Source organism: Natator depressus, chromosome 4, assembly GCF_965152275.1.
Source record: "Natator depressus isolate rNatDep1 chromosome 4, rNatDep2.hap1, whole genome shotgun sequence".
NCBI classification, from domain to species: domain Eukaryota; kingdom Metazoa; phylum Chordata; order Testudines; family Cheloniidae; genus Natator; species Natator depressus.
In genome coordinates this window covers 83,888,322-84,118,563 of record NC_134237.1, presented here as the reverse complement: position 1 = coordinate 84,118,563, position 230,242 = coordinate 83,888,322, and the positions used below count along the sequence as shown (strand labels likewise).

General features: G+C 41.9%; 1 protein-coding gene across 5 annotated transcripts; it reads right to left on the bottom strand.

Moving 5' to 3' along the window:
- Positions 1-6,684: 6,684 nt before the first annotated feature.
- Positions 6,685-197,035, bottom strand: MTUS1 (microtubule associated scaffold protein 1). Of its 5 annotated transcripts, none has more exons than XM_074951328.1 (16): positions 196,965-197,035; positions 157,392-159,743; positions 155,373-155,568; positions 138,750-138,917; positions 135,431-135,565; positions 131,086-131,190; positions 129,541-129,591; positions 77,912-78,129; positions 40,916-40,982; positions 23,234-23,448; positions 22,071-22,176; positions 20,130-20,203; positions 19,912-20,007; positions 12,037-12,153; positions 10,165-10,262; positions 6,685-8,761 (listed from the first exon to the last, which is right to left on the bottom strand). In XM_074951328.1, the coding sequence occupies exons 2-16, from the start codon at positions 159,537-159,539 to the stop codon at positions 8,545-8,547; spliced, it is 4,011 nt and encodes a 1,336-aa protein (XP_074807429.1). In that variant the 5' UTR covers positions 159,540-159,743; positions 196,965-197,035; the 3' UTR covers positions 6,685-8,544. The 5 variants fall into 5 exon arrangements, with proteins under 5 accessions (XP_074807429.1, XP_074807428.1, XP_074807427.1 ...); XM_074951327.1 differs by lacking the exon at positions 196,965-197,035 and adding an exon at positions 196,325-196,577; XM_074951326.1 differs by lacking the exon at positions 196,965-197,035 and adding an exon at positions 196,345-196,577.
- Between the last annotated feature and the right edge of the window lie 33,207 nt (positions 197,036-230,242).

Sequence of the window (230,242 nt, the reverse complement as noted above, 5' to 3'; positions counted from 1 at the left end):
TCCTGTATCAGCCAGGTTGGTAACTACCTTGACTGTATTACGTGAATTTACTCCAATCTTAGTATAAATGAAAATGAAACACCTGAATCAAAAATGTAAACAATCTGTAGACTTGTGTAATTTAGTAGAGAGAGAAACAGCTAAGCTTCTCACTATGGAATGAGTTGCCAAAAAGCAGGTTGTGTAATAGAAAAAGGAAAACAACCACAGTTAGGTTATTAAATTAAGAAATTGGTTGTCCCATCATAATCAACACTGATGGTTATGATGATGATCAAGAGTGACATTTCAATAGCTGGTGCCTTCCTGAGAGCCCACACAGACTGATATAAAGCTACAAACCACCGATACAAGAACAACCCAGTAACATAACTGATTACAGCTGATCAGGATTAACCAAGAATTGCATTAAACAAACAGCATTTACATCAACAAGAATATAATTGTTTGTACAGTGGAAAAGCCCACTCCTTAACAAGGAGTAAAAATCATCACTATAGGATAATTAACAACAGATTAAGTCAGAGGGAAGGATAGGACATTTCAGTTAAGCAATAGTGCTTTGCTTTTTTCAATCAATGAATGGCAGGAAGGAAACCCTCAACTGCCTGAAGAAGAAGAGCTGTGTGTAAACTCTAAAGCATGTCTCTTTCACCAACAGAAGTTGGTCCAATAAAAGAGATGATCTCACCCACCTTGTCTCTTTAGTAACATTTATGGCTACTGCCATCTTGGGAGAATAGTCACACCTGTAAATTGGACATTAATATTACAAACAAAATCCCATTTAAATACAGAAATGGGACCGTACAACTCAATTCACCATCTCAGAGAGGATAGTGCGTAAGGGATATCCGCATAAGGGATATCCACCCAAGGGAGAATATGATATAGAAAAGGCAAAACAATAAGATGCATCATCTCATCAGAAATGCTAGTTTGTAATCTTCATTCAGATCAGCTAGTAACATAAGTCTTAATTAAATGCACCACTGCCCCATCCCCTTTTCTAGGGGAAGGGAGCTGTTCGATTAACTGGCAGGGGAAAGATAACCCCCTGCCCTGAGACCTTCTGCACACCCCTCTCAGAAATGCAGTTGGAGTTCATGGCCAGGTGTGGAGGGGGAAAGAATCCTCTGTGTCTTGGTGCCATAGGCTAAGCTGTGTGGATGGAGGGAGAGTTGATTGCCTTTTGTGTGCATGCCCTTCCTGTGTGTTTGAAGTGCTCAGGGCAGGCAGCAGCCATGCTACTGTGACTGTGGACCCATGCGTCCATCCCTACAGTGGATGTATAGGTTGAATGGTGTTCCAAAACTTCTGTGGGTCTGAGCCATTTTTAGCATCAGGAAATAATTTTTCCCTCAGCAAGATTAACAAGCTACCTAGGGGGCTTATCCCGCCACTTTCCTTGAGGCCTATGTTTAGGTTAGTAAGGAGCTATGACAGGATTTAGCAGCTGTATCTGTGTTTGCTTGTAATTTCATTGCAACTTGCTGCCTATGTCCAGCCTGGATGGACCCATAAGCTTGGAGGCGGGGAATGGACTAGCTTCACTCTGCAAAGACATAAGGTATGTCTACACTACGAGCTTTGGCTGTGCTTTCCAGCTTATGTAGACATACTCGTGCCAGCTCTCATCGGACGTAGAGTGTAAAAATGGTAGCATAGGTATGGTAGCATGGACTTGCTGCCCTAACTATGTACCTACAGGGTCCAGGTGAGTTTGTCAGAGCAGCTAACCCATACTGCTACTGACCGTGTGACAGTGGCTATACTACTATGCGTAGGGTGCTGGCTCAGATGAGGGCTAGTGTGTGTACGTGTACACCAGCCTTCCCGTGTGCCCTCATTTCCCTTTGTGCGCAGAGGGTAAGAGAGGATTCAGAGGTGGGCTGAACCCTAAGGGTTAGACCTGAATATTGGTTATTTGGCATAGAGAACATTGGTTGCACTGCACCCCAGTAAATCTGTTTCTTGTGGGTGTGGGGTGGGAGAAGGAGTTAAAGTTTCAGCTTCTGCTTTTAAAATCCACCCAAGCCTTCATCCTCCTCTGTTCTGATTGTTCTGATCAATGAAAAATCCTGTACCTTTCCCGCTGATGAACGCTAGGGGTGTCCACCTTTTTCAGTTCAAAGTAGTTTCAGTACCTCCAAAACTTGTCATTAGATAACTCATTTCCTTAAAATGTCTAGCAAGCGAGACAGCATCACCTATCCTAAATCGACTTTTGTTCAGTAACACATTGAATGGTGTGGGAGCACCACCTCCCTAAGGTGACAGTTCTCAAGGCAATAAGAAATAAGATGCAAATCCTCAAAAACAGCAGCTGTATGGTTATCTAAGTAAGAGCTCTATAGCAACTTCCAGAGGAGGAGCTTAAATTGCTGGGCCATAGTGGTGAATTAAGCCTGACACTTTTTTGGAAGTAAATGCATTCTCCATTTTAACGGCTAGGAAAGGTGAGGCATGGAGAGCCTAATTTTTCTCTCTCATCCTGAGAGGTGTCGCACTGAGATGAATAGAATTACAGTTGTGTAAAGGAGAAGAGAATCAATCACCTCTCCAGAATTAAATAAGTAATTTGTCCAAGAACAAACATCCCCAACTCTGCCAGCATGTTACTGCTTCCAGTCCTATGCCTCAACCACAAGACAATTTGTTCTTCCCACTCTTTATCAGACGTGCATTTGCTGCAAGTAAAGAGCAAATATGTTCTGAAAAAAGCAGAGAGGGGAAAAAAAGATAAAATGGTGTCACACTTAATAGTGCTTGGTGCTTTTCTAAGATGCGTATCTGTCCTAGAGAAGAGATTAGACAATAGTGCAGCAGCTGTCCAAGGTATTCTCTCTCTCTTTAATAAGTTTGACTTTCTGGTGCTGTTCTGTTAGGTTTCAACAGACCATTTTTATCCAGTGCAGCCCTAGATGATTTCCTGGCTTGCCATACAGCAACTGTAGTTTTAAATGCCAACATTTATCATCCACTGACACACTGTGTCTGTCTGAATTATGTGATACTCAAGGCTGAAATGTCTGTGGTTGGTCAGAGAAACTCAGGCACCTGAAGTGTTTCTGAACACCAAAGTCTTCACTTAGCGTAGGTGATACTCTTCATGACAACAGTAAGCAATGTAAGGAAATGATTAATTTTCTTAGTTTGGGTTTTGTCACATCTACTAATGACAAATATTTTATTTTAACAGAGAAAAATTTTAGGGGTGATGTCACCCAACTATTGTCATGAAGATTACAAAACATTTGATGTCGATGAATATCATTGTAATTTCCTGTGTTGAGAATTTTCATGATGGGGGTAGCAGGCAGACAACCTAAGCATAGAAGTTGCTAATGCTTTCAATTATAAAAGATTGAGAGGGTGCAATACTTGCAGTAGGCTTTTGAAATTCAGCAAGAGGCGAGCCCTGGTGCTAGATAGATACTTTTTGTTTTAAATCCATGCAGTTCCATTTAGCTGAGGTACCATATTCCTGCTAATGCCAACTTTTTCCTGAGAAATGCAAGGCATTTGCCACAGATAATTGCATGAGCATGCTAAAGTTCTGGACCCACACCACTGCTGTTGCAGCCCACTCATTGGGAATACCAGGGAGTTGCCAGAGCAGCAGCACAAGATCTAACACACGGCCTTAGCAGTCCATCACCCCTTCTGAGGACATTATAAGAGGGCAGCAACCCGCCTCTCATACTCAGGGGTGGAGAGATCAAGAGTCCTCCTACCCACTGGATTTAGCACATGGTGCTAGTATTCCATCTGCCCCTACATAAAGGGCTTCTGTACTATGGTGCTAAACCCTGCTGATGCATTTTTTGGTGGATGGGAAGAGGAGGTGTTAGTTGTAACATAGCACATTAGCATCTTTAAAAGAAAAAAAAAAGCCCTAAAAAAGGGAGATTTAATGCGATTAAAAGATTTTTGGGTGCAAAAAAACCTCAAAACTTGGACCATGAGCAGCCTAAATTCTGGCATTTCATTTGTGTGGCTGTAGTATATTATGTGATCACAAACTATTTTTTACATAGTTTTTTTTTTTTTTACATATGCCTTATTCAGCATACAGGTTGGCTGCATGATGAATTGTTTATTTTTGTGGCATCACTACAACTGTAGTGTGAAGATACCATCCCTGTGTAAGTATTTCACATACTGCAGTATGTGTGTTACATCATATGTTTCTCTCCGATTTGTTAATGTTGCAAAGAGTGGCTTTATATTTGAGACAAAGTCAGTCTTATTTTTACTTCTGGAATTTTCTCAGATGTGACGCTACAGTACTTAAATAGTCTTGGTAAATGGTAAAACGTGACTCTGATCACCTGAGGAAGACTTCACTTCAAGCATTAGATTGAGAGGATGGTTATTACAAAGTATGCTAAAGTTTTGATTGCTCTGGCTTTATTCATAGAGTATATCAATAGGTGGCAATTATTTTAGATTGTAAGTTCAATCATGTAGCTGATTTTTAGAATGGAATTTTTGCAAGTTTTTTTCATTTTATTTTTATCCAATTGTTTTGACAAATTATGATGAGCAACAGTGCAGTGACCGCTCATCAGGAAACATTCAAGTTCCATGCATCTGACCAGACTGAAGTGTGGACTTATTAGCTACAGTGTACATTTTTCCTCCCTTTTTTTCTACAGTAGTCTGATTCCTATTTAACACAGCACAGTCAAATTTTCACAACTGGCTTACTGACTGGAAAGATGAAGTTTCATTTTCAAAAGGGGCTTGGCATTGAGACCTACTGTAAAGGAGGAGGGAAGGAGCCTCTCAAAATTCAAGTACGTACATTTTCCCCTGTAAACTGTTCTCTGGAGCACACTGAACTCTAATGATGTAAGGAATGTTTTTGAAACTAAGCTTCACATAATGTTTTACTCGTTTGCCTCTCAACTTGCCAAGGCTAATTGTTTTCCAATAAAGCGAAAACTACTGTCACCTGAGAAGGAACACTGTCAAAGCTAGGGTTCTGGGCTACATTTACTTATGAAACAGGCTTCTAGTATTCATGCTTGTAATTTTTTGCCTTTAAAGTTACTGGACTGAGACAGTACATTAAAGCTGGGTCATCCTCTTTGGGGATCGCACCTGAGACCTCTGGATCTTAACACATGAGCCTCTACTGCCTACACTAAAAGATCTTTTCTCTCTTGGCCAAGGCTGTGGTAGGCTTATCAAGCTCTAGCTGGCCTAGCCAGCAGTCAGTGTGTCACTCTGTCCCCCTCTGAACAGGCATAGTTCACAACAGATGCAGGAAGCGTTAAGTTCTTTTCTGGCTAACAGCCAGATAGGACTGACTCTAAAAAGAAAGGTTAGTCCTTTCTAGGATCTGCAGTTTGATTTTTAAAAGCCATACATACAAAACTTTCCCACCTCTTCATAACAGAGAGGAATAAGAACATGAAATTGTTTTTAAACCATTACATTTTTCAGACTGCCTCCTGCATTGTTGCCTAGCGTTTTAGGGTAAAAGTGGGGAGAAGTCAAAACAAAGGTGGTGGGCCATTAACTGATGTCTGTATAGTTATGTATGGCAAGGTTTTTTCCCTATGTGAGAACTATTAAGCTATTTCTTAAATTGAATGTAATCACACCAACCCACAAACTTTACAATTAGCTCAAGTCAAAGTTGGGGTTATCTTTCTAAACATCAATCTAAAATCTCCAGTCCACTTCCCTCTCCCTGTCAAGAAATCCCGCACATGAACCATGGTGCATTCTGAAGCCACTTGCTAGAATGACCAGAGATAGCAAAGTCTTTGGAGGCTATTAATCTGTTATCCAAGGAGTTTGAGAAAAGTCATGAAATGAAACAGATCGCTAGACTTTAAATACCCCTGCTCTTGAGAAAGTAAAATAGATCAATTTCTGAATGAGTTATTAAAAGTAAATGCTTTGGTAAGGCTAGAAGGGCTCCTTAAACGCACAATGGTTATCACTGGAAATCAACATTTGCCTATGCACAGAATGTGAGAGACACCACTTACCCTTTGAATGTAACTACTTCCAGCTAAGCTAGAAAAATAAGGACCTAATGTGGTTCTTAACCAATAATGCTTGAAAAAGAGTTAAGTTCTTCATGGATAAATTATGTACCCTGGCTATTTTTAGAGGTGTATCTTAGTGTACATATGTTCAACCTGAAACTGAATAATCAGGATTCTCCTGGATCCAATAATCATCTACAGACTACACAAGCAAAACTCAGTTTGATATCCTGAGTTCTGTAGGGCTGGGATAAAAAATTTAATAAGTTATCTGAACACTGATGAAAGCTCTTCTACACATGAAGGGACAAAACCATTGTAAAGTTTCAATATTTCAACTGTTAACAACTACTTAAGCCCTTGGACAACTTTCCTTCTTAGTTTCAGGTTTTTTAGACTTACACAAGCAGAAAGTCAAACGAGTAAAAAAAATTTATTTTTAAACACTCATCTCAAATATACATGATCCAATTTCCTTAACCTTATCAAAGCAAAGAATGCTCTAAGAAATACTTTTAAGCCAAGTTTCAGCCCACAGCAGATTTTTACAGTTAAGTTATAAATCCGTGGAAAACAGTGTTTATAATTGCTGACACCACTTGAACTACAGTGGCATGTACAGTGCCTTAAATGGGATAAAAAGAGGCAAATTAAGTAAAATGTTCCCGGAGTCAGATTTCACGTGTACATTGCGTAGATTAAATTTAATTACAAGCTTGAATATATTACAATTTCATAGTTACAGAATGAGCACTGCTATAACTTTGTACACCCATGCACTTTCTGAAATGCCAATGTTTTCATATCCTAGATGAAATGTTTGGTTTGAAATGCTTTTCAAGTTTCGTTTCCCTTCCCCTCCCATCCACTGGACTTCCTTTCCCAGTCTGCTGGAAAAATACAGTGAAGCACAAGATTTACCTTATTGCTAACACTGTTGACAGTAGAATATTCCTGGTTTAAAAACAACCCCCAATCAGAAGCAGAGACAACATTCTGTAACCATAACTAGAAGTTGAAACTGTACTTACAAAACAGGATACATGGGATTTTTAAAAGAAGTGCAGACCAAAACAGTAACAAGACCAGAGATGCACTGTGACTACCTTAATTTGAAACATAGTGTAAAATGTTACATCCATCTTCAGCAACACAGACATGTTTGTTTTAACTTAAGGGGAAACTTCCTCCAAGTGAAATTGGGAAACATTGGAGAGGTGAGCTGTGGAACCACATTTGTTCTTCCCACCCCTCCATACAGTTATATTGGTAACACTGCTGAAAGTTAAAATAAGGGCACAACATTTAAAAAACAAAACTTCATCAAAATCAGAGAAATGGTATCAGTTGCTTTTAAGACTTTTTTGAAGCTTGCTACAGTTCTCATTCCCCTTTCAAAGAATGTTTTGTCATCCTACTTATTTTTCCCTTTTTGGCTTTCAAATCCTGTCTTCAATTAGATCAGGACCCGCCTCTTCTCTACAGGTGGCCTTTGAAATTACCAGGCTTTTCTCAGGAAGTAATGGTTGCTTGTTTGGGTGTTTGTTTTCAGCAGACAAGGGGATTGGGTCTGGTTGCATGTCCTCAGTATGGGGGTTTAATGCTAAATCTAGTCATTTTAATGTTTTGACCTCTGATTATAGTAGAGTTGCAGAGATTGTCAATTTCAATGTTCCAGAATTACCACCTTACTTCCCCACTTCTGTTTTAGCAAAAAGTGTTCTAAACGTGACTGTATCCTGAAAAAATGCAATGCTGCCATCTTCATAGACTGTGGTACCACTACAAGTGGTGCATACGAATGGGAAAGCTAAAAAGTAAGGCAGTATGGCTGCAGTTTCAACTCTGGTGATCAGACTGACTGGTTTAGGAAAAAAACTCAATTGCACTATAAAGGTAGGTAGAGACACTGACAAGTCAACAGATAAAACATTTCCTGCCATCCTCTTACTAAACAGAAGCAGAAAGATGAGGTGGAAACTAGCCTATAATACAAGTGGTAGTTTCTCCTCAACCGCAGTTAAGGGTAACCTTTTATAAAACATGCATATTGACAACATTATTAATTAAGTACATGTCAATGTATATTCTTTAGGTTTTGTCCTTTATTACATACACAGCAAAGAAGGCAGCATCTCTCTCTCACACACAGAGTGTGTTACATCCACTTCATTCACACCACACATCCACAGTCTCCTCTGTGATAAGGAACACATTATAGAGGTTGTGGTCTTTATCTATAAGCCCCTGAGCTTTTTTCTTAGAGTTAGGTGAAAAAGGCAATGAACAAGATTTCCCTTGCTCTGTAAGTGCTTTGTGCAACAATGTCTATAGTCATTACTGAAGTCTTTTTTGGAGGAGAAATATAAAGTCTTACTCCCATATTAGAACAATTTTCCACACCAATAATTCCAGTTATAATTCAGTCATCACACTCAGCTAATATAGCTCTTGCTCCCATGATTGGAATTAGGATCAGTTCTGCAGATCACAAGTGAAATGCTTTTATGTAGTCTCCCCCTCATTTCAAAAGATGTCATCTTGGTGCTACTGTAGGAGCAGAGAAGGAGCCAGAATTCCTTGGTGACTGAGAAGGCATTGGTGGAGAACTAGGTGACACTTTCTTAGGGCTGCACAGGTCCCCATTATGTAGCTTCCATAGAAGTTCTTCATTTTCCATTGATAGACGTTTATTTACTTTTGATTCTTTCTCTAGAGACTCCTGTAAAACTGCCTGCTCTGTGGAAAGTTGCCTGAAAAAATAATTGTAAGTAAGTGGACATGATTCAGTTTGAAAGTTAGAGCATCTGACATAATTTTAAAAGAATTAAAAAAGCTATATAACAAATCCCTGTCCAAATATACACATTCCTTATCAGGATTTAGTGCATTTGTTCTCAAGAAGTAATAGCTGGGTTCTACAGGCTTGCCCTCACTGCATTGTGAGCTGGAGCTATAACTTGAGTTTTGCCCCAACTCGACTCCCATCCACACACAATTCTCTAGCTTGAATTAAGTGGGTCTTGAAGCTAGAGTGCTGCTGAAGCTAGGGCTAGTAATGCAGTGGAGATGCAATGGCTCCAGGTACCACAGCTGATTAGCTCCAAATACAATCACACTGCTATTCAAACCACTGTGTAGCTCAAATGTTTCACAGTGTGATCACTCACTAGAGCTAGGCTAGCTCTAGTGAAGTACCTCAAATGTACTAACTTGAGCTAACTGTTGCAGTGAAGACAAGCCCTAAACTGGCAGCTTGTGCAGAAGACAGAACAATGTCAGAAAAAAAATCCTGCATAAAAGCAGCAGCCTATTCTTGCCAGCATTACTGCATGAATCAGTCATTTTACAAAATTCTGGGTAGTTTAAGGCTCTCTTAAAATTCAACTCTTATTAATGAAGGCAGCTGAAGAGTGTTTTCACATCTTCCCTGTCAGGAGTCATGTCATAGCTTTGTCTCCCTGCAGTGCAAGACCTGCAGAATTTGTCTGAACTTCCTATTTTCTTTATTGTATGCTCTACAGTGGTTTGCCCATTCATTTCTTGCAACATATGCAGAGTTAGAAGACTTGATTAACACAGTCAGACTCCATTTCTGGATTGGATGTAGTCTGTATATCTAGAACCAGGAGGCTTAGCAGACATTGCCCCTTTGATTAAACAAACTGTTGAAAAGAAATTGTCAAGAAGTTTTAAACATTTTAATATATAAAACTATGAACAGTTCTTATAAAATAAGGAGCACTTCACTCCAGGGAAAAAAAGAATCTAGCAATTAATTGTAAGAGATGGTGCTCCTGAGTAGCCTTTACTTCCCTGGTAACTATGTTAACGAGCATTCAAGACAGTAACATGAGCTGTAATTTCCAGGGGAACAGAGCTAGCCTTATTTGTTAAAAACAGTCATGATTTTATACCCTGTCACCAGTTTCAAGGAGCCTCCACCCCCCACACAATACCCATTCCAACTCAGGTAGGATTTCAGATTTGCACATATCAGACAGGATGGAAAAAATGAGCATCATGCTTCCATCTTCCAGGCATGATATCTTACAGGGGTAAGGACCTTTTTAAATCTACAAGATGCTGGTTATTCATTTACAGAATAAAATTTATGTTTTCACAAGTTAATAAAAATGCCTGGATTATTTTTTACCTTGAAAGTTGCATGTGTTTGTCCATCCGAGCTTTTAGTTCTTCATTTTCCTGCTGAAACTTCTTCATTTTATCCATTAAGACAGTGTTGTTTTCCACCTTTAACAAATGAACAAATTGTTGGAGGTTGTATGTGGATGTTTGTTTTTTATAAAAATACAGAATAATTGCATTGGCAAGTACCCATTATATGCATTACTAACCTGAAATTGAGTTTGTTACACTAAGTACAAGTTAGATTATTTTAAGATACATAGAATGATCTTGAGGAAATGTAAAAGTGACGTGAAAATGATTTATTGCTCATCATCAGTAAGCAAGTCTACTTTTTGCTTCTTAGTTGGCATTTTGCCACTTTTGCTTGATTAGCTGCCCACTAAAAGCTGAATCCGCTATTTGAATTTCTGGGCTGGTGGCCACAGTTCTCTTCACATATAGCATTACAGATGGCTGAGACACTAGATCACCATGCAATATATAGTCTAGGAAAGGTGAAAAATCCAAAAAAATGTTCTCCATATACAACTAGGTCTCCCTCAACCTTCACTACCACCCACAAAATCAATTCTGTATTAGCAGAAGTGACCTGATCCCCATCTAAAAAAGCCACACTCCTGCACGTCCCAATTAGTATCACGGGGAAAAAAGCTTCTTTTAAAAACAAAAACAACTTTCAAATGGGTTAACATTCAGTGGATTTCCGAAAGTCAACATCTTTAGTCAGAAGAGACCCTGTGGGCAACAAGACTTTAGAGCCCATGATTACTCTGAAGCGTCTAGAATTTCATAATGACTTGTAAATCATAACTGGTATATGGCAATAAGTTGGCTCCCAGACAAAATGTAATAGCTGACTGAGACCCTGCTCCCCGTTATTTAAGCCTCTCTCCTCTGCATTAAATGGCAAGATTTCCATGAAGATGATGGCAGAAGTATTCAGCTAGTGCTCAAATGCCCCACCCAGGATCAAGGCCTCCATCATGCTAGATGCTGTACAATCATCATAGGATTTCCTGCCCCAAAGAGCTTCCACTGTAAAACAACAAAAATAGGAGGGGTTTCCAAAAAGTGGTAATTTAAAGAGGCCGTAGTAGTATCCAATACATCAGATCAACATAGGCTTTAGGTGGAAATGAAATACTTATTTACTCACTGTCAACATATTCAGATAATTTTATTTTTCTGTATCATGTTGAATGGGTTGCTTCCTTTCTTGTTTCAATAAGCTCAGTAACGTGACTGTTAACATTTTTTGCCTGATGGGCATTGTGACATAGTGCCAGCCAGGACTACGTAAGCTTCCCCACAAGGTTCTGCCATGCAATCAGAATCTCATATGTAGCAGACTTATAGTCCTATTGGGTAAATGCTTTGAAATTTAACCTGATATTTGTCAAGAGTGGGGATTGTATATTGTGGACAGTAACTAAACTAGTACAGATTATTTTTAACAACCCAAAACAAAATGGAACAGAAGTCTAGAGATTAAAAAGTTAATCATGCCACCTGGGGATTCCCCTCTTGCCTCTCCCACTTCAGTCAAAAGAGAATACAAAATAGCATTTACAGGATTTACAAGTTAAATTGCATGGAAAGAAGAAATGCGGTTCAGAAAATTGGCTGAAATTTGATTTGTTCCTCTCTGTTCCACTGTTTGTTTCTCTTATTGTATCATTCAGGAAACATCTTTCCCCAGATTGCAGGCCAGCACAGGTAAAATTGTACCTGTGACATTAACATGTACCTTGTGCTCCTTTGCAAAATTTTTATTTGCTTTTCGTGTATACAATTAGCTTAGTGTTTAAGCTTGACCAGCATGAATTCACTCTCAAAATCTGATAACTTAGAAAAAACAGTCCCCACAGAATCTTACCAGTTTTTCCATCTTCATCAGCTTTATATCTTGCTGATGTAGTTTCTCATTCTTGATCTCCAACACTGCTTTCAAACTTTCCAGTTCCTGTTTCAGATACATAATCTGAGGGTTTTTCTGAAATGATTTCCACAAAAGTTTGCTTATTTCTCAGAACTTCAATTTTAAAAGGTATATAGTAAACACTTGTAAATTAGGTGTTTGTAATAACTTTATGAAATCGAGTGGGACATGGTTTTGAGTCGGAAGGAAAAACTAAGATTTTTTTCCCCCCACTCCTGAATATTTATTCTCCTCTCCCTTAATTTCATTTGTCCCTCAGTAAAAAGATCTAAAGACTCCCTTTGAAAATGTAATTTAAGAAACCTCTATAAAAAGGTTAACCTCTGTTCAAAAGAAATAGGATAACTGGCCAAACATACAAATTTGCTTTTGTATAAATGATAAAAACCCTTGTGGATCAAATTGATACATTATTGCAGGCATAGTAAAACGTATTCATTTTACAGTAGTGCTGAGGCTTCCTAATAGTTAAGGCTGCAAAGAACTCCAGAACCCTCTTGTTTTCTCTTAGTCATAACTAAGCCCAAGAGGAGGTTAAAATATATATGTACACATGCATGCACACAGAGTCACTCAGATATTTTGTAGAGCTCAAACAACTTTTCTTGCGTATGAGTAACTCAGAAGCTGAACTTTAAACCTTTGAATTTTACATGCATTTAATCCTCTCTCTTTCCAGTTTGAAAGCAGCACTTTATAATTCCCCTATACAGCTTTCACACTACTATTGGCTGCATAACATACAGTTGCATATTATTCAACTGTACTAACATTGTCTTGCTGCATAGTATGACTTGTACCTGCTAGCAAGCTTAATATTTACTGGTTAGTAAGTGATGTGGATCTGTAAAGGGTTATTTTTAGGGCTGTCAAGAGATTAAAAAAATTAATCATGATTAATCGCACTGTTAATAATAGAATACCATTTAAATATTTTTGGATGTTTTCTACATTTTCAAATATATTGATTTCAATTACAACACAGAATACAAAGTGTACAGTGCTCACTTTATTTTTGATTACAAGTATTTGCACTGTAAAAAAAATAGTATTTTTCAGTTCACCTAATACAAGTATTGTAGTGCAATCTCTATCATGAAAGATGAAATTACAAACGTAGCATTATGTACTAAAAAACTGCATTCAAAAATAAAACAATGTAAAATTTTAGAGCCTGCAAGTCCATTCAGTCCTACTCAGACAAACCAGTTTGTTTACATTTGCAGGAGGTAACGCTGCCCGCTTCTTGTTTAGAATGTCACCTGAAAGTGAGAACAGGCATTTTCATGGCACTGTTGTAGCCAGTGTTGCAAGATATTTATGTGCCAGGTGCGCCAAAGATTCATATGTCCCTTCATGCTTCAACCACTATTCCAGAGGACATGCATCCAGCTGATGACGGGTTCTGCTTGATAAAAATCCAAAACAGTGAGGACAGATGCATGTTCATTTTCATTATTTGAGTCAGATACCACCAGCAGAAGGTTGATTTTCTTTTTTGGTGGTTCAGGTTCTGTATTTTCCGTATTGGAGTGTTGCTCTTTTAAGACTTCTGAAAGCATGCTCCACACCTCATCCCTCTCAGATTTTGGAAGGCAATTCGGATTCTTAAACCTTGAGTCCAGTCCTGTAACTATCTTTAGAAATCTCACATTGGTACCTTCTTTATGTTTTGTCAAATCTGCAGTGAAAGTGTTCTTAAAATGAACATGTGCTGGGTCATCATCCGAGACTGCTGTAACATTAAATATATGGCAGAATGCAGGTAAAACGGAGCAGGGCAATTCAAATACAATTGTCCCCCATGGAGTTCAGTTACAAATTTAATTAACGCATTATTTTTTTAACAAGCGTCATCAGCATGGAAGCATGTTCTCTAGAATGGAGGCCGGGGCATAAGAACGTTTAGCATATCTGGCACATAAATTACCTTGCAATGCCGGCTACAAAAGTGCCACGCGAATGCCTGTTCTCACTTTCTGGTGACATTCTAAGTAAGAAGAGGGCAGCATTATCTTGTGTAAATGTAAACAAACTTGTTTCTCTTAGCGATTGGCTGAACAAGAAATAAGACTGAGTGGACTCGTAGGCTCTGAAGTTTTACATTGTTTTGTTTTTGAGAGCAGTTTTGTAACAAAAAACCCTACATTTGTAACTTGCACTTTCACGACAGAGTTTGCACTACAGTACTTGTATGAGGTGAATTGAAATATACACTTTGATTTCAATTACAACATAGAATACAATATATATGAGAATGTAGACAAACATCCAAAATATTTAATACATTTCAATTGGTGTTTATTGTTTAACAGTGTGGTTAAAACTGCGATTAATCAGGATTAATTTTTTTGAGTTAATCTCTTTAGTTAACTGAGATTAATCCACAGCCCCAGTTATTTTGTAAAATTAACCTCTACCAGGCCTCTTTTTCCCTGGTAAAAGTGTTTATGTTTCACAACTGAAGTCACAGGCAATAAGAAGAAAAAGACCTATTAAATCCAAGTCAATATGTAGGTAAAAACTAGAACAAGGAGAGAAGCCAACACTGTTGAAACAACATGTCTATTTCTTTAAAGATAAAATTAATTGTGCAACTGGGATGAAAGTTGTTTGTGTGTATTTGGCACAAACAATGGTGTATTGAATTGAGTAGTGTCTTCATTATCGCATCAGAGAGAAAAGGACTCTCCTCTCTCTCACCCCAACCCCCAGACAACATGCACATTTGTGGGATACATCCCACACAGACAGAGGGGCAGGTTGAAACTTGATGCGACAGTCTTTTAGGCTAAAAATGGAGGGCTTTGGTAAATGCAAGGCCTTCAGGTGACAACCAGTACACATTGCAATTAAGGTGAGAGCCTAACTAGCCATCATATATTTGAGTGATTGGTGCAGCTGTGTTTAATGTCTGCTTGATTTGTGATTCTTTTTATTTGGACCCTTGGACAAAAAGTAAGCAAGAGAATTTGGATTCTGATCTCAGAGAAGGTCAAGAATGAAATAATGTGTACACAAAGGACAAAAGGCATAGTGATCCTTTCCCTAAATACTGCTGTGAGGAAGCTGGGAGATAGGGAGACACAAATGACACAAAAGGTGTCAGTCTAGGTTTTACTGGTGGTTTTTTGTGGTTTTTTTGGGGGAGGGGGGCAGAAGTCTTGGTATAAAACTTAAGTTATTCAAAATTCACATTCATAACCACGTGTGTCAGCAAGCAAGTTTTCTCCTCTTCCCCACTCCGAAAGCAGATTTATAAAGTTAAATTAAAATAAGAGTTACAGATATGCCACTGAAGAAAACTGCTTCGGCCAATTAATCCTTCCCACTGAAAAATCTGAAGCAGGGAAGTCTCAAGCCCATGGTTCACCTCGAATTACTGTCACACTCTCCTATTCAGGCTGTCAGGCTGGGAGAAGCATTTCCAGCTGCATAAAAGACACTGAGCCTACTGCCCCTTCAACCTACTCTGTGCCTGAACATTCATGGAAAAATATGGTCCCAACCCCAGAGTCCATCCATGTTGCCCTCTGGTCTGCCCTCATCTCTCCCTCCCCAGCCACACAACTCAAGAAGTGTGCTGCGATTGGTTCCTCCCACTGCACTGGTAGGAGGCAGAGCAAGAGGGAGGGAAGGAAGGAAATAAATTCTGCTGTGAGTGACACTGATTTCCACTAGATAAAACCAGCAGCATTTCTGTACTTCGCAAGAGAAAAATTCATAGAAAATCCTCCTCCCACTTACTGGCTCTGCAGGCCTCCAAAACCTGTATGTGTCCATGATTTATGGGTCTTGCCAGGATGCTGCTGCTTGAGTTCCGCTCCCCTCAAACTGATTTCAGGTCTTCTCTTACAATCCTTTTCTAGTCCTGTGGTCTCCTGAACAGTGTGTAAAGGGAGGGCAGCATCTGGCCCTTTAACCTTATTTTATAGCTTTCATGTTCAAAGTAAATCTTAACAAGGACAGACAAAACTTTTCAAAAAGAAACATCGGAGATAGGAGACCACCCATCGACTAGAAGCCTCTACCCTGTGTCCATAAGTGAATTAATGGGTGCACATACATCAGTAGCTGCCAGAACATAGCATATTCGCAAGCATACAATTGTGTAAAACCTTCAGAAGCAGGTTACAAATAGCAAGAAGCAGACAAACTGATAGTTTGCTACAGCTAAAATGACAACCAGGGGAACCATCCCCACAGAAAAGACTGAAGTGTCTGATGTCTACCAGCATTAGAGTAGCCTGAAAAACTTGAAGTCTGACTTGGTCTTCTAAGAAATGACTATAGGCCAAGTTGAAAATATTGATAAACATGCCTATCCCACCAGAATGCAGGAAAAATCTCATTCAGAGCACACTTCTTAAAGCAGGAACATCACAGATTATGACACCAGCCTCAGGAGAAAGTGTAAAGGAAAGTTGCTGATGTATCATGGTTGTGTATTTCATCACAGACTCCATCATTAAGCACTGCTTAAATACTTATCTCAAAGAATTAGCTCTTAAAGGTTCATTCTTGGAGTACCGTTACTCAGAAAATTCTTAAGACTGCCTTTCTTGGAGATATTTTATATTGTCTGTAATGAGACTTTTGTATACATTTTTGTATTTAGAATTCAATCATAAGTGCAAGATCCCTTTAAGTATGCTTGATGTTTTCATATCCTGATATTAAAATTTAACTTGTTCCTCCAACAGTAATATTTTCTCTAGTTTAGAAACATTTCAACCTTTAACATTCAAGTTAACTGTTTGATAAAACCCGCTTCACCATGCTCTGGTTGCTGTCCTTCAGACCAAACTTAACTCTGTTGCTTCTAGAACATACATTGCAATACTATGGTTAACAAAAAAACGCCCCCAAAACAACTCATGCAATGAATAAGTTACAAGAACGTTAGAACAAGTCATTGCTTTCAGTCAATCTCATGACCACTTCAGGGAATACCAGTACGACATTGCACACCATATTCTTCATAGAAATACGGTTATGATATGAATATGGCATAACTAAGAGATACTTTATGCAAGATGGCTCATGTAAGGTATCATTGGAAAGGTTATAATTTACTGAATGTGATTATCCAATTTGTACATATGTATCATTTCTGTATCTAAAGTTAGGAATATTGACGATGTAACAATTACAACTATATGTGTATTTGGGAGACACCCACCAGACAACCGGCCATCACAGCCTTAATGGGCCATAAGGAAGAAACGGTAAGACTATGAAAGGTTTCAGAGTAGCAGCTGTGTTAGTCTGTATTCGCAAAAAGAAAAGGAGTACTTGTAGCACCTTAGAGACTAACCAATTTATTTGAGCATAAGCTTTAGTGAGCTACAGCTCACTTCATCGGATGCATAAAGTGGAAAATACAGTGAGGAGATTTATATACACGTAGATCATGAAAAAATGGGTGTTTATCATACACATTGTAAGGAGAGTGATCACTTAAGATGAGCTATTACCAGCAGGAGAGTGGGGTGGGGGGAGAGAAAACCTTTTGAAGTGATAATCAAGGTGGGCCATTTCCAGCACATTTCCAGGAGTTAACAAGAACGTCTGAGGAACAGTGGGGGGTGTGTGTGTGTGGGGGGGGTGTTGTGAATAAACAAGGGGAAACAGTTTTACTTTGTATAATGACTCAACCACTCCCAGTCTCTATTCAAGCCTAAGTTAATTGTATCCAATTTGCAAATTAATTCCAATTCCGCAGTCTCTCGTTGGAGTCTGTTTTTGAAGTTTTTTTTGTTGAAGAATAGTCACTTTTAGGTCAGAAATCGAGTGACCAGAGAGATTGAAGTGTTCTCCAACTGGTTTATGAATGTTATAATTCTTGACATCTGATTTGTGTCCATTTATTCTTTTACGTAGAGACTGTCCAGTTTGACCAGTGTACATGGCAGAGGGGCATTGCTGGCACATGATGGCATATATCACATTGGTAGATGTGCAGGTGAACGAGCCTTGATAGTGTGGCTGATGTTATTAGGCCCTGTGATGGTGTCCCCTGAATAGATATGTGGGCACAGTTGGCAACGGGCTTTGTTGATACTAATCTCTCTCCTTCCTGAGAGGCATCCTGGGATGTAGCTGTGACACTACCAGTTCAGGTGATAAGATCACCAGATACAAAATATCATCTTGGACACTGCTGGTACTTTTCCTCTGTAGGGGGATGGGGATCAGACAAAGGTTTCCTGCCTTAGGTAAATCCTTTTTAAGGCTGAGGAGGGGGTTGATCTAGACTCTCCTCCATTGCCTACCCAAGAAGAAAGACTGCTGAAAGTACCTGAAGGGACAAAGGAACTACCCTGAGAGGAAAGACACAGGTGAGTCCAGACTGAGGGCTTGTCTACACTACACAGCTTTTAGCAACATGGCTGTGTTGCTACAGCCGTGCCACTAAATGTCAGGCAGTGTAGCCGCTGCTTGTCGGCTCTCCTGCCAACAATGCTCTGTTCACATTGGCACTTGTTCCGACAAAACTTGTCTCTTTTGCAGGTGGGGGTGGGTTTAACACCTCTGAAAGACAAAAGGTTTAGGCTCTCCAGCTTCTTGCAGCACACACACACAGGTAGGGCCAAAAGTTGTGTCGTTCAAGTGCCAGTGTAGACATGAGACGGGGGTCCAGTCTGTAAGAAGAAATAACTGGAACTCTAAACTACAGAAACTCTGCAACTTGCCTAAAACTACATTTAGGGTGAGAAATTACTTCTTGAAACCTGTCTCTAAGATCTTAAGCATAGTATACGTGTTTTGTTTTATTTGTTCAGTGATCTGCTTTGTTCTGTTTGCGATCTCTTATAATCACTTAAAATCTGCCTTTTGTAGTTAATAATTTTGTTTTGTTTATTATTAAACCTAGTTTGTGCAATTTCTAACGGGGGAGGCAAGAAGTTGTGCATGTCTCTTCAGGGAGTGGGCGAATTTTTAGGAGCTTGTGCTGTGCAGATCTTTCTATACAGCGCAAGACAGTATTATTTTGGGTTTATTCCCCAAAGGGGGTGTGCATGTCAGTGCTGGGTGAGTCCTCCCACACAGAGCTGACTTCAGTCTGTGTCTTCAGCTGGTGTGGCCTTACCTCTGTGTGTGCACGCACGCGCACTGCAAGAGGCCAGAGAGCCTAATTCAGCAAAACAGGGAGAGGGAATACAGGCTGGTGGAGCAGGTGAAATCCCAGGACATCAAGTGACATCCCAGAAGTGGGGGGTCTAACCCATCACAACCAGTTACTCAGTATTTTTGGGAATAGTCAAGCAGGTTGGACCCTAAGCTGGAAGATGTACACGGTGGTCCTACTTATACAAAACTGTTCATACTTCTGACAGTTAACTTTGCAGGAACTACCTACTGCTATAATTGCAGAATAACCTACTGCTAATTGTGTACCAATTGTTATTCAACAATTGTGTACTTTTAAATGTGTTATATTTTGATTACTATCCATTTACCCATCTAATTTCAAGTATTTCTACTGGCATATGTACCTTTGCTACTAACTGAAGACTTGATAGTGTCCCTACCTGTAAGCAAGCCCTAGGAATGCCCAAAAAAACCCAAAACCAAAACAAACAAAAAAACCACCTTAAAAAAAATAGAAATCCCATATGTATTTTCATTAACTTTTGCAAACTAAACAAATTTAGTATGTCTGAAGATCCATCTGGAGAGATGGAACCATGTAACAAACAGCAACATACATTCCTTGAAAGGGTACGAAGTCAGTTACTGTATACAAGGAAAAGTAGACTTGATCATGCTGTGCATTTGAGAATTAAAAAAATTAAGCTCAGTACTTACCAGATTTGCTTTTTCTTTGTCTATTTGTTTTTGCTCTTCCAACTTTAACTTTTCATTTAAAGATTCATTTTCCCTTTTTAATTCATCAATTTTTTTCTAAAACAAAAACACAGTGTAAGAGTGAGGCCAGAAATTGGGTATGTCTCTTTCCAAAAACATCTCTCCCTCCTTGGTTTTGAAATTGTTGCAAAGTCTTGTGAATCACACCCCTAACAAACCTCTAATGATTCCTGTTTCTCTTTAAATGAATCTTCAAATGAATTCCTTTCCAATTCATTGGCATTCTTGAGCTCTGAAATAAATACCAGATTTGCAGATTGTTACAACACTGCATAATAAGTCAACCATATTTTAGAGAAGTCATAGTTAAAAGGTGATATATGCATTCATGGTCAATAGCAAGAATATTGAATAGAGCTAGTAATATTAATCTTCATTACTCTGGCTTGAAAACAGATGAGATGTCCAAGTGATTTGTCTTCTAGGCATTCATAGACTGGTCCCTCACATCTCTGGTACACTATACATAAGTTTGCTCACTAAAATATCAGCTTTGAAAGTACGTAGCTATATGCAATGAAAAGCTATTGGAATTGCATACACTGAGCACATTGTTAGCACTCAACTAAATATGCATGTCTGACAAACAAAAGAAGCAAAAGTTGTAATTAAAATATTTGTCTATGAGGAACTCCTAAAGGAATAGGCTCGTTATCTTTGCACCATTTTATACGTCTGTGAAATACTGTAGATTCTTTTGGCTTGTTCCTGTTTCCTTTACAGTCAATGGGAGTTTTATCACTGATTCCAATGTATATAAAATTGAGCCATTATAAAATGGGTAATTAAGAGATGAAACACATTTATTCTCTTTTAAGGACTAAGTTAAGGCTCAAAACTGCTTGGTATTGCAGGTTATCTTAAAGAATTTCCAAATACTGACCAGACATTCCCCCCCCCCCCCCCCCCACAGAAAAACTGAATTCCAGACATAGTTTCCGAGCTACTAGGGAGACTAATGCTCAGCCAAAGAGAGGCCTCTCCAGGTCAGAATGGGAACAACTGTGTCTTCACTGTATTTGGATTTTAAAGAAAGCCAATTTTATGGGGCTCCTTAGCACTTAGCAACAAAAACTAAAAAGAAAAGGAGTACTTGTGGCACCTTAGAGACTAACCAGTTTATTTGAGCATGAGCTTTCGTGAGCTACAGCTCACTTCATCGGATGCATAGCATATCGTGGAAACTGCAGAAGACATTATATACACACAGAGACCATGAAACAAAACTTCCTCCCACCCCACTGTCCTGCTGCTAACAGCTTATCTAAAGTGATCATCAAGTGATCATCAAGGAAGGCCATTTCCAGCACAAATCAAGGTTTTCTCACTCTTCCCCCCCCCCCCCACACACACACAGACACACATACAAACTCACTCTCCTGCTGATAGCAGCAGGAGAGTGAGTTTGTATGTGTGTCTGTGGGGGGGGGGGGGGGAAGAGTGAGAAAACCTTGATTTGTGCTGGAAATGGCCTTCCTTGATGATCACTTTAGATAAGCTGTTAGCAGCAGGACAGTGGGGTGGGAGGAAGTTTTGTTTCATGGTCTCTGTGTGTATATAATGTCTTCTGCAGTTTCCACGATATGCTATGCATCCGATGAAGTGAGCTGTAGCTCACGAAAGCTCATGCTCAAATAAACTGGTTAGTCTCTAAGGTGCCACAAGTACTCCTTTTCTTTTTTCTTTTTACGAATACAGACTAACACGGCTGTTACTCTGAAACCAACAAAAACTACAGAATGATTAAGTTACTGAACTTGAGATTTTGAAAGCAGCCTAGAAAACGTAGACGCCACTTTCATTAAAGAATTAGAAAATGTGTCTAAATCTTTTATACTGCTTTCAAATCTCACCCTAATTTTTAACTCAATGAGATTTATTTTACATACAGGAATAACTAAGACTATTGAGTCCCAAAATGAGAACTTCAGCTGATTAACAGTTTCAAAGGTTGTCTATCATCAGGAACAGTGGATATTGAATGAATATGTTGGCTCTCAAAAAATTAAAAATCATTTGACATTTCTTAACATGCAGCACTGTTAGAGAATTATCTGGTAGTGTATGTTCCACTTCATGAAGGAACACAAAACACTTGCCTGAAAGAGATGATTCATATTCCTTTTTCAGCTTATCTATTTTTTCTGCATGCCTGGTTTCGAGTTCTAACTTGAAGTTTTCATGCGTAATGTTTAAGTTGTCCACCTGCAAGATGATGGTAAGATTTAAAAAAAAAAAAATCTCCTATACAATTATGTAATCCTTAAAGCGGGGGGGGGGGGGGGGGAGAGAAAGTCACCTAATCCATTTCTGCCCCCTTTCACCAAGTAAACAAAACATGTCCTCCTAAGGGAACCTTCTTTAAACAAAGCCTAACTAAATCAATCTTGGAAGGTGCCATGAATGTGAAATAAACTGTCAGAGCAACAAAGTTCTGAAGCTAACAGGCCCCTCACTTAGAATATCTCCAACTTCAGTTCCCAAATCAAATCAAATCAAATCAAATCAAATCAGGTGATTGAACTAGAATGTCCCGGCTATTCCCAATTGTTGCAACAGCACATAAAATGGCGTATGTAGCACTAAGGGTATTTCTACAGTGCAAAAAAGTGTGTTCTTAATTTGGATTAAAAAATCAGGGAGGGCACAACTTTTTACTCAGGTTAGCAGCTCAAGTTAAACCTATAATAGAGCCTGGGGGTGAATTTGAGCTGCTAACCTGAGTTAAAAGCAGAGATAAATAGTCTAAGATAGCAAGAAGTAAACCATGAGCAGTGCTTTGTAGGTGGGAAAGACTTGACATTTGATCAAAGCAGTGAGGTGTTTAACAGGCTTAATACTTTCAAGGTGGCAAAGGTATCAAGTAGATCGGTTTTGCTGTATCTCAAAGCTTTAATCTTGAAATGACCATTAAGGCTCCAGAAGCCCAATACTGAATTTAACACATTTCTAGTTATCCTATGTATTTTAAGTACTTCTTTAATATTTAAGCATTGGAAAACATTTTAGAGACACATTTTGTTAACAAGATCAAGTTGAGTTTAATCTTAGATGAAGGTAAATCATCTAAGGGGTAACATTATTAGAATAAAAACATGCTTGTTTTGAGACTTCTTTACCATAGAAAGGAATGAATTATTGGTAAAGCACATTTGCTGCCTGTTAAATTGTACAAGATGAAACTTGATGTAGCTGGGTTACTAATATCTCAAAGAAAGCTTCAAAAGCCCCAGAGAACTCTTCTAATTCAAATACCACAGACCTGCTCTTGGAGTTGTGCTTTATATTTTTCAGCTTCTTCAATACAGATACTCTGTAGTTTCTCACACTCTCCAGTGTAAAATTGTTTAAGTCTTTCCTCCAGCTCTGTCAGATCATTTTGATGTTGCTGATTTAGCTTCTGCACAAACCCTTCATAAGCAGCTTGTAATTCATTCCTGTCTCTCTCCAATTTCTCACAGGCTGCAGAAGTGGTTACTGAAGATTTAAAAATGAAGAGTCAGTAATTTGACTTGTTAAATCCAATCATAATTTCAGAGCTTGTCTACATTATAGGTACTAAAGATAGCAGTGGAAATTCCACAGAGCAGGATTATGACACAAAATATAATTTACTTGTAAAAAGAGTGCCACCTCTAAGGCTGCCTAAAGAGGCAATCTGCTGTCTGTAAGAGTTCTTGGAAAGTATTACAGTGACAATTCAGTGCCTCTCAGGCTGAGGGTTAAGTTTAGAGTTAGATGGCAGTGTAGATGTAAGCTGTGTTGGTAAAACTTACGTTGCTCAGGGGTATGCATATTCCACACCCCCTGAGCAACGTAAGTTACACTGACGTAAGTGCTCATGTGCACAGTGCTACGTCAGTGGGAGAGCTTCTGCCGACAGAACTTCTGCAGCTCAGGGGGTTGGTTTTCTATGCCAGTGGGAGAGCTCTCTCCCATTGGCGTAGAGCCTCCTCACCACACATGCTACAGCAGTGTAGCTGTATCGGTACAGCTGCAATGCTGCAGCTCTGTAAGCATAGATGGGGCCTTAAGATCAGGAAAAAAAGGGGGGGAAGCACTTCATGTACAGTTAAAAAAATGACTGGTTCACAACAGAAAATTTATCAGTGACAGGTTTCTCACTACAGAGACTGGAGTGCCCTAATGAAGATTTTAATTGGATTTACCACTTCACTTAATTGGATCTTATTTCACTACTGGATTCCTCAAAGTAGTATGTCAGTTCAAACTTAGCTAATTACTTTTTCCAATGTATAAACTGAAGTCCTATGTCCCTAAAGATGAATACCTATTTAACATGTTAATTACACAGAGATAATAGACCAGAGAAAAGCGATTTCTCCACAATATCATCAAAATGCTAGTTGGACAAGCTTCTGCATACTGCCCTTCCAGTGTGCCCACTATTAGCCTTTTGTCCCCTCAGAAATCATTGGTAACTATGAATCATTTAAGATATATTTTCCAGCAGCTAATATGCAGTTTCCCAGCGACCCATGCATTACCACTATACCAAGCCTAGCAATGGGTGTGTAAACTATGTTTTCCAAGAAGAAATGAAACAGGAGTAAACTGAATTTAGAACATACGTTCTTGTGTACTTTCAAACAATGGAGTACTGAATTGCCAGTTATGCTCACTGTTACATGACTGCTTTAGCCAGTTAATCCAGGATTTTTGAAACTCATAGTATATTAAGCTACATTCTAAAGAATAGAGCAGAAATACAATAAGAATATTATGAGATAGTTGCAGGCAGCATGGAGAATGGAAAGCAATCTTTTAGAAATACAGAATGTTTCTTAATGTTTCCATTAATCCAGTTTAACAAAGAACTAAATTTCTTTCCTCCCTCTCCCCCCCCCATTTAAAAGATACTCTGAACGTCTGCTTTGCATTCAAGTATCTATACTTATTAATTCTACCACAGCAAATTTGTATATAAATGTTCACAACTCAGAGCAAAAGGGCACATACACCCCCCCCACACACACACACACTTTTCCATTGGTAGCATGACCAGCTGAACAAGCTCTGCCGTATAAACCGTCATCTGCATACAAGTAGCATGATTATAAGGGAAAATAAAGTAGTACATTTGAGTCATGGCAGCAGCGTATAGTCTGGATAGCGAAGGCTGACCACTGGATACCATTGGATAAGGTTTCATTTCCATGCAGTCTCAAGGCTTATTAAAGAAAATTAAAGGCTTATCTAAACTATTTAAACAGAGACCTGGCTAAAAGGATACTATAACCTTGGATTAGTTGGAGGCAAGAATTTTATCTCTTATTCTTTGGCTATGCCTCGATGCAAGGATGATGTCTGCTAAGGGGGTTCACTGCTGGGTTTTTAAGTGGCTTAGGAGCCCAATTCATGCCCTGCAGATTTTCCCACAGAAGTGACAGGTGTAATCTTGGGGGAGAGATAGTTGTTGGTGTTGACTGTTGTGCCCTTTCTGCGCACACACGCACGAAGAGAAATGGAAGTGATAGTGTATAGAAAGTATACTTGATTTAAATACCTTCCTTCCCCAAAAATTTGTGCTCTTGGCACAGTGTGTAACAGCAGCATGGGAGTTACAAGTTTTTGTACATGCATTATATGAAATGCTTGTCAGTGTCACAGCTTTGCTTGAACCATGTGAAATAAGTTGCAGTATGTTAGTCAGGATCCCAAAGTGTACTACTGGTCCAACTACTTCAGTATTCCAATCAGAATGCCTTGAGGTTCTGTAGCTGTCATATTGCTACATCTTTACAATTACCTTTCATTCATCAAGACCAAGGGAGGTTGAGTTACTGAATGATTAACACTTGCACTCTGGTTTTAGGCACTGTATCCATTTGGAATTCTGCAAGCAGGGGCAGTGAGTTATATGGGCCTGTGGTGCCCATGCTGCTGGCGGGGAGAGGGCTGGGGGGACTGTGGAGTCCTCTCTGGCCCCAGTCCCGGGGCAGCCTGCCTGCACCCCAAACTCCTCCTATCCAGCCCCACCCCAGCCAGAGCCCACACCCCACCCCTTTGCCTCTCCCTGAGCCCCCTCCTGCACCATGAACCTCTCATTGCTGGCCCCACCCCACAGCCCAGCCCTCTGCCTTAGTCCTGAGCCCCCTCCCACACCCCAAAACACTTATCCGAGCCCTTATCCCCCAACACCCCAACCGTCTGCCCCAGCCCTGAGCCCCCTCTCACACTCCAAACCCCTCAGCCCCACCCCATTAATTTTGTTATGTGCACCAATATGCAGGTGTGTGTGTGTGGTGAGGGGGGTGGACTTGGACCTGTTCTGGGCACCACCAAAAATTAATACAAACCTGCCACCCCTGTCTGCAAGTGAACTATGAGTGAAGCCACTGAAGCTTTGTTATGTAACAAACAATTGTGTAAAGTGAGTATTTACATAAATTAGCCCTATCTTCAAAAGACTTGAACAGTTTGCCAACTCCATTCATCTGCCTGGGAGGTTGCTGATCAGAATTCATTTTTAAACTGAGCTTTTCACCTTCAAACAGACATTGCCACACACTCAACTGAAGATGATCTCTGTGTAAGCTTGAAATCTTGTCTCTCTCACCAACAGAAGTTGGTCCACTAAAAGATACTACCTCATCCACCTTCTCTCTCTAATATCCTGGGACTGATATGGCTACAACACTGCATAATTGCCCCAAATGGACAAAAATTCCTGATTATTGCTTGTAACTGATCCTGATTTCATATGCTACTTTAGGAAGACAGTTGTCATTTAACAGCATTAGGGTTCTTTTAAATCTGTCTTTATTCCTCCTAAGTTACAATAGCCCCTTCCTTTGGAAATGCAAGTTAAACATTTGAATTTTTATCAATACCATGTCAGCTGAAAGCCACTGAATATATTTGCCTGGCATAGTTCTGTATTTTGAGGGAAGGGTAAGTAGTGATGGTTACTATCACTAAAACAATACAAAGGAGCAGGCAGAGAGCCAGCGGATAACATCACTGGTACAGCTACATGCAGAACTCTGATCTCTGTTTATAGCATGGTGGTGAGAGAGAGAGAGTTATGAAGCAGTCATCGCTAACATGGATTATTTAATTTGAGAGCATCATAGCAAAGTGTTTCAAATGATCCATTGTGTTGGTTCTTCCATTATTTGTAACACCTATCTCGTTTCATTATTTGAATGGTCCAGATTATTCATTTGTCTCTACTGTCTCTAGGTAAAGAAGCTGCCTTCACTTGCATATTAACAAAAGCATCCATACATTGCCTTGGGCACATAGCGTTTTAAACTGCCGCCTCAAGTATTTTGGACGATACATACTGTTTGATAAAACAGAGGAAGTCAAAGAAAGCCCCCAAACTTTTAGTGAATAGCCACATTAGTTCTTGTTCAGCCAGTTTGTAATTTGGATTTAAGAGAGGCTCGTAGTACTAGAATTCAGGATGTCTGACAAAAAGTAACCTTGAGATAATCCACAAATGTGCATTTGTGGAAGATGTTTGAATGAATGAGATGCATACCATAGAGATCCCACATAATGCAACTTCACTTTATTTCCAGTGTCTAAGGATGAACTGTTCTAATTTGTATAATAGAGTAGAAGCGTGTAGGTTTGTGGGCAGGAAGAAGGGGCAAGATAGGAATTTATTAGTCAGTAACAAGAAACATGACAGAAGATTACAAATCAATCTCTACCCCACACAGAGAGTTTCATGTGATTTGAGTTTAGGCACATGATGCATTTTCACTGCCACAGCTGGGAGAACAGTCGGGAACCTATTTGCCAACACTGCAGTGATTTAGAAACAAAATACCTATTTGCTATACGTACCTTTTGTGTTTGCTTTTTGCAAACCTTCATAGGAGTGAAGTTTTCTTTACATAGGGTTTGTGAAAAAAGTCTAGGATTTTGCTGGGTTCCTTACCAAAAATAAATTTAAGGCAGAAGCAGTGCAGCAGCCACCCTAAAATTGACATACCTGATAGAAGTGTTTGCTTCTGAGTGGGTAGAGACCTTAGCCCTGCAGCCCCTCTGAAAGGTAGGTAACAATGAGGATAGAGTGGGCACCTCAAAATATTGGGCTCTTCACAAGTATGAACTGGAGGCCTTGATAGAGGAAGCATTTACCAGGATGTAGAGCAGCCACCCCCAGAACAGCAGCAGGAGGAGGAGGGGACTGGGTGCTCTTTCCTTGAAGAACTCTAGGACTTTTTCTCTGCTCAAAGTGTGGTGAGGGAGGTAACGTGACCTTGGAAGAAGGGGACTCCCAGCAGCACAGCATGTAGCGCTTAGTGAAAACACTGTCTTTGCCAACAGGAGAGCTTAACCCATCAGCGCAGGCACTTCACCACCCTGAGAAGCAGTAGCTATATTGATGGGAGATGCCCTCCAGGTGACATAGCACCGTCTACACAGGGAGTTAGGTCAATCTGTCACACAGGGGCAGGGATTTTCCACACCTCTGAACTACGCAGTTATACTGACATAAGTTTGTAGAATAGACCAGGGCAGATACTGCCTGTTTTACTTGGATGAGAAAGGTGAAGGCTAGCCTCTCTCAGGCTACAATGTTTTCAGTCACAGTAATCCTTGACTGTTGTCTTGAGAGAATCAACAAAATGCCTTCTCCATTTTAGAGGAACAGAAGTACCATATGATCAAGGTGATCAACCAAGGTAATAATGCATTGAACAGTGCATATGAAACAGTGTTTCAAGCAGTCCACTGACTGAAATTTATCAAAAATTTAAAGCTAGTAAATTCTTAAAAATTTAAGTTGTTTGACAACAAGACAGGCAAGATTCGAATTGTCTGGGACTAGTTTGCACAGCCCTATTCCCTACCATGTTAAAACAAGATTAAAAAGCACAGAGTTCTTCAGAATATTATCTGGCAAAAGTAATAAGGGCACACTGTGAAAAAGAGCCAATTAATTCCCCAGCCTGACCTAGAAAAAATTCTTTATTAATTCAGACACTCTAGGAGAAAAGTTTGTTCAACTCAAATGTTTTGCCTATTCAAATGGTGTTTAAAGTTAGCTTTGAAGAATACATTTTCATTAACTGGAGGATGCTCTCTTTTGGTAGAATAAACTTCAGCATTAAAAATAAATAAATAAATGCCCATTTGAGCTTTTCCTACACTTCACAGCCCCTTACCAAGTACACTGCCTGAACAAGTGCATGCTTCACAATTGTCATGTTTCACTGCAGTTTCATTGTTCCTCTCCCCCCCCCCCCCCCAACACAAAGCACTTCCCACCACAGTTCCATACATCAACCATGCTAACACATTACATTCAATAAAAGATTGAACTATGCATGGTTACAAATCCACAGAGCACAGATGTAACCGTAGATAAATGCCACAAAACCCAGAGATGAAAGAAAGTGCTTTCCACTTATCCAATAAGTTAGTTCAATTTCATTTGTAACATTAAGGCAATTTTTTTTAAGCCTTGGAGACATAGCAGTTACTATAGGGAACACTATATTTAGCAACTATAAGGTAGTTTCAGATAGACAAATCTAATGTTTGCTGCCACTTAAGAATGCCAATCACTCTCCACAATTTTCCACACCCCACCCATTATTATAAGGGTACCCATTATTATACCCATTATTATATTATTATAACCCTGATACTTCAGTTGCCTAATATTTTCCCATTATAAAACAATCCTTGCAGCTTTTTTTTTTAAACAAACACTCATACCTCCATTGTTCACAGCAAGCTTTTCTTGCCCCTTACTTTCACACCACCCAGATCCAGTACACATCTCCAGCATTGTATCCTATCCCTCTCTCAGGCATTATGTGGAGAAGGAGTTTCCCACTTCCTGGAGGTCAAAGAGACAGGCTGAGCCAGGTTCCCTTCAGCCACCATCTTAATCTAGCACTCACACAAGTAGCTCATCTGCTCCACCTCTAGGATAACTGAGGGTCTGACTCTTGAATTTTTAAATGTTTGGGACTGGCAATACTGTAAAGTAAACAAACAATTTGGCTTTATTCATAACATCTTGTTTCCAAGAAGGGAGCTGGGAAGGAAGCATGAAGCTCAAGAGCATGAGGAGCCTCGTATTCTGTTTACTTATGGATGTTTCTGCCAGATTTTGGCAAGAATTGGTTCTGCTACACTTTCTCATGGCTGTATCCCATGGGGTGTAATAAGCTTTGGGATATGGCTACTGTTTTTGAACAGTGTTTCTCGATTAGTGGGTCATGGCTCTCGGGAGTCACAAAAGGCAACCAGGCAGGTCACAAGGCATTGAAAATATTATAATCTAAAGAAAATATTAGACCCCCTTTCCCCCCCACCATTTAAGGGTAAGCATTCTCTGCCAACTGCTCTCTAAACACATCCAAATTATATAAGCTTATTACGGATACTTCCCCCCCCCCCCCCCCTTTTATAGCAAATGTAAGGGAGATGTGAAAGTTTGCTTCATATAAGGTGTTGGCAACCTGAAAAGATTGAGAAATGCTATCTTGGAATATCAATCCCAAGGTTCCAACTAAGGATTACACACACTGAAGTGTTTTCAGGATGTTCCCTTTCCAAATGAATACTGCTTACTAGAGATGAAAAGTGAATTGGATAATCTGCAGCAGCCATTATGGATTTTACATTAAGAAGCTGTTCTGAAAGGCAATGACTCTTCTTCCTTACACAGAGATTCAATTCATGTTTTCAATGAAAATAATTCAAATAATAAATGCTTACAAAAGAATGTACTGGATCCCCACATTATAAAATCTAGTTTGCCCTCCATATATATCAGACCATAACAACTGAACTTATTCAGCTTTTGTGCCTAAGTCATAGATGTTTTCATGCAAGTATTTTTCAAGCCTCTCTTCTGGTCCCAGTAAGAGCCAATATAAGCACAGTTTTAAGTATATTAATTGATTGATTAATTAAGGACTAAAAGCTATCAATTTTATGATTTTGAAACCAAAAATCATTTTCTTCAAGAAATTATGGTCATTTACTGGTTTACTTTACTTAATTCCCATGAGAATCCACTATTGTGTCAGATTTATAGATGCTCAGAGAACTCCTTAACAGGCAGTAACCAAAAGCAAGACACTAGCATAGTGAATTAGGTACATCTTAATAGGTTTGTTAATGGAAATGAGAGGAAATTACAACAGCAAGTACTTAATATGAAATTAAATGTTTGTACATAATATTTAGTCGCTGTTTTGAAGTTTATTTTTACATTTAATGCTGAAATGCGTCTTACCTGAAGACGTCTTTCTACCTTCCTCTGACCCACACAAGTATGCTGGATCCAGATGTGCTCAATTTTTTTTTCCATTGGGTCAAAAAATCCTATAGCATAATTAATACTTTCTATGAATTTTAATTTTTTGCTCAAGCTGAGTGTGATGCTGTATATAAGAAAGGTAACCATCTATATCACTGTTACACAATTTCCATAAATTTATACAAAGCGTATCATGTAAGATGTCAATGGAAAAGTTAGGCTATCAAATATGATTATGCTGGCTAAATCAAAGTATCATCTTTGAATCTGAAATTATGAATATTGGCTATGTACTTGCATCTTGGAGCCATCAGGAATGTGCTATCTGCTGATTGATTCAGCAACAGCATGATGAAGCAATTCCCATAGACTGGCATACGAAGAAATTCCTATAAAAATAGACTCTAAAAAGTGAGAACTTTGGGGTTTGATTCTGCAAACCAACGTCCAGGAGCATCAGATGAACATCTGACAAGGCCCTGCTCCCTCCTCATGTCCAGGCCACCTGGCCAGTGGCTTGGCATGAGCAACTCTAAGGCTGGTAACTATGATAACAACCTTGCAGAACCTGTGTGTGTGTGTGTGTGTGTGTAAATATGAGATTGAATGGAATGTTATAGCTATAACTAACTGCTTACTATGATAACAACCTTGCAGAACCTGTGTGTGTGTGTGTGTATGAATGAATGTGTGAATAAATATGAGATTGAATGGAATGTTATAGCTGTAACTAACTGCTTACTATGATTCTTTCTGTATTCACAATAAATGTGGTATTTTGCCTTTTCCTCTTTAATAAGATCCTGCTGGTTTTTATTTTATTGGTATAACAATATGTGTGGGCATTGGGTAAGATCCGAGTTATATACTGACCTGGCTAGGTGGCTGGTCCCTTGAGATTAGAAGGATGCTATAACTGATGAAATTGGTTTTCAGTAACCACTCATCAAAAATTCTAGTGTCTGGGTGGTGAGCCAAGGGTTGGAATGCCCAAAAAGACTGCATTTTTAAGTTCTTGCTAACCACTGTGATTATACAGATGTTCACTTCTGTTACTGGCTTGGTATAGTCTAATGACAACAATCACCAGTTTGGGATGAGTCTGTCCTATTGCTCAGCAGTCTATCCTGAATTTGGCATCCTCAGCTGTGACTAACTGAGGCACGGTGACGCAAGCTTTTTTTTTTTTTTTTTTTAAAAACTACAGAACACCCTTTTAGTTTAATAAGCTAAAATTGTTTAAGCTACTTTTGTGGCTGCTGGTACACTGGCAGCAGAACATTAAAACCGATTACACGTTCTTGCTGCTCTTGGACCAGCTGAGATTAGTCATGTTGACCAAAATCATCTTGGCCCTCATACATGGGCAATTATGTTCAAAGAGCAGGTGTTGGAACACCTCATGCAAATAGAGAACCTCAAAGGAGGTCATATATTCTACTGTCTTCTACCCAAGGAATTACAATGGCAGTGGCAGTTGGTCAAGAGTGCATCAAGCATAATATAGGATGAAAAGAGGGAAAACTCAGTGGTCAGCTCCTGGCAAATTACAGACTGCAAAAATCTCTGTTAATTGAAACAGCTAATAAAGATGTTTAAGATCCCCTGGTAATGTCCATGTGTTACATGTGAGTTAATATAAAAAGAGCATTGAAATTAACACAGCGATCATCATTTCAGAAGTACCATTATGTACTTCGGTATCATATATAGGGCTTCGTGTGTCATGGAAGTCACGGACTCCGTGACTTTCCACGACCTCTGTGACTTCTGCTTTGGCTAGTACAGCTGACCCCAGGGCCACCCACAGCCAGCCACACCGGTGCTGCTGCAGCATCCCTGGGACCAGCTGCACCGGCCGCTGCTTGGGCGGCCCTGGGCAACTGGCCCCGGGGAGTGCCTGAGCAACAGCCGGTGCACCTGGCCCGGGGGACTGCCTGAGCAGCGGTCCTGGGGGCAGCCAGAGCAGCGGCGGGTGGGCAGGCCCCCCAATAGTTGGTGCCGCTGGCCCACACCCACCCCCCCAGAGCAGCACCCTTACCTCGCCAAGATTTAGTCAGGGGTATATAGTACAAGTCACGGTGAGGTCACTGGCTGCGAATTTTTGTTTATTGCCCGTGACCTGTCCATGACTTTTACTGAAAATACTGGTAACTAAATCATAGCCTTAATCATATACAATTAAAGTTGCTTAAAAGGATACATTGTTTAATTGAACATAGAGTTATTACATATACCTATATGCATTTTAACTTGATTTTATCAGAACACTCCTTGGTCTTAGTCCCTTCTTTTATTAAAAGGGGAAAGGACTAAAGTTAGTTAGGGGAAATAATTTTTTAAGAAGGGGAGCTACTGATGGGGGGGGGGTCATTTTTCACGAACAAAATAGTTTTTAAAAATGCCCTCATCTGACCAAGAAAGAATCCCACAAGTTGAAGATTTTGTGAATTCTGAAAGATCTTTGTGTTTAATTATAACATTTGTATATACTGTCACAAAACAGGCTCAGATTCTCAAACTTTAGTAGCGTAGAACCCATCTTAGGAGATATTGTGAATGGAAAGGAGGTGGTTCATGTGACAGTGAATGGGAGGGCTCCACAAGGTAATCACGTATCATATATAAAGACAAGTACAGCAATTAATTACATAGGAAAATAATTAATGTTCTTTTCATACAACGTAGCAACCGGCAGCAAAGGGAGCCAGCACCATATGTCCAAGCAGTTCTCTATGGACTGTTAAGTGCTTGGTGAACCACCAATTGACAAAATAAATGCTTTATTTATCTGCTACACTATTTTGCAGAACTTGATTAAAAGTTACTTTTGTATTTTAGGGCTTGTCTACACTGGCACTTTACAGCACTGCAACTTTCTCGCTCAGGGGTGCGAAAGAACACCCCCCCCCGAGTGCAGCAAATTGCAGTGCTGTAAAGCGCCAGTGTAAACAGTGCACCAGCACTGGGAACCACGCCCCAGTGCTAGTAGCTACGCCCCTCATGGAGGTGGTTCTTTTAGCATGCTGGGAGAGCACTCTGCCTCGACAACACAAGCCATGTTAAAGCACTGCCACCGCAGTGCTTTATATCTTTGCCAGGGTAGACTAGCCCTTAGGGTATGTCTACACTGCAATTAAAAGCCTGCGTCTGGCCCACGCCAGCTGACTTGGGCTCAAGGCTGCTGTTTAATTGCAGAATAGATGTCCAGGCTGGAGTCTGGGCTTTAAGACCCTGCGAGGAGGGAGGGTCCCAGAGCTTGGGCTGCAGCCGAAGTCAGAACATCTACACTGCAATTAAACAGTCCTGCAGCCTGAACCCCATGAGCCTAAGTCAGCCGGCACAGGCTACTCACATGTGTCTAATTGCAGTGTAGACATACCTTCAAAGGTTTGACTTTTCAGTTGATGGCCAAGTTTATCGAGTTACTATTTATAGCAATAACAAGTGCCTTTGCAAGGAGAATACCATTAATCTGAGTATCAAAACAGATTCACTAAATCCTTCACTAAAATAATGCCCTTTTTATCCCAACTTTAAAAGGTCCCTTGTTAAGACAAATCAGCAAATATGAATTCTAAGAGAACACAGTAAACTGCCATAGAGTAACTGTGAAGGACAAGATTTCTATTAAACACCTCTTACTGTGCAGGAAATATTCAAATAGTCCTCCACATCAGACACAAAGCGTTCCTGAGTTGCCATTTTCAAAGGGCCAATGATAATGTTGAGTCAGGTTTATCCCATGCTATTTTGGAGGAGTATTGCAGAGGAGGAGGTCTTACTCAGTTGCAGACAGAAAAGTAAGCAAAGATATATCTTTTGTATTTGCAGGAGAGCTGCATATTTCAAAGGCAAATTAACCCAAGTAAGATTCTTTATTTGTTATATCTTGTTCCAATATATGTTGTATTACAGGTGAAGAAAAGTTAGCTTGCACCCTTAGCTTGTGTACTGAAAAAAGAAAGAAAGAAAAGTGACGTGATAACTAGCTTAACATGACTAATCTGGGCCATTGGAATGAAGAGATCTATATTTTAAGTTTCAGTGTTTAGGCCTTCAGGCTGCGATTTTCAAAGGAGGCTGAGTTAGATACCCAAATTCCACTGAATTACTACTCCTCTGAAAATCCTAGTCTCAATCTCCATGCCCACTTCTCCAGAAACACATTTAACTGCTAAAATTGTATAAAAGGGGGGAAAAAAAGATATGTACAACAACCATCCCCTACATTAAAGCATGGAATAGTCCATCTACCAACACTGTAGTTAGGAAACATTGCCTCTTAGTATCATGAGTATCACCACCTGAATACCTTAATTAAACTGAAATTACCCTGGAAAAGAGATAAAGGACAATCTAGAATATAGCAGTTTGCTTAACAAGCTCAGCAGCCAGATTAATTTGGTATTGCAAGACAAGTAAACAGGCTAAAGATAAATTAAGTTTTAAAAAAGGAAATTTAAGGCTCAAAGTTTTGTTGAATGTATGCTGCAGGAGTTTTTAGTTGTTTGTGGAAGATGACAGCTGTCTAAGACAAGACAACACAAAGTTTACATACCACATTAAACTGCTATCCATCTGTTGGTTCCTCTTCTACACTGCCAAATTTAAGCGAGGCCCTCAAACCATGCAAATTTTAAAAATGTATTTGAGAATGTTTGTTTTCTTAGACCTGCGTGATGTACAGAGTCACTTTTTAATTCAGGAAGTTGCATTAAGGTATGCTTTGCTGAAAGTAAGATTTAGCCACTGTGATGTAGTATCCATCCTACACTGAAGTGGAAGGGGTTAAGGGAGGCCCCGGGGTCCTACCATATCATAGAATCATAGAATATCAGGGTTGGAAGGGACCCCAGAAGGTCATCTAGTCCAACCCCCTGCTCGAAGCAGGACCAATTCCCAGTTAAATCATCCCAGCCAGGCTATCCCCAGGAAGGAACAGTGGAGGCAAGTCCTCCAAGTGGCACAGTGAGGCTCCATGGAGTGCAGCCAATTAGAGAAGGGCTACAGGGAGCACCCAATCTGGGTCCAGCAGGCCCATATAACAGGAGCTGCAGGGCAGAGCAGGGGTGGTCGCTGCAGGGAGACCAAGGAGTGAGGACTGTGTTCCTAGTAGACTGCAGGAAGGTAGCACCTTGGACAGAAAAGCTGTTGGCAGGGGAGCAAGAGGGAGCTCCTGACTGGCTGCTGTGACTGGGTAGCTGAATGCCCTGAGGTAAGGGCGAAGAAGATGCTGGGGCTGTGGGAAAGCAGCTCAGGGAATTGTAGCAGCATTGAAAGAACGTAAAGAAGCACAACAGGAAGCTGCCATCTACAGGGTCCCTGGTCTGGGACCCAGAGAAATGGGTAGGCCCCACTCATCACTGAGGAAGTGGCTAGACTATTGTACAGTGATACCTCCGACACCTGGAATGGGGGAGAAACAGAGACCTAGCCAGAGGGCTGAGACACGAAGAGGACGCGGTGGTTCCTGAGGCTAAGAGAGTGGCTGCAGATGGCAAGTCAGAGCGACGGTGTGCAAACTGCAGACGGTGGCATTGGCCTTGAGCTAATCCTCAAAGTGACCAGGAGGCGGCGCCAGCCCAGCGGTGAGTGGTGCACTCCATGACAGGCATCTTCCAAAGGTAAGTGAATCAAACAGAGCTTGCAGTTCTCTGATACTTCATGGAAGTTAACACTTTGGATGTCACATGAAGACCAGGAGGAATAAGAGTAATGGAATGATGTCCCTAGTGTAGCACTCCCATAGTTGGTAGGGGGATGGAGTACTGAAGAAACAACATTTATGTGGGAAAGAATGTTTAACAATCCCGTACAACATTAGACATCAAGATGACTCATATCTGAAGTTTTCCAATCACCACCCATCTGTCATAAATATAAAGGGAAGGCTAACCACCTTTAAATCCCTCCTGGCCAGAGGAAAAACCCTTTCACCTGTAAAGGGTTAAGAAGCTAAAGACAACCTCGCTGGCACCTGACCAAAATGACCAATGAGGAGACAAGATACTTTCAAAGCTGGAGGGGGGGGTGGAGGGGAAACAAAAGGTTCTCTCTGTCGGTGTGTTGCTTTTGCCGGGACCAGAGCAGGAATGCAGGTCAGAACTCCTGTAAAGAGTTAGCAAGCAATCTAGTTAGATATGTGTTAGATTCTGTTTTGTTTACATGGCTGATAAAATAAGTTGTGCTGAATGGAATGTATATTCCTGTTTGTGTGTCTTTTTGTAACTTAAGGTTTTGCCTAGAGGGATTCTTTATGTTTTCAATCTGATTGCCCTGTAAGGTATTTACCATCCTGATTTTACAGAGGTGATGCTTTTACTTTTTCTTCAATTAAAATTCTTCTTTTAAGAACCTGATTGCTTTTTCATTGCTCTTAAGATCCAAGGGTTTGGGTCTGTGTTCACCTATGCAAACTGGTGAGGATTTTTATCAAGCCTTCCCCAGGAATGGGGGTGTAGGGCTTGGGGGGATTTTGGGGGGAAAGAAGTTTCCAAGTGGGCTCTTTCCCGGTTATATTTTGTTAGACGCTTGGTGGTGGCAGCAATAAAGTCCAGTTTGTACCTTGGGGAAGTTTTAACCTAAGCTGGTAAAAATAAGCTTACGGGGTTTTTCATGCAGGTCCCCTCACCTGTACCCTAGAGTTCATAGTGGGGAAGGAACGTTGACACCATCTAAAAGGAGTACTTGAGAATGGGATCTGAAGTCTGTCTTCCCAGCTAGAGACCGACCAGACTACTAGTAGTCATAGGGAGGCAGCTAGAGCCTATGGGGAGAGTCATCTGAGAAAGAGACAACTACATAAGGATCCTTTTTTTAAAAATGGTGATTGGGGAAAAAAAATACAGGTTAGTTTTGTCCTCCCAATCCACTTTTCCAAACTAGTTTTTACCATCCCTAATAAAGAGCTATGATGATTAAAGAAATTCTCTTAACCAGGTCAGTAGGCAAATGAATGTGACGGGGAAAGGAGGCTGAAAAGCTATGTGAATGGAAGGACACAGTGAGAGACTGTTTTTCTTTTCTATAAGTTTATCTGATAGTCTGTCTTAACATCTGATGTGTCATGTCAAGAGACTTGTTTGTATGAAGCTAAAACTCCAGTATTAAGAGTTTCTCAAGGGCTGGTCTACGCGACCAAGTTAGGTCAGCTTAACTACATCGCTCAGGACTGTGAAAAATTTCACACCCTGTGCAATGTAGTTAAACTGACCTAAGCTGCAGCGTAGACACAGATGAAGAATTCTTTTATCAACCCAGCTACCACCTCTCGGAGAGGTGGATTTACTACGGCGACAGATGAACCCCTTCTGTCGCTGTATTAAGCGGCTGTACCATAGCGGCACAGCTGCAGCTGTGTCACTGCAGTATTTCTAGTATAGACATAGCCTTATTTTGGGAATAGGGCTCTTTAGGGTTCATGAATCATAGAAGGGTAGGACTGGAAGGGACCTCAAGAGGACCATCCCTGACAGGTAAACATTGTCTAACCAGTTCTTAAAGATCTCCAGTGATGGAGGTTCCATAATCTCCCCAGGGTGGAAGAAATATATTTCCCTACTAAGCAGTAGGAAGGCTAAAGAGACATGTTGACAATTCTACATTGTACGAACCCATTAAAGTTTGCCATTTTATATTGAATTTCATGCAAAAGATGAAAAAGGAAATTTGAAGTTAAAATTTCTGGCATTTATTGGCCAAGATTGCACAGACCTTACACTCAATTCAAAGGCATCTCTCTGTCTTTGGCCACATCTGATCAATTTCAAAATTTCAGGGAAAATTCTAGGCTTCAATGGTTAGAGCCATGTTAAGTTTGGGGGAAATCAGAACAAAAAGGGTGGGGAAATGGGGGACACAGAGCCCCTCCCATCTAATTAACACAGACACAGCATCAAGCTCCTTTGCAATTGTCTATAGGTCAAACTGGTTGATGCACCCATTAACATCTTTGAGCATAACAATATTCCTGCTCATCCTCTCAGATGACACCCCAGATGGCACTCCCAGATAGAAAGAATAATGAACAGTAAGGACAAAATGCGGAATAGGGGCATGCACACAGGCCTTGGCATCGGGAGAATAGGGCATCCTGATATGGAGGCCCCCAGAACCTCTAGCATGAGCGAAAGGGTGGGGAAGTTGCAGGAAGTCTCTGAAAGAGGGGGACAGGAAGATGGCAAACAGGGAGCTGAAGGAATGCATGGAACCCCTGATGTGTGCAGTAAGCTCAGCAGACAAACTATGAAGAGAGCAACCCCTGTGTACTCTATTGCACCTTTGACTCTGCAGTGCCTAGCTGATGAAGTTGTGTGAAGAGTACCCTAAGGGCAGGTGTACACTTAAAACACCGTACCCAGGCAGCTGCACTGCTGTAGTGCTTTAGTGAAGATGCTCCAAGAGCACTCTCCTGTCGGCTTAGTTAATCCACTTACTGCCAACATAGCACTGTCCACTGGCAGTTGGGTTTGTATAAAACTATGTCACTCACGGGTGGGGATTACTCATTATAAAGCCCTGATCTACACTATAGAATTACTTCAGTATAACTAATAAAGGGCAGCAAAGAAAGCATTTGCTCAATTGTGTACAACACAAAACACCAAAGACACACTGTTGCAGAAAGCTTAATTACATTTTTTAAAACTGTAAGTTAGATATAAGCAGTTGTGACAGATGGGGAAACCATTTCCTGACAGTTAATGGTTGGGGAGAGTCAAAGGGCCAAGGAAAGCTAAGCTCTTAACTCAGATAGATGGTAGCTGCCAGCAAATGCCTAGCCTATCAGTCACAACTGGAAAATAAGCCTTCAGTTAATGCTGTTGCTGCAAGTAAGGAGAGCTATACACACAGTTAACTTTGACAGACTATTTACAACTTTAAGTCCTATTTTCATGGTGTTGGAAAGTAATGATGATGAAGTATCTGAGACTGACACACAGGTGATTTCTGTTTTCAGAATGCTATGGTTGTAGGTTATCACAATAAAATGTGCTGATACTGTGTAAGTATTAGCTTCATTTGCCTCAACTGCAGTTACATTTTCATTTCAAACACAAATATCTGAGCAAAATACCACTCTAAGATCAAGGCAAAACAAACGGACGTCACCATTAAACACAGTTAAATGCAGCTTCAAAGTTGGCAAAACTATCCCTTGCGCATTACAGTTCATTTTCAATATTATAGTTGTCCACGAAGATAAGTTCTCAAGGATTTAATCTCATGAGATTTATGGAATTTCCTTCTATTAATTTTATACTCATTTGCCCACAAACCAGTAAAGAGAAAATATAATAGATTTATATGGCACATTTTAGTTTTAATCAACTTTTGCCAGAAAGTGTCTGTAGAAACAATTTACAAATAATTTAGGTATCAAACAGGAATATGCATACTGTAAAACATCCTCCCTTCTTTGGAAAGTGAACCTTTTGGTCATCAGATACACGCTTCCTGAGGAGGCCCTACAGGCTTAGTCAGATCAGCGCCAGGAATTCAGTGAACCCGGGGTCATGCTGTCAAGACTCCAGAGTAATGCAGCGTTAAAGCATTTGAACAGAATTCAGACAGGGAATTAATGACTTCTGTTACAATACCATGACATCTGTCTTTACAAAACAACTCTTGCTGCATTTCCTTCCCTCCCCCCCTAAAATTGGGAAAATAGCTTCTTACCCAGCTCTCCTCTAAGGTTGAGGAATTCTTGAGATAGCTCTTTATGCTGTTTTAGTGCTTCCTCCCTCTGTAAAAAAAGAAGAAAAAAAAACACATTTGGTTACTAGTGTTTTGAATAGAACACCTTCCAATAATTAACTCACATTATCTGCAGGAAAACAAAAAGGCAAGAGTGAGAAGCCAAGAAATGAATCATTTAGGGTAACAGCTTTGCTGTTACAAACACACAGATGTTCCTTAGTTGTTATGGAAGTTATTCTTTAAACAGCCTCCCTAGTTTTCCCAAGTTAACAATCCAATTAAATCTTAGTTTGCAGCAATTAAATGATTGTATTTAGGATTTTTCCCCCCCTCATGGGTGTAACTGTATATTGACCCACAATGTTTCAACTAATGCATGCATAGGACACATGATGCATGCCTCTTTCAAACACAAACTTAAATATTTATGCTAAGATCTTGTCAGCATATGGACTTTGTGCTGAATGTAAACAAAGCTAAACTTTGCTAGAAGGTCAATCTTCTATGAAGGAAAGGTAAAGCCCACTTTTAAACTATTGCCATTTTTTCATTAATAGATTTTATACATTCAATGACAGCTAAAATACTCAGATTTAACTTCTAGCTTTACAAAAAACATTAGAATTGAAAGAAAATATATAAAAATATAGAAAGTGGTCTTGGCATTCAGGAAGACTAACTAGAGCTTTTTAAAGCAAGAATCAGCTTGTTATTCAACTTAAAAGCCAGGAAAAAAACCTGACTACCTCCTTTGCCCCTTATATTCTGCCCACAACTGAAAGACTGCCTAAAAACCTGAAACTAGCTGCTGCATAGAACAGAGTTTAAGAAGCAGATTCAAGAAGGACAATTCACAGCATACATAGCATAACTACATTAAAGGTATTTCACAGCTCAGTGTTCACTTCATGAACAGAATCCTCCAGACGCAACCACTGCTGTGGAGAGCATAATGTTGCAGAGATCATAAGATTCAGGCTTTCCAGTCAGGAATTGCTTGCTGCTGGAGCCATGTCACCTTCCCTGCAGTCAGCCACTGCCTAAATTCCCTGACAGTCTTCCAGAAAAGCACTATAAAACAAATACTAATTACCCTTGTTGCAGCACATTGAGAATAGAGGCACATTTTGCTGCTAGAGCAGCCCATTTTCCAGCTTCTGTATCTCCACTTCCCCCCTGCACATGTAACAGGGTATACAGGTGGTACTGGCAACACCACACACCAAACTGGTCTGGCTAGATACAAGACACTACTAGGAAGGGCTCCATTGGAGCTTGTCTCAGCCTTACTTCAAGCTTTGCAGGTTACCGTACTGCTTGTACTGCTCTCTCCCACCAGAGGCAGATATTGCAGCTTCTGCACTTGGCACAAGCAGTCAGTGATTACTTAAAGCCACAGCCCTTCATTTATGAAAAATGAGAAGCAGACATTAGACTGATCGATTGCCACTTACCCAAATATCAGCTGGTTCAGTAAAGGAAAATCTGACCTTCTCCATGGATAATGGAGTATATTTTTAGCTTTCTGAGCTAGATATACCAGGCTTTCACTTAATTTGTATACACAAAAAATAACTGACCTGAGACCTGAACTGGATAGAAAAAACAAAATTATGCACCAGTGAGAATGCAATGTAAACTCTAAGTTTAACATGATGATGAGTACCCAAACTTGCATTTCTAGTGACCCCATCACTTGCAACAAGCTTCACTGTGAACGTTGTCTCCTTTGCTCTCACCTGTACTATATTAGAAACATAATACAGTTGTACAAAACCATTCAGATTTTTTTTTTTGAGTTGCAACTACACAAACATCTATGGTAGTTAAATTCAAACATTAACACTGCCATACTTAAAGCCAAGGGGTGGGAAGTGCTCACAGAAAACCCCACCTTTAGAATACATTTATTTCTCCCATTTATTCCTACTGCAAATTAGTTTAGGACTCCTGATAAGAAACTCACTTATCAGATTACCTAATTAGAGGAGAATAAAGGAGGTGGCAAATATTCCTTCGAAATCTGAAGAGTGAGTGAAACTATGAGACATTGGTCTTAAAGACAATTAAAGCCCAAAGGAGTTAGATGTAGCCATTAGTTAGGTAGCCACTCATTTAGCATTAAGTGCAACATCTCAGCCATCTCCTAGTTTGATCACACAGCTGTAATGCCTAGTTTGTTCTTGAGTAAAGTGTGTTTTTCCAAAAATTGTCAACTCATACGGTGTAACATTTGGACTTTTCAAGCAAGTCCTTCACTGGCTTTGCGTCATATAAAGACCTACCTACACATTCTCTTCAGATGCATTTGCCTATATTATAACAATTTAATTACAATAAAAAAAGATTTAGCATATGAAGGTTAGAAGCTGCCTTAAAACACATCCTCTTTTGATGCAAATGGGAAAAAAAGTGAGGTTACTACATTGAGCCTAGAGGGAGAGGATAAAAGTATTGCTGATTAAGTCTGCTGCTCTTTAGTTTAAATCAATTGAAGGACACCTATACATGATCCTGAACTATAGGGCTGGCCCTAAATTTAGAGAGATTATGTACTGAGCAGACTGGCACAGCATATATCTATTGATATGTCCTGTCTTAAAGGCAAAAAAGGTGCAACTTTGTCATTTTAGCTCAATCAAGTTAGCTTAACTCAATTAACTGAAGACTCCTCTTAATGCTGGTTAAGACTCATGCTAATATATTCAAAGGCTTGTTAGAGGACCGGGTTGTAACCTCATATTAATAAGCATTAGGAGGGGTTTTCTAACTTGATTGAACAGAATTGAAAACCACATTTTCTCCAAATCAAGACTAAACCATAGCCATAGGTTGCTCTTTAAGGTATTAGAATTTCATACTTGTTCAAGGGAATTTACCAGGATGCAGTTTTTCCTCTGGAGAAGAGTGTGAGGAAAGGATGAATCATAGCACTGTAACATCAGTGCCCACTACAGATATACAGAACTGAATGAAACAGTGAATACTGCAGAGTTTTTATTATCTAAATAGATCTCACTGTAGTACTGTGTACATAGTTAAGTACTATTTACTATCATTTGTTGAACTCTGCAAACTAAGACTTAGTCTACCTTGTGTTTTGTTTCCCCTTTTCTGTTTAATTGTCTTGACACAGTTTTCCATAGCGACCTTCAGGATCCTTGTTCTCTTCTGAATTAAATTTATACTTGCATATATTTGTTCTGTGATTTTTTTTTCAATCTTTCAGTGTTTTTTTTCCCTCCTCCCTGCCTCCAATGTTACAAACTTCTCATTTGTAAAACTTCACTCCAATTCTTAGTTAATCTTCTTTAACCCTGCTTGGGTTACTACCCAATTCTTCTTTCCAGCTACTTTCTTCACCAATGTTCTTCCTTTTTACCTCCATAGGTCTCCTAGCTCTCTGGGTCCTTTTCTTGGTGTTACTTCCCTTTCCTCTCCCTTTACTGGTGCTATTTGACTCCTCATCTCCAACCTGGCAGTTTTTTTTTTCCCCCAGCTTCCCAAAGAGACTGAGGGTAGGTCTACACTTAAAACACTGCATTGGTGCATGGGCACTGATGCAGCTGTAGCACTTTAATGAAGATGCTCTAAGCTGAGGGGAGAGAGCTCTCCAATCAGCATATTAATCCATCTACCCAAGAGGTGGTAGCTATGTCGGTGGGAGAAGCTCCCGCCAACATAGCGCTGTCTACTCTGGGGGTTAGTTTGGTATAACTGTGTTGCTCAGGGGTGTGGATTTTTCACACCCAGGTGACAGAGTTCTTTCTATCAATATAGGTCTATAGTGTAGACCAGACATGAGCCCAGCCAGCTCTGAATACCTCTAATCAATGCTTTGCACCCTTTGCCTTTACATAACCTAGGATTATGTCTACACTGCAGAGCTGTGCTGGTAAAGCCTCTTAGTGTAGATGCAGCATACACCAACAGGAATTTTTCCTGTTTGGTGTAGGAACACCACCTCTCTGAGGCCTGGTCTACACTTAGGGTTGCCAAGTCTGACAAACTATTCCGGGAGATTTTTTTTTCTTTTCTTCCAACATGATTTAATATCTTTTTCAAAAATATCCTATTAAAATCTCCCGGATTGCTTTCAATAGTCACTGGGAGATTGATGCCAATTTCAGGCTTAGCAACCCTCTGTACACTAGGAAATTAGGTTGGTACAACTGTGTCACTCAGTGGTGTGAAAAATCCACACCTGAGTGATGTAGTTAAACCAAACTAACCCTGCGAGTAGACAGTGCTAGGTCAACAGGAGAATTTCCCCGTCAACCTAGCTACCGCTTCTCAGGGAGGTAGAGTACCTATGCCAAAGGGAGAACCCCGCCAGTTGGTGTAGGCAGTGTCTTCACTGAAGTGCTCCAGTGATGCAGCTGCACCACCATAGTGGTTTATGTGTAGGCAGACCCTAAATGATGTTAACTATACCAACAAGCGCACTCTGTCAGCAAAGCTACTCTACACTCAACATTTTTACTGGCATAGCTATGCCAGTATAAATTTTAAGTACAGACAAGGCCTGGGAATCAGCATTGGTCACAGGGAGAAGCAATTCCTGGACGGTTAGAGGCAGGAAACTCTTGTGACCACTGTGCCGTCTGAAAGGTGAGCAGAGCTGAAGTATGCTTCTGTCAGCAATGCCACAGGGCAAAGCAGCCAAGACTCTGCCTTCCCTCCAAGTTCTATGGGACTGATGGTGCTGAATGAAAGGGAGAGTGAGTGCTTCTAGGTCAGCCATGTGGGTAAGCAGCATTCTTCTTTGCTAACGGTGTTTCAGGGCAGGCTAGCCAAGGCCTGCGCTCCTCCTAGAATATCAGGTCCCCGCAAAGGGTGTTCTGTGTACCCATACTGCACTTCCAGGGTCCTAATCTGCCCAGGGTATGTCTGCTCTGGTTAGATAAGTTAGATTTTCAAAAGCACCTAATTGAGCTAGGCACCTAATTCCCATTGATTTTGAGTGGAAGTTGGGCACATAATTTGCTTGGGTACAAAACCCACCCTGTACTGTCCATTTGCTAAAAGCCAGCACTGGGTTTATAATTCAAACAGTGCTTAGTATAACGGTAAATTTGGGCTTTACCAGTTACCAACACATCCAAATTCAAGTAGCCTGTTTAAAATTCAATGCTGCTAACACTCACTGAATTGTTGCATGTCAGTTACACTGAAGACAAATAATTAGATTTTCCCATAGACAGATTTATGGAAAATGAAAATTTTAAGAATACAAGAGCAAAAAATTAAGTAGTACTACAGCCATGGTTGTTGAACTCTGCCAAAGCCTCTTCATGCATTTATCATCACTAGACCCACTGTAAAACACAATTTTTTAAAAAAATCTGTATATAAACTGAAAACAGACATATTGGCATTTAAAGACAATTTAAGTCAGATAATTGTCAGAGGTTTTCTGGTTCTTTAAAGAATTCCCTTGTTAGTTACAAAACCTTCAAGGACAACAAAGACACTAAACATTTGTTTCCAGATGTAAAAGAATCAGGGCTCCTCCTAGTTTCTTTCCAGGCTTTTGTAAAATCTGAATGCAATACTTAAAACGCAAGCTTATTAGGTAGCTACATTAAACAATAACTAGACTTACCACCTCTGTCATATAGCTTGGTATTAAATGTAATAGCTAGGTGCTGAGGGAACTGTAGTCCTAAACATACATGGAGTTCTATGAAATAAAACCAACTTGCAAGACTTGAAACTGAAATACGATAAAATACTAAAGAATATGAAGATGTGATGAAGTTTGAGTGGTCCAATCAAAACTATCATAGACATTTCATTTCAAGATTTATGCAGTATGACATTGTAGTACTTCAGGGTGGAGCACCAAAGTAGAAATAAACACATGCTTTGCAAGATTTTAATTTAAAATACGACTAGAAATTAATGCAGCAGCTTTAAAAGTCATCTTCAAAGAAAAATTAGTTTAGATTTGTTCATTTTTCCAGCTGTTTGGTATTAATGAAAGATCTATGTTTAAGCAAGGACCACCCCACTCAAACTTCATGGAACAATCAAGTAGTAGTCATTCTAAATTTGTGACATCAGTTATTTCAATGGCAACAGGTAGGTTGTAAGCACAATTATGACCTCATTGCCGGATCAAGTAGGCAGGCTGGATAACTAGTGTCTGCCCTTTTTTTTCAAACTGATCTGTTTTAATGGCACAAAAATACATAGAAATTTTGTCCAAGTCAACTTTTTTCTTACAATTTTGAGGGTTGTGTGGGGATGGGAAGGGATTAGAGACAATACCAGAGTAGATCCTAGACCCAACTATAGAATAAACAAACTTTATATAGTTTTATACCTAGTGTGTCTTGCAGCTCTTAAAACTAAAGTGTAAATCCTGTTTTACTTTGTAGAATTCCTTGATGTGTGTAGAACTGTAATTCCCTCAACAACTAGCTATTACAGTTAACAACTGTATGACAGAGGTAGTAAATCTGGCTTTACTTTAGCACACCTGCCCAATAAGCTATCACTGCAAGTCTGGTAATAGTTATAAGTGCTATGTAGTGTAAACTCTAAACAAACTTGATTTCCTCCTCTGGAAACAAAATCCTTTGAAATTGTATTTAAACTGCTAAATGGAAAGTTTTCAAGAACCAACAATGGAAAAGTTACGTTTATAGATTGAAATGTCTGGGGGGGGGGGGTTTAATACTCATTTTATGCACATGTGTGGTGCAGATATCCACGTGATAAACTGCATTTTACATGCACCTTTGACCACCTCACCCATACTCTGCTCACAAATTCATCTCCACTGGGACTGCCTGTAACATTCCAAACATCTGGGCAGCTTCAGACAGCTGCCATAAAAAAACCCAACAAAAACAGCTACCCACACCAGGAAGAAAGGTTTTCCATCCATGAAAAAGATGGAGTTTTCCAAATTTCTCTCAGAATCACATTAGTCTGAGGCCCATGCTTATAACAGTCTCTAATGCCTGTGACCCAGGAACCTCTTGGTCCCAAATGGCAAACTGCACTAGGGGTATACGGGGTTTTATAGGGATCTCGTAGGTCAGATATATGCATCATAGTTCACCAAACGGTGACGAGTGAGGTCTCTACCAAGAGCAGTAGGCTGCTGGGTATCATGATCATTGCTAAACGTTTGTACGGATAATATTTAAGAAGTTATGCCTTGATGCAAAAAATGATGTTCTTAAGGCCTTAAAGGTAAGGCAGGTCACCAGGAGTGACATGCCTCAGATATGTTCCTTTCAGCCATGAAGTAACAGATGCTTATCTGCCTGTCTGGTCATATGGGGATTGTATGCCTCTCAATGTATGCCTATTTGCATACTGAGCCACAGGCAGAAAAAAAAAACTGGAAAAGTCTACCGGGGGGGGGGGGGGATTTACAGGACAAAACAGCAGGGGGTGGCCTCTTTAGGACTAAGGATTGTTAGGGTATATCTAGGGGTACAAGGAAGCACAAAGGATCTCTCACCAAAGAGGCAAGCTAACAGCATGTTTGTCTTATGAAAGGAGGGTCAGCGCCAGCCTGGCTATAAAACACTGCAAGGATTTTGGGTGAGTAATTCCACAATACGTGAGTATCTTGTTAATAAAGCCTAGGCTCTAGCATTCATGCTATGAAAGCGTACCCATTTGTTTTCAATACTTCTACTTGCTATTATTTGAATCTATGTGGCTGGTTAAATAAACACACTTAGTTTCACTATAAACATATCTAAGTGTTTCGTGCTAAGTGGAGCAGTGATCTGAAGTGAAACAGGTAAGCTGAGGGGTATTGTTTCTTTGGAAGCAGTGAAACTGTGAATACTGAGAGCGTCCAGTGGAACAGGGAGATGCTTGGAGGGCTTGAGGATTGGGCTGTTCCTGTTGCTAACCAGTAGAGAAACAGCAGGGCCTACAAGGCTTAGAGGGGAATGCTTGTGTTGTCTGTGGCTGTTGGAGTTAGGGGGCTGATGTCTGGCAGACACAGACAAGACTTTCTCATGCTAAGGTTAGGTGGTCATGAGGTGTCTCAAAACACTGGGTACCTCAGGGAAGCGTGTCACTGTTACAGGTTTAATGTTTAATACTGCAACCCATCAGGGCTAGACATGGGAGCTTCAGATCACTTGAAAGGGAAGATACCAGTATTCCAATGGAAACTCTTCTAGGCCTAGAAGATCCTTTTGAAGTCAAGATAATATAGGTAAAGAAAAGCTGGCTGGAGGTCATATTTAGAAGTTTCTAAAGTTATGAGTTTGCTCTTTGAAGCCTGCACAGATAGCCTTATGGTACTGAGGGAGTCTGCCTTGAAAAGCAGACATGAAAAAACAGTACCAATAAATATATTAAAATTCTAAATATTTCTAATATACTTATGTAAAACGTGACATGTAAATACACAAGTAGTATAAGGGTTTTATTGATACTTGTTTGGGATGATCTGTGTAACACACACGGCTTCCCCACTTTGAAGCAACAAGGCCATCTCAAATAGGCACCAATATTTTATACTAATGTGGTCCATATTTATATTGTATGAAATGATATATACAATATACATATCATTTCATTCTGTAGTTTCAAGATGCTGGTTGCATCTTGCTATAAACAGGCATCACAATATTTATATACAGCTGTATTTATCAAATTTAATACTCTTCCTAAAAAGGGTATTAACTGTATGATTAACAAATCAGGTCTTCAGACGCCCCTTGTCTTCTCTCAGGTGATTTCACATTTTTTTCTTCAGCACTCAATTCTCCTAATATCCTGTCCATTAAATGTAAACAAAGTTAACTACAAAAACAGAAATGGCTGAAAGGGCATAAATATCAATATGTCAGGACCTTTCAACTGCTGTAGCTTTTATCTATCACTTCTTGCTGTATTGCACCTAATTTGGAATGTAAAATCCTTTGGGTATGGATCTACCAGTTTATTTTAAAGTATTGTATACACACCTACATTACTCCATATATAGCATCGAGTATCAGTTCCAAAATTATGGTCCATGATCTCTGGTGGTCCACAGAGCACTTGCTGGTTACATGGTGCTAAAATATGATCTTCCCTTCTTTTCTGCTGCTAAACTGCACTTGAAGACATCGAAAAATACGTTAAGTTATTTCCCAATATTTTTCAATGTAAGCAATGGTTGTAGTTGCCACAGGGATGTTTTACTAATGTGGATGGGATATGAAGTGGTCTCTGCAAACTGAAGGTAGGTAACTCACAAGATACTATTATGAGGTAGTCAGCCTATGATTAAATTTGATGAGTCTTGGCCTGTAGGAAAAAGGTAACTGTCATACACAGACAACATGGTCCAGTGGAGCAGATACTGGTCTACACTACAAGAGAAGTGGGTATTTATTGCTAATTTGTGTGAGCAAGTCCCTCCACCCTTCTCTGAGTTAGTTTCCCTATTGGCACAAAAGGAAAAGGAGGCTGCTTACCAGTACAGTGATGGATGTTCTTTGAGATACACAGTCCATATACACAGTCCACAGTTGCTAAGTGCACATCCAGCATGCACCCATCAGAATGTTCTAGTCAGCAGTATTCCTCAGGGCAGCACATGAGCCCCTCCCTTCCTTATGGGAGGGTATAAAGGGCAGAGCCACGCTGCCACACCCAGTTCCTTCTCTACCACGAAAGCTCATGACGTCTAGACTCTTAAGCACCAAGGATGGCAGGTGGGATGTGGCATATGTATATGGACTAAACATCTCAAAGAACATTCATTACTGTACAGATAGCCAACCTTTTTCTTCAAGTGCTAGTCAGTGTGCATATTCCACAGCTGGTGACTCCCTAGCTGTGACCCTCACTTGTGGCAAGGGTATTGGTAGTCTCTGTGAAAACAGATTGTAGTACTAATCTCCCCAAACCTGCAGCATCCCTGGCTGCTTGCACCACTGTATAGTGCTTAGAAAATGCATATACTTGACAGTCAGGTTTCCAGTTGGCAAGCATCTTGGATAGTCAGTCTTGCTAGGGAGATCACAGAGTTGGACTGTACTCTAGTGGACTGGGCGCAAATCTTGTTGGATGGTTACCTGCCTGCTAGCTGATAGGATGTTCTGATGCACTGAGCAATCCAGTTTCATATTCTCTGTGCAGAGCGAACAGGAGTAGCAGACGGGAATTTTCTGCATGGGAGTTCTCCAGGTGAAGGAGGAGAGACTACGTGACCTATGGGGTGAGTTTGTTGGATGCTTGCTTGCATTCAGTTTATAGTGTGATCTGCTTTGGAGGCTGTGTATTGCGCCAAGTGACCTGAGTGGCTAGGCTGAAAGCTTACAGACTAGGTTCTTGCTTGCTACCATTTGATCCTTTATCCCTTTAGGATCGCTTGACAAGGGGGGTGGGGCTAACTGAGGGAGAAAGAGGGTTTAAAGAGGCAGCTCTTAAGCAACCAGAGGAGCTAGCAAATGGGATTTTTTGTGAGTGGGTTGAGAGAGGCAGATACACCTAACATACACACACTAAACTTAGGTTAATCGCCCCTCAAAACCAATAAAACATCCTGCAAAATAAAAATAATGCCAGCAGAATTCCAGCAGGAGAGCGGGGACTATCCAGTTTATTGTACTGAATGCAGCATGTATGATTGCCTGCCTTGAGGGCAGGTGGCATGTGTGTACATCGTAAAAGCAGTACATGGCCCTCAGAGACCAAGTCTCTCAGGGAGACAGAGGTATATAGAGGAGACTTTCAGGAACACGGTAGGTTCCACCCCCAGTCTGACAGCCTCTGTGTTGTGAGGAGGATGAAGGTCCCTGTGAAAGATCAACAAACTGGAGCAGATGTAAATGATCCCAAAACTGGGACCTCCTTCCAGATTCTGTCATGGTATCCTCTCACACCAAGGGACCCCAGTTATTAGGAAGAGACAGACAATAGTAATGCAGGGATTCAATTATTAGAAATATAGGTAGTTGGGTTTGTGATAACTGGGAGAACTGCATGATGAATTGCCTGCTGGGTGCAAAGATTGTGGACCTCTAGAGACACCTAGATAGAGATGTTTGTGCAGTGGTGGTGAGGAATCTATGATCATGGCACTCAGAGGTACCGATGACATAGGGAAAGGTAGGAAAAAAAGTACTGGAGGCCATATTCAGGCTGCTAGGTAAGAAATTGAAGTCCAAGACTTCCCTGGTAGCAACCTGTGAAATGCCTCCAGTACCACTTAGACAGGCAGAACTGCGGGGTCTCGATGCGTTGAGACGATGGCACTGGGATGAGGGATTAATGTTTATTAGGAACCGTGGAACCTTTTGGGAAAGAAGGAGCCTATACAGGAAGGATGGGCTCCCCTTAAACCAAAATGGAACCAGATTGCTAGCATGTAAAATTAAAAAGATCAGAAGAGTTTTTAAAATAAGGGCTGGGGAAAAGCTGACAGGTGCAGACAAGCACGCAGCTCAGACAGACATCCCTTAGGGATGGGCTTATTAAAGGGGTTTCTGTATATCCTAGTAAAGAGAAGAGGATAGAAGTAGATAAAGTACAGGTAGGAACTGAAGAGAAAGTCAAATAAAAAAAGAGTCCCATTCAATTAAAGCACTTCAAAGCAGGCAACTACACATTGACAAATTTTATAAACGTTTGTATACAAATTCAAGGAGTTTGTCATACTAATTCATACTAAGATGGGTGGACCTGAGTGCGTGGTATTAACGGAGGATACAGATAGAATAGGCATGATAATAAGATACAGTAATACCAAGTATAAAATGTATAGGAATGACAGAAGGAGGTCATGCTGGTGGGGAAGTGACACTATATGTGAAAGCAAGCATAGGGTCAAATACAGTAAAAATCTGAAATGAATCAAACTACTATAGAGCCTCTATGGATAGAGATTCCATGCTTGAATAATAAGAATATAGCAGTAGGGATAAACTACTGAGACAGTGATTGTGAAATGATCAGGGAGATTAGAGAGACCACAAAACCCCCCAATAATGGGCAATTTCATCTACACCCAAATGTCACCGCAGGATGGGATGCCGAGATAAACACCATTATTGACTGTTTCTTGGAACAGCTAGTCGTGGAACCCACACGAGGAGAGGCAATTCTGATTTAGTCTTAAGAGAAGCAAAGGATCTGGTCCAAGAGGTGAATACAGCTGAACCATTCAGGATTGGCATCCATAATGTAATTAAATTTAATATCCTTCTAGGGGAGAAAATACCAAAGAAACCCACCACAGTAGCATTTAACTTCCTTTTTGTGTAGTTCCCCTTTTTGAAGAGGCTAATTAAATGGAAACTAAAAGGAACAGTCGCAACAGTGAAATGCTGGCAAGCTGCATGGAAACTTTTTAAAAACCACTATAATAGAGGCTCAAACTAATCAAATCAAAAAAAGAAACAATAAAAGTACCAAAAAATGCCACCAAGGTTAACTGAGTAAAAGAGGCAGTTAGAGACAAAAAGACATTCTTCAAAAATTGCAAGTCAAATACTGAGGAAAATAGAAAGGAGCATGAAACTCTGCCAAGTCAAGTGTAAAAGCATAATTAGGCAGGCCAAAGAATAATTTGAAGAGCAACTAAGAAAAATATGCAAAAATTAACAGCAAAAAAGTTTTTTTTAAAAAGTACATCAGAAGCAAGAAGCCTGCTCAACAATCAGTGGGGCCACTGGATGACTGAAGTGATAAAGGAGCACTCAAGGAAGACAAGGCTGCTGCAGAGAAGCTAAATTAATTCTTTGCATCAGTCTTCACTGCAGAGGATGCAAGGGAGATTCTCACACCTGAACCATTCTTTTTAGGTGACAAATCTGAGCAACTGCCCCAGATTGAAGTGTCAATAGAGGAGGTTGTGGAACAAATTTATAAATTAACAGTAATAAGTCAGCTTCTATATCAGAAGACTGGAGGAGAGCTAATGTGACGCCAATTTTTTTTTAAAAGGCTTTGGAGACAATCCTGACAATTACAGGCCAGCAAGCCTACCTTCAATACGAGGCAAACTGGCTGAAACTACAGCAAAGAACACAATTATTAGACACACAGATGAACATGGTATGTTGGGGAAGAGTCAACACGGCTTTTGTAAGGGAAATCACGCGCACCAATCTATTAGAATGCTTTTGAGGATGTCAACAAGTACATCCAGTGGATATAGTGTACTTGGACTTTCAGAAAGTCTTAACAAGGTCCCTCACCAAAGACTCTTAAGCAAAATAAGCAGACATAGGCTAAGAAGGAAGCTCCTTTCATGGATTAGTAACTGGTTAAAACATAGGAAACAAAGGATAGGACGAATAATGGTCAGTTTTCACACTGGAAAGAGGTACACAGCAGGATCCCTCCAGGATTTGTACTGGGACCTGTGCTGTTCAATATGTTCATAATTTACCTGGAAAAGGGGGTAACAAGTGAGGCGGAAAAGTTGCAGATGATACGAAATTACTTAAGAGTTAAGTCCAAACCAGACTCTGAAGGGTTACAAAGAGATCTCACAAAGTTGGGTGCCTGGGCAACCAAATGGCAGGTGAAATTCAGTGTTGATAAGTACAAAATAATGCACACTGGAAAACAATCCCAATGATATGTCCAAAATGATGGGGTCTAAGCTGACTATTACTTGTCAAGAAAGATCTTGGAGTCATCATGGATAGTTCTCTGAAAACATCTGCTCAATATGCAGTTGCAGGCAAAAAAGCTAACAATGTTAGGAATCATCAGGAAAGGGATAGATAATACAGAAAATATAAGTTTCAGAGTAGCAGCCATGTTAGTCTGTATCTGCAAAAAGAACAGGAGTACTTGTGGCACCTTAGAGACTAACAAATTTATGTCAGCATAAGCTTTCGTGAGATACAGCTCACTTCATTGGATACATGCAATGGAAAATACAGTAGGGAGATTTTATATACATGGAGAACATGAAACAATGGGTGTTACCATGCACACTGTAACAAGAGTGATCAGGTAAGGTGAGCTATTACCAGTAGGAGAGGAAAAAAACCTTTTGTAATGATAATCAAAGTGGGCCATTTCCAGCAGTTGACAAGAACGTGTGAGGAACAGTATGGGGAAAAAATAAACATGGGGAAATAGTTTTACTTTGTGTAATGACTCAACAACTCCCAGTCTTTATTCAAGCCTAATGTAATGGTGTCCAGCTTGCAAATTAATTCCAATTCAGTAGTCTCTCGTTGGAGTCTGTTTTTGAAGTTTTTTTATTGTAATATTGTGACTTTTAGGTCCGTAATCGAGTGACCAGAGCAACTGAAGTGTTGTCCGACTGGTTTTTGAATGTTATAATTCTTGACGTCTGATTTGTGTCCATTTCTTCTTTTACGTAGAGACTGTCCAGTTTGGCCAATGTACATGGCAGAAGGGCATTGCTGGCACATGATGACATATATCACATTGGTGGATGTGCAGGTGAACGAGCCTCTGATGGTGTGGCTGATGTGATTAGGCCCTATGATGGTGTCCCCTGAATAGATATGTGGATACAGTTGGCAACAGGCTTTGTTGCAAGGATAGGTTCCTGGGTTAGTGGTTCTGTTGTGTGGTGTGTGGTTGCTGGTGAGTATTTGCTTCAGGTTGGGGGGCTGTCTGTCCTTGATACGCTGGAGAGTTTTTAGTTGGGGGCTGAAGGTGACTGCTAGTGGCGTTCTGTCATTTCTTTGTTGGGCCTGTCCTGTAGTAGGTGACTTCTGGGTACTCTTCTGGCTCTGTCCATCTGTTTCTTCACTTCAGCAGGTGGGTATTGTAGTTGTAAGAATGCTTGAGAGAGATCTTGTAGGTGTTTGTCTCTGTCTGAGGGGTTGGAGCAAATGAGATTGTATCGTAGAGCTTGACTGTAGACGATGGATCGTGTGATGTGGTCTGGATGAAAGCTGGAGGCATGTAGGTAAGTATAGTGGTCCGTAGGTTTCTGGTATAGGGTGGTGTTTGTGTGACTATCACTTATTAGCGCCATAGTGTCCAGGAAGTGGATCTCTTGTGTGGACTGGTCCAGGCTGAGGTTGATGGTGGGATGGAAATTGTTGAAATCATGGTGGAATTCCTCAAGGGCTTCTTTTCCAAGGGTCCAGATGATGAAGATGTCATCAGCGTAGCACAAGTAGAGTAGGGGCATAAGGGGACGAGAGCTGAGGAAGCGTTGTTCTAAGTCAGCCATAAAAATATTAGCATACTGTGGGGCCACGCCGGTACCCATAGAAGTGCCACTGATTTGAAGGTATACATTGTCCCCAAATGTGCAATAGTTATGGGTGAAGTCACAAAGTTCAGCCACCAGGTTTGCCGTGATGGTATTGGGGATGCTATTCCTGACGGCTTGTAGTCCATCTTTGTGTGGAATGTTGGTATAGAGGGCTTCCACATCCATAGTGGCTAGGATGGTGTTTTCAGGAAGATCACCGATGGATTGTAGTTTCCTCAGGAAGTCAGTGGTGTCTCGAAGACAGCCGGGAGTGCTGGTAGCGTAGGGCCTGAGGAGGGAGTCTACATAGCCAGACAATCCTGCTGTTAGGGTGCCAATGCCTGAGATGATGGGGTGTCCAGAATTTCCAGGTTTATGGATATTGGGTAGCGGATAGAATACTGCTGCTCAGGGTTCTAGGGGTGTGTCTGTGTGGATTTGCTCTTGTGCTTTTTCAGGGAGTTTCTTGAGCAGATGGTGTAGTTTCTTTTGGTAACCCTCAGTGGGAAGGACAATCCATCACTCTCAGATCTTGGGAGACAGGCCAGTCCTTGCTTACAGACAGCCCCCCAACCTGAAGCAAATACTCACCAGCAACCACACAACAAAAACACTTACCCAGGAACCTATCCTTGCAACAAAGCCCATGGCCAACCTGAGCTTCTTGAGGTCCAGTATTGGTTGAACCCTGCCCCCATTTTCTGGGGGATATGAAAGTAATGCAAATAGCTGCCCCTTCCCCTCTGTTGATGGGAAATAGCCTCAATAGCACCAAAAGTGAGAAAGCACTGCAGTGCTTATCCAAGCAGATTCTCATGGGAAGGGTCCCTGAATAGGGATGTGAAGAGGGGGCGGGGTGGTTGAGAGAAGGGAGAGGTACTGAATGGTGTGAATTCTCTGGATCACCTCCAGCATCCAGTAGTCTTGGGGCGTTACTGGACAAGGCCTGTTGGAAGTGTGTCAGAGGGTTCCTGAAAGGAGGGAAGGATGGTATGCTGTCCTCAAATGTCACATCAAACTTGCTGCATGGTCAGCACTAGTGCAGAAATGGTGCTAGAGGGAGGTAGATCCTATGGTGGGCTTCCTCCCTGAGGCCAGATGGCTCTGGCTGTCTGAAATAGGAGTATGGCTGTTGGTGCCACTGATCAGGTTAGAACCTAAAGTGGCTCCTTTTGGTGGTCAGGGCATACACTCCTAATTATTGAGGGTGGCCCTAGAGTCAGAGGGACTTCAACACCTCATCTATTCTCTTATGAAAGTGAGCAGCCTTCAAATGGTAAGTCTTCGTTTGCTATTGCCATATCTGTGGCATTCAGGGCCAACTGTAGTGTGGTTCTAGCTACGCAATGCCCCTTCACAAGAATCATCTGGAATTCATCTCTGAAGTCCTGTCTAGCTTGTCAATCAATTGTTGCAACGCACTCCACTTGATGCGATCATATTTTACTAGGACAACCTGACAATTGGAGATCCTCATCTGGAGAGGCTGCAGTAGAGTACGCCTTTTTGGAGAGCCAGTTGAGGCATTTTGCCTCCTTGTCCTTGGGGGTTGACTTCTGGTGGCCCTAGTGAGTTCTCTCATTAGCTGCTGTCTCCACCAGGGACCCCAGCATTGGGTGGGAACAGAACTGTTCATATCCCATCACCAGGACCTGATACTGCCTATCTGCTCATTTTGACATGATTGCCACAGATGCCAGAGTCTGCTCGAGGATCCTTGCAGGTTCCAGAAGTCCCACATTAATCAGGATCACAACATGCCTCAGCACTGATGAGTGTAAAATATCCAGGAGTTTGTGCAGCGCATCTTGTGCCTCCTCTGTGAGCAGGCAGAGCATGAGCAGTGCTAGACTTCCTGAGGTCCTGCTGGAACCTGGCCTGGAGTGTTTGCTGCTGTAGCTGGAGCCCACGTTCCTGCCTGCATGCTGAACTCTGGAGGAGCAGCTCAGTTTTAAAGCGCCACAGCCTGCAGTGCCCCAGAATGCCTCACTCATCACCCTTGCAGCCAGGAGACTAGACCAGCTGCCTGTGCACACCCCCAGCTGGTGTTGGGGTGTGCACACGCAGATTGTCATCAAGTGGTGTGTTTCCAGTGAGGTCCTACAAGGACCTGTTCTTTGCCCTGTGCAATTTAATACTTTTATCAATGACCAAGAAGAAAACAGTCACTGAAAGTTTGCAGATAACAAAACAGTTGGGGGAGTGGTAAATAATGAAGAGGACATGTCACTGATACCAAGCGATCCAGATTGCTCTGTATATGTTTTAAGACAGCTAAATGTAAATGTTTACATCTTGGAACAAAGAATGTAAGCCATACTTACAGGATGGAGGACTATCCTGGGAAACAGTGACTCTGAAAAATACTTTGGGGTCACGGTGGATAATTAGCTGAACGTGACTTCCCAGGGAAATGCTGTGGCCAAAAGAGCCAGTGTGATCCAGGGAATCTTGAGTAGGAGTAAAGAAGTTATTTTACCTCTATATTTGGCACTGGTGCTGCTGCTGGAATACTGTGCCCAGAATTTAAGGATGTTGATAAACTGAAGAGAGTTCAGAGAAGAGCCATGAGAATGATTAAAGGATTAGAAAACATGCTTGACAGTGGTAGACTCAAAGAGCTTAATGTATTTAGCTTAACAAAGAGAAAATTAAAGAGCGACTTAATTACAGTCTAAGTATCTACCTGAGGAACACACATAACAGGCTCTTCAGCCTAGCAGAGAAAAGTATGGCACGATCCAATGGCTGGAGTTGAAGCTAGACAAATTCAGATAGAAAATAAGGTGTATATTTTTAAATGGTGAGGGCAATTAACTATTGGAACAATTTACCAAGGGTTGTGATGGATTCTCCATCACTGAATTTTTAAATCAATATTGGATTTTTCTACAAGATATGCTCTAGGAATTATTTTGGGGAAGTTCTGACCTCCTATATAACACAGACCATAGACTATATGATTACAATGGTCCCTTCTGGCCTTGAATCTATGAATCTGAGCAAAAAGTTAATTATTTCAATTGAGTGCATCAAATAGAATCTCATTAGTATAACAAGTACTTAAATGATTTTTACTGTTGTATAAATGGTGATCTTAATTTTACCATTAAAAAGGAAAGCCTGACAAGTGAGTCTTGCTGTCTAATTGTAGTCCCCTACTCCTAAAAATCAAAGGGAAAAAGGAATGTTAAACATTAGGAACTATAGGCAGGTATAATAAATTAACGTTTTGTTTACTTGAAAATAGTTCTTACAATGTAAGCATCCAAATCTGCCCAGCAAAAGGTCACTTCAGCAATTTGCCAGGTGCTATACTCAATTTGCAGAAGACTAGATTGCAACCATCTTATTTTTAACTGTAAGAAGCAGTCTTTAATGGTAACAGTTCACAGCATGGAATGCACCATCTTGATCCAAGCAGAGGCTCATTTTATCAAGATGAAGCATCACATATTGGGACCTGTTTTTTCATGAGACCGCACCTCTGATTCAGAGGTAAAGTTGGCCACAGACCACATTGTAGAACCCAATGAATGACATTTTTCTATAATCTGCTCTTTGGTCACCCATTCTTGCACCATTAACTCTACCCTAGAAGATAACTATGGTGGTTTATGCATTGCTCCTCCAAAATCCATGTATCAATATTACATATACTTTGATAGTTTTGGCCCAGTTTCTGCTTCCTTATACACCCAAGTAGTACCTACACAAGTAGTCTTATTGCTTTCAATTGGACTAGAGAGAGAGAGGATGGCAGAATTTGACCCCTTATAAATTTAAGTCTCAATGTTTGGACAGACAAGATCAATTTGGGTCCTAAAGAATTTACAAATAAAAGCAGATGCTTTGATTTGGGGGAAAAAATACCAATTCTAAATGAAAGCGGTCCAAAAAGTTTGACTTGAAATATCAGTTCTCTCTCACCTTATTTAGGAGACAAAGTGAGCTGGTGAAATCAGCTGATATTCTACTTTTACAAAGTGCCATTCAGAAAAGTCACAATGCATTCCAAACATAATAATGAATAGCTATGAAGTGTTAACAAGGTGGAGTAGGAGGGCAACTTAGACTAAGAACACCATTGCAGTGAATCTCCAAAGAGCACAGAAGCATTGTTTTTTGATTTGTGCTTTAAGAAAAGGAGTTAGTGACAGAGCCATCTTATCTACCCTACTTCAAATACAAAATTGAGGCAGTAAAGTTCATTATGGGACCACTAACATACTATTGGTGGTTTTGTTGCCATAACCTTTTTTGGATTCACCACATTCCTCAGGGCACTAGGAAGTTTTTATACTACAGCAAACAAACTTCTTACAAGATGCTCAAGATTATTTGTCTAATCAGTGCCCTTCCTCTGACAACCTTTTAAGTGTTTTCTAAGGGTGCTAATCATGACCTTCAGTTTCTGTTACTGTGTTTTTATAGAACACTTCTACTAGGGAATCAGTTTTCATTTGCCTTTGGCTTATTAGTAAACTCAAATTCCAGACTTCAATTAAATCTCAGACTACAGTATTCATGTCTTCAGTACATATTCTCTGAAGTCTCTAATGGTTTAATGGCTTTATTTAATACAAGTTCTGAACCATCAGATGTTTATTCATTCCTTGGGTGACACTGAACTGAGTAGGTCTAGTCAGACAGGATTCTTAAGCGTAATTACAATTCAAATTAGGTCTGACTTAGCCCCGGTCTACACTACAAACTTATGTCAGTATAGCTATGTTGCTCAGGGATGTGGAAAATCCAACTCCCAACTTAACTTTCGGTGCAGACAGTGCTACATCCAGGGGAGTGATTCCACATTAACATAGCTCTTCCACCTCCCTGACAGTTGGAGTACCTATGCCAATGGGAGAAACTCTCCCATCGGGGTAGGTAGTGTCTGCACACTAAGCACTACATTGGCGCAGCCGCAATCCTGTAAGTTTAGACAAGCCCCTACTCTGTATGGGATATTTCTTTCTCCTACTCCCCAACTTCAGGCGTAACCTGAATATGCCAGTGTTAAATTTCAGATAAGAGATGTCGCAGATTAATCACAGATGTATTAAAGACCCTATTCATTACAATTTTTGCCTCTTGAAAGTGATGTAGAAAACTCTAGTTGGATGGTTTTTAATTTCATCCATTTCTTATATTGGGGTTTAGTGAGCTGTAGCTCACGAACGCTTATGCTCAAATAAATTGGTTAGTCTCTAAGGTGCCACAAGTACTCCTTTTCTTTTTGTTGTACAGGTTTATTTTTCCTCCTCCCCCCATCTCATTATGAATCTGTATTTTGATTTAAGACACAAAGTTGACTGAAATTCATCGTTTCAGCAGAGATTTCTATACATTTCTTAGTATTTTCCCCCAAGATTTCTTTTCAACATGGAAGAAGTGTCATCTTGTTAGAGCACATGAAAGTCAGGCGATCTAGGTTCACAGTTACTGATTCATTGACTTTGAGCCAGTGACATTTGTGCCTCGGGTCTCCTGTGTAAACTGTGTTAGCCACATTTTTGAAGGTATCTGAAATTTAAGCATTGTCAAGTGTGAAGTATTATGGAGAAAATGGTCCTATTTGATCAGTGAAATACAGACTTTATAGAATCATCTAGGCTGCCCTGCGGGGGGGGAGGGGGGGAGGGGGGAGAGGCCCCTTCCTTCACTATCTACTCCCTTTCACCCTGAGTTTATTAGCGAAGGATCTGTTCGTTTTCCTGTCCACTCTTTCTGCATTTTCATGAAGACAATCCAGGAAATAATCAGAAATCATGCATGTTGAAAAGTTCTTTAAGGCATATCTAGGGGTTCTGACTACTTAGAAGACCAACACATTCTGCAGTAGAAGCACCTCTTCTCAGTACCTTTCACAGTGAACCCTGTACTAGAGACCTTTTATTAGGCAACCTTCTCTGCCTTGAGACCACTCTGAAATATCCCAGCGTACCCAGTACAACAAAAGACCACCTCAGTTAAATAACTTGTTATCAGTCATTTCACTGAAGTTGTGTTTCATTGTATTTAAATAACCTATTTCATACTGCATATTCAGTATGATTGACTAAATTTTTTAAAGCATGCACAAGCAAGGGTAAAGTTTTTTGGTCAATGAGCTGCAGCATTTGAATTATCGACAACCTTAAAATAGTGGTCTCTAACCTTTTTAAGCACAAGATCACTTTTTGAATTTAAGTGCAACCCATGACCTACCTTAAAGAAAACGTAGAAAGAACAGTAATCACACAAACCCAAACACCCTTTGCCCTGCCCCCTCTCCAAGGCTATGCCCCGCTCACTCCCATCCACCCCTCCCTCTGTTGTTTGCTCTCCTCTCCCTTACTCACTTTAACTGGGCTGGGACAGGGGAGTTTGGAGTGTAGGAGGCAGCTCCGGGCTGAGCCTGGGGCAGGGAGTTTGGGTGCAGAAGAGGGCTCAGGACTGGGGGAGAGGGATGGGGTGCTGGCTCCAGGAGGGGGCTCAGGCAGCAGGTTGGGGTACAGGCTCTGGGAGGGGGCAGGGGGTTAGGGGGCAGGAGGGGTTCGGCGTATGGGCTCCAGCAGGGCATCGCTTACCTCAGGCGGTGGTGCAGTGGGGCTAAGGCAGGCTCCCTGCCTACCCTGGCCCCATGCCACTCCTGGAAGTGGCTGGCATGTCCAGCAGTGGCTCCGGGGGGAGGGGCAAATGGCTCCGCACTCTGCCCCCGTCCACAGGCACCTCCCCCGCAGCTCCCATTGGCCGCAGTTCCCCATTCCCGGCCAATGGGAGCTGCGGGGGTTGGGCTTGCAGGCAAGGGCAGCATGCAGAGACCCTATCCCCTTCCCTCCCCCAGGAGCCACTGCCAGACAAGCCAGCCACTTCTGGGAGCAGCGTGGGCCCCGCTGCACTGCCAGACTGTTGATCGACTAGTCCATCATGGAGCCTCTTACGATCTCAGTCTCAGTGACTGAAACTGAGACAGAATGTCAGAGGCTCCACAATCGACCAGTTGATCACAGTCTACTGTTTGGTGACCACTGCCTTAGAGCAATTTCAACTGATCTGCTTCCAATGGCAGCTCATGGGACTTGAATTTCCTGAGTCTTTATCGGGGAAACAATGTCGTATCGTTAATATAGCCATGCTCACTGAGACATCCCATTCACTGAAGACAGACATTGAAAATACAGCAATTTCTAAATTCTCCGACTTTTGAAATGTTCGGAAATTCCAATAATAGAAAATTAACTTGAGAATGTTCTAGTTGCACAGAGTTAAATACTCAGTCAGGAAATGCCAGAACTATGGCTGCTTAGAGATTGATGACCCACTTCCACATCTGTTTTAAATCACACTTCCTATAACTCATGCTTACATCACTTCTCATAATTGTCTCTCCTATTCTACAGGATGACGTAATGATATCTGCTTCTTAGTTGTTATGCCCTCTAAAGTTTAGTTTCTCATCATCCTCTCAACCACATGGGTTCCAGCCAGCAAATTCTCCTGGGCTATGTCACCAGGATACATCTCACTGTAAAACATTCCTGGATACTATGAATCAAAATTCCAATCCTCTTCTTGCCATTGTTTGAGGACTGCTAGCAATGTCATAGAATCATAGAAGATTAGGGTTGGAAGAGACCTCAGGAGGTCATCTAGTCCAACCCCCTGCTGAAAGCAGGACCAATGCCAACTAGATCATCTCAGCCAGGGCTTTGTCAAGCCGGACCTTAAAATCCTCTAAAGACAGAGATTCCACCACCTCCCTAGGTAATCCATTCCAGTGCTTCACCACCCTCCTAGTGAAATAGCTTTTCCTAATATCCAACCTAGACCTCCCCCACTGCAACTTGAGACCATTGCTCCTTGCTCTGTCACCTGCCACCACTGAGAACAGCAGAGCTCCATCCTCTTTGGAAACCCCCTTCAGGTAGTTGAAGGCTGCTCTCAAATCCTCCCCTTGCTCTTCTCTTCTACACACTAAACAAGCCCAGTTCCCTCAGCCTCTCCTCATAAGTCATGTGTCCCAGCCCCCTTATCATTTTCACTGCCCTCTGCTGGACTCTCTCCAATTTGTACACATCCTTTCTGTAGAGGGGATCCCAAAACTGGACACAATATTCCAGATGTGGCCTCACGAGTGCCAAATAGAGGAGAATAATCACTTCACTTGATCTGCTGGCAATACTTCTACTAATGTTGCCAAGAAGGCTAACAGCATATTGGGCTGCAAGGGCACACTGCTGACTCATATCCAGCTTCTCATCCACTGTAATCCCCAGGTCCTTTTTTTGCACAACTGCCGCTTAGCCAGTTGGTCCCCAGCCTGTAGCAGTGCATGGGATTCTTCCATCCTAGGTGCAGGACTCTGCACTTATCCTTGTTGAACCTCATCAGATTTCTTTTGGCCCAATCCTCCAATTTGTCTTGGTCACTCTGAACCCTATCCCTACCCTCCAGCATATCTACCTCTTCCCCAGTTTAGTGTCATCCACGAACTTGCTGAGGGTGCAATCCATCCCATCATCCAGATCATTAACGAAGATGTTGAACAAAAAGAGCCCCAGGACCAACCCCTGGGGCACTCCACTTGATACCAGCTGCCAACTAGGCATCAAGCCGTTCATCACTACCCGTTGATCCCGACGATCTAACCAGCTTTCAACTCACCTTATAGTACATTCATCCAATTCATACTACTTTAACTTGCTGTCAAGAACACTGTGGGAGACCATATCAAAAGCTTTGCTAAAGTCAAGATATATATCATGTCTACTGCTTTCCCCATATCCACTGAGCCAGTTATCAGGTTGGTCAGGCATGACTTGCCCTTGGTGAATCCATGTTGACTGTTCCTGATCACCTTTTTCTCCTCCAAGTGCTTCAAAATGGATTCCATGAAGACCTGGTCCATGATTTTTCCCGGGACTGAAGTGAGGCTAACTGGTCTGTAGTTCTCCAGATTCTCCTTCTTCCCTTTTTAAAAGATGGGCACTATATTTGCCTTTTTCCAGTCGTCTAAGACCTCCTCCCATTGCCATGAGTTTTCGGAGATAACAGCCAACAGCTCTGCAATCACGTCAGCCAATTCCCTCAGCACCCTCTGATGCATTGGATCCCATGGACTTGTGCACGTCCAGCTTTTCTAAATAGTCCTTAACCTGTTCTTTCACCACTGAGGGCTGCTTACCTCCTCCCCATAGTGTGCTGCTCACTGCAGCAGTCTGGGAGCTGACCTTGTCTGTGAAGACTGAGGCAAAAAAAAACAAAAAAAAAACCGAAGTATGGAGTACTTCAGCTTTTTCCACATCATCTGTCACTAAGTTGCCTCCCCTATTCAGTAAGGGTCCCACACTTTCCTTGACCACTTTCTTGTTGCTAATGTAAGCGGGGGAACAGTCCCGCAATTGTGGGGAATTTTCCTGGCTTCTGCACTACCCCAGTGAAGTGGGCTAGCGAAAGGATCCGAGTCCTCGCTCCCACTTCCTTAACCCAGAGGCCTCCCTGCCCTTGAGGACTCTCCTTCCACTCTCCTGTCTGGCAAAGTCCTCGTAACCCCAACAAGGCTGGGCCCAGGACTCCTGGGGGGGCTCGACCCCCAACCCTACTGTGGTCACCTTGGACAGGGGCTAGGGTGTCCCCACTCCGGGGTACTCTCTCTGCACTGAGCACTTCTCTGACCCACTGATCATTACATACAATTTAAAGCAAATGCAAGTTATTTAATCAACAATTAATTTAAAAAAGAATAAGAAAAATGGGAAAGGTTAAAGGAAACACATCACCCTGCTCTGTGGCACGGAACATCACAAACAAACAGTGTCTCTGGAATGTCAGGGAAGTTCAGTCTGTTCCTTGTAAGTCCCAGGCCTCCTTCTCAGGCCCTGGCTGTGCTGCAGGGATGCTGTGGGGTGGACACTCGCTCTGCTCGTGGCCACACGCTCTCAGGCTCTAGGTGGCAGGGCCCTTCTTCCCAGTGTTGCCCCCACCCTGTCAGGGTTACCAATCCCCCCCTGAGTCTGGCCTGCAGAGCCTCCTGGCTGAGGCGTCTCCCTGTGCTGGGCCTGCTGCCCAGGGTCCCCGCTCACTCTCCCCAGCTGCTCACAACACCTGGCCCAGGACTGTTCCAGCCCCAGCCCCACTCTGCCTCAGCACGGCTGCTGCTCTGCTCCCAGCTTCATGGGCTGCTTCTCTGGCCCCTCTGGCTCTGGTTGCTGCAGCTCTCCTCCCAGGGCAAGTCTGCTCTCTCTGGGCTGTGCTTCTGGCTTTGTCCTGGGAGCAGAGCAGCAGCCCCAGGGTCTGCTCTCTCTGGGCTGCTTTTCTGGTCCCTCTGGGTCTGGCACAGCTCTGCTCCCCAGCTCAGCTTGGCCCCTGCTTTCTCCTTAGTTCGGCCCCACTCTGTCTGACTCAGGCAATTCCAGCTCACATGGATGACGGACCTCCCCGGCCTCCTGACTCCCTGATTAGCCTGCCCACCCTGTCATTCAGGCTGACCTAGAGCATTGGCCTCCCCCCATTGCTCCTAGGGACTGGCAGTCTCAGGGTCCTGATTCCCCAATGATTCTTCCCCCTTTTAGTACTGGGAGCTAGCAACTAAAACACACCCACTGAATGTTAGTAAGGGAGCAACAGTTCCCTTACACTAACAAGAAACCATTCTTGTTACCTTTCACATCCCTTGCTAGCTGCAACTCCAATTGTGCTTTGGCCTTCCTGATTACACCCCTGCATGCTTGAGCAATATTTTTATATTCCTCCGAAGTTATCTGTCCAAGTTCCCACTTCCTGTAAACTTCCTTTTTGTGTTTAAGGTGACCACAGACTTCTCTGTTAAGCCAAGCTGGTTGCCTGCCATATTTGCTATTCTTTCTGCACATCGGGATGGTTTGTTCCTGCACCCTCAATAAGGCTTCTTTAAAATACAGCCAGCTCTCCTGGACTCCTTCCCCACTCATATTAGCCTCCCAGGGGATCCTCCCCATCAGTTCCCTGAGGGAGGCAAAATCTGCTTTTCTGAAGGCCTGGGTCCATATTCTGCTGCTCTCCTTTCTTCCTTTTGTCAGGATCCTGAACTCTACCATCTCCTGGTCACTGCTGCCCAGGTTGCCACCCACTTCTACTTCCCCTACCAATTCTTCCCTGTTTGTGAGCAGCAGGTCAAGAGGATCACAGCCCCTAGTTGGTTCCTCCAGCACTTGCACCTGGAAGTTGTCCCCAACACTTTCCAAAAGCTTCCTGGATTGTCTGTGCACTGCTGTATTGCTCTCCCAGCAGATGTCAAGGTGATTGAAGTCCCCCATGAGAATCAGGCCCTGTGATCTGGAAATTTCTGTTAGTTATCCAAATAAAGCCTCGTCTACCTCCTCCTCCTGGTCGTGTGGTCTATAGCAAGACGTCCACCACGACACCATCCTTGTTGCTCTTGCCTCTAAACTTAACCCAAAGACTCTCAACGGGCTTCTTTCCAGTTTGATACTGGAACTCTGAGCAATCATACTGCTCTCTTACATATAATGCAACTCCTCCACCTTTTCTCCCCAGCCTTTCCTTCCTGAACAGTTTATACCCATCCATGACAGTGCTCCAGACATATCGCTCCTCATCCAACATTTCTCTAAGCTGTTCTGTTCTCTATTTAAAGTTTCAGTAACTTATTTCTATAACAGTTTAAGTATCTTATCCTTGTTAGTTTTGCATATAATGGGCATATAAACATTTTGTAATCCAAATAAAATTAATCTATTTTAAGTACAATTGTCCTGATTCTAAACAGGACACAAATGTACAATAATTACAATTCATGTATTACTTAAAAAAACATGATTTAGGCAAGATCTATGCTAATATCACTGCAGTGGCCATGCAACGTAATTCAAGCCACTACCACAATGCAATTCATTTTCACCTAAAAGATAAGCCTCAACAGAATAGCTTCAGAGTATGAAATTTAAGAAAGAAGATTTACTCTAGCTAATACTGTGGAGAACACTGATATGTCTAGACTTACTCTATTTCTATTAGTGAGAGAAAATATATTTCTTATTGGCACTGAATTTCAATAGGTGAAGCCCAACTTATTGTTTTGAGTTCAGTGGTACTTCAGTGGTTGGCTTTGATTTTAAACATTTGGACTTTGAATTCAAAGTGGTTGAAAACACTGTTTCATAATATTTAACATTTGTCCAAACAGCAATATCTAAGAGTATGTCTACACTACGGAATAAGGTCGAATTTATAGAAGTCGGTTTTTTAGAAATCGGTTTTATATATTCGAGTGTGTGTGTCCCCACAGAAGTGCATTAAGTGCATTAACTCGGCGGAGTGCTTCCACAGTACCGAGACTAGAGTCGACTTCCGGAGCGTTGCACTGTGGGTAGCTATCCCACAGTTCCCGCAGTCTCCGCTGCCCATTGGAATTCTGGGTTGAGATCCCAATGCCTGATGGGGCTGAAACATTGTCGCGGGTGGTTCTGGGTACATATCGTCAGTCCCCCCATCCCTCCCTCCCTCCGTGAAAGCAAGGGCAGACAATCGTTTCGCGCCTTTTTTCCTGAGTTACCTGTGCGGACGCCATACCACCGCAAGCATGGAGCCTGCTCAGGTAACCGTCACCGTATGTCTCCTGGGTGCTGGCAGACGCGGCACGGCATTGCTACACAGTAGCAGCAACCCATTGCCTTGTGGCAGCAGACGGTACAATACGACTGGTAGCCGACCTCGTCATGTCCGAGGTGCTCCTGGTCGCCTGTGTGAGGTCAATCAGGAGCGCCTGGGCAGACATGGGTGCAGGGACTAAATTTTTAGTGACTTGACCAGGTCATTCTCTTTAGTCCGGCAGTCAGTCCTATTGAACCGTCTTATGGTGAGCAGGCAGGCAATATGTCCTTCTGCACCGTCTGCTGCCAGCCAAAGATGTAAAAGATAGATGGAGTGGATCAAAACAAGAAATAGACCAGATTTGTTTTGTACTCATTTGCCTCCTCCCCTGTCTAGGGGACTCATTCCTCTAGGTCACACTGCAGTCACTCACAGAGAAGGTGCAGCGAGGTAAATCTAGCCATGTATCAATCAGAGGCCAGGCTAACCTCCTTGTTCCAATAAGAACAATAACTTAGGTGCACCATTTCTTTATTGGAACCCTCCGTGAAGTCCTGCCTGAACTACTCCTTGATGTAAAGCCACCCCCTTTGTGGATTTTAGCCCCCTGAAGCCAACCCTGTAAGCCGTGTCGTCAGTCGCCCCTCCCTCCGTCAGAGCAACGGCAGACAATCATTCCGCGCCTTTTTTCTGCGCGGACACCATACCAAGACAAGCATGGAGGCCGCTCAGCTCACTTTGGCAATTAGGAGCACATTAAACACCACACGCATTATCCAGCAGTATATGCAGCACCAGAACCTGGCAAAGCGCTACCGGGCGAGGAGGCGACGTCAGCGCGGTCATGTGAGTGATCAGGACATGGACACAGATTTCTCTGAAAGCATGGGCCCTGCCAATGCATGCATCATGGTGCTAATGGGGCAGGTTCATGCTGTGGAACGCCGATTCTGGGCTCTGGAAACAAGTACAGACTGGTGGGACCGCATAGTGTTGCAGGTCTGGGACGATTCCCAGTGGCTGCGAAACTTTTGCATGCGTAAGGGCACTTTCATGGAACTTTGTGACTTGCTTTCCCCTGCCCTGAAGCGCATGAATACCAAGATGAGAGCAGCCCTCACAGTTGAGAAGCGAGTGGTGATAGCCCTGTGGAAGCTTGCAACGCCAGACAGCTACCGGTCAGTTGGGAATCAATTTGGAGTGGGCAAATCTACTGTGGGGGCTGCTGTGATGCAAGTAGCCCACGCAATCAAAGATCTGCTGATATCAAGGGTAGTGACCCTGGGAAATGTGCAGGTCATAGTGGATGGCTTTGCTGCAATGGGATTCCCTAACTGTGGTGGGGCCATAGACGGAACCCATATCCCTATCTTGGCACCGGAGCACCGAGCCGGCAAGTACATAAACCGCAAGGGGTACTTTTCAATAGTGCTGCAAGCTCTGGTGGATCACAAGGGACGTTTCACCAACATCAACGTGGGATGGCCGGGAAAGGTCCATGACGCTCGCATCTTCAGGAACTCTGGTCTGTTTCAAAAGCTGCAAGAAGGGACTTTATTCCCAGACCAGAAAATAACTGTTGGTGATGTTGAAATGCCTATATGTATCCTTGGGGACCCAGCCTACCCCTTAATGCCATGGCTCATGAAGCCGTACACAGGCAGCCTGGACAGCAGTCAGGAGCTGTTCAACTACAGGCTGAGCAAATGCAGAATGGTGGTAGAATGTGCATTTGGACGTTTAAAGGCGCGCTGGCGCAGTTTACTGACTCGCTTAGACCTCAGCGAAACCAATATTCCCACTGTTATTACTGGTTGCTGTGTGCTCCACAATATCTGTGAGAGTAAGGGGGAGACGTTTATGGCGGGGTGGGAGGTTGAGGCAAATCGCCTGGCTGCTGGTTACGCGCAGCCAGACACCAGGGCGGTTAGAAGAGCACAGGAGGGCATGGCACGCATCAGAGAGGCTTTGAAAACCAGTTTCATGACTGGCCAGGCTACGGTGTGAAAGTTCTGTTTGTTTCTCCTTGATGAAACCCCCCGCCCCTTGGTTCACTCTACTTCCCTGTAAGCTAACCACCCTCCCCTCCTCCCTTTGATCACCGCTTGCAGAGGCAATAAAGTCATTGCTGCTTCACATTCATGCATTCTTTATTCATTCATCACACAAATAGGGGGATGACTACCAAGGTAGCCCAAGAGGGGTGGTGGAGGAGGGAAGGAAAATGCCACACAGCACTTTAGAAGTTTACAACTTTAAAATTTATTGAATGACAGCCTTCTTTTTTTTGGGCAATCCTCTGTGGCGGAGTGGCTGGTTGGCCGGTGGCCTCCCCACCGCGTTCTTGGGCGTCTGGGTGTGGAGGCTATGGAACTTGGGGAGGAGGGCGGTTGGTTACACAGGGGCTGTAGTGGCAGTCTGTGCTCCAGCTGCCTTTGCTGCAGCTCAACCATACACTGGAGCATACTGGTTTGGTCCTCCAGCAGCCTCAGCATTGAATCCTGCCTCCTCTCATCACGCTGCCGCCACATTTGAGCTTCAGCCCTCTCTTCAGCCCACCACTTACTCTCTTCAGCCTGCCACCTCTCCTCCCGGTCATTTTGTGCTTTCCTGCAGTCTGACATTATTTGCCTCCACGCATTCGTCTGTGCTCTGTCAGTGTGGGAGGACAGCATGAGCTCGGAGAACATTTCATCTCGAGTGCGTTTTTTTTTTCTTTCTAATCTTCACTAGCCTCTGGGAAGGAGAAGATCCTGTGATCATTGAAACACATGCAGCTGGTGGAGAAAAGAAAAGGGACAGCGGTATTTAAAGAGACACATTTTATAAAACACTGGCTACACTCTTTCAGGGTAAACCTTGCTGTTAACATTACATACATAGCACATGTGCTTTCGTTACAAGGTAGCATTTTGCCTCCCCCCACCGCGTGGCTACCCTCTCAACCCTCCCCCCTCCCTGTGGCTAACAGCGGGGAAATTTCTGTTCAGCCGCAGGCAAACAGCCCAGCAGGAATGGGCTCCTCTGAGTGTCCCCTGAAGAAAAGCACCCTATTTCAACCAGGTGACCATGGATTATATCTCACTCTCCTGAGGATAACACACGAACGGATGTTGCTTGAACGCCAGCAAACATACACTGCAATGCTTTGTTGTACAATGATTCCCGAGTACGTGTTACTGGCGTGGAGTGGTAAAGTGTCCTACCATGAAGGACGCAATAAGTCTGCCCTCCCCAGAAACCTTTTGCAAAGGCTTTGGGAGTATATCCAGGAGAGCCGCGAATGCCAGGGCAAAGTAATTCTTTCACATGCTTGCTTTTAAACCATGTATAGTATTTTAAAAGATACACTCACCGGAGGTCCCTTCTCCGCCTGCTGGGTCCAGAAGGCAGCCTTGGGTGGGTTCGGGGGGTACTGGTTCCAGGTCCAGGGTGAGAAACAGTTCCTGACTGTCGGGAAAACCGGTTTCTCCGCTTGCTTGCTGTGAGCTATCTTCTTCATCCCCAAAACCTGCTTCCATATTGCCTCCATCTCCATTGAAGGAGTCAAACAACACGGCTGGGGTAGTGGTGGCTGAACCCCCTAAAATGGCATGCAGCTCATCGTAGAAGCGGCATGTTTGGGGCTCTGACCCGGAGCGGCCGTTCGCCTCTCTGGTAGGCTTGCCTCAGCTCCTTCAGTTTCACGCGGCACTGCTTCGGGTCCCTGTTATGGCCTCTGTCCTTCATGCCCTGGGAGATTTTGACAAAGATTTTGGCATTTCGAAAACTGGAACGGAGTTCTGATAGCACGGATTCCTCTCCCCATACAGCGATCAGATCCCGTACCTCCCGTTCGGTCCATGCTGGAGCTCTTTTGCGATTCTGAGACTCCATCATGGTCACCTCTGCTGATGAGCTCTGCATGGTCACCTGCAGCTTGCCACGCTGGCCAAACAGGAAATGAGATTCAAAAGTTCGCGGTTCTTTTCCTGTCTACCTGGCCAGTGCATCTGAGTTGAGAGTGCTGTCCAGAGCGGTCAAAATGGAGCACTCTGGGATAGCTCCCGGAGGCCAATACCATCGAATTGTGTCCACAGTACCCCAAATTCGACCCGGCAAGGCCGATTTAAGCGCTAATCCGCTTGTCAGGGGTGGAGTAAGGAAATCGATTTTAAGAGCCCTTTAAGTCGAAATAAAGGGCTTCATCGTGTGGACGGGTGCAGGTTCACGTCGATTTAATGCTGCTAAATTCGACCTAAAGTCCTAGTGTAGACCAGGGCTAAGAGTTTTACTTCTACACAAAGTATGGACCATTTTTTATTTTACAACAAAAAGTGGCCCAATTACAATCTTAGAGAGCAACCAGGAGATCTCAGTATTGGCTGGGAAGGTTTAGGAGGGTAAAATGGACAGATTTTCAGCATGCTGTCTGCGACATGAAGCACCCCTCCTTCTCATTGATAGTTTTACAAGAGATTATAACAGTACAATCTGGGGTTCAGATTTGTTTTAATGTAACCAACTCTGGTTCCTATTGAGTTTACTACAGACTCATTATGCCAGATCTTTTAAACTAGGTTTGTGGTTTCTATTAATGTAAATAACTTCAAATTTACTGTATTCTTAGAAGATTAATATAGTGAATAAATTGATAAAAGTAATATCAAAGAGTTAAAGTCAATAATCAACTGAAAACCGCACTGCCCCAATGTTTTTTTAAACCTGCTACAGTTACAATCATCAACTACCAAGATTACTACAATAGAAGAACGAATTTTAGTTTTAGCCTGCATTTGATAACACTGAGTATTCTCAGTTTCATTGTTCCCCTTCTTGCTTGTTGGTGTTAAAAAACAGGAAAGCACGATATAAAGCCACAAAATCTTGGCAAGGGATAACAGAACAGGGGTAATGACATTTTTACTTGACTGATTTCAATCTGATGTGTCCTTTTAACACTGCAAGTGCACACACATTTAACAATAGACAGTCAGTCCAGTTTCTGACATTTACATCAGATGCCTTGCTCATTTCCGATAAATACTCTAGCTGACAAGAAGATCACTATCTTGCATTAGTTTGTTGTAGCAACATTACAATAATAATTGAGACAAAGTTACTTGAATTCCCGATAAGAAAAAACTGGGTTTTAGAATTTTAAGGTCAAGAATTCTCAAATCTTAAACTGGTTATCCACATTTCAAGCATATCATATTTATAAAGACTACCCTTAATGAATCTTAAGTCTAACTATAGAAATCTGGGCAAATTCTGATCGCTGAAGAGTTTAAGGGTTGACTGATAATTTCCTAATACAGTATTGACAAATACAAGATAATGCCTCTACATGCATACATTAAAGGTAGATTTTGAGTTTAACACAACTTTGGGGCCAATACCTGTGTCAGATTAGGAAAAACAGTACAGTACCATTACTGGATCTAATTAAAGAAATATATAAATAGAGTGCCATCCTGTTACTTTACTCCAATGGGGCTAGGTGGATTTGGATTTGTGTGCGTTTTGCCAAGAATTTTAGTTAACAGCAATTCCATAAAGTCCATTTTTAGTGGAGGAAAATGCTTGAAGTAACATACTGCATGTGGAAGTTTACTAGGCACCAGGACTTCAGTTAAACTATGGCTATCAAGAGAATAGGAGAGACACCACAGATCTTACAAATAATGAATTTTGATAGTATAGCTTTTAATGGCAGGCATCTTCTGAAGTTGATAGTCCTGAAGATAATTTGGCTCAACTCCAATGTAATCGGTTTGCAGACTTCAAAGGGAAATTTAAGTTGGCTTCAGTTGCAGTTTATTTAACAGAGCTTGAGGTAAAAATTCAAATACAAGCAAGCATAAATTTGGAAACAAAGTTACAGGTAGAAGAAAAACATAACATGCAATCTGTAGCCTATACTTGTTAATAAATTACTTTCCTGTCTAATAAAGTATTTCTTACCCCAAGGTTAGCCTTTGCAGAGCTCAGCAACTCCAAAGGATTGGGATCCACTTTTCATGGGACCCCTCTGGCCCCACTGACAGACTTCTTGTACTCTTCTTTTATACAATCACAGAATAATGTCCTTCAATTCAGGGGTCCCTATTCAGAGACTTTTAATGGGGTTCTTTTTGTCCTTGTAAACTCTGAACCCTGCATCTGGCCCCAACTGTAAACACAAACTGGCTCAGTTGACAGATGTCCATTGTTCTCACGTTAATTGGGTTAGCTCTCAGATTTCCTCTCTTCAGGTAACAGGTTTCACTCCCATCAGATTTGGAATATAATATCCTACATGTTAGACCACTCAAATAGTTTCCCATAGAAACATATTGCAATAACCATGACAATTAGCTAGTTCTGAGCTTTCGACTCCCTTTGGTGAAATATTGAGAAGGTTGTCAGATACAGGGTGATATACTTGTCTGGGCCTTTCTGTGTCACATCCACCCCTTCACCTTACTCTAAAAGTGATCAGGAAAGATGCTTATCCTTTACACAGAAGCTGAACAAGGTCACAGAAAATTCCTGCTTCTATTAGCTGAAATAATAAAACATAGATTCAAGTGATTCAATTTATGTACAAGAGCCAACCATGTTCAAAGGGTCCTTAAGCATCGACTGGATTGCTCTTCAAGTGTAACACCATCCTTACATACTGTGAAAACAAATCTTTTTAAAGGAAGGGCTAAATGTAGCCAGACAGCCAGCCCCCCCTTCTCAGACCAGCATTGCTGGAAACACACGGGAGCCAAAAACCACAGGGCACTTAACATGAATTCCAGCACAGCCTTTGAAGCTGAGAGAAGCACAGGTGTGCTGCTACAATGTGCCACTGGGAACATATACAACAATTGGGTTCACAGCAGGCAGAGGCGCTGTGACAGACATGGCTCTTAGCCCCTACTAAAACAGCATGATGCACACACACCAACATCCTAGGTGGGAAAATATTTACCCTGATAAAAGAAGTGTCCAGTAGTCGAAACTTATTGTTTCTCCCTTGCAAGTGTGAACTACTCTTGCGAGAGCTGGCGTCACCCCGACAGACCAGCCCCAATTTAGCATAGAAAGGAGAAAGAGAATAAAGGAGTACAGAGGTATAAGTAGGGGACCTACAGCACCATGATTTTTGAGTGCTTTTCACTATCTATCTGCTGGTCAGATAAGTGACAGCCTCCCAAGGCTTCTGCAGCTAAGAGGGTCCCTAAGCCTTGTCCCTTATTCGTCTTTCTGCGGAATTGAGTGACCGATCCTGGCTTGGCACCGCTGGAATCGAGAGATGCAAGGAGGGTAAGAAGCACCCACACCTGATCTCCTATCTTTAGTGTACACATATTTTGAAATAGAGCTCTATACTTTGTTTTCTTTCTTTGGGATTGTAGCTTCAGTTTTGTAACTTGTTTGTGTGTGTAACATCTCTACACTTAAATAAGTAGGCACTAGCAATTTTGTAACCACATGATCAGAATCTAGTTTAATAAATTTTGGTAACCATTTATGCATAAGCCTGACTTGTTTCTCTGATTTACTGTAAAGCAGCCAACACAATTAAAGAACCTCAGCCGTTTTGGCTATAAAGCCTGGCCATTAGGTGAGAGTACTAAGAGCCTAGCGTTGAGTTGTGCCGCCTCCACGGGGCAAACTCTTGGGGCGCCTGTCAGTCAATCCTGACTGCCCACTGCGAAGGAGCTCTGAGCTCTAGCAGTTAAAGTCACGGGTGTGGAGAGGCTCTTAGTGCTGCCATTGGGGCACCTGTCAGTCAGTGTTGACTGCCCGCTGCGAAGGAGCTCTGAGCTCTAGCAGTTAAAGTCACGGGTGGTTAGGACCTTGGGGCATCCGTCAGCCTAGCCCGGGCTGCCCGCCGCGAAGGGACAGTGCGTCCTAGCGGTTAAAGTCACGGATGGTATAAACGGGCATAGCTGGCACCTCACCAAACATCCTGGCCATCGGCTAACAAAAGGGTCCTTAAGCATCGACTGGATTGCTCTTCAAGTGTAACACCATCCTTACATACTGTGAAAACAAGTCTTTTTAAAGGAAGGGCTATGGGGCCAAGTCTCCAAATAGAAAATATTTACAATAAATTTTAGCAGAAAAAACCAGGGCTATGGCAGTGACCCAAGGATCTACTGTATATGCATGTTATTTGCAGAAAGTTTTCAAGGTGTTAGGAGATAGCAGTACAGTGTATATATCGGATGTAATAATTTGAACTAGTTGTACACAACTGATTGTCAAATAAATTAAGTCACTAGACGATATCTGCACATTACGGTAAACAGAATAATGAACACCTGCTCAATGCAAGTGGTCAATAATGTTAGGATGCAAGGGACAGTTTAATGGTATTGAAATATATTGAGTGTGATTAATTGGAGGCCTTCAATTAACACCAAAAAGGCACTGAAGGCAAAGAACCTCATCTTGGATACTGTTTTTAATTGTAGTCATATCTTAAAGGTCCTATTAGAAAAAAGGCCCAGAGAAGGGTAACGAATGCTGACACAGCCTATATTTCTATGAAGACTTCCCCCATAGGAAGAGAGATACACAATGCTACATCTATATAGTTTAGAGATGAAACAAAAAGATAAGTGTACAAAAAATGAATGCTACAGAAAAAAAAGAAAGCACTCCTACTGGAAGGTTCCTTTGGGTGCATCTACACCAGTGCTGAATTTGTAAATAAAGATGCTGGAGCTCAAACAATTTTTTTTTGTAATTTTTTTTTTTTTCATTTTTGTAACTGACATGGATGAGCCAGATGCTCTGAACTACCACTGATGCCAGAGCTCTGAACTACCAAGCCTAGAGGACTGGGGCTCAGCCCTGGCACATGTTAACACTGATCTACACAGCAAAAAAAAAAAAAAAAAAAAAACCTGTGCGAGTGAGTCTCAGAGCCTGGGTCAGGTAACTCAGGCTCACTCTGTTGGGCTAAAAATAGCAGTGTAGACTTTTGGACTTGGCCTGGAGCCTGGGCTCAGAGACCATCCTCCCTTGCCAGGTCTCAGAGCCCAAAACGCCCACGCTATTATTTTTAGCCCGACAGCACAAGCCCGAGCCACTTCACCCAGGCTCTGAGACTTGCTGCCACAAGTTGTTTTTTTTTGCTGCGTAGATTCACCAGATGAGTCAAATGAAGACTTGTTACGTGTACAAATTAAATATTCAGATGCCCTGCCAGATTTAGAAGACGGCACCAAAGTCAAGCAAAGACTACTGTATTTGGATAGCCTTACCTCAGACTGTAGGTGCTGGATCACAACTGTTAATGCTTCAAACTTCTGGTTACTGCTTGCCAAGAATTTCTTCAAATGCAGGATAATTTCACTTTGGTTCTCACATTTTGCTTTGTATTTTGCCAACTCACGTGTTTTTGTTTCAGTTGAATGCACATCTGGAGAGGTTTGTGTATGTATGCATGAACTTTTAGGACTCCTCTGCTTGCCTCTCTCAACTGCAATTTTAAAAAGAAAAAAAGAAAAAAAAAGACATTCTAATTGAAGTATTCACCTTTGAGGTTTTACTAGCTACCAAAGCTGGAAGTCAAAACACACAGGAAATAGAAACAAATATTTAAAGAACATTACTTGAGCCACTTTGACTGGGTCAAAAGGGTTACTTTTTAATAGCATTAGGGTCTTGAGGGTAATGGACTGTACAACAACTTCAGCATTCTTTTACCACAAAAGCCATATACAACTCAAATTGCTCTTAATGATTATGCGTTTACATTTGTTCATTGAACGCATTTTAGCTAACTCTTTACACTGCCATTTTGATTACCATTTTCACACATCCAGTACAGTTCAAGCTTCCCCTATCCCACTATGCACAGCCCGAGGATTACCTACTTAAATATTCTAATATTGCAAATTCAGACACTTAACAGCACTAGTGTGATGGGTTCTCCCCTCCCCCCACCTCAGGGTTCTCCCTGGAACTGGGATACCACTGAGCCCGCCTGACCCACCAACCTGGGCTCCCTTTACAGTGTACTGCTGTGACAGGCCCACAAGCCCCCTCCAGCACAGATACAGGTAGGGACACACCCAGGTGCAGCTCCACACACAGCTGCTGAGAACAGCTCTGCATGGGAAGGCTCAGTTAAGGAACTGCCAAGTACTCAAGTGCACACCCACCTTTGGAAGGTAAACCCCAAATTACACAGTCTTGTGCTGCACAGAGAACTGAAAGGGGGGGGGGGGGAAGGATAGCTCAGTGGTTTGAGCATTGGCCTGCTAAACCCAAGGTTGTGAGTTCAATCCTTGAGGGGGCCATTTAGGGATCTGGGGCAAAAATTGGCAATTGGTCCTGCTTTGAGCATGGGGTTGGACTAGATGACCTCCTGAGGTCCCTTCCAACCCTGATATTCTATGGTTCTAAGCTCATGAAATTCACCCCCTTCCCTCCATGTGGAGAGGGATATACACAACGTTCTGCCCCAAGTAATGATTTTCAGACAAAACAAAATAAGTTTATTAATGACATGAGGATACATTTTAAGTGATAAGGGAGAGCAAACAGATCAAAGCAGATTACCTAGCAAATAAAACAAAAATGCAATCTAAGCTTAATATACTAAAGAAACCGTATATGAGTAGCAAATTCTCACCCTACTTGTTGTTTTAGGCAGTTTGCAGAAATTCTTGAGGGCAAGTTGCACTTGCTTGCAGCTTAAAACCCCAGATATACCTTTCAGAGGCTAGAAATCCCTCTAGCCTGGGTTCAGCCCTTCTCCCCCAGTTTAGTCCTTGTTTCTCAGGTGTTTCCAAGCATCTCCTTTGGGCGGGGAGTCAATGAAGAACCCAGGATGATGTCACTCCCCTGCCTTAAATAGCTTTTGCAATGGCGGTAACCCTTTCCCCCTCCAACTTTAGTTCCCACGCCTTTCAGTGGAAAAACACTAGTATTCTGTGATGGAGTCCAGTACCAGGTGACTTGGTTGCATGATCCCATAGTGTCATAGCAGCTATGAGTCAGAGGCTGTTTGTAGCATCCTCAGGAAGGCTCCCTGGTGGGAGATTAGCATCTTCTAAACCCTATTGTTCTCCCTAATGGCCCTTCCCAGCCAGCCATCTAAACTGAGTGTCTTCTGTCTAGTGGGCATTCCCCAGGTGTAAATACATTTGCAATAGATACATAGACAATATTCCCAACTTCAGATACCAAAATAGTACATGCATTCAAATAGAATAATGATATTCAGTATAGCAACCTTTTCAATATCTCACATGACCTATTTTGCATAAAGTACATCATAGTTATGCCATAATCATATCACAATAATATCTCTGAAGAATATGGGGCATAGCGTCAAAACTGGATCATGTCACATCAGAAGAGACCAACATTTCTAAATTCAATATTTGATTCTTACAGGTGTACAAGGTTTCTCTATAGCCTTCAATTTGGAAAGTCAGCAGTGTGTAGCTGTTAAGCAGGACCAGTGTCTCCCTTTAGTTCTCACAGGCTGTGAACAAATTCTATAGCAACCACAATCTGATGCAATATATAGATATCCCAAGGTAGTTTAATGAAAACATCAAGACAAATGAGCCATTAGTTTAACTATCAAGATTAATTGAATTTAAAGTTGAGAATTAAAGGAAACTAAATTTATAACGATTTGAGAGAGGTGAGATTTGATGGGAAAAAATAGAAGTAAAAAAGTCCAACATTTCTTATGCATGATAATCAGAAGTTTATAAAGACCAGTGAAACAACATTGATACATTCAGTACATCAATTTCCTACTATATCACATCACTGAAAGTAGGTTGAGAACACTGGTTGAGAACCAACATGTATCAATACTGTTAGTAACAACCTTGGGTGGCTTAGACCAGCTACCCAAACATTTGAAAGTAGAGTCCTCATTCAGGAACATTTAACCAATCATGCCCCTTTTCCCTTGCCACGTGTTAAGGATCTCCTCAAGGTAATGTATAATTTTCCCCCAAACACTCTATCCCATAAGAGTCCATGAGTGCTGCCGCCCCCACCCTCAGGAAATAGTGGTATAGACGTTCCTATTGATGCTTCTTTCTTGACTATTTCACTGCCCATCGAAGCATGTAACAACACTCACCATGAAGTGTCATTGGCATTAGCACACATTTTAAATGAGTGGACTAGTTTGCAGCTTATAACTACAGTTTCAGTGTCTCAGAAAACTCAGGATTGCTCCTTCTGTTATTCTCTTCAGAGTAACAGCCGTGTTAGTCTGTATTCGCAAAAAGAAAAGGAGTACTTGTGGCACCTTAGAGACTAACCAATTTATTTGAGCATAAGCTTTCGTGAGCTACAGCTCACTTCATCAGATGCATACTGTGGAAAGTGTAGAAGATCGTTTTATATACACACAAAGCATGAAAAAAATACCTCCTCCCACCCCACTCTCCTGCTGGTAATAGCTTACCTAAAGTGATCACTCTCCTTACAATGTGTATGATAATCAAGGTGGGCCATTTCCAGCACAAATCCAGGGTTTAACAAGAACGTCGGGGGAGGGGGAGGTTAGGAAAAAACAAGGGGAAATAGGTTACCTTGCATAATGACTTAGCCACTCCCAGTCTCTCTTCAAGCCTAAGTTAATTGTTTCAAATTTGCAAATGAATTCCAATTCAACAGTTTCTCGCTGGAGTCTGGATTTGAAGTTTTTTTGTTGTAATATCGCAACTTTCATGTCTGTAATCGCGTGACCAGAGAGATTGAAGTGTTCTCCGACTGGTTTATGAATGTTATAATTCTTGACATCTGACCTGACAGCAGGATTGTCTGGCTATGTAGACTCCCTCCTCAGGCCCTACGCTACCAGCACTCCCAGCTACCTTCGAGACACCACTGACTTCCTGAGGAAACTACAATCCATCGGTGATCTTCCTGATAACACCGTCCTGGCCACTATGGATGTAGAAGCCCTCTACACCAACATTCCACACAAAGATGGACTACAAGCCGTCAAGAACACTATCCCCGATAATGTCACAGCTAACCTGGTGGCTGAACTTTGTGACTTTGCTCCAACCCCTCAGACAGAGACAAACACCTACAAGATCTCTATCAAGCATTCTTACAACTACAATACCCACCTGCGGAAGTGAAGAAACAGATTGATAGAGCCAGAAGAGTTCCCAGAAGTCACCTACTACAGGACCGGCCTAACAAAGAAAATAACAGAACGCCACTAGCCATCACCTTCAGCCCCCAACTAAAACCCCTCCAACGCATTATTAAGGATCTACAACCTATCCTGAAAGATGACCCAACACTCTCTCAAATCTGGGGAGACAGGCCAGTCCTTGCCTACAGACAGCCCCCCAACCTGAAGCAAATACTCACCAGTAACCACATACCACACAACAGAACCACTAACCCAGGAACCTATCCTTGCAACAAAGCCCATTGCCAACTGTGCCCACATATCTATTCAGGGGACACCATCACAGGGCCTAATAACATCACCCACACTATCAGAGGCTCGTTCACCTGCACATCTACCAATGTGATATATGCCATCATGTGCCAGCAATGCCCCTCTGCCATGTACATTGGTCAAACTGGACAGCCTCTACGTAAAAGAATAAATGGACACAAATCAGATGTCAAGAATTATAACATTCATAAACCAGTCAGAGAACATTTCAATCTCTCTGGTCACGCGATTACAGACATGAAAGTTGCGATATTACAACAAAAAAACTTCAAATCCAGACTCCAGCAAGAAACTGTTGAATTGGAATTCATTTGCAAATTGGATACAATTAACTTAGGCTTGAAGAGAGACTGGGAGTGGCTAAGTCATTATGCAAGGTAACCTATTTCCCCTTGTTTTTTCCTAACCTCCCCCTCCCCCGGCGTTCTTGTTAAACCCTGGATTTGTGCTGGAAATGGCCCACCTTGATTATCATACACATTGTAAGGAGAGTGATCATTTTAGATAAGCTATTACCAGCAGGAGAGTGGGGTGGGAGGAGGTATTTTTTCATGCTTTGTGTGTATATAAAAAGATCTTCTACACTTTCCACAGTATGCATCTGATGAAGTGAGCTGTAGCTCACGAAAGCTTATGCTCAAATAAATTGGTTAGTCTCTAAGGTGCCACAAGTACTCCTTTTCTTTTTGTTATTCTCTTGTCACCTTTCAAAGGTTCCTCAAAACCATAACGAAGACAACAGAGATCTTCCCATGTCCCTCCCAGCCAGTCTTTCGCACCCTGCAGGGACATTCCCCCCCACACTTCAGAAAATGATAATGCACTGGTACAAATCAGTCTCACCTTAAAAGTTAATAGCCTGAATCTAACCCCTATCAATGACTAAGTTGATACCATTTAATGGCTTTTTGGGGGAGCTACGTGATCTGCCATAAAACAAACTCACTCCTGTCTTGCAAGCAGCACAGAGTGGGGTTGGGGTTTATTTTTTTGGGAGAAAGAAATTATATCAGATACTGTTTCTTAGCAGAGTTTATTTCAGACCGGTACAAAGCAAAAGCAGACCATATGTGACACAGGATTCCAGCCATATCCATATTCCCAGTATTTAGCCAGAATAAATTTATCACACAAATCCATTAAAGCATTGATCAAACCCTCGTGTTCAGGCTGCCAAATAATTTTTCTAGTCACTTGATCCAAATATCTGTCAAACCAAACGCTGGCGACTTGTGATAATGCTTTAACACACAAAATGTAGCCCATTTCAATGCAAAGACATTCCCCCAAGCACTTTTGTTACATAAGGGTCACTGTACAACAACAGCCTCAATGTTCAAGGCTTCCCCGCAAGCATGAACCGTTATCAATGGTGTGAGATGCCTCTACAGATAAAGATCACCCAATCCCTCCTATGCCTGGTTATGACCTCTGGGCAGGTCACCTCTACTTGTTCCTCTTGTGAAGACAAAAGTTCCTAAGACCCCAAAGCTGTACAGGAAGAGCTGAACCTCAAACAGAGAAAGCCAAATCACAGTTGCATTGAAACAAGAGTATACAAGAAAGCGTGAAAACATGAACCAACAATATTTTAGGATAGATTCCTGTTAAGGCCCTCAAAATTGAGGGAGCGACTTCAGTTACCAAAACGAAGATTAAGATAGACCAAAGAAAGTAAGGTGAATTTGGTGAGACTAACTTGTACAGCGAGTCACCATCCTGAACATAAAGTCTATTCCCCTTAATTATGACCCCCCAAATCCTTTCTACATTAAGCCTAATGTGAGTCTTTATAACAAGATGCCATCCAGTCCATTTTTAAATTCAGTGTCTACTGCCATTGCACTTAACTTCTGATTAAACACTGCAGACTGTTCCAGATCTCACGAGCAACATAACCAGATAGAGTCATCCTCATAATTATGTAGACCGCTGAGCTCATCTGTCAACATACAAGGAACTGGATATTTTATTAAACTGCACCCATCTGATCAGTGCATATTGGCTAGGACTCCAAATACCTACATCTCTGGGAAAAGTGCATTGCACACACTTGGGACAGTCCTCAATTGAGAACTCTTCCTAGCCTCAGAGATCTACCCTGTGCCAACGACCAGGATATGGGCAGTTGTGCCCATGGTCAGAGCTCGAGTTGGTAGTCAGGAACCAGAGCCAAGGGTCAGAACCTGGTTACCTGGAGTGCACCAGGGCGGGGGAAGGGCTGGGGCACCAAGGCAAGGACAGGAGCTATTGTAGCCACACAGGCAAATACTTCAAGCAGCCACTGAACTGCAGCAGCTGGGCTTAAGAGCCTGTCTGCTGACTCCTCCAACCAAACAGGAGGTGTAGCCTAAGATGCAGCATACCACAGACCAGCTCCTTAGGTTGCCTGGAGACTGGCTCTGCTGAAAGCTAAGATTCCTGACACCCTAGGGCTCTACAATACAATTGTCTGGCTGAATGAATACAGCTACCATTCGGCTGAAGCTGAGCCAAACCCACCTCTTTGTGAAAGCCTTTTTTAATTTAGGAACTGGTTCCCCTGACTCCACTGGGAGTCTGACCAATCTGATATGAAGTTGCGCAGGAGGAGAAAATGAACTATTCTATCACTAGGGTGTATCCCATATACTTGTTACATTTAAGAGCCTAGATATAACAAGGAATGTAACCACTCCTGTAAAGTCTAACTTGAGCTACTTCGGAGTGGCTTGGCCCATGTTGCTTTAACAAAAAACATTCAATCCTGACAACCATTTGAGCTTCTACATTTGTGCATTTAGTTGCTGAATAGCAACTGAAATTCTGCCTCCATGAATAACTAAGCTTGGCCACATCCCAAAGCTTATCTGAAGTTTACCACTCTGAAACTTATCCCCTTGAGAATTTCTACTGCTTTCTTGAGTTTATAGAACTAAACCAGAACCTTTTGCATTACTCCAAGTGACTTTATTGGTATGTCTACACTGCAACAATACCCACAGCTGGCCCATGCTAGATTACTCAGGCTCACAGGGATCAGGCTGCAGGGATGTAAAATTGCAGTGGAAACATTCTGGCTTGATCTAGGACCCACCCTTCCCCGCAAGATCCCAGCTCCCAAATGCTGGGACCCTAAGAGGGGTGAGAGTTCTAGAGCCCGGGCTTCAGCCAAGCCCAAATGTGTACACGGCAATTTTATAGCCCCGGAGCCCCAGAGTCAGCTGACACAGGCCTGCTGCAGATGTTTTATTGCAGTGTAGACATACTCTATGAGTAAGGATTTGATTTAGTCACAGAGATCACTGATTCCATAACTTTAACAGACCTCCGTGACTTCAACCCCGTGGAGGTGGGGATCTGAGCTGTTGGCCTACCTTGTGGCATCAGGGGTCCAGCTCCATGCCAGGGAGCTTGGGCTTTTGTTGCTTATTGCCCATGTCCTGCTTGTGACTTTTACTAAAAATACCTGTGACAAAATCTTAACCTTACATGTGAGTACATGCTAATGCCCTTCTACTTTAAACTGAGGTTATTTTCCTTAGAAAAAGGTTTTTAAATATGAATGATAGAATTTCTAAAAAAAAGTGTTCCAAACAGGGCTAAATAAGAAAGAATTGGAGCAGAAACAACCAAACCTTTCACCTCCAAGCTTTCTAATTCGAGGATCAGGTAAGAGTCTGAAGTTCTCTCTTACCCCAAGCCATCCTCTTTTCATGTTCCTTCACCAAACTGTTAGCTTCTAGAGTGGTTTGATGACTAACTTTCTCATCCAAGCATTCGTCGTCGTCCTTAAATCCTTGCTTCTGATCCTCTCTGTTAGCAAGATCCAGGCTGGTCAAAGCTTTCTGGCTTTTTTCCATTTTCTGGAAAACTTTAACAACATTGGTCAAATTGCTGCTAATTCCTTCAATCAGATATACCAGATCAGCCTGGGCATTTAACCGAACTTCCATTTCGTTCCTCACTGTCTGGATCTCCTCAACTACAGTTTTTAATTCCAATTGACTGGATTTAATTTCTGCTTTGAAGTCATCTTTCATCTGTTGCTGGCTCCTCTGTGCAACAAGAACTGTTCCGATTTCCTTTTGGGAAACTTCTATGCCATTTCTTAATTCCTTTTGGCCAGCTTTCACTGCCTCCTGGCTAGCTTTAATTTCTGCCATCATAGCAGCTTAACTCTTTATCTTTGCTCCAGCAGGAGCCATGGAGTCTTCTTGGATATATTACTCCACAGTGACAACAGCTGTCACAGGTTCCAGGCCATCAGGAAGGTTTGCACACCAGCAACTAGTTACCACTTATGTGGAGAAGTAAGCAGGTAACCCTCTGGTGAAGTATCCTACTTCAGGTTATAGTCAGTACACTTAACTGAAGACACTAGACAGAAGCAGAGCACACCTTACAGAGCTCTGTGGAATAGTTCAGTCCCAAATTTCAACAAGAGTATTAGTGTAACAACTGTCTGATTTTGCCACACCCAACCTATTAAATCCTTTGTTCATCCACGTATGTGGGATGTCACTTGGAAAGTCACTCCCAACAGTCACTTGTTCCAGATGTCAATCAAAAGCACCAGTGGGAGTTGTTGCCAATATGTTTGGCTTCTTTGCAACACAACAGGCCACCACGAGAACTCAAAAACCCTCCCTCTTCAAGGGCAGGGCTTAAATGAATGCTTTTAACTGCACATAAGAGTTTGAAATCCCTTATTTCTCAGTTAATGGCCTCAGTACTATGCTGAACTGGGTGGCTCACCAGGACACTGCAGATGTTCCTAATTAGATGTTAATGAATAAATCCATGAGTGCCTTTTCCACAAACACCATCACTACAACTAGTACTGCCTCTGGACAGTCTCAAGAAGACTACATACTAACCGATAACGGAACATCAGTTATTCTCATCCCTGAGCTAAGTCCTCTACTTCACAGTTGAGGCCCAGTGGCAAAGCAGCATGGGGAAGATTACCTATTCTATACTGTTCAATGTGGTTTTGACGTCTTCATTCAGTAGGCCTACCAACCCAGCAAACTTTGGAGTGTTAGCTTTTTAAAAGCAAAGTTACGTCTCATGTCTAACTATAGACCTCATAATAATTCTAGGTAAGCATATTTGCAAGTAGTTCGATACCAGACCGCCCAGCTATTTGGAAATAGCATGAGACAATTTACTCACTGCACATTGATTTTGAAAACCACTAACACAAGGTGCACGTTGGAGTTGATAATGAAGTACCCCCCTTTTTCACTTTACACATGAATCTCCTTTTGAAGGCTATCAAGTATCAAAGCTTCAATTAGCACACAATATTTTGGGTGAGATTCTAGTGCAGCATAGAACTTGAAGTCTTGGGGCGGGGCAGGGGAAAGAGGAAACAAAGCTTTACACTTCTGTTCCCTCAGGATTCCAGGCTATTTTGGGGGCCAAAATAACCCTCAAATAATGTAGAGCGCCTGGGGGTGATCTGTCCAAAATGACAGTACCCCATCCTGGATACCTATAGGTGGGCAGCACTATCGAGAATCCCTGAAGCAACCTTCACAAGAATCCTACTCTTGACTTTAATAAAAGATCGCTTATGGAACAAAGGGACTAGTTTCCACAATTCAAAATAGCGAGCAAACATAAGTATAAGCACACTCAACACCACCCTATAAGAGCTGTCCACTTTCTGGTCAGCATATCCTCACATTTCAGTCTTCAAAACCCACAAGTCTACATTAGGAGAGTTGGAAGATGCAGTTTAGTCTTATTCTGGTGAATCTAGGTTTTCCTGGATGAATCTTCAGCATTCATATACATGTATGGTAACCACCTAATAACTAAAAGGTATACACAGTACATTGTATGGGAGCTATTTTGAATCCAAACATCAGACAAAAGGACACCTATCAAATCTAGTCATCTTGACAGTTATTGACGATAACAATCCATATAAGTATAAGAACTCGGCAGTACACCACCCACCAACCTCCATCCACACAATTAGGTTAACTTAACCAGCAAGCAATTCAAGGAAACAGGAGATATTCCACCCCATTTGAACATTCAACATCCCATACCCTCAGCCCTCCCTAAAAACCCTGATCAACAGTCCTAAGTATCAGCATCTTGGGAGCATGGAGAAGAGTTCCAGAGCCGAGAAACCTGGAAAAGAATGCCTTGATAGAATCCCCCAGCCTTTGACACAGATGGGCCTGCATTCAGAAAATGGTTTTCTGCCAGGTAGTAAGGCCATTTATTGATTTTATGGTTAAAACCCAAAAGTTTAACCTCACCTGGAGAACAAGGATAGCCAATACAGATCCGTGACACTTAGGTCTTATGGTCACAACAGTATGCATTCACTTAAGAAAGCTACCGCATTCTACACCAGTTCTATTTTCAAAATGGGTTTAAAGGTGTAGTTCCATGTAGAGTGCAATGCAGTAATCTAATTATGGTGGAAAAAGCATAGATTTTGCATCCAAGAAATGAAGTTGCAACCATCTGGGAAGTCACAAGTACAAAGTCATCACTACTATATTAGGATATGTGGATCAGTCTTTTATTGGCTGAGCTTGCAGAGGCCGTACACACATATGGATAGCATTTTCATCTGTGTAACTTTTGAACACTGCATTCAATCAATTTCAAAGAATGTTCTAGGTATCAGTGGCCAGAACCCTACTGATTTTGGGGAAATCAGAAAACAAAGGGGGAAAATGGAGGTCATATGAAACCCCATTTAGCACACCTACAACCTCAAGCACTTCTGCAATGGTCTATACGAGCTTAAGAATGGCCTTACTAGATCAGACCAATGACCCATCTAGCTCAGTATTCTGTCCTGGACAATGGCCAGATCACAAAACTGGTTGATGACACCCATTAATGCCTTCCTAACAACAACAATACCCCTCTCTCATCTGTCTATCCTCCCAATGACCTGAAGAACTGTGTAAAGCTTGAAAACTTCTGTTGGGGAGAGAGAAGTTGGTCCAATGAAAGATATTACCTTACGCACCTTAAAAACTTTATTGGGATGATATAGAGACAACAAGTTGACATCCCATATGACTTCTTTCCCAGACAAAAAATAATGGTGAGGGGGAAGGATGGTGCACACAGAATTCCTGCCATGGTACTAACGGGTCACATGGAGCTCCAGGCATGAAGGAAGGAGTAGGGGAAGATATTCAGTGAGTCCCTCAAATAGGAGGGCAATGGGAAGGTGACACATAGGAAGCATATGGGGTAGAATGGAAAAATGCAAGAAGACCCCGATACATGCAATACAGCCTACAAAATTTAAGTATGGTTGCCAGGCGCCCGGTTTTTGACCAGAAAGTCTTCTTGAAAGAGGACCTGTGCAGGATCTCGTCAGAAGTACTAACTGGACACCAAGTCCGGTTATCGTCTTCAGGGCACCAGAACAGGTGGGGCACTGCCCGCAAGTGCACTCCAGCCTGCCCCCCGCCAGCATGGCACAGAGCGTGAGGACCAGGAGGGGCCAGGATAGGGGGCAGAGCAGTGCAGGGGGGCTGCCTGGTCATCAACACACAACAGACCCTTTCTGGGGCTCCCTCCTACCCGCATCTTGTGGACAGACAGGCTCAGTGTCCGCTCCGAACCCAGCTCTGCAGGTGGCAGGTGAGTCCTGGGGGAGAGGACCTGTAGTATCCGGTTTTAAGAAACTGGCAACCCTAAACAAAGGTTGTGACACTTCCCCCGTTCCCAGTTTAGTGTTTTGAATTTCTCAGTCAGAGTGCAGGAATACGATGTAGTTATTGATACACAAACAGCTTTCAGCAATACCACAAACTCCTGCAAATTGTTTGCTAGTTGTAATAACTAGCTATGAGTTATCAGTATTGAAGAATTGTCTAGGCTTCAAGGCTTTTTTAGAAAAAATAAAAACAGAGGGCCGAGAGAACAGAAACTCAAAGTCTAATGGCTACATTTCATCAATAGTCTGAGAAAACTCAGAGCTGCTGCAGCCTTTCACAAGAGTGTACTGCTAGTGCAGCTAAGCAGACTTCCCTTTTCTCTGTCTGAATTAGTTAAAAACCAAATATCAAAACACTGATATATTATATTGCCAGATACAGGAGGAAAAGAGAGAGGGAACTTAGTGGAATCTAATATGTTTAAATGAAGTTAGATGTATAAATGAAGTTAGCGATAAGTGATACAGCTTTGGGCAAAATATTGTAAACTTTAATGACAGCATTTACCTCATGGTCAATCTTATTAGGAAAAGAAAAGGGCTGACTTCATGTTGATTTCCTTTATCTTAAGTAATGAAGTAGTAAGGCTAATATTTGTAATCAAGCATGCTTATGGTATTAAGTTAGTGAAATACACATCCGCTGAAAGAGGCAGTAAATAAAAAGGAACTGAATAGCATGTTTATAAGGACACTTGACCAGAGTGGAATAATCAAAACATAACTGTTTGATTAATAATGCACAGACTCAGCTCAGCCATACATAAAAGTCCCACCATTGTTAAAACAAGAAGAAAAGAAATGGAAGAATTACACAGCTGTTCCAGCCCACAGGAGAACGGCAGCTATTGAAGTGATTTTGCATTGTACAATGGATTGTTAAAACAAGTTTCAAGAGCATCAAAGAACAGAGGGACTTTGCATAAATTATATGAACATAATATGAACTTCATAATGGACATTTCAGCAGAGGGTTGGAGAAACTGCATCTTGGGCAAGCATCACTCTAAAGTTGGCCAGGAGATGAACTGCAGAGGGTCCTACAGAAAGTGACTGGTAGAGGTAAGTTGTTGTTTGGAGCAAGACAGCCAAAGTTGAAGGTATGTCCCAAGACGGTTGGACCAACAGCTGTGGCCTAACCTGTCTTATACAAGGTGGTTTGACAAGATGTGTTACACAAACAGACTGGAAAATTCCAGCCTCAATTGCAAGAGCTCAAAGGTGATGCCTCATTCCCCGATTGGATGATGAAAAAGGACCCTTTATTTTGACTGGAACATTTGAATCTTCAGAACTACGGATCACCATTTGATTGGTCCACACCATCACCTCCAAGAACAGGAACTAAGTTGGACCACCCAGCAGAATTGGGATAAAGCAACCTGTCAGCACATCACTTTCTGAAAGCTGAAGACACCTGGAAGTGAGAAGCCTAAGGTTCTGAGCCACCTGCTGAGATCAAGTACCTAATGCAGATAAGTACTTTTAATGGTGTCTATTTTCCAGCAGTTTGGGTTGCTCAATAATGCACCAGAAAAAGGACTATAGTAGTGTCCGTCCTTTTCAAAGCTACTTTAGAGTTAGAATTAACAAGTTACTGTTAACTCAGATTGTAGGACACTGTACATGTGTCTACCACAGTTAATGGTTTCATACTGCCTTTAAAGTTTAGGTGGATACAGACATAAAACTGATCAAGTGTACAAGCCTCTTGAACTGCACCCAGTCTATACAGTCTGTCACAAGTATAGGAGTTGATCATAGGTAGTTAGGAGTGTTAATCAGATCCTGGTGGTAACATTAATTGGAAAGCAGGTAACAAGAGGTTGACTATTATAAATCCATTGGAAAAGAGGCCTTGATGAATTGGTATGTAAGAACTAACCAAATTTTCTTGTGATCTAGTTTGGGATTGCTTTTCCTCTTATGTTAGCAACACTGGAGTTCATAACCAAGTGACACGAGACCCCCTATTCTGAGGGACTCCATCAAAAATCTAAACAGTGTCCTTCCCAAGATATGCTCAGTCATGAAGTGTTATTGTGGGTGTATGATTTGGTTCAGAAAACGTGAATGGTTACATTGACCAATTTTCTAGTTAGTCAAATCACAGTCCAATATTATTTTTGCCTTCTTATATCCGATTAGTTGCTGCTAAGGATATTTAATAAAACTTTATAAAACTAAATTCAACTCTCGAGTTTTTAGTCAAGACATGAAAATAAAAAAACCCTAAGGAAGGTGGTATAGGTATTCAGTTATGAAATTGCTTAACTAAAGTTTGTTTTATACCTTTTCTTACATACTACTCTCATGTATTCATTTATGCTGCTATAAAATGATTCAGCTTCTATTCTAGTTTGAGACAGACAGACAGGCTCACTCCCATCTCAGGATTTACTTTACTTGAGAATATTTCCTGTTTATGTAATAGCCATCCTGGACTAATAGTCACAGCAAACTACCTAGTCTCAAAGACTAATGAGGTATTAAGCGCAAACAGGAAGTCAATGTATGTAAACAAAAAAATCATGTACAGAAAATTTGGCAAGGTTTTACTTGACCATAAAATGTACAGATAGTTGTTAGTCGTCAAGCATTTTGAACAAGTTTTCCAATATTTATGGTATTTGTATAGAAACCCTAAATATTTTCTTTATTTAACTAAAAGCAAAAACAGACCATCCATATTTCTATAAATACGAGAACAATAAATCTAGGAAGGAGAAGAGTCCAAGCAAGTGTCACTCTGGTACCATTTTGAAGTTGTTTAAACAAAAATAAACTGACTAGAGAACTGAAGAGTAATTCTATGTGGGCAAATCTTGAATAGCCATAGTTACTGCTATTTAGTACCTTGTTTAATGACACAGTGTATGAACCTTTAAAGTAATAAGCCTAATTAAATATCTTAAATAAAATTAACAAATATGTACTTACTTGACCTTGGCGGGGGAGGGGGGGGGAAGAGAATGGAAATTGAACAGGTGACCATTAGGGGTGCGGGGAAAGAGGGGAAACAAAGATATTCAACCAGCCAATCTTTTCACTACTTCACCAATGTTTTGAGAGAAGACAAAAGGGTCTTATGATTATTATAGGCGGAAATAGCAGCTGGGGGAGATTGGGACTTGCATGGAAAATGGGAGCCAGGTTGTTCTGGGAGGTTTGGGGGATGGGAAGAAACAGACTGGTTGGGCAAGGAGAGAGTTGGTGTAGGCGAAGACTAGAAGCCAGAAAGGTAGTAGAGAATGGGACTGGGACAAGGAGCTTTATTTCATCTCTTTTACTCAAGCAAATATTTGCCTATCTGCAGACTTATTTTAGTTTTAACTTGACTGTTCACATATTAGCCTAAAAAAATTGGAAAATAGCCATTAAATACCTACGCTGGGAAGAGTATTGTAACAGTCTTTGGACAATTAATGTCAACTGTGTTTAAAGAATTACTACACCATGAAATAATTAAATCCTGTTAGTGCACTGAATGTGGAGATTTGTGTTTTACTAGCAATAGCAAAAACATTCTAGAACAAGGATGGCTGCCTGTGCTTCCAAAATAGTGAAATGTATGGATTTTACACTATTCTGCTGAAAGATTTTAAATGACAGTGATCTTTGTTTTTTGAAGAAAACTCTACACTGTCTGAATTTTCAGCACATAACTCTTTGTATGTACTCCATATATACATCACACAATGATTTTTGGGATCAGCATGTTACCAGTTTGCATATAATACTTTACATGACACCTTTTTGATATGGATTATGACAATGGTATGTTGGGGGTAAAGAATGTGTCATGTGAGTTACAGTATGGTGTACCCTCTGCCAGTTGGCACTATGGGGCTCCCAGAGGCACAAGTTACATCATTCAGAATAGTAAATTCAAAATATTTTCCTTATCCACACTAATAAGCCAGTTAGCTTTACCATAGCTAAAAGAAGGTCTGAATGTACACCTGAATAAACGTGACATGGTCTGCATGATCGGAGAACTAGCGATCTCCAATACTGATCAAATTTCAGTTTCGATTAAATGACTTTCTTCTTCCCTTAACTGTCTATATTTGGCTGTAATGACACTTTTGTTTTTATAGTATACAGTAGAGATGAACAGTGGTAAGGGTAGTATTTACATGAATGTTTATGACAATAACCCAGGCAACCATATGAGTAACTGTGTTGTTGGAGGTTTTGTTAAGTTGACTATTTGGGGTGGAACTTTTATTCCAGTGGAGCATTTGGGCACCCATGACATCTGTCTGTTGGTAATACAGGTATTCTTCCAGCATGCCACTATTTTTAAATTCTATTTCCCTACAAAGAGAACAGAATACCTGTTCAAAATGTAATTTGTTAAGCCTATTTGGGACCAGTTTGAGAGGGAAGATGTTGTCTGGGTTCAACTCTGAATTCAGGAGATCTAGGTTCATCTCCTGGCTGACCCTGGGCAGGTAATTTAATCTCTGCTCTCAGTTCAACAGCTGCCACATAAGGATTAGAATATCATTTTGCCAACTTAAATTGTAAATAAGGTTGGTCAGAAATTTTGTTCAATTGGAGAATACCGACTCAGAGTGAAATGTTTCGCTGAACCTAGAATGGATTTGACAAAACTTCCACTGAAACACAGTAGTCCACAGGGATGCTTTGCCTCCCTGCCTTGTCAGGAAGGAGAGGGATTCCCCCTTTTCAGACAGCTCTCATCATAAGCTCTTCAGGATAGGGACTGTCTCTCACTGTAAGTTCATACAGTGCCTACGCTAAGGGGACACTAGTCTCAGTTGGGGCCCTCTCGGCATTACTACAATATAAATAAGTTCTGAATGTGACCCTCTATCTGTTCAAGCTTTCCTGATGCTTATTGGTGCTATCTTTATTCAAGTAATCATAGGAGCCACATGGAAATTTATAAGCCTACCATCCCTCATGTCTTACAAACCTCCCAGTGCCCACGCTGTCTGAAGTCAGTGTCCTTTAAGCACTTTTTGGACCAGTGTTACAGATCCAAACACACGCTAACCTTTTTCTCATACTGTTACCTTTCTTGATTCTGCCCTCCTTGAGGTCAGAAGTCAGGCTGTTGTCTGGGGATACTGTTTATCTCCATTAACTGTCACCAAATCTGAAGCAAAATTTAGAGGAAAAAGGAAGCGCTTTTTGAAAGTTGAGCAATATATAAATCTCTCCAGAACTGAACACAATTAACTGTAGCTTGGTAGGCCTGGCCTAGATGCTGAACCAATCTGTTTGTTGAAGACAAAAACCTTATGTAGCAGAAGGTTCCCTACTTCTGTTAACAGCAGCACATTGTCTTTCAACCTTTACCTTGAAGTTTGACATCATCCTACCATGTGTGCACAGTCAGTATCCACTGTAATTTGAGACCCTCTGTTTAGAGAGAATCTGGAGTTTGGTTACAGTCCAACACTCGATTGTTACAGTCCATATTTGTACATTGCACATTACATCATCCACTGGGTTAGGCATCAATACAATATTTACATTATTATTTCTAACTTGAATATATTCATTACCCCTTGTCTCCCTCTACAGAGCATGGATTTCCTCCTAATTTACATGCTGTTGGTGGAAGTGAGGTGAAGGAGGGAGGGAAGAGGGACTTGAATATTTAATGTGCTTCAAAGAACTAAGCCTGTCTAGTACACAAACCTTGCAATACACCCAGGAACATTTCAAACACCCATGTTGCCTGCTGGTCTGGAGCAAGCCTCTTTTGAAGAAAAGTCCTTTAGGCTATGTCTACACTACTGCGGTAAGTCGACCTATGCTACGCAACTCCAGCTACGTGAATAACATAGCTGGAGTCGATGTACTTTAGGTCGAGTTACCACAGGGTGTATGGAGAAACTATCCCGCCAACTTACCTAACTCTTCTTGTTGGGGGTATAGTACAGGGGTCTTCACTAGACCCACTAAATATATCGCTGGTGGATCGATCTCAGAGCGTCGATCCCAGCTGTAGGGTAGACATAGCCATAGTATGTTACTGTCTTCACTGTCTCACTTTCCATTCTGATTGCCAGGTAGTATTTAGACATTAATTCCACTATTATTTGTACACCACCTACATTTCATATGGCGATTTTTCCAATTATTCACTGTTGCACTGTCAATTCTGGATATTCAAGTTTGTTTGTTCATCTCTTCCAGGAACAAATTAATCAATGTCTGGAAATCTTTGTGGGCCATTCAGAAGCTTCACAGCATAAAGCATTTACAAAGGCACCATAATATGTTGCCACACAACTTATCAGCCTTTCCATTTTGTTCACACAAATCAAGTCTACTGTTACTATGGGAAGCATCATTCCTTAGGTTGTGTTACTCTCATTCTTTTTGCATCATAATGGAATTAAATAGGATGATGGCAAAAAGCATTCAAACGAAGACCCTATTATAGCAGTCATTTGTTGGTCACCTCTAGCAGCAATTTCCATTGTCCAAATTTCACTCAACTTTCAGGCTGAAAGGTTACATTACTTGACTATCTAAGGATTAAAAGTGTTCAGAAAACTTAGTCCTCTTTCACCAGTTTCAATTCTGTAATGGATCCTCTTACCAAAACTACTGGAAATAATGGGCTGAAAAATCATCTAAAATAAATATTCATTGCTCTTTTCAGATTCTGTCATTAGCAGCAATAACTCTTGGTAGGCAGAGTCTCCTCTGCCCTAGGGTGTGATGGTCTTGGCTTCCTGGCGGATTGCGATAGGGGAACACCATAGGAATAGACCACCAGTCAAGGCTGGCTCAGTCATACAGAAAATAGGAAGCTACCTCAGGCAGCAAGGTATTGGGGCCAGCAGAATATTCAGTAAGTGTGTGAGCGAGTATAGATAATTTATTGACATTACAACTCCTAGAATGATGTCAGAGTGCAGTGTCTCCCAGCTTCTACTTCCTCACCTGCATGAGGGGACCAGACATTCTAGGAGTTGGGTACCAGCACATTTTACTTCCTTAAATTAGTTGTTGAATAAGGCTTCAGCATTCCCCACTTGGGCCCCTACTCAAAATGATGTGCGTTAGTAAGTCTCTTCCAAAATTATGTTTTTCCCTTGTGGCTTTATGATGGTATTACTTCGATAGAAGTGGGCTTCTGAGCTGCTATAACTAAGTCTCATCAGCACTTTCAGAAGTGTTCATTTCCTGAACTTTAACATTTCTCAAACTGTATCACTGGAACTCTTCTTCCATCACATGGTTTCCATGCCCCTTTTTCTCTGCTTTACTCATTGAATTTATTTCCATTCAAGTGTTAATTGAAAGTCAAAATCTCAGGGTTGCATGGTTATTTGTGGTTTGGCTCTCTGTTTCATGTTCTTCTTGTTCCTACCCAAGCTTCTAAACTCTTGCTGTAACACGTATGGTTTTAAAAAGTTACACTGTGCTTTACTTCCACCTTTACAGAGATAGTTTAACTACGTTTAAAATTGGGGTAACCTAAGGTCAATAGGATAAGTAATTTTCCAAACATAAAAGTCAGTAACAGAACTGGGAATAAGATCTGCAGACTCCAACCCCATTACTCCAACTCCTGGACATTCCCTTCTTACACCATTTTGAAGAGGAACAGAGTTCATTAGAATCTGCACTCAGTCTTTAGATACACTAGACATTCTTCCTCAACATCCAGCTCTTCCTATAATTGGTATAGCTCTACCAGTAACCACGGAAGCTTGTTTTACTGTCACCACTACTCCTCCGACAAGCAGGATTAGACTACACAATGGTAAGATGCCAGAGGCCACTGCTTTGTCTACAGTAAGAGCTTCCATCAATGCTATCACTGCTGGTAGTATTAGTAGAACAGAAATCCAGGAAAACCTTAGAAATGGAGACTTTCCCTTGTCTGTTGAACAATTTGAAGGGATAGTCTTTATAAACCAGGCTTTACAAGCACCTAGAAATAGAGTGTCCAGATTTGGAAGGTGTAACTAATACAGCAGACAATTACTTGCCTATTTAGGTAATTAAGATGTTTTTAAAAATACTATAAGCAAAACCCAGTTTGGTACTTGTCTAGATTGCTGTACTATGCCCATGGCAAATAGTCTATGTGCCTACCTTAGAAAAGGAAAGGAGGCGGGCAGGACAGGCTGATTTTATAGTGTTAATTCTTGTACTACACATACTTCAAAAATCCATTCTGGTCCTGTAACAACTAGAATTGAAATTGATTCTAGCTGTTAGAGGTCCAGAATGGATTTCTGAAATAAGTCTACAACAATAGGTGTGGACGAAATCTACAGAGATAATTGGCAACTAAATTAAAACAGTTTGAAAGATTTTCAATTTCTACAAAAGGATATATAAACATAGGAGGAAGCATTCTCTAGACATGGCATAAATTTGATTTTGAAGTTTTAAATGAAAGCTGATGGTGTAAAATGCTGTAGTTTGTTCACAAGGATAAAAATCCAACATCTGCTCTTGAGCCGTAAAATAGTACACATCTCTGTTTAAAGTAGGGGAGGTGACAGGATCTATTTTACTGTTACAAGTCATGTCAGCCTGGAATTAGAAGCCATCAGTTATATTGACACAGATCTGCCTGTGTACACAGAGTTCTGTTTCCAATATAAGATGACATTTATTATGAGATTTAAAATGGTTATGCAGGAAAAACAAAACAGAACAAGTGTTGTAATTTTCTTCTATAGAAGCAGGTTTTAAACTGTGATGTGGGGACCACTTGTTGTCCACCAAGCTGCTTGTCCACAATGGAGGGGCAATCTGTCACTCTTCAACTGGATGAAGACAGTGTAAGGAGTTTTGAGACCACTGATTCAATAAGAAAACTGTTGTAGGGTTACATCTTCATGACCTAGAAAACACTCCAGAGTTCACACTGACAGTGCGCGATAGTATGTGCCATGTATTAGGAGAAGCAACACCTACCAATTTAATCAAAACTTCACTGGCTTACATTAAAGAGAGAAACAATTGTGCGAGTACTCTATAATAGATGTGTGCCTTAATGAACATGCTACACTCGATACTTGCAATGCCTGCCAAATGACAAAAGTCATATTCTGGATACATGCACGTATGCACTTCAGGGTGTCAGGGAGAGACTGAATGATGGTGTGGTGTAAAGCACAGGGCGGTTGTGGGATCTCCATCATTGGAGATTTTTTAAGAGCAGGTTAGACAAACACCTGTTGGGGATGGGTAAATAATGCTTGGTCTTGCTGTAGGTGCAGCGGACTGGACGGGCTGGCCTCTCGACGTCTCTTCTGATCCTGGATTCTCTGATGTCTGAACAATTTTGTGGAAGAGCTAATCAGCAGCAGATTTTTAATTTCCATATTTAAATTAAACCTTTCCCCAAAAGAAAAAAACCTTAGGTTTTAAGAAATTTAAGACCACATTGGATAATGCATATTAATCTATTTCCACACTTTTTTCCTCCCCTTCCTGTGTTACAATCAAGTAGAAGTGAACTACTGACAGAACAGAAATATGAAGAAATAAGATTGGATTGGATTCACTCCCAAATAAAGTGAAGGCTGTAAAAGTTCAACAGGACAAACAGTCTTAATAATTCTCCTTAGTGAGACATTTGAACACAATTTAAGTAACTATGCCAAGCACTAATTTAATGGGAAGCAATTCTTCCAACATGACCAATGTTTAGTTAATGGATTAGCAAACAATATAACTCAGAAGATTTGTCCACTCAATTTAATCATACATCCACAAGTTCTGACATTTGCCTCAAGCTCATCTGAACTGCCCAAAGTTTTTGAAAGAGACCCTGTGTAAGGCCCAAGGGTTTGCGGAGGGCTGCACAAGTACCACTATGGTCAAAAAGCTAAAATAATCCGACGTTATCACCAACACCATTTCTTAAACCGTACCCACAGCTACTTGGGATGATCAAAGACTTAACTGAGCCAAAGTATTACTATAACCAGACATAGTTGGTTATTTTCTTGAAGTCCTTTAAATCCATTAGTTATTTAAATCATGCTAGTGCAGTTGGGTAATGTTGAATTATTGGAATAATTGCCACTGGACTTAAATTTGGCCCGTTGTATATAGAACACACTGGAAGTCCTAAAGTAGTACATAGGTTGAGAATTTGAGGGGTCTCCAGACACTTGAACCATATTTTAAATCATTGTATTAGGTGGTGCCAAGATTATATCCCCAACTTCAGCTTCTTAGTTTACAATACACAGTGCATTCAAAGACAACCTGCACTAGAGACTTATGGTTGCATGCATGCATGCATGCATGCATGCAAGTCAGTTCTAGAGAGGTTGCTTCAAAAGCTAAGGAGCAATTTCCGCATTTGTAAGTGAAAATGTTTGAAAGAGTACCAGAAGCATTACAATTAAACACATTAAGAAACCTCCCATTATGTAGATATTGTGCTTCATATCAGGACCAGAAGCTTCAATCCCACATACTCACCCTGATGCAGTTTGCTGCAATTTCAGGATGAAAAGTAGTTTGCTAAAAAGAGTCTCCCTTTTGCTTACACTGCACAGCCCTTATGTAATCTTTCAGGGACAAGCCAGGAGAAATTACTGGGGTATATAGTCTACAACACACCTACTTAGGCTATAGATTAAAACTAACATTTTTGAACACGTAACAGTGAGGACGCAGGCATGATAAAGCTTTTGGGTGGGAATAACTCAGATACAGCCAATACAATTTCTCCCATTAAGTTAGTGACAAGATTTGTTGCAAAACCTAACACAGAGCTCTTAAAATCTGAAGACTAGGTAACCCTGAATTGCTAGTATTATTTCAGCATTATTTGTAACGCAGTAACATCCAAAGGCACCAGTTGCTAATTAAAATCTGTTCTATATGGGTCAGACCAGCCAGATACTACTACCTGATGGCTGCTCAGTAGCCAATATAGAATGAGCTGGGTAGTCAGTTGAGTTCCCTGTGAGCAGATATTCATATCCCCAGTGCCACCACACCACAACCGACACCCCTGTTGGCAGTTACAGCAGAAATCAATGACTTCACATAGACCGGGAATGAACTCTTTCACATCCAGGTAACTGCTGCAGCACATTTGAAGGATAATATAAGGAAACCCCACCTGAAGCGCTCCCCTGCAGCAGGCCGTGGCACCTGCCTCAGTTTCCCTTCTTTAGACTCCCCAGCAAAAGTCCAGAGGCTTTCTGTGGGTAAAGAGACCTTGTGCAGTTAATTACAAAAAGTCCCAAAACTATAGTCCAGATATCCCCCAGCATAGTCCAAACAGTAGATGCAACATACAACCCCGATATCCCTCACCATGCCCCAGCTCTCAACTGCAGCTCTCTACTGTTCCTGTACCAGAACAGCCACCCTATCCCTTCCAACTGGAAAGCAACACTGCACTTCCCAGCAGAAACCCCCACAGCCTTCTCTGTTGGGAGCATCCCTCACTCTCACTGGCCTCTCATGGTTCCTCTGCATCCAGCTCTCTGGCCCTGGGATGTGTCAGCAGGTCAATTCCTCCACTGCTCCCCTGCCTTCAACCCTCTGAGGCCCCTGACTCTGCCTCAGAGATAGCAGGCACCTCTCTCCTTTGCTTCTCTTGGCCTTCAGCCCTAGCTATCTGGCTTGGGGACGCCAGCCAGCAGATTCCTCTTGCTGCTCTCGTACCTTCAGCCTTCTCTCAGGTCCTAAACATACAGTCTCCTAGCCAATTGTTCCCCTCTTCCCAGTGAAGACTTGTAGAGATCTTTCCAATTCTCTCTGCAGCTTTCCCCAAAGACCTCCTCCAGTTTCCTGATGGACTCCCACCTGGATTCTCACTCAACGGGTTTCCCCCTGACCTCTCAGTCTCCAGGTGCTGCCTTGCCAAATGAGAGTCCCTGCTCTGACTCAGGGGAGCTGGACCTGCTTCAGTTACAGGGGCCAGCCATTCTGTGACATAGTATACTTATCCTGTACATAACTAGGGGATTTCAGTCTCTGTGGTTATTCATCTGGCAGCACTAAATTAAGAAATTTAAGGAACTTAATCTTCATTATGGCGAGATTGTGCTCCACATGTGAAAAGCCATCTCAAGTCTGAAGCTCACTAAGTTTCAGTGTTGGAAAGATCATACTTTTGCCTTCAGTGCCCATCTTGTAACAAGTTCTATAAATGTCAAAGGAAAGATATGCCACAGCTTTGATACCAACATAGAAAGACCCTCCATATGCAAATTTTAAATACTGTGGTGCCTTTTTTATTTGATCCCCATAAAGAGTGCTCTTAGTAGTATTTACATTAAAACTATTTGTCTTTCAGAGGAATTCAGGCTACAGAGAAGTTGCCTAGCATTTTAAGTTTGTGGGGCTTCTTCCCCCCCACCCCTTTCTTTTAAGCATATTCCCGCTCTTGCGTAGTTTCAGTGTCTGGAAGCATTTACACAGTGGAAGTTAAATTTCTCCCCCAGTAAAATGTTAAAACAACATGTGCTCCCATTTCACTTTCTAAAGTGAATATTTAATTTGAAGTGCAGTCTTTCAGCTGGGGACTTAAATTTTAAGTAATCTCTCAAATTTCATTCTTCATTGACTGCTTAGGGATACAAGCACACAGTATCTTTCAGGCAGCGGTATCATTGGTTTGGAAAAAACCCCATAATTGAACAAGCTTCCATAAATGTACTTTAAGAAGAAGTATTTTAGAGCATGTCCCCAGCTTATCATGCTAATTTCTGGTCAACAGAACAAGATTACATTTTTGTTCCACACACCCTATCTTAATAGCACCACTTCTATTGCTGCTGGCTAGAAAGTCAACTAAGTGAACTCAGTCAGTCTTCAACACTGGCCTAATGAGAGTATATTGGGGAGAAGGAAAATGTCAGTATTTAATACAGATTTACAGAAGATAGGGTCTCAAAAGCCAGGCGCCAGTTCTAAAAAGGGGGGCAATGAAGTTCTCATTTAAAAAAAAAGAAGCACACAACAATTACTATCCAATTACTAACCCCCACCATTTCGTAGCTACAGGAAAAAGAATTATTTCTGTATTTCCTGTTATGATACACCAGAAGTATTCTCCAGGTTACAAACTAACAAGCATTTCTCTCTGGGGATGTCTTCAGAACATTCCATGACCATTATTTTTAATTACTCTCTGCTGAATGTGGTCTAATAGTGACACAATAGAGCCCTCTGAAATGTCTTGCCAAGTTGACACAGCACTCTGTATATTATACAGCCATGGGAGACCCATCCTTTCTCCCTCCTACATGCACACACTACTTTCAACCTTTGTCCTTACTCCTGGGGGAATTCTGCACCACTGTGCTAGCACAGAATTCATGTCCCCAGCAGATTTTTCTCTCTCTATAGAAAATACATTCTGCTGGAGAGGTGCTGCAGTTATGCATTTTGCCCACCAGGAGATGCTATGACACCACAATAGAGGCATCTGACTCACCAGATACAGCAGTCAGCAGCCAACACGGAGGATGAGACTGTGTTCCTCACAACATCCTGGCCACGGGGCCAGGTGAGGAGGCATGAGGCTATTAGGCGTGGGGGGTACAGAGAACAGGGCACATGGAGTTGCTGGGGTCAAGGTGGACTGGGGTTCAGAAGAGCTAGTGGGTGGGACAGACTGTGGCAGGGGTGAATGGGAGTGGGGGTGCAGGGCCACATCAGGACAGGGGTGCTGAGTGGGGATGCAGGGACAATGGGGGCAGGGACACATGGGATGGGGGAGTAGGAGTGGCTGAGTGGAGGTGCAGACACACACTGGAATGGGTGGGGGGTGCAGGGACACATATGGAAAGGGCAGATGTGCCTGACTGAATGGGAGAAGCTAGGGGTCAGCCAGGGTCTGCATAGGGGAAGTTCCCCAACTCCTTAACAATCCCTCCCACTTTGGTGCTCCAGCCAGGGTCTTGCCATACTCTGCACAGCTCCCAGAAGCAGCGGCATGTCCCCCCTACAGCTCCTACACATAGGGACAGCCAGGGGGTTCTGCACACTGCCCCCGCCCCAAGTGCCACCCCTGCAGCTCCCATGAGCCGGGAACCACAGCCAATGGGAGATTCAGGAGCGGCACCTGTGGACAGGGTGGCACACAGAGCTGCCTGGCCGCCCCTCCAAGTAGGAGGGGGAGGGGGACATGCCACTGTTTCTGTAAGCTGCTTGAGGTAAGCGCCGCCCGGAGCCTTCACCCCTGACCCCCTCCCGTGCCCCAACCCCCTGCCCCAGCCCAGATCCCCTTCCTGCCCTCCAAACCCCTCAGTCCCATCCTGGAGCACCCTCCTGAACCCCCAACCCCTCATCCCCAGCCCCACCTCAGAGCCCACACCCCCAGCCAGAACCCTCTCACCCTCCTGCAACCCAACCCCCAATTTCATGAGCATTCACGGCCCGCCATACAATTTCCATACCCATAGGTAGCCCTCGGAACAAGAAGTTTGCCCACCCCGGGACTAGAGAGGTTTTTTAAATAGTTTTCTGATATTGGCACTAAATCAAATGGGGGTGGGAGGGAGAGAAAAAAAGGGAGGTGCACTTGAGATGCCTGCATGCTTAAAGACAAGGCGAAGGAAGATGAGGTTACCTAATAAGCATGACAATCACAACTCCTGTGTTTTTCTACTTAAAAGTTTTTATATAAGACTTAAGATTTTTCACCAGATTTAGATTAGAGACCTTTTACTACAGAATTTCACTAAACAGTATGTCAATTCAGATGCTCCAGTTTTCCTATTTCCTCCCTAACTGAAATGAGATCTTGCCATTTCCCCAGATTTTACTTTCATAAAAATAATTCAGTGTTCCCACAAGTACCGTCCGAACACTTTTTTACTTATGATGTTTATACCAGAAATAGCATGTGATAATGGACAACAACTGGCCATAAAAGACTGAAAAGGAGTTAAAAATTAAGGCGTCTGTTGTAAAGCAGGATGGAAGATTCTTCATAAGCTTAGAGACTCCTGTACTACCAGTGTCAGATGTCACTTGACAACATACTGCTACCAATGGAAGATTTATAAATAGCAATGGTAATTAAACACCTCGCACAGATACAAACTAGGGTTATTTAAGGTGAGTTTTCTCTTTTTGTGAATGTTCATATTGCTAATTTGAGCAGGAGGCTTAGGCTTTTTAGATTTAAAAATATCTTATACTCTTCTGTATTTCATTAGGGCCACATGCTGTCCATGCAGGGTTCCTGCATTCATGCTGTGCTGGGGCAGAAATTGTGGAGCTCATGAAAGGGTTGCAGACATTCCCACAAAGTGAAGTCTAGCGAAAGGAAGGTACATGCTGGGAGCCATGTTGCCAAGGCAACTGCACAGATCCACTGTCCATTTCCCTTCACAAAGCAAGGCTGCAGAACCAAAAAACAAGTACAGTTGTAGGATCTTGGCAGGGAAATTCCTCCTAGGACACAGTAGCCTGGGTCAAGGAGAAGGAAGAAGGAGAATTTGGGCCTGTCTCTTCAGGGTCATCATCTGTACCACAAACCTAAAATGTAAAGCTCTGTTTAAAAAGCATTTCCCCAGTATACTTGAGAATTTCATGTGAAACTGTGTCAAAAGCCTTACTAAAAAAAAAAAAAAAATAATCAAGATATATCACATCTACTGCTCCCTACCACCACTATCCACTAGGCCAGTCTGACCCTAACAGCATCCCAAGGCCAGAGGTCATGTGGCTTCCTAGTATCTAGCCAGGAGTTTCAGCTGGCTTGAGAGTATCTCAATTCATTGGTGTCATGTAATATCACTGGAAAAAAAACACTGGTTATTAATACCATTGTAAAACATATGTATTAATATTATATATGGAGTTATGGATGTTCTCTGATATTAAGTCTGTATTTGAACCAATTAGAAACAGGTCTCTCCAGGTCTTGAATACAAATAAAGTAGGGTTGACCAGTGACCATGGCACTGCAATTTACACGTGTGGTAAACTTCAAAGCTTATAAGTTACTTGGGAAGTCAGCATGTTTAGACAACAAATGACTGTATACATTTATCTGACAAACCTGGTCAACAGGCAGAGACAATGAAGACATGTTTACACGCAAGGTAAAGAAACCCATCAGGAGACCAAGTGGGGAAAGATTATCACAATCTTGATGGGGGATGGAAACTGTGTCCCCAAGAAGCTTTCCTGCCTCTTGAACCAAGGTCAACGAATGATATGCTTTTCAATGGTTTACTTGAATATAGGGAGTGCTGGTGAACCCCTAAGTTATCCATTATTTGGGGGACTAAAGAGGCCAGAGCTCTTGCAACTACAGAAAGATTGGTCCTTCAACCAAGGGGACTGAAGTGTCTGGAAATCAATTATAGGTGAGAAACCTGCTAAGGGAAAGATAGTAATTGGCTGAAATTAGGTTTTAGTCTTATAAGTGTATTGTTAATTTTGTCTGTTTGTAAATCTTTCTAACCTTGATTCCTTTTATTTGGCATCACTTAACCTATTCTGTTTAATAAGCTTGTTTTAATTTTTACTATAAACCAACCCGGTACTTTGATTAAAATAGAGAGTGTTTGTGAATTACAGTAAGGTGGTAAGCAGCTGATGTACTGTTTCTTCAAAGGGAACAGCAAACTTAGTAACTTCTGTAAGTGTACCATGAAAGGGTTTTGGAGTCACCCCTGCATCATGTAATGGATGAAAGACTACAGCGGGGCTCTCAGTGTTGTAGGTAAGTGCTGAACCAGGGCTGCACAAAACAGAAGACCACACATTTGAGGCATTTAAGGCACCCAGGGTTACATGGCAAGTGATAAACCCTTACTGGTCTGGATTGCACCCCAGAATGTCACAGCCAGTAGCCGTGTCAGAGGAAAATGAGGTTGGTTTGGCAAGATTTGTTCTTGACAAATTCATGCTGGCTATTCCTTATAACCCTCTTATCCTCCAGGCACTTACAAACTGGTTGCTTAATAATTTGTTCAAGTATCTTTCCATGTACCAAAGTTAGGCTGAGTGGTTCATAGTTCCTCAGATCCTTTTTGTTTTCCTGTGCAAAGATAGGTACTATTGTTTGCCCTTCTCCCAGTCTTCTGGGACCTCACCTGTCATCCAGGAGTTCTCAAAGATACTTGCTAATGGTTTCAAGATTTCTTCAGCTAGTTCCCTAAGTCCCCTAGGATAAATTTCATCAGGCCCTGCCAATTTGAATACATCTAACTTATCATAAATAGTCTTTAACCTGTTACTTCCCTATTGTGACTTGCATTCTTGCCGCCTTATTAATATTAATCATGTTCAGTATCTGGTCACCTTTTTAGTGAAGACTGAAGCAAATCTGGCACTAAACACCTCAGCTGTCTTGAGGTTCTCATTCATTATTTAGCTCTCCTTCCCCACCAGTAGAGGACCTACACTTTCCTTAGTCTCTCTCTTACTCGTACTGTATTTAAAAAACATTTTATTTTTGCCTTTTATATCCCATGCTAGGTGCAACTCATTGTGTGCCTTAGCCTTTCTGATTTTGTTCCTACATTCTTGTGCTATTTTATATGCCTCCTTAACAACTTGTCCCTATTCAGTTGGGGAGGCGGAATATCTACACCAATGGGAGAACCCGGGCACCACTACAGCATTTTAAACGTTGACAAGCCCTAATTGATGCAGAGGTGTTCGGTACCCAGACTGAGGTAGATTGTTCAGATGGAGGACGGAGAGGCAATTACAGGAGGAGATATCCACGTCAGACTGCCATGTCCTTTTGAAGTGGGCTTAAAGCCCTTACAGATGCTACATATGTCACTTACATGAGCCTCCCCCATGCACTGAAGACAGCTGGGGTGAGGGCTGCTGATAGTATTGCTTAACCACAAGAGTGGCAGGGCTCGAAACCTGGAGCATGCAGCATATCTCCTGTACTGGGTCCAGTAGCCAGTTTGGGTGCCAGAGCCACACCAACAAATTTTAAAACTACACTAACGAACCATACAGAAACTAAAAGGGCACTATTTACACATGAGACCACAAGACTTGCAGAAACAAGGAAAGGGAGCTCCAACAGTTGTCAGAGCTAGTAGGAAAGACCTGAGGAGAGGATTAGGGGCAGCTCCACCCTTTATGCCTGCATGCAATACGTGTTTGTGCCACTCCGATGGGTATCACCTAAGGGGAAAAACCTCTGGCAAGCGTGCACACACACCTACAGTGGAATGGACATGTGGCATCACTCAAAGAATATACAGACTCACACCTCTGCTCACATGTTTTCCATACACACATCTTACAATAATTATGACCACCCTTGTGACATAGGCTTCAGAGACGATTCTTTTGGTGAACCCAGGGGATCCCTGCACCCTTATGTTCTCCTTTGCCCTCTGGCAGTTGGCATAGGGAGGTCCTGGGGTCACAATTTAAGTTAGCCTGATAGTACATGCTAAACTGAAAAGACGTAGCACAGAACCTTGTATAACCACACATGAAAGACCAGTGCTCTCAGAACAGTTTAACGGTTGACCCAATGTGACTATTTCACAACAGAGAAATGAATGGAACCAATGCAATAAGATTTCTTCCATCTCAGCCACGGGTCACAAGTATTAACAAAACTTTTGTCAGCTATCAAAGGCAACTGGACTAAATCAGAATGGACATTGACTTCTGTGAACCACTAACTGGAAATCAGCCAGGTTGATTACTCCAGTCTCCAAAGCATAAGCCATATTGATTTTCTTTACTTCTTCCAAAAGAGTCCAGCTTGCAAAATCTGTTGCCATGCCACAGTCTTCTTAGGTCACCTTACCCCATAATGACTGCTATACAGTGTGGTATTTGGTGACTGTCCACATGAAGACATTTTGAGCTTTGGCACCTTGTCTACCCAGAAGCATTAAAAGGTAGACTATAAGACCAATACCCTCCCCGCCCCCACCCCACCCCCCACTTAATGTTCTTCAGTGATGAGGGGTGGGTGTTCTTTTGCAGGTTGCAATATAAACTTCTGTACCCAATGAATGACACTGGTCTACAACACCAGTGATTCTTGCACTTACCATGTGACATGGACCTGTAACCAAAGTAATGGCTCATATGGTCCCAATCCATTCAGTAACAGCCCCACAGTACTACAGGTAGAGAACATACTGTGCAGCAAGATTTTGACTGATTAAAGTTAAATCTACTTCAGCCAACAAGTAACTTGACAACTCTTTTGCTCTACAAATATTACGCGTTTCAAAGTGCAAGGGCTTGTGTGCCTACAAAGTTCAAATTGCTAACAGTACTACAAAACAATGAACCAATTCATCATTGTCTTGAAATCAAGCTACAAGTACCCAAACTACCATGGTCCAGCACTGAAGCTAAAGGGCATCACTTTCCTCATAGAATGGTTTCTTTGTGCTGTAGAAAGTTAAAATTAAATTGAGCAGGTTGGTAATAGAAACCCTTTGTTTTCTTATTACCAAAAGTCATCTGCCCTTTGATACCAGGCTCACTTGTACGGATTTCACGACGGGCATGACAAAGGCTGGAATTTGAAAATTTTAAAAGCCTTTATTTAAAAGCCATTAAGATTGCTAAGTGGTGTTGTTACTGCTCTGTTACAAAACCCAAATGCTAGAAAGCAAGGAAACTTAAGCGTTATAGAATAAATCTTATACTGCTTAAACACATATATATTGTTTATATCAAGGAAACAAAATGCATTTTGGGGTACACAATAACCCTAATTAGAATCCACAGATTACTGGAGCTTTATGTATTTTTCTTTTCCTGATTTTAGCACCTAAGTTACTCTTTTAGGAAGCAGAGTGCAAAATATCAGTTTTATTAATTTTTTACTTTGATTTCAAAGAATGCTTCAGGAGCACTTCATAGATCATTAAAAATACAACCCAACTAAGAGCCATAGGAACAAACCAACCATGTGCCACATACGAAAAGGGGCCGCATATTTAAGTTAACCCATCTCTGCTCTCTCAAAACCCCAGTTCTTCCTCCCCACAAATAAAAGCCCCACAGCCTCACCTAAACCACCAACTACGCAGGGCTTGCATTTAAGGCTGACCAATGTGTGTCATTATCCTATACATAATTATATTCTTTACAAAACATTGTATTTTGAGATAATGGGTGAATATTTGTTTTGAGTCATAATTAAAGATCTTGTGATAAGAAAAATGAATTTTTGTATTTTTATTTACACATTAAGTCATACTTGACTAAGAACTACTGCCTTGCTTTAGTAGCTATTTTCTTTAATATTTCATGTTTCCTTATGCAGGTAAATAAAACATTTTTAAATTTGGCACATCACATATTGCCAAGTTAAAGGTCTGAGTGCTGCTGATAACTAATTGTGGCGCCTGTGGATCTTCATCTCATTCAATCCACAATGGAGATGCGCACATCACATCTGAAGTTAAGTTAGCCAGATGTATGACAGCTTTGCTTCATTCCAGTATTGGTGAAGTACTAAAAATCATGACCCATTAAGTGACAGACTAGAACCCACTGTCATTTGTTCCACAGCCAACATCCCAAACTAGACCACAGTGCCTTCCTGCTAAGCAACTGAACATCTCTCTGCTTTAGTTACCCCATCTAAAAATGCAGCTAGTAATGCACTTAGTGCTTTTTTCTGTAGCTTTCTAATAATTTTACACAGACATGCATTATCCCCCACTTTACAGCTAATGTAACTAAGTGCAGGAATTTGAGCAGATTTATGAGAGTGTCGATTGGTCTATATAACCCTTTGGCCGTAAAACTCTTCTTCCGTGATCTCATCTCCAACAGACCTGGGCACCTTCTCCCCCTGCCAAAATGGGAGAGGCACACAAAGTGGGCAGGAAAAGCAAGAAGAGTAATTTGGAAAATCCTGGAGTTTCCTTTGGGGGAGAAGGGAGAAACAAAAGTCAGCCTTAAAATGGGAAGGTGGCTGTAATCTTAAGTATTATGGAAAGGGGTCAGCTCCTCTCCATAATAAGCCACAGCTGTCAATGGAAATGGTCATGAACTTATAACTCCAACATCACAGGCCTCTACCACTTGAGGATAAATCTGTAGGTGACAGCTAATGGGATAGCTACCAGCCCTCCACAACACTATGCAAAGCTTTCAATTCAGTTTACCGTGATTAAACCTCAAGCTTAAATGGGGCATTCATGTCAGCTATTGAATTCTTAAATAGGAAAATGAAAGATCAGGTATTTTATATGAAATAACTGATTAAGTCACTCCATGTTTAGGCAGCTTGTTAGGAAATCAGGTTGGGTCACCTCTAGCAGTCAGGCAGGGATTCCTCCCCTCCCCCTGCCTTCTCATGTATTCTGGTTTTTTTCTGAAGGATCAGAGATGGCCATAGCTGGAGCTGGGACATTGGACACCATGGCCCAGTGCGCTGAGCACTCTCTCAGCTGCTTGGCTGGCTGGTTCTTGTTCACATACCCAGGGTCCAACTGACCACCCCATGTAGGGGGGAGGTGAGGAAGAAGTTCGCCCCCAGATGAGATTGTTGGTAATCTTGAGGGTTTTTCCCCCCCTTCCTCTGCAGCATGGAGCGCAGGTCATTTGCTGGGACTGTCTGATTTAGAGATACCCAATTCTCTGCCACTGCAGGGCATCACACATTGGTCCCCCCTATTCTCTGCCTGTAGCACATAAAAGTCTCCTGTGGGCTGTAATATTTTGGTCAAATTTTGATTTAATGTGCAGGTGCTGTTGATGGCCTGAGATACACAGAAGGTCAGACTAGATGAGGGGGTGGTTTCTGATTACCTTAAACTGATTAAGCATAGATTTAAAGGTATGGACGGAAGTTAAAATAGGCATATAACAGATAACGTCAAGTTTTATTGTCCATTTAATTCAAGCATTTGGGATTGAAATTGAAGGACTGGTGGTTCTGTGTGGTTGCCAGAACAGATTATCAGAACTGGCAGTTATCTGTAGTGCTGAGAAGATTTCACCATAAGTTATCCTGATGCTTTTTTCTCATTACACAATAGAATACATGATACTAGTTTTAAGAATAACTAGCATTTGTTTCCATAGGGTTTTTACCCAATACAGTGCCAATAAATATGGTTGAGTCACTCAGACAGATGTGTATGACAATAGTTTGGAATCTGCTATACTAGCTTTTAAGTTCAAATAAGTATGTCATGCTGATTACCCTGAAGATTTTGCTCTAGAGTTACTGCTAGAGTGATATTCTGTTTTTCAATTTTTCCTTGTCTTGTGAAATGAATATTTATCATTATGTACAGGTTGCATCATTTCTGCTATATTAAACTAAATCAGTCTCTGGTAGACTTTTGGATTTAGTTAATTTCTTGTAGCAGTTTCAAAGGCATTTTTGATAGCTCCCTGCTACTGTATCAAACGACTTTGCAGTTATTTGACTATTCTGTGTTTTAGTTATTTCTAAAAAGAACAGTACTATAGGAAAGTTGATTTTAAGAAAATATTCAGATTAAGTGACAATTCCAAGGTATGAGCCTTCTGGAAATTGTGTGTTATTGTGCTTTGAAGGCACTGCTTTATTACCCTTAATTTGATAGATTCCCACCTCACATGGACCACTTGATGAGTGGTCTTAAAAACTAGGTTGTACAAACAAATGGTATCTGCCTGATTTAAAACGTGCTAGGTCTGTATTGATTTGTCTGATCATTTTAGAGTTTGAGGGGGAAAGGTTTTTGGGGTTACAATGGTCTGAAATTCTTGTCATGATATGACTGTGCATTGGCTGTCTTGATATGAGAAGTCATGTTTCCAGGTCAAGTAGTCAGCCACATAGCTACCATTTATTTCTCTCTCTTTTATTTTTATTTTTTTAAAGCAAGCCAAAAGCAGGATACTAAGATTTTGTTTTGTGAGACTCAAAGTATATGAATAATACAAGGAACTATGTAGTTTCACCCACAATCCTTCAAAAATTATGGTACTGCAAACCACTGTAGTTTTGCTCTCAGTTACCATCATTAGGTCCTTTTGTCAAATGTACTGCTTTGTATAAAAAAGGAAAGAGAATATATGTATGGTCCAAGACTGTCTTTCTCCAACATTCTTAAAGGTGACAACCATCCAGACATGCTGATCTAATCCGTCACACCAATCATGCATGAAGAGTATTAAGTACTTAAGATCACTTCTATTCACTGTTTGGGTTAAACATGTTCTTAAACAGTCAGTAATATAGGAAGTATGTTTGTCTCTTCATTAATGAAACATCAAAATGATGATTCACTTTTAACTCTTCACTTACACATGCTGATTAAGATTTTTTTTTTTGCCATTATTTAAGATTGAATAAGCTAACTATGACTTATTTTAATAAGAATGTCTGAAGGAGGGAACTCAAGGATGATTTTTTTTTAATAAGGTCACTATGTAGACTTCAGATTTCATATTATCTCTAAGTTATCTACAGAATGTATACATACTGTAAAAAAAAAAAAACAACGGGTTGCTTTGAGACTTTCACAAATGAGGATGAAAACAGAGCATTACAAATCTGTGAGTAACTTCTGATACCATTCCTCATGACAGAAGTTAAATCCTATTTTCCCAGAGGTTCTGAATCTGATCTGTGAGCTGCCGGTGGTCTGTGAAGATGTAGCATGTCAGCTGGTACTGTCTCCTTTATTTTCAATCTGCTAAATCATATTAAATATATTACTTGATTACTACAGCTGTATAAGCAATTAGCATATCTGTCACAAGAAGGTTACGCTCATGAAAGGGAAGGAAAGCCATCTATGCAATTACAACCGAGAGGGGGTCCATGATAATCTCTATTAAAACAGAGTCCACACTATAAAAATACAGTGTGATCACTTGGGCATGCTGCGAGATCCAGGGAGGATGCTACTTTTTTTTTAAATGCAATGAAATCACTGTGTTAAGAGACATGCTGGCTGATGCTGCAGCAGTATAAATAGGCTTATTCCTGATGATCTGAAACATCAGTGTTATGTATAGCATGATCATGTGCATGAATTTTATTACGTTGTCACCCTTATTTCAGGGTAAGAGGCCCACACACAAGCTTTATCTGCTCTCAAGTTACATAAAAACATAAAATTGTCAATATATTATGCTGAGTTAACAGGGGTAAAACGCCGATGAATGTATATACTACTACCCAGTATTGAACGTGAGCTAGTTTAACATATATTCAGCACTGGTCACCCTCTTTGCTGGTGCAGTTATATGCTCTGCTGTTTGTTCAGAAGCACTGACGTGACAAGAGATGAGAAAAGTGAGAAGCATGGTCTAGCTGAACTTTGACTACCATTTCAAGGGCTGTGGGTCATACCTGAAAGCATGAAAAAGACAGCCAGCCAGAATCTCTTTATAGGGATGTTTGTATAACTAGGACTTGTGGTCACCAATATATTTCATGTACTGTATTCAATAGTTTTTTATGAATAGGAATATCTGGAGGCAGATTTTATTCAGATGTCCACTTAATGCTAACAATGCAAGTCTTTTTTTGTTTAAGATTACAACATGATATTGGAAATTTAAACTGATTAATACTATATACAACTATAGATTCACTGGGTATATTCAAGGCCCTTTATTTTTGTTTAATGTTTCCTGGGAATTTATTGGTATTTATTAAAAAGCAGCTAGTGAAAATCAGTGCAAAAATAACTCAGTTATTTGGGTAAATACCAGGGTTAATACTGGGAGACAGGAAGACAGAAAAAAAAGCAACAAAAATGTGTATTTAAAGTCTACATTAACAGTATGTACACTGTTTCAGAGTAACGGCCGTGTTAGTCTGTATTCGCAAAAAGAAAAGGAGTACTTGTGGCACCTTAGAGACTAACCAATTTAGCCACAAGTACTCCTTTTCTTTTTGCGAGTGTGTACACTTGCATTTGTACATGCGTAAGAATATCTTACACTACATTGCCTTACTTTAAGGGACAGCCTTACATTTACACTTAGTCTAATTTATTAATATAAGTACATCTAATTAATATAATCTATTGATTTTCTTGACCACAAGAAAGAATCCCAAAATTAGGTTAAAAAAAAACAGTAAAAAACAAATACCTTTTGTAAAACCTAGGAATTTTTCAGGGGGAGAAAGGTAAAAACCACTAACAAAGGGCCTTAGGTATATTTTACTATTTTAAAATATACAAATTCAGGTAACCAATAAAGAATAAGTTTAAGATTGACTGATTTCTTGCATTATTGCTAGACCTGTACTTCCTGAGACATGCTGTGTGTGAAGACATCAGATTGTTAGTAACATTCAGATAAGTAGAAAAGATATGGAGATTTATCCATAAAGAGTTTTGCAACATCAAGTTACATTAAAAGTTATCTTACAGGTTATATTACATAGCTGAAAGTCTGCTTGGAGATTCTATGTTGCATTCAACCTCCTAACCCTTTTTAACATTAAGTGGGAGCTGAGAGACAGACATTAACTTGCCAGAAGACTGATAGAGGAGGAAAGAGGCCATGATAAAATGTACGCAGACATACAAAATGCCAGGAGAGATGAGAAAACAGTGACTAGTAGAGCTAAATGGCCTGTCAAGGAGACCTAGAGATTCCATGAGATGTTAGAAGAGATGAGTGGTGGCCAAGAGAGAAAGGAGATGCCTGGGAGGCAAAACGAGACACAGGCAGCTGCACAAACTTACGTTTGGAGGGGAAGAAGGAGAAAAGATCAGTCAGACAAAGTGGGAGTGGGAGAACATTTTTGTTTGTTTGTTTTTTTACTTTCCCCTGCCTAATATAGACCCCATATATAGCAACTGTATTCCACAAAAGGAATTTCACACAAAAAACCCAACTGCATCCATAATCATTTATATATTTACTAGATAAAAACATGCGACTTGATGCTTAGGAAAAAATTCACTGAAGACAAATCAGATTACATTCCTTTAAAACATTTTAAAATATTTTTGCTACAATATATTGTAGCTAGAGTCATATGAAAGAAAACATCTGTACTTCCAATCACATTGCTATTACGGCTAAAATTAAAAAGGATTTTCTTTAAGGATGAAATTTACTCTCCCTGCTTACAAACCATGAATTATTTTTATATCTATAACAGGGATATTAAGATACACTGTAGTCAAGCAAAGTTACATAACCCTCAAGAAAAAGCTATACAACATGATTTTGTACCCCATTTTCCCCCCTTCAAGGGGCAGAGAAGGGAAAATATCACAGTATGTATCTACCCACAATATAAAAATACTAAAGAGATGCTTAATGGTGATCAATTTCCAGATTCTATTTCTGGATCTGGAAAAACGTGTCAATTCCAATTCAGCACTCCACAAACAAATAGAATACTATGTTTTCCAGATGAGCAGGTCAAACACACACACACACCCCCACATGAGAAATCCAAGATCAAACTGTCCACTTTTATAAACTAGGACTTAATTTCTATAAGAGCTTTAGGTTTCTGTGAAAAATGAAATGTTTCATGCCCAGAATACATTTTAATTATTAATAGGCAGCTGCTGAGGTAAACAAGATGTCCCCAAGGCACACACTAAGTACAAGGTTTAAAAATACAAACCTGTATGAAATATAACTGTGCTTTTCCTATACCCAGAAGGAAGTCGAAGGTTTCGGAGCAGTCCCTTTGCAGTCAGTCGCACACGCATGTTGGATAAGGAAAATTTCGGAGACCATAACATGTCTTCAGAGCGATTGGAAGACAGACAAGCAAGAAACAGCCTCCATATACTGTCACATACTATATATTTTAATTCACCACTGATTGAGGCCAAGCTATACTTGGCAAGGAAAACAAGACTAGAAAACAAATATCCCTCATTCCTTCGTGAGAATGTGAGAAAGATATCCACAATGCAAATGCTGCTGGCAGCCTCTCTCCCCACCAGATGTTGCAGAAACAAAGCTTGTCCTCAGAATAAAACCTTCTCTTAGTGATTCAGGAGACCAGCAGCCTCTGAATTACATCACACTGTTCATGCTTAATCTGTTACGGGACTCAATGGGAATGAAGACCTAGCAGGAGGAGGAGGGGAAAGTGGGTGGTCTCCAAGCTGAATATCACCCAGTAATGTCACAGATCATGTAATTGTTCTTCAGAGACGGTTAAGAAAATTACTTTAATATTCCTGAAGGCGTATTTTAGTTCTCCTCCCCCCTCAATATAATCAAGACTTGTTTCATTCATCTAATTCTGATTCCATTCTGACAATTTTCTAATTGACTTGAATTTATCCCAACAACTTACTTTAATTATGTTTAAAGTTTTCTAACAGAAAGCTTCTTTTAACATATATTGAACATACCACTACATCCATATTTAAGTCCTTACAAGTCCACAGAAAATAATGCTATTCTGTACAAAGTTTCATATTTAGAAGGCTCATAAGTACCATTCAGTTTTGTGGCCCTGCACATTTCAGAGTACTGGGATAAGATCAAGGAAGTACTAATCTTAATTTAGTATTATGACATGCTCTGGACTTCAACAAGAAACCAGTATGTCTAGATTCAGCTGTAATCTGATAACTGATTGATTCAAACACTACTGTAAATCACCGTTATGCAAATCCCTGTGCAACATGCTGGCTCAGTATATACTTAAATGACCCAAAAGGTTTATATTTTTCCCCACTCCTTTACGATGCAAGTTATTAAATCATTCTACCTTTAAGTAGAAAGAAATGCCGTCCTAGATTTCTAGGCCTGTAACACAGCCAAACAAACAAAAAAAATGTTTTTTTTTTAAATCTGGAGTTGAAAGCTAGAAAGCAGAGAACCGTAGTCCAACAGGATTTACTAGGAAGCCAGCATAATAGAAACAAGAAAAGCATGTTTTATTTTTGTTTTGTGTCTAAAGTTTAACAGATTAGACTACTGGTCTCAGGCAATTTCTCACAATCAGTTTTCAGCATCCTCAGCCCACATGGCTGAAGGATACACCTTTCACAGATTCCAAGAGCAATGGCCTCTTTGTCCCTTAAGAGATGGATGCCAAAATAGCTTTTTTTGCTTGTATTTCCCCAAACTCACTGTTTTGTCCCCAGAGTCAGTATGACTCGTTGCTGTTCTCTTCCTGTTGATTTCCAATCCCCCTGTTGACTCCTATGTAAATAGGGCTTTGATTGCTTAATTTATGTTAGAGACAGGGAGATAACCGGTTTCTCTTGTTTGACCACCGACTTTAAAAGCATAATATCAGTAAGTATCCATAATTCCTCATATAGAGTGTTAATCCATACATTTCACAATTATATTAATCAGCATAAAGAAAAAAGAAAAGGAGTACTTGTGGCACCTTAGAGACTAACCAGTTTATTTGAGCATGAGCTTTCGTGAGCTACAGCTCACTTCATCGGATGCATAGCATATCGTGGAAACTGCAGAAGACATTATATACACACAGAGACCATGAAACAAAACTTCCTCCCACCCCACTGTCCTGCTGCTAACAGCTGATCACTTTAGATAAGCTGTTAGCAGCAGGACAGTGGGGTGGGAGGAAGTTTTGTTTCATGGTCTCTGTGTGTATATAATGTCTTCTGCAGTTTCCACGATATGCTATGCATCCGATGAAGTGAGCTGTAGCTCACGAAAGCTCATGCTCAAATAAACTGGTTAGTCTCTAAGGTGCCACAAGTACTCCTTTTCTTTTTTCTTTTTACGAATACAGACTAACACGGCTGTTACTCTGAAACCTGTCATTAATCAGCATGTCACCGGATTTTACAAAAAGACATGGCTCAATACACTTTTATAGTACAGTAACATTGTAGTTATTGTTATAATACAACAACGTTGTACAATCAGTTGATTCAACTGCTTATTCTTTAGGGGTTCAACACCCCTGTTCTCCTTTTGGGGTGTTTTGGACCCTGATAGTCCGTTTCCTTTTGCAACAGCACATTTTTACATGAACATGAATTCTAAAAATGCATGCTGCTGAATACTAGATTTACACTGGTCACCTCCCACTTGCAAGGAACACAAATAGAGATGGGATTTTGTGACAAGAACATGCACAGTCTACATCCAAGGGTAGCCATGAGGATTACTGAGCAGCCCTCTGCTATCCAGTGAAGGATAGGGAGCAAAATATAGCAGGACACATGATGAGAAAAAAGTACGGGACAGCAGAGGGTAAAACCAAAGGGGATGAAACCAAAACACAGAAAAGAGGTGCAAAGAAAGTATGTAAGAAGAAAGAAGTCTTTAAAATGGAACAGGGCTGCTGACTTGAGGTGGACAGCGGAGATACCAGCAAGTCTTGCTTCTGTTTTTCCTGGGTAGAGTCATTAGAGACTAACAGGGCTAGGCCCTACCAACACCACCACAACTGTAGTAGAGCCAGGCAAATTTTCTCAACTGCGTTCCACTTGAAACAAAACAAAAACCACACACACACACCTGGGAAAGGAAAGAGCACAGGTTCACTAAAAAGCCATCACTTACACTTAACTTGCAAACAAGTTATTAACGTTATGTAAACCTAGCTGGTGATATCTAGCTGATGTCAAAGCAAATAAGACTTCTGTTAGCTGTGATTTGTCATCAAGTCTTCTGAAACTGAATATTCAAGATAAAGCCTCAAGTGATAAATGGATTTATCTTCCACCCATAGATTTCAATGTGCTTTATGAACAAAGTTACCTTCAACACCCTGTGAGGTAGGGAAGTATTAAAGACGTCATCAATAGTTTTCCACCTGAGTCCACATGTGCAATTCAAGAGTGGGGACCTCTCTCAACTGTGTTGACCCCCTGAAGTTAATTACTGAAGGGAAACAATACCTAAGGTTTTGGTGTCACCAAGGGCTGGTCTACGCTCCCTCTTGCCACTGCAGTTAAAACAACTGCAAACCCTTGTGTGGATATATTACATCAATTTAAAAATTAAATAAATTTCTCTGGACAAGTGAAATACTAAACCATGTTTAAATCTGCTTGAGAATCCATGCACAAAGTGGCACTGGTTTAACTATATTGATGCAACTTCCATTAAGAGCTGATATGGAAAGTTATGAATACTTAGATGTCACAATGTTATAAAAATGGTAGGTGACCAGATCAGAGAAGGCAAGTTACTGTATATTGGTTTATTAGAATTTCCTGTCCAACTATATTGATCTATACACCTATAATTCTGTGGGGTCTGTGCACAAAAGCGATACACAGGCTTCAGATAAAAACATGCGAACACACACTTAAAAGGCAATAAGAAACAGATAGCATGAAGGAGCCTATCTCCAACCAGTTGCAAACATTTTTCCAGAGCTGGGAGTTACCAGATAAAAGGGATATAAACAATTCAAAAGTGGCTCAATTCCTGCAAAGATGAGTGCATTGCCAGAAGTTGTCCAAGGAGTTGCCAGTGAGCACTGACAGGGAGTCAAGTTTATAGGGAGCTAGTTGTACCAGAGTCCCCATGCAGAAGATGGTTACACACCTGGAAAGCTACACTTTCATACAGTAGGTTTTAAAATTTGCTTTCACCAGTACTTAAAGCTTTCACCAAAAGGCTTCTGTTCTTAACACTTGGTTTTAAAGAGGCTGTTCGGTTGCTGATTACCACGGTTATTGCCCTGGAGGGAACAGAACTGCATGGGCTGGATACCAGTCAGACCTGCTGAAGTAAATTATGATGGATACCCAGGGAACTCCAATCCTGGGTGTGGTTTGAGTGCGAGAGTCATACTATTCCACCCCAATAGAAGTGAGAAGCCTGAGATTGGAGACAAGATGCACTTGGAGAGACCAGGAGTCCGAGGTGCAGTTAGCTTGGTAACTATAAGAAAAGGAGGACTTGTGGCACCTTAGAAACGAACAAAAATTTATTTATTTATTTGTAGCTCACGAAAGCTTATGCTCAAATAAATTTGTTCGTCTCTAAGGTGCCACAAGTCCTCCTTTTCTTTTTGCGGATACAGACTAACACGGCTGCTACTCTGAAACTTGGTAACTATGACAGCCTTAATTCCCTAGCAATAACAGGAGCTCTGTCTTAATTCTTTTGAGATTTCTCTAGCTGAATTGTGCAAGCTTCATGTTTTAAAGCTCCTAATATTAGTGCTTCTGCCTGTTGTAGTATACACATGTCAAGGTTCCTCCCCCACTCTGAACTCTAGGGTACAGATGTGGGGACCTGCATGAAAAACCTCCTAAGCTTATCTTTACCAGCTTAGGTCAAAACTTCCCCAAGGTACAAAATATTCCACCCTTTTGTCCTTGGATTGGCCGCTACCACCACCAAACAAATACTGGTTACTGGGGAAGAGCTGTTTGGACACGTCTTTCCCCCCAAAATACTTCCCAAAACCTTGCACCCCACTTCCTGGACAAGGTTTGGTAAAAAGCCTCACCAATTTGCCTAGGTGACTACAGACCCAGACCCTTGGATCTTAAGAACAATGAACAATCCTCCCAACACTTGCACCCCCCCTTTCCAGGGAAATGTTGGATAAAAAGCCTCACCAATTTGCATAGGTGACCACAGACCCAAACCCTTGGATCTGAGAACAATGAAAAAGCATTCAGTTTTCTTACAAAAAGACTTTTAATAGAAATAGAAGTAAATAGAAATAAAAAAAAATCCCCCCTGTAAAGTCAGGATGGTAGATACCTTACAGGGTAATTAGATTCAAAACATAGAGAACCCCTCTAGGCAAAAACCTTAAGTTACAAAAAAGATACACAGACAGACATAGTTATTCTATTCAGCACAATTCTTTTCTCAGCCATTTAAAGAAATCATAATCTAACATGTACCTAGCTAGATTACTTACTAAAAGTTCTAAGGCTTCATTCCTGGTCTATCCCCGGCAAAGACAAAATATAGACAGACACATACCCTTTGTTTCTCTCCCTCCTCCCAGCTTTTGAAAGTATCTCGTCTCCTCATTGGTCATTTTGGTCAGGTGCCAGCGAGGTTACCTTTAGCTTCTTAACCCTTTACAGGTGAGAGGAGATTTCCTCTGGCCAGGAGGGATTTTAAAGGGGTTTACCCTTCCCTTTATATTTATGACAACACAGCTCCCTTTCTTCCAAAGAAATCCCATAGAAATTTAGAAAACAATGCAGTTTGAGGAAGAACCATATAACTGCACATGGAAAATAACAGCTCACTGCTATTCTAAGCACAAGAAAAATGAGGTTAAATTTTTCTTGTCCATTTCACTGCTACCCACAATTCTAAATAGTATCACAATTTTATACTATTACTTGAAAGCTAAGCTGTATCTGAGACACTAGCTATTTGCATGGTCAGAAATACATCACTGCATCACTTTACATTTGGAAAATTACATCCATAAGGCAGAAAATATATTTGTTTTAAAACAAAAGCTTAAAATTCTGCAGAAATTCTTAGCTCTCCCTCTCTCAAACAAAGAATCTATTTACCATTGACAAGTAGGTCTCTCCCCAGTAGTGACTGATACCCAAAATAAGTGGAGGAGCTAAGCTGCAGGTAGCATTGTGTATTCTACCATACCCTTCCTCGCAGATTGAGCCTCTTTTTTAAACTGTGCACTGGTTGGGGCAAGATGGTCACACAAGTATTTTTGGTGGAGAAATGGGAAGAAAAAGGGGTACTCTTTCAGAATAAAAAATTGGGACACTACACTCAAGGGCAGGATGGGATGACCACTTTACTATTGCTCTACAAGTCCCTTCTCTTCCTCCCTCTTACGCTACCATCTCCCTTCACATACACAGTTTAACCCACAACCTCATTCACAAATTGACTTAATTCCCTGCTGCATTCATACACACACACACACACACCCCCCACACTCTTTACCTTTTTCTACTTAGAGCCAGTCCCCTCCCATCTGATGGTCCTAGGCACAAGCTCTTCCCCCTGCTAATCAGCACCCATCAATCCAGTTTTGAAGTAGTCTTTAATTGAAGCTGGGTCTGGAAAGGCAGGAGCAGAAGTATGAAGGAGAGTGCACAGACACATATTCGGACTCTGGGTTGGCTGAACTGAATAGCCTCATACAGTCTGTATTCTCTGCTCCTTTTCCCCACTGCTGTGTATGGGCTGCTGCAGGGTCAGATGTCCCTTGCTGTTAATCAGATATACTGCAACCTCTAGGACTAAAGTAGCTGAAGTCTTTCCAGGAGTTCCTGGGTCACCAGGCTTTTCTGCACCTCACAACACAAGCTGTACCACACAGCAGGTGTGTGTGAATAACTAATTTTTCATTTGCTGACCCAAACCAAAATTATTCAATTTTCAGAATTGCCAGTGAACTGAACTAATCCATTATTTCCCCATCTCAATTCATAAGATAAGGCCAGAAGGGACAATAGTGATCATCTGTATAACACAGGCCATAAAAGTTCCCTGAATCAGTTCCAGTTTGAACTAGAGCACACGTTTTAGAAAAACATCCAATCTTGATCTAAAAGTCCCAAAAATGGAGAATCTTCCACAGTTCTTGGTAAGTTGTTCCAATGATTATTTACCCTCACTTTGTTTTAAAAAACAAAAAAACCCAGTCTTATTCTGAGTCTGAATTTGTGTTATTTCAGCCACTGATCTTGTTATACCATTGTCTGCTAGACTGGAAGAGCCCCCTATTCTCAAATTTCTGTTCCCCATGAGGATACTTGTAGACCGATCAAGCCACCCCTTAACTGTCTTTTTTAGCACCTTGAATATCACTGGTTTCAGAGTAGCAGCCATGCCATATTTTCCAATCTTAATCATTTTCATAGGTCTTCTCTGTACTGTCACCAATTTATCAGCATTCTTGAATTGTTGACACCAGAACTGGACACCATATCCCAGTAACAGTTACACTAGTGCCAAATACAAAGGTCATGTAATCTCTCCTCTCCTACTCGAGATTCCCTTTTTATACACCCATGAATCACATTAACCTTTTTGGCCATAGTAACACACTGGAAGCTCATGTTCAGCCATGACCCCCCCAATTTTTCCCCACAGTTGCTGCTTCCCAAGAGTCCCCCATCCTGCAAGTATGTTCTATATTCTTTGTTCCTACATGCTTACATTTGGGTTTACTGAAACTCAGTTTTCTTGTATCCAGCTCACCAAACAATCCAGATTGCTTTGCACCAGGGACCTGTCCCTGTTATTTACCACTCGCCCAATCTGCAAACTATTAGAAATTAATTATTCTCTTTTCTTGTAGGTCCGTGATAAGTATTACCCAGCACAGGGCCAAGAACCAATCCCTTTGGGATTCCACTTGAAACAACACTCAATGATTCAGGGATGCTGGAACAATTTTGATAGTGGCTGTGATGAGCGCCATTGACCAAACTGTATACCCTCTATATAATGGAAACCACTTCAAGCCAGCACCTATGTAATGAATCTCCATTTACAATTACATTTTGAGATCTCTCAGCCACTATTATCCAATCAACATGTGCCATGCTGATTTGGTATTTATGATGCTGGCAGACCTTGTGCCAGTTCATGTCAAGGCCCCTAGGCCTCACTGAATACTGACAAATGCATAGCTGGAAACCAATCTGGCTCACCTGTACGCTAGTCTTGTTAAAATTGATATTCGATTCATAGAGATGTGTTTAGTGTTTGGACTTTATGAAATGCATGTGAGTTGCTGCATGCATTAATCTCACTTATTAGATCTGTATCCCATGTTATAAGGTAATAGTTAACTGTTTGCTCTAACTATGAAAGTGTTTACTATGGAACTAGAAATCCCCACAGTGAGGAGAGAAGTATTACCAAGTGTGAAATACTAGTTTACCACAAGAGGTGTCATCTCCTGCCCCATAAAAGGCCTACAGACACCAGACAAGCCACTGTAGAAAATCATCAGACAAAAGACTGTTTATTTTTTTCCCCCCACACCCATGAAGAGGGGACAAATACTCATCCCATCACAGCTTGAACTCTGGGGGAAAGGAATAAAAATCCCAGTCAAGAAGAAATTATGTTGCTTAGAATTATTGCCCTCTCCAAATTCCAAGCAAAAGGAAAGGATCCCCAAGATGCTTAGCCGGGGTTAACCCAAAAGGATTTATAGAGCTTGCACATCACAACAGCTTCTACTACTTTCTGGACCCTAAGACTAACTCATTTGAGAGTGTATATTTACCTCCTTTAACATTGTAAATCTCATTTCCTTTTCTTAATAAATCTTTAGTTAGTTAATTGTAGGATTGGCTACAAGCATGGTCTTTGGTGTGTGATCAGAGGTGCAAAAGACCTGTGGAAAGTGACTGGTTCTTTGGGACTGGGAGTAGCCTCAATATTGTTGGGAATGGAGCCTACCACCCACCACCCAAGTGCTGAATCCCGACCCCGGGAAGGTGAGGAACTCACTGGCTGCCTGCTCCTCCAGCTTGTGTCTCTCCAGAGGCAGGGCAGGGCCCAACCACTACTGAAGGCCTCCCCTCCCCCCATCACAGCCCAGGCAGCTGTGGCCACAAGAAAAGCCCCTGGTGGCCACAGGAGGCCCCGGTGGCTGCATTTGAGAAATGCTGGTTTAGGAAGTGGTGTGTAAATCTACATGCCAGCACTTTCTGTTCAGAATTTCAGCTTCAATCAATCGACATAACAGTAGTCTACCTATCTGCAGAATTGCTACCGTGAACTAACATTAGGTTTTCAAGTTGTATCTAGGATTTCTAAAATGATTGCTCAAATCAGTAGCTACATCACTTACACAAAAATAGCACCGGGACTAGTGCCTTAACTGCACTTTCACAGGAGACAGTGTTTTGGCTTAAAATACTATACCTCCTTATACATATCCTTCACCAATCCAGCATTTCAATTGTGGTCTACCAGTCAGTGTGGACTGAATGGACACCTCAAGGTCACTGCTGTTTTCACTCATGATCTTTAAAAGATCAGTTAATTCTACAAATAGACAGCTAAATGGAAAATTACGCCATACTGCAGAGAAGACCCCTGAACTCACATTTTAAAACAGAAGCAAGACCTTTTATGCTAATGGCTGAATAAGCATATCAAGGCAAAAGTTACACTTCAAAACATGTGCAACATCCTTAACCCACAGCTAAGCTCCAATGCAATAGGTTTTATAGTTTCTGTAAAATATCAGCGATTACCATATGAATTCAATTAGTCATTGCCAAATCCCTTTGCCCTTCACAAAAGCCCCCACAAATTAATAGATTCATAATATTGTACCCATAAATCCCTGAGATTAAGTCCTTGCTGAGTCCAAGCAAAAAAATAGTTCTTAGCTAAGGGCCCAAAACCCAATTGTTCCAATTTTGAATAAAATGAACCTGAATCCAAGCCAGCCGTGGATTTTGCCACTACTCATGTTCCACGTTAATGCACATTTCAGTTAGCTGCATCCTATTTCCATCTCACGTTACATGAAGGGGGATTTTTTTTTAAATCAAGTTCAGAATTTTAAAAGTATTTACATTAGCAATAGAACACATTTGTATAATGTTCTTTCTTTGAATTGCTCAGCAGGTTGAAAGATTTGACAAGCTATGTTCTTAGTAGAGACTGGTGTTAAACCTCAAGTTCTCAATTTCCTTTAATGAACGTAAATTTTATTTTCAGCGTAGCAATAAGACAGTGTTGTAAAACACTTGGCCTTCAGGAAAAATCCAGTCTGTTTGAAACTCATTGTGACTGATTTAGATTTCAGAGAAAACAAATCCTTATTTGAAAACAATTTTTTCGTTCTTATGATTGTAAAGAAGTCTTCCAAACATGAACAAAGTGTAAAACCAGTACAGTGATGTCTTCTCAAATCTGTAGAGTGCCTGAAACTCAGATATCAATACCCTACTGATGAATAAGACACTTAGTTTATATCTAAATAATGCCCCCAATTTGAGCAATTACTGCAACAGAGTGGAAGCTGGGTGAACTACATATGCAAATGGTCACAGGATAAAAATCTTATTCTAAAAGTGTCTTTTCCTCCAGTGACGTTAAATGCAACAGTAACTTCCCTAAGTACAAGTTTCATTACTACAGAAAGATCAAAATCAACCTATTAGCAGTAGGAGACTTCCTGTGGATTAGGCATATTACAGGGTCCCTATGCCTAGATCAGAGGTGCGCAAACTACGGCCTCTGGACTGGATCTGTCCTGCCAGCCATTTTAATCCAGCCATCGAGCTCCTGCTGGGGAGTAGGGTTTGGGGCTTGCCAGGGAGCAGGGTCAGGGGCCCCTCTGCGCGGCTCCTGGAAACTGCGGCATGGCCCCCCTCTGGCTCCTACATGTAGGGGCAGCCAGGGGGCTCCACACGCTGCCTCTGCCCCAAGTGCTGCCCCCATTGGCTGAGAACCGCAGCCAATGGGAGCTGCAGGGGCGGCGCCTGCAGACAGGGTGGCACGCAGCAGAGCCACCGGGCTGCGCCTCCACGTAGGAGCCGGAGGGGCAACATGCCACTGCTTCTGAGAGCTGCCTGAGGTAAACACCGCCTGGAGCCTGTGCCCGAGCCACCAGCCCCCACCCCCTTAACCCCCCCCCCCACCAGCACTGATCCCCCTCCCACCCTCCGAACCCCTCAGTCCCAGCCCGGAGCACCCTCCTGCATCCCAAACCCCCCATCCCCAACCCCACCCCAGAACCCACCTCCCAACCGGAGCCCTCACCCCCTCCCACACCCCAACCCTAGTTTCATGAGCATTCATGGCCCGCCATACAATTTCTATACCCAGATGTGGCCCTTGGGCTAAAAAGTTTGCCCACCCCTGCCATAGATACAGCATACAGACAATTAATAAAAACCTTACTTGGTCTTCACTGAATGAGAGTGACACCCCCCACAGTCAAGTCAAGGATGGAAGTCTAAAATGTTTTAGAACAAAAGCTTTACTGTGAGAGCCACAGGCTACTTCAAAACAAAACCAAAAAAAACAAAAAACTGGGCCTCATTCTGCATGGCACGAGCTGGTACTGGGCATTCAGTTATTCTGAAGAAAAAGATCACTTGACTTTTCCTTGAAGTGTAAAAGCATTGTGCTACAGAACATCCAAAACAAAACCCCACAGTATTGCTCACACCATTTTTTTCATTTTCATACAGCTCTATGTAATCTGATCATTAAGAATGAAAAACAAAAAAAGTAGCTTCTGAAAAAGCAAAAAAAAAAATGCATTAGAAAAGCTGGTCAGCATAAAATGGAAAAATTGTGCTACAGTGGTGAAAGGTCCATAATTCCAAAGAGCAGGAAATAAAGTGTTTCAACTTGAGGATGAACTTTCACTGGCATGTGATGAATTATGTATTTCAGTGTACAAAGTGTGGCTCACTTTGTTGGCAAATGAATGGAGAGACTCATTTCCCAACGTTTTCCCCCAGAGATCTCTATTCCAGTCCAGATGCACAGGTTTAATGGCGCCCATTGCCAACAAATGGTGACAAAACAGCTAAATCTTGGTGAGATTACCCTTTCTGCTTCTCTGAACTGATGGACAAATGGGCTCACAGAACTCCACTGAAACTAAAAAGTAGTATTAGCAAAACATAAGTGACTGCAGAAACCAAAGTAAACCTCTATTCAAAGTCATTGTGCTAAACTGCTGCATCATGACAAGGGTCTGAACTTGTAATAGAAGATCTCAAAGACAGGAAGCCAACAAGTAAAAAATAATTCTCTCTTCTCCTGCGTACAAGATCAAATTCCAGAGACTTGGAATCATTGTATTGCTTTAGTAAAAGCGAACATATGATCCACAAATTAAGGCCAAAAGTGATTTGTAATCTAGTTTGATCTCCTGAACAAGAGAATTTCACACAGTAATTCCTGCATTAGACCCATAACTTCTGGTTAGCTAGAGCACATCTTTCAGAAAGACATCCAATCTTCATTTGGGAGGTAGCAGGGTCTTCCAGAGACATGTAGCACTTTTCCACCCTATGTTGCATCCAGCAAGCTTCTAGTTCTAGTGAAGGGACATATTAATGCTCCAGTGGCAAGTTCCTATCACACAGACCTTTTATCTCTTTTGACAAAGATCCCATTAATCTGTTCAAGTGAGTTGGAAAGATCTTTATGTACAAGGGAATGTCCACCCAAGATTTATTCTGCCATTTTTCAACTGGCTGGGTAAGAACTAGCTCCAGGTTTGTGGACTGGTATGAAATATAGGAGAGAGAAGAACTATTATACAAGACAGAAGCCTCAGAACAGAATTATTTAGAATATCAGCCACATTTTTAATCTCGTCACTCTTCCCAGGGTCACAAAAGTTGATACCAACATTTCTAGTTAATTGCAACCTACCATTCAAGCACAGCATACAGTAACATATGCTGAGGCTGCTGCTACTAAAAAAAAGAAGATGTCAAGAATTTGTCAGCACAAGGCATTAAAAAAAAAAAGAAGACAAGCTTTTGTTCAACATGAATCTATTTTTCCTAAACCACATCAAGTTTGTTTTGACAAATTACTGTCACATGACTAAACTGCAAAGTCACTATATCCAAATTTGTTATCCATATGTTCTTGTATGTTGCTTTGAAAAAACTTCCATTTTGTCTACAAAGCATAAGACGACAAATATTAGTACCGACTCTACAGTTTGGCAGCTGGATGGTCTAATAGCACAGAACTAAAGCACAGAGGAAAAAGGTAAAATTGTATGTTTGAACCTTGAGTCTTCATGGTTGGTTACATCATACTAACTTCTTGTGAGGCTACTTAATTTAAGAATGAAACACTAGGATACTATACCAAAAGCATCTTAAAGAATGGCATATAAGGATATATAATTTTGGGGACCTCCCCTTGTTATCCATTAACAACAATTTGGGTAGAAAAGAGATTTGAGAACTCACCAGAATTGAAAACTGACAACAGTCTTCGGGGTCCATTTAGTACAGGAGTACCTATAATGTTCAGAGAAGATATGGATGTAACTAAACTGTATTAAGATTTATGAATAAGTTCCGGTAGGTGGGTAAAAGAGCATCTTCCCAAACTCCTTACATGTACCCTCCTTGTTTGGTGGCATACATAATTCAGTAAGTTATTAATATTAATGCCAAAATTTGCTATGACATTAATATGTTGGTAAGATATGCGAGAATGAAACATGACAAGATTCCTGTTTTACTGTAATCAATCACTTTTAATTGATATCACTAGTTAAGAGCTTGACCTTTAACTATCCCATTTGTTAGCACTGGTAGTACTGTGCTTCATGTAAGCCAGATAGTACTATTTTATTCTGTCCACAGTATTGCCACTTCTGAGGCCTTTAAGAATGAAGTTGCCTGTAATAATTGTCAGCTATTTCATCTGTGGGCAAATATTTACATATCCTTTTCAAAAAGGAGAAAAAAAAATGTTAACCAATGGTTACACACCAGAGAATGTAACCTTCCAAATTAACAGGGAAAAAAAGCTAATTTGCCTTTTATTAGTATGACCTAAGGACCATATAATTGACAGTAACCTTTAGTGTAAAGACCAATTAAGTGGAACTATTACTGATAACTCTTGCATGGTAGAGACTTAAAAATAAAGAATTTTAGAGTAGGTTTATTGGTTTTCAAGAACACTGTTACTTGGTCCAATTTGAAAAGATAAAAATTAAGAATTAAAAGGCTCAACTCATCTCTCTGTGCATAGGAAGTATCAAAGTCTCCATGTGAGACCTTACAAGCATATGCTTCAGTAAATAGGGGGCAACACAATTTGCATTGTATCTTAACTACTGTACATTAGCCAGTGTCTGATGCAGTTCAGTTTTAACTCTAACCACATGATAGGAACTTTGTGAGTAGTCAGTGAACACCTATGACAAGGTATCAGATTCTAGAACCTTTGATGAAGATTCAGATCTGTACTTTTAAATGTGTAGACAACCAACTAGATATATCCTTTTAAACTCTAATTCAGCATTAAAAAGGTTTTGAGTATCTGAGGCAGGGAGGTAAAGGGGCAGAAGTGTTATCCTAGAAATAGCCAAGCTTAGGAGCAAGCTCTGACAGGGACTCTAAGTTAAACAAAAACTCCAAGAAGGTGCTAAATTTGGGCCTTATCTCGTATGTATACTCTAAGTAAGCATTATTCCAATCCTGCTTATAAAACATTTGTTTTTATACATACAAATTTAAATGTAGATAAACAAGTGATATTACAGGCCCTTTAATCTTTTTTCCAGAAAATGAAAGGTTAGTATTTCACTCCATGACAAAAAAAGGAAATTAGGGATTTTTGTATTGGGAACAGATTTGTGAAATCCACTTCCACTTTCAAAGTTTCAGCTACAGCTGAAGCTCTGCTAGAACTGGCAATCTTGAGCATTTAAAAATTGAACAGCAAAGCTCTCACTAAAGAAAGGGAAGACTGCAAAGTGTAAATGAGAAAGACTTTACCCAATGGCTGGTTGCCTCTTAGCTCACTGGTTTTCCTTGCTGGAAGAAATGGTCCAGCTGATTTTGGTATACATTGGTTCGGTGAACCAGACTTGTTCTTTGTTCCTAAAAAACCAAAGACTTAGATTAGGTTTTTAAATTTAAAAAACTAGATCAGTGATAAGAACTTGTCCAATTTAAGAAAGTAACTTAAGGTTACTGATCATTTAAAACCCTGAACTTTAACTTTTTTTTTTTTTTTTTTTTTTTTTAAGAATTAACATGCAGTTAAAGAGGAAATTGATTCTGAACTATGGTCTCCTTTAGAAAGATTTTTAAAATGGCACAACAATGACTTAGAGGAATAAAAACTACTTTAAGTCAGTTTTCTTCATTGAAAATTGAGAATGGAAAAAATAAGATACTTTTAATAGTTTTAAGTTAATAAGGAGTGTTAGTAAACGCATTTTCAGATGTATTCCAAAATTCAATTTACCTTTTATTACATCTAAATATAGAAGTTGCAAAAAAAAAAAAAAAACCCAAAAAAAAAGCAGCAAAGTACAACCTCAGGGCCCCTGCCTTTCATAGTTACAAGTTATTTTATAGCTTGTCATCCTGTCAAAGCGTTAAATCGCTTCTGTTATTCAGTGTTTTAAATCCAATTTTTTCTGTTGTGGTTTTCATGAAATTCTCTTCTTACTTCCCCTATCCCCATCTCCAATTCCTACTTTTCACTGAAATACAAAAATGTGCAACACCACCACTCCTGACTTAGACATGTCCGAGTTCAGTAACCTCTTAGCCCAAAATGTGCCTGACAGAAACATTTTAGCAGTAAGTATTTCGGAGAAAGCTTTTCTGCCATCTCCACTTCATTTTGGCCAGTTAGTGAAGCTGCTACTCCATTCAGACCATGTATGGCAGCAGTTCAGCTGCTATACTGTACAAAGGAAGATTTAAGAAAAACCGGCACCTGGACAGATGCATTCTATGGTTCTAAACAGCACTATTAAGCTTGTCAGCTGATGGAGAAGTCCTACATACACTCACGTAAGGGTATGTCTATGCTGCAGCTAGAAGGTGTGATTCCTAGATCTGGTAGACACACGCTCTAGGTCCGCTTGAGCTAGCGCGCTAAAATAGAAGTGTAGTTGCAGCACCACAGGCTGTTACCCCAAATACATACTTACAATCTCTGATGGGGTTGTATTCTTGTGGCTGGCCCGCTGTGGCCACACTGCTATTTTTAGCACCCTAGCTCAAAGAGCGCTAGAATGTAGGTCTCTAAGGGAGCTGGGAATAAGATCTCCCAGCTGCAGTGCAGACACTGCATACGGGCAGAGGAACCAGAAAGAAACGTTTAACAAGAACTGGGAGATGGTGTTTAAAATAAACTACTTGCAGCAGCAGAGGTTATAGCACAAGTACCCAATCTCTGCCAAAAGCAAAACTCTGATTTCTCCTTAGCTGGTAAGAGGCATTAGAAATGAGGGCAGCAGAAGGAGCTAGTGTCTGGTAGAGGAGTTTCTGGACTCCCGTTGGAAGGTGGGACAGTAACATCTGACGAGGGCAGGCTATGTATCTCAGACACTTGTACCCTACTCAATGATTGCGCATTCTCTCCATGGTCCCCTCACCCTTGGAAGGGTTAGACGATAACTACCTTTCCTCAAGCTCCCTCTCCTCTGTGGGTTGAGTAGGGCGGGGTCAAACTGAAGCTGCATAATATGTGACAATAGATTTTGCATTGAGAACTCTCTTCTAATGTTATCATGTAAGCCGAGTCCGAATGAGCTCTCCCGACATCTAGTGGTGAGCTGTGGAAAAGGACTTCAGAAGCTGATCTCGTTTGCATGGGCACACCCACCCTGCCTACATGCTCAGCATGATGGGATTGCTTGCCCAAATGGTCATTTTTGGCTGGTGTGGGATCCCCAGTCTCCTTGTTATTGGGGCAGGAGTAATAAAGGATTGTTATCCTTGCTGTGTGAATCAAGGACAGCAGAACTGTACTTGGCATTACCCAATTGAGGGACCCACCCGCAACTGAATGGAAGTTGCTAGTCAGGGGACATGGATTCCAAAGCCCAGTGAGTTGAGAGAAGGCGGGCACAGGTACTTGTACCTGGTGGTATGAGCCTTGCCTAAGGGCCCCGACATCATTTGACCGTTCCTCTCTCTACCGTTTAACAACAGAGCTAGTTTAGACTCAGTTGAGAGTTGTTACAGGCTGCAGAGCTGAAGTCACAGATACCTAGGTCTAAGTATTAGACTTGCTTTTGGACAGAGTCTCTGATGCAAGAGACTACCCAATGTGCACCAGCAGTGAGGATCTCCCACTAACAGTTGAAATCACTGAGAGCTGTGTTAAGGGGGAAGGCTTCGAAGACATCTTGGTGCAGGCAGCAGGCAGAGAGTGCCAGAGTAGAGCCCCACCGAGAGGGGCGGTGAGTGAGTGCCCGAGCAGTGGGGCAAGTAAGGCGCCTTCTCTTCCCCTATCCCCCACCCCACATCCAGGGTGGGAGTTGAACTCTGCAAATACCCCTCTGAACTCTGGGTCTGCACTGTCGAAGGACAGCAACTGTGAGTGGGGTGCAGAGAAGGGACAGGCATGTTAAAGGGACTTTTGGGTTGCTGGACTTAAGAACCTGAGGGGAAAAGGACACTGCCCAGCTTACTGTGTGGTGGGTCTTCTGCTCATGGTTTGTTTATAAACCCTGTTTGCAGTTTCCCCAAATTAATGCCACATTATTTCCCTCCTTTTGTTAAAAGTTTTTTGCTATACTTAGACTTTGTGCTTGCGAGAGGGGAAGTATTGCCTCTTAGAGGCGCCCAGGGGGTGGTGTGCAATTGTCCCAGGTCACTGGGTGGGGGCTTAAGCTGGTTTTGTGCTGTATTGGTGAAAAGGAATCCCTGGATACCGAACCCGGCCCTTGTTACTGCCAACTCTGACTGGCAGAAGGGTTACAATCACCTAAAATTAATTTGGGGAGGAGCATTTTAAAAAAAGCTCTAAAATGGAAAGTCAAGGTTTCCTTCCCTATTTTACATTCATACTTATTCTTCATCCTGGTCAAATCTTAAACGCAGCATTTTTATGAGCGGGGATGGGAATGGATAGATTCCATAGCCAGAAGTGATCATTGTGATTATCTAGTCTGACCTGTATAGCGTAGGCCATAGAACTTCCCCAAAATAATTCCTAGAGAAGATTGGATGTTTTATAGAAGATCTGCATTTAAAAATGGTCAGTGATGGAGAATCCACCATGACCCTTGGTAAATTGTTCCAAGGACTTATTTTCACTGTTAAACATTTACGCCTTATTTCCAATCTGAATTTGTCTAGCTTGGGAAGCAGTAGGGATATACCCCTACCCTGTATCATCAAGTGTTCATGTGAACAGTGTATTGTCTGGCTATGGTCTCTTGAGGCCATACTTGGAGTATGTCCACACAGCAAAGAAAATCTCACATCTGGACTGTACCCATTGACTCAGGCTTGCACTGTGGGGCTGTTTCATTGCAGTGTAGACTTCCAGGCTCAGGCTGGGGCCCAGGCTCTGGGACCCCGCCCCAGCCATATCATCCCAGAGCCTAGACATCTGCACAACAATGCAAACAGCCCCGTGAGCCCGATCCAGACACAGGTCTCTCTTTGCTTTGTAGACATACTCTTGTTCTCTTTGCCCACTTGAGGGCAGGAACTCCTTTTATACACATTTCTTGCCTTACCCCTGCTCTTTCATGTTGTGCTCTGTTACCAGGTAACAAGTCGGGGGAAGACAGCCACCCAGACAGACCATCTCCTCCCTTCTATTTTGATTTACTTAACCATTGGCAAGTGCCCTTTTCCACCTCCATCTCCAACAGATACCAAACAGTAATACTTCAAACTTAGGCTTAATGCAAAAAAACAAAAACAACAACCCACACTTTAATGGCAAACTTTCAGCAACATTAAGGCAGAATAATGTTGAATGTATGGGTTTTGTTACAGTCATATGTGGCAACTGTTTGGTATAATTGAATATGAGGTCAGATCACATTTTATGTTAGAGTCTGATGAAGGTGCTGAGAGTTACTACTTTTCAATATCTGTTGGAAATGGAAGTAGTCTTTTAAGGTAATTCTGGAGCACAAGCAACTACAGCAGAAGTAATATATTTTTGGCCATCTTAATGCAACGTGAACAGCTGGAAATAACACACCATCATGTCATCAGCCAGTTTTCCACAAAACAACCAACAAGTGTTTCTTGGACTACTGCTGGCAAGTCACTGCTTTGGGAAACAGTAATGTAAAACAATGTAAGCTAGTAAAGAACTACTTTAGCTTCATTATGTACAAAAAGATTCAGATACCTTTTGGAGTGGATTTTAAGGAGTACACTCTAGGTCTGGGCACTGGCTTCAAAGAGATGGATCCAGAAATGCCATTTTGACAGGTAGCTTTTGAAGGCCATTCTCCATTCTTGATGATGATTGTGGCACTTGTAGCTATTGCAAAAAATCATATGGAGAGAGAGAGAGTTGGAGAATTAGCCTATCACATTTAGCTAGATGTTTTATAAAAACTAAGTATCACGTGTAAGTTACTGATGGTCCTATTTCCTATACCTTTAATCAGCAACATTTTATAATATAATCACAAATAGCTGAGTACAAGCTTCTGTATTTCCATATTGTCTACACGGATAAATTGGCACAAAGCTTTGTCTGATATTCACCAAGATTAATCTCATTGTATGCATTTCAAAGCCCAAGTTTTGCAGCTTTGGTTTGTTCAGAGAGTACAAGTCAGGCATGTGCAAAAAATGCATATACACTTTAGACATTTGAGCCCATTGTTCAGACTAACGAGTTATAGTAGTCTGATTACACTCCTGAGAATTTCATAGTTATCCAAGTATTACTCAAAAATAATTTTGCTGTTATATCAAACTTCCATCAGTGAGACACCCCCAAATCGTTCTATATACAGTAATAGGAGATGTAAAATAGCCCCACCAAGTTACTGAACAGCATCGTTCAAATCAAGCCAAGGTGAAAGCAGACTGGTTTTTATTCCTATGGCTCAAGGTGAATTGCTGAGATCAGCATCTTACTGCTGAAATTCTACATCTTTCTTCATTTCCTTTGCATGCAATTACTCCTATACAAGGAAAAAATAGCACTTGGAATTCATACTTGCAAGCCTTATGATTTACACACTTGTGTTCTCAATCTTTATTTACATCATAATACAATTTACCATGTGCACACTACACAATTGCTAAATAAAGGTCAGGGTGCTGCAATTCTCATTTTTCAATCCTCAACCACATTTAATAGTGCAAATAATTAACTCACATGCAAATTATGCTTTTCTTTTTTATTATACACAATTACGTTATGCCAAAATTTCACACACACAGACTTGCCTTAGAAGAGAGTCATAAAACTGAAGTGCTCATTAGACTCAAAGGCAGCATGTTACTATCATAGGAAATTTAACCCTTTAAGAGAAATCACAACAAAGGACTGAGCAGGCAGCAACAGGAAGGTTATATTTCATGAAGTTATTTTTACAGAAAAAAAATCAACTAATCTTAAATATCAAGCTAAATCATTTGTCAGTTTAATGTTAAACAGAACGATATTATCCTAGGTTTTACATTACACTATGTTTACTGAAGTATCCCATCTTGACACTCGAATGTCCCAGTAATCTGATAGTCAAGAATTTTAGATTTTACCAATTACAATTTTATTTTGATGTCATTGTCTAATGAACTATCACATAAGGACAAGAAATACTCTGTATGCCTCTAGAAAAAAGTAAAATTGTACTGATTCTCTCTACAAGATGGTTCAAAAAGTCAGCAAAAAATTGCACTGCACAGAAAATATTAATCACATGTAATCCAGACATGATTACAATCACGAAAACATTGAAGTCAAGGTTTAGTTTGAAAATTTTCTGTAAATTTATTAATTTAAATTAAGCATTGTCCTTGGAAACTAGCAAATTAAATGATTTAATTTGATACATTTACCAACTTTAACAAAAAATCAAACATGCTTTTATTTAAAGAAGGCTAATGACCTACTTCTTTTCCCAGTAAACGTGGCTAACAAAGGAATAATAAAAAAGCTGTAAGATCCCACTACCAGCAAAGTCAATAAGGTAATATCATAGTGGCTTCCTGAATCAGTCCGTGGTGCTAGTGTAGAATTGATGAAAATATGAGGAGAAAAATCAGTTTCTGTACAACTGCGGAGTCCTCCTGGTATAGTCATTTAAAAAGAATCAAAGCAAGCTTAAAGCCAGAAAGACTGCAGCCATGTTCACTCTCTCATATTCCTCATGCTTGCTCTTAGTGAATTAGAGTGGAAAGAATTGTAAGCTTCAAGGCAGAGGACAAACACAGATTAAACCAGCTAGCAAATCACACTAAGAAAGAGTCATCGGTTTGGATGCTTAATCTGAAAGGAATACATCTCTTTGTTATGAAGCGATGAACCTTTCTTTGTTAGGAGAGAGAGCACAAAGCGTTTACAACCTCCTTCGGAATTTCAGTCATGGTACTAAAAATTGAACACCAAAAGTCAACATGGCTGTCAGGGCAACAGAACCATTCTGATTATAGAAGAAATGTGTTGCAAAATTTAATACAAAAAAAATACGTATTCCTTTCAGCTCATGGTAGGTTTTTATTTTCAGGGGAAAAGAAAAAAAGCAGGAACAATCAGGACAACTCAGTGATAAAGAAATATGTACTATGAATCATCTTCAATTCAGGATTTTTTTTTAAGTAGTTTAGCATAAAAGGAACTTCCTTCACCAACCCCAAAGACAGAATAGGACAATATAATAGTAAGATGAGATTTGAATTTAAATTTAAATAGCTTTAATGTTAGAATCACTTTCCCTATCTATGGGTTAATTTATGTTGCTTTTTGCTGGTTTTTCATTCTGTAACATTCCTGCAACTGATATACAAGAGTTTTCATTAGTTTATCCACTGTTTAAGACCATAAACAATATGTAATTTAGACTGATCATTTTATCAAGAATTCATTCTTTTTACATTTAAATTGTACACCCAAATGTACTGATTATATTTACTTTAGTTTAGTAATTTGAAACTGTATATTTCAGAACTTTCAAGCAAGAAACCAATTAAATGTTAAAGTCTCATCTGTATAGTACATTTCATTAAGAACACACCAAGATAACATATGAATTATAGTTCACCAAAAAATGGGTAAAAAGGGGCTGTGTTGCACTGTTCTCAGTGTTACAACAGGCATCCAATTCACAATGCTCAAACTTTCTGAACTTATTACACCATGTACAAAAAGCCCTTTCAAGGAAAGCATCGTGCTCAGTAATGCCAGGAAGTTTTGGAATGCACCAAGAGAGCATAGAAAGTTGTTGTGTGTTTGGTTTTTTTTTTTTGTTTTTTTTTTTTTTAAGAAGTTCATTTTTGCGAAGTCAGGCACCAAGTCTCAAGACCCTTCAACTGAGAAGACGGCAGGATGAAAGACATGTAAAAAGGCAAAATTCCTAAGGGCCAAAACTAGTAATCCTTAGCTAGGCAATAATCCCATTCAAATAAATTTTTGTCAGCTAAGGATTGAAGGATTTGGTCATGGAGAACAACTGTTAACAGCAGAGAACTCGGACAAAGATACTTACAATTATTACTGCAAGTACTTTGCTCACTCTGGGTACTACTGATTGAAGAGATGCTAGGAGTTCTCCGAATGGGTACTTTTGATTTAGTTAGTGATTTGCCAGAACTGGTCCAAGATGCTAGAGATGTTTTCATGGAGGCAGGCTTCCCTCTGGAAGAAGTTTCCACTCCTGTTAATTTAACGGAGAAAGAGATAGAACTTTAAAGGGACACCTACTGCTGCTACAGATAAGGATAAAGTCTGGCCCAAATAAGAAAGGCATATTTTATTATATATAAATGAAAATAATTTTATGCCACATATATCATTTAAAGGATTGCAGTAAAAACAACACCTTAAACATTTAAGTCCAATATTTGACTTACCATAAGACTGTTTTAATACAATGTCAAAAGTATCCAGTTTCATCTGTGCACTTTGGATAGAATGATCAAAATAGGATCTGTCCAGATTCCACAAATCAGTGCTTCTGTGCAAGTGCCTGACTTGGGAAAGTCAAAATCCATCTTGCAAGGACAAAACATGTTACAGTTCTCTATACTGGCAATTCTAAATACTACCTCTAGCTCAAAAGACACTCAGATTCTTTCCTGTTTTTGAAAGCATAAATGATCAGAAAATATTTCCATGCCGATGGCTGAAGCATGACCTATGCTGATTTTCATATGAGGGACAAATAGCACCAGTATGCAATTTCTTTTGCAAAGTAAATTGAGCCATATGCGACTAGAACAAGCACACGCAATGAACAAGAACAGCAAGTTCTACTATATTTCAAACGATAGCTTAAAAGACTTCTGGGTCTGCAAGATTGGATAAATAGGATTCTCAGAACTTTGCTGCCATTCAGTTATACTGACACAAGGATGTTTTTGCATAATTTACCATGTCCTATCAATTGAAGCTTGTAAACAGAAGTGACAAAAGTGAAAAGTATTAAATATACCTCCATTCTATCAAATAGGTTATTATGGTCACTTTCAGATGACATTTGCTGGAGTAGTAATCAACAGGACAACTTTACTATTTAAGCCAGAGAATCTGTAATTGAATATGTTTAGCCAAATGGATTTACAGCTCCATTCCAGGAAAACTGTACTAACATGCATTAGGATTAAAATAAAGGATTATGACCGCAGGAGAAATTATGTATATCAGAATTTTCTTGTTCCCATAATTTTAATTGAAAAATGGTATATTAAACTATCACTGGATTGTCATTTGCCAGCTCTGATTAATGCCACTTTACATCTGATTTCAGGTGCTGAGCTTTCCAAATCACCTTGTAACAGGACAAGTAAGGTAAGCTTTTTATACGTAAACAAAACAACAAGAGTGAGAAGATTAAATACTATTTTAGAAGAAGTGCAGAGATACAGGCCTCTGGATATTATGATCACTAAAGTTTTACCTGAATTCCTTTCCTCTGGATGTAATCTCTTCTTAGGCATGTTTTGTTTTAGACAGAACATGCAATGTTAAAATACAGCACATCAGTTTCACCAAGAAAAAAAGGACTTCCCCTTTCTCCTTATCCACTTGCCATGACCACATAATTCAGATTAATACCATGTATGAGACCCACAAGATAGTTTAGTTGCCATATGATTAAACGAGGTATTTAAATTACTTCAGTTTATTCCATATTGGTTTTCATATAAGTATGTCAACAGTCCCCCTCTTACTCTTGGGCATGAGGGATTAAGTGACATTGTAAATACGTAAGATTTGTATGATGATCATAAAAGCTTTAGGCTGTCTTATAAAGTAGGACACTACATGGAGATTTAGGAAGGAAGATGCTTCATGACTTTATATGCATCTCGGCATAAATGAATACACTTCTCAACACCAGATGGTGCTGTAAGATTATGTCCATAAAGTTTCAAGCCAAAAAGAAACAATTCATGGCGTTTTAGGCAATGCTGGCCTGTTTAATACTAAAAATTAAGTGTAGGTAAAGTAATTAGTTAGTTTACTATTGAACTACACAAAAGAACAGTTATAAATGCTCTTATGTATGTTCCACTTGTATACGCAAGTTACAAATGTGTAGCAGGACCTCATTAAGTCACCCTGATCATTAAGATGCATTGCAGATTACTGAATTTTGCAAATTAGATGAGTGACAACAGGTGTGCCAAAAAAGAAACCCTTTACCAAGTGCTGTTTTACTACTTATTTTGACATGTTAAGTGTACATTTTGTAAGAGTAACTGATCTGAGTAAAATGTCACTACATCACTCTAGTTTTAAATTGAGACCTGGTAAAGAGCCAGGTTTGTGTGATTTTTTCTGGTTTGCAAGTTATTGCAACAAGGTAATGAAGTACTTAAGCAAGCATAGAAACATTTAGAATCCATTCTTGAGTGTTTGGATCTTTTGTGGGAGTTTCCATGACACCAGAAACCTCTGTCTGGTACGAATTGCGATTGGTGTAAATGAAAACAAATGAAGCTAAACAGCTCCCAAACAGAGAAAATTTAAAGCCACAAAGCAACCTCTACCAACTTTTTTCTGAAGAGGGTCAAGAATAATTTTTACTTTATAGAATGACTTGCTCTAATTGATCTAGTAAATGATTTTTTTTTTTTTTTTTAAATATACGACTCCTCTTCCACAGTCTACATTAGACTCTTGGCAAAGTAAGAATACTACAGAACTTCCAGAATCAGGTAGTATAGAAACAGTACAAGCTGAATTTGCATTATTTTCATGTTCATTAGAATCTGTATTTGTTCAGTTAGCCACCTGTTATACACTATGTATCAAGAATGGTGTGCCTGCCAGGCATTGAGGGGGATCTTGCTGGGTTCATCTTGGGAAGCAAAAGGAGAGGCCGATTCATTCTTTCCATGAACTTCCACCCTACAGATCTGGAAGCTGAGTGTGAGAAAGACTTCCAGAAACCCTGCTTGAACAGCCAGAGGTGAAAGTAAGCCGGTATGCCCCGGTACCGCATACCGGCAAGAGCTGGTGCACCATACCGGGGTGGATCGGCTTCCCCAGGCGCAATTTAAAGGGCCCGTGGCTCCCAGCAGCAGCTGGAGCCCCCAGGACCTTTAAATTGCTGCCAGAGCCCCGCTGCCGGAGCCCTGGGGTAGCGGCGGCAGGGCTGGAGCGGCGATTTAAAGGGCCCGGGGCGGTAGCGGCGGTCGAGCCCTGGGCCCTTTAAACCATCCCCTGCTGGAGCCCCGCTGCTGCTTCCCCAGGGCTCCAGCAGGTTCTGGGGACGATTTAAAGGGCCTAGGGTGGTAGTGGCGGCCGGAGCCCTGGGGAAGTGGTGGCGGGGCTCCAGGGACGATTTAAAGTGCCCAGGGCTCCAGCCGCTGCTACCGCCCAGGGCCCTTTAAACTGCTGCCAGAGGCCCCAGCTGCCACTGTTACCCCGGGGATGGGGAAGGAGGCACTTGCTGGTACAGGGTGGGCTGGGGCTGGCTCTGACCTCCCCCAACCCCGCCCCTTCTGCCTGAGCCCCGCCCCCTTCTGGGGACCAGAGCCAGCCCCATCCCAGTAAGTCCCTAGACTTACTTTCACCCCTGTGAACAGCACATCCTGAATTTAACATCTGAAAATATCTCCAGATCCCTTCATTTGTTTTCAAAGCTCAGAAGTCTTGAGAATGCAGCGGATTTATAACAAAAGTCATTTTGAGAATTAACATATGAACATAGCCAGTTCAATGGTGCTGAGTTCCCAGCTCTGGAAATGTCAAGTACAGGTCCTGTTCATAGGTGACCCATGTTCTTCTTTGGTTCCCTAGAGATCAGTGCTCTCTTGGAAAATATTCGTAAGAGTGACTAACGAACACCAAACTGCAGTTTTAGAAAAAATAATTTAGGGAGGAAATCTCCAAGTGGCAGTAGCCTGAGATCACTAAGTAGCTAATTCCAAGAAGAAACCATAAAAACCAGGTATCACCTGTAAATTGGAAACAGAGTTCCTTCCTCTAATTTACAAACTTAAGAGCAGAATGATAAATGCTATGAAAAAACTGAATAATTACATCTCAAAATATTTCCTGGATTAGTTCCTACACTCTGGAATGTGGTTAATTCAGCCACTTCACCTTGTGGCTAAAAAAGTATTAACATACCTCTTCCAGAGGGGGAATATGGTATTTGGTTCAAAGCACAGGATGGAGTCATGAGACCTGTGTTTTATTCTCAGCTCTGCTGCAGATTTCTACTGGAAACTGAAATCACTTAATCTTAATTCAGTTTTCCAGCTGTAGAATACTTATCTAACTTCCAAGAACATTCTGAAGCTACACTGAGCTCCTAGATTGAAGGCAGTATAAAAATGCAAAGTATTTCCTCAGTATCATCATAACTAACCTTTTGTTCAGTATTTTTATTCCTCTCACCTGGAGAATCATCTCAAGTTCACATACCATCTCAAGTAGGAGGGAGGGATAGCTCAGTGGTTTGAGCATTGGCCTGCTAAACCCAGGGTTCCGAGTTCAATCCTTGAGGGGGCCATTTAAGGATCTGGGGCAAAAATTGGGGATTGGTCCTGCTTTGAGCAGGCGGTTGGACTAGATCAGTGGTTCTCAAAGCCAGTCTGCCGCTTGTTCAGGGAAAGCCCCTGGCGGGCCGGACCAGTTTGTTTACCTGCCGCGTCTGCACGTTCGGCCAATTGCAGCTCGCACTGGCCGCAGTTCGCTGCTCCAGGCCAATGGGGGCTGTGGGAAGGGCAGCCAGCATGTCCCTTGGCCTGCGCCGTTTTCCGCAGCCCCCATTGGCCTGGAGCGATGAACCGCGGCCAGTGGGAGCCGCTATCGGCCGAACCTGCGGACGCGGCAGGTAAACAAACCGGTCTGGCCCACCAGGGGCTTTCCCTGAACAAGCGGTGGACCACCTTTGAGAACCACTGGACTAGATGACCTCCTGAGGTCCCTTCCAACCCTGATATTCTATGTTTCTATGACATTAACTTATTTGAATTTTCATGAAAATCCTAGAGCTTCCTCGACTACATACTACAAGTGCATTCTAAAGTGCTTATATGCCCCCTCTCTTATGCTGGTATCGGAAACACCTCCCAGCCATTTATAGTTTATCCTCAGAAGGCCCCTTGTAAAAGGAAAAGAGGTACCCCCAAAGGGAACAAATGCACTGAGAAGTTCACTTACCAAAATTCACAAAGGAAGTCTGACAACTACCAATTCAATCCAAATCTCCCATGCTTAAAAATATAAACATCTCAATTCCCTCATGTTACTACAGTTGTTTGTTATATTTTAACAGCACCCCATATATGTGCTGAAGCCTCCCAATACTGGTAAGACAGGATCCTTGCCCCTCGAAGTTAGACCAATTTCAGATATGACGTAAGATCAGGGAACAAAAAGGAGGAGCCTCATTAAGATTATACCGTTAATTAGCAAACTCTAGTGCATAGCATGAGGGAACAGGGTTTTTTTTACATGAGAACTCTATATAGAATTAAGTAGAAAGCTTAATTAACAAGTTTCTTGTAGGCATAACGAAGTGGAACTTCAAGAGATATTTAAAAAGGATAGTAGTGACTTTACAAACCAGATCAGAAAAAGGGTGTTCCTTAGATAGGGAACAGCACAGAAAAAAGTCCCAAGACTATTGAGAGAGAAACAGGCAGATATGGCATATTCGCTAGTATCATTGGAAGAACAGCATGGCCAGTCAGAAGACACTAGGCCAGATATAGAATAAGCAGTGTTATAAAGAATAAAAGCAGTCACCCATCCTGTCAATGTAATAAGCCTGAATCCATTATTTATTCTAGTTACTGTAGTGTCGAGTGAGAAATACTGCATTCCTCATCCCTGGAGTAATGAGTTGGCTACTGCTTAGAACTTTAACCAAAAAAAACAAAACAAAAAAACCAGTATGTAATAACTACATAGTGTCAAGTAGGTTAAAAGTACCTCTTGTACCAGAATGAAAAACATTCACATAACAATGTTCATTTATCAAGACTTGCTAAGCTCAAACTTCATGATCTAAACCAAAAAGTCAACCTCACTTGTGTGTCTTGAGCAGATCATCATGGGCTAAAATAAACTTTAAAAGCTTCTTGATGCTGACATTGGAACTTCCTGTACTACAGAAGCCTTACTGGGAAAATATGCTTGAGACAAAAAAAAAAAAAAATCAAGTAGTCAGAAGTTAGATTGTCTCTCACCAGATCTATGCCTCCATCCTCCCCACATAAAATCTCAATTTAAACATTTCCTCTGTAAAACCTATACAATCCCAGCCCTCATCAAAAGTGACAGGAAGAAAGATACTCGGTACCAACATACTTCCACATTGATTAGAGACCTGTGTTTATAATTCTGCTTTTCATGCTTTACTGTCAACTGAACACTAGGATTAAAGGTAGATTCCAATTCTGAGGGTAAAGCATCATTTACCAAAGCCATATTTAAATATTTCAGGTTTAGGACTGATTGAAAAGCTTCCACAATTCATGGAGCTTTGTGACATGCAGGAATACAAGCCTTGTGGCTTTTCCCAGCTGGAAATTTGGGTAGATTAAGTGCACAAAGGAAGATGGTTGGGAATGTTTCTCTTAGAACTGCAGAGAAAAACTCAAACATGAAAAAGAACCAGTTCTGAATCTTGACAGTTTTACACCTCTAAGATTACAGTTGGGATTCCTGGATTTTTTTTTTTTTAATGAAAGTGAAAAAAAATAGTTGTCCCTATCTGGAAGGGTTAAAACTTGTTCAATAATTTTAAGAGGATATTTTGAATTTTAGAGACATGACAAAATGTATCTACTTTTAATCTGTAGGAGAAGGCAGTTTTGGCCATTTTAAAATGAATGCAGTCCTTAACTGTTTTCTCTAATATGAGACATTTTCAGTAGATGTCAAGAATATTAAGTAAATCATGGGAAATGATGCACAAAGGCATTGTTCCCAGCAGACTCATCTTTAAATATTTTTGTAATTGTGTGTAGTTGCTCTGATAAGCACTATAAAAACAGAGGCAGGATTAACAAATTTCAGACAACTAGCTGAGAATTCCAAGGATTTTTCTACTAAGTCTACTAGTAGACTGTGCTACAGTCTAGCTCAGCTAGCTTTCTGAAATTTATTAATCCTATCTGCTTTTATAGTGCTTATCAGAGCAACTACACACAAAGAACAGATGAGCCTCTACACAAACGTTTAAGTCCCACTATCAATGAAGTGTTACCAGACATTTATTTTTCAAAATATTTCTCTTCCATTTGTGGGTCTAACAAAGTAGAGTGGCAAACTATTGAGGGAAAATATTTAAACTATCAATTCACAAACATCTGTCAAATATACTAAACAAGGAAATAAAAATGTAGACAAGTTTTCATTATGAGAGTCTGGGGTATTACTAATAATAGCGTTGAGAGTTCTCAGACAAGTGAGTTATGTTGTTGCTGTTCCTTTAAGTACTTCTCTTTACATAGGGCTCTGGATCTCAACCCCTCACAGTACACAGAGGTCTTCCAGGGGATACATCAACTCATCTAGATATTTGCCAACTTTACAACAGGCTACATAAAAAGCACTAGCGAAATCAGAACTAAAATTTCATACGACTTGTTTATAGTGCTCTATGTTCTATACAGTAAAATGTAAGTACAATATTTATGTTCCAATTTATTTTATAATATGGTAAAAATGAGAAAGTAAGCAATTTCAGTCAGTGCGCTGTGAGACTTTCGTACTTTTAAGTCCGACTTGATAAGCAAGTAGTTTTTAAATGAAGTGAAACTTGGGGTATGCAAGACAAATCAGACTCCTGAAAGAAGTACAGTAGTCTAGAATGCTTGAGACACACTGATTGTAGGGATAACATGACTCGAGGCAAAACCCCATTCCATACATGAGATGGCCTTCTATAATATTAGCTCATTTATCCACAAGTCATTATGAAAATGTTCCTCTCTAGCACAGATTTAGGACCCAGTAGCAGCTCACGCCAAAAATATGGTGGAGCTGTAAGCAGCAGCTTGTGTGTACACAAACACCCTTACCCCTACAAGTTAATGTTTTCAAAATAAAACTAGTGCATTGTCATGAGTGTTACACGGCAATATTTTGGTAAGCAAGAAGAAAACAGTTTCACTATTCCCTGTCCATCACCTCCCCTTCCAGAATGAACAAGTGGGACAGAGCATGATGTGACAAAGCTCTGTCCTTGCCTCCATGGGTCCCGCGTTTCCTTGCGGATTTCGCTAGCCTCAGAGGCTCACTGTGACCCTCCACGTAACCCTTCTCTCTCCAGAGACAAGGGTCACAGTCTACTGAGCCATTTTCATCATAAGCCAGCGAGGGAGGTGAGGAGAAGTTATCCTTCCTTGCACAATCTGTTATCTCCCAGTCTCAGTGATTAATCGGGGGGCAAAGGGGGGGCAGGGGAGCCCAGGCCCACCCTCTACTCCGGGCTCCAGCCCAGGGACCCTAATAGTATCAGCTAGGGTAGCTGACCTTTTAGAAACAGAACATGTACAATTCCCTGGGCTACTTGCCCCACAGCAGCCCTCACTTCCTCAAGCTCCACTTCACCCTTACCTCAGGGCCTCCTTCCTTGTGCCTGATATGGTGTGTACTACACAGCCTTTCCAACAGCACAACTTCCTCCCAGAGCTCCTGACATGTACACCCACCTGACTAACTGGGAGGCTTTTAATTAGTTTCAGCCAGCCCCTGATTGGCTTCAGGTGTCCCAATCAACCTAGCATTCTCCCTGCCTTCTGGAAAGTTCTTAATTGGCCCCAGGTGTCTTAATTGACCTGGAGCAGCTGCCATTACACTTATCCTGGTACCAGGGATTTGTTGAGCCTGGAGCTAATATATCTATCTCCCACTACTTTTCTATAGCCATCTGGCCTTGCCCCATCACAATGAGAACAGTATTATTGTCTCTGCTACCCCCTTACTACCCCCTCAGTTCCAACCTCACCCTTTATTTCAGAATCTCTTACCATTTTCCTCTATGCTCCACAGCACCAATTCATTCACAGCTTCAAGTGACAGTTACTCTCTGCCCAGAACCTTCCAAACCCCTTCAGTTCCCCCCACCCGAGCAGAAACATGCTGTCCGCCCCACTCCATCCAAGGTGCAGCTCCTTATTTAACCACTTAATAGCTCAGAAATATGCCCCTTGCTCTGAACCCTCATTCACCCAACACTGACGGGCTCAGAACACTCCTTCCCATGCAACCCTCCAGATTTTCCACTTTGCCCCAAAATTGTCAGTAGGGTTGGAGCCACCCCACTGACACAGCTGTACTGGGCCCAGGCAGAGGCAGCAGAATTGTGCCAACAACCCTATGTTTTGCCATTGTGGGGCTGAATTGAAATTGTCCCACAGGGGATTGCATTCCCTGCTTCTTTTGTTCCTCTTCCCTCTGCTGCCTGCAGTCTGTGCTGTAGGGCCAGCAGTCCCTTGGTATACTCCCAAGGGAGTTCCACGTGCGCGTGCACACGCACACAAAAAAAATTCTTCGCACAGTATTTTGAAATCCTGCAAATTTTATTTGTCAGAAAGGTGGAGGCACCAGCATGGGCCACTGGCTGCATAGAGGTGGGAGATCATGCTGCAGCTCCTGCCTGGGATATTAACTCAGTAATGAGGCTGCACCCGACCCTGACACAGTTCAAGGGCTGGGCTGGGCCTGCCCCTCCACAACAGGTGTGGGTGTGCAGGCTTGGCCCAACAGGATCCAAGTGTGGAGGAGTTTGGGGGGGAGGGGAAATCCAGATGTGGATTGAGAGGGTTCCATGTGGGGTAATCTGGGTGCAGGTGGCTCAGTGCAGGGATCTAGGTGCAGTAGGGGGGATCTGGGTGCAGGAGCTAGTTGGGGGGTTCCAAATGCAGGAATAATAGGACTCTGCAGTGGGTCTAGGTGCAGGTGAGTGGGAAGGTGAGGCTCAGCAGGACGCGTTGGGGGGGTCTAGATGCACAGAGGTTAGGTGAACAGTGGAGCAACTCCCCATACAGTGACCCCTCCCCCTGCAGCTGAGGAGTAATGGGAGCAGGAAGCAGGGGAGGGTGCAGAGCTTCCCGAGGATGGATCTGACCTAGCCCCCGCTGCTCCATGCAGGGGAAGATGAAGTCCCATCCTCTCCAACCGCCAGCCAAGCCAGGACTAGCAGCTGAGCCCAGCATAGGGTAGGAGCCATAGGTTGGGGTGTCCCCAGCACTGTGTCCCCCCGTTCTCTCCCCCCACATGGTTATTTATCTCTCTGCCAGCTGCTCTGGGCACCCAAAAACACTGCTGGGGAGGGCTGCATGACCACTCTTGTGGCTTCCCTTTGCTTCCCCATCAGAAAGTTATCTTTGCTTCCCTGCAGAAAAATAATATCTGCAGGAGACATGAATTCCGCAAGGAGTACTGGTCGCAGCCAGGTGCGCTTCAGCCTCCAGGAGGCTGGCTGCAGCTCCACCAGTGGCAACATGTGTTACTGTAGCAACGCCTGCCTACTCCACTTCTGCCAATAGGCAATCATAGGACCTTCATATTCTGGTTTCTATGCTTTTCTCCCTGTCATCTCACCCAATTTAAACTTTGGCCTCCATACCATGATCCTGCACAATCTTTGCTACAGGGATAAGAAGGCTTCTGAGTATCAGCAGTGCTACACTACAGCCTGGTGCTATTCAGGTTTTTGCAGTGCAGCTGGGCAAGTTCCCAAGCTACGAGATTTGAATAAATCAATGCTGTGACAACAAACAGAACCAGCAATCAGTCCACCGATGCACAGATGTGACAGTTAAATAAAAGTCAACATTTACCTGCAATCATCATATGATAAATAGGACAATCACACTTGATTTTTATCAAGAATAGACGAAAGCAGCCTCATGTAACACTGTTGGAAAGCACTGGTTTTTTAATGGCAAGCACTGTAGGGAGACAAAGGGATTAATGGTATACAAAGAAAGCAGGATAAAGCCAGATGTGACTAGATCCAGTTGTGCTTTTTCCTATTGTTGTCCACATCTATACCCAACATCTGTCTTAACCATTTTCACTCTTCTCTACACACCCAACACTCTTTCCAACCATCCCCTTCCCATGGAGGGGATGGGGAAGGGAGGAAAACACCTCTCCAATCAAAAGATCCTACTTCAGAGCAAATCTAATTGCCAAGCTTCTTTGTATTATGAAGACTTGATAAAGAATTTCTCTTTAAGTCAAAAGACCCATCCCAAATTCTCAAAGTTAGCCAGCTACTCACGCTGCTAGTTTTTAGGAACATTTTGTTCATCAATAGGATTGATGCCTACAGGTAGCATGTAATGTTGTGTACGTACTTTATATTACGGATACAAGTTGTCAAATTTCTGTTTCATTAGACTACATGGTAACTGACTTGGAAAAGCATTCACTGTTCCAGAATACATAGTCTCTCCCCTTACAATTAGTTCAGGAAGAGGAAAAAAGGTTATTAGTTTGGTCTTCTCAGAGAAAATCCTCAACAAAATTCAAGGTTAATGAGTATGGATGAAGGAATGGTACGAAAATATCCCAGCAAGTCTTTACAAGTTATGATCTAGTACCAAGAAATTGCCCTGCAGGAACTGGTACACACCTTACTCCAAGAGGAAAGTTTTCTCATGGGTATAGATATATTTCAGACAATACTTATCTTTGGACTGTTAAAGCCAGTCTCTGCAAGCATTGTTACAACATGCATCCTGCTTCAGGTGCAATGCATTAAAAACAAGAGTGTGCCTTGAAACTAAAAGGACTAGATATGTTGAACCCCATAGTACACAGTTTGTTGTGAATGCCAAAAATGAAACTGCATAGATCGAAGAATGTTTTCTTTAGGAAGCTGGATGTCTAGGTGTATTTATTCCTTTATTCTAGTTTCTGTTGCTAAGGTTATGGATCAAGTTTATCCCAATCCCCCTGCATTAAAACCAGGCCTCCACAGTACTTGGCAAGAAGAAAGGAAGTCTAATCTACCAAATTAATACCAGGCACAGCTTCATGGAGTGACCTACTTTAGCTTTAAGACAATTTGAGACACATGACAAAGAAAGCAATTTTACCATCCATTAACTTTTACCTGTGTTTCCCCTGCTGACAGTTCACTGTCTATTCTAACTGAACCTACCATCTGCAGATCTTACATGGACTCTGGATAACAGTAGTAGTTATCCATTAACACATGAGAGCAGAGTCTGGTTTGGATACACAATGAAAAGTCCTCTAGTTTGTCACTGTAATATACACAGCCAGTGAGATTTCTCCCTCCAGTTGCAGACTTAATACTAATGACTGGTTGCACTCAATCATCTACATTATGCTGAGGTCAGACTGAAAGATCAGAATGTTTCTTTCTAGCCTTAAAGTCTGATTTCCTGACCATTGTGTCCAAATGATGCATTGGCTGATGCAGAGGCTCAGGGCAGTACATTGTTTGAGCACTGACTGAGCTCCAGTGAGCTGCCCTGCAAAGCATTTCTATGGAGAGTGTGACAAAGTTCCTCCTCTGCCTTGGTGGGTCTTGCACTTATTGGCTGATTTGCTCGCCTTGGAGCTTCATGGCAGCCCTCAGCTTGGCTGTTTTTCTGAACCCACAGTCCAGGTCAACTCCTCCTGTGTTTGACCAGGAGTTGGGAGGATTTGGGGGGAACCCGGGCCCGCCCTCTACTCTGGGTTCCAGCCCAGGGCGCTGTGGAATGCAGCTGTCTAGAGTGCCTCCTGGAACAGCTGTGCAACAGCTACAACTCCCTGGGCTACTTCCCCATGGCCTCCTCTCAACACCTCCTTTATTCTCACCATAGGACCTTCCTCCTGGTGTCTGATAATGCTTGTACACCTCAGTCCTCCAACAGTCCGCGTTCTCACTCTCAGCTCCGAGTGCCTCTTGCTCCCAGCTCCTCACACGCACACCACAAACTGAACAGAGCTCCTTTTTAAAACCGAGGTGTTCTGATTAGCCTGCCTTAATTGATTCTAGCAGCTTCTTGATTGGCTGCAGGTGTTCTAATCAGCCTGTCTTAATTGTCTCCAGAAGGTTCCTGATTGTTCTGGAACCATCCCTGTTACCTTACCCAGGGAAAAGGGACCTACTTAGCCAGGGGCTAATATATCTGCCTTCTATTACTCTCCTATAGCCATCTAGCCCGACCCTGTAACAAGGGCTGACCAGGAAGTGATCATTAGTCTGACGGAACAGGTTCATCTGGACTGGTAAAGATGACTTACCAATGTATTGACAAGAAATAAAGCTCCAGGAGGCGTGAATGACCAGGAGGCTTTAAGTCCCTTGCAAGGGCACTCAAAGGACAAAAATTGTCACCTGAACACTTCATACGCATTTAGGTAAAGAACCCTCCAAATACTGAGGAAGATAGTCTGTGCCTTGCTTTAGGGCAGAATTTAGGGAAAGAAATAACTTGATTAAATATGGAAAGAGGTAGTCATGCTGATGTGAAAACTATAACAGGTATGGAGAACTGAAAAGATATAGCAGAGGAAGGAGCCATGAGTTACCCCACCACCCAGAACAAAGTGACTGCTTCAAGTAACATCACACACAAGGAAAGCATACTGGAGGGCACCAAAGAGAAAAGAGTGCAAAGTCTGCATACAGGGCTTGCTACCCACCGAGCAAAGTCTGAGATAGGCTATAGCCTTTAACAACCTAGCCAAAGTGGGATGAGCCCCCCTACACTTGGCAACCCTAGTGGACTTCAAGAGTTGATGCCTGTCCCAAACAGGAACTAGCTGAAAACACTATTAATGATATCCAGGAGGAACTAGATCAGAAAGCATAGCCTTTGAGTGCCTGACAAGTTCTACCCCAATCCACAGGAACAACCCAAGCATGCATCCGATGAAGTGAGCTGTAGCTCACGAAAGCTTATGCTCAAATAAATTTGTTAGTCTCTAAGGTGCCACAAGTACTCCTGTTCTTTTTGCGGATACAGACTAACACGGCCGTTACTCTGAAACCAAGTCCTACAGTAAGGTATGTTGGTGATTATGGGAATTTGGTAGAGTACAGAGGACTCCACTGAAAACAGTTGATCAAACTCCTTCCATAAGCCCGTCCATAAAACAGAGCACCACTGGTCTGGGATGAAGATGGATCTTTAAAGGAGGAGGTTCTGCCTCTCAAAAAGAAGCAAGTGAGTTACAGGATCTGCCCATTGCAATGCATAATCTGGCATTGATCCTTCTGGATTGTCCACATCAGATTTTTAGCAGCGAGCATGTGCAAGCATTTGGGAGGCTGGGGGCGGGGGGGTGGTTTGCATATATGTGAACCCTCTCTGCTAGGCTTCTGAAAACAGCCTGAAAACATGCTTTCAGATCAAAGTATCTGGGAAGTATGTTAGCTTCTTAGTACTTAGTAAAGCCTTGCATAGTACTAAATAATGAGGCAGAACTTTAAAAAAAAACAAAAAACTTAAGAGGTAATCTGTAGACATAGCTCTGTTCAGACATTGAACACAAGAGGTAAATTAAACATTGTTTGCTGCAAATGGTTTTCCTGGCTCTCGTCATTCCAGCTCTTTACTGTATGGTTCTTTGAAATAAGATTGGCCTCCATGGTTAAAACGCGAAGTATACGTAAACTTTATAGGAAAGACTGGTTACCTGTCACCTTTACCAGTTGTGCGTAGGGACAATGGAAACTCAGTTGGTTTCAATTCTATTAGACAAGCCATTCTTTGTACAATAAATGGCATACATTCAGTGATCTAAGACTGCCTTGTACTGTTACAGCCTAGTTTCTGTTCTAGTTTTAACTATTGGAACTTTTCTAAATTACTCATTCATAGATAAAGAGAAGTGATAAATTAGTTAAAAAGGAAGTATTTTTCCATTATGAATGAATGACTGGGTCAATATTTCAATTGTTACTTGAAGCTTTCTTGAAATACATTTCTAATAAAGCTGTTTAAAAATATTCACTGTTGTATAGGGAAAGCTATTTGAATAGATGTTAGATTTCATATTAATTTTTCTATTATACCATTAGAGTATGCTGCAGCTGATCAAAGAATCTTACTGTTCTCCTTGGGAAACTATGAAAGGCTGAAAAAAATATTTGCCATAATACTGGGCAAGGGAAGTCAGAAACAAGCTCTAGTCACTTGATTTGACCGGTTTTCTCCTTCAAAAGGGCTGTGGAGAAGGATTTTAACATGCTTCACCACATGTATAATTAAGGAGAGCATTTTGTGCTTTTTTAAAATAATAAATTGGGTGGGAGAAAGTCAAGCAAAATGCAGAGCAAGTTTTTCTGGGTTGGGAGTATGCTTTTCAAATTATAGTATATTACAAGTTCAGTCCTTTATGTTCCAACTACCTTTGTAATTAGTTACGTTATCGCAACAAGTAAGATCAACTATGTCACTTACTAGAACCTTCTGGGCTTTTACTGTACAACTGAACTAGTTGTCTACAACTACCAAGTCTGACTAGTCAACTGGAAGACTAACAGAAGGAAGCCCTGAAGAATCAGTCTGAGGCTGAATGGCCAGTAGGCCAACGAATTCGAGCCCCTCATTTCATCAATTCACTCAGTCCCTTTCCTTGCAAATGGAGGATTGTACAAGTTCGTGTTTTGTTCAGTCTAAGCAATTGGGCTCCTATGAAATCCCTTGAGATGAACATGGGGAGTTGTTGAACGGTATCACAAAGTTTTGTATGTGTGGTATCGTAAGTTGTTCTCTCTGGCTTTCACAACTTTCCAATGATTTCAGTTCTATTTTCACTTAGCAAACCTATACATATTTAATCTTAATATCTTTTCCTCACAATATTGCCACACCCTCCTTCGGGCATTCTTTACTGGATGAGATTTGAAGACATTGAATTGGAATATGGCTAAATCAGAGATTTATAGTTGGGATAGAAATCAGGTTTAACCCTAAAAATGGTGCCCCTCCAGTGTCATGAAAACTGTGCTTTGAAGCTGGTGAGAGCTAGTTGTAGATGTAGTCTGTAATCCAGTTCCTCATTCTCGTAAAGCCCTGTTAGGGACTAATGAACCTACAAACTGGTTTTTGCAAATTTAATTATATCATCATGCATCCAAGTGAAAGATGCAAATACTGTACAATTCAGACTCATCCAAGTAGCCTCTTGTTTCTACATTAGATTTATGGACACTGAAGATAGAAATCTAGTAGACACGGGCTGTCATATAACCGCTGCCTCCTATTTAGAGGAAAGAGGATAGGGAAGAAGTTATTTAGGGCCAGAGACTCTTCTAGACCACCTGATCAGGCCTAAATCAGGTCAACAGCAACCTAAAGTGACTGCCCTCCCACATTTTTTCGTGTAGTCCATGAAAACAGAGCAATTTCCTCAGCTTTAATGCACCAGTATCTGCACTGGCAAAAGCCACCACAAGTAATATTTCTGACGACATTTTCATAAGAGGAAACCCAGACTAAACTAAATAAAAGAGAAGCTTCCAGAGTGTTGATACACATTGAGATGCTTGGACTGTTACTGTTCTTGCTTTAACCTTTGTGTGGTTTCCAGCACTCCTGACTGGGTTCAGATCTGTCACATATCTTAGTCACTAACGTTATAAAACTAACCTATTGGAATAATGGTAAAGTTTAATGCCTTGTTTTTAAGGAGTCGGTTACCCTAATAGAAATTCTCTTACCAGAACTTGATGGCAAAACAGCTCTTTGAGGAGATGACATTTTAGTTGCGCACACATTTTTATTTTCACTTCCTCGCCTAGAGCGAAACACAGAAGGCACCACTTTCACCTTGGGGGCAGGTATACTTCTAAGACTGATAGGGCCTTCCTTGTGTATATTTTTTCCTTGTGCTGCCCCAGTTTTAGCTGAAGAAACCTGTAAAACACAACGTTATTGTAAGAACAAGTTGTTTCACTGCTAGCTTATAAAGTAGGTGGGGGGCGTTTAGCATCAATTACCAGAAAGAAAACTAGTCGCAAAGGCAAGTGATTTCAAGCAGGTGCTTGTTATCATTTGGTCCAGGAAAGGAACACACACAGATGAATGTTATCCACTGCATGTGCATGTACATAATTCGTTTTTAGAGGTCACATAATGGGTTGGGATATGAGGGGACACTAAAAATTTCAAATTGGTCACGGATACCTACATTAAAGTCTGTGCCAAAAGAAAAAAAGTGTTGCAACTTAGGTTTAATTTAAATCTAATTCTGAATGTCTGGTTTGTTTGGGTACAGGTAAGAATCAAGTAGTTTATTTCAAAATAAATTCATGGTAAAGTAGTAGTTCACATGTGGGCTAAAGAACTGAAGGAAATGCAGTTAGTGGCATCCTACAAGTCTTCATGGCTACATTAACATAAAATATTGCCAGTTTGGTCATTTAAGGAAAGTTACCAGCAATCAGAATCTCAATAAAGGATACTTACTGAATGTGTTAAAAGAATTATTTACGCAGATCCGTCACACCCAGAGGAGACTATACTTAATGTAACTTGAGGAGTGGATGCAGGGCACATCAAAGAGGTAGCCACTGGCTCAAACTGAATGCCATATTTGTTACTGCACTAGTTTCACCACAGAACTCTCTCATTTTTAACAGGCACAAGCTCAGAAGCTCATATAGTATAGGAATAGGTATCAAAATGTAAGCACCTAGTCATGCTCCTGCGCATTTTGTGCATTTTTGTCCACACTGATTTGATCATACTAAGAGGGGAACCAAACCCACTTTGACTTGAGCCACAGTTCAGATGCATTTCCAGAAATTTGTACTAAAGACGAGATCACTTTCCCCCATGAGAACTTGATTAAAGAAACTCCAGTGCAATATTCCAATTATTCCATCTAAGCAGAGGGAATTTAGTCCAGGGACTTTCCAACCTTAAAATCTTGACAGTGTGATGTATACCTCCCTCAGAAACCATGAGAAATCAAACTTTCAAATTTGTTAAACAGCTAGAATTCTTACTCATAACAGAATATTATTTTAGCCTTGAATTCATCCAAGTGTCAAATGTACTAAACTGCCAGCATATTTTACAGGTGATAAACTCTGTCTCAGTTTAACTGTCTTACTCAAGGCAATAAAGACCAAAGGAATTGAACCATAACGTGGTCATGGGTACAGTATAAGAACCTAAAGGGACAGTAGGTAAAATCCTGGCATTATTGAAGTCAATCGGAATTTTGTCATTGACTTCCATGAGGCCAGGATTTCACCCTAGACCAGAGTTCCTGGCTCCCAGTCAGTTGCTTAGACTATACCTCTCCTAACCTATTCAAAGGGGTGCCTGCTGGCAAATATTACAAAGGAAGACACACACACACTCACTATCAGTGAGATAATGAAGTCATGACAAATACATTTTAGACTTGATATTTGTTTAGCTGAGCTAGTGTAACCAGTGACTCTCTCTTCTAAATAACAAAATTTGCCACCAAAAAAAAAAAAAAAAAAGTTATGTAGATGCGTGGTTTAAGTGGTTAGCAAACAACTGAGATGGCAGGATTCCTTTCAAAATCTTCCCTCTCCCTCAGTATTATGGAGGGAGAATTAACTCCATAGTCAAGGTTGTATTGAGATTTACAGATTTTTTTTTAAATATACATCTCAATTTCCATTCATGGCTGTACAATGTACATTTCCAGATTTAACACATGCAAATCAGTTAATTGAACAGTAGATGCATAAACTTACCAAGGGAACAGGGCCAACTTCAAATGTTTCATTTGCTGGATCTTTTATTAGCTCTTCCATTTCCAAAAGAGTTCCCAAATTGCAATTTTGCCCATTTTCAGCTCCACTCCAGTAGGTGCTTGTGACACAAGGCTGTGCCAAGGACATTCTGCTTTTCATTTTGTCATTCAATTTCCCTTTTGAGTTCTGTACACATGTTACAACTGCAGCAGAAACCGAGGAGGATGTTGAATTGGAGGAGCTTGCTTTGTCAATGTCTTCTGGAGTCTGCTTTACTGAAAGTGTTTTTGGAATTTTGTGAGAAGCGTTCTTTGAATGAGTTGTAGCATGTATAACTTGGCTAGGAAACAGCTGTTTATTAAGAGCTTGCTTATGAGGCTTAGTCATTGGTATTTCTGCTTTAGTATCTCTGTCTAAATCACGTTTTTCCCTCAATGCTTTGATGGAAGAGGGCAATTGCCTTGGGGAAGAAACTGGTGAAGGTGATGAGGCAGTAGAGAGTTGAGGGGATCTCGGGGATATTTTTAATGAAGCATTATCTTTTGACTGTAACACAGCTCTGGATATAACTTTTGGCTTCACGTTTTTAAAGTTTGGTTTTGGAAAGCTAACTATCTCAGCTTTTCTAGCTTTGGTTATAGTAGAAACAATAGGAGACCGGTTTTTTGGTTTCATTGCAATTTGTTCAGAACTGGTTTTAAGTGAAATCTTTCTATTGCATCCTCTCATTAATGCATCACTCTTTCCCAATTTAAAAGGCCCATCTCCAGCTTCTGCCAAAGCTGAAACAGAAAATTCTGGTTTTTTTGATCCTGTCATAGACGTAGAAATACATGAATCAGGACTGGTTTCACCAGCTGTTGGACTGAAGACCACAAAAGTTGCCTCACATTTCAGCCCAGCTGTAGCAGCCCCTTCTGGCTTTGATATACTACTTTCTATTGATTCAGACACTGCAAAATACCCATGTGCATCTTGGAAAGCAGTGTTTTTAGCACAGACATTTTGTTCTTTGGTTGAATGATCACTCACTCTATCTATCACCTGTTCTTGGTCTATACTTAGATCAAAACTCTGTACTGGCAGAGCACATAAATCATTTACAGAGTAATTAATTACCATTCTGGTTGGAGATGTGTCAGTTTCAGCATGTTCAGGTGTGCTATGCAAATACTTTTTTGAATCTTTGTCCATATTAAAATGCTCTGGTGACACTGAATTCTTAGAGTGACAATCTACCCATTCACCAACTAGTTTTAAGGACTGCATTTCCATTTCTTGAGACACTCTATTTTGTGGTGCTACATTGACATAATTGGTGCCTTTTAAAGGTTGTTCACTAACCCCTCCAACATCTGGAGAAGCAAGAGGTGGTACTACCAAATCTGAACAATAATTTGATGCTTTTGGGCCCCCTGAAGCTTCCAGCACAGACGAACTAGGAGGTTTTTCAGGGCTACTTGTATCAAAACTTTTTCTCGCACACATTTTATCAGAAGAGATGAATGTCAGAGGGAGAAATGCATCTTGATTTTCACTTCCCATAGTTTCCTCCTGGTTTTTAACCATACCAAGAGATTCATTGACACTAGAGACATCTAATGCCACATGAGCACAACCTACTTCATTTTCGATTTCAGAGTTTTTGCTCCATTCCAAAGGGGTAACACGCATTGCACAGTTACAGTCAATCTGTCTATAAGGCACTGGTTGCTCAGTACTTTGATTCTGCACTCCTTTTAGGGCAAGGTTCTCTTTTAGGAGGCTGGTTGGTTCCTTTAAGTTATGGTTCAAGACATAAATACAAGCCTGTTCAGTTGCAGAAGACACAAATGTGGCATCAGTATCACGCAATGAAGCCCTCCTACAGATAAATTCATCCCCAGTCTTTTGTAGATCAAGTACTCCAATACATTCCTGGTTTAAAGAAATAGTTGTGAAATCATTTATATCCTTAAAATCCAGGTTATCTTCATGCTCAGCCATTTTATTACATTGACTAGCTGAATTTCCATTTATATTGGTGGTATGATTACTTGAGGGTGGTGTAGTTGTGTTACATGTAAACTTATTTCCATTTTCATTGCTGATAAACAAGGGATACTGCAAGCCATTCTTGGCCTTATTCTCTGATTTTTCAACATTCATTCTCAGTTTTAATTTTAAACTTTTGTCATCTTATTTTCACTTAAAATTCTAGAAAACGCAGGTTCTTCTGAGTGTTGGAGAATGCAAAGCTTGACCCCAGAACAGTTCAATTTTGTTATAAGACACTCAAGATGCAGTTCCTCTTGCTTATGTGCTCTTCAAGTATATCCACAAATGTTCTACAACTTGAGCCCCTTATGTATTCTAAAATTAAAAAGAGACATGCAAGTTAGCTGAACCAGAATACAATACTAGACATTTCATAGGCTGCTTAGCCGTCAAAAAATCTGTAATTTTTACAAATGGAAATCCTTTTGCCTTAAAAAGTAATCAAATTAAAATGTTCAACAGCCCTACCAGATAAACATTCCAGAGTATCTGCTAACAAAAAGGTAACTTCTTAAACAAGTAAATCTGGATTATAACCTTCATTTCCACCCCCCGCACAACTCCAGTACCCCTCCTGCATTTAACGGGGGAGACAAAGTGTCAAGTAGCTGTCCACAATGTGTCAATATTTTCTGAAACTGAAAAGCAGCTGTGTGGTAACTGGAAGCCAGAAAACAAAACTGAGTAACTCAGGAATCAGTAAAAAGAAAAAGGAGTACTTGTGGCACCTTAGAGACTAACCAATTTATTTGAGCGTAAGCTTTCGTGAGCTACACCTCACTGCATCCGATGAAGTGAGCTGTAGCTCACAAAAGCTTACGCTCAAATAAATTGGTTAGTCTTTAAGGTGCCACAAGTCCTCCTTTTTCTTTTTGCGAATACAGACTAACACGGCTGCTACTCCGAAATCAGGAATCAGTGAAAATGTTGCCTATACACATCCTTCATTTTTATTATTCTGCATTTAAAATGATCAGCTGTTTAAAGCTGTACTAGGTGTGCCTCCTCTGCTGAAAATTCATACAGCTGATGAATATTTTGGTAGAGTCATCAACGGTTAATATTTCTCAACAAGTAGCTGGAGATTTCTGAACCACCACGAGGCTCTCTCTTAAGGAGACCTGCATCCTAGTTTTTTATAGGATGTCCCAAACTTTTTACAATGCCCTAAGCATCCTGTTTTTCCCATATCAAGAAAATATTCTGGCTTTTTGTAATTGCGTGTTTGAGACATACGTCTGTGCCCACAAAGTATTTTATACCTCCCTGTTTCACTCTCATGTAGTGAGAGCACATTTCATATCAATCACTGTTCAGGTCAAAACTTGTCAACCAGTACTGCAATGAGCTATAAGTGTCTCCCAACCTAATCAGTGTAAAATGCCTGCTATGAGGAAAAGGGAGGAGACTAGTATATAGAAGTCCTTGTGACCTTCCTTTCTCACCTTTTTATAGTCACCATAAGCACAGAGGAGCAAAGCAATGAACAGAGGGGCACTGAGAAGAGGCTCTATTCATAAGGCCCTACTGGTAGGACCCTATTCATAACGCTTTTAAGAATTGCTGTATGCAAGTGCAAGTTTCTATAGGATACTGAAGGTCACCTGAGTTAGCATGAGTTGCAACTATATACCCTTCCCCCCCCCCCCCACAGACAATCAAAGTGTTTACATATAAACAAACTTGGCCAGCTACATTGCTGTGTTTTGTACTAACAGAAAAAAAGTGTTGAACACACCCTCCTTTTTGACAGACATGACTTGGGGGCAGTCCTGATGTGCATCAAGTATTGCACAGCCATTGAGAGCATAAACAGTATTAATGTAAAATGAGAAGATCGCTGCGGTGCTTATATAATCCATTAAAAAAGCTGTGTCAAGAACGTTAAGGTTACATACCTGTCACAGTCACTTGAGTCAAATGGTTAAATTAATGTTGCATACATAAACTTAAGTTTTCTCAGTGTGTAAATTGTACTACAGCCCTGTGTTGTGACTACATTGTAGTCTAGATTACAGACTTACGTGACCATGCTGACCTAAATTCTTGGCATCTATCATCGTGTAGTATGAGTAGCAGTCTATAAGAGACCTCGCATAAAATAGCTACAGTGAATTAGGCAAGGGCTACCCCCCCCCCCGCATAATTTGACAAGCTATAAAAACAGTTTTTATTCAAAATATAGCATGCAATCATGTAATTTAAGATAATACAGCAAAAGAACAAAGTTATTTCCTGATTTGAATGCTTACCTGTGCATGCAATCTTAACAATTTTAGATCTAGTTATGGATTTTTTTGTATCAATTTGACTAGAAACCAAAGGGGTCCACACTTTGGAAACAGAAGAAGTGGTCACTGCACAGTCAGTTAATCATGCATGCTAGTCCCCTCTGCCTTCCTGAGTAAGGTTGGTCAATTGTTGATGAATAGCCCTTTTACTGTTTACAGTAGTAACATTTATGTCCATGCACAAAGGATGCTTTTTAAATATTCATTCATCATATCAAAACTGGTTTTCCCACAATACCTCAGAAGACAATTTCATGGATACGTACCTACCCCTTCCAGCAAATTCTGATTAGAACTATTAAGAAGATTTACATTATTTTCCTATAAAAGTTTTCTTTCCACTCTCACTAGAGGCTGAGCTGTTTTCGCTGCAATGTTTAGTGAGAGTTGACACTCAGCTACAAGACTTCAAAGTTTTCAGACCAACAGCAGAGTTTGAATTGACTGAAAAGGTCATATCAGAAAGACATGGATAACCTTAATGACAGCGTTAACTAGTGCTTGCTATAAATATCTGCACAAAATTAGACAAGATATACTCCTAAAAATGCATTTGGTGAAGCATGTATGCATTTTATTTTACTGTCTTACTTTACAAGTGCACTAAGTGATTATTTTGCATTCTAACTTTATTAAACAGAAAATCTGCTGAACAATATAGCCAACGTATGACCATATCCAATTCAATCAGTTTAATGCTGAAGTCATAGGAAACAAGATTAAACAGCACACAAATCATTTCTGTATATTTGTGCAGAAAATAATTCTTTGAGATCCAATGCACCATTGAATGAAAAACTGTTTATTGAAAGGCAGACTATGATGAGTAGAGAAATTTAAAATGGAACACAAACAAACGAACAAACAAACCCACCAACCCTTGCATTCCTCATCAGAATGAGCCGGAGACCTTTTGAAGTTTTTCAGTTAAAAGCCAGAAACACCTACCACAAATGGCCAACAGCCTCGTGATTAGTATATTCACTAGGAATCTGAGACACCCACCTTCAAGTCCCTACTACAATAATATTTAATTATTTCCTGGTAAAAATGTTTAGTTGAAACTAGTACGTTCCCACAAAAAGTTTGTTTTCACAAATCTACATTTTTCATTTAAAAGAGTACACTGAGATTCCCATTCAACTTTGATGAGTTTGGCTCACTTGTAACAGTTACTTAAGACCATGTTCCAGGCCTTCAATAGCAGCTCCATTCATGTAGCAGTTGGTGTTACAAAATGGCAACTGATCAAATTTTCAAAGTAATAAATGTACAAATAGCACACATAACTGCTATATGTGGCCTACTGTAGATTTGTAAATTCTAGGGCCAGAAGGGACCAGTGTGATCATCTAGTCTGACTTCCCATGTAACAAACTGTAGAACTTGCCCATATAATTCTTAGAACACATGTTTTAGAAACACATCCAATCTTGATTTAAAAAGTTGCCAGTGATGGAGAATCCACCAAAACCCTTCATAAATTGTTCCCAGCCAATGGGAGCTGCGAAGCCAGTGCTCTGGGCGGAGACAGTGCGCAGAGCTGCCTGACCACGCTTCCGCCTAGCAGCTGAGCAAGGGGGAATGTCACCGCTTCCAGGGAGCCCCCCAGGTAAGCGCCACCCAAAGCCCACCTCATCTTGCCCTGTGCCCCAACCCCCTCCCATATCCAAACTCTGCTGCTGGCGGGGAGCTGCACAGGGGCCCCACACTGCCCCAGCACCAGCCGCTGCAGAAGTCATGGAGGTCACAGAAAGTCATGGAATCCGTGACAAACTCGCAGCCTTAAATATAAAATTTCTCTATTCCTACTTGTGATTCCCGGTTTATCTATCCCCAGACCACTTTAGTCCTTCAGCCACACTGTTGCATCGGGTCTCATGTTCAGCTGATTATTCACCTTGACCCCAGGTGTGTGTCTCATTTTTTTTTTTTTTTAAAAAAGGTCACTGCTTCCCAGGATAGAGTCCCCCATCCTGTAAGCACAGCCTGATTTATTTGTTCTCAAGTGTATGACTTCATATTTTGGCCATATTATAATGCATATTGTTTCCTTGTGCCCAGCTTACAGAGCAATCTAGATTGCTTGGTATCAGTGACGTGTTCTTTTCATTATTTACCTCTTCACCAATCTTTGTTACCAACAAACTAAAATGAGTAATAATTTTATGCTTTCTTCCAGGTCACTAATAAAAGTGGTAAATAGCATGGCACCAATGATCAGTCCCTGCAGGACCTGTTATGAGAAATGAGCCTACAAATTTACTCTAATAGTGAGCTCAATTGTAAAAAGTATGCAAAAGTTCATAAGATATCGCAACATATGTTGATGGGAAAAATATGAAAAGGAGAGAGACTAAATTAGTCTAAACAAAAAGACCCATGACTCAAGTACTGTGTTAAGATCATGCTTGGTAAATAAGACAGTGTGGGTCTTTAAAGAAAGACTTTGGGGGGGAGGGGGAGGAAGAGACTGAAGCTACCGGAGTGAGCTTCATCATCATGGCTGTAACCTCCACCATTTCCTGGGACCCTGGGCCTATGTCATCTTGATAATGAAAGATGTCCTGAGCAGACTGGGCCAGAGAAGGAGCCACATGACATCACCAACCCTACTAGGTCCAGCTGAAATCCCAACCATCACCTGAGATTCAATGGAATTGGACTTTAACAGCTCTAGCTCATCTCAACTAACTTCCCTCACCCCAGCCCCCGAAAGGACAGTTGCCACCATCTTTGATACTATATAAGACTTTTTAGAAAGTCTCTAGAGGGAAAAGGGAACAAGAAAGGGTAAAATGAAATACTTCAATATTTAACATTTTAAATCCTTTGTTTTTCCTTCTTTTCTATACTTTAATGAAAGGTTAAAAGGATTTTTAGTGGTGTTTGCGCCATGGTATTAAGCAGGCTAAGATCTCTGTATACCAGACCTTGTTTAACACTGTTTAATGTTGGATAGAACTCCGCCAGTGCCAGTCCCAAGCCCAGATCAAAAAGGAGAAGGGTTGATCAATGTGGCAGCTTCCTGTCACCATTAAAAATAAATAAAAAAAAAGTTCTAAACTACTTACATAACCCACATAAACCAAAAATCATGGCCTGAGGATGGAAAGCATTCAGATGCGCATATGACAGTGGATGACCAAATCCATTGGGAAGTCACCCACTTGATAGTACAAATTCTGACAGCCAAAAAGAATACATCCATAGCCACCTGGAATGTATGACTGCTACATAGTGCAGGAAAATTAGCACAGCTAATCAAAGAAATTGATAGATATAAAATTGACATATTAGGACTTTGTGAAGTTAGATGGAAAGATCAAGGTATGATACTATCAGGAGAAAAAACAAAGTTATACCACAATGGTTTACCTCCTTGTTATGTGAGATTTTAATACCCAGATCAGAAATGAAAGAAGAGGTTGGGAAACAGTCATCGGCCCACAGACAACAGCACAAGACTTCTTGAATTTTGTGCCGAAAAACATTCTTCCAATACACAAAAAGACATGGATTTCACCAGATGGACTATGTTTTCCACCTCTGACTAACATCAGTGTTGGACACGAGTATTCAGAGGAGCAGATATAGGGCGCAATCGCTATTTGCTGAAAACAAACATCAAATTGAAGTTTAAAGCGCTCAAAAAGAACAGACTCAGATTATTCAATACACAGAAACTACAAGATTGCAGGATACAAAAAAAAGCCAGCCATTAGCTTTTATGTAAGTGTTGGGAGGCACAGGCAAAGATCAGGCACAAGCACTTTGTTTTCCTCTATTTTCAAAGAAACATTCTACACCCATCTCTTTCAACCAGTGGTTCATTAATGGAGAAAGGCGGCTAACAAGTTTTGGTTCTCACGAGACAGCTGTCTTTTTACTCACATAGGAGCTGATAGCTTCTTTGTCTCTCTCTTTTTCCACTCTCCATTTTTTGGAATGTCTTCTATCTTAAAAACGTTGTGTTTAAACTCGGAAAAAATTACTGCGTCATTTTTGCCTTGAAGGACATTTCTAATTCGGTCTTTTCAGTTTCTTTAATGCAACTCTTTCCCTATTGATTTTTCCCTTGAATAGTGTCAAGTTTGTCGGAATACTTGATCTATCCTAACTCCTTCTCAACTATCTCTTCCTGCCCCAATCACCTGGTTCTTTCCACTCCCCAGTCTTCTACTTATCACAAAATTCCTCCAAACACTCCTCATTTACTTCTCATCCTATCCAAGGTCAGTCAGTACTTCTTGTTTTTCCTTTTGGATGAGGAGAGGGCCTATAGAGAGCCTCCATCAGGAGAAGGGGTCCCTATGTCTTCAACAAAAGCCAGACCGGAGGCATTGTCTAAGGACCCCTCTTCTATGGAGAGTCAGGGGAAGGAGAGCAGCAACAAGGATCTCTCCTCTGGCTGAGGCCCTACAAAGTATGAAGGATGTCTGAAAACATGCTCAGCTCCCACTCACATGGCAGAGCTCCCCAGTGAAGAGGAAGTGACTGCAGGGACACTTCTTGCACTCGTTTGATGACATATGCTCCTCAACAGGTGGGAGCTCCTGCCTGCTACAAGTCGCAAACCAGCTGATTGCCGCAGGCAGGAGGCGGGGAGAGCAGGGGGAAGACGCTGATCCGCGGGCGGGGTGTAGGGAAGTTGATAGGGGGCTGCCAGCCTGTGTAATACCTGTATTCATTTACTTGTTTAAAATGTATATAATGCCTTTTGTCTGCGAAAAAATATTCCCTGGAACCTAACCCCCCTATTTACATTAATTCTTATGGGGAAATTAGATTTGCTTAACATTGTCATAAATATAAAGAGAAGGGTAACCTCCTTTCTGTACACAGTGCTATAAAATCCCTCCTGGCCAGAGGCAACATCCTGTTACCTGTGAAGGGTTAAGAAGCTCAGATAACCTGGCTGGCACCTGACCCAAACGACCAATAAGGGGACAAGATACTTTCAAATCTTGGGGAAGGAAGGCTTTTGTTTTGTGCTCTTTGTTTTACGTGTTTGATCTCTCTTGGGACAGAGAGGCCAGACAGAAATCCATCTTCTCCAACCCATCCTAATCCAAGTCTCCAATATTGCAACCAGTATAGGTAAGCCAAGCAAGGCGGATTAGTTTATCTTTTGTTTTATGTGTTAAGAAGGAGGTTTATTCCTGTTTTCTGTAACTTTAAGAATTTGCCCAGAGGGGGATCCTCTGTGTTTTGAATCTGAATACCCTGAAAGTATTTTCCATCCTGATTTTACAGAGATGATTTTTACCTTTTTTTTTTTTTTAAAATAAAATCCTTCTTTTAAGAACCTGACTGATTTTTCCATTGTTCCAAGATCCAGGGGTTTGGGTCTTTGATGATTTTGTAACAAATTGGTTAGGATATTATTCTCAACCCTCCCCAGGAAATGGGGTGTGTAGGGCTTAGGGGGATATTTTGGAGGAAGATGTCTTCAAGTGGTCTCTTTCCCTGTTCTTTGTTTAAAATGCTTGGTGGTGGCGGCAGCATACTGTTCAAGGACAAGGCAAAGTTTGTACCTTGGGGAAGTTTTTAACCTAAGCTGCTAAGGATAAGCTTATGGGGTCTTTCATGTGGGTCCCCACATCTGTACCCTAGAGTTCAGAGTGGGGAAGGAAACAAGTCATATTTTTCAGGAACATAAAGCTTCAAAAACAGACTCCAACGAGAAACTGCTGAGCTTGAATTAATATGCAAACTAGATAACATTAACTTGGGTTTGAATAGAGACTGGGAGTGGCTGGGTCATTACACATATTGAATCTATTTCCCTATGTTAAGTATCCTCACACCTTCTTGTCAACTGTCTAAATGGGCCATCTTGATTTTCACTACAGAAGTTTTTTTTTCTCCTGCTGATAATAGCTCATTTTAATTAATTAGCCTCTTACAGTTTGTATGCCAACTTCCACCTTCTCTGTATATATCCATAACCATCTTCTTACTATATGTTCCATTCTAGGCATCCGATGAAGTGGGCCGTAGCCCACGAAAGCTTATGCTCTAATAAATTTGTTAGTGTCTAAGGTGCCACAAGTACTCCTGTTCTTTTTGCGGATACAGACTAACACGACTGCTACTCTGAAACCTGTTAAGTGAGGAGTTACTGTACTAAGAAGATACAAGTTGCATTCTGAGAGCAAGAAAATAAGCACTCTTCTTACCATAATTCATACACACTGGAAGAAGCAACAGTCCAGCATGACTGACCCCAACTAAATTGCCAATATGATTAACAGGTGACAGCTCTCTGACATCTCTTTGGTTAGCCTTTCCCAGGCTATAAGAAACGGAGCCTCAGTTAGCTTTCATCCCCACTCCCAAGTCAAGCAGATGGTAAGTAATTCACCCATGTGCAGCAACTGGATTCAGTGAAATCCTTGTAACTTTATGCCATTTGCTTGCTGATGGCAATGCGGTCCACATTTTACTAATCCTTGGAAGACCTTATGAGGTGTATATTAGTTTAAAACATGCCTTTCTACGACATGATTGCACCAGCTAGACTTCCCAGGCTTATGAATAAAATGCCGAGTTATAAGCAGCAGTAGTATGTGATTGTTTGGATGACATGGATATCCTTAAGTAACCCTTTGTTTACCTACCAACTTTTAAAGTGACCGATGACTAGGGTGACCAGATGTCCAGATATTATTGGGACCATCCCGATATTAGGGGCTGTATTATATACATATGAAGTTATTCCTCCCGCCCACCACCACTGCCACCACTCCCCCCCGCAAGGGGCACATTTTTTCCCAACACTTGCTATCTGGTCACCCTACTGATGACAAAAAAAGTGTCCCAGGCCAGATCAACCCGGCCAGACATGCCATTGCCCAAAAAATTAAGAAAAGTGAGTTTATTAGGAAGTGGTTGAGTGAAGTCAGAAAGAGATGAAAGATTCTCCTATTCCTACTACTAGAAGAAACTCAATTCTGTATTAATAGCAACAAGGTGTTAATACTCCACATTTCACCATTGCTGCATCCTTTACAGACCTGAGACAGGAGGAAGTTAAGTAGAATTAAAATTTGACATTTCTATCCTAAGGTATATAGGATTTAGTTTCTTTCATACACACCATATTGTCCAAGCTATTCTGTGAGTCATTTGAAGGCTTCCTGTATCTGAGCTACTCACTCCTTGGAACAGCATTCATACAGGTGAAAGATTGCTCAGGTTTCAGGCAGCAAGACTCAAATGTTGAATGTCTGGATAAGAGTACTCTGATAAATGAGATCCAAAAGCCTGGAGGAAACGAGAATCTGGGCCAGAGCACTACTGTTGCTTGGTCCTGAATTATCTTCCTAGCCACGTTGGACATGAGAGAAAAAGGGGAACATATCAGCAGAAAGCCTGGCCAGAGAACTGACAGTGTTCAACTTTCCATGCAAACAATGGGAGGAAAGCTTTGCTAACTTCCTGATGGATCAGGTAAGCAAGGGGGCCTGCCTAAGGGAGGAACCGCTTGTTAGCCAAGTGAGGATCTTCTGATCTTATTCCCATTCCCCTGCTTACAGGGCATGTCAGCTTAGCCAGGTGACCTGAATTTTTGCCCTGGATATAGACAGCCTTGACTGAAATGTATCACTTTCTACAACCTACTGCCATAGGGCACATGAGTCACAGCTCCAAACAATTAGACCCTGAGTTGCTGATGCTGTTTTGCTGCCTCCTAGCCTCCACTCAGTTTGTGGTTCCAGGAGTCCCAGGAAAATGAGGGTTCCGGTTTCTTTGGCAGCTTCTAGGGCTCTACTGTCTGTCTTGCTATAGTGGAAGCGCTGGGAGGTAGGCAGAGGAGTGGGGACATGGCGCGCTGGGGAGGGGAGCTTGGCTGCCAGTGGGTGCAGAGCACCCGCTAATTTTTCCCTGTGGGTGCTCCAGCCCTGGAGCACCCATGGAGCCGGTGCCTACTGCTTCTCCTGATATCTTCAATAAGCCGTACTCACCTACATTTGCCAGGGGTATTTCTTGCTGCTTTCTGCAGCACTGAAGGTGGTCTTGGTGTCAGGATCAGGCTCCCTGCCCATCTCACTCCCACACTGCTGCAGTACCCACGGACCAGCAGTTATGCACCTCTGCTGGGGACGCTGGCAGAGACTTTGCAAGTGGGGAGGCTACAGCCCAGGAATACTGACTCCTCTGCTAGACAGCACTACTTCCTGACCCTGGCTTCCCTCCCGCCCTGTCAGCTGCAAATTCCTGACAGCAGGGGCTCACTCACTTGTACAGTGCGTGGCCCTGGGGATGTCTCTCTCAGTTGGGTGCTACTGTAATACAACTTTATTAAATGATTGCAAAACAATGTTGCTATGTATCCAGTTTATCACATGGATATGGCCTCCACATACATGGGGTATGCCACTGCATACATACAGAGAAGCTAAGAGTTGGAGAACATCAGTGAATCACGAGCACAGAGGAAGGCTGGACTTTCCCTTCTCAGTCTGGGCAGAGAATGTCCAGAGCCAAATACAAGGACTACGCTCATGGTGCTTATGATCAAACAAAGGCACTAAGGCATCAGTTAAGAAACAAGAGCAAAACCAACAAGTGAGAAATCCATTGTGTGATAATGTGCAGAGATTCTGTGGCACAATCAAGCAGGTGTCTGGACAGATAGAGCCCCCCATGTTTGCCAAATTTTCCTAGTTTCTGTTCAGACTCCTGGTGTCCAGGAGGTTTTCCTCCCAGTAGCTCCAGAGTCTCCACATGGGAGCAGCCAGTGCCCAGCCTCTGTGCTACTCACATGTCTGTGTTGTTCGTGCTCAGTGCTTCTCTCCAAGATGGGGAAGGACACAATGCCCGACGCTGGTTCACTGCAACAGATCTGCATGGCACTGCATGTGCAGAGTATGGGATAGGCAAGCAAAGCCCTCCAAGAGCCTAGCACCAGGCAGCAGAAGCCCCACTGCTGGGCCAGGCCATGCCAGGCTCCTGCCACCTCCACCAGGACACCATGCTGCCCTGATTAATCCAGCCCCACCCACTGCCCTGCTGGCTTCCTCCCGTGACCGCCCCTGAGTGTGCGGAGCTCCTTGCATGCCTCAGAGCAGCTGGGACTCTGGCATCCTGCTGCACGCAAGCTTGGTGCCAGCTCCAGCTGGGCTCACATGGGTTCGGAGGGGATGTCAGCTAGGGAACTGGAGAGGAGAGAGACACTTGACCCTTCAGTGCAGCTCCAACACATGCAGCCCCATCCATTTGCTCTACCAGACACAGCCTGTGCAAGGAAAGCAGATTGGGCCCACGCTCAAGTACTGGAGTCATCAGGAGGCCCTGTCCAGCAGCCGCCAGTGTGCATGAGTGAATCTTTCCACTGCCTTCTTGACCCTGACCCTTGAGTGCAGCCCTGTCTGCTTTCCCTACGCATCACTGAAGGGCCAGGGTCAGCAGGGAAGTGGAAAGATCTACCTGTGTGTGTACTGGCTCCCTGCTGTTGAAATAGAGGATAAAAGACACCTCTTACTGATTTAGTACAAGACAGGCAATTTTTTATTTAGGGCGACATCCCTTGTAATAGGGGACTTGGCAACCCTATGTAACAGTAGGGTGATCCTCAATATTTACACACCTGCTGGGGGCAGATGGGGGAATGTACCTGCTTCAGTGAGCTTGGCCTATTGCATTCTGCCACATTGCTGGGGAGGTATTGAGAAAACACGCGAGCAGCGTCTTGGAGTGAACATTCTATTGGGATACAGAGGACAGTTATTAGAGACTGTTTATAGACTGCAGCGAACATCATTACACTGGTTACACTCTGGTCACTATTCAAAAACAAAAAAAACGACTGTTCTTCACAAGTATGAGAACCTTAGAATCTGACTTATGACTCCAGGAGCTGGGGCCTTATATGCAGGCATATAGTGTGTATTCCTTAATCCAACCTATCCTCTACATTGCTAGCTCATGTAACAAGTGACAGTCAAACATCCTCATTTAGAAAGGGATTATAGATCCTTGCAACATTTTCCAGTTTTTTCTCAGCACCTCCTCAGTCTTATCCAGATTGAGAATCAGTCAGTGAGCTGTAAGGATTCTCTAGTCTTCCCAAAACCTGGGCCAGACACAGATCACTAGCAAATAATGTTTTGAGCATAAAAATGTGATTCTGTTGCATATTCAGGTGGGAGTATTGTACATTCAAACTCCCTCACATCACATCTGAAGTGTTCATTTCAGTCAGGACGGTCTTTTGTTAAGTATTTATACATTGCCTAGCACAATAGGGTGCTGGTCTATGACAGACTCCTAGGCACTACTGCAATACAAATACTATTAATACTGTATTAAGTAAAGCACACACTTACCAAGTTTCTCTTTGGACATGTTCGGTATTCTGATTAAAAGCAGATCAGAGATCACACTTTTTACACTGATAGGGTTATTAAAGTGGCTTTAAAGATTGCTTGAAATTTTCTGGAGCATGAAGAAAATACGACTGACCAGTTTTAACCAGATTTCTCTCACACTCCATTTAAAAGCAGTAGTTCAATAGTTCTCCCATACCTTAAAAAAGGGGAGCATATCACACTAGCTTTTGCCATCACATCAGCCAGCTTCACAGGATACAATGCATCAGCCAACATACAGTAAATCAGTTCCAATTTCCTTAGTTGTTTTCCTAGTGGGACATGTTTTTATTAACAAAAGCCACTAATACTTAGTTTTAACTGTTTGCTTCATTTCATAATGTTTTCCAGGGTCTTAAATGCACTGTAGCATTAAGTGACAGTCAGACACAGAAGTTTGTAAGTTTCCTCTCTTGAGAAAACTACAATAATCAATATGGTGCCTGAAATATTAACCTTGTTTTGTATTCAAGCACATAATTCAAGAAATGGAAGTATAGTCTCTGCTAACCACAGAAGACAAACAGCAAGAGATGTACACCTCACTTCACATTTATAGCACAATCAGCTTTAAGAGCTATGTTTTTAGGCTTGGGAAACTGCTCATGCTTTTCAGAACACATCATAATTCCTCCCACATGAAAGAGACAAAACCCATAAGTTACTTGCCAGAGTTATCAGAACACTGGGTTTTTAAAGGAGAAGTTGTCATCAGATTCGGGTATTTGCCAAAAGCTCTGCTCAGTAACACGCAAGCTGCTACTAGAGTAGGAAAAATCCAAATGCCAGACTGCATAGGAAGTCCTCTCATAAGTTTTCTGTTTTCAAAGATCAACTCAGCCATGCAGCAATAAAAGAGCTCAGCTTAGTGACTTTTTCAAACTAAAGAATGTTCCTTGAACTCTCAACACTGCATCATAGACTAGGTTGCCAAGCATCTCATGACTTTAAGAAAAGATACTTGTACACAGACATTCATCTGTAGCACTTCAAGTTCCATAGCTTATTTACAGTGAAAGACAAGGAGTTCAATATGACAAAGTGAGCAACTGGTTAGCCTATCAGTATCCAATAGGAGAATGGGAGGGACTTAGACTAAATTAGCTTTCCCTCATAGTGATTTCTTGAGAACTTGATCAGTCAGAATGTAAGACAACAAGGAAACTCAATGATGGGGGTGGGGAGAAGAGATATTCTTTAGTTTGGATATTAGTTTCTCAAAACTTTAGAATTTCCAGAATTGAATGTGAAATCTTAAAGGAAGAGGCATTTAAATTTTGACAGACTTTCTAAATAGTTGAGATAGTAAATTGAAAACTAGTGTTTTTACATAGTTGTAGGCTTATGTGTGTCAGACAACAAAGCACAGGGGAGTTCAGAAATTTGTTATCTGAGTTAGTAACTTTACCCTTAACTTTTCTGAACACTGAAATCTCTCTCGTGATAGCGAATTCTTTTTCCATTGTTGGCAACTGAAGAACTTTACCACTCCATTATTTGATTTATCCCCTAAAAAGCTGTTTTTTCAGCATATAAAAAAAATCTTTCACTAGAAACAAAGCTGGAAAATGAATGGTTTTATAACAACTTGTGCCAACACACCTTTGCACACCAGCATCATTGCTCTCAGCACAGCTTTGGAAGTGGTTACTGCTGCCACAGACTCAGATGGAACATAAAACACTGTTTTGGGGCCCAGAAAAGAAGCGTGTGTGCACTCTCCAAGTCTCTGTAATAGAAGAAGTTTAATCTCTTATATTGCACCCAACTTGCAGGGTAGCTGTACAAGTCTTGTAAATTTCACGGCAATCAGCAGCAGCTCAGCATGGAGCAGTTTAATTCTAGTCCACCTCCAGATGGAAGGATGGATTCGTAATATGGTGGAAAAAAAAAACACCTGGTGACTGAAGCCTGGAAATGAGAATTCCTTAGCTCCAGCAGGACAGAAATGCCTACATAGCCAGCTGGGCAAAATTTTGACTGCAACTTTTTTGAAACAAAACACAGATCCGGCGATACCATTTTGCTGAATTGCTTCAGTGGAAAAGAAAAACCTAAAAATTCAAGTGTTTTGATTCAAAATGATTTTTCATTTCGAACTTTTCTTTAATTGTTTAAATAAGTCTAAAAAACCCAGTATTTTGTTTCAGGTCAAATTAAATGTTATGTATTAAAAAAAGTACAGTACTATAAGCAGCAAGTCTGTCTCTGCCTCACAAAGGAACCCAGAGCATGGAGCTTTCATAAAACTTGACTGGAGGCTTACCTCCACTAGATTCTTTAACCATATTGTAAAGAGCTCTAGAAAAACTGATTATATACATATAGATTAATAATACATATATTCTTACTAACCAAAGCGCTTTACAACTCTTTTTAGAAATTTCGTCAGTTTATCAATAGGGATCAGTCTGCTCAACTCATGAACCCCATGGTTTCACCTGTGTCTTCTGGAAGTTTGTTTAGTCTCACTCCTAGTATGTAATAAATACCTGGAAATCCTTACAGTCCTGACAAAAGTAGACTGCTTCTGTAATACAAAAATACATTCACCTACTTCCCTCCCTCAAGCATGCAATCTCAGCTCCTTAGTTAGTCCGACCCAGAAATAGTATTGATGTGGACATCTCCGCTAATAAACCTTTTGGTATCAAGAAACCTCAAGGTATTTGCAGCTATACTCTATTGCACATTATTAGAAAAATGAGATCCCTCCTCAGAGAATTGTGCTCTAGTAAGATACGGACTTTTCTTGTACAGGAAAAGCTTTCACACTAAGTACATATACAAGAGAAGCACCAAGGATAGGTATTTAGAAGCTGATCACCCTTTTAGCATACTCAGAGGACGACAACTCTTTAGCCAGCAAGCCAGAATCTTTAACCAGGTTCTTTGAATATTAACTGACACTGAACAAGTAGTTTACAAATATAGTACATTAACTTTTTATTACAACTTTGTCTTTAAAAGGCTTTAAGAGAAGCCTTAGAGGCCAGTCTGCTGATACAAAAGCTCAGGCCTCCACTTTTCTGTGCTTGATTGGAAAGGAACAGGAATAAACACTGGATAGCAGTGTGCTAAGCAAAGCCAGGCCAACACATGGAGCGTTAAAACTCCAATATGTCACCAGATGAAGAAAATGGTGGAAGGGAAGCTGATGCTTTGGCAGACGTTTTCCAAGCATATGACATACAGCCCAAGTAGTTACAGCATTCAAAGCACAATACCTGTGAATAATAGGAATCATCTGCTGCCTGTTGTCACATTGTGCTCCTTCACTGAGGCCAAAAGACAAGGAGAGATAGAAGGGAGCCAAATAATAAGGCAAGTCCATCTGCAGCAGGGAATAAGATTATTCATTTTGTCCATTTCAGAGTAACAGCCGTGTTAGTCTGTATTCATAAAAAGAAAAGGAGTACTTGTGGCACCTATGCATCCGATGAAGTGAGCTGTAGCTCACGAAAGCTCATGCTCAAATAAACTGGTTAGTCTCTAAGGTGCCACAAGTACTCTTTTTCTTTTTTCATTTTGTCCAATGTGTTGATAGTGGCGGGTTATCCTCACAGCCACAGATTCACATAATATGTTAGCAAGTACCATTGCCGCCTCCAAGACTGACCCAGTGCGTGTTCAACAGAGTCAATAGTTTGACCACCCCCATGAGTAGGCGTACTCTTCCCATGCTTGCAGCTCTTGGAGTACTCCTTAACTTCAGTATTAGAACCTGGGGGTGATCCCAGCAGTATTTGGCTCTTCTGCATCCTCACAGGAAGGATCTGTTAGGTCAGGACAGGACTCTCCAACTGTCTTCCGTATGTATTAATGAAGCTATTTCTCAAAGCAACCACTTGCCCCATATCATGGTGCAGTGAGTTGGAAGGCTCCTTTATTAGTATACACCCCACTATGATTAAGCATCATGTGGTTTTGTCTCCAGGAAATACACACCGAGTGTATACGAGCCAATACTGAAACCATCGCCTCTGTGCAAAGTGTAGTCTTTTTACTGATATGTCCTTCCATCACATCATCCCCTTCCTTATTTGTTTCATCCACCTTTTGTATCTTGTCAAGAGACTGAATTGTGTACTTTTGGGCAGGTTCTGCATTACTTATTCACCTAGCACAATAGAACCTTGAACAAGGTCAGGGCTACTTTTATTTGATATTCCCCATAGCGTTTGGGACCAGCGATACATTGCAGCAGTGTACTGGGTTTTCTGTACCCAGTAAAACTTATGAGAATCCAAAAGACTAAAAACTAAGTGCAACTGAACAGCATGTTTTCATTGTCCAAATTAAGACTAAACTGATCTCTCACTTTCCGTTAATTCCTTAAGTGTAAATTAATTTTAGTCTAAAATAGAATTCCTTAAATAGAATTTTGAACCTGACCCTATCCCTTAAAAATTCAAGTCTTATAAATGAAACCTGTCGTCAATTGAGGCATTTGGTTGCCCTGTGGCATACAGAGTAATCCTCCTACTGCTAGCCAGTAAGGCACCCAACGTCAGGCTTAGATTTTTCTGTATAATTTAGTAGTTTGATATGGATTTTAACCCCTCCCTCCCCCCCAACATTACAACTGGAAAACACAGGCCCGACTTATACAGGATCACTTTCACCTTGTTTGAATATAGGTCCTGAACATAAGCCAGCTAAAGAACGTGTCTATTTTTAAATATAGTTCAGCTACAGGAATAATCTGATACCTCATGTTCCCAATGTTTGCTGACAAGGGGTTTGAGGGTTAAAGTACAGGAAGACACACACCACCAACTTGATATTTTGACTTTTAGTGTAAAACATATCACAGAACTTTCCACTCAGCCTCCAAGTCATTACCAGTCCAAATTCTAAGGGTAGTTTTTGGAATATCTTGGTGTCAAGTACACTGCTGTAGAAGTCTCAGCCACGAAGTGATTCAACAATTTGAATTACTCTAGAAGACATCTAGACCTGACCTATCGAAGCTGGAGTTTAAAAGTCCCACTGACATCCTAGTTTTCACATAGGTCAGATTTATATTGCCATTGGATGGGCATACCTCTTTCCAATTAGCACCAACAGCTGCAGTCGAACACTAATGAACAACTTCTTTGATTCTGTGCGTTCTGCAATTGCTTTTAGCATTTAGATGACAAGATAATGGTTTTAAAATACAGTATCTGTTGAAAAAACAACATTGGGCACTAACAGCTGACTAGCTCAGAACACCTAGATATAACAGCATGCATTGACCATGTACCGCTTATGTTCATATACCTACAAAATGTAGGTTCTTCCCTTTGCCTACACTATCTGAGTTTTTATTGCAAGTGCTGACACAGGAGCAAACAAAAAACCTCCACATATAAATTGCCCCTGTATCAGCATCTCATACACAGTATGGAACCTTCAAGCCATCGATAGAATAACCACTACCTGTGGGTGGAATCTCTCTAGTCGGTTTATGACCAGAAAGATTAAGCTCACCAGTACAGTTTTCTTTAGGCATATGTAGATTGAAAGTGTTCTAAAAATATTTTAAACTTGCTTTAGTGAAGTCAGTTAATGCTGGGACTAAATAATTGCACAGAATTGTTCATAGGAAAATATTTCTAGTAAAACAGAAATGAAGTGTTTGCATTAGTGTTTTTAAAGTACACTTCAGTTGGGGTAATATTTAAGTTTTTACTTTTCTTAGGCTTTTGACCTGGTGCCCATCACCACTTTACCCTGAACGAAATGTCAGATTCTCAACAAACAAAAAAAAAAAAAAAAAAAAAAAAAAAAGAGAGAGAGGAACTACTACTATGATTTAGAGTTTGACTTCATTTATATTAGAAGCCCCAGAAATAACCAAACCAGAGCAAAATCTACATTTTCCCTACCTTTATATTTTTGATTGGAGCAGAGGGGAAAGAAATAAGTACCGGGTAGTTTATATTCCTTTAAAAGTAATTGTAACAGTCACAGACTTCAGAGTGGCAGCCGTGTTAGTCTGTATCAGCAAAAAGAACCAGGAGTACTTGTGGCACCTTAGAGACTAACCAATTTATTTGGGCATAAGCTTTCGTGGGCTAAAACCTCTTCCTACCGTATTTTCCACTGCATGCATCCGATGAAGTGGGTTTTAGCCCACAAAAGCTTATGCCCAAATAAATTGGTTAGTCTCTAAGGTGCCACAAGTACTCCTCGTTCTAGTCACAGACTAGTATTCACAAGATAGCATTTTTTTTGGCACAGTTTACATTTTCATACCAGTGTCTTAGACACCACTCTCTAGGGCCTATAAATAGGTGATACAGTAAATGATGTGTTAATTCAGTGCTGGCCATTTGCAATATTCTCTCATTCTTTGGCTGAACTAGGCATGAGTTCAAGAGATTAATTTTGTTTAACAGCAGTCCAGAAGCATATCTAGTTGCTGAACATTAAATACAGAAACCATACAGTTTAATTAATGTTAATTGACAAGAGTTCATACTCTGGAATGTTTAAGTACATGATTATTGAAGAGATTTTAGTTACAGAATTTAGACATTACTTGGCTGTATTTTAGGGTTCTTTTTAAAAAGTCTCAGGATTAACTTCCATATCCACAAAAGGGCTCAGGAAACATTGCCAGTCACAAAGCAAGATGAGGAAAAAAGAATTGTGTCCCTTTTCTGGGCAGTGATAGGCATGCAGTGCTGATCTTTACATGGGTAGGTGGAGCACCTAGTCCATTTGAGGTAATAATGAAAAGGCTGATTGGATGTCCAGTCCCATTGTTAAAGCTTCCATCCCGTTCCCAGTGACAGGAACTAGTAGACACAGTGTCTAATTGGCAGGAAAACACTAATCCTGGGAGAGTTCAAGTTCATGGAAAGGATTGTTTAAAATTTCTGAAATCCTTACTATACTCCATGCTCACACTTATAGCACTTATTTGCATTGTCACTTGCAGAACACAGCATGTTTATTTACAGATTTACATGAGTGCCACCCTTTGTTACCTTGCTGCACAAGTCCACGGAGATGATGTATTACACGTTCACACTAAGTTACTAACCTTAAAAGAAAGGGAAATAGTTGCTTGAAAAAAATTGAACAGGAGTCCAGACCAAAGTACTTTCTTCCTGCAATCCTAACGCAATAACCGTGACCAAAAGCTTGAATACACTAGTTTGACAAGTTCTCTGTACAGAATTGTGTGCAGTCTGAAACACCTTTTAGTATTTTCCTAATAATGAATAAAGCAGACAAGGTCTATGTAATTGGCTCATTTCCTGACTTAATATTTCATTTATGAAAAGAAACCTACATACTCTCAACTACTGAAAGTGAAATAAAGTTGTGCAGGGCAAGTTACTTTTCCCCTGTAACATTTTTAACCCACATGATTACCCACTTAGCCTAGGTTGCTTTAAAATGGCAGTTGAGGATTTCGTCTTCAGCTTTCTTTAAAGTCGTTGGCTATACTTTAATTTGGCAAAGTTAGAACCAGTTTTACATTTGGTCACTTGCTGCCAAAGTAAAACAATACTAAAAAGCAACACTGCAACTGATTTTTTATTCCTGCCCTCTTTCTGAAGAGCAAAGATGCATGCTGCTTCACTACAGGAAGTTGGCATTCACTTGTTCTGCTTATTTATAAAATGAATAATACATAGTGGTAGCTTTACTCTGAAGTGAATCTATCAGGAACAAGCCCTAAATATAACTTGGGCTAGTACTATGGAATGACCTCCACAGAAACAAACAGACTTCTTATCAACAATACACATGCTATGAGAGTTTATGGAACAAAAAAGCCTGATTCTGATTCCACTGCAGTCAATGACAGAACTATGATTCACTAGGAGATCTTAAGCCATTAGTAACATATGAAAGCTTGCGTCCCTACCTACTTTGAGTTGAAAATATCCCATTTTAAAAAAAGAACGTTGCTATGTTTGGGGGGGCGGGGGTTAAAAAAAACAACCCAATGATCTGTATCAGTTTGGGGCCTGTCCACTTGACCAGTCTCAGATGATGAGGCAAGCTTTTGTGTTAGTATTTCTTATTAGTGTTACTAATCAAAAGAACTTAGCTCAGTTCATTGAATTAAATTCTCAGTCAAGTAGCTGGGGAACACATGAATTAATATGTGCCCATTTACAATCCATAAGTTTGCATGGACAGACGCACAAATGGTGCGCTTGTATAAATCCAATCTCCCCTAATGCATGTTGGTATACATTAGGTTCATGCGAGGATGGTACTGCACAAGTAATATTCCATTTAACTGCTCTATTAGGAAACAATGAATTGAGGCATACAGCATGATATGAACTATGGAATCTACTGAAATTATAAGAATCATGAGTAACCTTGAAACTAGAACATATAGAAAAGGGATTAATGCATTCTAATTATACAGCCATTATGGATAATACTTGATTCCATCAGAACACCAAGGAAACCCAAACTCACATGCATATTTCAAAAGGAAAAGAGGTCAACGAAGTTGTGGCCCACTCTGCCCATGTCTACTGTTCAATCCTATTATGTGAAGCCCATAATCTTATAATGAAGGTATAAGCCAGTAATAAAAAAGTATGTCTGTTTTTATATTCTACACTGCCAATCCAAATATTGGATGCACATTCCCCCCCCACCCCACCCCCCGAGTCCTGCCCCAGTGATTAGAGCAGTTTTGCCCTTCCCACAGAGCTACACCTTGTTTTAGTTCTGTTCCAGTGTCTTCAGCCAGCAGTTTCTCTATTATATTGTCAGTCACTGAATTAGGATGTTTTTCTTAACTGACCACAGTGCTTAACATTGCAAGTCGTGTATTCTGAAAACAAAGATTTCTTGGACTGAGTGACCCAAATGCTAAGATACTTTAAAATGAGCAGGAACTGTACAAAGCAGTTCAGGATTTATATTAAAGATTAAAACAAATGCTAGTGATAGTAAGATTAAGGGCGTTTAAGTGCTGTTGAAAGTCAAACTACACGACAAGGGAAAAATTGGTGTATATATTATTCTTCTCAAGTTGCACTGAAATCCCTGTTGTCAGTGACCGATAATGTTACTATACATTTGTCTGGACAGATTTAAAAAGAAAAGTAACTTAACTTCAATTTATTAATTTTACTCTCCCCAACGTGACATCAATGGAAAGGTCACAAATAGCACAATGCTTCAAGACCCTTAACAAGCAACTTGTCTTAAATTTAAAGATTCATATCCCTGGAATACAAGCAACGTATTGTGTCTGCTGACACAGTAGTTTCCCAAAAGGAATTAACAGCACCATTTTCCCCAAATCTTACTTTAAAGGTGAAGCTCCTAAACAAATATTCATAAATTTTCCATAAGCTATCTTTGCTTTGCCTATAAGAAGTGGCTTAATAAAAGATTATTGAAAAAAGCTACTGATAACGGATATTGAAGCTAGTTTGATGTTTGGACTGTTCATAGTTGGTTACCCAACTATTTTGTACTGTAGAAAAAAATAGATGATTGAATTAATCACAATGGTCAACAGTTACAATTTAATTTCAACCAAATGTGGAAATATCAAAACTGCTATAGTATTTTACTAAAACAGAAGTTTACAGAAGCTTAGATGCCTAAATACATACCAGCCTTATAACTGCATATTGTAATTCTATAATTCTTTTAACAAAAGTACACCCTTCTACTAGTCTGAGTCACATCCAATTTTATATTTAAATGGTAACTAAAGAATGCTCCCTTCTGTGCACTCAGTAAAAATTAACCTGGGTTAATAAAACTCCCAAGCCTTCAGGTACAGTTGCTACAAAGAGGGCCTTCAACTTATGATAGTGCGCTGTCTCCTCATCCCAGCACTCCAAATGACTTATCCTTGTAATTATCCATATATATGCCTATAAAGAAAAGGAGTACTTGTGGCACCTTAGAGACTAACCAATTTATTTGAGCATAAGCTTTCGTGAGCTACAGCTCACTTCATCGGATGCATACTGTGGAAAGTGTAGAAGATCTTTTTATACACATAAAGCATGAAAAAATACCTCCTCCCACCCCACTCTCCTGCTGGTAATAGCTTATCTAAAGTGACCACTCTCCTTACAATGTGTATGATAATCAAGGTGGGCCAATTCCAGCACAAATCCAGGGTTTAACAAGAAAGTCTGGGAAGCCCTCTACACCAACATTCCACACAAAGATGAACTACAGGCCGTCAAGAACACTATCCCCGATAATGTCACGGCTAACCTGGTGGCTGAACTTTGTGACTTTGTCCTTACTCATAACTATTTTACATTTGGGGACAATGTATACCTTCAGATCAGCGGCACTGCTATGGGAACCCGCATGGCCCCACAGTATGCCAACATTTTTATGGCTGACTTCCTCAGCTCTCGTCCCCTAACGCCCCTACTCTACTTGCGCTATATTGATGACATCTTCATCATCTGGACCCATGGAAAAGAAGCCCTTGAGGAATTCCACCATGATTTCAACAATTTCCATCCCACCATCAACCTCAGCCTGGTCCAGTCCACACAAGAGATCCACTTCCTGGACACTACAGTGCTAATAAATGATGGTCACATAAACACCACCCTATACCGGAAACCTACTGACCGCTATTCCTACCTACATGCCTCCAGCTTTCACCCTGACCACACCACACGATCCATTGTCTACAGCCAGGCTCTACGATACAACCACATTTGCTCCAACCCCTCAGACAGAGACAAACACCTATAAGATCTCTATCAAGGATTCTTACAACTACAATACCCACCTGCGGAAGTGAAGAAACGGATTGATAGAGCCAGAAGAGTACCCAGAAGTCACCTACTACAGGACAGGCCCAACAAAGGAAATAACAGAACGCCACTAGCCGTCACCTTCAGCCCCCAACTAAAACCCCTCCAACGCATTATTAAGGATCTACAACCTATCCTGAAGGATGACCCAACACTCTCACAAATCTTGGGAGACAGGCCAGTCCTTGCCTACAGACAGCCCCCCAACCTGAAGCAAATACTCACCAGCAACCACATACCACACAACAGAACCACTAACCCAGGAACCTATTCTTGCAACAAAGCCCGTTGCCAACTGTGCCCACATATCTATTCAGGGGACATCATCACAGGGCCTAATAACAACATCAGCCACACTATCAGAGGCTCGTTCACCTGCACATCCACCAATGTGATATATGCCATCATGTGCCAGCAATGCCCCTCTGCCATGTACATTGGTCAAACTAGACAGTCTCTACGTAAAAGAATAAATGGACACAAATCAGATGTCAAGAATTATAACATTCATAAACCAGTCGGAGAACACTTCAACCTCTCTGGTCACGCAATCACAGACATGAAGGTCGCTATCTTACAACAAAAAAACTTCAAATCCAGACTCCAGCGAGAAACTGCTGAATTGGAATTCATTTGCAAATTGGATACAATTAACTTGGGCTTGAATAGAGACTGGGAGTGGCTAAGTCATTATGCAAGGTAACCTATTTCCCCTTGTTTTTTCCTACCCCCCCCCCCCCAAGACGTTCTTGTTAAACCCTGGATTTGTGCTGGAAATGGCCCACCTTGATTATCATACACATTATAAGGAGAGTGGTCACTTTAGATAAGCTATTACCAGCAGGAGAGTGGGGTGGGAGGCGGTATTTTTTCATGCTTTATGTGTATAAAAAGATCTTCTACACTTTCCACAGTATGCATCCGATGAAGTGAGCTGTAGCTCACGAAAGCTTATGCTCAAATAAATTGGTTAGTCTCTAAGGTGCCACAAGTACTCCTTTTCTTTTTGCGAATACAGACTAACACGGCTGCTACTCTGAAACCTCTTCAACTAGACAACATAAATTTGCCAGTCCGTGGTACTGAAAGCAGCTGGCAAATCCAAAAGGTTCAATATAGATTTTGTTGAGGGATCACTGAACATCAGTTATTTCATACATCCTCCCAACAGCTTCCTGACTTCACTTCAAGCAGTCTCCTGCTTCCTTCTTTTTACAGCCTCTTTGTTAGCACAAGAGTTGCATCTGAAAGGCCGCATCCCACCTTCTTTGTTGGTGAAATATTAAGGTCAGATCAAGCATGGCAGGAGAATCTGGCTCTTGTGGGGGAAGGGGAGGAGAATGAGTCTTAAGTAAAACAAAAGGCTCTTCCATCATGATTAGTATTGGAAGCCAGGCTGAGTCACGTCGTTCTGTTGTTGGGAGTCTCAGCTACTAGTCTCAAGAGAAAAAAGAAAAGGAGTACTTGTGGCACCTTAGAGACTAACCAATTTATTTGAGCATAAGCTTTCGTGAGTTACAGCTCACTTCATCGGATGCATACTGTCATCCAGAGGGCCTCAAAGCATCTCGCTCAATCACATCTGAAATATAATGGTTTCAACAACAGTAGCTACTACACCATTGTAAATACAGAACAAAAAAGGAATGATAATGTAACAGCACCCACAATGTAGGCTTCCCTAATTACATGGGCATCCTTTAATGGGCTCACTCATTCATAATTACACAGTTCAGATAGTAATACCTTAATTTGAGGTTTTTTGATTTGGGTTGCTTTATATTACAACCTTCATAAACAATACAATAGCAGTATCAAGTCTACATGATTTTCTTTCCTTGTAAAACCATTTATCGAGCCATACTGGACTACAGCTGTACATGCTGATATACTTCCAAGCCTAAGGGGACATTATACAGCTACTGTTCTTAGAACAGGGGTTCTCAAACTGGTGGTTTCAAAACTGGTGGTCTCAAACTCCTCAGAGGGTCACGAGGTTATTAAGTGTGGGGGGGTCCATGAGCTGTCAGCTTCCACCCCTAAATCCCACTTCACCTCCAGCACTTATAATACTGTTAAATATATTAAAAAAAAGTGTTTTAAATTTATAAAGGGGGAGTCGCACTCAGGGGCTTGCTGTGTATAAGGGGTCACCAATACAAAAGTGTGAGAACCACTGTTTTAGAATGAGCTATTTGAGTCTATATGAAGTGAGACAGTGCAAAAGCCAATATTTGCGATTTGTTGATGGCAGTTGGTACCATAGTCCAAAGATTGCAGTAACCTGAAAATGAGTTAATGTTTAAAAAAAATAATCAAGCATCAATAAGTCAATGAACTCTCTCAGAACTAGAAAAAATATATTAGACTAGAATGGCAAGAACGGAGACACTGGAGTATCAATGTAGTCAAATTCCTTAATGATGTTAGGAAAGCAGTCAATGCTACACTGACAGAGCTTGCGTTTCCTAGCATTTGAAATTGCCAGGATATGATCTGGATCAGGTTTTAGTCCAGCCTGTGAAATTCTATGCCCCAGAAAGGAGAGTTCAGTTTGTCTAAATTTGCATTTGGACCTATTGAGCTGGAGGCCTGCTGTGCTGATGCACTTTAGTACAGACTGCAGGTTACTGTCATGCTCCTCAGAAGTATTTCCAAATACGATATCATCATCCAGATAGCACTGAACTTCATGTTGAGTCTTCAGAATCAATAACATTTTTTGAAAGGCACTGGGGCAGATGCGAGACCGTATGGAACACGTTTAAAACAAAATGTCCCTCGTGTAATAAATGCTCCGAGGTCTCTGCTATCTTCATGCAACATGACCTGGTGGTATGCGCTCTGCAAATCAAGCGTAGAAAACATCTTTGCTCCACGGAGTTCTGCAAATACTTCTTCTGTGTGAGGAAGAGGATGGCTGTCAATCACAATAGCTTTATTTGGCTCCCTTAAGTCCACACAAAGGCGAATGGCTCCACCCTTCTTCTGCATCACTACTATAGGTGAAACCCATTCCGAGGAGGCGATCTCTTCAAAAATGTCCTTTTGAACAAGTTTTCTAAGTTCCTCTGAAACAGCTTCCCTGACTGAAAGTGGTAAGCGCCGTAACTTCTGTCGTACAGGCACCACATTATTCCGCATTTTAACTTTATGCAGAAACCCATAAGCACAGCCGAGTTTCTCCTCAACCTGGTGTTGGGTCCCAGCTGAAACTGGTGTGTGTACCGCAAGAGTGCTTTGCTGAGGAAGATCAATTCGTCCATTAACTACCCTGAGATTTAAAGCAGCCAATAAATCTCTGCCAAGGATAGGAGTGCCTTTGTGGACAATGTAGAACTCTGCAGTTACACAGCAATCGCCAAAAGTAACTATTACTGGCAGGCAGCCATGTACTGGATTATGGTTTTTCAAAATAGCACACCAAGTGAAGTTTGGGTTCAGTAAGAGGCACATCTTTAAAGTAATGCAGATAGATGGAATCGGGTAGTATAGCTACTGCTGAGCCAGTGTCCAACATTAGCTGAATAGAGTGTAGTTTGCCCGAGGGTATGGCAGAAACGTTTACAGTGCACTTTATCTGTTCTGGAATATGTGCAGTAGTGATTTTGTCCATGCTCAGCACAGTAACATCTGGTATTGTAACTGCATGCACTGGTTGATTGAACTGGCTGCTGTGACATACTTTAGCAGAATGTCCAATCTTTTTGCAACGATTGCACTGAGCTACTTTTGCTGGACTTCATGTTTTCTCTGTGGATCCTCACAACATCTTGCAAGCTACACAGGGTTTTACTGTATTTGAATTTGCTCATTCAGTGGTTTTTCATAAGTTTTCCTCTTGCAGTTGTGTGTCTGCAGTGGTAGTGAACTTTTCTGCAAAAGAGTCACAGCCTGGACTGTGCCTCCTGTATCCATGCTCATTATTTTGGCTTCAGCTGTAGCTGACTCAATCTGAGTAGCAATGGTTACTGCTTTTTCTAGTGTAAGTTGTGGTTCTAGAAGCGAGTGTTCTCTTACACGAAGCATGGTTGTTTTCTCAATGAGCTGGTCTCTAATCATCTCATCTGCCATATTCCCAAAGTCACAAATTACAATCAGACTCCTCAGGGAAGCAATATACTGCATTATAGTTTCCCCTGGTTTCTGCTCACACTGGCGAAACCTGTAGCGATTAGCTACTACATTCACTTCTGGCACAAAAAAAAAAATCTTTAATGCAGTGAGTGCAGTCTCATATTTATCATCTGCAAGGGAAAGTGTAAAATATATGTTGCCCTTCTGCTCCAAGGCAGTGGATTAGCAGAGCATGCTTTCTTACTTCAGAAATCTCTGTAGCACTGATTGCAAGCAGATAAGTCTCAAACATATAGATCCAGGTAGTAAAAGCAATTGGAGGCTCACCTGGGCTCTGCAGAAAGGGTGCGGGTGGGTTCAGAGGCAGAAGATCCATCCTCATTGCCAAAATGTTGTAGCAACCAGGCAAGGTACTAACAAGCTTCAACAGGACTTTATTTTCAAAGTGGAAACCTCTTTACCAAGCTGCTGCTGCACCCTCTGTAGCTTTCTCCCAGCCTCTCAACTCCTCCCCCCCTCCTTCCTGTTTCCAGTCCTTCCAGACTCCCAACAGCCAGTGCTCCCAGTTCTAATAATCACAAGCAACATCTGAACACCTTAAGTGCACTTAAGGAACCATAGCTGAAATAAAGATGGTCACTCAACATCAACTATTATCTCTCTAGCTAAAGGAGAAATTAAATAACTCTACTCATCTCAGAGCAAAGAGAATAAAATAGTGAAAGAATGTGCCAAAGCAATGGGGTTTTTTTTTGTTTTTTGTTTTTTACTGTTGGATAGAAGAGAAGGTTCTTTTAGCAATAGAAAGTACACCAGCATTTAAACCTTTGGGCAACTTTTTGGAACTAGGAAAACCATGGAAAAGATGGACACTAAACTGACTGCTAAAATCATAATTAGTGCCATTGATCAATATTGCTGTTACCTAATTAGATTTTGTTTTGCTTGTTAAAGCCAAGTGGTAAAAACAGTTTTTGGGAAAAAATACTTGTGTGTTTATATACAAAAGCATACATTTTCCTAAACACTGCCTCCACATAAGTTACCAGAAAGTGTCTGAAGTGGAAAAACTAAATTGAACACCTACAACCAAACTGAACCATGAGTCCAGTTTCATGAATGTTTAAATGTATTTTCTTCATTCCACCAGTTCAAGTAAACTAAGGGTCCTTCAGAAGAGACATCATTGTATCATTTCCACTCTTAAGACAAATCTTGCTAGAATAATCCAGTTAAACTAAAAATTGATTGATTCCTGTCAGCTGGACACTCATTTCCATGAGAAGAAGTTTTGAGTAATGGAAAAATTAAGATGATCCTAGACTTACCGCCATTTAGATAACTTACTGAACCAATTACTAAATAATGTCCTCCACGATCTCTGAAAATGCTTGTGCCCTAACCAATAACTTTCAACATATCTACTCAAAGTGAAACACCAGGCTATCCTTGGTACTTATTCCTATGACAACCTCATATTTTCCTGAACAGTGAAGGAGTTATTTCAAATAAGCTTTGAGAGCTTTGCGTCAAATCTTAAAGTTCTGAAGACTCTGTAGTACAGCAGTTTTATTTAGCTAGCATCAACTTTCAGCATCTAGCAAACTTAGCTATTAGAAGTTCTGTCAATGGTCTTAAATTGGCAACTTTCTTGCTGTTTAATTTACCTTTTTGTTTGCATCAAGCAATATTAAACAGTGAGAAACAAAGGTCTTAAGGCTATGAAGTGGTAAAAACAGTTTTCCTGTTCTGTAGGTCAGGCATTAGAATTATGAAGTTTTGAATCTTATAAAGAGGTTGAACAATTGCCATAACAGTGTATACTATACATAAATTATTTCAAACTAACATAACTGAGTTGCAAAGCTACTTCTAGAGTTGCAGCATAGCCATTCTAATGTGCACTTGGTATGTAATTTTGCCCAATAAAGATGCAATTAAGTTAAGGAAATCTTCATTGGTGCTCCATATTAAGTTTGCTACAGAAAAATTTTGAACAGTCAAGTTACTTCGGTACCACAATTTCAGAAGAACTAGATGAATTTCTCTGTTGTGAGGCATATGGCAGACAACTTCTCTAGACAGTTTTATTTAATTACCTCTGACTTTTTGCATTATACTATATTAGTTAAAGTAATGTTGAGACACTTATCTCAACATATGGTGAAAGGTAAATTCCATTTATAGTGTTCCATATACAGTAATGCTTTGTGCAATATTCTGTTGGTTCTTCTACTACTTTAAACTTGATTATGAACTTACAGCTTGAAATTTTCAAAGGTACTTTAAGACTATCATTGCACCTCCAGTGAACACATTTAGCTGTATTTGTTGATAGATCAAAAAAAGTTCCTCTTTGTGCCATAAACCTGGCAATTCCAGTAACTTCTCAAGTGGTTTTTTTTAAAACCTGTACAGTTAAGTTGAACTTGCAGCGTTCTTGGCCTTACAGTTACCATAGTGACCATGATTAAGGCCCTGCTTAATTTGTGATATTGCAGAAATTGTGGATCCCACAATACTAGGCTTCCACAGCAATTTTGAGTTTAGTTAGCTTACTTTGCCCTGTCCACAATTTTTCATATATTTTGAGGTTTGCAACACACTTCCCCCCCCCTTTAGTACACAGTACAACCCCATTTACCTGAGCAGAGAGTGGCTCAGGCTCCCCCTCTCTGGGTATGATCAGGCTTCCACTGTGAGGCCTGGGCATTAATGATTGTAATGGAGTTGCAGCAAAATGTCTGGTTACAAACTACTAGCAGGCATAACGTAATACTTGAGTGTTTATATTGTTCCAGCAATTTTTTCTTAAACAAACAGGTCTTCTCTGGCTTTCCCAAATTACCACAATTAATAAAGGCCCATTACTACTTTTCTGGTATTTTCTAGGTCTTCTCCGCAACTCAGCCATAATTATTTGACAATCATCCCACAATTCAAGCAGGGCCTTAACCATGATATATTATAGAAGGAAGTGAACATCATTAGGGACTTATGAGACCTTCTACTTAATCACATGGCATTTGGAGTCTCTGCTCATACTATGAAACTTGCATCCTCATCACCCACCCGAAAGAGGAACGTGCTATGCCGTCAGCTTTATAGTTGCTGTTATCCAATATTTACTGGATGGCTAGGTTAGATTCCATAACCTTCATTTCTAATTTTTAGAGTAAGTATTTTCATAATGCTTAGATCAAACAGCTACTGTGCATTCAACTAGACGGATCTAGTTTGCCAACCCTGGTTATTTTATCATGTGTCTCACAGTACTTTGTGTTACTGAAGGCCCCAGCCCTTGGAGTCATGTGACTACATGAGAATCTCTGCTTTCATAAAAATGTTTCTAGCCCTCATGGTTGCAGAGAAGTTTGAAACCATGTACCCTAAAGCTAAGAAGGCAATTAAAAGCCTAGGATTTTTTCTTCACTCTCGTGAATTTGGGGGCCCTAACTTACATAACACTTTGGGTTGGAAATACTACAGGTCTATGCTTACGGCTGAAATCGGTACCTCAAAAGTGGGGAGGTAGATTTGTTCTTCTGACCTGTAATCTAAGTGGAATAAAAGGGGGAAAAAGTAACGCTGGGCATCCAAGAACAATGTGAGCCATTTATTTGTACGGAAAGAACGTTTCTTTATACGGTTCCACCATACGCTCAATCCGAGCTCCCAAAAAATGAGTAATACTCTGCTGTTATTTAACAATGATGCCCAGCAGCTACTATTTTGTATGCCATTTTTAGTTGGAGTTCAGATTTCTTCACTGGGTATTTATGAACTGTAGACTCTTCATATGCTGGATAGCATGTAACTGGTGAAAGCACTGCACTGAATTGTAGCTGCAGGTTTATCTGCTTCATCTTATTTTCAACCAAAACCAAGAGTTTTAAAGCAACCCTATCTACAAGTTACTTGAAAGTTGTGTAACACTCTTTAAAATGAGTGAGCATAATCTTATATGCAATATAAACCTAAATTTAAGTCCGACGTTCATAATGTGACCCCCTCCAACTCCAAAAGCTGGCAGGCTTTGTCTGGTCAAGGAGAGGGTCATAGCTCTTTTAAGTGTTCCTCCTCTTTTGGGTTGGAAAGTGACAACACCTGAACTAGGCATTGATCAGAAGGGCGCAGGTAAGCCACTGGCCCCCTGTGGGCCTGAGAGAGGGTATCTTTATATCCTGCCATACCCAATAGAGCATGAGTGTGGATCTGCTGGCCTCACTCCAGACTGTGGCGGGTAGGTTGGGAGCATCACTAGCAGAACTAAAAACAGACAGAGAGGCTCTTCTCTAAGGTCACTTACTTAAGAATTGAGTTAAATAGCCAAGTTGGGATTTCTGGATACTCCAGAAATAAGTTCACAGAACTTTTAGGATTGATCAGGAGGGTAAGGGCAGTCAATAAGGTTGTACTACATGAAGTGCAGACTATTATTGGTCATCCTAATTTTGCATATAAAGTCGTGGCCCCAGGATGAGCACTTTCTGCTTGGCTGTCAGCTGCTACTGCTAGGGTACTGAGGCCCAATTATTTTTATAAGAGCGAGTAAAGAATTGGAAGATTTATGGATCTGGGAACAGTTCCTAAATCACTTTAATGGAGTTTCCTTTCAGAGAGAGGAATGGATGCTATGCTAGAGGCAGACCTAAAAATTGGCTCTGATGCATCAGGGTAATTTTTTTTTAAACCAAGGCAGGTGGTGTGCTCAGAAATGGCTTACTGACTAAATGCAAAAGGAGATAGTAAATTCCTGGAATTCTTTCCCATTTTAGTTGCAGTTACTATTTGGGAGAAGGAGTTTACAAACCAAAGTGTTTCTGGAGTGACAACGCAGGAGCGACACATGTTATTGATCAACAGTCCTCCAGATCACTCAGCGTGATGAGATTTGCAAGGGCACTTGTCCTGCAGCATTCAATAAATAACTTCTGGTTTACTCGTAATAATGGAATAGCCGATGTTGTGTCTCAATTTCAGATGGACAGGACAGACGGAGACTTGACTCCAGGAGCCAACAAGGAACACAAAACAGATGCCACTGGCCCTTTGGAAACTTGGAGTATGACTGCTATTGGATGAGAGAGAAGGTGGTTGAGGTAATATCTTTTATTGGACCAACTTCTGTTGGCGAGAGAGACAAGCTTTCGAGCTAAAACAGTTCTTCTGGCGCCAACCATATCTGGACACTTACCAGGCATCATTTGTAGCTGGATAAAAGGTTACTCTATCCTTGCAGCAGGTTTAGTTAGGATGTTAGAGGAGTGGTCTTGAGATAGAGGGCCAAGAGAAAATCCCCAACAATTCATTATTCAGATTCTTAGATATCTGGCGCAGGTTTTCCACCAGATATGCCAGTGCAACCAAGAGGCAGCCTAGTTCAAGGCCACATTCCTGGTGCCATTTTTTTGAGCATTTAGAGCCAGTGAACGAGTGCCTGGGTCAGCAAGGGATACTTCAGGTAGGCCTTTGGAGTTTAGGGACTCTCAGGATGGTGAGCCATCATCTTGACTTTGTAGACGTAAAAAATAAATCAGAGAGGACAAGGTGAGTCCATAGTGCTACAAGGGGGTGGTGAGGCAGGGATTTGCTAGTCAGGGCATTAAGGGCTTAAGGAGTTACCTCACAAAAATACTATTGTGTGGCAATCAAGGAGGCTTAATAATGTGACCAATCCTGGCTAATGAATTTAGGTCCCCTTTGTTCAGGTTTGGTGTTGCACGAGGGATGCAGACAATTGGGCATTGCAATTCAGATGGAGTACAGAATGTATGTGAGGCTTCCAGTGGGTAATCCGAGTTCAACGGCATGAATGGCTAATTTTAATATCTATTCAATTTTCAAGCGTAAAGGAGTGGGTCACATGAACTGATGCATGGATCTGCAGATATGATTTGTGCACTGGGTCCACTGGTGGGCTGCTAGTTCATCTGTAAGTTCACAGGCAAGGCGATTTTGAGTTGGCATGAAAAAAGGAGCTGCTCTGGGACCAGCTGATGCCTCTTGCACTCAGACATCCAGGAAGTAGCCATTGGACAGGATTCTAGTGCACCTGGGTGAAGACAATTTAGAATTTTATGACAATCAGGGCCTTCTCCCAGGGGCAACTGTAAACTCTGAAAGGCTGCACCAGAGCAGGGTGGGGAGCTGCTGACCCTAACCCATTCGAGAATCAATTCAGAAGGGCATGGCAAATCAGAACTGGGTACACGCATGATTAGGTCAGTTTATAAGAGACTATTTCTGACCTCAGACCATTCTTCATGCCACACTGATGTAACAGAGAAATCTGGGCAGGGCAAGCAGGCTCACAACGGGTGCCTCGATGACAAGAGCGAAAAGGTAGTACTGAACAAGGAAGGAATGAGGATCTGAATGGACAAGTTATTGCCAGATAGTTCCCAGACAAGTAAATGAAGTTGTGGCTTCATTAAACCACATCCCTCACATTTTGTTTATTCTTCCTATATGTTTGGTACAATGAAGATTGTAAAGCAAGACTAAGATTAATGTTCAACTTTTTACTTTAAGAGATCACAGTTGGAGTTAAACAGCTTTTATGAGATCTCAACAGAATCTGTGGTGAGCCAGCCCCTACAATTTATCACTTGCAATATAGAAAAAGGACATTTAGGACATACTATATTTCACAATCAAGAAAAGGCAGTAAATAAAGTCAGCTCATATTTGTAATCCAGACTCATTAACTGCATCCATATGTGTCATTAACTGATTTTAAATTCTTGAGGATTTAGTCAGCACTCTCAAAGGCTTCCTGCTCACATAAATGCTAGTCCATTAACAGCATGACGAGTTTTTCCCATAAGGAATTTGGAAGCAACTACTGTATATCAATAACTCAGCTCACCAAAATCATCATGCTATACAATATAGCCTAAGTGTTCACCAATTTTATAAACTCAGGGCATTTTCTTCCTTCAATAATATTACTATCCTAAAACAAAATAAATGTCAGACTAGCATAGCCAAACCCTTGATATGTTGGAGAGGAAAGTACCATCATTACTTAAGGCAAGTAAAAACTTGAATTTTGTCATTAAACACCTGTGACAGCCTAACCCGATCTTGAAAAACCTTTATGAATGAACCCTAGAAATATTTTACCCAGTGGTACTTTATGAGCCTGTACTGTGAAGCAAGTTATGAAGGGATTTCATCATCTTTGTCCCAATAGCACACTTTATCATGCACACTTATTAAATTAAAGCAGCTTTCCTTAACAAGTATTTTCAGAGCACCTTTGGTTCTTCAGTTTGATGGTGAACTTGATTTTTTTTTTTAAACCCACAATCCCTGCTTGGCCTTAGAACAATGGTGTCAAATTTGAGCTCAATGCCCTTTTCAAACTTTAGCGCTCTTCTCTTTGCCAACTCTGTGTTGTATAAATAGAAACAAAAGGTGGTGTAAACATTCAAAATATTTTCAAAAAATTTGACAAGAATGTTATAGCTCTTATTACTACACTAAATTGGTCAAGGTGGGTGCTAGCAATTACTAGTAGTTTAAAATGTCACCATTGTTTTAACATTTTTAACTTCCACTTTAATTGGAGATGCTCACCATAGTGTACTACTTTAACTACATGTTCCAAATGTCAACACTGATTTTAGTCCTCCAAAGAGGACTTTAGTACACAACTCTACCAGACCCTGGGGGGGAAGTAGGAGGGTGGGGGTAGATGGGAAATGCATCAATCTGCTCTGTAAAGAGGGTACTGGTTTTAAAATACAGTAAAATTCTTACTATTTGTTTGGAAGATGTTTGTTTTATGTGGCGGGTCACAAAAATGTACCAGGGAGGTATTTATTCTCAATATAATATTTTTAATTATGGGGAGTAGGTAGTAGACAAAGGTTACTAGACAAAGCACTTGACAATTTCTGAAAGCATAGCTGACCTTCAACTTGAGGTCTTCAATTAAGATTTTGATGGTATTAGCTCCGTCGCATGAAAGCCACAACTTTTAAAGTCTCCAAGTAGACAGAGTCTTGAACTGCTAGACTCGTTACAGTGAGAAAGTAGATGGGCCCTCCAGGATCAAGACTAAGGTCATTTATACAGTAATATAGGGACACAAAATGGAAGTAAATCCCTGGAGCAAGGAGCAGATGACTTCTGGTTCATCACTGCTAAATCCCTTATTCTGTCAGCACAAAGCTACACAAAACTAAATCAAAGGACATCAATGGGACAACAACAACAAAGAAAATCACGTGTCTGAGTATTTTATTTCCTTTTACAATTAACACCCAAGATTTGTTTAAGATGAGAAAAATGTATTCCCCCCACATGTTTATGTGACAGCATTTTGTGTATATACACAGCTTCATATTTCACTATATAAAATTTTGTCTGGGGTTCTTTTCCCACAAAGAAAAAATATTTCAAAAACAGAAAAAAAAACGTGGATTTAAGATCATAAGAATCAGCAAAGGGATTCATAAGCAAGAGTAATACCTAGATTACTTTGAACTCATTTTCAAACTGCCTAGATTTCAAGACGAAAGTGTCCCATTAAAGTTATTTTATCCAGTTCAACTAGAACAGCAGCTCAGTGTGTAGATCCCTTAAACACTAACACCTTCCAAAAAATGGGTTACTTTTTTTACATACCTTTATATGCGTTAATGACAAGCATAACCACCATTGTGTTGCTTCATGCAATATAATCTGCATCAAAAGTAGGTTGCCTTGGGAACTACAGTCAAACCAATATCCCCATACATTTACCTCTCACAGTAATATAGAACCATAAAAATATAGGGCTGGAAAGGAGCTCAGGTGGTCATCCTGTCCATCTTCTCCCTCCTCCCCCACACAAGAGGCAGGATGTAGTATACCAAGACCACACACACTGTATAAAATGGCAAGGACTAAAAGCAGGAGACTGCAGCTAGGAGTGCAGGAGAAGAGACTGTCGCCTGACCCAAGGCGAGAGAGCACGTCTAGCTATTGGTATCCGCAGTGGCTGTCACAAAAATAGTCACCTGACCAAGCCCCTAAGCGCAGGAAAGGGAGATGCACGGATTCCATCGGGCACTGCCTCCCTTCCAGAGACAGCCCGAGTTTAGCCGCAGCGCCGTGGTAACGAAGACTAGTTATTCAAGTTCATGGCGAAGTCAACAAGTAGCTCAGCAAAGCGACAGCCCGCCAGGTGCTTGCCAGCGACTGCTCCTATTACCTTCCCGCTACAGCCTCGGCTACGCAGTCTGGGGAAACTGAGCCCATCGGCTAGGACAGGCTGCAGCCCCGGGCGCAGCCAACCCTTTGCTCCCTCTCCCCCTGCCGCGCCAGGAAATCTGGCCAATTTTTCGCTAAGTCCTTGGCAGTGACTAGGAGAAAAAAATCTCTACCTGCTGGGAGAATCACCTACCGCAAGCCCAGCTGCCTGAGCTCTGAGTCAGCCTCCGGGGCTGCAGGTCCGGCGCGGCCAAGAGCGAAACAAAAGCCGAACAAGTCGCTGCAGCCGCCCCTTGGAGGCCATGGAGCCGCGTCGCAGGCAGCCCAAGGCATTTAACGGGAAGGGAGAGCACAGCTTGGAGGGGCCCGGAGAGAAACCCAGCTCCACGCTCCCATTACCTCCTTCGCTGCTGCTGCCATTCCACTACCCTCCGAAAATGGGGGGGGGGGCTCACCAGAACAGGAGCATCCCCCAACCCTCACAAAGCCCCCGCTCCTCGCCACCCCAACCCCCTCCCTTCCCCGTTGGCTAAGAACTTCGGCGCTCTACAACTGTAATTGCTGGAGGCACAGCCAACTGCATTGCAACCGGGCGGGGGGAGAAGGGCGGCTGTCAGCCCAGCCCCAAAGGCCCGTGGAACACCCCGCACAACTTGCACCAGCCCCCATCTTCCCACTGGGAAGTTTCCAGCCCCGGTCCTCGGCAATTCCCAGAGGCACAGAGAGCCGCGCCGCGGGGCGGGGCGAGACGGGGCGGGAGAAGAGAGCGGCCCTCTCAGAGCACCCCCACCCCTGAACCACAGCCCCACTCACCTCCCCCTGCAGTTGCGCTCTGCCCCGCTTTGCGCGGCACTCGGGCGCTCCTCTGGCTGGGTCTGTGCGCGCCTTCGCTCTCCCCGGGACTCGCGGGCGGGCGGGCGCGCGTGCTCAATACCAGCCAGGCCCGCCCGCGCCTTCCCTCCCTCTTTTGCCTCGGGCTCTGGCGGCACCTGTTCTGCTTTGTGACGTCAGCACACCTAAGCGCCTTCCCCCAACAGGAGCGCACCTGGCCGGCAAGGAGCCCCCTCCCTTCAGTCTCCCTCTCCCGCAGGAGCGCTCCTGGCTGCCCCTGCAAACCGCTCTCACCTGTCTGTGCAATAGACAAACAAGGATCCTGGTAATGGACAGCTTGCCTGCATCTACCACTGCGGGAGAAGTCTGGGGTAGTGATTAGCGGAAGCTGTTGGGCGCTAGGACGGCTGGGTTTAGTCCCGATGCTAGGAGACAGAGCTTAGATCAGGAAATTGGGGGTTGGGAGGGAGGATAGGACAGGGAGGTGCTGTGCTTGGTTGTGCCAGGCTCACTGGGTGATCTTGGGCTTGTCACTTGAACTCTCTGTGCCTCGGTTGCCCCCACTGTTAAATGGGGCGCTAGTAACGTGTTTCCACCTTTGCAAAGTGCTTTGGGAGCCTCTGCCTGAAGGAGCTATAGAGGTACAAATTTGTTTTCTTTTCATTTGATTTAAATAAATAAAATCAGATGCAAATCTTGAGGAAAAGAGAGGAAGCTGTTAGAATGGCTTAATCGGTCAATAACTAGGAGTAACAAGATGCAGCTAAGAAAAAGGAATATCAGGAAGATCATCCTAACCCTAGAGGCCTCTTAGGGTCCAATCCTGCACTGCAGCATGACAGGCACAGGGGTCTGCCCATATGGGGTTCATTGTAGGATCTGCCTTTTACACTATGAAGGTGTCTTCCACTGTTTGAGGTATGGAGTTTTTATATCTTTGTTACTGGAGAATCATCCATTTCAAGCTTGTAACCTGGAGAGGTTTTTAAGGCTAGGCATAAGAGTACCTTACAGACCTGACATTACTATCACAGGTCTTCAGCTGTTTTGAATCATGTTCCAAGTTAGGTGACTAATTAGCAATGCTCTGAGTTGCATTTTGGGTACCTCTCACATTCAAGCTTAGCTTTGCATCTTTGTTACCTATATGACCTTAATGGACTTGCCCCACCTTTTATATAGCTGCTGGGTGTATTAGTTAGGATTATAACTAAATAGCTATAAAACCTGTTTTATTTCACCTTATTTTTAGCATATGTGTAGCTTAAAGCATAGCACATGGAGCTGAGCATCATGAGATTTGAGTCAGTCATTTGCTGCATGACCTTGGGCAAGTCACCTAGACCCAGAGCCACAAAGGTATTTAGGCACCTAAACCCCAGACTTAATCACCTAAGTCCCAGGTTTGGCTCAACTGTGACCCACCAAGCTCCCTCCAAATGCTGTAGGTGCCTAAACCTGCTCAGTGCCTAAGTTTTCAAGGTAAAAGTTCCCTAGGCACCTATATTTCAGGCTCTGGGCATGCATGCTACTGCCCCACTTTAGGCATTCCTGTCTCCCACCTAAGCCCCAGAGAAATTCAGAAACTAGGACTGCTTAAGTCGCATATGGGGGGGGCCCTATACAGTGAGTATGCACAGAGGCCACTTACAGTATAACTCCCATTTAAAATGTGGCTGGTGGAGGGGCCACCTCCATAACTTTTAGCCCAGTAGTTAAAGCACTTCTATGGGATGTGGGAAACCCAGGTTCAATTCCCCCCCTCTCTGCAAGAGAAGGAGAAAAGATTTGAACAGGAGATCTGCCTACCTCTCAGGAGGATGCGCTAACCACTGAGTTATGGGAGAGTCTGATGTACTTCCTCAGTCTCTCCTATTGAAGCTGTTCCCTTGTGGATAAATAATGAAAGAGTGATTGAAGCATGGGGACTGGTTTCTGGGTCTCCCTCCTCCCAGGTGCGTGCCCTAATCACTGGACTACAGAGTCATTTCCATTTTCTCTCACACCGCATGACTGTTTATCCACAATAGAACAGTCTTTGGGCCAGAATAGCCCATAATGGGTAGAACCCCTCTCTGAGCGGTAAGACACCTCTGTCTGAAGTCCACTTTCCCATCTGGCATAGAGGGGGTAACAGAACTTGGATCTCCCACATTGCAGGTGAGTGATATGAGCTAAAAGATAGAAGGTGGGCAGCGACTCCTCTGCCATTTTATGTGTTGTGTGAGGCAGATGCCTAAATCATTCCCACGAGAAGTGGCTTAGGCAGCATGTTCCAGGTTGTGGATCATTAAGCAGAGAGAAATGTCCATCCCTGTCATAGCTAATAGGAAATGCCAAGCTTAGGTGGCTCTCTGCCTAGTATCTTAGCTTTGGTGGATCACATTCTGATGCCACCGATCTCTCTCCATTCATTGTATAGGAGCCTAACTCAGGCTTTGTGGATGGCAGTGTTGTTCCTATGAATTTCTAGGCACCCATATGATGCTCATTGTTGAAATGCTTAAATTCCTTTAAAAAGAAAAGGAGTACTTGTGGCACCTTAGAGACTAGCAAATTTATTTGAGCATAAGTTTTCGTGAGCTACAGCTCACTTCATCGAAAGTGTAGCTCACAAAAGCTTATGCTCAAATAAATTGGTTAGTCTCTAAGGTGCCACAAGTACTCCTTTTCTTTTTGTGGATACAGACTAACATGGCTGCTGCTCTGAAACCTTAAATTCCTTTGTGGATCCTACCCTTAGTCTGATCACATGAGGTGCAGAGTCCTTCCTTTAATGGTAGTTGAGGATATTCAGCATGCCACAGGAAGTGCTCTGCACCTCCTAGTATTGGGTCTTGATCTCTTTGCCTTTGTTTTGTTTTTGTTTTTTTTTTTCCTAAAGGAGAAAGGTCATCCTGCTATTTCTGTAAAGTACTTTGAGACTTATGGATGGGGAAAAGTGTGATATAAGTGCAAATTAGCATTGCTTTAAATCTGCTTAATATTAGTACATATGTGAAATAAATAAGGATATAATTACAAAGTACTGTACTAATGCAATGTTAAGGTTGCATAACTCAAACAATCTTCTCAAGAAATCATGAGCAAAGATTTCAATGGCAATGCTAACACGTCTGTATTGCACATCTTGTATGATCTCTGATATTCATGTTATGACAAAATGTATAGTTTACCAGAAAAACGGGAATATAAAATACTATGTATGTGCAATGTGGTCAAATTCATGTTGCTATTGGAACTTGACTACTGGGTATTTTAACTCTGTGCTCTCAATATTGAGTTAATGCAGGTTTTTTCATTTAACTTCCTAGGGTTTTTGTGTGCATCTGAAAGCTGGGGGCAGGTGAGGCGGGAGATTTCTTACGCTAAAATAAGAATTTAAATCTCTTTTAGCCCCAAGAATAGCATAAGTGATTAAGCTGTTCTAACTGCCTCAAAAGTAGTAGATAGAATAATCTTGTAAATTTCTCTAGATATTTATCATAACGTAAGTGTTTAAACCACCTGAAATTCTTTGATTGACGTAACATTGATATGAAATCCTTGAATTAAAGGGCCATAGAAATGGACAGTATTATAACCTTTCAAAACATATTCCTCTCATATGCCACTAGTCAATCTTATGCTGATCTAAATATGTATAAGTGTAGTTAAATGCATATTCAAAGATGTGTAATTACCATCATCTTGTTTGTTGCTAGGGATTGAATGTAGGACTAGTAGTTAATGGTTGATTATGCCCTGAAACATGTGGGTTATAGCCCTTGTATTTTTTTTATACTATTGCAGTTTTTGTTTTTTGGGTTGTTTTTTTTTTTTTTGAGAATCTATAGAATTGTCTACTCCTTTCATCCATCTAATTTCTTGGCCTATAAAATATTTTGTGGCAGTGAGTTCCACAGATTAATTATGCACCATGTAAAAAATTACTTAGTCATTTGCTGGGGTTTCATGTAAATTAGACCTGGGGGAAGAGTTTGGTGAATAAATCCAAATCTGATTAAAGGAGTTCCTACTTTTTTATTAGAAATAACCCCATTTCTGTGGCTCACATTTGGATTTGATCACCAAATCCTTCACTCAGCCTTAACGTACACCTTCTTATTGTCACCTGGCTCCATGGAACCAGTCACCCTCTCCCCATGAAAAATGTGCAGGAGAGGTGTCTGGAGGATGAAAACTCAGATATTCCCCTAGTAGAATTTTCCCAAAATCATTCAGTAGGGGAGGGAGAGCAGAGCAGCATTTTCCCCTTCCTCACTTGCCCGCAAACCCATGTGAAATGAACGGAGTTCTGCCCCTTAATGTACAGATCCCATGGGGCCTGAAGGAGGCAAGGGGAATCTATGTCTAGGCCCTGTGCTTTTGTCCTGGCTTTAGAGCTACCTGATCCCCTTGACTACGAAGTAGTGAATCCCGTGACCACTGTCCTAGCCTGCCCTCATGGCTGCCCTCCAACTTGGCCTACATCGGCTGACATGGAGACTCCCAGGCTCCCAACAGAGTTGTACTGATAAGATTTCTTTCCCCTACAACCTGCCTCCTGGAGTATGGGGTCAACAGTGTCAAGGCCAACTGATATTTCATTAACTTTTCACTGGGTTCCCTGTTGGGGCTTGGTGTGGAAAATATGCTGTCCTCTAGTGTGTCCGCTCCCATCCTGTGAACCCCAAAACTCCACAAAGGACCTCTTCCCCTTCTGGAACAAAAGTTGACCTCTCATTATTTGTTTTTATGCAGGTGAATAAGGATAAGGAAACAGAGCTATTGAAGGGTATCGTATCACTCCGACAGTATAAAAATAGTGCTCTGTAGCCATGCAGCTCATTAGGTGAAACTGGTCCCTCATAATTTTCAGTAGATCATTTTTGTCTGTTTTCTGCTACATCCATTGACTTCCCTTATGAGATGATTGCTAAAGATTCAGATTGCCAGTAAGGTTGGCAGAATTTTTCTCCCTCTGCACCCCTGGCATACAGTGGCTTGAGAACCTACAGGATATCTATCATATATAGATAACCTACAGGATATCTATACCTGTTCAGGTTTCAGAGTAGCAGCCGTGTTAGTCTGTATTCGCAAAAAGAAAAGGAGGACTTGTGGCACGTTAGAGACTAACAAATATATTTGAGCTTAAGCTTTTGTGAGCTACAGCTCATGCATGCATCAATTATACCTATTGAGTATAAATTGATAAATTCTGTAGGAAAAGTTCTCTTTTGTGATTGAGCCAATTTTTTCCTAGCTACTGTTCGCAGTTGCAGGCTATATATATACATTGAATACGATTCAGGATTGAGCATGTCGGCAGGGTATTGTATGTTTCAAACTAACAAAAAATGAGTGGAATGCAGCTCCATTGTTTTGTTTTGTCACCACATGAAAGAAAACTGTTTGTTTGTTTTTTGGTGGTCAGCTTAGTAGTAAAGGCAAACAAAATAATTTACTTCCACCCATGACAAGCCAATTGTGTGTATCCTTGCACAGTGATTATAGGACTGATCCACAGCCTTTGAAGAAATCAAAGGTACTGCTAATGTGCTTGATATTGAGCGGATGCATAACTGCTTTGCTGGATCAGTGACAGAGTGCTGAGTGAGCACCTTGTAGGATTGAGTCCTCAGTCTCTGACAGGCCATCGGGGGAGCAAGTTCCAAATGTCAGGGTTTACAACTAAGAACCCCTCTATTTCCAGCATTGGAAAGCGGAGTCTCATATTATGAGACATCCCAACAGGACTCGACTGCCATATAGGACATAACAGAACACATAGGTTTTGTGATGTTACTAAGTTACTATTTACATAGATCCAGGTGACAAATAGCAGTCAGAGCCAGCCTTTGGATTTCACAAAGCCCACAGGCATAGCCCTCAAGCCCTAATTTAGTAAAACTGTAAATATCAAGGCTAATCTCATCTTCCATTTTTTTAAAAAAAGGTTCTATCTTTGTCATTGCAAAGAGAGCCTTGAAAATACCAACTGATTGCTAGGGTTAGCTTGTCACATTGATTTTTCCTAGAGATTATGGTTTATTCAGTCTCCCCTAGAGCCATTCCATCTGACAGCCCCATGTGAATATTCATTTTTACTCTTTCCCCTATTGTTTTGGTGGGTGTTTCACACAGCAAGATGGAAAGAAAAGCAATTGTTTAAAAAAAAAATCACACTGTTTTTACAACAGAAATTTGTTGGGGAATTCAGGGAAAGGTGCCTGGGTGCTACTCTTAGCTCATTTTTATTTTTAAATTGATCAGATTTCAAGTTGACCGTGTCCCTTTAAATCATAGTGTACAAAAAGCAGTCTGTCAAATTACTTGATTAGCTGAACAGACTATAAACCCTCATTTTAAATAGAAAGACAGGGCTGTCCTTACCCATACGCAAAGTACGAGCTGTGTAGGGCACCAGGAAATTTGCCCCAAATTTCCTGGTGCCCTGCGCAGCTGCATGCTGCTCCAGCCCCTGCCCCTTCTCTTCCCCACGGTCCCGGCCTCTGCTCCGCCCCAGCCCCGGCTCTTCCCACCCCTGCTCTGCCCCAGCCCCGCCCCACTCCCCTGAGGACTGAAGCAGGGCAGGGCCTGTACTCACCGGCGGTGGGAAGTGCAGCGACCCAGCCCCAGCTGCGTCACTAGTGAGTGCTGGGGGGTGGTCCCCCGCGGCACCTCAAGCCAGCCCTCCCCCACCCCCCCAAGGCTGCATAGGGCCCCAGAATAGCTATGGACGGCCCTGTAGAAAGGTCACTAAACATTACCTCAAATAAACAACTGAAGTTTCTCAGTGGAGCTGTAGAGGTCATTTTACTGTATTTCCCTGGCAGATGTGTCGACCCTATTCTTGTCAATCTGGGGATAAGGAGAAGGCAAACTGGTGCTGCATAGTGTCATATAGGCATTTTTGAAAATAATTAAAAATAAAGGGGACTCAAAGAGTAGGCAGAAGTGATTGGCGCCAATTTGCCAGCAGTCTTTACAGATGGAAAAAGACTGCTCTGTAGACTATAAAAATGACGGTAGACCAGTAGCTACTATCCCAGCGAAGCCTTCAGATTCCAGACAGTGAAAGATAAGGGCAACTTTTCATTTCTTTCCTGGCGTTGTGTCTTTGAAATTTTACGCTTATGGATACTTACGTTGAATTAATATTTCTAGCTACATCATTTGGATATTGTGGTTAAATAAGTGTCATTATCTTGGTAATTACCTACTTCTTATTATTAACTTTGGACATGTTCTGCCTGTGCTTGGGGAAACGTGAACTTGAAGGTTTATTCATATTCTTGTGGCTTGGCCTAGTTCTCTGTGTTGTAGACCAGTCAGGAGCACTGATTTCCTCTCAGAATGTTTGCCAGTGTGCTATGGTGGCAATATATGCTGCATATAAAGATTTTTTTTTTTTAAGGAGCTGGAGAAAGAATGTCAAAAGTTGCATTTAATCACTGTTTTCCAAATCACATTGTCCCCTTTTGTTTGCTTGTGCAGAATAAACTTATACAATGGCAAATAAAAAAATAAAAGTTTCCAGGAGGGCAGCCCCAATCTCCTTTTTAATAAAAGTTTAACACTACATTTCAGAGCTATCACATTTTCTGAGGCATAGTTAATTAGTAACTTTTATTATCCTTTATTTCTCTAGCATGTCATTACAGTACACTTCAAGTAGTGGCGTATGTACATGTGATTTCTTTGTCTACTTATAGACCTGTTTCTGTCTTAAATACAACTACATACTTCCAGCTTTGCCAACATACGGACAATTCTAATGTGTCCAAAGAAAACTGATAAGACCAACTCTGCCGAAAGCATAGGGCGATGTCAATATGGTTCTGATCTGTGCTCTTGTAAGGGTTGTAGGAATTGATCCTATGTAGGAATCCTTTCTTAATGGTGATGAGCACTCTGCAGAAAAGGCATCCCGACAAAGAATAAAGATATACCCACAAAGGTAAAATATTGATGAACAGATCTTTGGACCAAATTCATCCCTGCTGTAACTCCATTGACTTCAATTAGCTTTCACCAAGGTTGGTTATGGTCCTTTATATTAAAACGAAATAAGAGCATTGTTGTAGAACAGCTATAAAGTAAACTGGTTTAAAGCTTTAACCATTAGACTAATTGTCATTCACTTGATTCCTTAATGTAACAAAACCCTTTTTCTTTCCTAGGCCACTATCTGTTACATACAGACTATGGGTTTGTGTATCATTAAATATTTATTCCTTCCATTTTTTTTAAATGCATATAAAAGAAGCCGCTTGTTCTCTTATATTGTGTCTAGTGCAATTTTTAAGAACAGTTTTGTTCAATAGTTTTTCAAAGGGGTTTTCTTCCAGGGAACCACATAATGAACCTATGGTATTCATTACTTCCTATTAAATTAATATATTTGTTGCTTATCTTATTCAAATTAATGTGCTGTAAATTCTATCTATATAGTATTTTCTTATATAATCACCATCACTGTAGTATCTGTGATTCAGTGGATACCTTCTACTTTTTAAACTATTTTTTTCCCCTATGGAAAGCATAAGAGATTCAACAACATTGAAAAAACAACACAAAAACAGCATTATTTTGCCTGATTCTTTGCTCACTTATATCAGTGTCACTTCATTGATTTTTCCACTATACACTTTGTATAGCCATAAACACCAGTGCTAAGTGGGTGTAATATGCTATTAAATCAGAATTCCAACACTGTACACCCATTTTTCACTTGTTTTGCCTGTGTGGATATGACTATACACAAGTAGCTGGTCAACAGGGAAACATGTTCATGGTGCAAGGCACTAGAGAATCAGACCCACTGACTTTGGTGGAGTTACCCCTGATTTTTCTCAGATGGTGAGAGGAGAATCAGACCCATAGTTTCATAGAAAAGCAAATCTTTCCTGGATTTATCAAGGTTGGCAGTTTGCCTACTTGTGGGGATTTTGCACTGACTAACAAACGTACGACTTTCATAGAAAACGCTCATCCATTGTGTTTTGAGTAATTGCGTCAAGTAAAAAACAGTATACATGTCCTTACCCTCAGCCTATCTCTTCTCATGCAGAACTTCAATAATTTCTTCTAACGAGGTGAATCATTCCTCCAAATTTGGGGCCCCTCCCCCTCCAGTGCCTCCCACCTGCCAGCAGCCCCGCAGATCAACTCCTCCCCCTTCCTCCTAGTGCCTCCCACCCACCATGGATCAGCTGTTCCATGGCATGCAGGAGGCGCTGCAGGGAGGGAGAAGAGCGGGGATGGGGTGTGCTCAGGGGAGGGGGCGGAACTGGGAGGGAAAAGGCAGGGTGGAGGCATGGCTGGGGCCTTGGGGGGAAGTAGTGGAGTGGGGGGTGGGAAGAGGTGGGGTGGGGGTTGGGGCCTTGGAGGAAGGGGTGGAGCGGGCACGGGGCATGGGGCTGAGCGTGGGTTGAGTACCCCCAAGGAAAGAAGGAAACCGGTTCCTGTGAATCCCATTAATTTCAATTGGTATTAGTTCAGGCCCCAAGTCTCTTTAACAGACAAATCATGTATTAGGAAATGAATCCAATTGCTATAGAATCATAGAAATGTTGGACTGGAAGGGACCTCAAAAGATAGTCCTGCCTCAGTGCAAGGGACTAAGTATTAACTACACCATCCGTGACAGGAGTTTTTCTAACCTGTTCTTAAATATCGCCAGTGACAGAGACTCCACAACCTCCCCAGGTAACTTGTTCCAGTGCTTAACTACCCTTGCAGTCAGGGCTATAACTGGATCATGAGGGATTTCTCCTTTTAAAAAAAATCATATTTGTTTATTACACATACATAGTCACTATCTAGGTGGCATGTGCGATCTGTTATATTTCTTGTTTTTATTGACTCGGAGGCATATTCAGTGGGACTGTGGCTACAAACTGTATTAACTCCATTTTTTCCATGCAGAAGCTGCTCTTCCAGGCCTCAGAAGGGAATTGTTTTAACCAAAATTATATGATGCGCCAGCAAACCATGTCATCCAGAGTAACCAGCCTGTCTTCCCTCCAGAATTTTTGTTCTGTATAATCAAGATAAATGGAAAATGGTCAGACTGAGGGGTAATTAACACACATTAGCTATCCCACTATAAAAACATAGCCAAGACAAGGCACTTTCATTTATTAACATTACCCCATTATTAAGTTTATTTAGGACAAAGAATTGACTGACACAGATGATGCTACAGTTCTTAAAGGACACAGTTTTTAATTAGTTTTAACTCAGAGATTAATTAACAGATTTATTTTAAATTCACTGAAAGCAACTGGATTTCCCCAGCTGGGCATTCTCTGGTGTATAGGAACCCTTAGTTGGTGTCAGGAGATCTCTATTGCACTCCAGCTATTTTGATCAGGTAGATAGGCCATTGCCAGCCTACACAGTATACAGCAGCTCTACACAAGACTGGCCTACAGCTGCCGCAGAATGAGGAGGCTCTAACCAGCTTGGGTTCAGTCATGGCAAACTGTTGTAGCCAGCGGATACCAGGTCAAGCTGAGAATCTAGGCCGATCTGTTGTATGATCATTATGTATACACAGGGAGAGATTCAGCAAGAAATAAGTAAGTGCAATTCCCAAAGGAGTCTCTGGGCCAAATTCTACACAGACTTTAATGGTGATGTAAATATTATCAGTCAGATTCTGCTCCCATTTACACTGGTACAAATCCATTTAATTCAGTGCAACTACTCCAGATTTAAACTGGGGTAACGAAGCAGAATCTGGTTAAGAAAATGGATGCAAGTAGCAAAGTAACTCTGCGCTGCACTGAGCTGACATTAAATGAGTGTATAAAATGAATGTAAATTACATAATGAGAGCCAGAAGGTAACACATCCATAAATGATGTGAATTAAAGCACCTGCTCTTTAATTGATAATTAGGGCCCTACCACATTCACCGTCCATTTTGGTCAATTTCACAGTCATGGGATTTAAAAAATGGTAAATTTCATGATTTCAGCTATTTAAATCTGACATTTCATGGTGTTGTAATTGTAAGGGTCCTGACCCGAAAAGGAGTTGGGGGGGGGCACAAGGTTATTGTAGGGAGGGCTGTGGTACTGCTACCCTTACTTCTGCGCTGCTGCTGGTGGGGTGCTGCCTTCAGAGCTGGGCTCCCAGCCAGCAGCTGCCACTCTCCAGCTGCTCAGCTCTGAAGGGAGTGCCGCCGTCAGCAGCAGCACAGAAGTAAGGGTGGCAATACCATACCGTGCCATTCTTATTTCTGCACTGCTGCCTTCAGAGCTGGGTGGCTAGAGAGTGGCGGCCCAGCTCTGCAGGCTTGGTATAAATGGCATTGTGTTGTTCTTTTGACTCAAATGGGAGTGGTGACATCTACTTGTATGATGGGTCTAATTTCAGAATGTGAAATCAGGGTAAGTTTTTGAGCATTTACTTTGTACCATCTCGGATTGCCAGCTTGATGCAGGTTATCCTACTTATACATGACATGTAACTTTTAGAGCACCATTTATATTACCATTGAATTTGATCCACCTACGTTTTTTGGGCCCAGTCTTGCATTTTTTGTTCTCCTAGAAATCCCACAGTGTGGGAGTTCAGAATGTGCAAGGGATGAGGGTCAGGCTCTATACAGAAATATTGCATCTTAGTATCAGACTCCCTGAAAAATACCTCTCAGCTGCCTATACATGAATTTACATAAACATGCCAATGTTTTGGACAAAAATGTCTCTCTCTCTCTCTCTCTATATATATATATAATATATATGTATAAAAACATTTTAAAGAGAAAATGGATATCTATTTTGAGTCACATAAGCTTACTAGTGCTGTCATCGCCATTTCACTGTGGACTTCTTGATTTTCAGGAACAAAAATATGTTGCTGATGCATGACTGTTTCCTTGCTCATATGTATACGGGCAGTTGCTTATACAAATAAAATTAAAAATTGATATTAACATACATGTAGATTTCCTGTCCCTGTTAATATGCCTAATATTAAACCAATCAGAGTAATCTAATTTTTGCATAAGTCTCTTCATTGCTCTGTTGTCGCATCTTCCTAATATGAGTTTGGGTCACAGGAGAGACTTGGTTCACCAGAATGCTCTTCCCTCACACCCGATCCACAACCTGTTGAAGTCAAGGAGAGTCTTTTGAGAGACTTCAGTTGTTTTTCGGACCAGGACCTACATGAATATGAATTACATGTAAAATTCATAAATTTCATGTAAAATTTGAATATAAATTTCATATAAAATTTGATACATTCCAAGTAGGGCTAAACAACTTGGATACTGACTAGAGTAGTTGGTCTTCTTGAGACACAGGAATATTTAATGGAGAGTAGAATCTTCAGAGAAACAAAGCTGTGGACAAATATGCTGAATGTAATGGTTTCAGAATATACAACTTTCTGGGTGACTTCAGCTCTACCAAGAACAAAAGCTGAAAGGAAGGTTGAAACAACTCAGTAAATGCCTGAAGACATATAATGTCAGATTCTTGGGCTTGCTGGAAGGGATGGGACTAAAGGATGCTGTGGCAACATTGATATTATGCCAAGGTCTGACAGAGTTTAGCTCCTGTTGATCGAAAAGGAGCATGAATACCTCTCAGAAAGAAAGGTCAGACTAAATGAGCATGAACACCTCCCTTTCCCCCATTTGCCTTGACAGTTGAATTCCAACACTAAAGAACGGGGAACATATGCATTTGATTTGGCTCTTAAAACTGAACACAGTATTAGGTATGTATTGAATGTTACTAAGTAAACAATAAAAGAATAGAAAATGAGTAACAAAAACTGCACAATAGTCAGTCAGTATGCAACTTAGAAGAGATTGTACATGCAGCTCCGGGGAGCAAGTAAGAAGTAGTATTAGGGTCTTTTCTTTTCTGGATAGCAACTCAAGCCCAAGGGAGGAAAATTAGAAAGTTTAAATACAGTTTACAGTGCAAGATAACACTGTACTAAAGAATCCGATTCTCCTCTCACTTATACTTAGTGCATCTGTATCATTTCCCACAGCCCTGAAGAAACTGTTATTGCTGGCATAGTTTCAACTGCCATCCGGACAGGGTCTAAATAAAAGTGTTAAGTCTTTCTCAGAGCTTGCTTTTAAGTCATTAGGCTTTACACACGTGAACAAAACATAATGCTGTTTGAAGTTGGAATATCTGAATTCAAAAGGCGTTGCTTTCTTGTTAAAGAACTGAAGGGTAAATGAGGATGAGCATTAAATGAAGATAATGTATTGTACAAACACAGAATCCTCAGACTGGGATGTGATAAGATTTGTCTGTGAAATGGCACATTGTTGATATTACATGTGCATAAATAAGTTGAGGCACTAGGGTTCCTCAACAAAACTGTTGTAAGAATTTTTTTAACCTGGGCAAACCAACATATTATTCACAGAAACAGCTGGATCGTTTCAACTGAAACTAACCCAAAAATTTGAATCTGAGGCAAAAACGTAACTTAGCATGGAAAAATTCTGTCCAAATAGTTGAAGTTTGTCAAATTATATGCAACTGAAAACTGTTTTACAATAGAAATTATGAGGCAACCTTAACTACATGTATCACTACTTGTGCTGCCTATAATGTTCAAGTTTGGGTATGTTTTTTTTTTCCTTCAGTGTTTGTTACTGTTTCTTTTGTTGCACTTCATAAACAAATCTTTGACACAGATTATCAATCAGGATACAGCTTCAGAACATTTTGGAAGGGGAAGGCAGATTATTTGTGCAAGCTCTTTTTAAAACTTGCATGTTTTCTATTGCCATGAGTCTGAGTTAGAAGGTGGAGGAGGAAAGTTCCTCCCTGCTCTCCCACATGGCGTCCTGATTAACCACAATCTCTTGCTCAGACTCTTGTTAGTGGGTATCTGTCAGTTTTTATGGTTATCCACATTCCAAAATGCAAGTTGTAACAACAAATGACATTTTCTAAAGTCCTGCATGTGCTGACGGAATTCCCTGAAGGATCCTTTTACATCTGGTTCTTTTCCCAGTTTACATGAATGCTTCAGAATCTGTGTTATATCCTACAACTAGTCACCTTGGCTTGTATTTTTAGCTTTCATCTGCCAATTTTTATGAACAATTTACAAGGTGTTTTTTAAATTGCTCCAGCAGGCAGTGCTCCTATTAACAGGGATGCTATTGCTGGCTCTCCACTACATCTCAGTTGCACATGGACATAGTGGTCAGTGGTGGCCAACAGGAGCTGGTTGTTGCTCCCTGATACCCAGCCACTTGGCCCCAGTGGAAGTTAAAGCAGAAGAATTCTATTTCTACTACTAGCATAAGAGTTTAGGAGAGCAGGGAACCAGGAATAGCTATGCTTGACTAAACCAAGCCCCCTTCTGCCTCTAAAATGCCATCAAGCAGGCCCTGGACTTGGACCTTTTCCTGCTTATTCTGGGAGCGTAAGTGTGAGCTGGCACAGAAAGTGGAAGAGGGAATTCTCTAGGAGGACTCTCCAGCAAATTAAAAACGAGTTCCATGGAAAATTGTGACACTCTGAAAAAGATTTTGTTCTGATCTGGAAGGTTAGAAACTTCAAAATTTCCCACAGAAATTTAAATTCACTCTTCACTACTTATACAGTGGATCTAGCCCAGAAGGTTAAATTCACCTCTAGTGTAAATAGGCAAAATGTTTCAATGACTTGGACCATTGATTTTGTTGAAAAACTCTAATGCCTTATAATCTGGATAAAATTATAAATTGAACATTTATGTAGCACTTTTCCATGAAGGGAAAGCAGTGGATGTATTGTTTCTTGACTTTAGCAAAGCTTTTGACACGGTCTCCCACAGTATTCTTGTCAGCAAGTTAAAGAAGTATGGGCTGGATGAATGCACTATAAGGTGGGTAGAAAGCTGGCTAGATTGTCGGGCTCAACGGGTAGTGATCAATGGCTCCATGTCTAGTTGGCAGCCGGTGTCAAGTGGTGTGCCCCAGGGGTGGGTCCTGGGGCCGGTTTTGTTCAATATCTTCATAAATGATCTGGAGGATGGTGTGGATTGCACTCTCAGCAAATTTGCGGATGATACTAAACTGGGAGGAGTGGTAGATACGCTGGAGGGGAGGGATAGGATACAGAAGGACCTAGACAAATTGGAGGATTGGGCCAAAAGAAATCTGATGAGGTTCAATAAGGATAAGTGCAGGGTCCTGCACTTAGGACGGAAGAATCCAATGCACCGCTACAGACTAGGGACCGAATGGCTAGGCAGCAGTTCTGCAGAAAAGGACCTAGGGGTGACAGTGGACGAGAAGCTGGATATGAGTCAACAGTGTGCCCTTGTTGCCAAGAAGGCCAATGGCATTTTGGGATGTATAAGTAGGGGCATAGCGAGCAGATCGAGGGACGTGATCGTTCCCCTCTATTCGACACTGGTGAGGCCTCATCTGGAGTACTGTGTCCAGTTTTGGGCCCCACACTACAAGAAGGATGCGGATAAATTGGAGAGAGTCCAGCGAAGGGCAACAAAAATGATTAGGGGTCTAGAGCACATGACTTATGAAGAGAGGCTGAGGGAGCTGGGATTGTTTAGTCTGCAGAAGAGAAGAATGAGGGGGGATTTGATAGCTGCTTTCAACTACCTGAAAGGGGGTTCCAAAGAGGATGGCTCTAGACTGTTCTCAATGGTAGCAGATGACAGAACGAGGAGTAATGGTCTCAAGTTGCAATGGGGGAGGTTTAGATTGGATATTAGGAAAAACTTTTTCACTAAGAGGGTGGTGAAACACTGGAATGCATTACTTAGGGAGGCGGTGGAATCTCCTTCCTTAGAAGTTTTTAAGGTCAGGCTTGACAAAGCCCTGGCTGGGATGATTTAACTGGGAATTGGTCCTGCTTCGAGCAGGGGGTTGGACTAGATGACCTTCTGGGGTCCCTTCCAACCCTGATATTCTATGATTCTATGATTCCTTCATAGATTTCCAAGTACTTTTACCAAGATGATAAACATTATTATCTTTGTTTCATATATTGGGAAACTGCAGCACAAAGCGTTTAGCTGACTTACCCAATATTACACAGCAAGCCTGTGACAGAGCAGGCAACAGAACCCATGTCCCCTGATTCCCAGCCCTTCGTCTAACTATTGAACCAGATTGCCTAGCAAAATTGGTGTTTGTAGTATTCATTTTCTTTAAATTATATTTAACAAAGGAGATCCACGGAATTGAACATTTGCACATATTTTTGTAATCAAGCTACAGAACGTAGATTCTAAGTGAAAGAGTTTTTTCCAACCTTTCACATTGTGTCGTTAGAGAAAGGATTTTAATAGTGTTGATTCTTCATTATTTTCTCCAAAAAATTCTTCCTCAAATGTAAATGCATAAGCAAAATATAGTGTAAAGCTAGAAGTAGCCAAAATTAACTTATAACAATAGTTCTATCTGCAGGCAAAGGCACTAGTCCTTGGTAGGCCAGGAGCATGAAACTGACAAATGCAAATTTATGCTAAAATAATCAGGCACTAAAATAAACAGTTCTGAAGTATTTTGTTCTCTCAGACCATAATAGTGGGGTTTATATAAAACATATTTATTTTTAGCAATCCATCTAGTGAGGCATTGTAGTTTAGAATTTATCTGTCACAACATTTTTGGAGATACAATATAAACTAAAACCTCTTTGCTTTAATGATTAAATATAATCCTAGCTCGATGAAGTCTCCCTTTTGAATCAAGCATACAATATGCTTGCATTTAAATTAGTTGGCCAGCAAGAAAGGACAGTGGAATCTTTATAAGCAGCTAACTTCTCTTGAAGTTATTTTACATTTCTGGTTCCATTACCATTCAAGTGAAAGGAGATATTGTAGGTAAAATAAAAGAGGTGAGTAACAGAGACATGAGGGCTGCCAAACATCAGCTACTAGGGAGAGCTCCAAAAATACCTAAACACTCACTGGTATTACAAAAAGCTATAACATGAGACATCATTCCCTTGGGGTATAGGCAGCACCTTTAGGAATGGCACTACAACATTGTCTTTAATATGAGCTTTTCCTGAGCAAAGGCTGTAGGATCAATCCCAATGTTTCTCATCCTTGGTTGGACAAAGAGGCTACTCAGAACAGAAATCAATATCCAAAGTTCCTGCTCTACCTTGGTGGGTCTTGTGCTTATTGGCAGATTTGTTCACCTTGGAGCTTCACGGCAGCCCTCAGCTTGACTGTTTTTCTGAACCCACAGTCCAGGTCAACTCCTCCTGTGTCCGACTAGAAGTTGGGAGGATTTGGGGGGGAACCCAGGCCTGCCCTCTACTCTGGGTTCCAGCCCAGGGCGCTGTGGAATGCAGCTGTCTAGAGTGCCTCCTGGAACAGCTGTGCGACAGCTACAACTCCCTGGGCTACTTCCCCATGGTCTTCTCCCAACACCTTCTTTATCCTCACCATAGGACCTTCCTGCTGGTGTCTGATAATGCTTGTACACCTCAGTCCTCCAACAGTCCATGTTCTCACTCTCAGCTCCTAGTGCCTCTTGCTCCAAGCTCCTCACGTGCACACCACAAACTGAACTGAGCTCCTTTTTTTAAAACCCAGGTGCCCTGATTAGCCTGCCTTAATTGATTCTAGCACCTTCTTGATTGACTGCAGGTGTTCTAATCAGCCTGTCTTAATTGTCTCCAGAAGGTTCCTGATTGTTCTGGAAACGTCACAGTTACCTTACCCAGGGAAAAGGGACCTACTTAGCCTGCTCTCCTGCTGCTGCCCTCTGGCCTGGGCTTTCCTTTCTTTTTGCCCCTGCTTTCGGCTTCCCCCCCGCCTGGGCCAGACGCTCTCCCCCTTTCTTTTCTTTTTGTTGTTTTTTTTCCTTTCTCTGCTGTTGCTAGAGTGCTGGCCGGCTGCCAGCTGGCTGTTAGCCCCCGCCCCGCCTGCCCTCGGACGCTGCTGCCGCTCCAGCTGAAACCACCCCCGCCCCCCGAGAGAGGGGCGGCCTGCCAGCCCGCTTCCCCAGAGGGGGGGAGTGGAAGGACCCAGCCCCCAGACTCAGCCACTTGCTGTTTGTCTGCGGACCCGTGTCCGGTCGAGAGGACTCTTATCACTTGCTCCAGCATTTCTGGAATGCAAAAAAGAAAGCCCGGAATAGACAGAGAAAAAGCCGTCCACCGGAGGAACAACCCCCAGGGAATCTACAAATTGCCATGGAGGGTGCCTAAGACTGAGTAACTTTCGAACTGTGCTCTCATGTGGGGGGAGGCCTTGACTGTGTCTCAACTGTGTTTGTAGGGATACAGGGGGTGTGGCACGGAGCTGCCCCCCGATCCATCTGTGTCCTCCCAACCCCCACACTACGATCTTCACCCCGCCTCCCCACTCCACCATCTTTGCTGGCTGTCTAACATCTGCCTCTGGACTCAGCTGCTCGCCCTGATTCCACCGCGTGGGCCAGAAGCACCAGCCAACCAAACAGGACTCTCTGGACAAGCGTACGGTGGTTCATGTGGCCCCGCCCCGAATTGTCCACCCCACAGCTTGTCCCTTTCTACCTGACCCCAACTCCTGTTAATCACCTGCCACCGCCCCCGCTGGGGCATTGGCAATGGAGGGCACCGGGGTGACCTCCGCCACTGCCATGCCCATCGCCTCCCCAGACTCTAGGGAAGCCCCACCAGCCAGCGGGAAAGGCCAGGGCAAGAAGAAGGGGAAGGGCCCTGCTAAAACCACTGGGCCCTCCATGGCAGGGGCCACCCCCACTGCTGCAGCCCCGCCACCGACCATGGCGTCCTCCCCCGCTGCCCCCTCCACCAGCTCTGCAGATGTCCCTCCCTCAGCCCCCAGGATGTATACCCGGGCGGCGGCAGCCCCCCCCGCCTGCCGCCTCGTCATCTCTCCCACTCACTGCCTCTGCCACCATCAATAGCGGCCAGGGCCCCTTTCCCACCATGACAAGGAAGCACGGTGTCCGATACCTCCTGGTGCCTGCCTCGCCCCACATGGAGACCTACATGCGGGTCTTGGCAAGGGTGGTGGGGCCCTCGGCCATTGTGGCGGCCTCCAAAATGTATGGGAAGGTTGTTTTCTTCTTAGCATCAGAGGCTCCCGCCCAGGAAGCGGTGTGTGGGGGGGTGTTTGTCCCCCTAGAGCCGCTAGAGGACGTGGGCATCCGCCTGATCCTGAACTCTGTCCCTCCTTTTCTCCCCAGTGCTGCCCTGCTACCCGCCCTTTCCACCCTGGGGAAACCTGTGTCTGTTATCAGCCCTCTCTCGTTGGGCTGCAAGGACCCCATCCTCCGTCACATTTTTTCCTTCGGCCGGCAAGTGCAACTTTTACTGCCGTCGGCGGCGCGTGTCGGGGAGGTGCTCGAAGGGTCCTTCCTAGTCCCCCACCAGGGGGCCCGTTACCGGGTGTACTTTTCCACAGGGGAAGCCCGGTGCTACCTCTTGCTGGGCGTCGGGGCAAGGAGGGGCACCTGGGATCCCTGAGACCCGGCAGGACATCGGCCCCGTCATTGCCGACACCGCTGGCCTCCCGGTACCCGAACCCGCCCCCCGCTCCTCTTCGGACCACCACTACTCCAACTCAGGCCCAAGGGGCACCTCCCCTACAAGGCCCAGACGAGTGGGAAAGCCCCGCACTCGCTGCTGTCAATCTAGCAGGGCCTATGGAGGAGGGTGTGGCAGAGATACCACCAGGCGTGGGAGAGACCCTGCCCCAGGGAGAATCCTCCCTCCCTTATGCTGCCCCACCGTTCCCCCCCCAAGTCCCTGAGCCATCGCCTTTACCCCCGATATGACCCCTGCTAACCAGCCCCCAGATGATGCCATGGAGGGCTGGGCCCGAGTCCAGGGGAAGCGAGGCAAGTGGAAGGCTTGAGCTCCGCCTCATCTACCCGAGGCAGAGGCCCCCTGGAAGACCAGGAAGGGGGGCACCAATGCCGAACCTTCCGCTTTGCCCAAGAGTGCGTCCCATCCATCGGTGTCAGCCGGGAAAGACGTGGCAACACCGGAGGGTGGTGTCTCCCCTCCAAGGGAGACCATCCCCTCCGAGACCCTCAAGGAAGCCCCTTCTGTCCTGATGCTACCCGAAGCCCCCATGAACCCCGAGGCAACCGTCGTGGCAGGTGCCGGCAGGGAGAAGCCTGGGGCGGCGGAAAGTGTCCTCTCCTCCATGTTCGAGGAGATAGAGGCCTTAGATCTGACCCCGGTCACCCAGGGGGAGGACGACCTTTTGCCAGCAAATCTCGATCTGGGCGACCTCACTCCACCCCTCTTTTCCTCATGCTCCTTCCCCTTAACTGCTGCTTCTGCTTCCACCTCCGAGGAGCCCCGGACTCCTCCACCGACCCAGCTGCTGATGGCACCCTGCTGACGACCACCGAGCCTTCCTTCGGGAGGGAGGGTACTCTGTGGTTTTCCTGCAGGAGACCCATATGGATCCGACCGCCGAAGACAGTTGACGGGTGGAGTGGGGGGACAGGGTCTACTTTAGCCATGCCACAGTTTGACAGGCTGGAGTGGCGACCCTGTTCTCCCCTGACTTACAGCCCAAGGTGCTAGGGGTCACCGAGGCCGTGCCGGGTCACCTGCTGCATCTCCGGGTCGGTATGGAGGGGCTTGTGATTAACCTCGTTAACGTCTATGCCCCGACATCGGGCCCAGAGCGGCTGCAATTCTACCAGCGGGCATCCGCCTTCCTCGGCACCTTAGATTCTCACGAGTGCCTGGTCCTGGGAGGGGACTTTAATACCACCCTCGAGGAACAGGACTGCTTGGGGACCGAGCAGAGCCCGGCCGCCATGGACACCCTCCAGGAGATAGTCGAATATCACTCCCTAGTGGACATCTGGCGCAACCACCACCCAGATGACACTTCCACATTCACCTTTGTCCGGGTGGAAGCCCATTGGTTGAGCCACTCCCAGTTGGACTGCATTTATTTATCATGCTTCCATCTCTCACGAGCCCACTCCTCCAGCATTCGGCTGGCCCCATTTTCTGACCATCATCTAGCCACCGTGACAGCCTCCCTCTGTGCGGAGAGGCCGGGGCCGGCCTACTGGCATTTTAACAACAGCCTGTTGGAGGATGAGGGCTTCGTGACGTCCTTCCAGGAATTCTGGCTGGCCTGGCAAGGGCAGTGGCATGCCTTTCCCTCGGCGCAGCGATGCTGGGACCTGGGGAAGGTGCGTGCCAGGCTTTTCTGCTGCGACTACACCCGGGGCACCAGCCGACAGAGAAATGTGGCGATAGAGCAGTTGGAACAGGAGGTCTTAGAGCTGGAGAGGCATCTGGCTGCCAGCCCCGAGGATTCGCTCCTCTGTGGAGCGTGCCGGGAGAAGCAGGAGGAGCTCCGGGCCCTTGAGGACCATCAGGCCCGGGGCGCCTTTGTTCCATCCTGCATCCGCCTCCTTCGGGAGATGGATCGCGGCTCCCGCTTCTTCTATGCCCTGGAGAAAATGAGGGGGGCCAAGAAACATGTCACCTGCCTCCTGGCAGAAGACGGCACCCCCGTCATGGAACCAGTGGAGATGTGCGGGAGGGCCCGAGCCTTCTACGGAAGTCTTTTCTCCCTGGATCCTGGTGCTTGCAGAGTGCTCTGGGAGGAGCTCTCTATGGTCAGTGCAAGCGACCGAGACCGGCTAGAGTTGCCTCTCACTCTGGCTGAGTTCTCGGAAGCCCTCCGTCGTATGCCCACTAATAAGTCTCCAGGCATGGACGGACTGACCGTGGAGTTCTACCGCCTGTTTTGGGACATCCTCGGCCCAGACCTAATCACCGTCTGGGCCGAGTCTCTGCAGAGGGGGTCCTCCCTCTCTCGTGCAGGTGAGCTGTGCTCGCCTTACTGCCGAAGAAGGGGGACCTCCGTGATTTACAAAATTGGCGTCCCGTCTCGCTCCTCAGCATGGACTACAAAATCGTAGTGAAAGCAATCTCGCTGCGGCTAGGGTCTGTGCTGGTGGACGTGATCCACCCAGACCAGACCTACACCGTCCCGGACCGCAGTATCTTTGATAACCTATTTCTGGTTCGGGACCTTTTGGAACTCGGGCGTAGAGACGGTCTGTCGTTCGCCCTCCTGTCCCTAGATCAGGAGAAGGCGTTCAATAGGGTGGATGACGGGTACCTCCTGAGCACTCTGCGGGAGTTTGGCTTCGGACCCCAGTTTGTGGGTTTTCTCCGGTTGCTGTACGCTTCCGCAGAGTGTCTGGTTAAGCTCAACTGGACCCTGACCGAACCGGTCAACTTCAGGTGAGGAGTACGGCAGGGGTGCCCCCTCTCGGGCCAGCTGTACTCTCTGGCGATCGAGCTCTTTCTCTGTCTCCTCCGCAGGAGGTTGACAGGGTTGGTGCTGTGGGAGCCGGAGCTGCGGCTGTACGCTGTTCAATATCTTCATAAATGATCTGGAGGATGGTGTGGATTGCACTCTCAGCAAATTTGCAGATGATACTAAACTGGGAGGAGTGGTAGATACGCTGGAGGGGAGGGATAGGATACAGAAGGACCTAGACAAATTGGAGGATTGGGCCAAAAGAAATCTGATGAGGTTCAATAAGGATAAGTGCAGGGTCCTGCACTTAGGATGGAAGAATCCAATGCACCGCTACAGACTAGGGACCGAATGGCTAGGCAGCAGTTCTGCGGAAAAGGACCTAGGGGTGACAGTGGACGAGAAGCTGGATATGAGTCAACAGTGTGCCCTTGTTGCCAAGAAGGCCAATGGCATTTTGGGATGTATAAGTAGGGGCATAGCGAGCAGATCGAGGGACGTGATCGTTCCCCTCTATTCGACACTGGTGAGGCCTCATCTGGAGTACTGTGTCCAGTTTTGGGCCCCACACTACAAGAAGGATGTGGATAAATTGGAGAGAGTCCAGCGAAGGGCAACAAAAATGATTAGGGGTCTAGAGCACATGACTTATGAGGAGAGGCTGAGGGAGCTGGGATTGTTTAGTCTGCAGAAGAGAAGAATGAGGGGGGATTTGATAGCTGCTTTCAACTACCTGAAAGGGGGTTCCAAAGAGGATGGCTCTAGACTGTTCTCAATGGTAGCAGATGACAGAACGAGGAGTAATGGTCTCAAGTTGCAATGGGGGAGGTTTAGATTGGATATTAGGAAAAACTTTTTCACTAAGAGGGTGGTGAAACACTGGAATGCGTTACCTAGGGAGGTGGTAGAATCTCCTTCCTTAGAGGTTTTTAAGGTCAGGCTTGACAAAGCCCTGGCTGGGATGATTTAACTGGGAATTGGTCCTGCTTCGAGCAGGGGGTTGGACTAGATGACCTTCTGGGGTCCCTTCCAACCCTGATATTCTATGATTCTATGATTCTATGATACCTGTACACAAAGTGGCGAGACCTTCTGCCACCTTTGGAGGGTGAGCAGCCCCGGTGGGCCAGCCTATATTCCACCTTGGTTCCGAGGCCCGTCGGGGACATCAGTTGTCGGCTCCTTCACGGAGCTGTGAGCACGGGCACATACTTGACGTGGTTCAACAACATCCCAGATACTTGTCCCTTTTGCGGTGTGAGGGAAACCCTGGCGCACGTATATTTGGAGTGCGCCAGGCTGCAGCCCCTGTTCCGGCTCCTCACAAATCTTTTATTAAGTTTTTGGTTGCATTTTTCCCCTCACCTTTTTATTTATGCACTCCCCATCCGTGGCCTCACAAAGTCGCGGGATCTCCTAGTTAACCTCCTGGCCCTGGCTACAATGGCCATCTATAAAACCAGAGAGAGGAGGTTGGCCGATGGAGTTTCCTGTGACTGTGGGGCCATTTTCCAATCCTCAGTCCGTTCACATATCCGGGCGGAGTTCCTCTGGGCGGCGTCCACCGACTCCCTTGATGCTTTTGAGGAGCGGTGGGCGCTGTCCGAGGTTCTCTGCTCAGTGTCCCCGTCCGGCTCCCTTTGTTTTGACCCTTTGATTGGGGGAGAGAGTAAGGGACCCCAGCCCCAGCCATTGCTGCTGTGGACATCACCACCTTAGAGGGGTCCTTTCACACGTGGGTGCACGTGCCCCCCCCCGATTGTCCACCCCACAGCCTGCCCCTTTTGTTGGGTGCTTTCAGAGGAGGGAATTGTTGGTGACACTCGGGCGTGGCGCCAGGTAACTCGAGGGGGTGGCAGACCTTGAGAGTCGATGAAGCCCCCTTGCTCTGGGCCACCAGGTAACTCAGAAGGGTGGAAGACCACGAGAGTCGAGGAAGCCCCCAGCTCTGGGCCCAGGCAAGCTTGAACACTTCCCTCCCCTAAAGCTAATGAGAAAACAATTGTGATTGGTTGCTGTGTTACACATTGCATATGCTGTTGTTTTGTTCTGTAAGTGTGTTACACAAATAAAAAAAATACCTTTTTTGCTTCAAAAAAATTACTCTCCTATAGCCATCTAGCCCGACCCTGTCACACCATACAAACAGGGATGTGCACGAGGGGGGGGGCGGGCAAGCTGGGGCATAGGACCTTGCTAATCAGTGGATGCACAGAACTCCTCCAGGGCTGGGATAGCAAGCTCTTCTGGTTCCGCCCAGGGCGGGAGATCCAGCTCCTATGGCTGCTGGGACTGGAGGCCTACAGAACGTGCCCCTCCAAAAGTGACCAAATTTTTATTCCTGTGAATGCCCCTGCATACAAATTATATTTTTATCTGGTGGGAAGGCGTGAGTGCTAGTGCTAGGCATTGGGAGGCTTATATCTTCCATAGGGCCATTTTGTGATGGTTACACTTATGCAAAGAGACCATAGGCCAACTGTGAATTTGGTATCATTCTCTTTCTGTCTGGAACTCTTCATGTGATGAAGACCTTGACCCTCATGCTTCTCTTTGGTAATGTTCTTGTTTTTCTCTTTTCTTCCTTTTTGAAAGGCTACCGGGTATCTTAGACTTGCTGGGGATTTCCCTTTGGAGGGTTTATTAAATGTACAGATAATCTATAAATTGTTGATTCACATGACAATAGCACATAGGTGATCATGCAATCTGGTGATCATGAACAGATCCAGAGGGATCATAAGCTCTCTCACTTTCATTAGACTTAGATGTGAGTTAGGGGAGGATCCCAAAGTGGTGGTGGTTTTTTTGTTTTTTTTCTAGCATGGGTTCTGGTGCAAGTATCTCTACACTATTTCGCATTACAAAGCCAATATGCACTCACAACTCAAGGGGCCAAAACCATGGGTGGTGTAATGGAGCTATACTGATTTACATTGGTTGACACTTTGGTTCAAGGTCTCTGAGATACAAACTAGAATATTACACAGTGAATACAATCAAGACTTTTTTCATAAGGAAGTTCAGCACTGGAATCCATTTGTTTTTAAGTGTCTTTTCCCTGTGATACAATGTAAATGATCTGCTCCGGCAGCAAACAGGTCAAATTCATCCCCAGGGCAAATTCACTAAAGTCAATGGATTTACACCAGGGATGTACTGACCCATTATTTTAAAAGCAAAGTCCAGGACTGTATAACTGCAGAGGTCTCCAGTGCCCAGTCCTTCTCTGTGAATACTTTCACAAATATGATAGGTTTTTGTCTGGCAGATTGGGTTTTTGTCTGGGAGAAGCTCATGGGTTTTCATTTATTGTTGAAGAGTTAGGATATAGCTAGAGTAGAAAACCCAGTGTGGGATTTACTAGTTATCGTCACAGGATAAAAATATTTCATAGACTATCAAGGTTGGACAGGACCTCAGGAGATCATCTAGTCCAACCCCCTGCTCAAAGCAGGACCAATCCCCAGTTTTTGCCCTAGATCCCTAAATGGCCCCCTCGAGGGTTGAACTCACAAGCCTGGGTTTAGGAGGCCAATACTCAAACCACTGAACTATCCTTCCCCTATACTTGCTAATGAGTTTTTCCAGCTGAATACACAGACTGAGGAAGTCCTTAACTTCCTTCAGTAGTAAGCACTATTCAAGTAGATAATCCTTAAACTGAAATTTCATTCTCTTCCCAATCCTGACTGATTTATCCTTGCAACATGTCAGATGGGTAATGAGACTCCTCAGTAGCTCTTAGAAGTTGCTCCATCCATTTTCTGAAGTCTCATGTTAAAAAGAGGCATTATGAGAAGTACTTCTGTCAGCTGAAGTCCTTCAATGAGTAGATTACATGACAGAGGTAGCAGAGTGGGGAAGATTCAGTGGAGTAGGGCTGTGATGTTCTGAATGAGAATTATTTCAAAAATTTCTGTGGGAGATTTTAATGTCTTTGAAACACATTACAAAATCCTTTATCACAAAATGGAGTTACTTTAAAAAATGTCTGACTGCCTCTGTTTGAATTATTAATATTTACTGTCCAAATGAGGAAGACTTGGCAGGTCTTACTGGTCAATTCTATTGATAGCATGAATTACCGGTATACTTACTGGGTGCTTCATCTATGACCCACCAAGAGAACCAGGGCTGTGGGCCCCTTGCAGTGGAATCTTTCTTGAAGAGGTAGAGGGCACACAACAGTGTAAACGCCATTCCACCAAAAGCAAGCATTACCTCATGGTGAGTACCCCATGGAGCATAGGTATGCCTGCTGGTGAAGAAGGGGATGCAGTTTGTACCCTGCTTATGCCAGCAGGGGTCAATGAAGCCCATTGACCTTAATTTCCAAGGAATGATGAAGGAATATTTAAATGTTTTATTAGTATATGTATGATGGTAGCACTGAGTGGGCCCAATCATGATTAAGCCCTGTAGTGCTGGGCGCTGCAAATTCATAAAAGACAAGCCCCATCTCTAAAGACCTTACAGTCTGAACTGTGATCAAGATGTGACAAGTGCCTGAGGAACACAGCAGAGAAGAAGAGGGGAAAGACTAACAGGAATATAGGGTTGCAATATATTTGCTAAATGTACAGTTTGGAAGTTTCATAGTTTGTTTGTTTCTGTTAAATAGTGAGCAAAACAACAAGAAGGATTTCTTCAGGTATGTTGGCAACAAGAAGAAAGCCAAGGAAAGTGTGGGCCCCTTACTGAATGAGGGAGTCAACCTAGTAACAGAGGATGTGGAAAAGGCTAATGTACTCAATGCTTTCTTTGCCTCTGTCTTCACGAACAAGGTCAGCTCCCAGACTGCTGCGCTGGGCAACACAGCATGGGGAGTAGGTGGCCAGTCTCTGTGGAGAAAGCGGTGGTTAGGGACTATTTAGAAAAGCTGGACGTGCACAAGTCCATGGGGCCGGATGCGTTGCATCCGAGAGTGCTAAAGGAATTGGCGGCTGTGATTGCAGAGCCATTGGCCATTATCTTTGAAAACTCGTGGCGAATGGGGGAAGTCCCGGATGACTGGAAAAAGGCTAATGTAGTGCCAATCTTTAAAAAAGGGAAGAAGGAGGATCCTGGGAACTACAGGCCAGTCAGCCTCACCTCAGTCCCCGGAAAAATCATGGAGCAGATCCTCAAGGAATCTATCCTGAAGCACTTACACGAGAGGAAAGTGATCAGGAACAGTCAGCATGGATTCACCAAGGGAAGGTCATGCCTGACTAATCTAATCACCTTCTATGATGAGATTACTGGTTCTGTGGATGAAGGGAAAGCAGTGGATGTATTGTTTCTTGACTTTAGCAAAGCTTTCGACACGGTCTCCCACAGTATTCTTGTCAGCAAGTTAAAGTAGTATGGGCTGGATGAATGCACTATAAGGTGGGTAGAAAGTTGGCTAGATTGTCGGGCTCAACGGGTAGTGATCAATGGCTCCATGTCTAGTTGGCAGCCAGTATCAACTGGAGTGCCCCAAGGGTCGGTCCTGGGGCCGGTTTTGTTCAATATCTTCATAAATGATCTGGAGGATGGTGTGGATTGCACTCTCAGCAGATTTGTGGATGATACTAAACTAGGAGGAGTGGTAGATACGGTGGCGGGTAGGGATAGGATACAGAGGGACCTAAACAAATTGGAGGATTGGGCCAAAAGAAATCTGATGAGGTTTAACAAGGATAAGTGCAGGGTCCTGCACTTAGGACGGAAGAATCCAATGCACCGCTACAGACTAGGGACCGAATGGCTAGGCAGCAGTTCTGTGGAAAAGGACCTAGGGGTGACAGTGGACGAGAAGCTGGATATGAGTCAACAGTGTGCCCTTGTTGTCAAGAAGGCCAATGGCATTTTGGGATGTATAAGTAGGGGCATAGCCAGCAGATCGAGGGACGTGATCGTTCCCCTCTATTCGACATTGGTGAGGCTTCATCTGGAGTACTGTGTTCAGTTTTGGGCCCCACACTACAAGAAGGATGTGGATAAATTGGAGAGAGTCAAGCGAAGGGCAACAAAAATGATTAGGGGTCTGGAACACATGCCTTATGAGGAGAGGCTGAGGGAACTGGGATTGTTTAGTCTGCAGAAGAGAAGAATGAGGGGGGATTTGATAGCTGCTTTCAACTACCTGAGAGGTGGTTCCAAAGAGGATGGTTCTAGACTATTCTCAGTGGTAGAAGATGACAGGACAAGGAGTAATGGTCTCAAGTTGCAGTGGGGGAGGTTTCGGTTGGATATTAGGAAAACCTTTTTCACTAGGAGGGTGGTGAAACACTGGAATGTGTTACCTGGGGAGGTGGTAGAATATCCTTCCTTAGAAGTTTTTAAGGTCAGGCTTGACAAAGCTCTGGCTGGGATGATTTAACTGGGGATTGGTCCTGCTCTGAGCAGGGGGTTGGACTAGATGACCTCCTGAGGTCCCTTCCAACCCTGATATTCTATGATTCTATGAAAAGATACTAAAGAATCACTCATAATCCCCCTGCCTAGGCAGCCTTGTTTCTGCAGATTATGTAAACACAAGGATTTCAGGGGGGAGGTTTAAAAAGACTCAGGATAAAATTTTCAAAAGTGTCTATGTGACTTAGAAGCTTAAATCCCATTGACTTTCAATGAGACTTAGTCTCCTAAGGCCCAAATCCTCAAAGGTATTTAGGCATCTAACTCCCATTGATTTCAATGGGTCTAAATCATTTCTGAAAATGAAAATTAGGCTTCTAAGTCACTTAGGCACTTTAAAAATTTTTACCACAAATCTTAAGCATTTATATACTACACTATTTTGGGTGTGAGAAATATTTAAACTACTTTGCAAATGTGGCATTGCCTAGTAAAATGAAGCATGTGCAGAGCACTGTCTAGTGTGGAATGCAACTATTATAAAAGCCTTTTGATTTTCATATGCCATTTATACATATTAAGCTAATTTAATATTAAATATTACAGTCTATATAACATGTCAGCATAGTGGCTCAGCTAGAAATACAAGTGTGCTGTCACATGGGAAAAGTGGGTTGAGAATGACCTGTAACCAGGAAATCAGGCGAGCAGGGACTGAAGCCCTGAACTCCTTGTAATCAGTTGAGAGAACCATTTCAGTTTGAGAGGAGATGCTTTGCCATCTGTCCACAATGTTGCATGAGGCATTCTTTAGAATTGGGATTCCCTATGTGATTATGTCCCTACCCAAGCTGGGCACTAGATTCCTCTGGGACTGGAGAGCATGAAGGGAATGTGGGCATCCTTCTGTTTGTCCATCAAGTCTGGAGAAAGTAATCGGAGTGTTACTGTGGTTACCTTTTCGAGATCTGAGGAAGATATCTGTGAAGCTCCAAAGCTTGTCTATTCCATCAACAAAAATTGGTCCAGTTAGACATTACCTCACCTACCTTGTCTATGTCATATCCTGGGACCAATACTGCTATAAAATCTCTGTGAATATACACACACACTCTATTTTGGAGGCAGTACATTTAGTCTTTGGGTGGGAGGAAACAAGATATCCTATGCTGCTTTGCAGTGACTCCCTTGTGGTTGACTAACGGCATGGCAATGACATGCTCTGAGGGGTGGTATCTAGTCTGCATTGGACTAGGAAGGTGGACCCTTAACAGGAGGTTTAAAATATATATATATATATATATATATGAAGTGAGGGAATTCCAGATGGTCATATGAAAAGAAAAAAATATTTGTTTTCTGTGTGGATGAAAAGGGCTAATAAAATGTCAAAGGGCAAAATATTTACTGCAGGATATTACATTTTTCTCATGTACAAAGTTGAAGAAACATTTTAAATAGGAGGAAATTATAATTTCTTCAACTCTCAGTTTGTAAACCTGTGGATTTTGGCTAAACATTTGAAGCCCTCTTACCTTTTCTAGTTCTTGGATGTATCTTGAGGAAACAATGAACATACCTATGATGGTTCCGTGTGACACTGTCTGATTGAAACATAGAATCATAGAATATCAGGGTTGGAAGGGACCTCAGGAGGTCATCTAGTCCAACCCCCTGCTCAAAGCAGGACCGATCCCCAATTAAATCATTCCAGCCAGGGCTTTGTCAAGCCTGACCTTAAAAACTTCTAAGGAAGGAGATTCCACCACCTCCCTAGGTAACGCATTCCAGTGTTTCATCACCCTCCTAGTGAAAAAGTTCTTCCTAATATCTAACCTAAATCTCCCCCACTGCAACATGACCAGTTATATCATTAATATCGCTATTGTTAGTCAATTGCAACAAATCCTGTAAAAGGTTTATCATGTAAGGTGTTGTGTAAAGTTATGATTTGCTGAATATGATTATCCTATTTGTATGCATGTATAATATTTGTACTCGAAATTATGAATATTGACCATGTACCAGTATTTCAAATGTTTGCTCCTGGGGTGACACCCACCAGGCAGTTTACATCCAATCTAGCAAGCACATTGTGAATGGACTATTCAAGTTAATGGCCCACTGAAGGACACTCAACTTACACAATAGAAGAGGAAGCCTGTCCCCACTGGATGGGCCTTCCTGTGGACACTTTAGCCAGAATATAGGTATTGGCTGCTCCGATACTCATCAAAGCATGTGACTTGCTCATGTGATTGGACTCCATCTTGTGCCTGTAATTTTCCACAAACTAAGACTGAGAGCATCCCGTCCACATGGGAGAAGGTATAAAAAGCCCTGGAAGCATCTCCATTTTGCCTCTTTCCTGCTCTGATCTCTGGACTCACACTAAAAGAAACATTCCAACCGATAGACTGAGGACCTTCTAATCTTTTGGAAGTTACCAGAGACTTAACAAGCCAGCAATTTATTCCATAACTGCTTCAAACCTCACATAAGAACTCTGCAATGGTTGTATGTATTTGATTCCTTTGACCATTTTAACTCTCTCCTATTTATTTTCTCTTATAAATAAACCTTTAGATAGTACATACTAAAGGATTGGCAACAGCGTGATTGCTGGGTAAGATCTGACATATATTGGCCTGGCTGTGTGGCTGATGTCTTGGAGTTAGAAGAACCCTTTGTTTGATTAAATTGGTTTGGAATACCCACTCATCATTCAGTCTAGTATCTGGGTGGTGAAACAAGGCCTGGTATACCCAAGGAGACTGCATTTCTGACATCTTGTTAATCAGTGTGGTGAGATAGAAGTTTGCTTTTGTTACTGGCTTAGTATATCTTTTGGAAGAATAACTACCAGTTTGGGGTGAGTCTGCCCCATTTCTCAGCAGATTGTCCTGAATCTGGTATTCTAAACTGTGACACACTGAGGCACGGTGACCACCAGGACTACCTTATTACCCCCTGCCTCCAGCATGAGGGAGTCTTGCCTAACTAGCCTTTCAGCCACTCAAGCACTCTCCTCCGGGCTGTGCCAGCCCTAACTTCACCTTGCAGGTTAACAATAGGTACACCCCAACACCCTTGAATCATTCCCCTGTGATATTCAGCCCCTTACTCTGCACCCAAAGATGCAGTATAACCCAGTTTACCAGTTTTACTCAAACCACTGTTCCTGTACAGCACACAGCACTTGCTCCTGGTGAACTGAAACACCCCAAAAGTGTGGGGAATTAAAGCCAAGAAACTTTTTCTCCAATCTTCAGCTGTAGTGGAGCAGCACTTAACCCAGCTGAAGAGGGATACAGGCAGTTTAAAGCCACCATTGTGCTCCTCAGGTCTTTGGGCCACTGAGGTACTGTTCCTGTCCCTGCTGTGAATTAGAGAAGCCTGAAAGGGATGTTTGGCCATCTGGGGAGCCCTTACCCTGCACTTTTCCCCTGGTGGCATGCACTGTGCCAGCAGCTGGGCTGAGAACTTGTCTGAGGCTCTGACCCTTTGAAAGGAACATCACAGGATGTTAGTGGGGTAGCAGTGTGTAAGGGGGAGAGATAGTGGAAGTAATTCTAGGCAGCCAGTGGGGCTTCAGAGAAAAGTCTTTGCAGGAAAGCTATAGGTCAAATTATGGCAGGAACTTCCCCTCTCTCCTCAGTGCACCACTCTCTCCCTAAAAAATAAACAAACAGGGCACTATGTTAGGTTTCTGACTGTAGGGAGAGGTTAGAAGGCAGATTTCTAATGGATCTATGCCCCCTACTCCACTTAATTCATGCTGATTTATGATTTCCATTCTTTCACTCTCCAAAGAGTTTAACAATTTGAAGGGAAAGGAAAACTATTAGAATAACTGCTAGTTCATAAACATTGAGACATTTCTCACAAAGGATGATTAAAGAGAGGGCTTTTTTGCTTGGCGTATTGCTGGTAGCTAGGATAGTGTTCTTTGTTCAATCATGAATGACCCAGCAAAACCCTTATTATTTCTTTGATTGTTCTTTATTTGGGTTGTATAATTTGTATCAAGTGAAACAAATTCATTCTGCTCTGTGTTGTGATTCCTATCTAATGATTGAACAAATACACTGATCTTTGTTCTGCAATCATGCATGAATACTAGTCTGCTCCAGGACATGTTCAAACCTGTAGAGGAAACAAATTAATACTAACAGGCAATGCCAGGCACAGCAAGGAACACTTAGCAGCTTGTGATTTCACTTCCAAATTGTACTTTTAAAAAAAAATCCATCTGAACTTGTTCTTTAAAAATAAAGGTTTTACTTATTTGATAAGAAACATGGGATCACATTTGAGTTAAAAACACTTTACTCATACATTTTAATACAGTCCGCATTGATTATAGACAAAGAAAAACATGGAAATGGGGGAGGGGGAATTATATTTTATTTGCATAATGCCACCAATATATCAGGCGCTTTTCCAGCAGCTAGGAGGCCAAGATCCTGGCCCTCAGGAGGTTACAATCCAAATAAACAATGTGCAAACGCATGAAAAAATATGCAGAAAGAGGGTTGCCTTGTGTAACCGGGTTGTACATCAATCTAGAGTACCTTTCCTCATGAGATTTCCAAAAGGGGAAGGGAAATGGCTTTTTCTGACACTTTTGCATTCAAATGTTAGGAATATGTCCTAGCTCAGCTGACGAGTATTCGCAAAAAGAAAAGGAGTACTTGTGGCACATCCGATGAAGAGCT

Bases quoted from the DNA above. Each gene is read 5' to 3' on its own strand.
- MTUS1 (XM_074951328.1), bottom strand. From the start codon at position 159,539: ATGAATGTTGAAAAATCAGAGAATAAGGCCAAGAATGGCTTGCAGTAT. The intron at 138,918-155,372 runs GTAAGAGAATTT...TTAAATTAACAG, and splicing joins TGTTTTGCCATCAAGTTCTG to GAGTGGAAACTTCTTCCAGA. The intron at 129,592-131,085 runs GTAAAGTCTTTC...TGAACATTATAG, and splicing joins AAGAGGCAACCAGCCATTGG to GTACTCCTGTACTAAATGGA.